At 45.7% G+C, this 288,358-nt stretch overlaps 1 protein-coding gene across 2 annotated transcripts; it reads left to right on the plus strand.

Annotated features, from left to right (window-relative positions):
• Positions 1 to 57,735: 57,735 nt before the first annotated feature.
• Positions 57,736 to 235,072, plus strand: C11H17orf50 (chromosome 11 C17orf50 homolog). Of its 2 annotated transcripts, XM_069215450.1 has the most exons (4): positions 58,387 to 58,449; positions 103,104 to 103,158; positions 182,079 to 182,226; positions 233,276 to 235,072. In XM_069215450.1, the coding sequence occupies exons 3-4, from the start codon at positions 182,084 to 182,086 to the stop codon at positions 233,523 to 233,525; spliced, it is 393 nt and encodes a 130-aa protein (XP_069071551.1). In that variant the 5' UTR covers positions 58,387 to 58,449; positions 103,104 to 103,158; positions 182,079 to 182,083; the 3' UTR covers positions 233,526 to 235,072. The 2 variants fall into 2 exon arrangements, with proteins under 2 accessions (XP_069071552.1, XP_069071551.1); XM_069215451.1 differs by lacking the exons at positions 58,387 to 58,449; positions 103,104 to 103,158 and adding an exon at positions 57,736 to 58,095.
• Positions 235,073 to 288,358: the final 53,286 nt, after the last annotated feature.

Consider the following 288,358-nt stretch of genomic DNA (forward strand, 5'->3'; position numbering starts at 1 on the left):
GGCACTAGCCAAGGTGCCCCCACATCGTTCAGGGCAAATTCCCCGGACTTTGTGAGTGCGGGGACACCATTACACGTGTGCACTATACATAGGTCACTACCTATGTATAGCGTCACAATGGTAACTCCGAACATGGACATGTAACATGTCTAAGGTCATGGAATTGTCACCCCAATACCATTCTGTTATTGGGGGGACAATTCCATGATCCCCCGGGTCTCTAGCACAGAACCCGGGTACTGCCAAACTGCCTTTCCGGGGTTTCCACTGCAGCTGCTGCTGCTGCCAACCCCTCAGACAGGTTTCTGCCCTCCTGGGGTCCAGGCAGCCCAGGCCCAGGAAGGCAGAACAAAGGATTTCCCCTGAGAGAGGGTGTTACATCCTCTCCCTTTGGAAATAGTTGTGAAGGGCTGGGGAGGAGTAGCCTCCCCCAGCCTCTGGAAATGCTTTGATGGGCACAGATGGTGCCCATCTCTGCATAAGCCAGTCTACACCGGTTCAGGGATCCCCCAGCCCTGCTCTGGTGCGAAACTGGACAAAGGAAAGGGGAGTGACCACTCCCCTGACCAGTACCTCCCAAGGGAAGTGCCCAGAGCTCCTCCAGTGTGTCCCAGACCTCTGCCATCTTGGAAACAGAGGTGTTGGGGGCACACTTGACTGGTCTGAGTGGCCAGTGCCAGCAGGTGACATCAGAGACCCCTTCTGATAGTCTCTTACCTTTCTTGGTAGCCAATCCTCCTTTCTTGGTAGCCAAACCTCCTTTTCTGGCTATTTAGGGTCTCTGCTTTGGGGAATTCTTCAGATAACGAATGCAAGAGCTCACCAGAGTTCCTCTGCATCTTCATCTTCGACTTCTACCAAGGATCGGCCACTGACTGCTCCAGGACGCCTGCAAAACCGCAACAAAGTAGCAAGAAGACTACCAGCAACATTGTAGCGCCTCATCCTGCCGGCTTTCTCAACTGTTTCCTGGTGGTGCATGCTCTGGGGGTAGCCTGCCTTCACCCTGCACCAGAAGCTCCAAAGAAATCTCCTGTGGGTTGACAGAATCTTCCCCCTGCTAACGCAGGCACCAAAAGACTGCATCACTGGTCCTCTGGGTCCCCTATCATCCTGACGAGCATGGTCCCTGGAACACAGCAATTCTGTCCAAGTGACTCCCACAGACCAGTGACTCTTCAGTCCAAGTTTGGTGGAGGTACGTCCTTGCCTCCCCACGCTAGACTGCAAAACTGTGTACTGCGTGATTTGCAGCTGCCCCGGCTCCTGTGCACTCTTCCAGGATTTCCTTCATGCACAGCCTAGCCTGGGTCCCCAGCACTCCGTCCTGCAGTGCACAACCCGCTGAGTTGGCCTCCAACATCGTGGGACCCTCCTTTGTAACTTCACGTGGGCCCCAGTTCACTAATCTTCTAAGTGCCTGTTGGGGTACTTCTGCGGGTGGTGCCTGCTTCTGTGAGGGCACTCTGAGTTGCTGAGCGCCTCCTCTGTCTCCTCTTCCAAAAGGCAACATCCTGGTCCTTCCTGGTCCTCAGCAGCACCCAAAAACATCTACTGCAACCCTTGCAGCTAGCAAGGCTTGTTTGTGGTATTTCTGCGTGGGAATACCTCTGCAACCTTCATCGTGACGTGGGACATCTTCCTTCCAAAGGAGAAGTTCCTAGTCCTCTTCTTTCTTGCAGAACTCCAAGCTTCTTCCATCCAGAGGCAGCTTCCTTGCACCTTCATCCGGTGTTTTCTGAGCTCCTGCCCCCCCGGACACTGTCACGACTATTGGACTTGGTCCCCTTGCTTTGCAGGTCCTCAGGTCCAGGAATCCATTTTCAGTGCACTGCTGGTGTTTGTTGTTTTTGCAGAATCCCCCTATCACGACTATTGTGCTTTTTTGGGGTAGTAGGTGTACTTTACTCCTACTTTTCTGGGACTTGGGATGGGGTATCTTGGACACCCTGACTGTTTTCTTACAGTCCCAGCGACCCTCTACAAGCTCCCATAGGTCTGGGGTCCATTCGTGATTCGCATTCCTCTTTTGGAGTATATGGTTTGTGTTGCCCCTAGACCTATGTTCACCTATTGCAACCTATTGTAATTCTACACTGTTTGCATGACTTTTCTTACTCTTACTTACCTGTTTTGGGTTTGTGTATATATAACTTGTGTATATTACTTAACTTCTTACTGAGGGCACTCACTGAGATACTTGTGGCATATTGTCATAAAAATAAAGTACCTTTATTTTTAGTAACTCTGTGTATTGTGTTTTCTTATGATATTGTGCATATGATCTAAGTGGTATAGTAGGAGCTTTGCATGTCTCCTAGTTCAGCCTAAGCTGCTTTTCCATAGCTACCTTCTATCAGCCTAAGCTGCTAGAAACACCTCTATTTTACTAATAAGGGATAACTGGACCTGGCACAAGGTGTAAGTACCTTTGGTACCCACTACAAGCCAGGCCAGCCTCCTACAGTAGGGGCTTGAGGTATCTGCATTTGCTGTCTAGGTACCATGGTGACCTGCTGCTGCATCGGCTGTAACTGTGACACTTGTGCACAGGGCATTTGCACCTGTTGCATAGGCTGAAAATTCTGCATTTGATTCACATTATTCTGGAAATTTGGATTAAGACCCCTCAATCTCGGTCCTCTCATAGTCTGAAATGCATTGACGTCATTATTTTGATGAACAACACCCTCCTGCACCATCGTCGGACACTCCCGCTTCCAGTGTCCCACAGCCCCACAGATGTGACACAGCAATAACTTCTTCATTCCCTGCACATCAACCACTATCTCCAGTAATGTATTCAAATCTTCACACAAACATTTTGAGAGCTTCACAAATCTGTCAGTCTGCTGATACCACTCTACCGGCTTTTCCCTCATCTTTGGATAATCATTTGTGAATGACAGAATATCACTCCTATGCCAAGAGACATGAACAATCTGTCCCCCTGGAATCTCTCTCATCAGTAAAATCTTTACTGGATCCTTGCCCTGTTGTACATTCTCAGTCACCTCTACAGAGTCTTGTTTCCGTTTATCCTTCTCCTTTGACCATCTGCCTTCCCACTTTGCTGATGCTCCCCAAACCTGAGCACTCAGCAGTAATTCCTTGAGGTGTGCCTTCATTCCGGCTGACCTCATGTGTTCAAAATCCTTTGCCTCAAAATCTAATCTGTAGCTTCTCTTCAGATGCTTCGTTTTCTCAATTTCTATGTCATGTTTCTCTGCCAAGCCTGCTAATCTCTGATGTACCTTGCTCACTTTTCTTGTAATTCTCGGGCATAAGTATCTCAACTCTGCCTCTGTGTATGACTCTAATCTATGCACCCCCATTGTTCCCTCAACCAGTTCATTTGTTTCCATGCTTAGTCTGACACAACTGATCTGCTCTTCACCCTTGGAAGCATTCTGTGGGGTATTCAGCTTGTCCAACCATTCGGTCAGCTGCTGAGCTGTCAGTCCTTGTAACTAAATGTTACTCACGTTCATCGGTGGCACCTGCTGAACCACTGCATTTGATGCCTGTGGTGTCAATATTTTCCGGTTCTGACCTGCACTAGGTCCACTTACAGTATCTGGAAGTGCGACGAGTGGACTGAGATTTAACAATGATCTTGACCCATCAAAGGTTTGACCTATAGAAGAGACTACCTGCACTTGTTCATTTGGTCCCCTCCTCACTAGACTCTGGGACATCTCCCCTTGCTGACTCACGTCCGGTTTCTTCTGCGCAAATAATGGTACCGCTGGACCAACAGAAATTGGCAGCATATTGCATCTGGGGCTACTCTAGGCCCGAACATTGTGGGAGAGTAACTCCCGTGCTCTGATTCATAATCGGTGTCAAGTCCGACTGTGTCCCTGTCATTGGCGTAAACCTCGGCATCCCCTGTGGCTGTACCCGGGGCAACAAAATTGGAGTTGGCTCAGTCTGAACCAACATTTCCCTTTGAACCAGTTGCTCCGTAGATACCACTAAGTTCAAAGTCGTCTCTAAGACTGGCGCCTCAGAGTAGATTCTCTGTATGGGTGGCGGATGCATCTCTGCCTGAACTACTGGAGTAGTCAATACATTAGGTCCTTGCACCACACCCTGTGTCTGGCTAGTATTAACCTGTACCGGAGTCACTGTCCCCATTGCCTGTGCTCGGAATGTTGAATCAGCACTACTACTTGGACCACCATCATGCACTGCATACGGTGGTGGTCTGTCTCTCAGTATCTGTGTAACAAGATCCTCAGTATCAAAGTCCTCCTCTACTATAGAAGACTTTCTTGCTTCCTTATTTTCAGACGACCCCTTATTTGACTTTCTAGTCGATTTCTTTCCTTCGGTCTCATCTTCCTGCGTAATCGCTGGAAATAACTTAACATCCTGCAATGTCACTGCTCTCCATTTCTTCTGCTCCAATCCCATCTTGCCTCTGCTAGTGACTTTTCTACCTTTCTCACTCTCCGCTCAAATTTAATTTGCTGTTGCTGTCAAGCTACCATTTCCCAAACTGCTAATGCCTCAAACTTTGCTGGTCTCGGAAGGGGCTTCAATTCACATAGGGCCATCGCAATTGATCCAAAATTCTCAAATTGAACGTCCCATTCTCAGGAAATGCCAAGCTTCCATTTTTCTCTGTCAACTTGCACCACTGCTTCAACCAAAGTCATGGCGCGACACCTCGCTCCTCCATCACAATGTAAGCCAGAGTATTCTTTGGCGGTGTAGGCTCTCCTATGCTTGCTTTAATGTAAGTATCTCCCTTTAGGGCTCTCTTTAACGCCTAGAAAAACTTCAACTTTTCTACCCTTGTGTATTCAAAATCAAATCAGGAAATGACTTTTACTCCCAAGATGCCTTTCACCCACGTTCTCAACCAATTGCCTGTCACGGACAGCTGCCAATCAGTGCGCGACTCTCTAACTGACCTATCCCAGCGCGGCTCCAGTGACATCAAACTCACACACACTGCTGCTGACAAAGTCTTGCGGATTGTACTCCTAAACTCCAATTCACACAAAACTAATGCAAATTATTGCGAGCACTAACCAAAATTCAATAACAAAAAACAAATCTGCTGGTTTACTATAGGAAGATAACACAATTGCTTCAGAAACCTTACGGATTTTCACTGATGGCCCTTTCGCTCATGCAGCTATTCTCTTTCTCGGTCTCCCAGATTCACAAGCAAAATTCGACCCGCAAATTTTACTTTCAACTGATCAATGAGTCTGTCCTGGTGCACATATGAATCGCCAAATCTCAGTCTAACTTTTTCTCTCGCTCACTTAACGTACACACCGATCAACCTACTAAACCAGACAGATTACAACATATAACCAAGTGTCTCATACACTTTCCAATATACTCCAGAGTCTTAGATCAGGCAGGGTTCGCACATCAACAACCACGTGGACAATTTTTTAGCACAAAGCACCACACACATATGAAGTTTGACGACTTCCCTACTCTCATACTGCGGAGTACGCACACTCCTACTAAAACCATATCTGGGGTGCACAGACTCTCTAAATTCCCTCATATACATCACAATTCACCTGCGATTTGCATAAGCCATGCAAGCGCCACCTATTCATCCCACTCGATCACTGGAACGCCAGGAACATACCCAACACTACTAGCAGGATCCAGGATCTGGGAAAGTCATTTCTGGGCTTAAGGGAACATCATTCTCTCTACAATTGCCATTTTGAAAACCAAATCTAAAATTCAATAATACTAAATTTTCGAACAGATCAATCTTCGAACTATTACCATAACTAGGAACACCTGTCCATCAGTCTCCTAGAACAACTGTCAATACCTGTCACTCTATATCGAACACCTACGGCAAGCCCCTATAGAAACCAACCACCAGTCTGCTACCAAAACTGTTGGCGCATCTGTCCTTAATAAGTAAACTTCCAAGGGGACGCATATAGGTTGATGAACCTTTTGATTCGTATAGGGTATTCTTACCATAGTTTCGATACAGAATCAGAAATCAATACACAGCAGTCAATAACCATTAGTCAATTCAACAATCAATGGAGTCAGTAATTTTCACTCACAATGACTTTTCAGTCATGAATAACCACACCTTGATTATAAGTTTAGTAAGTTTATTCCCTATTTGTTAACAATACTAAGTCATGAATTTTAATCATCAACTCTTAATCAAAACAACTCTAATAACACTTGTTAATCAGCAAGTCGCAGAAGACGTGACCTAATCAAAGCTTGAATCAAAAGACATTCTAATGCATAAACATAAGACAATAATAAAACCCAATTCAGTAAAACTATGGCATCCATTAAGTTCAGCAAGATTGTCCGTCAAACCATTTGTCCCTATATTTTGTCAGTCGTCATGTATGTATCCTCAACTAACTCCAATTAGCATCAGGATGTGGAGCTTCATGCAAAACAATTTAGAACACAAATTTGGAAAACATCTACCTAAAGAAAGTACTAAGTCAGTGCATTTGGTACCTAGAAAGAAAAGGCATGAAAATGCAATTCAGTCATTGTCATATCTACCTATCCACGGTATGGGTCAGCAAGCAGAATCAGTCTTCATCCTCAGGTCATCAGTCAATCAGCAAAACATCAGGCTCTCAGTCAGAGAGTATGAGCCCAATCACAGAATCTCAAATCTCCTCTCCTCAATATTGCCTCACAAAATCAGGATAAGTCTGACTAGAATCTCCTCAATCTGAATCTGGTCTCTTCTGTCACGTTGTTATATCAAGGTTCCCCAAACCATCCCTCAATTTCCAGTTGGTCAATTGATCGTGCATTATTACCCTACCCAATAATTTCCCTTTACCAAATCTATGAATTCTAATATTTCACAGTTCATATGTCGTTGATTGGTCAGCTTTATGATGTTCTCATCATCTGGCTCGTCAGGTATCAACTTTGTTGCATCTTCGTCACCAGTCAGTGTCTTGGGTCCTGGGAAAGAACCCTTTGCACACTTTACACACATTTAGTTACTTTACAAGAGACCAAATTTCCTGTCCCTCGGTTCTCATGGAAAGCCTCTACTAAGCATTTTATTAAAACAATGAGCATTTCACAGTTAGTTCACTCTGTCAGCATTTTTCATTAAACAATAAGAAATACAGCTTCTGCATGAGCCTGGCAAAACTAGGCTAAGACACTCGCTAAGTTAAGGCCTACAATTAATAAGCAAGAGCACAATTCATAACCCTTAATATGACATATTATTACATTAATCTAATACATTTTCAATATTTCATATGGATTAATTATTATTTAGTAGATTTCGTGAACATTGGTGGCCATTCTTCGAGGTCACATTTTCAAACGTGCACATTATTTTTCTACGTTATTAATTTTTCTACATAGGTCATTATTCAGAATCCAGAAACATTTGTTAAACATTTCTAATTAAGACATCTGCCTTAGCAATCTCTCCTCTGATGACTAAATATGTCATCACACCAAATTAAGACATCTGCGTTAGCAATTGTTATGATTGATTCACAGCTAACCCTTTCTAGCCATTATTGATTCAAATCTGAACAAATATTGCTAGACATTATTGATGCACAGCTGACCAAATACTGCCGGCTATGATTGAATCACAGCTAAGTACTGCTAACCATGATTGCTTCACCGTTGGTCAAGTACTGCCAGCCATGATTGATTCATCTGTGCAGGCTTCAAGCACCTGACTAATCATTACAACACTAATACATGTGGTCTTGTACTTTGCAGCAGAAGATGTAACTGTAGCATTTTCCCCAGCCCTGGAGCACACACATGAACGACACCACACGGGAGCTGCATTCAAACATTACTTTATTCATCTGCTTACACTAACGTACTGTGCGTTACATATACATTCTGTTAACCACACCTTAACACATCCCATCCATTGCATACTTCCTGTTCAGAGTCCAGAACCACAAGAATTCTAGTGACCATACCTTCAAAAGCTACAGTAACTATGACCAAACATCTCAGCGCATGAATGCCCAACACTTCAACATTTTGTGTCACCATTCACTGATGGGGTTGATGTGCACCAGACCCATTTTACCTGCATGTCACACACAAAAAGGAGTGTCACTTTGATCATGTACCACAGCACAAACAGAGGAAGAGATGCATGATCACTGATGAGTCACAAACAGTTAGGGGGTAAAACCTCTCTGTACCTACAAGTTCTTACGGAAATCCAGGGAGGCAGAAGGATGCCTTTTTGACATTTTAGCGTTTCTAATGGCTTCATGCAGATGCTGTGAAGCATCAGCAAAAAAGCAAAATGCTGTGTAGCTTTGGTAAAGAAAAATAGTATTAGCAAAGCCAATAGGTCTCTCCTTACAGTCTTTTGGGCTTTGGCATTGCTGCGCAGCATCTATAACATGCAAAATGCATTTTGCTAATGCTGTAGAGCATCCTGCACAAAAGGGGAAAACAAGAAAGGCAAAATGACACAGCTGTCAGTGCCACATCATTTCCCCAGGACGCACATGCATTATTGCACAAGCACACACCTTAGGAATGATGTGGCCACGTCATCATGTCATTCTTTTTTATTTATTAATCCAAGATGGCAGACAGCATTTAAATCTGTACATTTTAAAAAAGCGAGTTCTGTGGTTTAAAAGCTCTTTTTTGCTAGAAATCTTTTTATTGGGAAGTTTTCCAAAAACAAATGTGACATGAAATACTGCTTTTGACAGCATGTGAAGATATTCAACACTTATGGTCTATTGTGATATCAGTACGGGCTAAACAGTTGTAAATTGTAAGCACATAGTGAGCACAGCAGGATTGAGAGTAAGCCCAGCTAAGGTGCTGAACAAGTGCTGGCTCGGCATACAACTTTTTAAAGTAACATTCAAACAAAATATAATTAGAATTAGAAATAAAGAAATGAATAAATTACCGAAGGTCGAAAGGAAGTCTTTAAATGATGGTACCACTCCAGGGAGGGGTATGGTCGTATGAAGATCAGGAGGGAAAGCCAGGAAATGTAAGTGTGGAGGTGGATGGAATGGCGTAAGTACGGAGTGATACCCCCTTTAGGTGTAGTCACTGTAGCCAGGGAGTGATTTAATCGAATAGTTGAAGAGTTGTGAGCCTGGACGAAGTGAAACAAGATTGTTCCAGCCAGGTAAAGGAGCTTATCAGTGGTTGCCAGAAGTGGGTGAACTAAGCGTCTGTGTGTGCTAACAGACAGGAGTTCTGTGGCTGGGACATGCCATAGGTGTGTAAGCCATTGGGCAATCAGAGGGTCAGTGGGTTTCTTTCAGTAAAGAGCAATGAATTATTTGGCAGCACCTAACATATAGCTTATTAAGTGCAAATCAGTGTGTGTCATCGCTTCCAACACCAGGGGCGGATGCCTAGAATCACTGTATTGTAGGAGTTCGGAAGAGGAAATTCCACCACCCCTTTAATGTGGCTAAAGACTTCCCTCCATAATGTCGCAATAACAGAGCAGGACCACCATATGTAGAGGAAGTCTCCAGGTGCCGAAGTGCAGCCCCAACACATGGGCGAGGTGGTAGGGGAGCTAGAGCGAAGGCGCGTTGGCATATAGTGCCATCTCCTCATCAATTTTATGCCGCCTCATGCTGGGGTATGCTTCTATTAATCTTAGGGATATTGTGCCACAGTTGTTCCCCTTGTTTCCTGGGAGATTCCCTCAGTGGTGCTGGTGTGCCAATACGATTGGTATGTATGTTGATGTACAGGAGTTGAATGCTGGAGTACCTGGTTTGTGCGTGATATCAGTCCTCTTGTCCCCTCAAATGACCTAACAAGAGTTTCAAAGAGGGTGTACTATTGAGTGGCCCACTGGACATTGGAAGGGCGGAGTGGTCAGTGATGCATTTGGTAATCTTCCTCTCCCCAGCTAGAAGAAGAATGCGTCTGTTGGGCCGGCATAAACTTTGGGTTGCAGGCAAGCAGGGTATTAGGGGGAGGAAAAATGGTAAGGCCTGCTTGAGTGCAGTTGTATCCCAGATCAAGAGGAGAGTATAAAAGGCAGTAGCTATGTATGCACTCTGTGGTCTTGCATATTTGGAGAGCCATGCCAGCTTCCAAAGGGCCACTGCTTGGTCCATATGGAGAGAATGTTTTTCACTTTCTCGGACAACCCGTTCTGGGATGTAGTGAAGATGGGCTGGCCAATAATATCCAGTAAGATTTGGCAAGCCAAGCCCTCCCGGTCTCTAGGGAATATCAGTACTGCATTTGAGAATCTGGGGCACTTCCCTACAAAATGAAGGTTCATATGTCCTTTTGGCAGTGCTTAATTTGTGCTTGTTGTTTCTGGTGCTGAGCACCGCACTTATTTTTGAGGGCCGGGGCTTATTCTTCTGCCTCAAGCATTTGATGCGAGCAAAATCAAATCATTAGCATTTATAAAGCGCGCTACTCACCCGTGCGGGTCTCAAGGCGCTAGGGACAAAGGGGGTGGTTATCGCTGCTCGAACAGCCAGGTCTTTAGGAGTCTCCGGAAAGCGGAGTGGTCCTGGGTGGTCCTGAGGCTGGTGGGGAGGGAGTTCCAGGTCTTGGCCGCCAGGAAGGAGAAAGATCTCCCACCCGCCGTGGAGCGTCGGATGCGAGGGACGGCGGCGAGTGCGAGGCCAGAGGAGCGGAGGGGGCGGGTGGGGACGTAGAAGTTGAGGCGTCTGTTGAGGTATTCCGGTCCCTTGTCGTGGAGGGCTTTGTGTGCGTGGGTGAGAAGTCGGAAGGTGATCCTTTTGCTGACTGGGAGCCAATGCAGGTGTCTCAGGTGTGCAGAGATGTGGCTGTTGCGGGGTACGTCGAGGATGAGGCGGGCTGAGGCGTTTGGCAAAAGGCATATGGGTAAGACGGATGAAGGAAAAAACGAAAAAGCGTCACAAAGGGAGAAAGTAGAAACCTGCAAGAGTGCACTGAAGGGGCAGGGAGTGGCTTTATATGGATTGAAGAGGCCCGAGATGGCTTCAAGATTACGCCGCCTCAGTATTCCATGTTCACACATTTAATTGCAGCAGCCACGTGTTTAGGAGGAGGGCTGTGGGCACCGGCACCTTTTTATTTACAAATTAAGCACTGCCTATTGGAGACGAACAATATCGTTTTTGGAAGAGTTTGGAATAGATAAAGGATTTTCCAGAAGATGGACATTTTAACAGCTTTAAGGCAGTTCAACCAGGACAACTGTAATATCTTCCATTGGCGGAGTAACTCCAGAACAGTTCTCTGACATTCTGGCCAGTTAGCATGTATCCATGATGTGAAGGAGTAGATGAAGTTTAATCCTAAATATTTTATACATCACTGGGCCCACTGGTTGTGGGTAAGAGACTGCAAAGGAGGGAGCTCCAGTTTGGAGATTGTGAGGCTCAGGGCCTGAGATTTAGCCATGGTAATTATGAAACCGGAGACCCTTTCGAAGGCTGTTAAGACTTGCACAACGGTCTGGAGGGAAGTCGCAGGTCTGGGGAGGGTGAGCAGAAGGTGATCTGCAAATAGGGCTATCTTATGGATATGTCCACCAAAGGGAATGCCTTCCATTTGGTGAATTGTGATTGCCAATAGCTCTACAGCGAAGGCAAAGAGCAAGGATGAGAGTGGGCAGCCCTGGCTGGTGCCCCTTTCCAGATTAATAGGCTGTTAGGGATGACCATTAACACAAATTGTAGGAGTGGGAAATGAGTAGTATGCCATTATCTTAAATATCATGCCTGGGCCAAGACCTATCTTGCAGAGGACAAATCGAAAGCCTTTTCTGCATCAAGCAAGAGAAGGCAGGAGGGAGTGTTGTGGCGGTGAGATTTTTCCACTAGGTGTGGGATGCAGCGAATGTTGTCTGCTCCCTGGCTGTGGTGAATGAAGCCAGCCTGGTCCAGCATGGCTCCAGTCGATTTGCCAGACTTTTTGTGAAAACCTTGGCATCTGTGTTTAAAAGTGCAATTGTACTGTAGGAGGCACAAAGGGAGGGTTCCTTTTCAGATTTAGGAATAAGTGCTATTTCCAGTGCTGCCTTGGTGGGGGTGAGGTCCATGTCTGTTGTGAATGTGTTAAAAAGTGTCAACATATGTTTCTGAAGTTGGTGGAGGAATGATTGGTATAGAGCCACAAGGAGACCATCTGGGCCAGGGCAGTCACTAGGGTAGGCATCTATAATGTCCTGGGAGGTATCTTTCCCTTTGTAGAGAGTTTGATAATAGTCGTGGAATGCTTGTTGCTCTGCCCGTTCATTGGTGGCCCAGGCCCCTTTTCCAGCCTTGATTTTGGAAACATGGGTGCACATGTATTGTTGTCAAAGTTTACGAGCAAGGACAGAACCCACCTTGCCCCTCTCTCATAATATATCTGTTTCAGAGCAAGCAAGGACAGCTCAGCCTTGTTGGTTCGGTCTGTCCGTAATTGGCCCCGCAGCAGAGTCAATTGTCTTTTGTTGCATCTGGATGAAGCAGACTGATTGAGACATTCCAGGGTCTTAATTTCAGTTGCTAGGCCCGTCTACCCTCAGCCTGGCCTCCTGTGCATGAGCAATAGCTATAGAGGATATAGCTTTCTTAATAGTAGCTTTGAAGCTGTCCCAAAGTGTATGCCCAGAGGTCTCTGGTTGGGTGTTTGAGTCAAAATAATCTATAATCTCTTTCTGAATGTCAGCAACATCGGCAGGGTCTCTAAGCAAATGTGGTAGGGGGAGGCACCATCAAAAGCTAGTTTGATTCGAGACCCGGGTCCTAGGCCATGTTATTTCTAAGTGGTCATGGTCCGAAATGGATATTTCTGAAATGGTGACAGTGTATAGATCCCGTAGTGATGAGTGGAAGAGGAGAAAATAACTTATGCAAAAGTAGGATGTGTGGACATGGGAGTAGAAGGAGTAATCCAGGCTGTCGGGGTGTCTATAGCACCGTAGATCTGCTAGACCCAAGTAAGAAAGGTCACGTTTAAGAGCAGCAGACATCGCCCCGGACCTTGAAAGGAAGTGGAACTCAGATCAAGCTCAGGGACCCATACCAGATTAAAGTCATCCCCCCCCACCAGATCACCCCCTTCATGTGCCACTTGGTCCCGTAGTAGGTTCCTGAGGTATATGGTGTGTGCTTGTTTGGGGGGATAGATGCTCAAGAGGGTAAGGGGCCAGGTTCCCAGTTGAACTGTAATTTTTAAGAAACGGTTGTGGTCGTCACGTACAATTTTCAGAACCTTGGTGCAGAAGTTGGCTTTACACATTTGCAATCCCGTCCTTCTTAATTGTAGCGAATACCCAGTGGCAAATTGGGTATTTAGGATTGGACATGCAACCGGTATCTAAACGCAAAAGATGGGTTTCCTGCAAAAAGATAAGATTAGGGCCCTGCAGAAGGAGGCAGCACCATACCTTCCATCTTTTGTTAGGTGCATCCAATCCCCGTATGTTGAAGGATAACAGCTTAATGTGTGGAGCCATAGTGGAAGAGAATGGGTGGAGCCAGTGTGAAATGATCAGAGGGGCATGCAGAGGCACTCAGGGAGGTGAAGCCCATAATATATGCTAAGGGGGTTGCTGGGATGTGGACATAAAGCTATGACTGAGGTGAGGGTAGGCACCTAGCTGGGTGAGGGGAATGGAGGAAGAAGCTGACCCAATTGATAAGTGTCAAAGTGTAGTGAGGTGACAACTTAGTGCATGGAGGAGGTAATGGATAGGGAATTTTCCTGGGGCATCCGTTGACCTAAAGAGGAGAGGAGACAAGCTAGAAACACAAACAGTAAGAGACCAACAGAGCCTAACTACTCCTTTCAAGTCCTGGAATGGATAGCACACCATCGCGCCAGCCATATTGGAGAAGTCACTCTCCTAAGGGTTGAATAGAGATGGGAAACATGGCATTGGTAATGAATCCCATGTGTCTCGAATTCCTGCGGCCAACGAAAGCCAAATGGCAGCTGCCAACCTTTCCAAAACAAAAAATAAATAAATGAAGGATCAAAAGTGATTTAGGGAGCAATGGCGAAGCCAGTGGGGGAGTAGGTAGTGGTGAGGGAAAAATTGAGAACTTGAGAATGGGTCCAGGAGAGACCAAAGAAAAAAATCCAAACCTATCGTCATCACTGTACAGAGAGTTCTAAGGAACAGTCAGCAACCTCTTATGGATGGGAAAACAGTGAAAAGTAGCAAGCAGATTCCTCTACTGCACTGCAACCCCAAGCGGCACTAGTTGTCTCACACCCAGCAACTAACTTCCAAGCCACACATCTCCTATTCGTGGTTGTATGGGTGAAAGCTAAAACAACGAAACATTGGTGCTTTGTCAACAATCCCATCACAGGAGTTCCTATGTGGTTTGTCCCATGGCTCCAACATCTCACAGGGAGCTGGGCACTGTACTCTTTGCTTATCAACAACATGGCTTTAGTGATATGGAGCAAGCTAGGCACGTTTCTGGGGATCACCATCTCAACCTCTGAGTTCTCATGCATATCCACAAACCAGAAATTTACCCCTGCATTAAACAACATCGGATTCAATATCTGGAAGGAGGCCAAATGCAAAATGCTAAGATCCCTATTTGGCAATGGAGGAGCAAAACCTTTCAGGATATTATAAAAGACTGCAGCTTGTCGGAACCAGAACTATTCTGATACCTCTAGGTTTGACTGTGCGTAATTTTTCAGAGATGGCTAAAGGATGGTACCAATAATAGGCCTATGCGATCTTGGCACTACACAACCTAGTACAACTAGGTGCCCAAAGTCAGGAGCCCAGGCTAAAAGGGATAGGAAAGAGAAATGAGGAGAGATTTTACCGACTGTAAATGTGCCACAAGGCACGCAAGACTGTCCACAGTGCAAGCTCCTCGCATACTGACCGTAGACTTCTGACAGGTAGGTGGGCTAGGAACTGGTTTAGTAGTTGCTGGTGGGGCTTCAGGGCAACAAATACCTTCACACATGTATTCTGGCACTGTCCAAAACTGGAAAGTTACTGGGAACAGGTTCCCCCCATGACAAAAATTTGGGTTGCAGATCCAAAGAGCCTGGAAGGTAGTCCCATTAAGTACACCAGTAGCATGGAAGAGATCCCACAAATCACATGAGGGCAAACAGCTAACATTGGCCTTATCCACAGCGACCTAATCTATTCTGGCCTTATGGGGTAGCAGACAGTGCTAGACTTGAAAGATTGGTTAGTCTGACCATGGGACACTCTGGCTATGTAGAACATAACTTACTCCCCGAAGAACAAGCCTGTCACAGATTGGTCAACGTTTCTGTCATTTCTCTGAGGACCGTGCAAGTTGGACATGCTCCCGATACCTTAGAGCTCTGTGTTTAATCCTTCAAGACCAGTTGTCTAAGGCAGAATGATGGGGGGCCCCTACAGAATACGGCGAGGGGCGCCTGGACTCCGATATGTCACAGAAACAAATATTCATTGGCTGAGTGTGCACCCCCAAAGGGCATACGCCCCTGATAAAGATCTCACAAGGTTCGCACATCCTAGATGGCCCTTCAGAGGCCTTGTTCCTGAAAAGGCTCATAGAATAAACAGTGCATATCCCACTTCTAAAAATATTGTTGCATTGAACGCCCTTGGCATGATGGAGACAGGATGATTACAGTGGTAAGGGATGAAGAACATTGTTTTACTTTTCATTAGTTAACTCCCAGCCCGGCAGAAATTGTAGGCTATGGAGCGTGTTACACCAAAACATAAATAGAAACTGTTAATCCTAAATGGTCTGTACGGCAGGGTTTTTGGGGCTTCTGCACTGGGCACAAGGTATGGCAGAAAGTCATACTGTGTGGTCAATGCCCAACAAGTTGAGTGTGGTTCTTATCTGAGCATGTTAACCCCTTCTGTGCCGCGGACGTAGTGGTTACGTCCCGCGGCACAGTGCTGCTGTGCCGAGGACGTAACCACTACGTCCTCGGCACACAGCCCAGAGGGAGCGCTCTCGCTCCCTCTGTGTGCTTCCCACTGGATCACCAGGGATTTATATTTTCTGTGCAGGTATGTTGGGAGGGGGTGCCCCCTTGGGCAAGGGGCGCCCCCCCCAAGGGGGCAGAGAACTGTTGGCCATTTCTGCCCCCCTTGGGGGCAGATCGGCCTATTTTTTTTAGGTCCATCTGCCCCCAAGGGGGGCAGAAGCCACTTAGGCACCAGGGATTGTGTGTGTAGTGGATGGGGGGGCGCCCCCTTGGGCAAGGGTCGCTCCCCTTTGGGGGGCATGTCTTTTAGGGCCATTTCTGCCCCCCTTGAGGGCAGATCAGCCTATTATTTTTAGGTTGATCTGCCCCAAGGGGGGCAGAAACCACTAGAACGCCAGGGATGTTTTTTTATGTGTTTATTTTTGTGGGGGGGGCGTCCCCTTGGGCACGGGGCGCCCCCCCAAGGGGGGCATTGACCTGTTGGCCATTTCTGCCCCCCCTGGGGGCAGATGGGCCTATTTTTCTAGACCCACCTGCCCCCAAGGGGGGCAGAAGCCACGTAGACACCAGGGATAGTGTGTGTGTGTGTGTGTGTGTGTGTTAGTGGATGGGGGGGGCTTGGGCAAGGGTCGCCCCCCACTTTGGGGGCACATGTACCCAGGCCATTTCTGCACCCCTTGGAGACAGATCAGCCTATTATTTTTAGGCTGATCTGCCCCCAAGGGGGGCAGAAACCACTAGAACGCCAGGGTTTTTTTTTTATGTGTTTATTTTTGTGGGGGGGCGTCCCCTTGGGCACGGGGCGCCCCCCCCCAAGGGGGGCATTGACCTGTTGGCCATTTCTGCCCCCCCTGGGGGCAGATGGGCCTATTTTTCTAGACCCACCTGCCCCCAAGGGGGGCAGAAGCCACGTAGACACCAGGGATAGTGTGTGTGTGTGTGTGTGTTAGTGGATGGGGGGGGGCTTGGGCAAGGGTCGCCCCCCACTTTGGGGGCACATGTACCCAGGCCATTTCTGCACCCCTTGGAGACAGATCAGCCTATTATTTTTAGGCTGATCTGCCCCCAAGGGGGGCAGAAACCACTAGAACGCCAGGGATTTTTTTTAATGTGTTTATTTTTGTGGGGGGGCGTCCCCTCGGGCACGGGGCGCCCCCCCAAGGGGGGCATTGACCTGTTGGCCATTTCTGCCCCCCCTGGGGGCAGATGGGCCTATTTTTCTAGACCCACCTGCCCCCAAGGGGGGCAGAAGCCACGTAGACACCAGGGATAGTGTGTGTGTGTGTGTGTGTTAGTGGATGGGGGGGGGCTTGGGCAAGGGTCGCCCCCCACTTTGGGGGCACATGTACCCAGGCCATTTCTGCACCCCTTGGAGACAGATCAGCCTATTATTTTTAGGCTGATCTGCCCCCAAGGGGGGCAGAAACCACTAGAACGCCAGGGATTTTTTTTTATGTGTTTATTTTTGTGGGGGGTCGTCCCCTTGGGCACGGGACGCCCCCCCATGGGGGGCATTGACCTGTTGGCCATTTCTGCCCCCCCTGGGGGCAGATGGGCCTATTTTAATAGACCCACCTGCCCCCAAGGGGGGCAGAAGCCACGTAGACACCAGGGATAGTGTGTGTGTGTGTGTGTGTTAGTGGATGGGGGGGGGCTTGGGCAAGGGTCGCCCCCCACTTTGGGGGCACATGTACCCAGGCCATTTCTGCACCCCTTGGAGACAGATCAGCCTATTATTTTTAGGCTGATCTGCCCCCAAGGGGGGCAGAAACCACTAGAACGCCAGGGATTTTTTTTTATGTGTTTATTTTTGTGGGGGGGTGTCCCCTTGGGCACGGGGCGCCCCCCCAAGGGGGGCATTGACCTGTTGGCCATTTCTGCCCCCCCTGGGGGCAGATGGGCCTATTTTTCTAGACCCACCTGCCCCCAAGGGGGGCAGAAGCCATGTAGACACCAGGGATAGTGTGTGTGTGTGTTAGTGGATGGGGGGGGGGCTTGGGCAAGGGTCGCCCCCCACTTTGGGGGCACATGTACCCAGGCCATTTCTGCACCCCTTGGAGACAGATCAGCCTATTATTTTTAGGCTGATCTGCCCCCAAGGGGGGCAGAAACCACTAGAACGCCAGGGATTTTTTTTTATTTGTTTATTTTTGTGGGGGGGCGTCCCCTTGGTCACGGGGCACCCCCCCAAGGGGGGCATTGACCTGTTGGCCATTTCTACACCCCCTGGGGGCAGATGGGCCTATTTTCTAAGGCCCACCTGCCCCCAAGGGGGCAGAAGCCACTTAGGCACCAGGGATAGTGTTGTGTGTGTTTTTTTTGTTTTTTTTTGTTTGAGGGCTGTCCCCTTTGGCAAGGGTCGCTCTCCATGGGGACACAGTACTAAAGGTATTTTCTGGCTTCCTTGGGGCAGACAGGCCTATTTTTTTAGTAGGCCCATCTGCCCCTATGACAGAATCCACTTAGGCACCAATTTCTAAAATGTTTGATGGTGGGGTGTTTGTCAACTGAAGAAGTCTTTGCATTTGTGATAAAAAAAAAATTCCTCCTTTTTGTTCTAGTTCAAAGCTTTTGCTTTATTTGCTGTGGCTCCTTGCGGTTTTGGCGGTGGTTGACCTGCAGTTTGCACAGTTGCATGTTTTAGGTAAGTAAAAACAATTTACTCCAAAGGAGTATTGTTGCCATGCATGAATGACATGTTTGTAGGGGGTGTACTAAATGCAGGATTGTGTGTGAAATTGTCCTTAGGTTTGTGCACAATGATATTTGTTTTGTCTTATTTCTAATTTGCCTTTCTTTCTTTCTTTTTAGTGGGATATCATTGGTGATTGCTGTGTAGTTGCTGGTGAATCAAGCTTTTTCAGGCAAGTGAGCGGTATAGTTTTTGAGTTTGTAACTCTTACTAACAAAGCTACACTTTGTTACTTGTCTTACACAGTGCTGGTTGTTGGTGGTGAATTTGTCCAGTTAATTTTAGCAGGAGAGATCATGGCTAGCCGCAGGATGACCGCTCAGCAGGTGGTTGGTATGCTTTTTGAGTCACAGTCTGATCATGACTATGAGACGGACTCTGCATCTGAGGCAGAGGAGGAAGTCAGAGATTCTGGCAGTGATGTTTCTGTTGGAGGGGAATCTTCTGATGATGAAGCCACACTCAGTGCAGATGAAGGTTCTGTTTTAGAGGAGGACATTGATGTGCCAATAGTGCAGCAACCTGGGGCTGAAAGGTTTCCCGTTAGAAGACCTGATGTCTGGGTTGCCCCAAACATGGAGCAGCCAGAGTTGCCTGCCTTTACTGGTCTCCCGGGGTGTAACGCCAATACAGAGAACTTTATGCCTATCAATTTCTTTGAGTTATTCATGGATGATGTGTTTTTGGAAGAGATTGTTGAGCAGACTAATTTGTATGCGGAGCAGCATTTGAGGGACAACGCTGCTAGACTTAGGCCACACTCTAGAGCTGCCCAGTGGATTCCCACAAATTTGGAGGAGCTAAAAAAGTTTTTGGGTTTGACTTTTTTGATGGGGTTGATAAGGAAGCCGTCACTGGCTTCTTATTGGTCTACTAGTCCCTTGATGGCAACAGCTATATTTCCAGCTACCATGAGTCGTAATCGGTATTTGCTTCTTCTTAGGATGCTGCATTTTGTTGACAATGCATTAGCCTTGCCACGAGATCACCCAGATTCTGACCGTCTTTTTAAGATTAGGCCTGTCCTTGATCATTTTGTAGATCGGTTTTCGGAGGTCTATGTTCCAGGCAAAGAGATAAGTGTGGACGAGTCTTTGGTCCTCTTCAAGGGTCGTTTGGTTTTTAGGCAGTACATTCCTAGCAAAAGGGCACGATATGGAATTAAATTGTATATGCTGTCTGAAAGTAGGACAGGATATGTGTATAGTTTCCGTGTGTACACTGGTAGGGATTCCAATATTGACCCCCCTGGTTGTCCTCCCACTTTTGGAGTTACTGAGAAAATAGTGTGGGATCTTGGTAGACGACTGTTCAACAAAGGTCACCATTTGTATGTAGATAACTTCTACACTGGTGTGCAGTTGTTCAAGGAATTGTTTAGAGTGGACACAGTTGCTTGTGGCACAATCCGTTCTAACCGGAAAGGCTATCCAAGGGAGCTTGTCTGTAAAAAACTTGAGAGGGGACAGTGCTGTGCCTTGCGGAACGAGGAGCTGCTAGCTTTGAAATTTTCATACAAGAGGGATGTCTACATGCTAAGTACCATCCATGATGAGAGTACTTCCCCTGTGACTGTTTGGGGCCAGGTTGCTGAAGTGCGCAAACCTGTGTGCATTTTAGATTATAATAAGCACATGGGAGGTGTAGATAGAGTTGACCAGAGGTTGGAACCTTATACTGCTATTCGTAAGTCTTATGTTTGGTATAAGAAGTTAGCACTTCACCTCTTCCACTTAGCAACCTTCAATGCTTTTATTGTGTTTAGGGATAGGTCTCCAGACTCAAAGATGACATTTGTGAAATTTCAGGAGTCAGTGATAGAGAGCCTTATTGTGGTGGAACAGGCCAGAGTTCCTAGAGAAGCAGTGGTGGAGGATGTGGCTAGATTGAAAGATCGCCACTTTGCTGAGCACATTCCTCCCACACCCAAAAAAGACTTTCCAGCTAAGAAATGTAGAGTGTGTTTTCGAAGAGGTATCCGGAGGGAGACTCGAATGTACTGCCCAGATTGTCCTTCAAAGCCTGGGCTGTGTGTCGGTGCTTGTTTTAAGAATTACCACACCCAGAAGAATTTCTGGGAACAACCATGAGTGTAAACTCATGTCTGTTTTGTATTTTCATGTGTTTAGTTTCATGGTTAGCATTTCTGTCATGTTGTTAGTTAGAGCTTTTGTGTTTGTTGTTTTGTAATTCTTTCTACTTAGTTAGGGGTTCCTCTGTTAAAAAAAAAAAATATATGATGCCATTGTGTGTGGAGTGGGGCTTGGCTGAGACTGTACATATTGACTTGATGTTGGCTACTGCAACACACTGCAAACCAAACACCAGTCCACACACTCCCATCAGCTGGTGTGATTGTTGTATCAGGCATGTGGGCGTATGTAAGTGATGGGCCCTTGAGTGGCGCTGTCTGTTGATGTGAGTGTTGTAATGTGCTGGGCCCGTGGCTGGCGGTGTGAATGGCCTTGTGTGTGTCATGTATGAAAGTTGTGTGAATGGACTGTAAAGCGGTTGGTGCCTTGTCGCGGCTTTACAGCTCACGAGCTGTGAGTCATTGGTTCAGTTTTTTGCCTTTCAGTTACTAACAGTGCTTTTCATTTTTGTGAAAGCTCTTGTTAGTAAAATTTGATCCACTGAACCATCACTCACCGTCGTGCCAAATCCAACCAGTATGTGTGGTAAAAATGACCAAACCTGCTCCGCTGTAATCAGGCGTCGCAGCACACCTATGACACGCTAGGTGCCTCAGGTGGGACCCCGATGATGAAGCATGCCACCAACTTGGTTGGTGGGTGAGGGGTCTTTTTCACATAACCTAAGTGTGTTTCTTTTCAAAATTTTAGTGTTTGGCACATCACGGACGTATGTGGGCACATCAAAACGATATATTACAAAACTACCTGTGTTTGGGGGGGAGAGGGCACCTATGTTTTTGGTCCTGTGTGCGGCCTTCATCTAGGGAAACCTACCAAACCCAGACATTTTTTAAAACTAGACACCCCAAGGAGTCTAGGGAGGAGTGGCTTGCGTGGATCCCCCAACATTTTCTTACCCAGACTCCTCTGTAAACCTCAAAATGTGCTTAAAAAAAGCATATTTTCCTGACTTTTCTTCGTACGATCACCACTCCAGCACAAAATTCCTACTCCCCAGTGTTCCCCTCAGTCTCCCAAATAAAATGACACCTCACGTATGTGGGTCCCCAAAGCAGAGTCAGTCTAAAGATGTATAAAAGAATATGTCCTTATAAACTCGCAGTACTATCCCCTGTATCTCTACAAGTTTTGGGCCTTATTCTGTTGGAGGCACCTGGCCCACCCACACAACTGAGGTATCATTTTTATCGGGAGACTTGGGGGAACGCTGGGTGGAAGGAAATTTGTGGCTCCACTCAGATTCCAGAACTTTCTGTCACCGAAATGTGTGAAAAATGTGTTTTTTTAGCCAATATTTGAGGTTTGGAAAGGATTCTGGGTAACAGAACCTGGTCAGAGCCCCTCAAGTCACCCCATCTTGGATTCCCCTAGGTCTCTAGTTTTCAGAAATGCACAGGTTTGGTAGGTTTCCCTAGGTGCTGGCTGAGCTACAGGCCAAAAACTACAGGTAGGCACTGTTTTCAATGAAAAAATGTGATGTGTCCACGCTGCGCTTTGGGGCGTTTCCTGTCGCGGGCGCTAGGCCTACCCACACAAGTGAGGTATCATTTTTATCGGGAGACGTGGGGGAACGCTGGGTGGAAGGAAATTTGTGGCTCCTCTCAGATTCCAGAACTTTCTGCCACAGAAATGTGAGGAACATGTGTTTTTTTAGCCAATTTTTGAGCTTTGCAAAGGATTCTGGGTAACAGAACCTGGTCCGAGCCCCGCCAGTCACCCCTCCTTGGATTCCCCTAGGTCTCTAGTTTTCAGAAATGTACAGGTTTGGTAGGTTTCCCTAGGTGCCGGCTGAGCTAGAGGCCAAAATCTACAGGTAGTCACTTCGCAAAAAACACCTCTGTTTTCTTCCAAATTTTTGGTGGTGTCCACGTTGCGCTTTGGGGCGTTTCCTGTCGCGGGCGCTAGGCCTACCCACGCAAGTGAGGTATCATTTTTATCGGGAGACTTGGGGGAACGCTGGGTGGAAGGAAATTTGTGGCTCCTCCCAGATTCCAGAACTTTCTGCCACAGAAATGTGAGGAACATGTGTTTTTTTAGCCAATTTTTGAGCTTTTCAAAGGATTCTGGGTAACAGAACCTGGTCCGAGCCCCGCCAGTCACCCCTCCTTGGATTCCCCTAGGTCTCTAGTTTTCAGAAATGCACAGGTTTGGTAGGTTTCCCTAGGTGGCGGCTGAGCTACAGGCCAAAATCTACAGGTAGGCACTTTGCTAAAAACAGGTCTGTTTTCTGTGATGTGTCCACGTTGCGCTTTGGGGCGTTTCCTGTCGCGGGCGCTAGGCCTACCCACACAAGTGAGGTATCATTTTTATCGGGAGACGTGGGGGAACGCTGGGTGGAAGGAAATTTGTGGCTCCTCTCAGATTCCAGAACTTTCTGCCACAGAAATGTGAGGAACATGTGTTTTTTTAGCCAATTTTTGAGCTTTGCAAAGGATTCTGGGTAACAGAACCTGGTCCGAGCCCCGCCAGTCACCCCTCCTTGGATTCCCCTAGGTCTCTAGTTTTCAGAAATGCACAGGTTTGGTAGGTTTCCCTAGGTGGCGGCTGAGCTACAGGCCAAAATCTACAGGTAGGCACTTCGCTAAAAACAGGTCTGTTTTCTTCCAAAATTTTGGTGGTGTCCACGTTGCGCTTTGGGGCGTTTCCTGTCGCGGGCGCTAGGCCTACCCACGCAAGTGAGGTATCATTTTTATCGGGAGACTTGGGGGAACGCTGGGTGGAAGGAAATTTGTGGCTCCTCCCAGATTCCAGAACTTTCTGCCACAGAAATGTGAGGAACATGTGTTTTTTTAGCCATTTTTTTAGCTTTGCAAAGGATTCTGGGTAACAGAACCTGGTCCGAGCCCCGCCAGTCACCCCTCCTTGGATTCCCCTAGGTCTCTAGTTTTCAGAAATGCACAGGTTTGGTAGGTTTCCCTAGGTGGCGGCTGAGCTACAGGCCAAAATCTACAGGTAGGCACTTCGCTAAAAACAGGTCTGTTTTCTTCCAAAATTTTGGTGGTGTCCACGTTGCGCTTTGGGGCGTTTCCTGTCGCGGGCGCTAGGCCTACCCACGCAAGTGAGGTATCATTTTTATCGGGAGACTTGGGGGAACGCTGGGTGGAAGGAAATTTGTGGCTCCTCCCAGATTCCAGAACTTTCTGCCACAAAAATGTGAGGAACATGTGTTTTTTTAGCCAATTTTTGAGCTTTGCAAAGGATTCTGGGTAACAGAACCTGGTCCGAGCCCCGCCAGTCACCCCTCCTTGGATTCCCCTAGGTCTCTAGTTTTCAGAAATGCACAGGTTTGGTAGGTTTCCCTAGGTGGCGGCTGAGCTACAGGCCAAAATCTACAGGTAGGCACTTCGCTAAAAACAGGTCTGTTTTCTTCCAAAATTTTGGTGGTGTCCACGTTGCGCTTTGGGGCGTTTCCTGTCGCGGGCGCTAGGCCTACCCATGCAAGTGAGGTATCATTTTTATCGGGAGACTTGGGGGAACGCTGGGTGGAAGGACATTTGTGGCTCCTCCCAGATTCCAGAACTTTCTGCCACAGAAATGTGAGGAACATGTGTTTTTTTAGCCAATTTTTGAGCTTTGCAAAGGATTCTGGGTAACAGAACCTGGTCCGAGCCCCGCCAGTCACCCCTCCTTGGATTCCCCTAGGTCTCTAGTTTTCAGAAATGCACAGGTTTGGTAGGTTTCCCTAGGTGGCGGCTGAGCTACAGGCCAAAATCTACAGGTAGGCACTTCGCTAAAAACAGGTCTGTTTTCTTCCAAAATTTTGGTGGTGTCCACGTTGCGCTTTGGGGCGTTTCCTGTCGCGGGCGCTAGGCCTACCCATGCAAGTGAGGTATCATTTTTATCGGGAGACTTGGGGGAACGCTGGGTGGAAGGAAATTTGTGGCTCCTCCCAGATTCCAGAACTTTCTGCCACAGAAATGTGAGGAACATGTGTTTTTTTAGCCAATTTTTGAGCTTTGCAAAGGATTCTGGGTAACAGAACCTGGTCCGAGCCCCGCCAGTCACCCCTCCTTGGATTCCCCTAGGTCTCTAGTTTTCAGAAATGCACAGGTTTGGTAGGTTTCCCTAGGTGGCGGCTGAGCTAGAGGCCAAAATCTACAGGTAGGCACTTTGCTAAAAACAGGTCTGTTTTCTGTGATGTGTCCACGTTGCGCTTTGGGGCGTTTCCTGTCGCGGGCGCTAGGCCTACCCACACAAGTGAGGTATCATTTTTATCGGGAGACGTGGGGGAACGCTGGGTGGAAGGAAATTTGTGGCTCCTCCCAGATTCCAGAACTTTCTGCCACAGAAATGTGAGGAACATGTGTTTTTTTAGCCAATTTTTGAGCTTTGCAAAGGATTCTGGGTAACAGAACCTGGTCCGAGCCCCGCCAGTCACCCCTCCTTGGATTCCCCTAGGTCTCTAGTTTTCAGAAATGTACAGGTTTGGTAGGTTTCCCTAGGTGGCGGCTGAGCTAGAGGCCAAAATCTACAGGTAGTCACTTCGCAAAAAACACCTCTGTTTTCTTCCAAAATTTTGGTGGTGTCCACGTTGCGCTTTGGGGCGTTTCCTGTCGCGGGCGCTAGGCCTACCCACACAAGTGAGGTATCATTTTTATCGGGAGACGTGGGGGAACGCTGGGTGGAAGGAAATTTGTGGCTCCTCTCAGATTCCAGAACTTTCTGCCACAGAAATGTGACGAACATGTGTTTTTTTAGCCAATTTTTGAGCTTTGCAAAGGATTCTGGGTAACAGAACCTGGTCCGAGCCCCGCCAGTCACCCCTCCTTGGATTCCCCTAGGTCTCTAGTTTTCAGAAATGCACAGGTTTGGTAGGTTTCCCTAGGTGGCGGCTGAGCTACAGGCCAAAATCTACAGGTAGGCACTTCGCTAAAAACAGGTCTGTTTTCTTCCAAAATTTTGGTGGTGTCCACGTTGCGCTTTGGGGCGTTTCCTGTCGCGGGCGCTAGGCCTACCCACGCAAGTGAGGTATCATTTTTATCGGGAGACTTGGGGGAACGCTGGGTGGAAGGAAATTTGTGGCTCCTCCCAGATTCCAGAACTTTCTGCCACAGAAATGTGAGGAACATGTGTTTTTTTAGCCATTTTTTTAGCTTTGCAAAGGATTCTGGGTAACAGAACCTGGTCCGAGCCCCGCCAGTCACCCCTCCTTGGATTCCCCTAGGTCTCTAGTTTTCAGAAATGCACAGGTTTGGTAGGTTTCCCTAGGTGGCGGCTGAGCTACAGGCCAAAATCTACAGGTAGGCACTTCGCTAAAAACAGGTCTGTTTTCTTCCAAAATTTTGGTGGTGTCCACGTTGCGCTTTGGGGCGTTTCCTGTCGCGGGCGCTAGGCCTACCCACGCAAGTGAGGTATCATTTTTATCGGGAGACTTGGGGGAACGCTGGGTGGAAGGAAATTTGTGGCTCCTCCCAGATTCCAGAACTTTCTGCCACAAAAATGTGAGGAACATGTGTTTTTTTAGCCAATTTTTGAGCTTTGCAAAGGATTCTGGGTAACAGAACCTGGTCCGAGCCCCGCCAGTCACCCCTCCTTGGATTCCCCTAGGTCTCTAGTTTTCAGAAATGCACAGGTTTGGTAGGTTTCCCTAGGTGGCGGCTGAGCTACAGGCCAAAATCTACAGGTAGGCACTTCGCTAAAAACAGGTCTGTTTTCTTCCAAAATTTTGGTGGTGTCCACGTTGCGCTTTGGGGCGTTTCCTGTCGCGGGCGCTAGGCCTACCCATGCAAGTGAGGTATCATTTTTATCGGGAGACTTGGGGGAACGCTGGGTGGAAGGACATTTGTGGCTCCTCCCAGATTCCAGAACTTTCTGCCACAGAAATGTGAGGAACATGTGTTTTTTTAGCCAATTTTTGAGCTTTGCAAAGGATTCTGGGTAACAGAACCTGGTCCGAGCCCCGCCAGTCACCCCTCCTTGGATTCCCCTAGGTCTCTAGTTTTCAGAAATGCACAGGTTTGGTAGGTTTCCCTAGGTGGCGGCTGAGCTACAGGCCAAAATCTACAGGTAGGCACTTCGCTAAAAACAGGTCTGTTTTCTTCCAAAATGTTGGTGGTGTCCACGTTGCGCTTTGGGGCGTTTCCTGTCGCGGGCGCTAGGCCTACCCACGCAAGTGAGGTATCATTTTTATCGGGAGACTTGGGGGAACGCTGGGTGGAAGGAAATTTGTGGCTCCTCCCAGATTCCAGAACTTTCTGCCACAGAAATGTGAGGAACATGTGTTTTTTTAGCCAATTTTTGAGCTTTGCAAAGGATTCTGGGTAACAGAACCTGGTCCGAGCCCCGCCAGTCACCCCTCCTTGGATTCCCCTAGGTCTCTAGTTTTCAGAAATGCACAGGTTTGGTAGGTTTCCCTAGGTGGCGGCTGAGCTAGAGGCCAAAATCTACAGGTAGGCACTTTGCTAAAAACAGGTCTGTTTTCTGTGATGTGTCCACGTTGCGCTTTGGGGCGTTTCCTGTCGCGGGCGCTAGGCCTACCCACACAAGTGAGGTATCATTTTTATCGGGAGACGTGGGGGAACGCTGGGTGGAAGGAAATTTGTGGCTCCTCTCAGATTCCAGAACTTTCTGCCACAGAAATGTGAGGAACATGTGTTTTTTTAGCCAATTTTTGAGCTTTGCAAAGGATTCTGGGTAACAGTACCTGGTCCGAGCCCCGCCAGTCACCCCTCCTTGGATTCCCCTAGGTCTTTAGTTTTCAGAAATGTACAGGTTTGGTAGGTTTCCCTAGGTGCCGGCTGAGCTAGAGGCCAAAATCTACAGGTAGTCACTTCGCAAAAAACACCTCTGTTTTCTTCCAAAATTTTGGTGGTGTCCACGTTGCGCTTTGGGGCGTTTCCTGTCGCGGGCGCTAGGCCTACCCACGCAAGTGAGGTATCATTTTTATCGGGAGACTTGGGGGAACGCTGGGTGGAAGGAAATTTGTGGCTCCTCTCAGATTCCAGAACTTTCTGTCACTCAAATGTGAGGAAAATGCGTTTTTTTAGCCAAAATATGAGGTTTGCAAAGGATTCTGGGTAACAGAACCTGGTCCGAGCCCCGCCAGTCACCCCTCCTTGGATTCCCCTAGGTCTCTAGTTTTCAGAAATGCACAGGTTTGGTAGTTTTCCCTAGGTGGCGGCTGAGCTACAGGCCAAAATCTACAGGTAGGCACTTTGCTAAAAACAGGTCTGTTTTCTGTGATATGTCCACGTTGCGCTTTGGGGCGTTTCCTGTCGCGGGCGCTAGGCCTACCCACACAAGTGAGGTATAATTTTTATCGGGAGACGTGGGGGAACGCTGGGTGGAAGGAAATTTGTGGCTCCTCTTGGATTCCAGAACTTTCTGCCACAGAAATGTGAGGAACATGTGTTTTTTTAGCCAATTTTTGAGCTTTGCAAAGGATTCTGGGTAACAGAACCTGGTCCGAGCCCCGCCAGTCACCCCTCCTTGGATTCCCCTAGGTCTCTAGTTTTCAGAAATGCACAGGTTTGGTAGGTTTCCCTAGGTGGCGGCTGAGCTAGAGGCCAAAATCTACAGGTAGGCACTTTGCTAAAAACAGGTCTGTTTTCTGTGATGTGTCCACGTTGCGCTTTGGGGCGTTTCCTGTCGCGGGCGCTAGGCCTACCCACACAAGTGAGGTATCATTTTTATCGGAGACGTGGGGGAACGCTGGGTGGAAGGAAATTTGTGGCTCCTCTCGGATTCCAGAACTTTCTGCCACAGAAATGTGAGGAACATGTGTTTTTTTAGCCAATTTTTGAGCTTTGCAAAGGATTCTGGGTAACAGAACCTGGTCCGAGCCCCGCCAGTCACCCCTCCTTGGATTCCCCTAGGTCTCTAGTTTTCAGAAATGTACAGGTTTGGTAGGTTTCCCTAGGTGCCGGCTGAGCTAGAGGCCAAAATCTACAGGTAGTCATTTCGCAAAAAACACCTCTGTTTTCTTCCAAAATTTTGGTGGTGTCCACGTTGCGCTTTGGGGCGTTTCCTGTCGCGGGCGCTAGGCCTACCCACGCAAGTGAGGTATCATTTTTATCGGGAGACTTGGGGGAACGCTGGGTGGAAGGAAATTTGTGGCTCCTCCCAGATTCCAGAACTTTCTGCCACAGAAATGTGAGGAACATGTGTTTTTTTAGCCAATTTTTGAGCTTTGCAAAGGATTCTGGGTAACAGAACCTGGTCCGAGCCCCGCCAGTCACCCCTCCTTGGATTCCCCTAGGTCTCTAGTTTTCAGAAATGTACAGGTTTGGTAGGTTTCCCTAGGTGGCGGCTGAGCTAGAGGCCAAAATCTACAGGTAGTCACTTCGCAAAAAACACCTCTGTTTTCTTCCAAAATTTTGGTGGTGTCCACGTTGCGCTTTGGGGCGTTTCCTGTCGCGGGCGCTAGGCCTACCCACACAAGTGAGGTATCATTTTTATCGGGAGACGTGGGGGAACGCTGGGTGGAAGGAAATTTGTGGCTCCTCTCAGATTCCAGAACTTTCTGCCACAGAAATGTGACGAACATGTGTTTTTTTAGCCAATTTTTGAGCTTTGCAAAGGATTCTGGGTAACAGAACCTGGTCCGAGCCACACAAATCACCCCATCTTGGATTCCCCTAGGTCACTAGTTTTCAGAAATGCACAGGTTTGGTAGGTTTCTCTAGGTGGCGGCTGAGCTAGAGGCCAAAATCTACAGGTAGGCACTTTGCTAAAAACAGGTCTGTTTTCTGTGATGTGTCCACATTGCGCTTTGGGGTGTTTCCTGTCGCGGGCGCTAGGCCTACCCACACAAGTGAGGTATCATTTTTATCGGGAGACATGGGGGAATGCTGGGTGGAAGGAAATTTGTGGCTCCTCTCAGATTCCAGAACTTTCTGCCACAGAAATGTGAGGAACATGTGTTTTTTTAGCCAAATTTTGAGGTTTGCAAAGGATTCTGGGTAACAGAACCTGGTCCGAGCCACACAAATCACCCCATCTTGGATTCCCCTAGGTCTCTAGTTTTCAGAAATGCACAGGTTTGGTAGGTTTCCCTAGGTGGCGGCTGAGCTAGAGGCCAAAATCTACAGGTAGGCACTTTGCTAAAAACAGGTCTGTTTTCTGTGATGTGTCCACGTTGCGCTTTGGGGCGTTTCCTGTCGCGGGCGCTAGGCCTACCCACACAAGTGAGGTATCATTTTTATCGGGAGACATGGGGGAATGCTGGGTGGAAGGAAATTTGTGGCTCCTCTCAGATTCCAGAACTTTCTGCCACAGAAATGTGAGGAACATGTGTTTTTTTAGCCAAATTTTGAGGTTTGCAAAGGATTCTGGGTAACAGAACCTGGTCCGAGCCACACAAATCACCCCATCTTGGATTCCCCTAGGTCTCTAGTTTTCAGAAATGCACAGGTTTGGTAGGTTTCCCTAGGTGGCGGCTGAGCTAGAGGCCAAAATCTACAGGTAGGCACTTTGCTAAAAACAGGTCTGTTTTCTGTGATGTGTCCACGTTGCGCTTTGGGGCGTTTCCTGTCGCGGGCGCTAGGCCTACCCACACAAGTGAGGTATCATTTTTATCGGGAGACGTGGGGGAACGCTGGGTGAAAGGACATTTGTGGCTCCTCTCAGATTCCAGAACTTTCTGCCACAGAAATGTGAGGAACATGTGTTTTTTTAGCCAATTTTTGAGCTTTGCAAAGGATTCTGGGTAACAGAACCTGGTCCGAGCCACACAAATCACCCCATCTTGGATTCCCCTAGGTCTCTAGTTTTCAGAAATGCACAGGTTTGGTAGGTTTCCCTAGGTGGCGGCTGAGCTAGAGGCCAAAATCTACAGGTAGGCACTTTGCTAAAAACAGGTCTGTTTTCTGTGATGTGTCCACATTGCGCTTTGGGGTGTTTCCTGTCGCGGGCGCTAGGCCTACCCACACAAGTGAGGTATCATTTTTATCGGGAGACGTGGGGGAACGCTGGGTGGAAGGAAATTTGTGGCTCCTCTCAGATTCCAGAACTTTCTGCCACAGAAATGTGAGGAACATGTGTTTTTTTAGCCAAATTTTGAGGTTTGCAAAGGATTCTGGGTAACAGAACCTGGTCCGAGCCACACAAATCACCCCATCTTGGATTCCCCTAGGTCTCTAGTTTTCAGAAATGCACAGGTTTGGTAGGTTTCCCTAGGTGGCGGCTGAGCTAGAGGCCAAAATCTACAGGTAGGCACTTTGCTAAAAACAGGTCTGTTTTCTGTGATGTGTCCACGTTGCGCTTTGGTGCGTTTCCTGTCGCGGGCGCTAGGCCTACCCACACAAGTGAGGTATCATTTTTATCGGGAGACTTGGGGGAACATAGAATAGCAAAACAAGTGTTATTGCCCCTTGTCTTTCTCTACATTTTTCCCTTCCAAATGTAAGACAGTGTGTAAAAAAGACGTCTATTTGAGAAATGCCCTGTAATTCACATGCTAGTATGGGCACCCCGGAATTCAGAGATGTGCAAATAACCACTGCTTCTCAACACCTTATCTTGTGCCCATTTTGGAAATACAAAGGTTTTCTTGATAGCTATTTTTTACTCTTTATATTTCAGCAAATGAATTGCTGTATACCCGGCATAGAATGAAAACCCACTGCAGGGTGCAGGTCATTTATTGGCTCTGGATACCTAGAGTTCTTGATGAACCTACAAGCCCTATATATCCCCGCAACCAGAAGAGTCCAGCAGACGTAACGGTATATTGCTTTCGAAAATCTGACATTGCAGGAAAAAGTTACAGAGTAAAACTTAGAGAAAAATTGATGTTTTTTTTCACCTCAATTTCAATATTTTTCTTTTTCAGTTGCTATTTTCTGTAGGAAACCCTTGTAGGATCTACACAAATTACCCCTTGCTGAATTCAGAATTTTGTCTACTTTTCAGAAATGTTGCGGTTTATGGGATCCAGCGTTGGTTTCATGCCCATTTCTGTCACTGACTGGAAGGAGGCTGAAAGCACAAAAAATCGTAAAAATGGGGTATGTCCCAGTAAAATGCCAAAATTGGGTTGAAAAATTGGGTTTTCTGATTCAAGTCTGCCTGTTCCTGAAAGCTGGGAAGCTGGTGATTTTATCACCGCAAACCCTTTGTTGATGCCCTTTTCAGGGAAAAAACCACAAGCCTTCTTCTGCAGCCCATTTTTCCAAATTTTTTTAAAAAAATGAAATTTTCACTGTTTTTTGGCTAATTTCTTGGCCTCCTTCTGGGGAACCCACAAAGTCTGGGTACCTCTAGAATCCCTAGGATGTTGGAAAAAAAGGACGCAAATTTGGCATGGGTAGCTTATGTGAACAAAAAGTTATGAGGGCCTAAGCGCGAACTGCTCCAAATAGCCAAAAAAAGGCTCGGCACAGGAGGGGGAAAAGGCCTGGCAGCGAAGGGGTTAAACTAGGTTTACGCATGCTGAAACAGACAGATCAAAAAAAGCAAAACATTGTCTAGCACAATGTTCTCTCTAACACTCTTCTGACCCTGATGGGAGGAGTTTTAATAGAAAATTAAAATTACATGTTATGCTTTTAAATAGAAGGAAAGGTTTTTGAAGCACTAGCATGTAAAATGTGAATCTCAAGGTAAGAGGAATTTTCAATGAGAATTGTAGAGTTCAGTACTTAAAAGATCAACTATATAGAGTGAGATGTAAAAAGGTAAAAGGACTGAATATGTTGACAAAGGGCTTTCTTTGCAAAATAGGACATTTGTATCTACTTCTATATGTACTTAAAAAGGCTAATCCAACTGTAGAGAGGAAACTTGGGTATTCACTAAATGCCAACAATGGTTCTTCCTACTGTAACTTCCATAAAACAAGTATTTGCAATGCAATAGGTCTCACAATTGTGAAAGTTAGAGCTGTTTGTGTTGTAAATGACAATGTCTTTTACCTTTGTGTTTTGATTTGAAGTGTAGTGGATGTATGTCAGGTGCCACAGCAACCCTCTGAGGCCTGTTGCTACAAGAGAGAGAACAGAACAAGGCAGCTATCTTGGGTTTGTTTTTGCCTCATTCCTACAGACTGGCTGTGATACTATACACAGGAGTCCAGAGGGTGATGGGGAAGCGCTCTGGGCCTGTAACAGCGACTGTGGGGTTTATTTGAGGTGGGGCCATTTCGAACAGGAAGCAGTGCTATTCGAGCACTGTTTTAGACAGCTCTTCCGAAGTGGCATCAGCAAGGTTGCAGTAGCTGTGAGGCAACTGTCAAATCCATGACACCAGTGAATTGTGGGAAGAGGAAGCGATGGTGTTTGCTCCACTTTTGTGTACTAAGATACACTGTTCCTCTCACTGTAGCACCCTTGTGTTAGCTTCTTTGCGCTACAGGGATAGGAAAATGGCTGCCTCTGCTAACTGAACTCTATTTCAAGAGGCCCAATTTACATCCAAAGGCGAGTGTTTTTTGCTATCAAGCTTGAGGCCGTGAAGTGCTTGGGTCTGGAGTCAAGGCTATTTTTTCCACCATTTTGGAGACAACAGCTTTCGCCATCTTTATGCCTAGAACTCACCTACATTTTAGGTTGGTGACGCTCTGGAGGTCATCAAAAACACGTGCTATCACCTAGTGTTAAGCTCTACTCAACTCTTCAACTCTTCATCTCTGCAAGGTCAATGCTAATGAATTATAGCAATTTTGTTAAGAATGTCACCTGCTTTGCAGCGCTACGAAATGGCAGCACCTGTATTGCCAAGCGCTATATTACAAAAACAAGGTATTCCCGGGCTGCCACAACACGCACCAGACAAAGAACCCTAGGGCAGAGGATGTGGCGTAAGGGCTGGGGCAAATCACTTAATCTCCCCCTTGCTGCCAAAAAGAAATGTGTTCTTCTGTAATGTCACCGGTGCTCATGTAAAGCTCTCAACAAATAAATAAAGCGCTCCAATACCTTTGTGTCGAGTTTGCACTACATAAAACTGCAAAAAAAAATCCCAAAGAAACAGCATGATGCCTGAAAACAAGGAAGAGTAAGAAATAACACATGGCCAAGTGATGAGGCAACAGAAGCAAGATGCCCGAAAACATGGAAGAGGAAGAAACAACATACTCCCACGCAGCATGAAGCGGCAAAGCAAAATAAAAAAATAATGTGCCACACTAAGGTATGTAGCCGATGGTGCAATAATCCATGTAATAGGGTCAGTCTTCAAGGCAGTAACAAACCAGCCTTGAGGAGGAACAAACATAAAGCATTTACCTACTACATCAAGGGATTTTTGGAAGGCAGGCCCAGGAACCAATGAAAGTGATGGGCGTGAAATGGGCGTGGTTGATGCCCACAGAATAGATTACAACATGTTGAGAAGAGCAGCGATTGCCCGCTGCTATGCTCCACCTAAAAAACTATGCCATCCACTATTTGTACTGGTCATAGAGAACACATATAGGTCATAATAATGCAGTTCTTTAATCTTGCACAAAATTGTATCAAAGGTGAAAATGAAAAGTATAACAGTGTTGCTGTGCTTAGTGCAGTGAAAAGGTGCTGCACGATAAACTGGAATAATTCAGCATTCTCACTACCCAGATCTTTTTGACTGTTGCTGCAATTAGTGAGCTTTCATGTTTTTTGACATGCATTCACTCAATATATCTGCACTGGTATTGCACTAACAGCTATCATTATTTACTTTTAACTTTCAGAACACATACACATCATGATAATGTTGTTCTTTCATCTTACATGAAATTGTGTAAAAGGTGAAAATGAAAAGTACAACATTGCAGAGCTCAGTGTAGTAAAAAGGCGCTGTACAAAAAGCTGTGATAAATTTGCATTCTGACTAGGAGGATCTTTTTGATTGCTGTAGTAATGAGTGAGTTTTCTCTCTTTTTTTACATGTACTCACACACAATATCTGCACTATTATTGCATTAATGACTATCATTATTTACTTTTATCTATCAGCGATCAGGTGCTTCTTATGCGTTTTATGGTCCTGAGGGTAACTCTTCAACTAATATATGGAGGTCGAAACATCAGCGTTTTTATGGGCCGTTTTAATGGAGCTCCATTTGCAGTAATTAATTTGAGCCTGTGATTGACAGTGGGGGCCGCAGGCACTCATTTTTGAGGACCGGCACTCACTTTTCCTCATCAAACACTTCCTATTAGCAATAACGAGAAAAACAAATGAAGCTGAAAGACAGAGGAAGAGAAAGAAGGAGAAAACATCATAAAAGGAGAAAGCAGAAAGTTGCAAGGGTGATATAAAGGGGAAGAGTGTTTCTGGCTGTGGATTAAAGAGGCATGAAGTGGGTTGAGCCTTGGAATTCAGCATGCTGACATTGAGGGCCTCATTTACTAGTTTTTGCCGCAGCACAGCAAGTCACTTTGCTGCACTGCCCTGCGTCAAAAGGAAAGGGAAGGAATGTGTCACATTAATGAAATATGACCCAGGGTGGCTTTGCATCACCTCATAGATATGAATGAGAGGTTTATGCCACTAGAGCATCATAAGTAGTGATGCTCCGGCAGCGCAGGCCTCTTGTAAATGAGGCCCATAGTTTTGTTGGCCACAGACTTCTGAGCAGAGCTTTAAGCACTGGCATTCACTATTTTACAAATTAAGCACTGCCAGTTTGCAAATATAGGTTTTGTCACTGATTAAGATTTCCGATCTGGCCACCAGGATTCTATGCTTGCCTAATTGGGTACTAGATTTGTATATGCCAGGGGTGACTATGATCTCTGAGGTGTTGTTAGATGCTGCTCATTCTCCTAATAAATTCTCCTTAACTCACAACTGACGGCCGTAAGAGGAGCATACTAAAAATGTGTTGGTTTGTTGTGCATGGCACCGTTTCCTATGTATTGATATAATGTCACACACAACATAAGCCTCACGGGGGGTAAAATATACTATATATTTATAAATAAATGTATTTATAGATAAATACAGTTATGCAAATACCTATGCTGTATATCAGCTAAATATAATATAGGTAGAGAAATAAAATCCTTTGATAAGTATATGTTATGAAATATGGCTGTTGTGTGTTTAGAGTTCACCTTGTTTGCAGTTTAATTCGTTGAATTACTGATAATAATACGGATTATTCCAGCTCATTTTATTTGTTGTAGGATAGTATACAACAAAACTAGTTTGAAGTAAAATACCAACATTTGTATGTGCTCATGTTGGAAATGTGTCCTTTCTGCTGGGTCACCCCTATGTGCTGAACCCCCTTTTATGCTAGTACACTGTGCACTTTACCCCGCTAACCAGAGGTAAAGAGCCTGTGCTCCTCTTTTCAGCATGGTAACATTGGTATACTGATGAATGGCATATCTAACTTACCTACAAGTCCCTTGTATATGGTGTCAAGGTGTACCCAGGGCCTGTAAGTTAAATATCACAAGTGAACTGCAGTGCCCATTATGCCATCCACTGAAGTGACAATGTAAATATGACTGGAAGTCTACCACCACCAGCCTTCTTGTCTACGTTTTAACCACAAATTTGACTGGTCAAAATAACCCATTTGACAGAACTAAACCTTTCTTTTAAATATTTATGTCACTCCTAATTAGGCCTTATTGCCTACCAAGGCAGACTGTGTGGTATTTAAAAGTAGGACTTGTAAGAGTTTAATGTTAATCATGTCCTTGCCATGAAAATGCCCTATAAGTTATTTTCACTGTAGCAGATTTGGCTGCTCCTTTAGAAATCACTGGGATGCAATATTTAATATCAATCTTGTATCTCAGGATTGGGACTAGCTAGAAATATAATTAAACAACTATTTTTAATAGTTGTTAAAATTCCAATTCAATGATGAAGTCGAATTTGTTTTAAATATTACAGAAAAGTAACTTTTAAAAAATTACCCATGCCCTGCCTGAAGTACCTGGAAGCTAAATCTGCATTTTGTTCTCCCACTTCAGCCAGCCAGTAATTAGCATTTAGATTGGCATGAATGAAATGTGAACTTACTTCTAGGAGGAAACAATAGGCTGACATGAATAAGCAGAGATGACCCCCTGAACCTTACAGAATGTGCCAGGATGACTGGAAGGAACCTTTTTCACCTGCCTTAATCTCACCTCCTGCTAGACAGGTCTGCTAGGGCTTTTCATAAGAAACTTGGGACACTCAAAGAGGCCTCCCCTGTCACAGGCAAATGCTGGTTGACTTTTGTGCAGGGCACTTCTGTTGTCCCCCTAACCAGTCAGGCCTCAATCACAGTGGGCCTCGTTTGGCATTACAGTGTCACAGCCCGTTTGTCAGGTCTCCTGGTTTACATATAATATTTGGTGTGCACTTCAAAGAAGGCAAAATAGAATGCCAAAACAGTTTGAGTGAATCCACTGTCTGGTTGTTGAAATCTCAGCTTTGTTGCACTAGACTTCTGTCTCTGGTGGTGTTGTGGATGCAGGGACAGTGTACAACTGGACTTTAGTGTTAGATGTGTGTAGGAGGCTTGCCTGGCTTGTAGTGGGTACCAGAGGTACTTACACCTTGTGCCAGGTCCAGTTATCCCTTATTAGTGTAGAAGAGGTGTTTCTAGCAGCTTAGGCTGATAGAAGGTAGCTATGGCAAAGCAGCTTAGGCTGAACTAGGAGACATGTAAAGCTCTTACTATACCACTGGTGTCATAAGCACAATATCATAAGAAAAGACAATACACAGAAGTACTAAAAATAAAGGTACTTTATTTTTATGACAATATGCCAAAAGTATCTCAGTGAGTACCCTCAGTATGAGGATAAGATATATACATAAGATATATGTACACAAACCAAAATTATGCAGGTAATAGCAAGAAAAGTAATGCAAGCAGTGTAAAGTTACAGTAGATTGCAATAGGAGCACATAGGTATAGGGGAAACACAAACCATATACTCCAAAAGTGGAATGCGAACCACAAATGGACCCCAAACCTATGTGAGCTTGTAGAGGGTTGCTGGGACTGTAAGGAAACAGTGAGGGTTAGAAAAATAGCCCACCCCAAGACCCTGAAAGGTAGGTGTAAAGTGCACCTACTACCCCCAGAGAGCCCAGAAGTCGTGATAGGGGGTTTCTGCAGGAAGAACAAACACCAGCAATTCAACAACAGTGGATTTCCAGACCTGAGTACCTGTAAGACAAGGGGACCAAGTCCAATAGTCGCGACAGTGTCGAGAGTGGGCAGGAGCCCAGGAAATGCCAGCTGAGGGTGCAAGGAAGCTGCCACCTGTTGGAAGAAGCTTGGAGTTCTGCAAGAAACAAGAGGACTAGGAACTTCTCCTTTGGAGGATGGATGTCCCACGTCACGATGAAGCTTGCAGAGGTATTCCCACGCAGAAAGACCACAAACAAGCCTTGCTAGCTGCAAGGGTTGCAGTAAGGGTTTTTGGGTGCTGCTGTAGCCCAGAAGGGACCAGGATCTTGCCACTTGGAGGAGGAGACAGAGGGGGTGCCCAGCAACTCAGGGAGCCCTCACAGAAGCAGGCAGCACCCGCAGAAGTACCTGAACAGGCACTTGGAAGAAGAGTGAACCAGAGTCCACGTGAAGTCACAAAAGGGAGTTCCACAATGCCGGAGGACAACTCAGAAGGTTGTGCACTGCAGGTTAGAGTGTCGGGGACCCAGGCTTGGCTGTGCATGAAGGAAATCCTGGAAGAATGCACAAGAGCCGTAGCAGCTGCAAATCACGTGGTACCCAGCAATGCAGTCTAGCGTGGGGAGGCAAGGACTTACCTCCACCAAACTTGGACTGAAGAGTCACTGGACTGTGGGAGTCACTTGGACAGAGTTGCTGAGTTCCAGGGACCATGCTCGTCGTGCTGAGAGGCGACCCAGAGGACCAGTGATGCACTCTTTTGGTGCCTGCGGTTGCAGGGGGAAGATTCCGTCGACCCACGGGAGATTTCTTCAGAGCTCCTGGTGCAGAGAGGAGGCAGGCTACCCCCAGAGTATGCACCACCTGGAAAACAGTTGAAAAAGCTGGCAGGATGAAGCCATACAAGGTTGCTAGTAGTCGTCTTGCTATTTTGTTGTGGTTTTGCAGGCGTCCTGAGCAGTCAGCGGTCGATCCTTTGGCAGAAGGTGAAGAGGGAGATGCAGAGGAAGTCTGATGAGCTCTTGCATTCGTTATCTGGTGAGATCCCCAAAGCAGAGACCCTAAATAGCCAGAAAAGGAGGTTTGGCTACCTAGGAAGGAGGATTGGCTACCAAGAGAGGTAAGAGCCTATCAGAAGGAGCCTCTGACGTCACCTGCTGGCACTGGCCACTCAGAGCAGTCCAGTGTGCCACAGACACCTCTGTTTCCAAGATGGCAGAGGTCTGGGACACACTGGAGGAGCTCTGGGCACCTCCCCTGGGATGTGCAGGTCAGGGGAGTGGTCACTCCCCTTTCCTTTGTCCAGTTTCGCGCCAGGGCTGGGGGATCCCTGAACCGGTGTAGACTGGCTTATGCAGAGATGGGCACCATCTGTGCCAATCAAAGCATTTCCAGAGGCTGAGAGAGGCTACTCCTCCCCAGCCTTCACACCTATTTCCAAAGGGAGAGGGTGTTACACCCTCTCTCAGAGGAAGTCCTTTGTTCTGCCTTCCTGGGCCAGGGCTGCCTGGACCCCAGGATGGCAGAAACCTGTCTGAGGGGTTGGCAGCAGCAGCAGCAGCAGCTGCAGTGGAGACCCCGGAAAGGCAGTTTGGCAGTACCCGGGTTCTGTGCTAGAGACCCGGGGGATCATGGAATTGTCCCCCCAATGCCAGAATGGCATTGGGGTGACAATTCCATGATCTTAGACATGTTACATGGCCATGTTCGGAGTTACCATTGTGACGCTGTACATAGGTAGTGACCTATGTACAGTGCACGCGTGTAATGTTGTCCCCGCACTCACAAAGTCCGGGAAATTTGCCCTGAACGATGTGGGGGCACCTTGGCTAGTGCCAGGGTGCCCACACACTAAGTAACTTTGCACCCAACCTTCACCAGGTGAAGGTTAGACATATAGGTGACTTATAAGTTACTTAAGTGCAGTGGTAAATGGCTGTGAAATAACGTGGACGTTATTTCGCTCAGGCTGCACTGGCAGGCCTGTGTAAGAATTGTCAGAGCTCCCTATATGTGGCAAAAGAAATGCTGCAGCCCATAGGGATCTCCTGGAACCCCAATACCCTGGGTGCCTCAGTACCATATACTAGGGAATTATATTGGTGTACCAGTATGCCAATGTGAATTGGTAAATTTGGTCACTAGCCTGTTAGTGACAAATTTGGAAAGCAGAGAGAGCATAACCACTGAGGTTCTGGTTAGCAGAGCCTCAGTGAGACAGTTAGGCATCACACAGGGAACACATACAGGGCACATACTTATGACACATAGACTAAAACAACATATATACAATGAAATATGGGGGTAACATGCCAGGCAAGATGGTACTTTCCTACAATGTGGGAGGTCAGTAGGATTATCTTAGTACACTCTCCACACATGCCCCCAGCCCTCAAAGCCCAAGTTTAATGTGGCCTAAGACTTTGGGCATCTTGAAAATGCATAAAATGGGTAGATTTAGCCCTGTGAACCTTTACCCCATTGGTTAGGCCCCAGGGGTCATTTCCACCAGCACACTTGTGCCAGGGTATAAATGTGGCTTCTCTAGACACCCACTTCAGAGGCTTCTGGTCTTGAGGAAGATCAGAAGTGCGCTAAACTGCTGTAAGCAACCTGAGACTATCCCTGGAGGAATGGACCCGCTCTCTGTCATGTACAGAGGAAAAAGAAGAAGACTCCAGTGGTCATAAGGCTGATGTGTTATTAAAGATACAGGATACAACAAGCTACAAGAGGCCTTTTCCTACGACTGTCCAACTAATCAGTGGCAACTAGTCCTGGACTGTGCTTTCCATTTGGCCTCAGCAGGCCACCCTGTGAGTGTCCAAGTACCTCCCTGGGGTCCTGGTGGTGCTTTCAAAGAGTAGTTCTGTGGTGGATTGGGGCTTAAATGACTAACGTTAGAAGGTAAAATCTTTGACTAGAACGAACCTAGTTAGGGTCTCCGACCCATTCTACATCATGGTCATTATCAAATTGCACCAAGGTCTTGTTCTGCTGCTACCACTGACTATCATTAGCAATTTGTTCTTCTTGGAGCTCTGTCTGATTTAAACTTTAAAAATGATTATCTCCAGGTCCTCTTATTAGATTTGTGTCATTTTGTCACTTTCTGTTTATTAAATGTTACTCTATTTTTCTAATTAATTTGGGGATTTTTATTATTTTGCATTTTGTCTATAACAGTATTTTAGTGCTGTATAAATACTTTACACATTGCTTTTAAGTTAAACCTGTCCACTATGTGCCATAGTTACTAAGAGGTTGAGCTCTGGTTTATTTAGTGGCATTAATAGTTTACCGTAACAAGGATTGTGATTATTACTTGCGGTGGGTACTTATCACCTTCAACTAACAACCCAATTTCCTACAGTGTATAATTCAGGGTTTGGAGAAGGGCTCCGCTATACGAACTGCAAACTAAAGATTCTCTGACATGTTTGTGTGCCTCACCAAAGCATAACTCAGCTGGGAGCTCTGAGAGACACCTGCCAGTTTTCCTTCTCTCTGAATCACCATAGTTTGCTTTGTAGGGGTAAAGAAATGCTCAAGGTCTTCCTCCATAATTTTGGGGCATGAGACATGCTATTGTTTTTTTCAGAAGCAGATACAAAATGGGACAGCTGCAATGTGGAGCCTTGACACATTGCTCAATACTGGCAACTAGTGCTTTCGCTGTATTATACCATAGGTGAAATCAACTTTAAAGTGCTGTTTTGGATCTCTTAGTCCTGCACAGTTCAGCAGGGTGTCACATTGCGGTAAAACATGCACACTGAGTTTGAATATGCAGTTTCTAAGAGCAAACATGTACACCTTAAGGGAGTTAAGAAAGGTGAACTTTCTCTGACTCAGCTCACAATCAGAGTCCACCTGCTGGGCATGTTAATTACTCTGCTGCCCACCATAGGGAACAAAGCCCTTCCCACACTAAAGAAGCAATTATCAGTGTTTGCCTTTCTTCCTGTGAGGGAAAGAAAGGGACATGAGTTATGCTCCTTTAAAGATGTGACCTGTGATCCAGAAAATGAGACACAGAGCTGCCATTTCTAAAAATCCAACCAGGGTGGGTCACGTACAGGGGTGGGTGCACCAACACCCTCTTCTATTATTGGGTGGGGGGCATGTGTGGGGCTCCCTCCCCAGGCACAGGTTCACCCTTGGGCCCCCATCTGCCTGAGGGCTGACACCTTAGTAATAGAGTTCCAGGATGACATTCCCAGGACCTAGAACCCAGACAACAGAAGACTTGGCACTGGGAGGCAACAGGCACTGCCCTAGCTTGTGACAGCACAACACAGGTTTGAGAGAACAGTTGGTACAAGAAGAGTTGCTCTAATGCCACTGGAGCAGAAACCAAGATACCAGCTCCTGCGCACCGAAGCACAGGAAGTTAGGGCCAGGGCCCGAGGGTCAGTGCAACGCAATACTTTCCTATTATTAGAGAAGGGGTGTACCACTCTTATCTCCATGAATGCCACTTATAAAATATTCACAAGACTGGGCCTGGAACACACAATAATGCCCTGTGTGGGCTAATTAGCATATTTGTTTTACTTGTGGTGCCCCCCCCCCCACCAGAGGGGCAGTGGCACCACCAACGAACTTCAGAAGTGTTGTGGGGAGTTGCAGGAGTCAAAACAGCCACCCCCCATCCCTAGTGATGATTATAAATTTGCCCTTAGTTTCTGGAATCATTAAAACTAGGACCCCCAGATGTGGTTACCAAATTTTTAAACAAACTCAAAGATGAGCTTCTGTTTTTCAAGGTTGGAAGTGCGGAGACCCCTACTGGTTGGTCCTGTGGCTGAATTATGAGGCCTGAAGAAGTAAAAGAAAGACTCTCATACATGAACATATGGTTGATCTGTATTGCCATACTTTATTGACAATGTTTGTTGTTAAACATTGCACTGCTTATTTACCAATAAATGCATTTTAGTATGATTATGGTTTTCATTGATTTTAATCCTGACTTATAACATGTGATTATTGTTCCTATTAATGTGGTGACCTCTTTACAAAGTCAATAGGCCTGCCTTATATATTGATGCGGTGACCCCTTGACAAAGCCAGTAGGCATGTTTTATGCATACTTACACACCGTTATATTGTGAAGTATTATCTGTTGTAGGTGGGGGTGTTGTGATTATAGCATTCAGAGCCTACTAGGGGTGAAATGAGATATAACGGTGTCAACAAACATATCCCCATTTACCTGATGTACTTATTTGTACTTCATTGCATAGTATTTAGTAGTGTGTGTGTAATATATGTACTTTTCCTTTTCGAAAGAAAAAGCATTGAATGGACAATACTTTATTGAGTGTTGTTGTGCTTGCCAGGGAATTGAGATTGTTGGCCCAAACCACATTCCAACAGTAGGCCTTGGACTGCTCTGCTTCACTATCTTGAGGCAGTCAAGTGATACAAAGGGGTACTTGGTTCCCATTATGGAGACAGCTGTGGACTTGCAAAGGCTCAAATTCTTTACAATTAATATCTCAATCCCTTACATCTATCAATTTATGCAATAGTATCTATTTATTCAACCCTCACTATCCAGCTTTGCAAGCCTCACTATTTATCTATCTTTCAATGCTCCAAATCTAGATGTAAAACAGATTTCCAAAAACGTTGCAAAAAAAAGCATTAGCAAAGGCAAGAGGCTGGCAGCCACTGCCATAACTATTAGATTTTGTAGGTCTGGTGTTAACCAAGACTTTTTGATTTCACTACAATTATGTTCATCACATAGTTACTTTTAGGGGTTTTCAGCCAGATGTCATCCATGTATCGCCTGTTGTGTTATTCACATTTTTCTCCCACCCAATCCAGCACTCATCATGGGGCAATGAATCATCCACATCAGCCACTGGCCTGCTTCACTGTAAGTTAGGTCTTGCTGCCTTTTAACAAAGAGCACACCCACAGTGAAAGCAGTTCTCTTCAATGCCTGAGACTACTATGGTCATGCATTTTTTAGACCCCAATTATTATTATTGCCTTTAGTCAATGCTTCCTAGAGTGATGAGGGCCCGGCAGCTTCCACAACAATAATATTTTGCAGAAACCATGACAGAACAAAAACAGAATTGAAAAAACAAAAGGCTGGCAGCCAGCAGAAGACCTATTGGATTTGCCAGTGCTTGTTTATAATTGTCATTTCGATTGGTAGTCTAATTACTTATATTTTTAATGATGTTATTGAACTAGTAATAATTTTTAACTTCCAATCACTATTGAGTAGTATTTCTGGATTACTGAAGGGCTGAAATATAATGTATAGATTTTCTCAGCAACTCATCTCAGCACCTGACATATTATCTGAGCTAGGGTTCCCTTCCTAGACGCACATCCCAAAATGCCAGGCCTGCAAACAGAGAGATGTGCCCACACATTTTTTATGTAACAAAAACAGTTCCCCTATGTAGGAAGTTGGCTCTGTATGCACTATTTCAAAGTAAGGAATAGTATGCACAGAGTCCAAGGGTTCCCCTTAGAGGTAAGATAGTGGCAAAAAGAGATAATACTAATGCTCTATTTTGTGGTAGTGTGGTCGAGTAGTAGGCTTATCAAAGGAGTAGTGTTAAGCATTTGTTGTACATACACACAGGCAATAAATGAGGAACACACACTCAGAGACAAATCCAGCCAATAGGTTTTGTTATAGAAAAATATCTTTTCTTAGTTTATTTTAAGAACCACAGGTTCAAATTCTACATGTAATATCTCATTTGAAAGGTATTACAGGTAAGTACTTCAGGAACTTTAAATCATTACATTAGCATGTATACTTTTTACATAAAACACAATAAGCTGTTTTAAAAGTGGAAACAGTGCAATTTTCACAGTTCCTGGGGGAGGTAAGTTTTTGTTAGTTTTGTCAGGTAAGTAAATCACTTACAAGTCTCAGGTTTGGGTCCAAGGTAGCCCACCGTTGGGGGTTCAGAGCAACCCCAAAGTTACCACACCAGCAGCTCAGGGCCGGTCAGGTGCAGAGGTCAAAGAGGTGCCCAAAACGCATAGGCTTCAATGGAGAGAAGGGGGTGCCCCGGTTCCGGTCTGCCAGCAGGTAAGTACCCGCGTCTTCGGAGGGCAGACCAGGGGGGTTTTGTAGGGCACCGGGGGGGACACAAGTCCACACAAAAAGTACACCCTCAGCGGCACTGGGGCGGCCGGGTGCAGTGTAGAAACAAGCGTCGGGTTTTCAATGGAAATCAAAGAGAGATCAAGGGATCTCTTCAGCGTTGCAGGCAGGCAAGGGGGGGGCTCCTCGGGGTAGCCACCACCTGGGCAAGGGAGAGGGCTTCCTGGGGGTCACTCCTGCACAGGAGTTCCGTTCCTTTAGGTGCTGGGGGCTGCGGGTGCAGGGTCGTTTCCAGCCGTCGGGAAATGGAGTTCAGGCAGTCGCGGTCAGGGGGAGCCTCAGGATTCCCTCTGCAGGCGTCGCTGTGGGGGCTCAGGGGGGACAACATTGGTTACTCACGGACTCGGAGTCGCCGGAGGGTCCTCCCTGAGGTGTTGGTTCTCCACCAGTCGAGTCGGGGTCACCGGGTGCAGTGTTGCAAGTCTCACGCTTCTTGCGGGGAGTTGCAGGGGTCTTTAAATCTGCTCCTTGAAACAAAGTCGCAGTTCTTTTGGAGCAGTGCCGCTGTCCTCGGGAGTTTCTTGGTCTCTTGGAAGCAGGGCAGTCCTCTGAGGATTCAGAGGTCGCTGGTCCTGGAGAAAGCGTCGCTGGAGCAGGGTTCTTTAGAAGGCAGGAGACAGGCCGGTAGGACTGGGGCCAAAGCAGTTGGTGTCTTCTTTCTTCTTCTGCAGGGGTTTTCAGCTCAGCAGTCTTCTTCTTCGGTAAGTTGCAGGAATCTAAATTCTTAGGTTCAGGGGAGCCCTTAAATACTAAATTTAAGGGCGTGTTTAGGTCTGGGGGGTTAATAGCCAATGGCTACTAGCCCTGAGGGTGGGTACACCCTCTTTGTGCCTCCTCCCAAGGGGAGGGGGTCACATCCCTAATCCTATTGGGGGAATCCTCCTTCCAGAAGATGGAGGATTTCTAAAAGTTGGAGTCACTTCAGCTCAGGACACCTTAGGGGCTGTCCTGACTGGCCAGTGACTCCTCCTTGTTTTTCTCATTATTTTCTCCGGCCTTGCTGCCAAAAGTGGGGGCCGGGGCCGGAGGGGGCGGGCAAATCCACTAGCTGGAGTGTCCTGCGGTGCTGGCACAAAGGGGTGAGCCTTTGAGGCTCACCGCCAGGTGTGACAGCTCCTGCCTGGGGGAGGTGTTAGCATCTCCACCCAGTGCAGGCTTTGTTACTGGCCTCAGAGTGACAAAGGCACTCTCCCCATGGGGCCAGCAACATGTCTCTAGTGTGGCAGGCTGCTGGAACCAGTCAGCCTACACAGATAGTTGGTTAAGGTTTCAGGGGGCACCTCTAAGGTGCCCTCTGGGGTGTATTTTACAATAAAATGTACACTGGTATCAGTGCGCATTTATTGTTCTGAGAAGTTTGATACCAAACTTCCCAGTTTTCAGTGTAGCCATTATGGTGCTGTGGAGTTCGTGTAAAACAGACTCCCAGACCATATACTCTTATGGCTACCCTGCACTTACAATGTCTAAGGTATTGCTTAGACACTGTAGGGGCACAGTGCTCATGCACTGGTGCCCTCACCTATGGTATAGTGCACCCTGCCTTAGGGCTGTAAGGCCTGCTATAGGGGTGACTTATCTATACCTGCATAGGCAGTGAGAGGCTGGCATGGCACCCTGAGGGGAGTGCCATGTCGACTTACTCGTTTTGTTCTCACCAGCACACACAAGCTGGCAAGCAGGGTGTCTGTGCTGAGTGAGGGGTCTCCAGGGTGGCATAAGATATGCTGCAGCCCTTAGAGACCTTCCTTGGCATCAGGGCCCTTGGTACCAGGGGTACCATTTACAAGGGACTTATCTGGAGGCCAGGGTGTGCCAATTGTGGATACAAAAGTACAGGTTAGGGAAAGAACACTGGTGCTGGGGCCTGGTTAGCAGGCCTCAGCACACTTTCAATTCAAAACATAGCATCAGCAAAGGCAAAAAGTCAGGGGGTAACCATGCCAAGGAGGCATTTCCTTACACCCTACATGTTGCTAAAAGACAATTATCCATGGACAGTTAATTCTGACAAGTGATATGCCTCATTAGAAGTGGAAAGAGGGAGGATCTTCTGTGCTGTGAATCCAAGGGAGGGACAGAAAGATAAACAAAAAACCATGCTCCTTGCCAGCTGTCCTGCTGCCTGAAAGAAATTTAAATGTGTGCAATTGGTTAATCTGAAAATGTAAAGGCTGCTTTGACGCCAGCATTGGTTTTAATTGATGGGGTTCACTAAAGAATCTCTGACATGTTTGTCTGTCTCACCAAGATGTCTTCTTTTTCTGAGATGTTGTAAGGGTGTTACCAACTGAGCTGTGGAGTGTGTGCTTCTAAGGGACAGCTATAAAAATATTTGCAATAGGTACAGTCTGCATATTACTGAAATCTGTATTTCAAGTACTTTTTTATCTTATACCTAAATCTTTTAATTCAGTTTGTTGCAGCCTATCTTAAACTGTGTACAATGAAGATTAAAATAATGACTTATACTACTTTATCTCACAGGTCATAGTACTAAAAATACACAAGTCACTATTCCTCGCAGAACTAACAAGGATTTGTTTTGGTGGCTCTTTGGTTACACATACAGACAGCTGCAGTGATCACATTAACCAAAAGAGGTTTCATAACATTAAATAGAGTATTTACCACTGATTAGTTTAACTTGCATTTATAATTTAAATTAAGGTGTGTATTATTTTATATACAATTACCTGAAAATGAAAAGCCAACAAGATAGTTAAAGAATGCTTTTTTATCTTTTTAGCCTCATCTTTGACCCAGCCCTCACGTTCCCACTCCACCCCATTGCACTAAGGATCACAGTTCCCATCTGTTAGAAATGGTGTCTCTAGCTGGCAGTCAGTTGACAACCTGTCTAAGTAGGGACCCTCACTCCAGTCAGAGTAAGGGATTCGCACAAGATAACCCATGCCCACCCCATGGTAGCTTGGCACGAGCAGTCAGGCTTATCTCAGAGGCAATGTGTTAAGTATTTGTACACAGTGAAAACACCACAAAAGTACTCCACACCAGTTTAGAAAAATATCCAATACGTATGTGAATAAAACAAGACCAAAACAACAAAAATCCAACATACACAAGCAAAGATACGAATTTCCAATTTAAACTAAATCTTAGTACAGCACCTAGAAACACAATAGCTCCACCTGGGGCTTTCACATCTTTGTCGGAGTTGTTCCCAACAGTTCAACACCACTTGCAAGGGAGGGTGGGCCAGTCACTGAGTCACATGGTGCCCCAGGTACAGTACCTTTGAAAATGATGAAACAAAGATACTGCACAGAGTTGAGAAGGTGAGGTGTCGCCAGAGCCGGCGCAGTGTTGGCTCCTTACTGCTACTGGGGATGTGAGGTGCTGGTTCCATACTGTGAGGCAGGGGAGGAGAGGCATTTGTTCCTTACAGTTGCACGGGAAGTGATGCACCATTGTTGGCAAAGCATCAGTTCCTTACAATCCAGGGGGGGCAATGAATCCAGCAGGCCAAGACGTTAAGTGTCGACTTCACTGTGTTGCAATCACACCACGGGGCCACAGGTGCTGCGGCAGAGTCGGAGTTGGGTGACTCGGATGTCAGGGACACAGCACTCAGGACTCATGCTATGGTGGGACTTCAGAGGCACTGCAGTGGCGTTGGGCCTGCGGCATTGGTCGTAGTTGTTGAACTCATTGAGGAGGATTGATCCTGGTGCAGGCAGCGGCGCGAAGTTGGACAGCGGCACTGGTTCCGAAGTTGCTCCAAAGACGATGTACTTGGTTTCTTCTTGGTTTTACCAGAACTCACTTCCAAGGGATCAGGAACTGCAATTGGCACCACTTGGCAAGTCAGGACTCTGAGCAAGAAAGCCCAGGTGCTGGCAGATGAAGTATTTGATGTCCCTGAGACTTGTAACAGGAGGCAAGCTCAATTCAAGCCCTTGGAGAACATTGGAAAGTAGGATGTAGAAAGCAAAGTCCAGCCCTTTCACTCCCAGGGCAGATGCAGCAGCAGCAGGCCAGAACAGCAAAGCAACAGGCAGAGGGTAGGTCCTCATCAAGCATCCAGCTCTTCTCCCTGGCAGAATGTCCTCTGTCCAGAAGTGTTCTGAAGTTGTGGGGTCAGCAGTTCAATATGTATACTCATTTCTGCATTTGAAGTAGGCAAACTTCAAAGGAAAGTCTTTGCAGGACTGCCCCTCCCTGTCCTGGCACCAGACAAACTCCAGGAGGTTGGAGACTGCTTTGTGTAAAGACAGGCACAGCCCTATTCAGGTGCAAGTGTCAGCTCCTCCCTCCACTCTAGCCCAAGAAGACCCATCAGGATATGCAGGACACACCTCAGCACCCTTTGTGTAACTGTTTAGAGTGAATTCACAAACAGCCTAACTGTCAGTCTGACTCACACATGTATTCCGCAGCCAAGCAGAGGCACAGAATAAATAAGCAAGAAAATGCCCACTTTCTGAAAGTGGAATTTTCAAAATTAAAATTTAAAAACCAACTTAACCAAAAGATGTCTTTTTAAATTGAGAGTTCAAAGACCCGCAGATCCATGTCTGTATCTGCTCCCAATGGGAAATTACACTTAAAGGATATTATAAGGCAATCCCCATGTTATCCTGGGGAAACCAGTTTGTCTGTCAACATGGTGACACTGGCACCTGTATCTCTCAGGGCTTCTACCTTATTCCCATTTATCAACAACTGCTGCCTGTATTTTTGCATGTTAGGAGGCCAGGCAGCTAGTGTGGCTAAATCCACCCCACCCTCAGAGACTAAAGTAGCTTCAGTGTGAACCCTGATTTGCTCTGGGCACACTGTTGATCCTACCTGGAGACTGGCTATTCTAGTGCTAACTGGAGTAGTAGTTGTGGGACCCTTCTTGGGACAGGCCTTGTCTCCAGTTTGGTGTCCATGCTGTCTACAGTTGTGACACCAGGCCTTCTTGGGATCAAAGTATTTACCCTTATACCCACTTGTGGACTGTGAAGAAGCTTGGGCTCACCCTCCTGAGCAGGTTTTTGGGGCCCTTGTGAAGACTCTTTGTTTTTGTCTATCCCAACACTTTCCAGTGAACATTTCCCAAAGGAAAGCCCCCCAGTGAGATCTGCTTACTTTTCTGGTTGCACAAGCCCTCTCAAAAGCTGTGAACCATTTGGTGATGTCATCACCTTCTTCATATTTAGTTACAATCTCTTTGGGGATTTTTAGGATGGCAGTATTCCCTCTGACCCTATTTAAGTTGATGCCACCATTTATAGGTGTTAAACCCATTTCTTTTCTTTCCCTTTCTATAGCTAGGAGCTGCTTCTCCTAAGCTAATCTCTTGGCCATCCTTGCTAGAAGGATGTCCTCTTCATTGAGGCTGCCCTCAATGCTTACAGAGGTACTGGCCTTCCCAGTGGAAGAACCAGGCTCTCTGACTATGATTTGTGGAGACAGGGTTCTAGGAGCCCTGTTCTCCCTAATCAGGACAGGAGGGGTGAGTTCATCCTCCTGTTCACTACTTTCCCCATCTGAGGGGGGATCCTCCATCTCAGAGGGGTGGTCCCTTGTGAACTCTGCCAAGAGCTCCTGGAGCTTGGCCTTGGTAGGGTTGGACCCAGTCTCTATCTTTTTAATCTTACAGAGAAACCTTAGCTCTGACATCCCTAGATGCAGGTAAGGGGTGAGGTTGAGTTCCATCACATCTCATCTGTGTGACTCATTATGACTCTAAAAGTTGGGATTACTTTTTTAAGAAACTAAAAAGTACTTCTAGTACTTATATCATAAATTTTACAAACTTTTAAACTTAAAAAGAAATGCTAACAGGGACTTCCACAGGGGCCTAGCAGGACTTTTAAAAATTTAGAAAATAGTCAAAAATTCAAAAATCAGTTTCTAATGACAATTTTTGGAATTTTGTGGTGTGATCAGGTATTGGCTGAGTAGTCCAGCTAATGCAAAGTCTTAGACCCTACCGCTGATCCACCAATGTAGGAAGTTGGCTCTGTATATACTATCTCAAAGTGAGAGAGAGTGTGCACAGAGTCTAAGGGTTCCCCTTGGAGGTTGATAGTGGCAATAACAGATAATACTAATGCTCTATTTTGTGGTAGTGTGGTCGAGCAGTAGGCTTATCAGAGGATAGTGTTAAGCATTTGTTGTACACACACAGGCGATAAATGAGAACACACACTCAAAGACTTAACTCCAGGCAAATAGGTTTTTATATAGAAAACTATTATTTTCTTATTTATTTTAGAACCCCAAGGTTCAGAATTCAAGTAAATACATAAATTGTAAGGTACTTGGCAACCCCCCCCCAAACGAAAGAGGATGAAACTAACCTTTCCCAAGAGAGTCTTCAGTTTCTAAGTGGAAGAACCTGGAAAGGCCATCTGCATTGGCATGGGCAGTCCCAGGTCTGTGTTCCACTATAAAGTCCATTCCCTATAGGGATATGGACCACCTCAACAGTTTAGGGTTCACTCCTTTCATCTGCATAAGCCATCTGAGAGGTCTGTGGTCAGTTTGAACTATGAAGTGAATACCAAACAGGTATGGTCTCAACTTCTTCAGGGACCAAACCACAGCAAAGGCCTCCCTCTCAATGGCACTCCAACGCTGCTCCCTGGGGAGTAACCTCCTGCTAATAAAAGGAACAGGCTGATCAAGGCCATCATAATTGGTTTGGGATAGAACGTCTCCTATCCCATGTTCAGAGGCATCAGTCTGCACATTGAATTGCTTAGAATAATCTGGAGCTTTCAGAACTGGTGCTGAGCACATAGTTTCTTTCAGGGTGTCAAAGGCCTTTTGACAGTCCAAGGTCCAGTTAAACTTTCTGGGCATTTTCTTGGTGGTAAGTTCTGTGACTTCTGTGGGGGTCACTATGGATCCATATCTCTTCAAAAACCTCCATTAGTAGCCAGTCAAGCCAAGGCATGCCCTGACTTGAGTCTGGGTTTTTGGAGCTTCCCAGTCCAGAATAGTCTGGATCTTGGGTTATAATGGCTGCACTTGGCCTCCACCTACAAGGTGTCCCAGGTAAACCACTGTACCCTGCCCTATCTGACATTTGGATGCCTTGATAGAGAGGCCTGCTGCTTACAGGGCCTGCAAAACCTTCTTCGGGTGGACCAGGTGATCCTGCCAGTTGAACCTAAAGACAGCAATATCATCTAGATATGCTGCACTAAAGGACTCAAAGCCAGCAAGGACTTGATTCACCAACATTTGGAAGGTGGCAGGGGCATTCTTTAAGCCAAAGGGCATAACAGTAAACTGATAATGCCCATCAGGTGTGGAGAATGCTGTCTTTTCTTTTGCTCCAGGTGCCATTTTGATTTGCCAGTACACTGCTGTCAAGTCAAAGGTACTTAAGAATTTGGCTGCACCTAATTTGTCAATCAATTCATCTGCCCTTGGTATGGGGTGAACATCTGTCTTGGTGACAAAGTTTAGCCCTCTGTAGTCCACACAAAACCTCATCTCTCTCTTTCCATCCTTGGTGTGAGGTTTGGGGACCAAGACCACTAGGCTAGCTCAGGGACTGTCAGCATGCTCTATCACTCCCAATTCCAGCATCTTGTGGATTTCCACCTTGATGCTTTCCTTGACTTGGTCAGACTGTCTGAATATTTTATTCTTGACAGGTAAACTGTCTCCTGTGTCCACATCATGGGTACACAGGTGTGTTTGACCAGGGGTCAAAGAAAAGAGCTCAGAAAACTACTGTAGGACGTGCCTGCAGTCAGCTTGCTGTTGGCTATAGAGGATGTCTGAGTAGACAACTCCATCCACTGAGCTACCTTTAGGGTCAGTTGAGAGGAGGTCAGGGAGAGGTTCACTCTCTGCTTCCTGATCCTCATCAGTAACCATCAACATGGTTATGTCTGCCCTGTCATTGTAGAGTTTAAGGCGGTTAACATGGATCACTCTCTTTGGTGTCCTGCTAGTGCCCAGGTCCACTAAGTAAGTGACCTGACTCTTCTTTTCTAGCACTGGGTAAGGGCCACTCCATCTGTCCTGGCGTGCCCTGGGAGCCACAGGCTCCAGAACCCAGACTTTCTGCCTTGGCTGAAACTCAACCATTGCAGCCTTTTGGTCATACCACAACTTCCGGAGTTGTTGGCTGGCCTCAAGGTTTTTGCTTTCCTTTTCCATGTACTCTGCTATCCTGGAGCAGAGGCCTAGTACATAGTCCACTACGTCTTGTTTAGGCTCATGAAGAGGTCCCTCCGTACCTTATTTTACAAGTGCCAGTGGTCCCCTTACAGGATGGCCAAACAGAAACTCAAAGGGGGAAAACCCTACTCCCTTCTGTGGAACCTCTCTGTAGGCGAAAAGCAGACATGGCAAGAGATCCCATCTCCTTTTGAGTTTTTCAGGGAGCCCCATGATCATGCCCTTCAATGTCTTGTTAAATCTCTCCACAAGACCCTTGGTTTGTGGATGGTATGCTGAATTTGTAGGTCACCCCACACTCATTCCACATATGTTTTAGGTAAGCTGACATGAAGTTGGTACCACTGTCAGAAACCACCTCCTTAGGAAATCCCACTCTGGTAAAGATACCTATGAGTGCTTTGGCTACTGCAGGGGCAGTAGTGCACCTAAGGGGAATTGCCTCAGGGTACCTGGTAGCATGATCCACTACTATCAGTATATATTGGTTCTCTGGTGCTATGGGAGGTCCAAGTGGACCCACTATGTCCACTCTCACTCTCTCAAAGGTGACCCCCTCCACTGGAAGTGGAATGAGGGGGCCTTTGGGTGGCCACCTGTCTTGCCACTTGCTTGACAGGTGACATAGGAGCTGCAAAACTCCCTTACCTTCTGGGACATGTTGGGTCAATAGAAATAGTTGACTAATCTCTCCCAAGTCTTGGTTTGTCCCAAATGCCCAGCAAGGGGAATGTCATGGGCTAAGGTAAGGATGAACTATTTAAACTCCTGAGACACTACCACTCTCCTAGTGGCACCAGGTTTGGGATCTCTTGCCACAATGTAAAGGAGTCCATCCTCCCAATAGACCCTGTGGGATCCACTGACGTTTCCATTTTCTTGCTCAGCTGCTTGCTGCCTTAGGCCTTCAAGAGTGGGACAAGTCTTTTGTCCCTGGCACAGCTGTTCCCTTGAGGGTCCCTCTGGGCCCAATAGCTCTACCTGATAAGGCTCCAGCTCCATGGACTCAGTTCCCTCAGGGCATAGGACATCTTCCTGAGAAGAGAGGTCCTGTTTCTTGTGCTGTGTAGAACTGCCCCCTGTCTTCTTCTTTCTTTTCCTCTTGGAAGGTTGGGACCTTATTCCAGACTCCAACTCTTCTTTTTCACCCTGTGTTCTGTTTTGTGCTCTTGTCTTAACACACGCCAGTTCAGGGGTACCCAGCATGGCTTCATGGGTCTTGAGCTCTACCTCAGCTCATGCTGAGGACTCCAGATCATTCCCTAGCAAACACTCTACTGGGATTGCAGAGGAGACTGCCACCTGTTTCAGGCCAGTGACCCCTCCCCATTCTAAAGTCACCATTGCCATGGGATGGACTTTAGTTTCATTGTCAGCATTGGAGACTGGATATGTCTAAATTGGGTTGGTGATTGGCTTTCTCCATGATTGGCATATTTGAATTACTAATAAGTCCCTATTAAAGTTCACTAGAGGTGCCCAGGGCCTGTAAATCAAATGTTACTAGTGGGCCTGCAGCACTGATTGTGCCACCTATATGAGTAGCCCTGTAAACATGTCTCAGACCTGCCACTCCAGTGTCTGTGTATGCAGTTTTAAACTGCAGTGCACCCACTTGCCAGGCCCAAACCTTCCTTTTTACTATATGTAAGATACCCCTAAGGTATGCCCAAGACAGCCCCATGGGCAGGGTATAGTACATTTAAAAGGTGGGGATTGTCTTACTGTGTTTTACATGTCCTGATAGTGAAATACTTCCAAATGTGTTGTTCATCATTGCACGGCCTATCTCTCCCATAGGATACAGTGCACTTTAGCACCACTGGTCAGCAGTGGTTAAGTGCTCAGAGTCCTAAAGCCAGCAAAAACGAAGTTCAGCACAGGATCATAACAGGAGGTCCAAAGCCAAAAAGACTTGGGAAGCCACGCCAAGAGCTGACAGGTCTAACACCAACCTATTTTTTAATGATCTTCAAACACTGCCTGCAAGACAATTTTTTGTCTTTGCGTATCTCATGAGGGGGTCTTTCACCGAATCCTAGATTTCAGACAACAACACTAAGAATGCTGGGAAATGTAAGCAAATATTTATATATGGAAAATAAAACACTAGGTCCCAGTATGAATAATGCAGTTAGCAGACACAGGGCAGGCTGAAAGTGTCTCTTGTGACGCAGGTCCACTTAACAGTTCTAGTACAGTTTGTGTGGTAATTTTTCTGAATTTTGGAAATGTTTTGCTGTCAGGTGGGACATGCAGTGTATCACACAGTTAGCTAGTCCTAGTTTTTTAAATGTCATTTCTTTTCATTCTGGAACTTGTGTTTCTCTTTCCTCATAACAATAAGTGCCTCAAAACTACAAATTTTAAAGTGAACTTTTAAAATATCTACTAAAGTAAAGTACAGATTGAGTATTTCCAGTTAAGGATTTTTTCGTTTGCTTTTTATTTAAATTGCAAGCACTTCTGTAGCAGATGGGCTCATATCAGTACAGGCACATGAGTAGACAATCAAGGAGACGTTCAAGTGCTTAATATGTAAAATAATAAATGTTGGTGCCCAAAGAACTTGTCAGGTTCCCCCGGCCAGCACTGTTAAATGCACTGTCAAATGCCAGAGAATTGAATACTAAGACTACGTAGTCCTGAATCCACCTTAGTCTCTCTAATCGACTGCAAGACACTCTGCCTCTTTATCACACTCTTGCATGTTTCAGCTTGCTCCCTTTCCCTTCTACCTTCCTTCTGCTCCATGTGTTTTTCCCTCTCTTGCGAAATGTCTGATGAGGAAAAATAAGTGGAGATTCCCAAAAATGAGTGCTCATAGCTCACACTGGCAACCACCAGCAAACTAAGCACTGAGGGGCAGATGTATAGACCCCTGCGACACTTTAGCAACACCTTAGCATTATTATTTTTATTTTAAGGTGGCCTTTTTCCCACACCACATTTACAAAGTGGCGCAATGCATGCATTGCGCCACTTTGTAACCTTTTGCGCCATATTATGCATGCATAATGTATGCAAAGGGGGCGTTCCGGCGCACGAAGGCCCACAAAAATGGTGCAATGAAATCTACAAGATTTCATTGCACCATTTTTGGTGTCATTTTTAATGCCTGCTGGAAGCAGGCATTAAAAGAACACACCCATTGTACTTGCACTTTGCACTTTGCTCCACTAGCGTAAAAATTTGACGATAGCGGAGCAAGGCGTCAACAATTTTGACTCTATTGTTCCTAATACCACCATGGTGCGCCGTATCATAAATATGGCGCACACATGGTGGCATTAGGGGGACGCAAGAAAAGTGGCACTGCATTGGATGCAGAGCCACTTTTCTTTAAATTCGGCCCTGAGACTTTCTTACAAGCACAACATGTATCCTGCCATTGAAAGCATGGTGGTAAAACTAGAGAATCAGAATTAAAAATGCATTTCAATATCTATTCCAACATTTCATGCAATAAATGTGAATGAAAGATTCAAATTCATCTGTAATAAGCATGCCAGGATTTGTAAGTGTATAGTCTTAAAGAGAAAAGTGAAATTATGCCTATTAGTATCTTTGGAGGTGTTAACTGAGAAACCAGGACTGGGAGCATCTGATACCGTTTGTTTTCCAACAGTATGGCAATATTTGCCACCAAGTGACCCGTGTTCGATGTGGTACCTAACGTTTTAACCAACATTACATTGCTTTCTGGGATTTGTTAGTACACTTTTCTCATTCCATATCTACAATACCAGCATGCTTAAAACTAGAGTGTCTGACAACGTCCCAGACAACATTGCCAATGGATCTCACAAACTTCCCAGTCCATGCAGAGTAGTTCAGTTAATATATTCTAGGTTCCTTAATTTGCATTCTAGGACCTGTGGTCCTGATATTTTTAAGGTAGTATAAGCAGGACTAGTTGTTCTGCAATACAAAGCAAAACCCTCGTCTGGTTGAGGGCCTCACACACGGGCCTGGGAAGCTTCTAAACTCTGCATGGTTGCCCACTTGCCACTTATGTACAGTTATGTACAATGTAGATTATAGTTTAGTAGCCATTTTCAGTGTTGGGCTACAAGCAGGGAAAATAGAATCATGCAATCCTGCAGTTGAGGCATTTTTTGCATAATTATGGATTTGCCTCATTTATCACATAATCCATCGTGTGCTGCATAATCTGCAGAGTTGTCAAAAAACAATGTTTGATCTGAAACGGATGAAAAGTCACTAAAAACGCAGCAACATGTGTTACAGCATAGTGGAAGGTCCTTTGTGAACCTTTCAATTGCCCATTACTGCATTTGAGTTAAACAGATAGAAATGAGGCGAAACCTTGGCCGAGATAGCGTTAGCATGCCTAAAACACACAAAAAAAGCAGTAATTTTCGCACAAAAGTGTCCATTATGCAGCAGACTGTGCCTCATCTTGCTGCATAATTTGGTCCTCTCTTGTCGCTTAATTCCCGTGGCCCCAGTTGCTTGGAAAGTGCTAGTGGCCATAAAGTAGTGTCTGGTTCAAGATGGGATACACGATATGTTGGCAGTGTTGCTGTACACAAAGGTAGGAAACCATGACAGCACATTTCTATCGCCATGGAGCAAAGCAAACTGCTAACCAAACACCGGTTGTCTCCTTCAAATTATAGTACAATTTGTGAAATAATTCAATCCGGAAACTCAGAAGAAATCAGCAAATGAGCATGCTGCCCCGACTCCGGCCTTCCCGTGGCTTGCAAAACACAACGGAAGCCAGCGCAGGAGTCAATCAAGCAGCATTAGCTGGCGTTATTAAATATGGAATCTGCAGCCAGGAGCTAACGCGGTTACCAAGGTCCGGGGGACAGTTGGGTTGAGACAGAGCAGAACACCGACTAAACGATGATTGATAAAAACGCTGCACCGAGAGGACGAGTGCGTTGTTAGGGTGCAAGTCCCCCATGCGCCCGACTGCCTGGAGCTACCAGGACACATTCCACCTTACAGCCCGGGCGAGAGGTTTCTCTTCGGCTGCTGCTTCCAGCGCTGTTATCCATCGGTAAGTAAGCCGAGCATGATGTAATACTCCTTAGCTTCACGTTTTCTTGACAGGCAGGGCGGGGTCCAAGGCAAAACAAGTAGTTTGCCTACGACACGCCAGTAAGGTGCGTCACATTTCTTATGTAGGAGAATGAGTAAAATGTCCACATAGCTGCCAAGTGACTTCATTGCAACGGGGGCAATAGGTTCCAGTCCCAGGTTGTTTTAGCAATCCAAAGCCTTCTGGGAGTTGGAGTCGTCGTATATCTCAGGAGACCTAACGCTGTAGATTACTTTGGGTGGCAGAAGGGACAGCTGTAAAAGAAAAGCATGATTGGCAGTGGTCACTAGTGTCCTGCCGACTTCTCCAAAGGTAACCTTACCCAAGTTTGGGTACAAAGCACCTTGCACCGTTCATGCTTCCAGCTGCTATGAGTTATAAAGCTTCTCAACTTTTTTCTTTTGTAAGTCAGGTAGACCCTCTTCATACCCCTTTTATATTTCTATAATCCTTCGCCGTTATTTTCTCATTCTAACGCAGCCCTTACGCTTTACACTATAATTACTTGCCCCTTTGGCATTTTTTTTTAGTTCCTGAAATGTTTGCTACAATTGTTTTTCCTCCGGAGATTTTCCCCAATTTAGCCACATCACGGCCTTAGCTGTCCGGACCCAGTATTGGTGAGGGCAAGGAGAAGTCTTCAGCTTCTGGACAGATGGGCCAGGTTAGGATGTGAAAAATGTGTTTGCATCCTTTTGTGATACGGGACCAGTCCCTTCCTCATGTCTCAGTGAATGAGGAGTAACCCTGTGCATACCAAATTATTCCAAGGGGCAGATTTACTAAAAAGTCAGGCAACACAGCGCAGGAAAGCGCCATATCTACAAAGATGTGGCTCTCTCCTCCCCTCTCCCTAGCCCTGGCGCTGATTTCACCTGCCCTGCGCCACACACACAGCTTTGTGCCACAGTGCAAGAGCGTGTGCAGGAGTCTAGCATAGGTTTTGTACTGGAAATGTAACCGTCCAGTGCAAAATAGAAATGCCCAGACAACTTCTAAAAATGTTCCTACTTTTATGTGTGCTGCACAGTGCAGCACGCCTGTATAGTAGGAAAAGAAAGGAGAAATTACAACATTTCTCCTTTTAACGCCTGGTTTTTAAAGGTGTTATTTTTTGATGCATAACCCTGTCTCACATTTTTGGTAGCTAGAGTTTTGCATCAAAAAAGGGTGGGTAGTTGCCTCGGAAAGCCCGTGTAACGTCCCCTTGACGCTAAGTGGTGCAAAAGCTGCTTTGCTTTACTTTTGGTTAACTTCCAGTGCAAAACAAGTTTTGTACTGGAAAGTGAATAATAAAAAATGAAAAAACATTTTGCACGTGTTTGCATCATTTTTGTGACACAAAGTCAGTGCAAAATGTTAGTAAATAACCCCCTAACTCTTTCTATCCGGGGAGGACAGGTGACCTGTAGTCTTATGATCATGATTACTGTGTGCGAAGGACAAAGGCAATGCACAAAAGACTACAGGAGGTTCTGGAAATGGTGTGTTGCATCACCAGGGTGGGGCCATCTGTGGCCGGTGGAGGAGTCCTAGCAGGGTCGGGCTAGTAGATAGAGCAATGTGGCAGGGCCAGAAGGGCTAGTCTCATAGGTCAGTGAGGGGGCACTTTTCTAGATTTTTGGTGGCTTGTTTGCTCACTAGTGGCGGAGTTTACTGTTTATTTCGCCAGTATTACAACACACATTGCCCGAAGAAAGCACAAAAGCCTGAAGTCTCCCATACGCTGCTAAAAACCTGTGCAGCATGTCTTTACAAGTTTAAAACTACCCCAATTTGCAAACACTGACCACTTTTTAGCTATCTAATTTGCAAGTGGGACCACTTTCATTTTAGAGCCTGGACCCATTTTCTGTACCAGTCCAACCCTGAGTCCTAGCTAACTCATGGAACTGCAGGAACCCAGGTATTCATAAAGTTGTGGAATCCAACTACCAGTGCAGCAATCCTATGCGAACAGTGTTCTCTGATGCCTGCCCACCACATAAGACAGGGCGAGCCCCTAGAAATCTCCCTGTCAACTCACCAGGCTGATATTGTTCATCAGCGTATAACAGCTGGCGGACTAAACACCCCATATAAAGCCTCTTTATAATTTCCTTGTTACAGACTACTTGTAACATCCCAAGTCGCCTGTATTAAAGAGGTAACATAGTTGCTCAAATGTAGTAAGTTATTACAGTTGAGTTCTGACATCACAGAGCCAGCAGCTGTGGGAAAAGACATATTTAAAGCTGCAATTTAAAAAACACACAAAAATGCGGCTGTTCTTACTTCTGCTGTTGTTTTTTTTAGATGTACAGAGGTAAGCAGAATGGAGATATTTATGGCAACGTCTATTTCTTCTACGTATGTAATTATAGGAAACAAGTAATCTATCCGCATGTCTCTACGCGTTCTAAACTACAGCGTGTTTTTGACGTGTGTTAAACTGATTCTGATATCTTTTTATAAGAATATCTAACCACTTTTTGGTTTTGTTTAATTTTGTACTACATATTCTAATTTTGTGCTGCATGTTTACAAAAATCCCACCCAGTGCTTAAATTATAAATAAAAACGTGCTGGTGCCTAAAAGCTCTCCCCTGAAACACGCGGCTGCTCCAATTAAATGTGCGAACACGGAATTCTGAGGCATCCTAATCCTGAAGCCATTTCAGGTCTCTTTAATCCATTCACAGCTGCTCCCTTGAGCTCACTCTTGCAGATTTTTGCTTTCTCTCTTTGTGATGCTTTTTTGTTTTTCTCTTCCCCCTTCTTTCCCATATATGTATTTTGCTTGCAGTAAATGCTTGAGGCAGAAAAATAAGTGCCGGCCTACAAAAATAAGTGCAGTGCCCCCCATCGGCAGACACCGGCTCAAATTAAGCACTGATCCTATCTCTGTCACATGAAACATGACCTCACAAAGGATTTAAATGGTTTGTTGTGACAATATTTTGTAAACAACAAACTACCCCTGGTCGTACATTATTCCCTATATGCTCACAAAACTCCTCAGGTGGCTTGCAAAATCCTTATAATGTATAGCTAGGGTTACTTTATCCCGTTTATGTACAAGGGAGTCTGCGATCCATGTATACAAGCCTGACTCCCATTTCCTTGTTACAGTCGAGCTGTGATGCCTCTAAGTCACCTGTAATAACAAAATTACATAAATACTGAACTGAAATACGCTATTACAGTTGAGTTGTGATGAAAAAATGTCTTACAGAGGCAGTAATAAGGTGAAAGAAAGGTTGCATGGCATCATCACAGCTCCAGTTTAAACAACGAAAAACTGGATTTTCTTTCTTCTGATATGCCTTTTCTAGAAAGAAAAAGTGATAAGCAGAAAGGAGGTCTTTATTGCAAGGTATTTATTGTTAGCATGCTTTGAGTCATTTTGAGATCTTACTGTATGTTTCTACACATTCTGAGCAACAGCAATTGTTTAATCAAACAAACTGATTCTAATATCATTCTGTACATTATTACTTACTGCTTTTGGTTTGTGTTGGACCTGGCCCTTTGTGCAGGGTCAGCCCCAGAATTGTTTCCTTTTCCATCCATTTTTTGCTGGTTCCATTCTTGTTGGCATTAGGACTCTAGGCACTTTACCACTTCTGACCAGTGCCAAAGTGCGTGTGCCCTTTGCCTAAATCGAGATAACATTGGCTTATCCTCAATTGGCATATTTAATTTACTTATAAGTCCCTAGTAAAGTGCACTCCCTGTCCCAGGGCCTGTATATTAAATGCTACTAGTGGGCTTCCAGCACTGATTGTGCCACCCACTGACTGACATGTCAGCTTGGCATTTAGAACCCCTTGCCAAGGCATAACTCCCCTTTTAGTACATATAGGCCACCTCTAAGTGAGGCCATAGGTAGCCCGTAGGGCAGGGTGATGTGTAATTAAAAGCTAAGATGTGTACTTTTAAGCTTTACATGTCCTACTAGTGAAAAACCCTCAAATTTGTTTTTCACTACTGTGAGGCCTTCACCTCTCATAGAATAACATTGAGGATTCCTTATTACATTTAATAAGCTGTAATTCCTAATTGGGAAGAGGTAGACCTGTTATGTTTAGTACCTATGTAACTGTAATGATAAATCCTCTTTAAAGGTAAAGTCAGATTTATTGTTACAATTTTTGAAAATGCCACTTTTAGAAAGTTGGCATTGTCCTGCTCTTAGCCCCTGGTGCCTGCAGCCTTTCTGGGGTGGGTGGCTGCTGGGCTTGTGCATTCCCTCTAGGCAGCCACACACAATGCAAGCTTACATGTGACTTAGTGGGCCATTAACCGACTTGATTGGGGGGGGCTAATCACATTCTCACACTTACACTTGAATGGACTGTGCCCTGTCAAAAAGGCCTAACGACTCTGTATAGTCACTCCAGCAAGCTTGAAGCCATGGCAGGTGAAGAAGGAGAGTCCCTGCATTTCAATGCCACTGTCTAGAAGCTTCTCCCACCTTCCAGAACCAGGGCACCTGAGTATAGTTACTGGACCTCAAACACCATCCGCTCAGGACACTTCTGGACCTAAGGACATTCTGCCAGGAAGAAGGACTGCTTTGCTGCTGAAGAGTCTGTCACTCTGCTGGATTTTACTGGGCTTCTGCTTTTCTGTGACTGCCCTGCTGCCTTGCTTGGTTGAGAGTGAGGAGGACTGGACCTGCAAATCTAGATCCCCAGAGCCAAAGTGACTTCAAGGGCTTGCCTTCTGTTCGGAAGTCTCAGGGACATCAAAGACTTCACTCACCCCTGCTACAGCCTCTGGACTCTGCCAACCATGAGCCCTACCCTGCCAAGTGGTGACAATTCAGTCCTGGGCCCTTGGAAGTAGGTTCTACAGTTGTGTCTACAGACATCCAAGCATCACCATCTGATTGGAACAGCTGCATCTCTCCTCAACGCTGATGCATCACTGCTGCCACTGAAGGCAAAGACATCACCGCACCAACTGCATGGCTTGGAACCAGCACATTGCCTTCAGTTCAATCGCATCAGCTTCTCATCGCCATCTGCGCAGCTTGATGATGACATATCGCCTTCATCACAAAGGGTTCAACACTGCACTGCTGCTCGAGGACATCACATCGACAACTGTGCAGCTTGACGACCACACGTTTCTGACTGCATGGATTGGAACCGACGTAACGCCTTTGCATCGTCCCCTCTACTTCTCGCATCGGATCTTTGATGTCAACGCAACAATCCATACAAGGTACTTTTTCAGCTGGACCAGGTTGGTCCCGGTAGCCGGCCCGCACTCCATCGCAGTCAGCCTGAACTTTTGGATTTACCCCAGTCTGGTGTGACCAGATAGCCCCAGTTGGTGATTTAAGTTTCTAAGCACTACATCTTCATATATTCTTTAAAAATACAGATCTCAACTTCTACTGATTGGATTTTTGTAATTTTGGTTTCCTTTTGTTCATTAAATTAAGTTCTATTTTTCTAACTATGTATGGTATCTTTTTATGTAGTATTTTCACTGTTTTACTGTGTGAAGTTTTGCACAGATACTTACCACATTGCTTCTACACTTAAGCCTCACTGCTCTATGCCAAGCTACCAGGGGTGAGCTCAGTTTAACTTTTAGTGTGTATCTGACTTACCCTCACTAGGACTGCGGTTCCTGCTTGGACAGGATGCATATCTCTGCCAACCAGAAACCCCATTTCTAACAGTTTAATTTTGAACTTCATATTTTGCTTTTTATTCTTCATGTCTCCAACCATACTGCCTCTTTCATATAAAAGAGCACACATAAAGGATTTCAGCAGTTTGTGAGAAGGGTGATGGTGTGATCATGTATTATAAGAAATAAAATATCCTCTGACAAATGCTAAATGAATATTGCATGTCACCTTGGAGTTCCAGGACCTTAAAATGGAACTCCATCTTCAGCCATGTTATTCCATATGGTCACAGATAGAAACAACAAAATATGACTTTTTAATCTCTACATCTGGATCCTGACCTACAGTTATCAGAATGTGTGTTTTTTTCAAACTGTGGTGCAAACATTGAGAAACACACGTTTTTCTCCTTACACATATGAAAATTGAAGCTTCTTGAGCACAACATATTAGTGGTATTGTGTTAATTAATATCCATTTTTCTGTCTTGTACTACCCGTTGATAGCTTTACAGATGTCAGTTGCCATGTACATCAAATATGGACAGCAGCTGTTACTTCTGGCTTGCCATTTGTTATCTCCACCAGAGCCCTTCCTTTTTCTTGTTTCAGGGTCATGAAGACAGCCACAGGAGCACAAAAAGCAGGACTCTAAGAGCCATGTTTACTATCTTAAGTTTGCACTCCTTGCCCACCACTAAGCCTTCACCAGGAAGTAGGCATCTATTTAGGGCTAAGGGCCAGTCAAGAGATCAAAAGACCTGGGGAAGGTAGCATCAGCCAGATAGGCGATTGTCCTTCTGAACACTTCATGTGAGATTGTCAGAGGGCTTCACCACCCGACACCTAGTCCTTCTCATTGAAGGCTGCAGGAAGATGGGGTGGATGTATGAGTGCAGAGGGACACAAAATACACAGGAAAGACAGTATTACTGTGTTGCAGGACAGCCTTTCAGATGTTAAAACAATCACTTGCTGCATTTTGGTCTGATAAAAGTTGCTTTTTGTTTCTTTTCAAATTAGGTCGTTGGTGTATTTTTGGCAACTCATCTGCTGCTGTCTTTTATAGGAATAGGTGAGAGATTTTATTGGTGGAAGCCAAAAATCTGCCAGGATCTTTAACATAGCGTTCTTGGTCATTGCCTGTCTAGCTTCAAAAAGAAACCCCGTATTTAAGACTAGTGTACTTTTAAACTGCATCCATCCTAAGACCCTACTCCCAATTCAAGAAACAGCTGTTATCATCACCATATTTAAATGCATTATTTTGTTGACTTCGTAGAGTGAACGGCCGAGGTGGGCCACAGAGATGCTAACCTTAGGCCTACATGTTCTTAAGATATCTGTGCAACACAGTAAGCAAACACACACACACACATACATACACACACACACACACACACACCTACACCTACACAACACACACATGCACACACCTACAACTAGTAAATTACCAGCATGAGTTATCTTTTTAAGATTGGATGTTGCCACAGGCAAGTGACGCAAAAACAATCTGCAGCAGGTTCATACACCCAGGTCCCTCTGTCAGTGAAGTAGGAAAGTGAAATCCAGAGATTATACACAGGAATCTGCAGCGGGTGCATTATAGTTGAATGGTGTCTTACAGGAACAAAGCAAGTAGCCTTCAGGTCATACATCTCTTCAGAATATGCACTAAACAGCCAAGCAATATGACTATCGTATGGAAACCGTGACTCGCAGGTTGCACACAGATTTCTGCAGTGCACCCCAAGCTCACTAAGCTACTTAATTACGGGTATACCATATCTCTCGCAACTTACACAGCTTTCTTCGGCAGGTGCTGAACTCATTGATATATAATTAGTTAAATGTAAGCTCACACACTACTCAAGATGTGCTTTTACCGCGTTTTGATCCTTTTACCACTTATTTGCCTTTTGCTACTTTTTACATTTTAATTGAATTAAAGTTTCTAATTATGAATTTTAATCTAGTTTATATACTTGTTTGGGGACATCGATGGAAGGTTGAATTTCATTTGAATATTACATAGTATGTAGATGACCTCCATGCAATTAATGAGTGGTATTATTACACTATTTTTACTTGGGGTAGTAACGTTTTTGGACTCACAAATATAAATAAGCTGAATTAGCCCCATTTAGATTTGAAACTGTAAACCTGGAAGTTGAGCAAATCTCTGCACCAAACATGTTAACTGTATGAAGTATGTTATCTAATGAATGTCTTGCTTCAACTCTCAAGTAGAACGTGTTGTGCCACACGGTGTGACAAAACATAGCATGGCATGGTGTAAGTCAGAAGACAGGTGCACTGTCTCAGTTTTATGAATATCTCAATACTACGCTATATTAGGTTATGCTAGGAACCATGTTAAGGGTGCACCAGGAGAGTTCTGTGGATGTGTTGATACTGTTTTACAAATACTTAAAGCAGGTGTAGAAAAAAGTGCTCTGTAAAAGCTCATGATGTTTTTGTACTGAGAGGCTGGTGCATGAGAAAGATCCGGCTAGGTATTGTTTTGAGTACTGCAACTGCCCAAGTTCAGGTATCTGGTGAGGGAGATTGACTATGTGATTGAGTCCTGGAACCAACGTTTGCATTTTGTTCTTATGATTTTTTTTCTGTAATAAATACAAGAGTGGAGGTACCAGAATGTAAAAAAAAAAAACTCAACACTGAGATTTGCTACATCTCAAACCTGGCATGAGACGTCTTAGCAGGACATGGGAACCTTTGATCTACAAAGGGAAAGTGGGGGACAGAGGAAGGGGAATACCCTAAGAATGTTTAAATGTACAGGTTATAAAATAAAAGGGAAGATTGTTCATCCATGCCCGAATTCCACTTTGCATTCTGTATCTTCTAGTATTATTTCTTGCATGACAGGAATCTGTTACTGCTGCTTAAAAGTGCCTCTTATGACAATGGGGAGGAGAATTATAGTTGAGCTGCTGCTGTCCTTCCCGGACCCTGACCTGAGCCCCTCCCACCTTCACAGTGTTTTTCAGTCTGCCCACATCCCACCTGCCATTCCCGCCTGTTTAACCCTTCATGGCCTCAACTGTCCCATCTGCCAACGTCCAAGCACCTACTGTGGTGTTCACGAGCAGGCGTAGCCTGCCAAGATGCAATTTCCTGCTTCCATATGTGTAGTCAAGGACAGCCTGGGAAAAGAAATGGTGGATGGGAAGGCAGGTCAAACCTAAAAACTAGTCATAGTTGTAGGAAAATCAAATCAGCGTGACTGCTACACTTGAGTCTGGATTTCCAAATAGGCAATTATAATTAAAACATGGCACATCCATACTACGTGTGTTCAGGTGGTACAAATGAGTGTGGACACTTAGGGGCATATTTATACTCTGTTTGCGCCAAATGTGCGTAAATTTTTTTTACGCACAATCAGCGCAAACCCTGCCCCATATTTATACTTTGACGCCCGACCCCGCGGGCGTCAAAATTCCACCATGTGCGTAATTTTTTGGAAGGGGGAACCAGCCTTGCGTTAATTATATGCAAGGTAGGCGTTCCCTTCCAAAAAATGACTTTAAGGCCTGTGCCCCTTATTTATACTCTGGCGTCATTTTGACGCACAGGAGGGGGTGGGCCTTAAAAAACGGCGCACAGCCTGATGTGCGCCGTTTTTTAACGCCTGGGCCAGGGCAGGCGTTAAGGGACCTGTGGGCTCGGAAGGAGCCCAGAGGTGCCCTCCCCTGCCCCCAGGGACAACCCCTGCCACCCTTGCCTACCCCAGGAGGACACCCAAGGATGGAGGGACCCATCCCAGGGAAGTAAAGGTAAGTTCGGATAAGTATTTTTTTCCGATTTTTTTTGTGGCATAGGGGGGCCTGATTTGGGCCCCCCTACATGCCACTATGCCCAATGACTATGCCCAGGGGACATAAGTCCCCTGGGCAAGGGGGCATGACTCCTGTCTTTGCTAAGACAGGAGTCATGTCAATGGAGGTTGGGCGTAAAAAAAAATGGTGCAAATCTGGTTTGAAGCCTGAATTTTGCCTCAGACCTGACTTGCACCATTTTTTTACGCACAACCCCCATTTTCCCATACGCCGGCGCTGCCTGGTGTGAGTCATTTTTCTTAACGGATACCAGTCCGCAGCGCCGGCTAACGTCATTCCATTAATAAGGCACCCGCATGGTGCGTTAGAATGGCGTTAGCCGGCGGTTAAAAGTTTTGACACACAACTACGTTGGCGCAGTTGTGCGTCAAAAAGTATAAATATGGGCCCTAGAATTTCTGCCATGTCCATTAAATGTTTTATCTCCTGGTTCTGTCCATAGCCCTTCTTCGTAGTCACTGCACCAATGTCAAAACTCTACACAAGGAGCTAGAATAATTTTGGTGGTCACATTATTAAGGCTCGGAATGTAACAGAAGGGTGAGCAAAGCTAAAATATTGGTGCAAGCATGGGAATAAGGCTGAAAGTAAAGATGGAGCAGCGTAGAATTTGATGTCATTCCTGACGTCACAATCTTAATCTATATGTACCTATCACATAGCTTAAACTGTGTTTTAACATTTCACTGCTCTAAAGTGATGCACTTGAAGTCAATAATAAAGTGCGTTCACTGTAGTGTTAGGAAAATCATGTATGATGTGCCTTAACCTTATTAAATGAGAAATAATCATTGAGTATAATTTTATAACTATCCTCATGTTACTTGAAAGTATGTGCATTTAAAACGATAACAGTTATGTAATGTGTGCACTACTGTTTGACGTTTAATGTTAAAAAGTACTTCTACATCACATTTCTGTTCATGTATTAGCAAAGTCCGCATTTTTCTAATTGTAATATAAAATCCTAACCGAGTATACATAATTCATGTTTATATTAATGTAGAAAATAATATGTGCACAGTATAATCTGAAATTAAATGTACATTAGTTTAACGTTAGCTTGACAAGGCCTGTATTTCTTTAACATGATAAACTGCTTTTCGTTTTTGCTAAAGTGTCATTTACAATGCAGGTGCATTCACACAAAATCTTAGTTTAGAAATAGATGTGCAACAGTTTTAATAATAGAGAGCCTTTGAGAAAAACTTTGGAAACAATACATTGTGAGGAGCTCAAGAGTGAAATTAATGTCCACTATTCATTCATGTTTCAAATTATCTCCAGAGGATGAAGGACAACATCCTTCTCAGGACTGATATGAGAAAAGGAGGAAGTTACACAGTGGGACAGTAGAATACAAAGCAGATTTTGATAGCATGACCAAGAAAGCTGTTACCAGACTAGATTTTGTGGTAATAACTAGGGTTTTCACTAACTGGTTGTAGGCATACTTTCCCCGGACTTTGAGAGGTACAGACCTGACTCTCCCCTTGTCCCTATGCTTTGCTGAGTGTGGCTTAGGCTTACTGTTAACTTTCTAAGAAGACTCTTGACCGAGCTTCTGAAATGCTGACACTTTCTTGTCTATTTTCTATTCATTATGGCCTATTTTGCTCCTCACCTTTTGCCCTTAGGTCTTTTAGTTAGATTTTTCCTTTTTGAAAAAGTTTAGACTTCTAGGAGATTTCCCCTAATTGTCTATAGATCAATTTAGTTAGAGGACTTTAACTTGCACTAATGTGTATGAAAACTGACCAGCAACTGTTTTCAGAGCACCAGATATTGTTGATTTTCTGTATTGCAGTAATTCAATTTTTGTTTTTTCTTATGTTAAATCATCTACATTTCTTCAGAAGATGTGGTTACCCAATTACTATTATGTATCTTTACAGTATGGTTTTGAGGTTTGTTTACATTAACCTGAGTGTTAAACTGTAAAAAAAAAAAACTTTCTAACTTTATTTCTGTTTTCATTATGTGGCCAAATTGGGTACACTGTAAATTAATGTTGATAAATTGTTACCTGACTCCCTACTTAATTCTCGTGCAGGGAAATAGGCTGTCTGCCTCATGAAAAGAGCATACAAATGCTCCAACAAATCTGGTAGCAAAGGATGGTTACCTTGAGGAGATAGGGAATTAGGGTGTCCTTTATGAAGTTGCCCAAGCCCAGCCCAAAATTCTAAGTCCATGACTCGTTCAGAGGAATGACGGAATTCCAGCTTCGTTCCAACTCAACGGATGCATGAGCATTAATAGGGTTGCTTTTTGTGGTTGCTTATGCTCAGATTGTGGTGTTTGCAGAGACTGTGAAGTGTTTTGCAGAGAAATTGTGAAGTTGTTTTGTGAATGTGGTGCTTACTGCAAAGAAGTTACAATGGATATTGGGTCTGTCATAGCCTAAGATCCCAGGATACATGATAAAAGTGTGGAAGATACTTGTTGTTGTTCTTGTCTGCTGTTTAGCGGTGCAGTTCATGAGACGTCATTGACTGGACCACCAGAAAGGGACTTCCTTTTGTCAGATAGTTAGAGGTTGGTATAGTCACTCTCAAGTGCATAGAGAGCAACTATCTCAATCTGAGTGAGATCCTCAGGTCAGGGTTTTATTCGAGAGTTTGTGTGAGTGTAGGTTGGAAAGTGTAGCTTTAAATTGTTTTAGAAGTGAATGATTACCCCGAACCTTTTGAGGAGCAGACAAAGTTTTTGTTGAAAAACACTTGCATTGTTTTTGTGAATAGGTTTGAGTGAGAGAGTGATCGCAAGATAAATTGTAAAAGAGGGTGAGCTGCTGCAAGGAGTTAGATTGACTTCACATTGTGCTACGCTGGCATAGGTTGGTTGGTGTAAAGTCATGCGTGTAGTGGTGGACTACGTCACAGAAAGTCGTGCTGGTATTGGTAGTGAATGCCGAACAGTGTATTGTGGGTGAAAAATTCCTTACTGATTGTGAACTAAAACTCCATTGTGAAAACTTGAAATTAGATTGAATATTTTAAATTCTTTAAAGCATTCTGAAGTTTGATGAACGGGGTGCATTCACACCAGTTAGAGGGGGAGTAGAGACTCCTCCTGAAGACACACCAGGTCATTATATGGTATCAAATGTAGGGCTTCACATATGTCTTTGGCTTGAACAATAGCACAAGGTCACTAAGAAAGAGGGTGCACTGGCATTTCCCCTTTATAGAACACATAATCTGAGAATTATTGAAAATTAGAGACAAGTTTTGTATGAGATGAAATCGCCTCCTAGACCTGCACAATTTGAAGCACTTAATCCTTGGGATCATATAGCTTATCAGAAAGACAAATATTGGAAAGGTCAGGAAAGTGCTGCGTACCTGTAAGATGCTAGATGGGATAATCAACAAAAGACTTGGAGAACAGACATAATTAAGGGAACTAGATTAAATCCTGCCTTGACTAGTGAAGAAAAGGGGAAAACTAAGCCAAAGGAAAAGAAGCAGAAAGAAGAAACAAAAGAGACTTGGAATAGGAGGAAAAACAATTATAGTGATTTGGATGATGATTTCATTACTGAACTTTTGCTGAATCGTCCACCATCTTATAACATGATCCAAACAGGAGAGGCAACTGAGAAGTGGGATATGGAACCTTCTACATACCTACCACACCAGTAGAATTAATATTCAAATCAGACAGGAGGGTATTGAGAGATGACAGTTCCTCCGAGCTCAAATGCTATGGCTACCCAAGATGCACTAACAGTTCCCATTACAATTGGTGATGTAGTTCCATTATAATGATCAGGAGAAACCGGGAATAATACAAATACATTGGCAGTTCCTTTAGAAAGGATTGTCCCAAGCAATGACAATTCAGGGAATACAGCAATAAAGAGAGTTCCTTCAGAAAGTAAACATTACACACATTGCAAACACAGATCCAGCACCAACTCAGACAGTATTTACCTTCAATGCAAGGTTTCCTCAGGGAACAACCCCACCATTATTCATACCCAGAGATGACAGTTCTCCAAATGCTGACTGTAGTACTCTTAATAGAGGAATACCGTTGAATGCACCAAATTCTGCAATTTCCTTTGCAAACACCCAAGATTATGCAAATCCCACTACTTGCTGGGGGGAAGATAATATTGAATACCATGGAAGAACATTTCAAATGCCAGAAAGAGAGAGAGGGCTTTAGATATGGCTACATTGAAATTAGAGCTGAATGAAATGATTCTAGGAACACTTGATACATCCCAATTAGACACTTATCATGAGGATGAACCATTGTTCGGATGCAAAGCCATCCCAAGAGGTGCAGGACAAGTTCATGAGAGACTAGCTGAATTAGCCTGCAGATACAAAGTTGATTTAAATAAGTCCAAAGCATTACAAAGAAGTTATCACTTAAGTTTTAATGATTGTGATCTTGCTAGCATGAAAACATCAGGAATGAAATTACAGAACAGGGAATTAATTGGCTATATTTGAAAATAGAGTGAACTAGATAGATGGGAAGGAAGATGAATAAAGAAGAAGGTTCAAAAGAAAGTAAGGTTATATCTGCCTCCGGATGGGGCAGATGGGAATGAGGAAGATATTCAAATGGCTCCAATGAAAAAAGTTCCTGGTGGAGGTTATGATCTAGTACCCTGGAGGAGGAGTGATATTGCATCATTCACAAATGATTTCCCAAAGTTGAGAGAGAAGCCTGTGGAATAGTACAGACAAGTCAAACATTTTGCGAAGCTTTGAAAAGTGCTGTGGGAGGAGTTGAACACCTTGTTTGACATTGTCATTCCAAGTGATGTGTGGGTTGAATGCAATGTGTCTGATAATTGGTCTGACAAAGAACCTATGAGAGGTTGAGTGACCAAAGTTCTGCCTTCAATTGTGATGAAGAAGTATCGAAAGGTGAATTCATTTTTTTAAATTAAAGGTGTCTTCTAAAGACATTCATTGGGTTAAGATTGACAAAATTACTCAACAGTCCAAAGAGTCCATACTTTTCTACTATGAGAGATTGTTGCAGGCGTTCAAGCAGTATAGTGGTACTTAGATTATTGTGGGAAAAGATATGGAATATTTGGTGTTCAGATTTGTGCATGGATTGAAAACTGAAGTTAATACCATGATCCCGCAGCATTTGATTTGTTGGCAGAGTAAACCGATTGATGAACTTCTGAGATACGCAAAATATTGCAGTGATGAATAAAGGATGAAACAAAAGAAATTGAAAGAAAAGTTGATGGTGGCACAGATGAAAGATGCACAGAGGAGTCAGAATCCACAGTTCATGGGGAATATTGGTCCTAAGCAAGGAGTCTATCAGCAGGGAGTTCCGATAATGCAAGTAGTTAATGGATTTCAACAGCAGGGTAGAGGACGAGGTGTTCCAATGGAGCCATGTACACGAGTGGATGTGATGACTTTGAAAACGACTAATATGTGTCATGCCTGCAGCAAGGTGGGCCATTGGAAGAGGGAATGTCATTTTAATCTAAATAATGTGACAAATGAGAATCAGGTGCAGAATGGAGGATTTGTTCTGTCGCAGGGAAACAATCCAGTTCAGTCATATCATATACAGAGATAGCGAATGCAAAATTTGAATGTGCTCCAAAGTCAGACACTGCAAGTTCCGCAAGCCCTGATGCCACAGCAGAGGGCAAATGTTTCCTGCTCTAAGTTGCATCAGGCCCCAAATGCAAATACCAATCCTTTTGTGAATCAGTTCCCCTATGATCCCAACAGATGAGGATTACAATTCTGATGAATCCCAAAGATGGTGCCTGAGAAGGGAGGAGGAATGCATATTTGGTGCATCCTTAGAGATAGACCAGAGTGGTCCATTCATGTATGGTGAGGTGAAAGGCCACCCCTTGTCATTTTTAATCAACACAGAAACTACCCACTCCAGTGTGAGAACAGCAGAGGTTCCCAACCTACCCCTCTCTGGAAAAATAATCCAAGTTGTACCTGTAAAAATGTGGCAATTTGAAGAGAATTACCGATTTGTGGTGTGTGATTTGAGTCCTGTGAGTCTGCTTGGACATGACCTCTTGTGTAAACTTAATTGCTCTATCTATTGCACCTCAAGAGTCATAGAGATACAGACTCATAATGAGGATGTTGAATTTTAAAGCATGAATCAAACCCCTGATGTTAGATTATACCCCACGCTGACAAGTGATGACTTACCCACAGATCAGAGAGATACAGTGTTACCTGCAGTCTGGGATGCTTCAAGAGAAGATATAGGTCTCCTCCAAGGTGTAGAGCTTGTACAGATAACTGTAAAGCCAAATGCTGAGTATCCAGGAATACCACAATACAACATCACTCCAGAAACAATTGCAGGAATTACTCCAATGATTGACTTCATGATTGAACAAGAAATACTCAAAGAGATTATGGGGAGTCCATGTAACTCATCCGTTATCGGATTGCAGAAACCCAATGGAAAGTATCGCATTGTCCAAGACCTGAGAAATATCAATGAAATTGTAGTTCCTTGTTGTCTTGTGGTACCAAATCCAGCTATGATCTTGTTTCAGATTCCATGTGAGTCGAAGTGGTTCACTGTGATCAACCTTTGCCAAGCATTTTTCTCCATGCCTTTGCATGAGGAAAGCCAATTCCTTTTCGCTTTTCAGTTTGGCAGTCATGTTTTGCCTTTGTGCCAAGTCTCACAAGGGTATACTGAGAGCCCATCAATCTTCAAGCAAGTTCTGAAAAAGCATCTGGAGACCCTAAAGATAACCTACCATTCAATCCTGATTTAATATACTGATGATCTATTGGCGGAGTCAGACACCCGAGAACCTTATAGACGAGACTCAATTGCCCTGTTGAACCACTAAGCTGAGAATGGACATAAGTTGTTCCCGACCAAGTTGCAGTACTTTAAGAGGGAAGTCCTGTATCTTGAACATCGCAGGAGGCTGGCCTGGTTTGTAGTGGGTACCTTGGGTATTTATGCCTTATACCATGTCCAGTTATCCCTTATTAGTGAAGTAGTAGTGTGCTAGCAGCTTAGGCTGATAGAGGTAGCTATAGCAGAGCAGCTTAGGCTGAACTAGGAGACATGCAAAGCTCATGCAATACCACATATAGTAACATAGTACTTATATACAAGTAAAGACAATACTCAGTGTTACCAAAAATAAAGGTATTTATTTGGGTGACACAGTACCAAAAATATCTTAGAGACAATATTTTTTCTGGAGGTAAGTATTATACACAATATGTACACTAGACACCAACATTAGACAAGTAAATAGTCATAGAACAATGCAAACAGTAGGAAATCCTATAGAATGTAATGGGAGAAAATAGGTCTAGGGGCAACACAAACCATATACTAAGAAAGTGGAATGCGAATCACGAATTCCCCCCTAGACAAGTGTAGTGTGTAGAGCATCGCTGGGAGAGTAAGAAAACCACAAAGGTGATTAAAATGCCCCACCGCAGAGCCCAGGAAAGCAGGAGTAAAGTACTGCAAGTTTCCTACACCTAGTTTTGGGGATTTTTGCAGCAACCAACCAAGTCTGCAAAGAACAACTGCTGGATTATTGGACCTGAAGACCTGCAAAGGAAGGGGACCAAGTCCAGAAGTCGAAAGAAGTTCCAGGAAGGACAGGAGCCCAGCTGGTTCCTGCACGATGCAAAATATGTCCCACAGCGTGAAGATCGTTGCAGATGAGATTTCGTGTTGGAAGTCGCCAACAAGCCTTGGCTACGACAAAAGTGTGTTTTGTGTCACAATGGTGCTGGATGGACCCAGGAGGGACCTGGGGGCCTCAACTCTGTGTGAGGAGGAAGAGGGGGCTCTCAGCACTTTAGAGAGCCCTCAGGATGCTAGCCAGCACCCTCAGGAGTCGCAGGATCCAGGTTCAAAGGAGGTGCAAAATGAGGTTGATGCAGCACAACTAAGAAGTTCCCACCCGCCGGAGAACAACTTAGTGAGTTGAGCGTTGCAGGATGGAGTGCTGGGGACCTGGGACAGGCTGTGCACGAAATAATTTTGCAAAGAGTGCACAGAGGCCTCAGGAGGTGCAGAAGAAGCAGTACACAGGAGTACCGTTGCTCTCGGGGAGAGCAAAGTCTTACCTCCTCCAAATTGCGTCAGCAGGACCTGAGGACAGTCTATGTTGATGATGTCCACCCTCTGTGTCCGTAGGAGCACACTGGTTGCTGTGAGAGGAGTCCCAGGGTACTGGTCGTCATCTTGGAAGGTGCCTGCTTGGAGCAGGGTAGTGACTCCGTCACTCCACTGGAGATTTCTTCGGTCCTTCTGGTGCAGGATGAAGACAGGGAGTCCCTAGAGTGTGCACGCCATGGAAACTGTTGCAGTTGCTGATTTGGAGCTGAGTGTTGCTGAAGAAAAGTGGCTCTTGTAGACACTTTGTAGCAGTTTCAGCATTTCTTGGAGCAGGCTGCGGTTGATCCGAGATCAGAAGAGTCTGAAGTTGTTGCAGAGGATTCCTGAAGGAAACATGCAAGCAGAATCTGAAGAGAACCCACAGTAGATACCCTAAATAGCCCTCAGAGGGGGATTGGCTACCTTATCAGCTAAGGACCTATCAGGGGGGGTCTCTGACGTCACCTGCTGGCACTGGCCACTCAGAGCCCTCCAGAGTGCCCCACACCTTGCAAAGCAAGATGGCTGAAGTCTGGGACCTCTGGGCACCACCCCTGGGGGTGGTAATGGACAGGGGAGTGGTCACTCCCCTTTCCTTTGTCCAGTTTTGCACCAGAGCAGGGGAGAAGGGGTCCCTGAACTGGTGTAGACTGGTTTATGCAAGGAGGGCACCATCTGTGCCCTTCAAAGCATTTCCAGAGGCTGGGGGAGGCTACCCCGCCCCAGCCTGTAACACCCATTTCCAAAAGGAGAGGGTGTAACACCCTGTTCTCAGAGGAAATGCTTTGTCCTGCCTTCCTGTGACTGGGCTTCCCAGACCCCAGGAGGGCAGAACCCTGTCTGTGAGGTTGCAGCAGCTGGAGCTGCAGTGCAAGTCTCAGAGAGCTGTTTTGGCAGTACTGGGGGTCCATGGTGGAGCCCCCAGGATGCATGGAATTGGCTCCCCAATACCAGATTTGGAATGGGGGGACAATTCCATGATCATAGACATGTTACATGGCCATATTCGGAGTTACCATTGTGAAGCTACATATAGGTATGGACCTATATGTAGTGCACAAGTGTAATGGCGTCTCCGCACTCATAAAGTCCAGGGAAATGGCCCTGAACTATGTGGGGGCACCCTTGCTAGTGCAAGGGTGCCCTCACACTTAGTAACTTTGCACCTAACCTTCAGCAAGTGAAGGTTAGACATATTGGTGACTATAAGTTACTTAAGTGCAGTGAAAATGGCTGTGAAATAACATGTGCATTATTTCATTCAGGCTGCAATGCTAGTCCTGGGTAAGGGTTTGTCCGAGCTCCCTATGGGTGGCAAAAGAAATGTTGCAGCCCATTTGGATCTCCTGGAACCCCAGTGCCCAGTGTACCTAGGTACCATATACTAGGGACTTTTAAGGGGGTCCAGTATGCCCATTGAAACTGGTAAATGAAGTCACTGGCCTACAGTGACAAATTCAAAAGCAGAGAAAGCATAAGCACTGAGGTTCTGGTTAGCAGAGCCTCAGTGACACAGTTAGGCACTACACAGGCATACACATTAGGTCATTAAATATGAGCACTGGGGTCTTGACCAGCAGGAGCCCAGTGAGACAGGCAAAAACATACTGACATACATGTGAAAAATGGGAGTAACATGCCAAGAAAGATGGTACTTTCCTACAGAAGGGTGATGTCACAAGTGAGAATTTCTGCAATTCTAAAAATTAATCCACCAACAGCTCAGATAAAAGTCAGGATGTTCTTGTGAATGGTGGGCTACTATCATCAATGGATTTCTGACTTTCCCTTTTGGCCAATTGTTTACAAAGGTTGACACACAATAATGTGTCAGATCCGATACCTTGGATGACACTTGCATGTGGGCCATCTCATAACTGAGAGAAATCTCTGTTGTGCCCCTTCTCTGGGAATGCCTGATTGCAACAAATGTTTTAGTTTGTATTACAGTGAGAGGGAGGGGTGCACTCTCTCAGTGCTAATCCACTTACATAGAAACACTCACAGACCTGTTGCTTACATTTTTCAGCTATACTTGACCCAGTAGCTTCTGCATTGTCAGGCTGTCTTAAAGCAGCCACGGCGACCGGTGTCGGCACTGATAAGTGTGGAAGCATTGTTATGGGTCATACTTTCAATGTTTTTGTTCCTAACTCTAAAGATTTTTTAACCCAAACAAAGACTAAGCAACTCACAAGTAGTACGTTAACATGCTGTGAGCAGACAATCTTATCCACCCCAAATGTGAGCAATAAGAGGTGAACAGCCTTGAATCCTGCAAATTTATTGCCATTGCTTTTAAATGATGCAAATGTTGATGAGGAAATTTAGCATGACTAGCTAGATTTCACTGAACTGTGCACATAGCCGAAACCTAGCATACAAGATACACCACTTCCTAAATCAGATTATGTAGTGTGTATTGATTGTTTCTACTTGAAAGATCGTGAAGGAAACCTGAGAGCTGCCTATGCAGACTGCACTGTCTCAGGTGTGATCAAAGCCTCCTGGCTTCAAGGAGTCTTTTTCGCCCATGTGGCTGAATTGATTGCCCTTACAATAGCATACTGTGTTTCAGACAGCTGAAGGTGACCATTTTCACAGATAGCCAGTATGGTTGTGGTGTTGTCTATCATTTCTGACCGTTATGGTCGCAGCAGGGGTTTATGACCTCCTCTGGGTCTCCCATCCATAATTTAGAGAGAGTCCACAATTTGCTGAAGGCATTGCAGCTACCTGCCCAGATTTGTGTTGTGAAATGTTCATCACACTGCAAGGGAATTAACTATGTGACTGTGGGAAATAACTATGTAGACGAAGTAGCCAGTTAGCGTGCCTTACATACAAGTGCTTTCAATGGTGAATACCAAAATGAAGGAACAGATTAGGCAAATTACATTCTCTTGCTAACTGCAGCAGAAACTTGGGCAGAAGAGATTATAGGAAGAAGTGTCAGAAATAGAAGAGCAGGGTTGGATCAGAGCAGGCTGTGTCAAAAGAGATGCGGATGAAATTTGGGTTTCAAATGATGGAAGACCTGTGTTCCCAGACAGCTTGTTAACACCTATGGCAAGACATTACCAGGTCTAGCTCATGTGGGATGTGATACAATGTGAGATTGTTTCATCAGACATGGTTCAATCGTAGGTTTACACTGGTGGCAGAAGCATTGTGTCATAGATGTTACATGTCAACAGATGAATGTGGGCAAGCAAACTGCATAAACTTTGAGTCACATAGAAAGATCAGGAGGACCCTTTAACAGGATGCACTTGGACAGCATTTAGTTACCTGTGTGCAATACACTGAGATATGTCTTAGTTGTTGAATGCATATTCTCTGGTTGGGCCAAAGCTAGGAAAAATGACAGTCTCACAGTAGCAAGTTATTGTTAAGAGAACTCATTCCAAATTTTGGGTTCCCAACTTCTCTGGAGTCAGACTGAGGGACTCATTTGAATAGTGAGGTCCTGAAACTACTGTGTGCAACATTGCAAGTGGAGCAGAGTCTACACTGCAACTATAGACTGGAGGCTTCTGGTCTTATTTTGCAGATTAATGGAGCAGTGAAATCCAGATTGGCTAAGGTATGTGCTTCTACTTCTTTGAAATGGCCTGAAGCATTGCCTCAAGTGTTGATGAGTCTTCACAGTACTCCAGATAGGTGAACAGGACTGTCTCCCCATGAAATCATCATGGGACAGGGATGAGATTACCAGCTGTACCTGCAGATGTTCTTGTGACTATTGTAGATGACATGGATCTTAATTACTGCAAAGGACTGGCTGATGTGGTTCGTTCTGTGTCTAATCAGGTTGGAGAGGCTACAGCTCAGCCGCAGCAAGGGCAGTGCCATGACCTCAGCCCCGGTGACTGGGTTATGGTGAAGAAGCACGTTCGAAAGACGTGCTTGGAGCCATGGTGGAAGCATCCGTTCCAGGTGATATTTGTCACAATGACAGCTGTGAAGTGTGGAGGTCTCCCCAACTGGGTGCACACAGTGCATAGTTGTAGAGACATGTGTCCCCTTGATGATACAACAGCACCTGTCCCTGAAGGGCCGGTTACAGTGTGACGAAGAGAGAAGGTTAGTCAAGCTGTTGGGGACGAGCAAGTGAATGGGACAGCACATGTTCGATCTGAGGGGGGGGTCTGCGTGAATCAGCAAGTGAAGTTAGTAAAGAAGGCTTGCACCAAGAGACGGTGACTATGCAAAATTCAGATGCTGACAAAGGACCTAGTGCTATAGCAAAACAAGTTGTGCCTGGAGACTGGTACACCCAAGAGAACAGAACTTGCCTGAAGTACGAGTACCAGAAACTATTCGGGAAGAGACTAAGGAGTCTGGCCAAAGTGACAGTGATGGTCAAGGGCTAGTAGTCCAGAGATCAAAGAGAGCAATGGTACCCTGTCAGATGTAAGCCCCGCCTGAATGGACATATCTTTCTGCCAGTGACTGGAAAAGAGAATTTGAAATTGTTTGTTCTAACAATTTGAATCTAGTGGAGTCTCCTTGAACTGAACTTTGTGGCAGAACTGAGTTTTAAAATCGCATTGCCACTAAACAGACTGAGACATTTTATCCTGGATGTGATAATTAGTGAGTTTAAACTGTGCATTTATTAAAGATATTTAATAGATTTTGTGGAGAATAAAGAAGAGTACCAAGGTCTGAGTTTGAAGAATTCATCGTAGGTTTGACATTTAGAGGAATATGGAATAGGGTTAAGGAAGACTAACAAAGATTACAATTAACTTTTGAACGTTGCTGCAAAGACAATTACTTGCTTCTGTATTGTTCAATCAAACGAAAAGACTGAAGAGATTATTTCTATTGCTGCTGCTGTATTTTACTGATGGTCTAAATCAAGAGAAACCATGGAATCTGTAGTCGAGTTTTCATCAGAAATAAAGAAGTGACACAATTCTAACAATAATTGAATATATCTATAAGTAAATAAAATACACTCGGGAGTACAGTACAGTTCTGTAACTGAAGCCACACTCAACTCAACTCTTACAAACAGCGTTTTTTATACACTTGGTGGGCACCTAAGTTCCACCCCTTCATACCTTTAAAATTAACAAAATACCATAATTCTTTAAACACTATCTGACTGCTTGTTTACAAAAATACAGTTATAACAGATACAATACATTTATCGTTCAACATACACAGTAACCTTAGATCCAACCCTTTGAACTCTATCAATATGTCCTCCCTACACGTCTACCAGCCTTTGAGGTTTTACAGTCTGCCCCCCACTTACTACTAACCTTGAAACACAAACATCCAGTGCCATGTCTCCCTTTCAGCCTGTCATGATTTACCCCTTCTCCTAACCCTGGTATCGGAAAGTGGTTCAGACTCTCCTATGTGTATGCGTCCTTCTAAATTATCTATGGCATGCGAAATCGGGCTGTGACTGCTTTTACCCTGCACCTGGCCTCTCTCCTAATTCTCGTTTCTGTCTCTGCATCCCTGTGTGACCGTTATATTCAAACAGAGGCCTATACTTTTCACGTATCATATACGCTTCTGCACATTTGTTTTCTATGCCATTTGTTGACCAGAGTAGGCCTTCTGTCGTTTTCTTGAGGCCTATTACATTCCCCCCTCTAGTTGAATTTTCAACTACTTGTTCACCTTTCCTACCTAGTGCACCTATCTTGGTGTATGCGCTCTGCTTCTCCTTCCACATGTTACTAAATACCCTTTTAGTAAACATCTCTCCCAGCTTCTGACTACTGGTTTTACAACACCCTACAATGACCTGAACAAGACAATATGTCAATAAAATCATCACAAGAATTGGAAAAAGTCCTTTAAGCAATTCAGGTAACCAGGACAGTATCCACGAAAACAACCCTGGAAACCACTCGTTGGAGGCATCCCACTCTTCTTCCATTTTCTTCTGCAGATTCTGTAAAGCCTATATAGCCTCTGTTGTTGTCCCATTGCCTGCATCGTTAGCCGGCACATATGTACAGCACGCCGCACCGATCTTGGCACAAACCCCACTCTACATTGCCGGCATCAAGTCTAACACATATCTATGTTGCATCAGCATCACTAGCACTGCCTGTAGCTCTTCTTTGATTGCATTGAAACTATCATCTGTTGCATTGATGGCTTTCATCAGTTCCCAACGTGTTATTTGCAACCAACGAGCAGTGGCTGTAGCCTGAATGAATGGAAGGATGCTTTAAAAAAACAACGGGGCATCATCAACCAATCGCTATTCTTGTGGAACCTCTGCCCATGTTGCAGTGCCAAAGTATTCAGCAGCTCTTCTCCTCCGATGATGGTGTAACAAAGTCATTGGACGGCTCACAGGATGCTCATGTAACTTTGAAACATCCAGTCCTGGAATCACTAAGGATGGGGTGTGCACAGTAACTAAGGAACAGAGACCATTCTATCCTGAAGGAAGTCGTGTATGTAGCCATTCTCCACATTGCCAATAATAGTTCATTAAACTGGAGGTGCCCCATTGCATATCATCATTATATCTTGTGGTGATGCAATTGACATTTGTCCCTTCTGAAACTGTTCTGTTTCCCTTAAAACATAAGGAGAAAACACTAGGTGTTCGACCCACTCGAAGAGTTGAAGGCGTTTCTACCCAGGTTAAAATTTGTATATTCTCATCCCATATAGCCTGACAATCCTGTTGTGTATTAATGTTATTTCCACTCCCTCTCCATAAGGAGAGAGCTCTGCATCCAAATACTGCTCCATGGTGCCCTTGATCATGGACATATACTGAACCATTTACCCTAAGCTAAGGTCTCTACTGACAGTCATAGGGCTTAGGTGTGGCTGCGTAATCCTTACATAGAAGTGTAGATCGTGATACCCCTAGGAATCCTTGTCCTAGTAGTCTAGCCTTCCACCTATCCCCCTTGTATCTTAAAGCTCCTGTCCTCGTCATTGCTTCTATTTCTATTTCCTTACGATCAGTCAGAACATTTGTTATATCAGCTATCCCTTTCTCATATTGTGTGATGCTTACTAAAAATGTTCCCTGCTGCACTTGTAAAGTTTGTATTTGTGCCCTGATCCTACATAAGAAAAAATGGAGAAGACACTGTGTAACATTGTAAGATACTTCTTTAGATGAATGTAATCTATCTGAATCACTGGCATGTGGAATTAAAGAACATACTAAACAAGACTCATTAGTACTTTGCATCCCTACTTCTACCATATGCTGATACCATGTATTATCAAACAACCTATGATGTATAACATGAGATACATTTTCATACTCATATATCTCTCTTTTCAACCACACAATATTTACATTTAATACAATACATGAACTAGAATACCACTTCAAACTTTACAGTAAATATAAAAAAGCATAAACAAATCATACAATGGTCCAAAAAAGTCTGCTAGCAGAGCTAATATGGTGCTCCGCTCGCTCTTTGAAAAAGAACAATGTTATTCCTCCTTTTGCTCGCTCTCCTCCAAAGGTTCCTGTCCCAATGATGATGTTTGACACAAAACAGGGGCCAGTCGAATGTCCAACAAAAGTATCCACGGTTTCCTGCCCCCCACTTTCACTGCAGTGGGGGTGCTCTGGGTGACTGGATAAGACCCTCAAACTTGCTGTCTTCCCATCGTCTTACGAAATTTCGTAAATAAACGTGTTGACGCACAGGAATTGGACTAATCTGCTGGGCTGCAGAGGTGCACTTCTGCTGCTGCGTCACCTGTTTAGAGAAGAAATTAGCAGATTTCAACAATTGAGACAAATACCCATTCAGTTCCTCCCCCAAAACTTCAGCAGTTTTATGAGCATCTGTCTTTTGCCTTGCTATCGTTAAAGGAGTTGACATCGGGCGACCTGTCACTATCTGATACGGTGCCAGGTGATGATCACTTCCTGGATGATTTCTAAGAGCATACAAGGCTAATGGAAGGCAGTAAAACCAGTTCTTAAGCAATGTAGCACACAGTTTACTTATTTTGTTTTTTAACAAGCCGTTAAGGCGTTCCACTATACCATTACTTTGGGGATGATAGACAGATGACAATTTATGCTTTATCCCCATAGACGTGCAAATGTGTTGAAAAAGGGCGTTAACAAAATGGATGCCATTATCTGAGTGGATCGTTTCTGCCATTCCCCATCTAGGTAGTACTTCTCGTGTCAAAAAATTAGCTGCTGCTTTAGCATCATATACACATCGTCCTGCCTCGATCCACCTTGAAAGGGGACAGACCACGACTATCAAGTACCTGTAATTGTTACATCTATAGATCATGTCAACAAAATATAAATGTAGATTTTTAAATGGACCTGTTGGGAGGGGAACTGTTGATGTAATACCTTTCAATGTAGGTCTGGGGCTGTATTGTTGGCATACTGCGCATTCAGCCACATACATCGTAATAATTTCTGATAAATGTGGAATAAACCAATCTGCCTGCAATGTAGCTAGAAGATATTCTTTAGCTGTATGCGCAGGGAGATGCAGTTGCTCCAGTGCTGTATGCAACAAAACTTGTGGCATTACCGGTTTCCCAGTGCTTTCTTTTCTATAGATGAAATCTGCTGGTGATTGTAAACATCCTCGCTGTTCCCACAGTTCCCTTTCATGTAGTGCGGCCTGTTCCTGCAATTCACGTAAATGTAATTGTGCTGTGTCAATATACGAGGGTGGTAATTCAATATCATTCTGTTGTCTGCTTATCATTTCCAATGTATTCTCTTCTGCTTCACTATAATATGGAGATGTTTTAGCTGTTCCTTGACTGTCCAGTCTGCCAGAGCATTACCCCTGGGGACAAGGTCTTACTTGTTTGTATGTGCCGCACATTTTATTACCATCACCTTAGATGGTAAGGTTAAAGCATGTATCAGTTTTGCCAATAAATCTTTGTGCATCATTGGAGACCCATCAGATTACAAAAATCCTCTCCTCTCCCACCTATGGATGCTCGAATGCCCTAGTAATAGTAACATGCTGAATCAGAATAAATTGTGACTTCTAACCCCTCAACATGTTGCAACGCTTCAATAATAGCAACTAGTTCTGCACCTTGCGCTGAAAAATGAGATGGTAATGGTACTTGACTCACTATCTGCGGTGTGTCAGACAACCCCTGCTGTTCAGCTCTTACAACTGCTGCTCCCGAATGTCTAATCCCTGTTTCCTGATCTTTGAAAGAGGATCCATCCACAATGAGCAGCACGCTCCCCGGGAGAGGATCTTCTCCCACCTTACCCTCTTCTTCTGGCATGTAATTGGCACAGTCATGTACTTATTTATCATCAGTAACTGGGTGTGCAAAGAATGTCGCTGGATTAACTATATGGCATCTAACCACCTGCAAAGATGGTTATGAAAGTATTACTTCATACCCAGATACTCTCTGAGTTGGGAGAGTGCTTTTGCCTCTTTGCAAAATAGCAAATACCGCATGCTCTACATACAATGTTAAAGGTGATCCCATCACGATCGTAGTACTCTTCTAAACTGCAAATGCTGCTGTAGCTAGGGCTTGCTCACATGCATAGTGGCCCTTCATGATAGAATCTAGCAGCCCACTGTAGGAGGCAATTGGCTTATGACCCATAAATGTTTTCTGAGTCAGTACTGCGGTCATTGTCATTCCATTAAAATAACAAAAGAGATAGAATTGTTTCTTGTAATCGGGTGTGCCAAACACTGGAGCATTCATAATCGCTTTCTTTAGCTCCAGGAATGCTGTCTCTCCTTCATCTGTCCAGTGTATTTTATTTGCAGGTGAATGGGACTCCTTTAATGCAGTGAGAAGAGGTGCTGTCAAAGTAGCATAATCAAACACCCACTGCCTCACATAATTACAGAGTCCTTAAAACAGCTGCATCAGTTTGGTAATGATTGGCTTGGGCATATTCTTTATGCTTTCTAGTCTGTCAGGCGTCACCTTCCTCCCATTTTTAGATATCAATAGTCCCAAATAAGGAACCTCTTTCTGCACATACTGCAACTTATTTTTATCCACCTTGTATCCTTTGTCTGCAAGCATGCAGAGGAGGCTAATGGTATCACCTCTACATATATCCTCAGTGGCACTACAAACCAAAATGTCATCTACATATTGTAAAAGCGTATTTTTACATTGAATGTTCACTAAGTCCTTTTCAACCGTCCGATTATTGGAGACTCGCAAAAACCTTGAGGAAGCCTACTATTGCAATATTGGGTATTTCCAAATGTAAATCCGATCCAATATTGGCTATCGATATGCAATGGGATGCTGAAAAAAGCATTTTTCAAATCGATTACAGAGAAACAAGTGGCATCTTTAGGAATATTTGTCAATATAACCAATGGATTGGGTACTACAAGTAACACTGGAATGACAATATCGTTCAGAGAGCTTAAATCCTGAATCATTCTACAAGTCCCCCCTTTAGCTTTTCTTATTGGGAAAATCGGCGTATTACATGGTGTTGATCTTTCATATGTCACTCCTTGCCCAAGTAACGCCTGAATTGTGGGTAGTATACCTTTCTCTGCTTTTTTGTACAGAGGGTACTGGCGTATCCTGGGGTATATGGCTCCAGGTTTCAATGTAATTTTAACAGGCTCAGCTCCTTTAATCAACCCCACATCATGGGGTCCTTTCATCCATAACACTTCCGGTACCTTAGCCAAATCTTTTTCTTTCATCGTTGCCTCTGGCACATGTTTTGACACTGTCCTGTACTGCACCTGCATTCTGAGAGAAATGTCCATGTGAAACACAACTGTTCCAACTAAAAGCTGTTCGCTGAACAATTCCTCATCTGAAGAATCTCTTAATTTGACCCCGGGATCTGTGAACACCATTTGTGCCCACATTCCCTGTCTTTTGTCAAATGCAATGAGTACTGCATATGTTGGCCTTAGTTCAAGAACTGATATGTCCAATCTTTCGTTCTGTCATTGGGTCGATAGGTTTGCATGGTCTAAATACTAATTCTTTTGGTAACTGCGCTGTTTTCCCCTGCAGCGCTGGTGTATGCGTGATCAGAGCATATATGCCCCTAAAAAAAACCTCTGTGTTTACTGGTACTGCTCTGACCTGCTATCTAGATTCTTCACATGCTATGAGAGATAATATCCTACATGATGTAACACCAGGTGTATAACACACCATAAATCCATCTTCCAAAAATGAGATGGTCATATTTAATTTGCTCATTAGGTCTCTTCCGAGAAGGTTAACGGGTGACTCAGGGGAATATAGCCGTGGCCCTTCGATTTGTGCATCACCCACAGTCATATTTACAGAATTAGTAAAAGGAACCTGTCTGACAGCCCTAGAAAACCCTGTTTCTCTTCTTGTTTCCTCTAAATATCTATCATATCGTGACCTTTCTACATCTTCTTCCTTCTCTCTTTCTTCTAATATCCACTCTCCTGCAGCTTCTCTCAATCTATTAGCAGATGTATCTCCTAATTTGAGAATAATCTGCCCCATAGTCCATTGCCCTCGAAGAGGGTCAGCATTCTCAGATCTGTCCGCCCATTCTCCAGTGCGTGACACCCTATGTATCGCTCCTCCCTTTCTTCTCTGTTCATGCTCTGCCTGAGGAGCTGTCAGGACTAGGCTGGACGTTCTCTCTGCCTCCTTCACCTCTGTCTCACCTTCCTCAGATTCGACCCATACTGGATCTTGATATCCGGCCGCTGGCCGAATAGGGTAGAGACCATACGGTGGGGGTCCCTCTGGAGCTCCTTCTGTAAATATTTCTTATGCTTGTGTCCCTGTCCTTTCTAACATTGTCGATTGTATGTTTGTCTTTGTGTCATAGAAAACCTGCCATAATGACAAAAAAGCTTCCCTCTTCTTTTTCTTTTTCTTCTGATATTTAGATTTTATGTAAGTCAATGTATGTTCAATTATGTCCTCATCAAATGTCCCTTCCTTAAGCCATGGCTGAGCATGGTCTTTGGTATTTCTATATCATTTCTTACAATATTTCTGTATTTTCTTCTTGGCAGACAAAAATGTTTTATTATATGTTCCAGGGGAGAATCCATGATTTTCCCCAGGACATACGCTTCCAAATGTCTATATACTCTTTATTACCACCCTCTCCTTATGTCCTTTCTCACCTCTATATGTGTTCTTTTGTCAATTGCGCAAACCTATAGCACTTCTTCTATCTCAAAGGCAAGTGTGGGTGCATTTATAGAAGACGAAATAGATTGTTACCTAACACAATACAGGTTTCGCCCTATTGTGAATGAGAATTATCAACAGTGGTACTTGGGGACATAGGGGGTCATTCTGACCTCGGCGGTAAAAGGCTCTTACCGCCGGTCAGAAGACCGCCATTCTACTGCCGCGGCCGCGGTAAACCGCCACGGTCATTCTGACCCACAACTGCCAAGCCGCCAAAAACCCGACATCCACGGAAGGCCACCTCATCAGCGGGCAGCGATAAACTGGAGATGACCAAACCTCCACCGCCACGCCAACACAAACACGCCCATGCCATTACGACCCACGAATCCACGTGGCGGTCATTCAACCGCGGTATTCCATTGGCGGTACACACCGCTGCGGTCAAAATACACACCCAGCTCCAAAACACAGCCACATTGGACAATTTGAAATACACACACCTGATACACATACAAACACCACTCCCACACATCCAAGCAACTATAAATCACACACCCACATCACCCACAAACCCCCACTAGTAGGAAATCAGAGAGAAGGCGAGAGAGAGAGAGAGAGAGAGAGCACAGCAATCGAAAACCCCAACACACACAGGAACCCAACATCATCAACCACACCACATCTACACACACATCACCACACACCACCACTCACATCACCACAAACACCACCCCACACCTCATCCACACCACCCCATGGCACCCCAAAGACACCCCAGGTTTTCAGACCAAGAACTCAGGGTCATGGTGGAGGAAATAATAAGGGTAGAGCCCCAGCTCTTCGGCACACAGGTGCAACACACCACAATAGCCAGGAAGGCGGAGCTATGGCAAAGGATCGTCGACAGGGTCAACGCTGTGGGACAGCATCCCAGAAACCGGGAAGACATCCGAAAGCGCTGGAACGACCTACGGGGGAAGGTACGGTCGATGGTCTCAAGACACAACATCGCTGTGCAGAAGCTGGCGGCGGACCTCCACCCACTCCTCCCGAATTCACAGCATGGGAGCAAGAGGTCTTGAACATCCTGCATCCTGCGGGCCTCGCTGGAGTAGGCGGAGGAATGGACTCTGGTAAGTCTAGTCTCAACTACTCCCCCCCCCCCAACCACCAGCATGCCAACCCACACCCCCACCCTCTCCCCTAACCCCCGAGCACACATCCTCCCTGCCAATGTCTCACCAGCACAACCCACCCAACCCAAAACCAAACCCTGAATGCCAACACAAACCATGGACACCCATCACCTATGCATGACCACTGCACATACCCATCCCCCCCACAAACCACCCTCACAACTACTGCCACAAGGGAATGCCAGCACTGGGGGACAAGGGCACCCACAAATCGCACGCCATGGAACACACAGAAGCAATAACCATACTCTTTCACCCCTGCAGGGCCCGAACGCCAACACACCGGCCAAGAGGGTCCAGATATGTCCATCCCACCCCCAGAACAGGCCCCCAGTGAGGACAGCAGCTCTGTCGACCTAGAACCTGATGACCAGCCCGGACCATCGGGGACCTCTGGACAGTCGGTTCCCCACACACAGACACAGGCCACAGCAGACCTAACCCCCTCTGGGAATATCAGCACAGCTCCCACCCAGCGGGCCCAGGCCTCTGTCTCCAGGACAGGTCAATCAGCGGTGTGTCCGCCACTACAGGGCACCCAGGCTGACCCAACACCCCAACAACAACAGGGACCTGGGGGCAGTGGTAGTGGGCACACCGTCCAGGGGACAGAGGCCCGGGGAAACAGGGCAACTGGGAGGGCTGCAGTGCGACAGGGGGGGAGGACAGGCCCAGGGAACCGACTCTCCAAGAGGCCCTCACCACCATCATGGGAGCATACCACCGCTCCCAGGAGACGATGGCGACGGTACTGGCCAGGTTCCAGGAGATCCAGGCACAGCAGGAGGAACGGTACATGGGGTACAGAGTGGAGCTCAGGAACATCGTCCTGGCCCTGAACCTAATAGTCACCACATTGCGGGACCATGTGGCACCCCAAAGGGCCCCTGTCACCAGCCCGGACCAGGAACAGCCTACCACCTCCGCCGGCGCTAGTGGACAGGAGGCCCCCACACAACGACGGGCCACCAGAACCCCACCTCCTGCTGAAGATCAACCACCCCGCAAGAGGAACCTGAGATCACAAAGGGAGTCAGAGTAGGGTGCCAAGACCCCCGCCAGCATAAGATCCCCCCGGATGTCATTCCACTGTCCCACATCGTCACCCTGTCCAACCTTGAACTGCCCCTGCTCCATCCTTCCACAGGCATATGGACAATGCACCTGTGCGACCGAGAACTGGACTCTGCCATGGACATCACTCCACCCCCCCCCCATCACCGTTTTACTATCATGGACCTATATGTAGCACTTTAAATAAATCACTAATTGCACTTAAAACACTCATGAGTCTGCTTGTATTCTTAACAAATGTATTACACATAACGGTTCAACAATGTTCAGTTACATTGTGATGACAACATACCAATGTCAATGTGCTTTACTCCATGGGCGAACAAACCAGAAGTCACGCAGTGGGTCATACAGCTCTGAAAAGGGAAGGGAAAGTCACAATTCAGTTGAAAGGAACTGGGGGGAAACACAGAAAGTAGAGGTGCAGGAGGCCAGAAGTAAATTTAAAATGGCGTGGGGGATTCTTACCTGGGTGCTACTGAAAATACTGTTGTATGACTGTGTCCCTGTTGTCCGTGTCGTCCCCGTCGTCTTCCTCCTCTTCACTCTCCACAGGCTCCACAGCTGCTACAACACCACCATCTGGACCATCCTCCTGCAGGAAAGGCACCTGGCGTCGCAATGCAAGATTGTGAAGCATACAGCAGGCCACGATGATCTGGCACACCTTCTTTGGTGAGTACATTAGGGATCCCCCTGTCATATGCAGGCACCTAAACCTGGCCTTCAGGAGGCCGAAGGTCCTTTCTATGATCCTCCTAGATCGCCCATGGGCCTCATTGTACCGTTCCTCTGCCCTGGTCCGGGGATTCCTCACTGGGGTCAGTAGCCACGGCAGGTTGGGGTAACCAGAGTCACCTATTAGCCACACACGTTGTCTCTGTAGCTGTTCCATCACATAGGGGATGCTGCTATTTCGCATAACATACGCGTCATGCACTGACCCAGGGAACTTGGCATTTACATGGGAGATGTACTGGTCAGCCAAACAGACCACCTGCACATTCATGGAATGGTAACTTTTCCTGTTTCTGTACACCTGCTCATCGTCTTTTGGGGGTACTAAGGCCACATGGGTCCCATCAATGGCACCAATGATGTTGGGGATATGTCCAAGGGCATAGAAGTCACCCTTCACAGTGGCCAAATCACCCTCCTCAGGGAAAATAATGTAGCTCCGCATGTATTTCGTCAGGGCAGACAACACTCTGGACAAAACCTTAGAAAACATAGGCTGAGACATCCCTGATGACATGGCCACTGTTGTCTGAAAAGACCCACTTGCCAAAAAATGGAGGACTGACAGAACCTGCACCAGAGGGGGAATTCCTGTGGGTTGGCGGATGGGGGACATCAGTGCTAGCTCCAGCTGGGCACACAGTTCATGTATAGTGGCTTGGTCAAGTCGGTATCGAAGTATTATATGACGTACCTCCATTGTCGACAGGTCCACCAGCGGTCGGTACACGGGAGGATTCATCCTTCTCCTCGCAAGTCCCAGCGGACGGTGCCTAGGAAGGACAACATGGACCACAGAGTCAAGCAACCCACAGGTACGTAACTACAGCTTGCACATGACACGATTCTCAATGCATTGAATGGCTTGTATGAGTGGCAATGCAAGGCCTAGGCCTGTGTGACGCAGTAGAAATTAAGCCATGTGGGCCCTTGAAATGGCGGCTGCCTGACCTGAGAAGTGTGACAATGGGATGTGAGGTCAATGCGCTGGCGTGACACACCGTGGCGGTAGGCGGTCGAAGACCGCGGCGCCAAGCCGCATTGGTTAACATCGAACCCTATGGGTTTCACGAGCCAATGACTAGGTGTGCCGGCGGTCGCGGAACGCACCGCGGCGGTACGCACAGCCGCGGTGCGTGACCGCCATTTTCTATCTGGTTAATCACTCGAGACCTGATCATCCACAGGAGAGGACCTATACTGCAAGTGCTGCTGTGAACTCGGTCTGGAAGAGACAATGGCTGCTGCGACTGGGGAAAGGGCCCCTGCCTTCACTACAGAAGAGTTGGAGAAACTTGTGGATGGGGTCCTGCCCCAGTATGCGCGACTCTACGGTCCTCCAGACCAACAGGTAAGTCCACTGGGTGCACGTTGAATGGGCTATGCCTGGGTTGTGTATGGTGGATGTAAGATGGTGGGGTGGGGAGCGAATGAGGAGTGCAAGGCACGACAGATGAGAGCATGTGTCACATGGCAAGGTTGGGGAGGGGGGGCCAATCGCATCTATCATGCGGAAAATTGATGACATTTCAAATTCCACCCTGTACATGTCAAATAGGTCAGCGCCCATCAGAAAGTCGACATTTGGCGTGCCATCGCCAAGGAAGTCCGGAACCTGGGGGTCCACAACAGACGGGGCACCCACTGCCGCAAGAGGTGGGAGGACATCCGCCGCGGGACCAGGAAGACCGCCGAGTCACTGCTGGGGATGGCCTCCCAACCTAGGAGGGGTGCCAGTCGTACCCTGACCCCCCTGATGTCCCGGATCCTGGCGGTGGCCTACCCCGATTTGGATGGGCGCGTGAGGACATCACAGCAGACACAAGGGGGTGAGTACCAGCACATTCAGCTATCTTTACGCGTAGTGGAGGTGCCTGGGTGGGGGAAGAGGGCTGTGGGTGACATTAGGCCAGAGCGCTTTCTGTAGTGTAGTCCTCTCCTTTAGCCATGTCCCTGTGCTCCCGCCCCCCACCTCTGTAGGGTGTCAAGTACAGCTATCCATGGTCCTGCATCACCCATGTGCGCGTTTGTTGTCCCTAGACCTGTTGGCCTAGTCACAAGTACTAAGTAGTGTACCCCGATTGCGCGGCTTAGTGCATGAGGCTCCTGTGTCTGTCCTCTCCACCAACGGTGTTGACAATGCATGCACTCAACCTGTTTTTATTTCTCCCCCCACCCTTTTTTTTAATCTTCTTGTGCATGTGTGCATTAGCATCATCAGGCGGAGGAGAATTGGCACCGGAGCACGAGGGAGCTGCAACTCACAAGGCCCCGGTGGGCCATGGCACAGACACCGAGGCCACCAGTGATACGGAGGGCGAGGGGAGCTTCACAACGGGGAGCCGTGGTGACACCAGTGACACCGACACATCCTCGGATGGGAGCTCCCTAGCGGTGGCGGCAACATCCGTGCCCCCCCCTCTACAGGTACAGCCGCCACCCAGCGCAGCAGCTCCGCCCTCCCAGCAGCCCCTCAGCCTTCGCTCCGTGCCCGCTCGCCCAAGAAGGCGGGCGTCTCCTTCGCCCCAGGCACCTCAGGCCCTGCCCCTGTTACCCCTGCTGCCCTCAGTGAGGAGGTCATTGACCTCCTACAGACCATCATTGTTGGGCAGTCTACCCTTTTGAATGCCATCCAGGGGGTAGAGAGGGAGGTGCATCGTAGCAATGCATACCTGGAGGGCATTCATTCGGGTCAGGCTGCCCATCAACGATCGTTCAATGCTCTGGCCTCAGCACTGACGGCAGCCATTCTCCCTGTTTCCAGCCTCCCTCTTCTAACTGCCTCCAGCCTGTCTCTGTCTCCTGTTCCTCTGCCTATCCTTCCCACACCATCAGACCAGCCTGCACACACCTCAACACCCAAGGGCAGCTCATCCAGACATAAGCACCACAGATCACACAAACATTCACCCAAGCAACACCCAGATGCAGACATGCCAACAGCCACTACCACCTCTGTGTCCCCCACCTCCTCGTCTCCCTACTCCCTCCCTGTGACGTCTCTACTCACACCTGCATGCACACCACCAACAGCCAGTACTTCCATCACCAGCACACCCTCCAGTCCAGTCCGCACACGTGCAGTCACCACCCCCACTGCCATTTACACTGTCCCCTGTGTCCTCTCCCACTGTGTCTGTCACCCCCTCTTCCAAGACACACAAACGCAGGCAGCCACCCACCCAACAGCCAACCACCTCACGACAGCCTCCAGCCCATGCACCTTCACCCAAGGACAGCACACCTGACTCTCCTACAACCACCTCCTCTTCCTCCACTCCCATAACCACTACACCTACCATTGACCTTGGTCCTAAAAAAGTTTACCTCTCCACTCTTGACCTCTTTCCCTCACCTGACCCCCCCCTCCATCTGCTAAGAGTCACAAGAGTGCCTCAGCCACCACCAGCCCGGCTTCAAGGGTCACCGTAGTGCATGGATTTTGGAGTCCCCCCTTTGCCAGCAGTGATACATCGGTCAGCAGCAAGGGGCCAGCCAGCCCCCCCCCTGGAAAGAGGACCCGTAAAGTAAGGATGAAGACTGACACGGCTGCCCCCAAGGACCAAAGTTCTGCCACTTCACCTGCCACAACATCCAGGGGAGGCAAGGCCCAGAGAGCCACATCGAAGGAGGGCAAGGCCAGCAGGGCCGAGAAGTCAGCCAGCAGGAGCGCTGACCAGGAGGGCCCCACAAGCCCCATCCCGGGTGTGAGGGAGGACACCCAAGGGCCCAGGACACCGTCACCGAAGAGTCCAGCAACTGCACGGTCGGAGGGCGACTGAGCAGGGAGTCGTGGCCAGGTCTGACTCCCTTGACTTACAGAACAAGCACCGCTGAACAGGGCCCGCCGTCCAGAAAGGCACCGCTGAACAGGGCCCCGCCGTCCAGAAAGGCACCGCTGAACAGGGCCCCGCAGGGAGGAGCACCGCTGAACAGGGGCCCTTCCTGTCAAGCACCGCTCCGCTGGGCCCCGCCGTCTCAAGCACCGCTCCGCTGGGCCCTTCATCTCAAGCACTGCTCCGCTGGGCCCCGCCGTCTCAAGCACCGCTCCGCTGGGCCCTTCCTGTCAAGCACCGCTCCGCTTGGCCCCGCCGTCTCAAGCACCGCTCCGCTGGGCCCCGCCGTCTCAAGCACCGCTCCGCTGGGCCCTTCCTGTCAAGCACCGCTCCGCTGGGCCCTTCCTGTCAAGCACCACTCCGCTGGGCCCCGCCGTCTCAAGCACCGCTCTGCTGGGCCCTTCCTGTCAAGCACCGCTCCGCTGGGCCCCGCCGTCTCAAGCACCACTCCGCTGGGCCCTTCCTGTCAAGCACCACTCCGCTGGGCCCCGCCTTCTCAAGCACGGCTCTGCTGGGCCCCGCCGTCTCAAGCACCGCTCCGCTGGGCCCCGCCGTCTCAATCACCGCTCCGCTGGGCCCTTCCTGTCAAGCACCGCTCCGATGGGCCCTTCCTGTCAAGCACCGCTCCGCTGGGCCCCGCCGTCTCAAGCACCGCTTCGCTGGGCCCTTCCTGTCAAGCACCGCTCCGCTGGGCCACGCCGTCTCAAGCACCGCTCTGCTGGGCCCTTCCTGTCAAGCACCGCTCTGCTGGGCCCCGCCGTCTCAAGCACCGCTCCGCTGGGCCCCGCCGTCTCAAGCACCGCTCCGCTGGGCCCTTCCTGTCAAGCACCGCTCCGCTGGGCCCCGCCGTCTCAAGCACCGCTCCGCTGGGCCCTGCCGTCTCAAGCACCGCTCCGCTGGGCCCTTCCTGTCAAGCACCGCTCTGCTGGGCCCTTCCTGTCAAGCACCGCTCCGCTGGGCCCTTCCTGTCAAGCACCGCTCCGCTGGGCCCTTCATCTCAAGCACCGCTCCGCTGGGCCCTTCCTGTCAAGCACCGTTCCGCTGGGCCCCGCCGTCTCAAGCACCGCTGGCCCAATGACAGTGCCGGTTCTGTGTCGTGCTACTGTTCACGCTGCACTCGGGCCACCCTGCCTCCTCCATTGCCTGTGGAGACTGTTATCCACTTGATAGACTGTGGCTTTGCACTCCCCAGGATATGCCAGTGGGCAAGCCACCCACTGTAGAGACTTGAGAGACTGTGGCTTTGCACTCCCCAGGATATGCCAGTGGGCAAGCCACCCACTGTAGAGACTTGAGAGACTGTGGCTTTGCACTCCCCAGGATATGCCAGTGGGCAAGCCACCCACTGTAGAGACTTGAGAGACTGTAGCTTTGCACTCCCCAGGATTGAACAGTGGGCAAACCACCCACTGTAGAGACTTGAGAGACTGTGGCTTTGCACTGCCCAGGATTGAACAGTGGGCATGGTGGCCCCTTCTTGGATCTGGCGTCGTGGACTCATGTGGCTGTGGTGCCCCCCCTTCCCTTCCCCCTGAGGTGCCTGTAGTTTTATCATCTGATGCCCCTGCAGTGTTCTCTCCAACGGACTCAGGTCTCCTGTGTGGGCTTTGCCCATGTGTTGATACACTTTGGCCCACGGACAGTTGAAATTTCAGTGACTGTGCTGGACTTATTGCCTCTATTTATCGGTTACGCAATGTTTATACTTGAATTTTTTTGATTCATTTTCCTATTTTCCCATGACTTCAATGAACCTATTTTATACATAAATTTGGTTTCTCACTTTAATTATATCTTTTCATTATTCCGGGGGGTTTGGGTGGGGTCACTTTGACTTGGTGCTCTGCATTGGTGTGTAGATAGTTGGGGGGTGTGTGTATTGCGTATGTGTGTGCCCGTAACCCTTCCTCCTCCTCCCCTTCCCCTGTGTCGTAGGTGCAGTACTCACCGTTGTCGTCTGCGCCCGAGTTCGTACTCGTGGTAGATGAGCAGGTAGACGAGAGCAGGTAGGATGTTCAATTCCGGCTCCATGCTGTCCTCCGTCCTCGTGGAGTGTATAGAGGTGAGAGTTTTCCCGCTCGTATTCTGTTTCCGCCGTGTTTTTATCGGCGGGGCTCCCGCCCCGGAAAAGGTAGCGGATTGGTGAGTTGTGATAGGATGGGTGGTACATTGTCTGCCGCCTGCCTGTTGGCGGTGACCGCCGCGCTGTTTGTGTGTCCCGCCGTGGCGGTCAGAGTGTTAAAGTGGCGGGCTCTGTTGGCGGTTCCCGCCAGGGTCAGAATTCCATTTTTTGGACCGCCAGCCTGTTGGCGGGTTGGCCGCCGCTTTATCAACGACCGCCAGGGTCAGAATGACCCCCAGTATGTCCCTTTCTTCATTTAAAACCCCAGACTCATATAAATCTATAACAAATGCGTCTACGAGGGCTTCTAACACAATAATTTCCCACGGTATTATGTGAAACCAAGGAGTGTCACACGGACATGGGGGTTGGCCGTGGGCCCCTTGAAATGTTAAAACTAGATCGAAGGTATCTACTTCCTGCCACAGAGAATTATCAAGCTCACTCATGAGGGTTTTTTATTTATCTTCTCTAATCTTGATATCATCTAATTTTAATTCTCCAGTTTTATTTGCACTGATGTTTCCCCCCTCCCAGGACACTTCAGGTTTTTCTATCAGAATATCAAAAATATGACAAAGATCTTGCACTCTCACTTCCTCACTTATTCCAGATTTTATAACCGCGGGTGAGAATCCTTGCCTTCTCTCTACAGTTTGCCCACTATGATTATGAAAAATCATATTCTTTTTATCATCCTTGTTAGACGTTGTTAACATCAAATATTTTAGTCATTATTATTACACTTTTCACGTTTTCAACAAAAGGTCTGACTACGCTCCGGATAAAGTCAATGGACACCGACCACTTGGTCGCCCCTTTTCCTCCTGTCAAACTTTATACATTACCTGACTCACTCCACTCTGTACTCTCACCATCCGGACCTAACCGGGATAACTAATGGACACTGACTGTCCCTTCCAGGAACTATTTTTATAGGTTACCCACTATCACACACCCATGTCATCCAGGAGCTATTTTCCTAGGTAATCCACTAATACACCTAATGTGTCTTCCAACAGCTATTCTCCTAGGTTATCCACAAATACACCTACTGTGTCTTCCAGGAGCTATTCTACTAGGTTATCTACAAATACACATAGTGTGCCTTTCAGGAGCTATTCTCCTAGGTTATTCACTAATACACCTAATATGTCTTCCAGGAGCTATTCTCCGAGGTTATCCACTAATATACCTAATGTGTCTTCCAGGAGCTATTCTTCTAGGTCAGACACAAATACACATAGTGTGTCTTCCAGCCTGGCCGGGATATCACATTTCATTTCTACATCAACATTATATTTTAAAAAAACACCCATATCCCACATGCACTTACTTTCCAATACTACAATTACCACAGAATTATGGACTTTTAACTATCAGAATTCGAATCCCAACCCCTCCTCACCCTTTAGGTCAGTAGCCTCTGGAATCCCGCCCCTCCGCTTGAACAGACAGGTGTAATCCTCTCCTGGTTTGCGCGCAATGTTCTATTCAAGCGTCGATGGCGGGGGTTCCTTCAGCCGCGTCCAGGGACATGAGGAAGTAGTGGGCTCCTGGCTGGCTTGCCAAAATGTAGTTAAGTTTTCGTCAGAAATAACGAAGTGACACAATTCTAATAATAATTGAGTATATTTATAAGTAAACAAAATACAGCCGGGAGTACAGCACAGTTCTGTAACTGAAGCCACACTCAACTCAACTCTTACAAACAGCAATTTTTATACACTTGTTGGGCACCTAAATTCCACCTCCTTCATACCTTTACAATTAACAAAAGACTATAATTCTTGAAACGCTATCTGACTGCTTGTTACAAAAATACAGTTATAACAGATATAATACATATATCTTTCTACATACACAGTAACCTTCGATCCTACCCTTTGAACTCTATCAATATGTCCTCCCTACACGTCTTCCAGCCTTTGAGGTTTTATGGTCTGCCCCCCCCACTTACTGCTAACCTTGAAACACAAACATCCAGTGCTGTGTCTCCCTTTCAGCCTGTCATGATTTACCACTTCTCCTAACCCTGGAATCAGAAAGTGGTTCAGACTCTCCTTTGTGTATGCATCCTTCCAAATTATCTATGGCATGCGAAGTCGGACTGTGACTGCTTTTACCCTGCACCTGGCCTCTCTCCTCATTCTCCTTTCTGTCCCTGCATCCCTGTGTGACCGTTATATTTAAACCGAGACCTATACTTTTCACGTATCAAATACACTTCTGCACATTTGTTTTCTATGTCGTGTGTTGACCAGAGTAGGCCTTCTGTCGTTTTCTTGAGGCCTATTACAAATCTAGAAAAAATAGGAATAGAAGAGCAAATACATATGTACAGGAGTGTTATTTGTGCCAATTATAATAATGATTACTTTGCTTAAAGGATTGAGCTTACCTACAGACTGGAGAGTAGGAAACATTAGATCCATAAGTGCCCTGAACCCCAGTCCTTGCTGACAATAGAATGCAGTAATTGAGCGAGAAAGAATTAGATGTAGATACTTCTAGAGGAGATCTTTCATTAAATGTGTATTATAAATTGCTTTATGAGTATGTTGACACAATGGATGCAAAGGGTTGCCAAGTTTGTACACAATTACCTGCATCAACTGGAGAAGGAATAACATATCACCATATTTCTTTAACATATGGTGTTACTTGTAGTATTTTGATGAGCCTTCATTATGAGCAAATAACACTTTCAATATTATTATTCAAACTAGGATTAGGTATTTTCAAACGTCCCTATTCTGAAACACTTGAACAAAAACCCCAAAGCAAAGACCATTGACACAGTTGAAGGATTCTTTAAACCTACCATGTCGTTAAATACAGTTTATGTCCACAGAAAGAACTTAACATGTGCCTTGACAAGAGTTGACAAAGACTTCCTGAACCTAGTGGAAAATGGGAGAGGAGGAGTGAAAGTGAAAGCAGCGAGCGGTACAATAGTACAAAATTGGAAACAAGGAGTTGAACATGTAACTCCAGGGAGTAAAGCCACTTTAATAGTAAATTGGAAACCCAAAGTGAAATTATGCATATTTAGAATGACATCCACAACTGACACGAAATTTATGGGAAACAGTGACTGTGACAATACATTGGAAATTACAAATAGCTGGACCTTTTTGTTGGCAGGACAAGACCATGCTGTACCTGGATTATACTTTATTTGTGGAGATAATGGTTATTTTAAGTTACCCGAAGGATGGTATGACACATGCTATTTAAGAATAGATTTTCCAAAGATTTACCACGTGGAACATTTAAACTATCCTGTACTGTAAACAAACACCAGAACTAAGAGAAGTGCTAGTGGTTCCAACATTTTGGGTGATATTTTTGGTGCATTGATTTCATCTGTGGGAGTGATTTTGAATGATCTCAAGATAAGAAAGTTATACACCATTGTAGTTAAGTTGTCCACTAGTACAACAGGTGCCTTATTACTAATCAATACTGCAATGGTTGCCATAAGATTAATGAATTTGCAAAGCAGATTTGCATTAGACATCCTTCTCGAGAAGGAGGGTGGAGTCTGTCATGTTAAAAGTTCAACAATATTGTACTTACATCCCTGATAATAACAAGGAACTCAAGAAATACATTAATAATATTTCTAACTTGAAAGGAGACACAAAAGAGGTAGAAGCAATAGGTGCATGGGAAGCTCTAAGGAGTGGATTTCAGCTGCTGGCAAATGGTTTGGAAATTTAGGAAGTGGGATTATTGGTAGCATCTTGAGACCTTTGCTGATTATTGCTGTTTGTGGATTTGTCATATTTGAACTTTATAAGGTATACAAGAGAGTGCAGATGAAGAAATTAGTGAAAAGGAATAGAGCAGATATAGAACTTGGAACTAGACAAAGCCTGTATTGTGATGACATGAAGCAGTTAAAGCAGTCCAGGAGATCTTTCCTAAACCTTTGAGATTTAGATTTTTCTCTCTGATAAGAGATTACATTTTGGGGAAGGGACCAGTGTATATTTTGCTTCCACCCTTGACATCACAAAATAATGACTGATATGTATTCATAACCGCAATATAATGTGCGTTTTAAAATTTGATTACTGGAAAGTGGTGCACTCGACATCAATAATGAAGTGTATTCACCGCAGTGTTCGAAAATATATATTGTGTGCCTTAACTTTATTAAATAAAATGAAGCCAATGACATATTTTTTATAGCCATCCTCATGTAATTTGTATGTGTTTGCATTAGAAACAATTTATGTGATATGTGCACTAATGTTTACAGTACAGCGTTGAGATCTCAGCTACATGTACATTCATACATTTACAATTGTATTTCATTAATATATTAACTGTACAATGAAATCCTGATTAAGAGAATATATTAGACATTTATATAAATGTGGAAATTAACATGCTCACAATATATTGTGAGTTAAACATGCATTGTTGAATAATCCTTAATACTGTCTTGACTAGGCCTGAATTTCTTTAACGTGAGAAACTGTTTTTCATTTAAGTTTTTGCTAGCATGTCATTTGATTGCAGGTGCATTCATATGAAATGTTTGTTTGGAAATAGGTGTACTATCGTTTCACTAATAGAGAGTCTGAGAGAACACATAGAGAGCAAGAGTGAGATGACTGTCCTGTATTATTCCATGTTGCAAATGATGCCCAGAGAACAAAGGACAGCAGCATTCTCTGGACTGCTCTGAGAGCAAAGAGTGATATTGCAAGTTACACAGTGGGACAGGAGAATACAATGGAGCTCGTGATAGCGTGACCAGAAAGGTGTTACCCAATTGGATTTTGTGGTATTAACTAGGGCTTCCATGCTCTATTGTGCATGGCTTAGGTTTACACTAAGCCATGCACAATGTCAACTCTTAACTCTCTAAGAAGACTCTTGATCGAGCTTCTGAAATGCTGACACCTTTTCACTTTCCCTATTCATTTTTGCCTTATTTCTACTCCTGGCCTTTTTACTTTCATGTCTTTTTCTAGTTTGCTTTTTCTTTTTGCAATAGTTTACTCTTCTAGGAGACTTCCCTTAATTTGCCTATAGTTCAACTAGGTGATTTAAGCTTTCACTAATGTGTAAAAGGGTTGATCAACTTTGTTTTCTGAGCATCACATACTGCTTTTGATTTTCTGCATTACAGTGACTGAATTCCTGGTTTGTCTTGTGTTAATTCATCTAAATCTCTTCAGAGGATTTGGTTACCCAATTGCTATTCTGTATTTTAGAGAATGTTTTGGAATTTGTTTAAATTAACCTGAGGGTTAATTTGTATAAAAGCTCTTTAACTTTATTTCCGATTTGGGTTTTCATTGTGTGGCCGAATTGGTTACACTGTAATTTGATGTTGCATATTGTTACCAAACTTCTTAGTTAATTCTCTTGCAGTTGAAAAGATTGCTAACCTCATGAAAAAAGAATACAAATGCACCATCATTAGTGTCTAGGGATTGGTACGCAATAGGGTTAGTAAGGAGCTTTTAGGGGTCAGGGATCAGAGTGTTTAGGAGCAGTAAGTGTTCAGATATGGAGAGGGAATTGGGGTAGTAAGGACTTTCTAGATGAATTGGTTGGGTAGTATATTAGTTTTGTGGACAGTTTCTGGGTGGTTCAGAGTGATTGGGGAGTTAATTACTTTTTGGGTGCATAATTTTTAAGGCTGACTGATTTTTTAAGTATGGGGTGCAGGGTACACAGAGGTCATATCTTGACAGTATTAATTTGTGGGACAGTTTTTTGGGTATTCAGGGTGTTTGGGGGTTTAATTACTTTTGAGGTCCATTAGTCTAAGGGTTGAGGACTACGTTTTTAGAGATGGGTGGGTAGGGACAGTGTATTATTTTTAAGGACAAATCTCGGGTAGTTTAGAGTGTTTCAGGAGTCTTTTTCATAGGGAATGCAAGTAAAGTATCATAACAATTGTGTCCTAATTAATTAAAAAATAATTAAACAAACTGCAAGGAGAAAGTAATCACACAATCATTTGTTTTAGAACATTACTTTTTTTATTAAATAATAATTGTTAAACATATATTATTTAGATTTAGTATACAAACTTTGTAAATATTCTTGTTTTACCAAAAAATGTTTTAATCAACTAGTTACATTTTAAAAATATTTTTTGTTAACACAATTTTTTTATATTATGTTTATTGTTTTTTCCTTTTTCCCATGGGTTATCATTATTTCCTCTGGAGAAAACAGATCTTTTTTTTGCTTTTATCACTGCCATTTTTAAAGACTTATGCATTTGCATCTGTAGCTTCATTTGGTGGAGCGTCACAGTCTGGACGGAGGGGTGTGGCTGCAGCAGACAGGTAAGAAACGTATTTGTTTACATATTGTAAACAATCAGATGTGTAGGGAAAGACTAGTGTGTATAAAGTTTGAGGGGCAATCTTGTAATTTTTTACATTTTTTAGTTTTTAGATGTTTTATTACTAGTAAGTGGCCTGACTCTGTGTTTTCTACGGTTTGTGTTTTCAGTAGTGTTTTTCCTTCGAATCAACTCAAAACAAATCAGCTTTATTTGGTTCTGAGTAACAAACCATAAAAGCAGCACAATATACATAACATCCAATAAGCGAAAAAAATGCAATAAATAATCATAATAAAATCAGCATAAAAACCTAAAAAGCCTAAACATTCAGCTATATGTGCAAAGTCAATTATACTTTGCATCACAAACATTCTGGGGTGATTCAAGGTTGTGATCCCTGCTGTTCCCTAGCCTCACAGCAACTTTTAAAAAGCTAAGAACACTCAAAATAAAGTTTCCCAGCAACATCTGTAAATACAAGATGGCTGGTCTAACTTGTAAAAAAATAAGCCCTTTTTAGAGCAGGAACAAGATATGCTTTCCGTGGCTACGTATAAAACTGGCAGAACATGTTAAAACGCAAAGTATCCGCAGGGTTAAAATTTATAGCCCCTTTTCTTACCTCACGGATATGCCAGCAGAAATGGGAGTCAGTCTAGTCGGAATCAGGTTAACAAAAATCAATTATATCTTTTCTTAACCCAGAGAAGGTAAGGTTCGGTGGATGGCACTGTCTTCAGCATAATATAGTAACTGGCACAAGATTTACAAGTCTGGGAATGCCTCGGATTCCTACAAACCCTCAGGGGTGGCATGAGAGTAACACATTCTGTAGCATACATGTGCAGGAAGATATCCCTTCCTGCACGAAAACAATCATCCCCACAACGCAGGCACCCTTGCACCATGGTGCAAGGGTATAATACGATAGATACAGTACATTTTTGCCCTTTCTCTGTGGTGCAGGGCAGTGCAGCAAGGCAGTTGCTGCGCCGCCCCGCGCCACATGCCTTGTAAATGAGGCCCTTATTTTTCACCACTTGCAGCACGGTATGATTGTCATATCCCAATATCTCACTCTCTTCCATATCCCACTCCCATTCATGCTATAAATCTGCAGAAGTGTCCTAACAGGTCTGTTGCCCAGCCTGAAAACAAAAATAAAAACTGCAGTCTTGGAACGCAAAAAAAATCATGTTTTTCATATAAATAAAGGGGTGCCAACTTATAGCGGAATGAAAAAGTAGTCCCAAATAAGAAAATTCTCTGGTCTTGTGAAAGACAGAAGAATCCACTGTAAACCTTAAGGACTTAGGAGAATGGGGGCAACAATCATCACAAAAGACTGGCTGTTAATCATTAGACTAAGATACTCCGTGAACTTAGTGGAGGAGTGCAACAGGTCCTGCAGGCCTCTCGTGGTTTTGGCCTTAATACTGTGTCATCTGCATATAGTAGAACCAGTAAGCTACGAGAGCCTACTGACAGGCAATCTGCTTTCACAACCACCAGGGCTTGCTCTTAATGATTAATATACAAATGAAACAAGAAAGGAGCCAGGATACAGCCCTGTTGCATGCCTCAGCTAATGGAAAAGCTCAGAGAATACTGTACATCTTTGGAAACAAAGAACTGAAGCCTTAGTGTCCCTGTGGAGATCTCTTAAAAATAAGACAGTGTCCGTCTCCACACCCATGGACAACATAATCTGCCATAACTTTGATTGGTTAACCCGATCAAAAGCAGAGGTGAGATCCATAGATCCCAGATGAATAGAACCAGAGCAGGCAATGGTACCAAGTACCAGGTATCAATTCAAGCACTAGTCCACGGTGACCTACCTGCGTAAAAACAATACTGGGCTTCCAAGAGCACATTATTGTTCTCGTCCCATGCTGACAGCCCTTTCCCTTGACTATAGAATCAAAAAGGAAGATGTGCCTATAACATGTGGAGCTATGCCTTTCCCCCTTTTTAAAGATTGGTACGATAGACATAGACCAAGACTGCGGGGGCTGCCTGAACCGCTGCATTAATAACACCAGTCAAAATAGGTGCCCAGACACTGAAATCATTAACATAGGTATGTGGAGGGATGCCGTTGGGTCGGGTGCCTTGTTAGATGATAATTCCATAATTCCCTTTGTTACTTCTTCAACCGAAAAAATTAACATGGCCTCCCCTGTCAGCCAATGTTCCCCCTCCCCTGATTCTGGCAATTCCAAACTAAATATGGCTCCAAAATGAACCACCAAAGAGTCCTCAGAAATGTGGGCCTGAAGAGATTCAGCCAACTCTGGAGCAAATGGATACCTTTAATAATGCTCCAGAATTTAGAGCTATTATTCAGGGTGCTAGCATCATTTAGATTTGTCCAGGCCTCTTAACTTAAATATTTTTTATGCGGGCAGCTTGCACTGGAACCACGAATTACAAACTCCGCTGAACATCTAAGATACAGGGATTTATAAAACTCCTCAGGGGAAATCTGGGTCCATTTTAGCCTCCTCCCCTGAATTATGGGCTTACTGATCCCTGCGACCTCCATCTTCAGGCAGGTAATTAGCTGGGACCAGCAGAAAGAAATACATACCGGGCTCTGATCACTGAATGGTCTTGACTAGATCCAAGATTTAGAAATATAAACAGCAAAGGGATTTACACCAAATAAAATCAATAATGGATTTACATCTTCTGCTTGTGAAGGTAGGACTTAAATCCCTGCATCATTTCTGTGGTAAGAACTAAATTAAGCAGGCTCAAAAGCATATTTAAATTATCACCCTGCATGTTGTGCTCAAAATAAGCTCCAGTCACAAGAGGGCAACCCTGATAGATATCTGGGGCCCTGTTATCCCTCGGGTTCAAGCACTAAGGAGCATTAAAATCCCCTGCCACTATAATAAAGGCTGAGGCTAACTTATTTCCTGGGATGTTGTTTACAACAGATCACAGAGTTTGAACACTAACAGCTCTTCTGCTGGGATAATTTAGCACTGTAAACATTTACATAGCAGCCTATTATGGCCAGAGGAAAATAGAAGATCCTGCATGGTTATGGCACCAGTGGATATGACCTTACACCTCAACTTAATTGCCAGGGAGACAAAAATAATCAACCCCTCTTTTGAACGCCTGGCCCTAGATTTTAATGCTGATAACAGAAAGATTTTATACCCTTGTAGGAAAAAGGAATTCTCTGTTGCTCATGTTTCTTGGAGACGGATTAACTCAAACCCTCTAATGAAGCCCCAACAAATTGGATCATCAAACTTCCCTGTAATGCCTGCCACATTCCAACTATTAAATGTATGTGCGTGCCCAGGGGAATGATCAACTAAGCCCACCATTTGTAACAATTGGACAACCCTCTGAGAATCAGACACCTCGCCAACCTGCAAGATATTCTGATCTGTGGCTGCCAATTATCAATCACATGCTAAGCTGAATAAGGGGGAGAATTTATTAGAAATGGCTAGGTGGGAGGAAGTCACAATTTGGCTTGCACTCATGAAAAACTGCTGACTAGGAATCTGCCAAGGATTTGCCATGGGCACAGGCATAGGGGATTTATAGAAAAAGCCCAAAGGGTGTGCCCTAATGGATGTAACAGGGCCATTAAGGGGATCACCCCTGAAGGAATCTAAAACCCTACCTGCCACATCAGGCCTGTTGAAATTGATAACCACACAGTCTTCCTCCAGTACTTTCTCTCCTTTGCCCAACAGCTAACCCGGCAAATCATGTTAATACAAGCTCCGTCGCTATCCCCCAAAATGGTATGCAAATCCATCCAATGGGCCACTTTGTTCCTTAGCTGATAAAAATTCTCCTGGGTGTCACCCCTAAGCAGAGGAATGTTACCTAATACAACTACATACGTGGTTGCCTCCAGGGTAAGTCAAGAACCACTGAATTGGTCCCTCAAGGTCCCCTACGTAGACCACTAGAATAGGCCACATTATTCATTGATGTAGCTTCTGCCATTCCCTGTTAGATACTGAAGATAAGACATTAGCCCCTTCTATAGGTCTGAGCCCCTCTGCCCTCAGCAGTAGAGCAACCATTAAGTCAACTGAGCCCCCTGTGAAGAGCTAGCTAGAGTATGGCAAGATGGAATGAGGGGCAGCATTGGACGGAGAGGCTGACATAAGCATCAGGAGGCAATTGACAATGGCAAGTTTAGAAAAACTCTGTTTCAATTGCCAAAAATCTTTGGTGGATAGGCTCCAATTTTAAGTCCATCACAGCAGGAATGGCAGACTGAAGTAAGTCCCTTAGATTATCCATGCTCACTTGACCCAACCCCTTATGAATACCAGACCTCAGAGTCTGGCCAGAATTAGTTCTAGGGTGTTTGGATTATCTACAAGGTTTCAGTCCTTTCCTTTTACCAGCTGCCCATGGTCCACCCTCCAGGGCAACCGAGGAAGCTGTTACTCCCCCACATCTCCCTGTATCTCCTGAAGCACAGTGACCCTCAGACAACAAAGAACCCAGCTCCAGGAATTTTAGTGGAGAAATACCCCCTCTGCAATGTGAACCAGCCAGGCAAGAAGTAATACCCAGGCCCCCGGCAACAGGCAGAGTTGTACCCAAAAATACAGAGGGCATTGACAATGGGGGAGATTGAGATAGCCTGCTGGCAACTAGCTCTATTCCATTGTCTATAATGCCCACGGCCCAGTTCAGGAAGGCGCCCATGGTTGTTACTGGATTAGGTGGAATCTTCCCCATATCGAAGCCCCGCCAGGGGGAACAACAAACCAACAGAGCAAATGAGGAAATATAATGCACACAACGAATGCCAAGGGGACTCCCAGGCACTAATAATACAATCACTTGCCTTGCCCTAGCGAATATCCTTCAAAATAAGCCATCAATGTGCACCATTGTTAGGCTGGAAGAGGTTAAAAGGACTAAGTGGACAATAGACAATATTTCTTCCTCACCGTCAGATATTTGAGCCAAGATGGAGGGCAAAGCCTAGCCTCTTCTGGGCTTTGATGGGCATGGACAGACCCACCCTTAGCCTGGGTTTTGCCCGGGCATGGCCTGCATGTGTCCCACGTGGCAGGACAGGTGAACGTGTTGCGTAGCCCTCACAATGCCCAACAAGTGTCAGCAGTTGCAGGGCCGCCACCTGGGTCCCTGTGGAGTTTTGGGCAGAGTAGTTCAATCCGCCAGTACCAGAGACATGCACAATGGGTCCCAAGCAGTGGGACAGGTGAATGTGCTAAGTAGCGCTGGCAATGCTCAACAGGTTTCAGCAGTTGCAGGGCTGCCTCCTGGGACCCTCTGAGTTCTGGGCAGAGTAGTTCAGCCTGACAGTACCAGAGTGATGTGCAAAGAATTGTGCACGGTGGGATAGGTGAACGTGTTAAGCAGCACTTGCAAAGCCCAACATGTGTCAGCAGTTGCAGGGCCCCTTCCTGGGGCCCTGTGTAGTTCTGGGCAGAGTAATTTAGCCTACCGGTACCAGAGTGATGCACAAAGGATCTGGTTTCTCTGCACTTGAATTTTGACTGTAGGGATAAGTCAAATTATATGTTTGACTAAATGTCCTCTCTACTTTTCTTTCTGTATATGGCAGGGAGCCTTCTTGGATAATTTCTCTACAATTGGTTTTCAGATTTTTAAGGGTACTGGCATTTGATTGTGTGGGAGTTTGTCCTTCATGAAGAAATCCAAGCATTCAAGTAGTTTTGAAATGTTGTTTATTGAAGAAAGAGAAACTCCAGCCATAGCCATAGCCCCAGCTCTATTAACTGCCCCTTCACCGCTCCACATATTCAATCCTAAACATTCCATTTTGAAATTACTGTAGTGGTGAGCTCACCATGGTAACAAGTGAGCACTAAAATGAATACAGACACTGGGTTCATAAACAACTATGTACAACATACCACATACCCCCCTCCTTTATGAAAGTAACAAACACAAAAAATCCTAACTTTGACATGCTGAAAACACAATAACAAATCAACAAAACCTTTTTTCACTTGCTTTTCATTACTGCTAAATGATTGAGATGCGACCATCATCTAATTTAGCAGCTCCCTTGAAAATTTTCATCACAGTATTAGTCTTGCTGAATTTTGAAACTCCCTGAATTCCCTCTGGAAGTGTTATCTTGACCGAGTCACCCACACAATTAAGTAAAGGTTTAACAGCTTTTCACCAATCATACTTCACCTTCCTATCATTTTGTAATTTTGTTTCCCTGGCTTCACTTCTCCCCATTAAGCCATCAACATTTACTGTACCATCCATGTACTTTCTTATCCAAGGGGGATCTACCACAGTATATGGCTTACGTTTTTTGAGTAAAACAAAAGGACTTTCTCCTGTAGTTGAGTGGGGAGAAAATCTATATTCGTCTACCTGCTTCTTGACTGCCTGCACACAATCTTCCCTGTTGTCTGTAGAAATCTGAATGGTTTCTTTTAGTGACATGTTCACCATACCATATGTATGTTTCTGGGTGGTATACAGCACATTTATTATGAGTGATACCCCTTTTTCCAAAAATACTCTTCCATTTCTCTAGAAGTGAGTTGCAGCCCATTATCTGTCAAAATCATCCTGGGATTTTGTTCCTTCGCAAATACCTCTGGAAGTAGCTTAATAACTGCCACAGTACTGTTTTCATTTGGGTATATCTCGACAAACCATGGGTGTCGTTCACACCTTCAAACTCTTATCACACATTTTACATTCACAACAATCTCAAACAATTTTCTCAATCATTGCGTCCATCTCAGGCCATCAATACACACACCTAAGCCAATCCTTAGTTTTACAGATACCTTGATGTCTCTCATGCTGAATCAGGCGATTCCTGATAACTTGTGGTGAAATTAGTCTAATACCCTGCATCAGGATTCATTCATTATTGGACAACTCATCCAAAGGTTTCCTAAATCCTGAAAACTTCTCTTTTTTTTCAACTAACTTCTCCTGTCAGAACAAAATTAAGCATTTCCTTGGTCGCCTCATCATTATTTATCTTATCAAGCCACTCAGAATCCATCACACAAACCATAGTCATGCTGCACACTTTTATTTCCTCATCTTTCCACCAAAAATCTAACTCTTCACTGTGTTCTGAAACAACAGTTAACCTAAAAAAAAACAGTCAGCAACTTTAATGTCTATCCCTGACAAACTTAAAATCCTGTATTGCAACCATCCATTTACATATTCTGGGTGTAATACAATCAAGATTCATCATTTTAAAAACTTCCTAGAAAGGCTTATGATCTGTAAAAACTCTAAAATTTGCAATCCACAGAAATTGGTGATTTTTGAATGCCAAATATACTGCAAGGGCCTCTCTCTCAATAGTTAAGTACCTCTCCTTGGGTCCTCTCAGAGATCTGGAGGCAAACTCTATTGTTACATCTTCACTGCCATGCCTTTGCTTGAGAACAGCTCCAAGCCCCTTTTCACTAGCATCAGTGAACACAAAACAAGGCAGACCTGAAACAAAATCTTTTAAGTATTGGGCAGAAGGCAAAGTAATTTTGATATTTTCAAATTCATTTTGACACTCATCTGTCCAAATAAACTGAACCCCATTGTAAAAAAGGTTTCTGATGGCAACCGTGTGACTTGCAACATTTGGGACAAATCTAGAATAGTAGTAATCCATTCCTAAACATTTTGAGCATCCTCTTTTATAGTTGGTGGGGGCAATTTGGAGACCTCATCCACAAACACTGCCTTGGGTCTTACCCCCTGACCTGAAATAACATGCCCTAAATTGTTATCTGTGGTTGGGCAAATTTACATTTACTAATTTTGAAAGCTTTTCCCTTCTCATTAAAGATGTTAAGCACATCCTTCAGTTTATTAACATGGTCAATCAAATTATCACTCAATATCAACACACCATCTTGGAAAATTTTAGATTTCCAGTTCCTTTAAATAAGCCTTTAAAACACAGATTGCGCAGAACATAGACCAAAAGATATCCTATTGAAACGAAATACACTGAAAGGTGTCACAAAGGCTGTTAGATTTTTTGATTCCTCACTTAACCTGACCTGATGATAGGCAGACGTTAAATCAAACGTGGTGAAATACTTGGAGCTACCTATCAAAGTAACCATCTCTGTTACATTCAGTAGGGGAAACTTATCCTCTACGACCTCTTTATTGAGGTGACACAAATGTTCACAAAGGCAGATTTCACCTGAAGTCTTTGCAGCCACTACCACAGGTGCCACCCACTCTGAAGCTTTTACAACTTCAATAATTCCTTCCACTTTGAGTTTCCCTAGTTCTTTATCGCAGCTTCTTATAAACTTAAAGAAATGTTGCACACTTTGCATGTAACAGGGATGGTTCCTTGCTTACTTTTTATAGGCCGGACATAACCCTTTACACACCCCACTTCATCAGAAAAGACATTGGGAAACTCACTCTGCAACTGTTCTGCTAAGGTATCAACTTTTCTGACATGTACCGGAGGACACATGTTAGGATCAAGAAATAATTTCTGATGTGGCCAACTTAAAATGGAATCTCCCTTGACAGGAACATACACTTTCACTTTGGCTTTATTCCCCTGGAACTCAAAATCTTCTTCAAAATAACCATTCAAATCTATTGGCTTGCTGCCATAACTTTATGGTGTTACATCTGGTGCAGTCAAAACAATCTTTCCCCTAAAATAATTATTAAAATCTTTATCAGATATTAGAGACAATTGTGCACCAGAATCCATCATCATAACAATCTGTTTTCCATTTACACAGACCATATATGATGGACTGCTATTGGTTACCCGTGTAATACTGTGGTTATTGGCATCTGATAGCTGTGATACAATGTCATTTTCTTTCACTCCAATTTCATTTACTTTTCCCTTTTTTCCAAAGGTATTATCAAAAAGTGTCCTTTCTACCACACACTCTGCATGTAATGTGGAAAGCAGTAAAACCCATAGAATCTGCCAAGTGATTAGGCCTGCCACATCTAAAACAATATAATTTAGTTTTTGACACCACTTTGTTGTTTTTTTTTTGTTTTTAAAAAAAAGATTTTATCATAATTTTTAAACAAAGCAATAACATTGACATAGAGGTTACTTTACTTAAACTGCTACTCCCCCCTCCCTCCCCTCATGCTTCAGCTTTTATAAATCTAATTCACAGTTGGCAGGTCTCAATAGGGTGAGTTGCTACATTCCTCGCTCGCAAAGCACTAGGGTTCATGTGCGGCATTTGAGTCTGTGTCAGAGTCCGTGGTGGTTATATTTGCTTCTATGGTGGATGCATTTGGTGATTTTAGTTTTTCCAGGATTGATTCCCATTGGGAGGCGTCATCTCTGGGCCTGAGCTCTCGTAGTGCCTCGCGTAACAGTACCGTTCCTTCTGCGTCTGCCCACTTCTCTAATGAATTTTGCCATCTGGATATTTGTGGGCCTGTTGGGGACTTCCAGTTTGTGGTTATTTCTCGTCTCGCCAGGATCAGAGCTAGGTCTAATAACTTGTTGGATATTTTAAAAGACGTCGGGCATGGGAAGTCCCCTAGTAGAGCCACAGCTGGAGATTTATTTAATGATCTATCAGTGCAAGCTGAAATTTTTGCAAAAGTCTCTTCCCAGAATGCGTTAAGTTGGGGGCAGCTCCAGAGCATATATATGAAGCTAGCTGCAGGTTCAGCACATCTGGGGCAACCTGTGGTGTTTGTGCTGTAGATTTTGGTGATCATTTGTGGGGTCAGGTAGGCCCTGTGAAAAATGTATAGGTTTATTAATTTGAACCTGGCATTTCTGGATACCGAGTAGACATGAGAAGTGATCTGATCCCATTGCGTTTCATCCCATGTGATGTTTAAGTCCGATTGCCATTTGGATTTAAGTTTTGCTAGGGGCAAGCGTGCGCTAGCTTGTAGCGCTTTGTATAGTCCTGATACCACACCTTTCTGATCTCCAACTGAGCAAATAGTGTTGCAGCTATTATGAGTAGGGGAGTTCAAGGTTCCCAGTTCTCCATGTTTTTTGGGCGACTTTAATGATGGCATTGTGGGTGATGAATAAACCGGGGGGGAGGTCATATTGTGTTTGTAGTTCAGTGTAGGTGTGGAGTTTCCCTCCTCCGTATAGGTCTCCTAGTTCAGATATTGGGACCAACAGTGTCTAGCCGACTCCCACTCATTCGGGAGCAGTTGCTTGGATTTCCGGGGGTTCAGTAGTATGCCCATTATCCTGTCTATGGGGCAGTTTAAGGGAAGGCATAGTTCAGCGTTAGTTGGAGGGTTACACGATAATTTTGCGATCCATTGTAGTTGTCCTGCCCAGTAATATATTTCCATGTCAGGGGCGGCTAGGCCACCCTCAGCTGTAGGTCTCTGAAGAGATCGTATTGCCATTCTGTGTCTGCTCAGACCCCAAATGAAATTTGTGGACTTGGACTCTATTTCTTTGAATATTGCTTTCGGGATTATGAGTGGGATGGTTGAAAAATAGTACAACAGTCTAGGCAGCACTATCATTTTAAGAAGAGCAATTCTACCTGTGACTGTTAGAGGCAGTGTTTCCCAGAAGCGCATACTGGCTCTAATCCCTCTGAGTGCTCCTTGTATGTTTCCTTCTAGTAGGTCATTTACTGAGTGGTAAATCTTTACTCCTAGGTATTTGAATGTGTTAGGTGACCAGGGAAGGCCTCTTGTATCATTTGGTTATGGGGTTTCTTTGTGCAGTGGGAAGATGGCGGATTTCCTCCAATTAATCTGGAGTCCGGAGGCAGCTCCGTAACTTTCCATCATTCTCATGGCCCCAGGTAGGTCTGTTTCTAAGTTTTGTAGGAAGAGCAGCATGTCATCTGCGTATAAGGCGATGTGGTGGGACCAGTTATTTATTGGGATGCCCTTATAGTAGAGGCCGGATCTTGCCATTTGCTCTAAGGGTTCTATTGCGATTGCAAAAAGAAGGGGGGATAATGGACATCCTTGTCTTGTGCCCCTGCCGACCTGAAATTGAGGAGATATGTAATTGCCTGTTCTTACTCTTCAGTAGGGTTAGCGTATAGTAGTTTGGTCCACCTTACAAATCCTTTGCCCAGCCCCAACTTTAGCATAGCTTGTTCCAGATAGTCCCATCTTAAGCTGTCAAATGCCTTCTCTATGTCGACCGAGATGATCGCCGCTTGTGGTAAATTCGGGGGCAAGGAGTGGAGTATTGATATGAGGCGTCTAATATTTTGGGATGTGCTGCGTTTGGGTATGAAACCCGATTGGTCTTGATGTATCAATGAGGGCATATGGGGGAGTAATCTGTCAGCTAGGATCTGGCTTAGTATTTTGTAGTCTATGTTGAGCATGGATGGGGGCGGTAAGAGCGAACATCTGTGGGGGGTCTATCTGGTTTCAGCAGAGGGATCATAATAGCTATGTTGGTCGACTGTGGGAGGGTGTTACTATTCCACGCTTCTGCATATAATGTGCAAAGGTGGGGGGCTAGCAGGTCTTGGTACTGGTGATAAAATCCTAGTGGAAGCCCGTCCGCTCCTGGGACTTTACCTCTGGCCATACTTTTGATTGCAGATTTTATTTCCTGGATCGATATAGGCGTTGTAGGGTTGAACTTTCTTCTGTTGTCAGATTGGGGGTGGTGAGAGCATCTAATTCACGTAACTGGGTGGGGGTCAATGTTACGGTGGGGGGGTGCATATAAAAGTGCATAGTACTAGTGGAAGACAGAATTAATTTCTTTTTGGGTGTAGACGTGTGTGCCCTGTGAGTTTTCGACTTTGACTATGACGGTTTGTTTTTTGGGGGGTTGCGCGAGCCAGGCTAGTAAAGCGCTAGCTTTGTCCCCTTCCGAGTGTTGTCTGGTTAAGTGTTGTTTATAATCGAAGCGAGCAAGTGTATTAGCTGCCACGTGAATTTTCGTCCTGGTTGCCACTAACGTGGGGTGTAAGTCAGGTTGCGTGGGGCGCCTTCTTTCCAGGTCTCTAAGAGAGTCTTCCAATTGAAGAAGTTCTGCCTCTATTGATTTTTCAGGCACCTATATTTTCAGCAATGCACTTTCCCCGGATTACTGTTTTAAAAGTTTCCCATTCAATAGACCTGGTAGACGCCGTTCCCTCATTGTGTTAAAAAAATTCCCCTATAGCTGTATGTAATGTATGTTTAAACGCTTCGTCTTCGAGCATTTCTGCTCTAAGGCGCCAGGTTGGGATTGTCGGTCTCTCTCTGCCCAGGTTAGTGAAGCTATCAGGGGGTTATGATCAGATATCGTTCGGCTAAGATATTCTGCTGCCACCAAGTCTCTCTGCTGTTCAGGGGATGCCAAGATGGTGTTGAGTCTAACGTGTAGATCGTGTACAGGTGAGTAATATGAATAGTCCCTAGAGTGTGGGTTAAGTGTTCTCCAGCTATCTATTAATTGCCAGTGTTGTTGCCATTCCGTGAACAGTTTCGCAGTTTTCAGCGACTGGGATTGTGACACTGGAGGGTGCGATCTATCCAGAGTGTTGCTAGCAATGCAGTTAAAGTCCCCCCAATTATATTTATGCCTTCCAAAAGAGGACCTATTTCTAGTGACAATCTGTCGAGGAATTTACCTTGGTCGTGGTTTGGAGCGTATACACCTCCTATTGTCACTTCTCTTCCACCTAGCCTTCCGTTATTCATCACATATCTTCCCTCTTTATCAATGACTTTGTGGAGTATTTGACAAGGGGCCCGGGGACGGATCCACATTAGTACCCCCCTAGCATAGGCTGAGTAGTTAGTGGCAATTATTTGGCCTCTCCATCTTTTACTGAGGGCTTTAAATTCCTGCTCTATCAGATGGGTTTCTTGTAATAGGGCTATGTGAATCCCCCTTCGTTTAAGATAGTTGTGCACTTTGTATCGTTTGGACATATTATTTAAGCTTCTCCCATTCCAGGTTATTATTTTATACTGTGTAGTGATTATCTTTATTAATCTTGGCTGTGTTGACAGGATTGATTGCGAGCTTTGCGATGCATGAGGTCAGGCTTATTGGCCTATGTTTGGTTTGAGTCCTGCCTTCTAAGGTGATTGTGTTTGCATGAATTGTCCCATTCCCAACTCTAACGTGAACTTTCCCCAACTCCCTCTCCCAGGACCGGATAACAAAACTTTCCCCGTCCAAACCATTGAACTTATCTTATTTCCTATTGGAGGTGGGTGGCGCGTCAGGGCCGAGAGCTTACACCCCGGGCCGTTCCGGGGACCCCGCTGAGACATATCTGCTGCCCGTGAAGGAGTATTCAGAGTTTAATATTCGCTTGTAGTTGCCTGGTGGGCTCACCTCCGCAAGGGTTGTGTGTAGAAAATGTTCGCTGGGTAAATTGGGTGATCGCTGTTTGGCTCTTGGGGGACTAGATGATTTCTTCTGCCGTTCTGGGGGACACTTTTGGTAGATTAGTGCAAGTATCTTGCGATGAGATTGATAGACTCTCGCAGCTCGAGTCATAGTCTGAGGCATCACCTGAGGTTTGCGAGTGATGCGAAGCCCCTTTACTCAAGGCCGCTGCTGCGTCTACTGCTTCGCGCATTTCTTGTAGTGATTGGTGTCTGTTGTGTGCAATTTCTAGTGCCCTTTTAGAGGATCTACCACATTTCCTGTAAAGTGCGCAGGAGGGTCTACTCGGTGTGCCTAGAGATGTAAAGTTTAGGGTTTCTAGCCAGTCTCCTACCAGCTGTGGGGTTGAGAAAAAAGTGCGTCTTGACCTCATGTTCAACTCTCAGTTTGGCTGGGAAGAGCATTGCATATTTGATGCCTTTCTCACCTAAAGTTCGTTTATAGTCATTGTAGGAGGCTCTCTTTGTTTGAGTTTCTTTGGTGAAGTCGGGGAATATCATGATACGCTGGTTGTATAGTATGATTTCCCCTTTAATACGAGTTTGCGAAAGGATATAGTCCCTGTCCTTAAAGTGCAGTAGCTTTGCTACTATCGGGCGAGGTCTGGATCCCGGTGGGGGGGGGGGGTCTGCCGGGGACTCAGTGGGCTCTTACGATCGCAAAGAATGCTGAGAGGCCTTCTGGTGGGATTGTGTCTTTGAGCCAATTTTCTAGGAATGTTTCCATGTTTGCTACCGAGAATTCCACACCCTACGGTACTCCGATTAGTCTCAGGTTGCTCCTGCGGGAGCGGTTTTCCACATCCTCAGCTCTGGCTTCCAGTGTTTTGATTCGGGACATTATCTCGGATGTCTCTATAGTTATTGTCTTTTGTGTGGACGTCACCATATTTAATGTTTTTTCTGTGGCCTCCACTCTTTCTGTAAGTTTTCGATGGTCGTCTCGCAGCAGTAATAAGTCCATGGTTAGATTGTCTATTTTCTGTTCAAGAACTTCGGGAGATTCCCTTATGGCTTGTAGGACTGTATCCAGGGTTGTTTCTTGTTGGGTTGATGCACTCTGGGTGGCCAAATGGGGAGGTTGTCCGGGCATCTTGTCTGTCGCTAGTTCTTCTTGGTCTTGACCATCACGTTTTTTGGGCTTGCCCATTTTGTTAGTTTTATTGTAGGTTGGTAGAGGCAAAGGAGTCTATTTGCGGCAGTTTGGGATATAGGAGTCAGAGTATTGTCGTCAAAGGGCTCACCTTGGGTAAGTTGCTACTTTACGTCAGGTAGTGGATCGATGATTAGGGTTTTAAGCGGGGAGGTTAGTTCTCCATGAAACTTTCCTCGCGGTGGGGCCACCCGCTGGGGTGCCGGCGGACAAGGTAAGTTGCTGTTGGCACGCAATTCTCCGGTGGGTCGGGAGACAACGACCGCAGCATGGCCGGGGACCGCGACTATGCTCCTGGTTCAGCAGGGGTGATTAGGCCGGCGCGTGGCTGGTTCGGCTTATGCTTATGTTTCTAATTCTAATACTGGGGCACAGTCGCTTCTGTGGGGTCTAAAAATAGTGTCTCTGGGGTGGCCCCCCGGAGGGGTTTTTTACGCTTCTGGTTAGTGGTTGGATCAGTGGTTACTCACTGCTCTGGAGTTGGTTGAATGCTCATCTTGACCCCCCGTTTTCATTGCCATCCCTCCGATCACCGGGGGGTCGGTCGCTCAGGTTCTCCACTTCCCGCGGCCAGGTAGCGACCCCGCTCTTATTCACGGGTGGACCCCGCCTTTCTCCGCCTGCACTCGCTAAGCAGGTCCTCGTCGCGGCCGCGATCCCACAGCCGCGTCGGGTGGTGGGCCCCAAGTGGGAGCTTCCGTCCCCAGGTGTGCGGCGTCTCTGAACCAGTTGTCTGCAGTGTGCCCCGCCACCCTGGTGTCTTTTCCGCCTCGGATTTGGGGACCGCCGGGTACGCGTCCTCACCTGACACGTTCGCGCTGCTGGTCCTCGCCTCCTGCTCAGTGTGGCTGTAGGGGTCGCAGCTCCCTCTCCGCTTCAGTTTGAGGTGTCGTGCTGCCGAGATCGCGTCTCCGAGCCGGAGAGCTTTGTTATTTCAACTAAGCTGGACTGGTTTCCCCACACGCCGCCATCTTGGTTTTTGGGATTTACGGAGCTCGTTTGTATTTTCTTCTTTCTTGCCCGGTCGGGGGTGTCGCCACTGCTCCGGGTTCTGCTCGGGGGTCCGCTGATGTTGAGACCGCCTTTGATTGAGTTATCTGGGCTTATTTATGGCTAGATTTCGTTCGGGTCCCGTTCTCGGCCCCGGGGAGCCGCTCTACATGTGCAGCTTCATCGGCCGCTGGCCACGCCCCCCACTTTGTTGCTTCTTGTTTGTTGTTGCAACAGTGTGTATTACATTTCCCTCATCTTTAGTTTCACACTTAACTTCTTTCTTTGACTTTTGCAAATCCTGTATGCAAGAAATTGTAGAAAGTTGGTTAAGCTTGGAAGAAGGTGCACATACCAATAGTTGAAGAGAAAGAGTTATGCCACCCATATAACAGATCCATTGATAAAATGTGGAAGTCTTCTGCAGCCGGGCCTGTTAAGGCTTTTAATTCTAATCCAGGTTTCTTCAAAGTAATTAAGCAGTGATACCAATTTTTCCTCACTGTTACTAATCACTTTGTATAATTACTATAGAATGTTCATTCACTAGTTTAGGAAGTAAAAAGGCTAAAGCAGACAGTATTTTATATTTCAAATTGTAGTTTACTATCTGATGAGTAGTCTCCAGCCAGGAATGTTTTTTGAACTTTTCACCAAATTACCTGTGAAAAATGAAAAACAAATTCCAAAATGTGTGTGTTTGAGTAAGCCTTTTAGTTACAGGGCTCATCACCAATTCAAAGCCTATTACGATTTTCCCAGGTATTTTATTGTTAGTTTTATTTTCTATTAATCTTAAAAATGTATTTATTAAATAATTATTTTACAAGATGCATTTCAGCCATCACCGTGGCCTCAATAACGGCAGCGGTAACAGCCGAAACTCGTCTTGTTGATTAAAGTCTTGCATTATTTTTCCTGAGTGAGCATATTTTGCTTTATGGATTTGTAATTATTGTGGGTACGGTCCACCGGCGAACGATTCGCCCTCCTTGGATAGCGGGTCCGTTTTAGAGCACATTTTGGTGGCGGTGTGTGTATATATATATATATGTATAGATATATATATATATACACATATACATATATGTATATATATACACACACACATATATATATATGGTCTAGAAAGTGGAGCACTCTGACTGCCTGTGCCAGCATAGGGTTAAGACCACGACCCTTGCTAAATATTCCAAACAAAAGGTGTTGCACTCCGAGGCTTTAATTTGGCAAATTCCATTTATTCACAGAGCAGCATTACAAACACCACAATGCGTTTCAACTTTCCGTCTTTCTCAAGTGGTTTCAGTTTGTAGGCACACATTGTTCTCATTAACATGCCTTTTATCATCTTAGAGGCATTCTGGGAGTTATAGTACACGTTGCCTCATTTCAGAGTCCTTACTCCGCTGAGAGGAAAGGGCTCGGAGGCAGTGCAATAAAAATTAAATTGTCACACACAACAAAGCTAAAAAGGACTGGGCAGATTAATTCTGAACTGTGTGTCTGCTGTGGAAACTTCACTGAAACATATTAACATGTTCTGCCGACAAAATCAACTTTATGGGAGTGTTGCTTTTAAAAGTGCAAGCAGGAGATTAAATGCACTGAGCAAATAAAATAAAGACAATGTTATTTACCCTCACAAGTTTGAATGTTAGTTAAATCAGCAGAAGGTGGATGTATGGTTAATTAGTGACAGCGGAGTAGGGACTCTGAAAGGTTTGGACTGCAGTTGTGTCTAAAAATTCCTATGGGAAATTGCATGGGACAAAACCATTTCGGGACCCCACCTTTTTTCATCCCCACTTGACAAAACACCCCAAAACTATCTACTTAGCAGCTGATGTGAGTAGAAAACTAGTTTTGAAAATTTTCTGAGGATTCGTCAAATGGTGGCAAAGTAATTGGCAGAACAAAAAATGCTTTTCCTATGAAAATTAGGTCCCAACTATAACTACCTATTGGCAGCCCCCGTACATTTTATATATATGTCAAAGCCAGAGAAATTCAGCAGTTATAGTTAGAGTTATTTCAAGTTACTAGAACTCGTGTCCTAAGGTAACTATAACTCGTGCCCCTGCCCTGCACAGTTTTTTTCTTCAATAATTTGACTTCTAATGTTTCATTGATATTTCTATTGACATTATAAAAGTTGTCAGGAGTGCTGCAATATCTGGAGTAATTTGCAGTGCATGGTAAGGGTGCAAGTTATAGTTACTATAGGCTGCGGGTTATAGTTACTTGTAATAACTAACTATAACTGCTGAATTTCTCTGGTTTGTGCAAGTAAATCCAGTACCTAACTATAACGTCAATGTAACCTTTGGCTTTTTAAGTGAATTTGTATGTTTTTTTAACTCTATTCCATAACTATATCGTCCCTGTAGCCTTTGTTTTTTTTCAGTGAATTTCAGTAAATTTAAGTTTTTTTAATGCAAATTAATTTTCATTACTATACGTTAATCAACCACTGCCACGCATGGTCTTTGGCTGAGCGCAGAGGGGTTTTGCCACAGGGGTCAACCCCTTATAACAACACAACCCCCGCCACACATGGTCTTCAGCTGTGTGCAGCTGGGGTTGGCTGCGGGGCCTGGCCTGCGGGCTACCCCCAACCCTGCACTGTGCATGGCCTTTGGCGGTGTGTGGCAGGAGTTTGCCGCAGGACCTGTCTCTCTGGGTGTGAGGGTCTCTAGTATGAGAGTGGGTGTGAGAGGGTCCATGTGGATGTGAGAGTGGGTGTGAGAGTGTCTGTCTGAGTGTGACAGTTGTTGTAAGAGGGTGCCTCTGGGTGTGACAGGGGGTGTAAGAGTGTCTCTGTGAGTGGGTGTGTGATTATCTGTGTGGGTCTGTGAGTGTTTATGTGAGCGTCTGAGTGGGTCTGTGAGTGGATGCGTGAATGTCTGAGTGAGACTCTGAGCGATTCCTTGAGTGTCTGTGTGGGTCTGTGAGTGGGTGCGTGAGTGTGTAAGTGTGTCTGTTAATGGGTGTGTGTGGCTGAGTGGGTCTGTGAATGTCTGAGTGAGTGTTTCAGTAGTTTTTGTGAGTGACTCTGCCACAAAGGAACCTCACCTTCCCTTTTATAAAACAAGAGTCCACAGCTTTGCATGAAATATCTACCCAAGTGGAGTTATTTCTGCCTCCTTGAGTAAATGTCTAATATGTATTCTACACTACAGTTGGGTAAGAAATCACAAAGACATGTCACCAGTGACCTTGTGTGCATTTGGCAATGTGGTTGTTCCTTGTGCATCTTTCTCCAGAATTCTGTGATAAGATGAATCCCCCCATATAAAGGCCACCAAGAATACAAAGATATAAATCTCCACCAAACCAGGGTCCTTCCTCATATCTATATGAAGTAAGTGCTTCTCTGTTTTGTGGAGATGTCCTCATATTCCTCAGCATCAAGAACGCGCCATCAAAATCAGGGGGAAGCACACTGGGGGGTCCTTTGGGAAGCTGTTCATCATCCTGGCAAAAGGAGGGAAGACATATGCATGCTATTAAGGTAGACGGTGCAGGGCCAAGCAGACACAGCTTCCAGGTGATTTGCACATTTGCATACTCTTAGCAACTAAAGGAGAACCATGGGGGTCCATGCAGCCTCGCTCCCCCAACCAATTTCGGCAGGGACCCCATCCCCCAGGGTGCACCTCTATTCAGTGGGGGCAGGGGCTGCGTTGCCCCCTTCCCCCGGCCTAAGTCAGCCCCTGGGACCCCATCTGCCGAGGCCCACCTCTATTAAATGGAGGATGGGGGCTCCCCTCCCCAGGCTGATTTTGGCCCTGGGGCCCATCCATCTGTCCTGGGTACCCCTCAGGGCACCCAGTGTGCAATGGGACTTCTGGGGAAGCCTGAAGGCCCCTGTGGTCCCAGCCGGCTCCCTGCCTCCTGCGGGAGCCAGCATTGCTTTTGCACACAGGGAGGTGCTATACAAGCAACTCCCTGTCTGCGAAAGCAATAGTTTCCTCTGTTTCCCTGCCCACATATCTGCAGACAGGGAAACAGAGGAAACTTCTGCTTCCCACGGGCGAGAGCACTTTGACAGCGCTCTCCCGCTGAAAGCAAAGTGTCAAAGCTCCTGCCAAGTCAAGGCAAACAGCTATGTCCTGGGGTGGGCACCCCGAGGCATAGCAGGAGCTGGCCCTCGAGGGTGGCCATCCCCTGTGCCATTATTGGCTCCATGAGGGAGGGCCACACAGCCCCACTCCAATGTTTAAATGGCCCCAGGGAGGTGGTGGTCCCTGGAGCCAGGGGTCCGCAACGGACCCTCTCCATTATTTAATTTCAGCTCTGGGGAGGAAGCGGTCCCCAGGGCTGTGAGGGGGCCACATGGCCCCTCACATTCATTTTACATTTATTCCCAGGGAGGTGCTAGTCCCTGGTGTTGTGAGGGAGGCGGTACGGGCCTTCCCCTTTTGAAATTAATGTTTTGCCCCGGGGAGTTGATGGTCCCCAGGGTGTGGGGGAGCGGGCGCCCCTGCAAATTTCTTTGTCATTGCCCCTGTGAGGTGGTAGTCCCCGGGGTTAATACAAGCCGTGGGAGGGGGGCCCCATGCACCCCCTCCTCTTTCAAGCCCCCAATGCACCTGGGACCTGGCCCATCCGGGAGCAGAATTAAAAAACAAAGAAGAGAGACTGCCCTTTTAAAAAAAAAAAAGAAATTGGGAAAATCTGCAGATCCGGATCAGCGAATTTTCCAGATATTTACAAAAATTGCTTTTTAGCCCTGGCGGGGTCCCTAAGCAACCCCTAGACCAAGGCTAGGGGCTCAGGGTAACCCTACCCTTGCCCTTTTTCTTTTTTTTCACTTTTTTTCTGGGACTCGGCTGGAGCCCAAGATAGCTGCCAACACTTCCTTGTTGAAGTGTTGCCAGCGAAACAGCACGGGGACAGTTAGATCCTTAGAGGATCCACATCCCTAAATAGCTAACTTTTTTGGCCTTTAATATCTTCAGAACAACTGAACAGATTTACACCACGAAAAGCACAATCTGTGCAACAAGATCTACCTTCCTGGCAAATTTGGTGTAATTCTGTTTAGCTGTTTGGCCTGTAGGTGTGTCTAAAGACCCTATGGAAAAATGAATGGGGAAAGCGTGTTTTGAGACCTCCCTTTTTCTCTGCCCCGCTTGACAGATCACCCCAAAACTTTCAAGAGGGCAGCTGAAGTGACAAATTCACTAAAAAAAGGGTTACAGGGACATTATAGTTAGTGTCAGATTTTACATGCACAAAACCATAGAAATTCAGCTTATAGAGTTATTTCAAGTAACTATAACTCATGCCCTTAGGTAACTATAAATCACGCCCCCACCATACACAGTTTTCTCATCAATAATTTTACTGCAAATATTACAGTGATATTATCAATGATGTCAAAGAATATGTCTTGAGTGATTTAGTATCTGGGGTAAATAGCAGTGCATGGCGAGTATGCGAGTAATAGTTACCTTAGAGCATGTGTTATAGTTACTTGAAACAACTCTAACAGATGAACTTCTATGGTTTTGTGCGTGTAAAATCTGATCCTAACTATAACATCTGTGTAACCTTTGGTTTGAATTCCTCTTTTTTTTTATTCTTTTTCCTAAAACCTTTGTTTTTTTCTGTCAATTTCTATGTTTTTTTAAGGTTAAGTAAAATACCTGCCGTAATGCATGGTTGGGGGAGGAGTTGGATGCAGGGCCTCGTCTGGAATTGTTTTGCCCCCACCCAAGTTTGCTGCTTCTCCGGCGCCCCTTGCCATCCACTGCCCAGGTCCATGCCCCTGCTCCCTCATTACAGCACTGTGTGGTCATTGTTCTGCCACTGCCCTTCCGACCTGCCATGAACTGTTAGCTTCCTGTCTTATTCACCTCCTTTCTACCTTCTGTTGTCCAAGACCATGCACCAGCCCCCTCCCTCCTGCCCTTCATGGTCCGATGTGCTGCCACTGCCCTCCATTTAGCATGATGCCTTTGCCCACTTTTTCAGACCTCTGATGAGCAATTCTGTGCCCCATCATTGCCCTCCTCCTTAGCCTCTGTGCTCACCTTGCTGCTCCTAACCTCCTTCCCCCTGCCTTCCGATGTCTGTGTGCTCACTCCTTCTCCCTCCTTTTTGCACACCATGTTCCATGGTCCGCCCATTGCCCCTCCTACCTCCCCTGTTATGAGTTGTATGTTGAGCTGCCATTGCCCCTCATACCTGCCTAGCATAGTCAGTTGACTGCCACCTGACCTTGCCACCTCCATCCTGCCTGTTTGAGTTCCATGCCCCTATCACCTCCCTCCTGCTCTCCCTGGTCCTTTTTGCTGCCATTGCCTTCTGCCCTCCATGCTCTGTTGTGCTGCAGCTGTTCCTCTTGTCTACCCCACGTGGTCTGTTGTGAAGCCCCTTCCTCTGCCCTCTCTTACTGTGTCCAGTCCCTACCCATCCCTTTTGACCTCCATAGACCTTTGTGAATGCCCCTGTCTTTCCCTCTTACCAGCCATGACTGTTGTGCTGCTTGCCATGCATTGCCTTCTTTGCTGCCACTGCCCCTCGCACCTGCCCTCCATTGTCTGTGTGTATCCCATTATTGTCTCACTTTGCCCTCCATGGTGTATTGTGCTTCCAGTGCCCATCCCGCCTGCCCTCCATAATCAGCTTGCTGATCCACCCCTGTCCCTTTCCTCCTGCCCTCCATTTTCCATGTGCAGGCCCCTGTCCCCTCCCTCTTGGCTTGTCTGGTCTACTGTCGTGCCCATGCCCCCTCCCTCCTGTCCATCATGGTCCATTATTTAGCAATAGTCCCTCCTGTCTGTCCGGCAGGGTCAGCTTTCTGCCCTTGTACAATATTTGCCAGCATTTTAAACTTGGTAAGAGGGAAATTTCCCCCATTGACTTACACTGAAAACTAGAAAATTTTAGACAGGACGCAGATAAAATAAAGCCCATTTGAGCTTAAAAACTTCACTGGTTAGTGCTCTAAAAAACTAAAATGAGGACATATTTTCTGAGTTCTAAAATAGTGAGAAAACCCTTTTTAGTTATTTGTGATCTTGATGTGTTTTTTATCCAGTTGATAACTTGATTATATGTTGCACTTATGGGAGAAACTGTGGTGTTATGGCCAGAGCTGCAGACTTTGCAACTGGGGAACCAGGTTCAAGTTTCAGCATCAGCTTGACATCCTGTGATTCTGGGCAAATCACTTAATCTCCCCATGCCTAAAGCCCAAAAGGAATGTGCCCCTGTGTAATGTAACTGATGCTCATGTGAGGCACTCCAATACTTTCGGGTCAAGTCTCCCTATACAAAACTGTAAAAAAACAAAAAAATTAATGGCCTCATTTACAAGGAAATGACCCAGCATGGTGGTGCAAGCCAGCTAGCTGTGCCATGCTGAGTCATTTCAAAAGCGCATGGATGCGTTGTATTTACAGAAATACAACGCATCCCTGTACTTTGCTCTGCGCTGGCACACAAATTGCTGCCTAGCAAAGATGCAGGCACCCTTGAGCCATGGTGAAAGGGTGCCTGCATTGCAGGGATGATTGTTTATGTGCAGGAAGGGACACGTTTCTGCACATAAACAAACATTAACAGTGTTTTCTCCTTTCTATGTGTGCTGCAGAATGCAGCATATACAGAAAGAGGAAAAAACAGGGAGAAATAATATTATTTCTCCCCGTTGTGCCATCTAACCCCACTCTGAGTGGCATAGGAATTTCATACATTCTCAGCTTTGTAAATTCAGGAATGTGTCAGATTCCGTCAGGTTCCATGGGTGCTGCGTAGGAATGCCCACAACTTCCATGGAACATCCCTTTCATGCAGACTTATGCGTGAAAGGGGGCCATATTTACAAGCCATGAAATGCCACACAAGGTGGCTTTGCGTGGCCGTGTAAATATGGGCCGGCACACTGGAGTGTAAAAAAAAAATTATGCTCCAGTAACACAGTGCGCAGTGTGCCGCTAGAGCCTTGTAAATGAGGCCCTAAGTGTTATACACACTTCTGTCATTGTGCTATACTTGGGCTACATTTGGGATCCTCTTAATTCGGTGGCCATCATGGGAGACTCATTTACTGCAGTATCCTCAGTGGAAAATGCTTTCAGTTTTCCACTTCGATTACATCAAGATGGCAGTCAGATGTGACACACTTTTGGCATAAATTCAGAATGTTAGCACTCTAATCACTCATTAGAACACTGTATTACACTGCTGATCACCAGGGAGTTAACTGGTTGTCTGTAGCTGGTGTTGAAAGTGTATGTTTCAGTCTACATGGCTGAATGTTTTAATGAAATAGAAGAGGAAGCTATTTGAGAACTCACTTTAACTAAGCCCTAATTTTTCTTTCTACAGCACTAACCATAATTTGTATGACAAAACGAACCCCCTCATTTTGTTTTTTTCTAATTAAATGTTTTAAGTTTTACCAGTTGGATTCAATGAAGGTGGCTTCAGGTGTGCCACACTTTTGTCATAAGTAAGACTGTTAGCGCTCGAGTTGTTCTTTAGAAAAATCCCAGTGCTGCAGTAGAATACAAGGGAATCAACTGACAGGCGTCTCCTGTTGGAAGTATATGTTTTACTGAGAATGTCAGACTTCATTTTAGCTTTTGGAGCACCTTCCATAACCTCTATGAGAAAATCATGAGAAAACTGTTTTCTCTCAAACATGTTTTATGAAATCCCAGCAGAAGGCTTTCTCACAGATTAAAATCACCTTATCGACAAATAATTTATAGTGTAACTAAAATCTGTTATCACCCTTTAAACATGCTCCTTTTTGTGACTCTCAAAAGCTGTCATTCAGTACAATGCATTTCAATGGGGGGCTGTCATGTATATTGGTCCCAAGATGGATGCCATCACTTTCTGGCTGACAGCCAATCAGATCTTACCATGAGATCTGTGCTTAGGCTCTGCCCAGATATACAAATTTGGATTTCCTTTAATATCTCAAAAACTACTGAATGGATTTACACCAAATAACAAAAAGCATGCTTTGTGGGCCAAGAGGAGCTACCTTCCTGCGAAATTTGGTTTATTTCCATTCATGGTTCGTTCTGCAGTTGTATCTAAATTCTCTATTGGAATTAACATGGGAAACACACATTGTTTTGATGTCCCTTTTCTCCTGGACCCCGCTTGATGGATCACTCTGAAACCTTCCATGCACAACAAGACCCAACAAGACACTTTTTTTGGAAAATTTGATGAAGATTTGTCAAACATATAGCCAAGTAAAAAAAAAAACGCTTTTCCGATTGAAGCTAGGTCTTAACTATAACTACCTACTAATGGCTGCAATATATATATATATATATATATATATATATATATATATATATATATATATATATATGTATATATATATATATATATATATATATATATATTTATAGCAATAATAACTATCCATCAATGGGGGAGGATGACAGTTTTGACAACTTCCTGTTTTCTGATCCTTTCTTGACGGTTATATGCTGGGCGAATGGATAATATGTTAATGGAGATCATATTTTATCTGACTCATTTCCCAATTGTTGGATAAATCATTTAATCTATCTTTGCTCTGATTAAAGCAAATACCATTTCATTCTGCAACATATGACATTATTATGCTATCTTTCAAGTTTAGGGTTATTTGTTGAATAGCAACAGTTATAAATATATCAACTATTTTAACTTTTGATGGATGGGTCTGCTACTCCTCAGTTAGACTTCCAAAAAGGGTATTTCTCAATGAGAGTTGAGCAATAGATGTTAGAAAAGTAAGCTTGAATCCAAATTACATTAACTAAAAGGACATTTAAAAAACCACGTCGCCTAAACTTCCAATATAAGGGAAATATGGCCAACACTGCTGAAATACATTCCTTTTATGATGGGATTATAAAGTAAAAAATAATCTATTACAAAGGAAATACAAAGTTTGTGTGGTGTTAACAGACCAGGAAGTTGATTTGTTTGATGTACCAAGTAATGCTAAGATATTTTTCACACTCTACTTCCATTTTATGCCTATTCCTATTAACATCCAAAGAAATGAAAAAAACTAAAAGTACTAGAGGTTTTTGGAGAAACATGTGATTGATCAAAATTAACAATTATCTTATCAATAATGGTAGTATTTACAGACAAATCTAGACAGATTTTGAATCCCAACTTTGAGTTTATCATATTGTCTAAAAAGACAATTAAGATTCTTGTATTTATCCCACAGCTAGCAAAAGGTATGTAAAATATTTTTAAATAATTCATATAACTATGATATACATTTACACTTCCATGTTTCCATGATATGATTATTATTAAGAAAATGAATTTATTTCCGCAATAGAAACATGAGTAAAACTTTATTTATTTAAAAAGTAATATATAACATGAAATGAGATTAGTTCACACATATTCTTCAAAATACAATGAGAAAAAGAAACAGTTCTCTGGAATAAATATAAGTAAACTTTAAATGACAAAATTAAATTAAATCCAATAGTGTCTCTAATTGTATTGGAAAAGCATATTCCTAAATATTTGTTTTTCATACTATTGTACAAATTAAGTGATAGCCTTTAAACAAATTGTTAAAACATTATTTGTTTAGAGGAAGTACTTCAGACTTACTAATGTACCATTTCTACCCTGATAATCTAGAGCCTGTAGCAACTTTCCCTTAAAGCAGGGTTACTAATATATATAAAAATGTCATCTGTAAATGCAGATTATTTTATTTCATGAAATCCAAACTGAAGTCCTTTATCTTTGGGTTTTGATGAACTTTAGCCAATATCTGGATTTAAGGAAAGTATAAACGTAAGAGGGGAATAAAAACAGTCCTGTATAGCAGCCTTTTTAATATTGAAGTAAGGTGTTTGAATGTGTTTAATCAAAATTGAAGCCTTGGATGATTTATATGATATTGACGATTCAGACATTTAGGTCCAATACATGCCATTGCAAGGCCTTTTGCATAAAACTCCAATCTAAGTAAGCAAGCGTTGTCTCATCATCTAAAGCAAGGCCTGCACATTGTTAGTTGATGATCCATCCTTAGTAAACTCTGACTGTTTACTTTTAACTCACTTCAGGATAAAAGGTTCCAGTCTTATAGCTAGAATATTTGTAAATATCTTACAATTGTTAGGGCTTAGAGATATAGGGTGATAAATATGATGGAGTATAGCATCTTTTCCAGATTTTGGGATTAAACAAATCATTGCTTCTAAAAATCAGATTTGGGCCATACCAATTTCACAAACGTTGTTATAAAATTCAAATAACGTAGGTACTAAAGTGCTGGAGAAATGAGAATAGAAGTCAGAAGAAAACCTGACATGCCTAAGTGCTTTACCGTTTTTACGTAATGCTACTGCAATAAAAAACATTTCCAATAAAAGAGAGATATAGACATTGATTCGAATCTCAGGAAAAAAATTTAAATAACTTCTATTGTCCTCAAGTGTATGATTTAACTCTGAATTATTTAAATCTTTAGAGGATCATAAAAACAATTAGCAGTATCAGAACGAGTAACTTTTAATTTGCCATATTCTTCAAGTATTCATTGAATACATTTCTTCTTCCAAAATATTTACCTTTACCTTTAAACATAAATTCACAGACTTTCTCATTAGTACATTTCTTAAAGTCTATTTTGGCTTTACTTAGCAAGGTGTTCAATTTGGATTTGTTGCTGCCTTTCCCTGAAGCAACTAGGTCAAAATTAGATATCATTTGTGCATGGTCGGTGTTGGAAATTACATTATTAGTTGTGTGACCAGCACAAGTAATAGATCCTCAGTTGTCCTCAGTGGGAACCAAATACCACATTGTAGTGCTTGACTTTCAGAGGGTAGTGAATCATAGCAGTCTAAGGCCTACTCAAGGGAGGTGATTTGGGCTTGTAATCACCAACCACTGGCTCTCAATAATAACACTCAAATAAATGATTGTCCAGTCAGTACTTTTTCTTTAGAAAAGGAGAAGTACATTTACTCTCACACATTACTAAATACTACTCAATAATTTACAAATATACATTGGCAGATGGATCACACCATAGATGACATTGTGTAATCACTGGTGGCCCTTTACAGCAGTCACCCAAACATCTCAAGTGAGTTTCAACAGTTGTGTCTTAACTCTATTACTTTGGCATGAATCATTGTCATTATTATGATAAGGATGTAGCAATAAAACAATAAATCAATAAAACATGTGCAGTTATCATTAAAACCCAAGACACATTTATCAGGAATAAACATATTGTCTGTGCATCCTTTCATCTACTTAGACACTAAACTGTAATGATCAGAACAGCCCCTAGAGGGTGTCACTATAAAACAATATGGTGAAAAAGCATTGCAGTGTAACCATAAAATCAACCTGTAGGGGGGGTAACCACATGAAAATGGCACAGTGAAACACATTGCAGTGTAACCATACAATCAGCCCCTAGAGGGCATAACCATATGAAAACAGCATGGTGAATAACATTGCAGTGCAATCATACCATACAATCACCCTCCTGGAGAGCATTACCACATGTAAAATGCATTATGCATTTTAGTCCTTCCAAGTCTTCTAAAATGTTCCCATACACTCCAAACCACTCCCAGTTGTAAAGCAAAAGCTCCAGCCATAGGAAAATTTGAAAATGCATTGGAAGGCGGGGAAAGTGATGATTTGGAGGTCCCTCCCAACTTAGAGTGAGGACCTGGAAATTGACAAGAAAAGCAAGGCCACTTTGTGCTGAACAATTTGGTGGTGGTCCTGTCATCCTGGGACCACCATAGACTGAGACATGGTTGAAAAGACATTTTAAAGAAGAGGCCCTGCAAAGCATAATGGGGCACGTTTGCAGAAAGCAGTGAATATTGTAGTATTTTGTACTGTAGTATGTTGTTTTGTTTTCTTTTTGTTCAGGGGTGTTCCCGACTCCACCCGAGCAGCCACTAAGGCCTCCTTTGTTGGGGACAGGTTAGGGAGCTGACCCCTGGCTGCCCCTGCCTGCCCCCAGCATGGACAGCATCACCTTCGCTGCCTGTGGGAGCTGGCAGCTCTTCTCCGGGATCTCTTTGTGTGCCGTGGCTGCTGCTTCCCCATATATGGGCACAGGGAGCAACACACGTCCACTGCAACGCTTTGATGGGGGGCAGCTGTGGGGTCCAGGTCCCCTTTTTCAAATAAGAATTGCCCAGGTGAGGGGGGCCAAAGGACATTAGAGAGTCCGGGGAGGGAGCCCCACACATGCCCTCTCCCTGTCCCAATTTAATCAAATCAATCCTGCGTCGACCCCCCTGGGCCCTGGCCCACCCTGGGGGTAAGACATGAAATGGTGGCGGAACCCCATGCACTTCGTTGCTGAGCAAAGGGTCAAAGGTCATCAAACTTTAAAATGCCATAACTCAGGCCGCTTGGGCGATTATGAGGATCTTGGGCTTATTATGCTCCTGGTGGTGAACTCTAGCAACCAGGGTCAGTTGCAGAAACCCTACTCACCTTCAAAGCAGTGCATTCCTCGAAAAGATGATTTTCATGGTTCCCTGCACCAGCCGTCCTGATGTTTCTTGCATCTGGGTGCAGAAAAGTCCAGTGCTTATTTCTCCCAACTGGTCCTTCGGGTGTGTATGGGGGCCAGCCTCATTGGCCGTTAGGAACCACCCTCTGGTTCTGGGGTCAACTGGGCAGAGTCCTTGGTTCTGAGACAGGGTCAGGGGGTTCCTCCTTCCATTTCCCCGAGGCAGACCCAGGATCCAGCAGCGCAGTGGGTAGAAAGGGGCATATATTTACAAGAACTGAACCATTGCTGTGGTATGAAACAGCTCACCATGGCGTAAAGTCCCATGGTGCATCAAAAGAAATGACGCATCCGTGGAAGGATGTTGTAGGGAAACTGATACATGTGCTGCAAAAGTGATGCATAGCTGCTTTGCAGCACATACAGCAAGGCAAATCAGCGTTGCGTCACTTGTGAGTGCGCAATGCATCAGATATCCTTCAAAAAATTACGCATTTAAAAAATACCATTTCTTCATACATCTAAAATGAGAGATATAGCAGGCAGCAGCAGACAAGGCAACAACCCCAACAACTCCAGCACCAGCCCGAAGTCCAGACAGAAGTCCAGGGGAAGAGGAAGAGGAATTTTTGTGAGAAAGTTTATTAAATACTCATAAAAGAGGTGACAAAGTATGAAAATCAACTCTTTGTCACCTCAAAATTTTATTAGGTAAGAAAGAGGCGATTTGGAAGTCCATAGTGGATAAAATCGACAGTGTAGGGCAAGTCAAAAGAACAGTGACAGACTGGAAGAAGTACTGGCATGATTACAAGTGCAGGACCAAGGAGAAACTGGCCAGCAATCTGAAGGCAGCCATGTGGCTGGGAAGAGGAGGAGGGCTTGAGGACCCGGAGGAGATGACATCCATTGAGGAGCAGGTGGCAGCAGTCATCCCAGCAGAGTTGGTGGAAGAAGTGTAAGGATGCAACATTGCAGCCTATGAGGAACAACAAGACCTACAAGGTAAGTGGCAACAAGAGACAGTATCACCAAGAATATCATGCTCTCCAGCGCAGCATGCCAGTTTCCTGTGCTGCACTGCACTGAGTGTAAGGGAAAGGGATGGAATTGTCCACATTCCCAGACATCCATCATAGAAATATTTTTGGTTGGGCAGGACCTACAGAAAGCATCTGAGGCCACCCGCATTCGGGCCAATAAAAGTGGGTGACAAGCCTGGCGAAGGTCCTGTCTTGCCCAAATGTCCCACCAGGGAGATGTTGTGAGCCAAACCCAGCAGTAAGGCACGGAAGCACTGGGGGACCACCAGCATACATGCTGCCCCAGCTCCCAGCACCTTAGGCTCACTGTAAATGAGATCCCAATAGATATGGTGATTGCCAGAGGCTTCACCTGCTGCCTGGGCTGCAGCCTGTCGCCTCAAACCCTCAAGAGAGGGACACTATTTCTGCACTTTGCAGAATTCCTCCCTGGTTGGCCCACCTTCAACTTGGTTACCCAGGGTGCCAATGTCCTCCCCAGGTGGCTCAGGAGCCTCCTCCTCTGGGACCCCGTCAACCACCCAGGGAACTTTTGGGGCCAGTTTCCCGTGCCCCTTCCCTTTGCAACTGTCTGGGCCATTGTTCTAGGCTCCAGACGCCCTTGACCCCCTTCCCAGGCAGCCATGGATCTTGTGGTCATGCAGACCCACTCAGGCAAATCTAACATCTCCAGGTGAGACCGGAGCTCCACCTCCTTCCAGGTAGTATGCTCAAGGTCGTTGCCTAACAGACAATCTAAAGGCATGGCAGGACTCCCAGCTACGTTTAGAGTACCAGAGACAACCCCCCCACTAAAAGGGAACGAGAGCCACCGGTAGGTGACTCTCACGATTGTCAGCAACCATGACCTGGTGCAATGTACTGGGGATGACCTGCTCTGCTGACACTAGCTGACCCCTGACAGTAGTCATGCTGGCTCCTGTGTCACGCTGAGCCGCCACCCTTTGTCCATTAATGGTGAACTTGTGGGCTTTTGGCATAATTTCCTCATCTCCCAGGGACACTAGGGTTTCCTCTATCTGTTCTCCAAAGCTTCCTGGGACTACCTCCTCTCCGAGCTCTGCGCTAGCCAACCCAGGTGTCTGCCATCCAGTGGGGGGCTGTGCCCGCATTGGACACTTGGAGTCACCCTTGTAGTGACCATACTTGGTGCACTCTAAGAATTTGGGTACAAACTTCCCTTTCTTTTTATCAAAGAACCCCGGTTTCTTTTCAGAATCAGGTTGGGACTGGTTACCACCACCCCCTTGGGAATTATTTTGAGGGCCTTTTTAAAAAAGTTTTTCTCCCCCCTCTTTCTTCTGATGGGAACCCTGACTGACCATCTTTGTTAGTGTCTCCCCCTTTTTGGACACACTGGTGCTAGCCCAGAGGTCGGCCTCCTCAGCAAGCTTCCTAGGATCAGTCAGCTTACTGTCAATCAAGTGCTAGCGCAACTCTGTGAAGCAAACACTGAGCATATGCTCTCTCGGGATCAAATAATACAAAACCCACATAATCATTTACTTTACTGCCCTGTAACCATCCATTCAGTGCCTTACTGGAAAAAGCAACAAAGTCTACCCAAGTCTGTGTGGATATTTTGGTGCGGTCCCTCCCAATGACTGGAGCATGTTTCCACAGACCTGCTACCCATTGATCTCCAGAAACCCAATGCGCCCTTAGTGCAACTTTAAACGCATCAAACCATTTGTCAATGTCATCTCCCACCACATAACTTGGCACCTCATTTTTGGGCATACAAACCTTCCTTTCTCCAGCAGGTCCTGCATGTATGCTGCCACCATCACTGCTGGACTCAGACTGCCTAGACTTGAGCTCCAGCTCTTTGTGACTCAGTTCGTGAGCCAGAAGAGGTTCGTTTTCAACCAAGGCTCTTTCAACCTCAGCTTGCTTGGCTGCTCTCTCAGCAGCAGCCTGTTTGGCTTCTCTCTCAGCTGCAGCCTGTTTGGCTTCCCTCTCAGCCTTCCTCTCATCTGCCTCAATTTTTAACATTGCCATTTGCAGTTGAAACTCTCCTCCCTCCTTTCCTCTGTGGTCAGGCCATGGGTAGAGATACTGCTCCCTGGTTTAGCAGGGGTCACAATTCTAGGGGTAACATCCCCCACTGCTAGTGGCAAATCCTCTGAGGGGCCATTCTCTGGCTCCTCCACCTCAACATCTTCTTGTTAACGGGCTTCTGCCCAGGCCCTCAGTTTCTTTTGGTACTCCTTCTTCCTGGAGGCACCCCGGGTAGGTACTACCGTCCCCTTGCAGAACCCTTTCAGCTGGCTGACAGTGTATGTCTCCAGCTTGGCTAGGTCAAACTCTCCAGCTCCTACTTGAGATCCAGCCAGAGACATGTTGCTTGAGGATTATGTTAAAATATCAAGCAGGAAAAAGAGAAAAAATCAAGTTGACCTTTAACTGTGGGTAGGTAGGGCACATGTAGTTATTGGATGTTACTGCACAAATACAAGTCCTATCCTCACCGTTGATCACCGATGTTGGAAATGGGGTCTCTAGTTGGCAGAGGTATACACCCTTCTCCAAGTAGGGACCACAATCCTAGTCAGGATAAGTCAAACACAATCCAAATTATCCTGTACCACCGTCTGGCAGCTTGGCACTGAGCAGTCAGGCTTAACCTAGAAGCCAATGTGTAAAAGTATTTGTGCAATAAATCATGCAATAACACAGTGAAAACACCACAAAAATACACCACACAGGTTTAGAAAAATAGAAGATATTAATATGAGTAAATTAAGGTCAAAACGATCAAGCCTTGATAATCACCAGTTGAAATATTACTTTTGCAAAGATAAAAAGAGTCTTAAGCCTTTAAAAATCAGCAATTGTCTCTTGTGTGCACAAAGTACCTGGTATATGTCAAAATTTCACGCACAGAGACAGGAAAGGAGGAGATGTGTGGAAAAAGGAAGGTGTGCATCGTTTTTTCCGGGTGCACACAGACAATGCGTCCATTCTTCCCACGCTGCAAGGGCTTTGCGTTGATTTCCAGCGCGCAGTCTTGGATTCTCACTGCGATGCGGGGTCTTTTGACACCCAGGGACGTTGCATGGAAATCCTAGGCGTGCAGGACGAAGTCACAGGTGCTGCGTCAATCTGGTGGGCGATACATCAGAGTTTCTGTCACACGGCAGGCACTGCGTCGATTCCTCATGCAGGAAGTCAGGCTGCATTGTTCCGGCTCGGCGATGTGTCGATCTGGTGGGCTGTGCGTCAAAGTTCCGGTCGCAATGATAGTGCTCCGTCAATCTTCACTCGGAGAGCTGGGATGCATCGTTCCGGGTTGGTGATGCGGTGATTCTTTCACTGCTAGGCAGGCCGTGCGTCGATTCCGGCAGGCTGTGCGTTGATTTTGCGCCACACAAGAAGTTCCTTTGAAGAGATGAAGGGGGTCATTCTGACCCTGGCGGGCGGTGGCCGCCAGGGCCACCGACCACGGGAGCACCGCCAACAGGCTGGCGGTGCTCCCGAGGGCATTCTGACCGCGGCGGTTCAGCCGCGGTCAGAAAGGGTAAACCGGCGGTCTCCCGCCGGTTTACCACTGCCCGTTGGAATCCTCCAAGGCCGAGGGGATTCTGACACCCCCTACCGCCATCCTGTTCCTGGCGGTTCGCCCGCCAGGAACAGGATGGCGGTAGGGGGTGTCGCGGGGCCCCTGGGGGCCCCTGCAGTGCCCATGCCAATGGCATGGGCACTGCAGGGGCCCCTGTAAGAGGGCCCGCTTGTATTTCACTGTCTGCATAGCAGACAGTGAAATATGCGACGGGTGCAGTAGCACCCGTCGCACCTTCCTACTCCGCCGGCTCGATTACGAGCCGGCTTCATCGTGGGAAAGACGGTTTCCCCTGGGCTGGCGGGCGGCCTTTTGGAGGGGAAACCTCAAAATACCCACCGCGGTCTTCCGACCGCGGTACGGTATTTTGGCGGCTCCCGCCGGGCGCGCGGTGACCGCGCCCGGCGGGAGTCAGAATGACCCCCGAAGTCTTTTAGGCTCTGAGACTTCGGGAACTAGGGGCAAGCACAATCCAAGCCCTTGGAGAGCTCTTCTCAGCAGAGCCAGAGGCCAGCAAGGCAGCAGGGCAACAGCAAGGCAACAGTCCTTCACACCAAAGCAGTCCAGATGAGTCCTTTGGGAAGCCAGGCAGCTCCTTTTGGCAGGTTGCAGGATCTGGTTCAGAGTGTTTGTCCCAAGAAGTGTCTGAGTTGGTAGGGTGAGGGACCCAGTTTATATACCCAAAGTGCTTTTGATGTGGGAGAGATTTCAAAGAGTGGTTTTGAAGTGCACAAGGTCCCCTTTCAGTACAGGTCTGTCTGCCAGGGTCCCAGTAGGGGGCGTGGCAGTCCTTTGTGTGAGGGTAGGCCAGTAGCCTTTAAAATGTAAGTATCAAGCCCCTCCACCCTTCCAGCCCAGGAAGACCCATTCAGTATGTAGGTGTGTGCAAGTGTGACTGAGCATCCTGTGTTTGTGGTTGTCTGGGTGAAAGGCACAAGTGATCAGTCAACCAGCCCTGCCCAGACATGGATTGGAGACAGTCTGTAAGGCTCAGATTGCTTTTAAGAGCAGGGAAAGGATCACTTTCTAAAAGTGGCATTTCTAAAATAGTAATATAAAATCCAACCTCACCAGTCAGCAGGATTTTGTATTACCATTCTGGCCATACTAAATATGACATGTCTACCCTTTTCTGATCAGAACCTACAACTCAAACAGTATATGAGGGTAGCCCTAATGTTAGCCTATGAAAGGAGCAGGCCTCACAGCAGTGGAAAACAAATTTAGGCGTTTTCCACTATCCAGGACATATAAAATACACAGGTATATCTCCTGCCTTTTACCTATACATCACCCTGCTCTATGGGTTACCTAGGGCCTACCTTAGGGGTGACTTAAATGTAGGAAATCGGGAGTTTGAGGCTTAGCAAGGCCTTTTAAATGCCAAGTCAAAGTGGCAGTGAAACTGCACACAGTGGCTTTGTAATGGTAAGCCTGAGACATAGTTAAGGGGCTACTTATGTGGGTGACACAACCAGTGCTGCAGGCCCTCTAGTAGCATTCAATCGAAAGGCCCTGGGCACATGTAGTGCTCTTTACTAGGGACTTACAAGTAGATAAACTATGCCAATTGGGTATGAACCAATGTTACCATGTTTTAAGGGAGAGAGTATATGCACTTTATGACTGGTTAGCAGTGGTAAAGTGTGCAAAGTCCCAAAACCAGAAAAACAGTGTCAAAACAGTGGAGGGAGGCAGGCAAAAAGTTGGGGGTGACCACCCTAAGGCTATCAGGTCTAACAGCATTCAAATGCACAATGCATTGTTTTTTACGCGTTGGTGTTGATGCATGGCTTCCGTCCAATGCTCCTGGTGCAAGGTGTCGCACAAATGGCCAGTGTGTGTTTTTCCATCAACCAACAAGCCTATTGAGTGTCAAGCAGTGTATTGTATTGTGTTGTGCAACGCATGTAAACACTCCCAGGGCTAACTTCTCTTGCTCATCTTTTCTTACATAATAGTCTTGGGATGTGTTGCATGTCTGAGTTAAAAGGGCGCATATGTGTGACTCGTGTTCACGATGCATATATTATGACTGACAGAACATTTATGTGAAAAACACATACATATTGTGAATTGTAGAGACCTTTACATAATTTATATGTATTACAGTTTGTAGTATGCTTAGGTGAATGTAAGTAGCTGCACAGTAAGCAATATTTCATTCACATATATTGCAGTCCTATGCAAATTAAAATTGCATTGTTATACATGAATATGCACAAATTAAACTTTTATATTATCTGTCTTCATTCCTGCCATAGGATGTGTTATGGACCTGTAACACACTCAGGGAATTACACAGCAGACTGCCTGAAGCAGCTTTATGTATGTGGCATCCAGGTCATAGACAGATAGGATGGACATGTAAGGTATAAGTGTTAGGACACTGATACATTTGCTGTATGGGCTTGGTGTCTGGCAAAATATGTGTGGCCGATGTACAAGATACCTGTGGAAAAGTGTTTGCTAAAACTGTCTATAGTTTGGTTATCACAAGGCCAGCTTAAGTATGGCAGACAAGTGTGATGAAACTCAAGTAGCAATATGTTACACATTTCCCACTAAGCATTATTCGGCACCAGACAGGAGTTACATGAACTTAGAATGTGTGTTCACACTAGGTGGTCATATGTGTATTTACTGACAGATGACACACTCTGACCTAGAATGCGTCAGTGCGTGTAACTTTGACCTGAGTGAAATTCCATGTAGTTAGATCTTACTTTTACTTTGATTTTCTTTATGTCATGTTTACAGCAGCGCACTTAGATGGAGCACTAGGACTCACAGCATTTATTGTTTAGCAGTACAACACATCAACATGGTCAGATCCACTCCTGCACGTAACAGTTGCATCCTTGCCTAATGGGGCAAGTGTGCCCACATTGGGTCTAGGTAGCCAGGCACTCAGCGGCACAGCTCAAGAGTCAACATTTATATATGTTAGGTAAGATACCGTAATTATCTTGGTATGTGCTAGCAAACACTGATGTAGCATAAAGAGACTATCTTGGCTGCGCTGTGTGCCTGTGCACATTATATCCCCCCCTGTTCACAGTTCACTATACTGGCCTCCACAAGTGTCAGGCAGGAAATAATGTCAAGACGTACAAAACACACTTATTCAATGCACACTGTTTACCTATACACTCCCCTTGGATTGTGATAGGATGTAGCAGCACACATATTCTCGACTTGTGCACACTGTTCTACATTGCTACCTTTGTTTGGTGTGTGTCTTCCTGAAGCACATGCGTTTGGCACAAGGTGTTGATATGCACATATATTTTGGTCTACATGATAGTGTCCTGGGGTGAGCGTAACACCTACCTACAGACCTTTGTGACTGGCCAAATTCTATTTGCTAAGATGTCAGTGTTTCGATGTTTACAGCAACTGTGACATGAAATTGCGTACATAAACGTATTGTTCATACATTTATTTACATTTTGGAAGGTTAATTACAAAAAGATGTTTATGGCCATTTTTAGAAATTGGGTCTTTGGTTGGCAGTCAGGTTACCCCCAGACCAAGCAAGGAACCATCTCTAGTCAGGGTAAAGGAGAATCACCCTCAGGTAACCCGCACTCCCCCCCTGAGTAGCTTGGCACGAGCAGGCATGCTTAACTTCAGTAGCAATGTGTAAAGGATTTGTACCAACACACACAGTAACTCAGTGAAAACACTACAAAATGACACAGCACAGGTTTAGAAAAATAGGTAATATTTATCTAAAAAAAAAAAGACTAAAAATCCAACATACAAAAGTCAAGTTATGAATTTTTTAATTTTAAACAAAAACAATAGGGCTTAGAAACACAAAATGCTTTGGTGAGGTGAGAACACGGCGTTTTGACGGAGTCCTTCCCAACAATCACAGGTGCAGAGTCACACAGACCCCCAGGTACAGTACCTTAGTGAAACGGGAAAACAAGCCAATGCGTGAAGTCGGGGATCACAGCGTTGCTAGATCGAAGGCGGCATTGGTTCGATGCTGCGGGCGAAGGAGCAGAGGCGTCACAAAGAGGCGTCAGGTCCTTGCTGTGGAGCGGTAAAGGTGAGTCGGTGTTGGTGTGTAGCGTTGAATCTGCGCACTTCGGGTGGAGTCGATATCCGGAGGTCACGACGTGGTGCAGCGACTTCCACTGAGTCGCGGGGCTGCAGATGAGGGTCATCACACTCCAGCGAGGACCACGGCTTCAGTTGCAGGTGGCATCACAGGATTCAGCAGTGGCATCGGTCCAGAGTCGTCCTAAGTCGATTTTCTTGGTTTCTCACCAGCCTCTCCTTTGAAGGGCCCATGGACTGGATATGGCACCACTTGTCAGGGTAGGAGTCTCAATAGAGAGTCCAGATGTGGTGGAGGAAGTCATTGATGGCCCTGAGACTTCAAAACAGGGGCGCAAGCTCAGTCCAAGCCCTTGGAGATTCTTCTCAAGCTGGAATATTTCACAAAGTCCAGTCGTTGTCCCCTTTCACAGGCAGAAGAAGCAACTGCAGGATAGCCCAACAAAGCACAGTCACAAGCAGGGGCAGCACTTCTCCTCAGCTCTTCAGCTCTTCTCCTTGGCAGAGGTTCCTCTTGGTTCCAGAAGTTATCTGATTTTTAGGGATTTTGGGTGCTCTTCTTATACCCCTTTCTGTCTTTGAAGTATGCCTGCTTCAAAGAGAAGTCTCTGTTGTTTTCAAGATCCTTCCTTGCCCAGGCCATGCCCCAGACACATACCAGGTGGTTGGAGACTGCATTGTGTGAGGGCAGGCACAGCTCTTTCAGGTGTAAGTGACCACTCCTCCCCTACCCTCAGCCCAGATGGCCCATCCGTGTATGCAGGCTACACCCCAGCTCCCTTTGTGTCACTGTCTAGAGGAGAGGTGCAAACAGCCCAACTGTCAAACTGACCCAGACAGGGAATCCACAAACAAGCAGTCACAGAATGGTTTAAGCAAGAAAATGCCTACTTTCTAAAAGTGGCATTTTCAAACACACAATCTAAAAACCAACTTCACTAAAATATGTATTTTTTAATGGTAAGTTCAGAGACCCCAAACTCCATATGTCCATCTGCTCCCATAGGGAATCTGCACTTTAATCATATTTAAAGGCAGCCCCCATGTTAACATTTGAGAGAGACAGGCCTTGTAACAGTGAAAAACTAATTTGGCAGTATTTCACTGTCAGAACATGTAAAACACATAAGTACATGTCCCACCTTTACCAGACACTGCACCCTGCCCATGGGGCTACATAGGGCCTAACTTAGGGGTGCCTTACATGTATAAAAAGGAAGGTTTAGTCCTGGCAAGGGGGCACACTTGCCAAGTCGAATTGGCAGTTTAAAACTGCACTCACAGACACTGCAGTGGCAGGTCTGAGCCATGTTTACAAAGGGACTAATGTGGGTGGAACAACCAGTGCTGCAGGCCCACTAGTAGCATTTGATCTACAGGCCCTGGGCACCTCTAGTGCACTTTACTAGGGGCTTACTGGTAAATCAAATATACCAATCATGGATAAGCCAATGTACACATATAATTTACACAAGGAACACTTACACTTTAGCACTGATCAGCATTGGTAAAGTGTCCAGAGCAAATAAAAAACAGCAAAAAGAGAGTCCAGTACACAGAAGCAAACTGGGATATAGAGGCAAAAAGTTAGAGGAGACCATACCAATGATACAAGTCTAACAGCCATCAAGGTACATCACATGTATGTGAAAAAGGTCCGGGCAATGTGATCGCTCCACCGGATACCTGCAATTGATGGAACATTTTCACCTCTGTCCTCATCCAGTGGTTCCTTCTCCTCATGGGCCACCTCCCATGGGACATTTGTCTAACACATATGTTGTGCAGTATACAACCGACAAGTATCATTTTGCACACCATGGGGGGAGTATAGTAATCTCCCCCTGGACATACCTAGCACCTGACGCAAGAATTCAGGACCCCAAAAGTTTACTCAGCAATATCCCTGGTCTTGCCAAGTACCTGGTTGAAGTTGCTTTCAGCCTCTGCCTGGGGATGTTCAAATGGGGTCATGGCCCATGACTGCAGGCCATATCCTTGGTCAGCTGAAAATACAAAAAAACAAGACTCAGTCAATAATTATGGCGATTGATACATCCACATTCAAATACATGTCTGTTGTTTGTTCTGAATACCTCATACACATGTCGATCATTATTTGACAATATTGGTGACATATACATTTGCACATGTTATTCAACATGTCTCTTCCAGTTCTCTTTGTTATATAAAAACATGTGCATGCCCTACTACTCTTGACACATCCACAATCCAACAACATTTGGGCAGTAGCTTAGTGTAATAGGTGGTTTTGAATGGTCCATTGCCACTGTAAATGACAGTATGTTGTTCTTAATTTTGAGCTTTTGTTCATCCCTAGAAAGGCTGTGCTAGTACCAACCTGTTTCACGCCCACACATACACATGTCTATGTTAAACCACTGATGTTGTTGCTGCACTGCTTGACAATGACAGAGCCTTTGAATTGTTCACTTACTTTACCAAGTGCTTTTGTGAGTACATGTGGTGCAGTCAAAACAAGTTCCATGGATAGGTGAAAGATTTGTTGTCAGTGTTCAGCTGCTGCTTTTCATAAGTCAATATATCATGGTGCACTGGGATTGACACATCTGTCTACCACAGGCCTGCCCAGGCCCACTGAACAAAGGAGAGTGCTCAGACATCTGGAACCAACCCCCAGGGAGGCCCCTTTGAAATTCTAGTGTGTAAGTTCCTGACAGTGATGTCAGTGAGGGGTGGAGCTGAGACCAAAGGAGCTGCTGTGACATGTGGCGCCTGGATGACGCCATTTTGGATTGTCCCATCATGCTCTACAAGAGGGTTGGGATAGGGGTGGAGAGGTGGTCTGGCACCCCAGGATTGGTTAGGGAAGCCTCTCTTCTCGATCCTTCCTCTCCCCTTTATAAACTCTTGCAGAAGGGGAAAGCCTTCTTCTTGCATGTGGATTTAGGGGCATATTTACAAGGAGCTTGTGCCGCCATTGCATCATTATTTTTGATGCTCCGGTGGCGAGGCCTGTGCTCCATATCTACAAGGTGATGCATTTAGGACAATGCATCTGTTTTTGTAGGCCTGCATCAGAATATACATGTACCTACACCGGTTGCACCACGCAGATCTTAGAAAATGCAAGGTAGGCGTTCCTTCATAAATCCTAACGTAAAACTGACAGAGTGATATTTACGAGTGTAGGAAAAAGTGACACATCATCTGCATGTAGTGTGCAGAGCCTGAAATGTGTCAAAATTGTTGTGCATCAGCAACCCAGGTGTAAGAAATGAACCATTGGCACTGGAATATAAACAGAACATACCCAAAGCACTTTGGCAAGCTCAACTATGCCACGGAGGTGCTAATACTTCAACTAGGAGTAGTGTGCAGACTGCAACCACCTCCACCATCACCACCTCTACCACCACCATCACCACGTAGGCAGCGCAGGAGAAGGAAGCACGTGTCCCAGCAGAGGACTACCCTCATTGACCTCAAGAGGAGGATGTCATCACCTTCTACAGTCCCAGGAATATACATCTTCTGAACAAGATTGTACCAAGGCTGCAGACAACATCTCAGAGGTCCACCGACATCCCTCCAAAGTTCAAGCTAATGGCAGTCCTCCACATGCTGGCATCTGGGTCATTCCAGACCACCACATCGAAATCTCCCAGCCATCTTTTTTTAACTTTCTAACCACCATCCTTGATGCAGTCATCAGCCTGACACCCCAGTACCTTATGTTCCCCTACACACAGCAACAACAGCTGGACACAGCAAGGCAGTGATGCCATTGCTGGTTTTCCTCATGCCTTGGGGGCTATGGACTGCACACGTGCACCTGATTCCTCCTGCTGCAACCTCACACCTGTTCCACAATCGAAAGCACACGTACTCCACCAACGTCCAGGCAATTGTGGACCATCTGGGGAAGTTCACTAATGAGCTGGTCAGTTATCGTGGGAGTGCTTATGAAGCCTACACCTTCAGCCACTTCATCATCAGTGAGCTCTTCCAGAATCAGAGATATGGAAATGGCCTACTGTTTGGTAAGTACATCTGAAATACATAAAAGACCTAAGAACAGTTAATATTGTGTGTCAAAATAGCCATTTATGTGTTTTCAGTCTGAGATAGTGCATATATAAGAGGGATTTGCTTTATACTTGCACCATACATCATGGCACATGTGCAATGCAAAACCCACAAGTCAAACATGTTAGAACATGCACAGCCACTGTGTGTACCTTTCAATGGTGTATAGATTCAGAGCAATGTAAAACTAGGCAAAATGCAGTGTTGCATCACTATGTTCAAGGGTGGACCTCCATGACTGTTGTCCACATGCAACTCTCATGGTCCATGAGCCATGTCATGTATCCCACACCAGGTAAACTGTTAAATGTATCATGACAATTGCTCTTCCCAGGTCACTTGTACCACGGAAAAAAGATTAAGTCAGCCAACACACTCTTGCCACCTATGTGTGGTGCATTCTGCGGCATATAGACATAGCCCCTCATTACGAGTTTGGTGGTCTGAGGACCACCATGGTGGAGGTCGCAGTCGCTCCGCCGCAGGCCCAGGGGATAAGCCCACCATATTATTACCATGGCGGTGTTCCCAATGGGAGACAGCCAATACACCGCCAGTGAGGACGGACCACCACGGCCGGTGGCAGGCACCTGCAGTGCGGCTATGACCATGTTGCCAACAAGCATATTATGAGGTGACACACCACCACGATATCCGGTGCGGTCAGACCACCACTAAAACCCTGACAGAAATGACCAGTATAAAAGGAGACACTCACCTTCAGAAACACAGTCACATCCGGGTCCGCCATGGAACCATAACTTGAAGTCTTCCCACTGCTCTTGATCGCCTAATGACTCCAGAATCAGTGATGGCGACAAAGACAACAACCATTAGTACACCCACCTAGCACACACTGGAGGGAAGGGCATTAGTCCACACCGACACACAACACACACATCTGGGATGGCGAGCGACAGCCGCCCATGCAAACTAACACCGGTACTAACACACATATACACACCAACATAAACGCATGCACAAACAACAACCACACAATGCCACACAATTCCATCACAACACATCACACCGAGTAGAAAGCACAAGTAAACCACACAACAGATGCTGCAACACAATCACATCACATACACAAAACACACACATACCAAATTGCACAAATACAACACATCCATCACAAAGGAAAGTCAGGACAAGTATGTCTCCATTGAGACAGACAGGCAGTTGGCCCATAAATATTAGATAGAAAGATATCACATTCTCAAAAAAATGTATAAATAGAGCCAACTGGCCTGTCCAAAAAGTCCATGTGCCACCAGGCACATATGGAACTTTTGGAAGCCCCAACTTGACTCCTGACTGCAAAGTGGCCTCCACATGGTAGGGTCATCAAGGGGGCAGGCAGGCACCTCAGGGGTGATGGGGTGGTGGTCGAGGGGTGGGGGTTTGGGTTTGGGAGGGGGGTACTTGGGTTTGCCCTTGGTTTTGGAGGGGGGTTGGGCATGGCTTTCCCCTTACTTTGTGGCTCCTTTGGTTTGTCCTTGGGCGGTTCTGTTTTTTGCAGGAGGAGGGGCATGGGCAACACCATGGGGAGCAAGGGAGGACTGGGAGGTGAAAGGGCTGGGGTTGGGGAGGGACACAGTGTATTTTGGGGGATCACGGGGTGGGAGAGTGTTAGGGAAGAGGGAAAACCCATAAAGGAATCTTTTCTTAGAGAAACAATGGCTTTTGTGGGAAAAGCATTTGGGATTGGTAGGAGAAGGAGAGGGAGTGGTTGTGAGGTGTGTATGTGTAGGTGTCTTGGGTACAGGTGCATGGGTGGAAGGCATATGTGTGCTGGGTGTTTGTTGGGTGCGTGACTGGGAGCTGTAGGTGTTTTGGGAGGATGGGAGAAGGAGGTGCAGGGGAGATGACATGGTGGATGGGTGAGTGTATGTTGGGGTGGTGCCTGCAGGTAAGGTGGATGTGCTGCATGTGGGGGTGTTGGTAGTTGTGGTGAGTGTGCATGTGGTGAATGGGGTGGATGTATGCGGGTCTGGAAGTGTGGTGACTGTGGGTATGATGGGGCTAGTGGCTGGATCAGGGAGTGTTGGTGTTGTGTCAGCAGGTGTAAGTGGTGTAGTGTTTGTGAAAGAGGGGATGATGTGAGGGTCAGTGTAGGGAGTGGATATTGCTGTGTGTGCAGGTGGATGTTGCTTGTGTGCATGCCGGTGGTGGGTCTTGTGGTGCTTGTGTTTGTCACTGCAAACCATGTCTGTCGAGGTGGATGAATGGCGGTCTGACTGTGTACTCTGGATGAGTGTGGGGAGAGGGGTATGTAATTGGGCAGAGGTAACTGTAGGTGGGATGGAAGAAGAAGGGACACTGGCTGCCATCAGCAAGGAGGCCAGAGCCTGAAAGGATCTCTGCAGGCCAGACAGGGCACTGTTAATGCCTTCCAGGAACACTTTGCTCTGCTGCATTTGAGCTGCCAGTCTCTGGATGGCATTCACAATGGTTGTCCGACCCACAGAGATGGACCTCAGGAGATCCATAGGCTCCTCACTGAGGGCAGCAGGGCTGACTGGGCCTGGGGCAGTGGTGCCTGTGGTGAAGGAGATGCCCACCCTCTTGGGTGAGTGGGCAAGGGCAACTGGGTGTGGAGCTACTGAGAGTGGTCCCCGATGGGTCTGCCACCACCAGAGAGTGTCCACTGGAGGAAGAATCCGATGATGATGTTGAAGAACCGGTCCACCCGTGGCACTCACCTCACCCTCCATCCCACTGGGTCCCTTGGCCTCACTGTATTCAGCCTCCTGGGTCCCATGGGCTGCCGCATTCCCACCGGCCTGTGCCCCTTCTCCTTGACCAGATGATGCTGATGCACACAAAGGGAAAGAAAGAGGGGGGAGGAAAAAAGAGAGGTAAGGAAACGGTCAAAACCTAACTCTCCTTGACATATATGAACATGTACATATCACACTTTACATCTCATGTCAGGGAGCGTAATTGCCAAGGCACTCCAAGTCTGCCAATACCTATTGCACATGCAAAGCTGTAAGTATTCACCATATGTGCACACAGCCAGGAATATGGACATGTGGAGGCTGTGATTTTGCTGTACTAGTAGGATATGCCTAGAACATATGACAATTCACATGGAGTCCTTAAATTGTCACACCAGTTAGGTCCCTGGGCCATTATCTGAACTAGTAGCACACCATTTTAGTAAGGCCTAGTCCACACACTGACATCTATATGAGCAGCACTTGCTGTACCATCAGCCCTCATCTCTGAGCCATTAGCAGTATCCCATTGTTGTGTCACAACACATCCCTGAACTCTGACAGTGGGACATGATTGCATAGTCAGCTATCAGTCCAATACTCCTGTCTCATTGAGGCCCTTCTCATGGAGGACATGTTGAGCCACATACAGTCAGTGACAGCTACTGTACTGTTCCAATTCAAACGCAGTTGCAGTAGGGAACTTACATAGATGGAATAGCATTGACAGCTCTGATACAAAAGTGGATTTCTATGGAGCTGGTCAGACAGAATGAATAGGGTGTTGAAACAGGCCCACACATGTCAAGTTAGGAAATGCACTTCACTAGCACCATTGCTTTGTCACACTTAATCCATGGTTACCCTGGCAGGGTCACTGATACACAATGTCGATGTGCACCTTACAGTGTACACATTCACAGTATGCCAGTATGCAGCCACGCAGTCCCATTCAAGGCCTGTCAGGTGGCAGTTTACAGTCAGTACTTACCCCCTTGTGGCTGATATGCTGCTCTCAAGCGCCCATCCACCTCAAGCTAGGCCACCGCCAAAATGCAGTCCATTGTTGGGGTTAGGATCCAAGGGGCACCCCTCCCTCATTGGGAGGACATCCCCAGCTGGGCCTCCGTGATCTTCCGGCCCCAGCATCTCAGGTCCTCCCACCACTTTCTGCAATGGGTGCTCCACCAGCTAAAGACCTCCAGGGCCGCATTTGCTTGGCGATGGTCCTCCAAAGCCCCTTCTTCTGATGGGCGCTGACCTGGATGGGTGACACAGACATGAGGAGAATGTAATTAGGAGTGTCACTACATCGACAGCAATGGCCTACATACACCACACACACACAACTCCATCCACATCTATCAAAACAAATCACATTCTATATATTCATGCCCCCATCATGCATGCACACTGTGGCCGGTACGGCACCGCCACTCACAGCAACACACCCCTATCACACACGCCAATGGCATGCGGCTCACCTGTACCTCTAGTGCCCCATACAGCTGTCCATACAAGGGTAGGATCCCTTCCACCAGTTACTCCAGTTCTTCCTGGGTAAAGGCCGGTGCCCTATTACCTGCAGGATGTGGCATAATGGCTCCTAGAGACAGTACACAGCAGCTTACGAAGTGAGGTCTTGCTTGCAGGAGTGTCAGGAGTCAAGTAAGATAGTTTGCAGAAAATGGCTTTCACGGCCGTCGTGTACAGGACCATCACCGCCAGCTGTGATCATCATTGGCACCAGTCCCCATAGGCAGCAATGGTAACTAATTTGAAATTACACTGCAGTTACGACCGCCTACTGCCAAGATGGCATATGCCAGGGGAATTGCATCACTTCCAACTGTCCTGTGCTGCCGGACAGGTGGCAGCAATTTTATGTACAGTTAATGGGTTTATCTGAGAAATGTAAGTGTGTCATGACACTGAAATGTCCTGATTAGTGCACAGGCCCATGTATGTACGCCATACACTGCCACATACATGTGTGATACAGCACATATGTAACAAAGTGAATATGCCCCTACATGCTGGCCCATTGGCTGTTTTCCTACCTATATCACTGTCATCTGTACATGCATGTCCTGTGCGCGACACATATGTGCACATGACCTGCACCACCACACATGTATTGGTTGACACATACCATGTACAGGATCAGTTATTGCCAGCATGCAAGCCATTAATATATACACTATACTACACTATGAAGTTACTTTCACCCGTTCAGTCATGTCTGCATTGTTTAGTGTGTATCACAATATATTGGACTGATAACATGTTTGACCTGCACATCATATGAAATGATGTTTCCCACTCCATCCTAGATACCATGTAATGAGTAGAATGACGGACGAACCAGTGAACCATCCGTTAGTCAACAACGCCACCTTGGAGGATAGACACATCGTGAAGACCTACAGACTGAATCGTGTCACCATCATGGAACTCTGTACTCAGTTGGAGGCTGATCTCCTGCCTGCCATCTGCAATCCCAATGCCATCCCTCCCATGGTCCAAGTGTTGTCGGTGCGCACTTCCTTGCCACAGGGTCCTTCCATTTAACAGTGGGCTTGGCTGCAGGGATGTCACATCCCATGTTTAGCATTGTGTTGTGGAATGTAGGGTCAGTTTTCCTGAAGCCCCTGGACAGTTACATCCAGTTTCCTCAACCTGCGGATTTGGCCACTGTTATGGCTGACTTCTATGAGCTGGGACACATCCCTCACATAATATTGATGGCACTCATATTGCTTTGGTTACTCCAAATGTCAAAGAACAGATCTATTAGAATTGGAAAAACTTCCACTCTACAAACATGCAGGCGGTGTACTTGGCGGAGATATCTCCCAGGTGACTGCCAAGTTTCTGTGATCTGTCCATGATATCTACATAATGAGGAACAGCAATATCCCACACATGATGACACATCTACAACGATAGCGGGCTTGGCTAATTGGTAGGTATCTGTGTGAATGTGTGTCTCTGTTGTTGCACCTGTCAACACTATCTTCCATGTGTCTGTATCTGGTTTCTAACAGGTCCTGTCTCTATTCACACAGGAGACTCTGGATATACTAACCTTCCCTGGCTGTTGACACCAGTGAGGGTACCCTCCTTCCGATGCAAGATTTAGATGTTTCCACGTCTCAGGAAGTGCCCTCCTCTACAGTCCCCAAAGGTGTCTAAGATAACTGTTACCTGATGCATGCTTCATAATCTGGCCCTCAGATGTCACATCCCATTACTGGCAGATAAGGGGGTGCCTGCTGGACCTGTGGGTGTTGATAGACACATGGAGACTGATGAGGAGGCAGATGAGGATGGTGCAGCTGAGCTCAGGACGGAGTTGATCAATCAGTACTTCCAATGACCTACAGTTATGTTGTGTGTTTGATATTGCAAATGACATTATAGCACATGGAGACAATGAAATGTCCATCCTGGCCAGGCTTATCAGTGGGGATGCCACATTTACCCTTCCCATATGTGGCTGAATAAGGACGACTGATTCTATGTCTGGCGCAGTGTAAGTGGTCAACACACTGCCATTTTGACCATCTATAGGTTGGCAGGTTTAAATCTACTTGCAACAATCATGTTATGTGCAATGTGTCATGGCATCTCCTGTCCAGAGGTGAGGCAGGCTATGGACTATATGAAGAGTTTCATTACATATCCTACCTGCTAGTTGAGGCATTGGTGGCAGGTTGTGTCTGCAAACAGTTGGAGGGGTTGTTTACAGCCCATTCCAGATGTCAGCTACATGTTTTTGGTTATGAAACTAATGTATGTTTGGATGTAGAGGTGCAATATGATGTGCCCTGTTTCATAGGCATATGACAATGGCCATCCCAGCAAGTTCCTGCATATGTGCATAGGGTGGCACCTTGACTCACATCCTGATTTGTGTCCCTTTGTTGCATTTTTTACAGATTGGACTACTGGGTCTACTCTGTTGTGTGCCTGGGCTACTGACTCTTCTTTGAAACCACTTATAAGCCATCTGTGGTGTCCTATGTCCCCTGCAGAGGATGCATACCTCTACTGTGATTTGCACTGGATGTGGGTTGATGGGTGGTATGTGACATGTCATTTAAGTTTGTTAACTTTTACTCAGCATACAATGAAGATACATATGCATTCACTGTGCTCTACAGTATTTACTGTGCATATTGGGTTCAACAGTTGATGAATGGGGTGATGCTGGATGGAATCCTCATAGTAGCTGGCCTAGCTGTAGGTACTACAGGTCCAGTGTCCAAGGGCCATAGGAAAAGGTGAGTTATGGCATTGAACAGTCAACAGGGTGTGTCAGTGGCACACAAGTGGTTTTTGCCTTAGCATCTGCTCCAGCAGAATTCCTGGATGAACTTGAACTGCCATGTTTTGGGTGGGGGGGTCCTCAGCTACAGACAGAGGGGTGTCAGTGGCCTGTGGGTCCCCTGGCAGGGTCTCCAATCCACTGGCTGCTGCAGTAGTAGATGACGCAGATGCTGGGTTGCCAATGGAAGGGGCTTGCTGGTGGGTGGAGATGGGATGCAGGATGTTGGGGAGGTCCCAGAGCACCCCTGCAATGGTGGCCATGGAGGCATTGAGAGTCTGCCACTGCTGCATGTACTCCTGGTGGTATTCCCTCTGCAGCTTTGCTTTTCCCCCAAGATGGCGATTATTTGGCCCTTCTTTTCCTGGGATTGCTGGTATGCACCCAGGACTTGTGAAATGGACTCCTGGTCAATTGGCTCCCTTGGCTTGCCCTGTCCTCTGGCCCACAGGTGCCCTCCCACACCCGTGCCTGCCTGTGCCACAGACATGGTGTGCCCACTTCCCAATGTCACCAGGAATTCATTTTCTGGGGTTTTAGGGTTTGACTCTGGTCCCTGTACTGCGGGGCACACAATTGATTGTCCTGTCCTTGTGACACAGGTCTGGGGATGAGGGGTTGGCTGTGATGTTGTTGCCACTAGGTGGGAGGGGGTTGGTTGTGGGCAGGGTGAGGCTGGGAGTGAAGGACTGACCAGATGTCCCCGATGGGCCAGGTAAGTCATCACTGTTCATGCATCCTGATGTGTAGTCGTCACTGAGGCCTTCATCCTGGGGTGGGCTGTCTGTCTATTGCATTGTCTCCATGGTGCAAGTGGCTGGGGTACCTATGAAAGGAGTGGAAGAGTGTTACCTGGTTAAGGTATCATTGGTTGTCTGGTTGTCTGATGCATACAGTGGTTTCACTTGATTTCTGCTTATGGCAATGACAGATGCAGCACTGCAGGCATTGTTTGTGGCTTGTGAGGGGGATGATTCATTGCATTGTGAAATGGGGCATGGGAATTGCATAGCTGTCATTGTCAAGAGTTTTCCTCATTCTATGCATCCAGTTGGTGTGGGGGGGTGCAAGGGTTCTACATGCAGGTGTTGTATTGTGCAGTCCAGTTAACAGATATTGCAGTGAATGTGCACATGCATTGTGGGAGTCATAGTGTTTGTTATTGGCATTGCTGTCTGTTCACTTGGGAGGAACTGTGTGGGCATTGTGGATGAGTGGTGTTGTTGCATGCAGGGGAGGGGTATTGGGTGTGAGATGGAGTGCTTGATAGGGTGATTTGGGGAGTGAAAGGGTGGTGAGGAAGCATGCTGGACAGGAGTAGTTGGTGCCAGGGGAGTTAGTGACTTACCAGACTCTAGTCCTCCAGTTACTCCAGGTATTCCAGTCGGGCCCTCAGAATGCAGTATTGCCAAGACCTTCTCCTCCCACAATGCGAACTCTAGGGGAGGAGGTGGCGGTTCACCCCCAGTTTTGTGAACAGCGATCTGGTGTTGTGATGCCAAGGAACACACCTTCCCCGGTAGGTGATTCCACCTCTTCCTGATGTCTTCTCTTGTGTGTGGATGGTTGCCCACTGAGTTTACCCTGTCGACAATTCTCAGCCATAACTCCAGTTTCCTGGTTATGGAGATTTGCTGTACCTGTGCTTCGAACATTTGTGGCTCTACCCTGACGATTTCATCGACCATGACCCTCAGCTCATAGTTTGTGAAGCGTGGGTGCTTTTGACATGACATGGTGGTTGTGTTGGGGGTGGTGGTGTGTGTTGTGTGTAAGGGTGCAGTGTGTGGTGGTTGGTGGGGTAGGGGGTGTTTGGTTATGTGCGCTGGTGTTATGTGGTGTTTTTGTGCAGTGGAGATATGTCTTTTGTGTAGCTAGTACAGTGGTGTGGTGTGTGATGCGTGTGTAGTGTTATGTTATGTTATTTATATAGCGCATAGCTGCCCTCAGGCTTCCCAGCGCTTTGAGGCAAAAATCTCTATCAGATAGGCACAAAGAGCAGGTGTTAGAACAGCCAGGTTTTTAAAAGATGACAGAATGACAGTTCATGACTCGTCTGCTGAAGAGAAAGAGGCAGAGAATTCCAGAGCTTAGCACTGAGAAAAGACATGGATCTTCCACCCCATTTAACTTTTTTTATAGGCGGTATCACTGCTAATGCTGCTGAGGAAGACCTTAGGTGCCTAGTTGGCTCATAAAAAGTAGCTAAGGAGTGTAGAAGCGGGGGACCTTTCGCATAAAGAGCTCTATGGAAACAACAGAGGGTCTTAAACTTTAATCGTTGCTCAATGGGAAGCCAGTGAAGAGCCTTAAGGGCGGGTTTGGCCAAATTATGTCTGGGCAAATTGAAGAGAAGGCGGGCCGCCGTGTTCTGGAGCACCTGCAGCTTCTTTTTGACATAGAATGGTGAGCCTAAGAACAGGGCATTACCATAGTCTAGCTGTGAGGTGATTAGAGCGTGTACAATAAGCCTTTTAGCGATGAAAGGGAGGACTTTAAAGACTTTTCTAAGGAGTCTGAGTATCCCGATACAGGTGGAAGTTATTTTCTTTGCCTGATAGTCCATTGTGAGCCATGGGTCTAACCATACACCCAGGCTCTTAATCTGGTCCTTAAGCGGTGGGAGGTCACCTAATGAGTTCAAGATAGGTTTTACTTGAGATGAGAGTGAGTAATATCCCATGAACAAGACCTCTGTTTTATCTCCATTCAGCTTGAGCTTACACTCCACCATCCAATTGGAGACCACCCGTAGACAGGGGGCAAGCTGTGATTTGAAGGAGTCATGAGAGGACGAGAACGAAACTACCAGCTGGGTGTCGTCAGCATAGGACACCAACGTAAGACCGAAGGATTCCACCATTCTTGCCAGTGGAATCATATAAATATTAAAAAGCGTGGGACTTAATGATGAGCCCTGTGGTACTCCCCAAAGGCCCTTAAAGCTATCTGAGTAAAAAGAGCGATCGAGAACCTGAAAGGGTCTCCCATCCAAAAATTCTGTAAACCTTTTAAGGGCATCTCTGATGATTCCAATTTCCCTCAATCTGTGGAGTAAGATACCATGATCAACTGTATCAAAGGCTGCACTAAGGTCAAGCAGCACAATTGCGGAGGCCTTACCCTGGTCCATTCGCTTCCTGACTTCTTCTGTCATTCCTAACAAGGTTGACTCAGTACTATGGGAGGGTCTAAAACCCATCTGAGAGGAGTGGAGAATCTGGTTATCCTCCAGAAACTTAGAGAGATGGGTATTCACATGTTTTTCCAAGATTTGTGCGGCAGTAGGTAGCATAGAGATCGGCCTATAATTGTTCAGTACCAATGACTCCAGATTGTTTTTTTTGTTGCATGCTTCCACTGAGGTGGCAAGGTGCTGCAGGCCAATGATAGATTTAATAAATCTGTCAAGATGGGAACAATAGTTGACGCCCCCTGAACTAAGATAGAAGGAGGAGCAGGGTCTAGAGAGGATCTGGATTTGAGAGTACTTAACAGATTCAGCGTAGTTTCTATGGACAGAGCCGGAATCCTTGCTAGGCTGGCTGTGCCCATGACACCTGGTCCGCTCCCCTCCTGGGGGCTGTAGGACTGACTGTTTAGGGAAAGCTAAATAGATATCTGCAATCTTTTTTTGAAAGAAAGAGCCAAGCTCATTGCTCTGTTCGGCAGAGGCTTCTATATCTTCAGTTTGAGCATGAGGCATACTATTTTTTTAAGAATGTGGAAGATTTCTTTTAGGGGAATTGGCTGTTTGTTCTATCTTCGTCGCGTAATAATTGTTCTGCGCTGCTTTGATTTCGATGTGAAATTGTCTGATAGCATCCCTATATTCCTTCTAAATAGAATTATCATAGGATTTCCTCCACTTTCTTTCAGGGCACCTACAGTCTCTTTTTAGCACTTGAAGCTGGGGGGAGAACCAAGGAGCCCTTTTTTCAGATTGCCAGCTGTCCTTGCTGTACATGGAAGACTGGCATCAAGACTGTTAGTTATCCACTTGTTAAAAGCTACTAAGGAGTCAGCTATGTTTCCATTAGAGATTGGTATAAAATTCTTTAAAATACCAATCCATTCCTTGGCATTCAATAAGTGCCACCGTCTATATGGTTGAAATCTAGTACGGGAGGTCGTAACATGTTTTTTTAGAGTGACAATCAGTGAGATTAACAGATGATCTGACCAGGCTAAGGGGGAAGGGCGCTTAACTCAGAAGAGATGCTAAAGACCAGATCGATAGTGTGCCCTTTATTGTGAGTGGGACCTCTAATCAGTTGAATAAGATCTAAAGCTTTCATTTAGTCTGAAAGGCTTCTTGCAGCATTATTCATGGTTTCCACGTGGATATTAAAATCCCCCAGAATCGTTAAATTTGGTCTGGTACAGATCAGTTCCGCGACCTTCTCAGGAAGGGCGTCTAGGAACTGTTGTGCTGGGCCGGGAGGATGATATATTAGGGCACTTGTCAGGGTATACTGAGGGTTAAGTTAAAGGGAAAAGAGAAGACTCTCATAATCAGAGAGATGAAGGGGGTAAGTAGAGACTCTCACTGTATCTCTAAAAATAATAGCAATTCCCCCTCCTTTCCCTGAGGGTCTGTCCAATCTTGTTATTAGATAGTCACTGGGCAGGCCCAGTGCTACATCAGACCCTGACCCCTCATCAAGCCAGGTCTCTGTTAAAAAAAGCACTGTGGGTCTCTGTGTACTTAGGAGAAGATTATTATCTAACTTGTGTGCCACTAAGGATCTACAGTTGGTCAAATAAAAAATGCTTACTGATTCTTCCTGAGTATGAATTGTACCGCTACTACTCTGCAAGGCAGCTCAAGAGTATGTATGGTTATCTGTGGGAAGAGGAACAGCTTTGGTAAGTTCCATTGACTCCCTTCCTGTCTCGGAGGCGGCGGGCCTACATGCATAGAGGAACTTAGCATCATACACTATTCTCTTAGAGCCAAATTGGGCAGGGGTACAAGCCCCTAGGCCCGGTCTGGCGCGGACGGGCGCAGGCGGGCTTGCCTTGTGCGTGCCCGCTGCGCGTCTGCTGCATTGCACGCACTAAATAGCTGGAGTGTCAGCTGCTAGAATGCCCGCCTCCCAAAATGGCGGTAATGAAACGGGCCACAACTGGGGGGTAAAAATGTTGGCCAAAGAGATCAGCAGTGTCGGTCTCTGAACGCTGACCAGCACAGCCAAGAGATATCAATTGAGGAAACAGTAAAACAGGTTAAGAATACTTTAAAATCTAATAATAGTCAATCTGTTATAAACAGTGGCGTGAGACAACAGGCTGTCACTTACTGCCGTCTCTTCAGGGATTAACGTTGCACGTCTGCTGCATCGCGCGCATTAAATAGTTGGGCAGTCAGCTGCTAGAATGTTGACCTCCCAAAATGGCGGTAGTGAAACGGGCCCCAACTGGGGGGTAAAAAAGGTGGCCAAAGAGATCGTCAGTGTCGGTCTCTGAACACAAACCGGCACAGCCGAGAGATATCAACTGAGGAAACAGTAAAACAGGTTAAGAATACTTTAAAATCTAATAATAGTCAATCTGTTAAAAACATTGGCATGAAACAGCAGGCTGTCACTTACTGTTGTTTCTTCAGGGATTAATGCTGTACGTCTGCTGCATCGCACGCACGAAATAGCTGGGGAGTCAGCTGCTAGAATGCTGACCTCCAAAATGGCGGTAGTGAAACAGGCCCCAACTGGGGGGGGTAAAAATGGTGGCCAAAGAGATCGGCAGTGTCTGTCTCTGAACACGGACCGGCACAGCTGAGAGATATCAATTGAGGAAACAGTAAAACAGGTTAAGAATACTTTAAAATCTACTAATAGTCAATCTGTTAGAAACATTGGCATGAGACAGCAGGCTGTCACTTACTGTTGTTTCCTCAGGGATTAATGCTGCACGTCTGCTGCATCGCACGCACGAAATAGCTGGGGAGTCAGCTGCTAGAATGCTGACCTCCAAAATGGCGGTAGTGAAACAGGCCCCAACTGGGGGGGGTAAAAATGGTGGCCAAAGAGATCGGCAGTGTCTGTCTCTGAACACGGACAGGCACAGCTGAGAGATATCAATTGAGGAAACAGTAAAACAGGTTAAGAATACTTTAAAATCTAATAATAGTCAATCTGTTAAAAACAGTGGCATGAGACAACAGGATGTCACTTACTGCCGTTTCCTCAGGGATTAACACTGATGGGTGTGATGCATGCAGGGGAGGGGTGTTGGGTGTGAGATGGAGTGCTTGATAGGGTGATTTGGGGAGTGAAAGAGTGGTTAGGAAGAATGCTGGACAGGAGTAGTTGGTGCCAGGGGAGATAGTGACTTACCAGACTCTAGTCCTCCAGGTATTCTAGTCAGGCCCTCAGAATGCAGTATTGCCAAGACCTTCTCCTCCCACAATGCAAACTCTGGGGGAGGAGGTGGGGGGATTCACCCCCAGTTTTGTGAACGGCGATCTGGTGTTGTGATGCCATGGAACACACCTTCCCCAGTAGGTCGTTCTACCTCTTCCTGATGTCTTACCTTGTGGGTGGATGGTTGCCCACTGAGTTTACCCTGTCGACAATTCTCTGCCATAACTCCATTTTCCTGGCTATGGAGATTTGCTGTCCCTTTGCTTCGAACATTTGTGGCTCTAGCTTGACGATTTCATCGACCATGACCCTCAGCTCATAGTTTGTGAAGCGTGGGTGCTTTTGACATGACATGGTGGGTGGTGGTGTGTGTTGTGTGCAAGGGTGCAGTGTGTGGTGGTTGGACGGGAAGGGGGTGTTTGGTTATGTGTGCTGTTGTTATGTGGTGTTTTTGTGCAGTGGCAATATGTCTTTTGTGTAGCTAGTACAATGGTGTGGTGTGTGGTGTGTGATGCGTGTGTAGTGTGATGGTGGCCATGATAGTAAAGTGCAGTGTCTTCCATGTGCGCGCTCCTCTCTGTCAGTGTGTGTTTCTCTTGTTGCAAATGTTTGTGGGTGTGTGTGGGGGATGTGTTATATGGTACACTGACCAGGTGTGTGTGGTGTGTGTATGTGTCTCAGGTGTGGGGTATTCGTACTGTCAAATGTGGTGTTGTGTTCTGGCTGAGGTGAGTTTTTGAGCGCAGCGGTTAAGACCGCCAGTGGTTTACCGCCATGCAACTACCGCTGTGCTGATTTGTGGGTTATAATATGGAGGGCAGGAGGTGGTCAGTACTGGTGGTGGGAACGTCTTTTTCCCACGTTCAGTTGTTCTGGCAGTGACAAATTTGTGGCTGTATTTTGGCAGTCTTCATTGCGGACTCTTAATACAGCTGGCAGGATACCACCAACACTAGCAGACTTTTGGCACCCACAACCGCGGCGGTCCTGCAAAAGACCGCCAAACTCAAAATGAGGGCCATAGACTATCAGGCCTCTAAGGGTTCATGCTGAGCAGGAAGGTGGGCCCATCAAGAGCAAAGTAACTGACACATGAAATGGAGCCACACAATCCCCAACTATTATACAGGTGTCATGTGAACATTGTAGTAACTTATCACTAATATCATCCTGACAGCTAAATCAGTATATTTTGGGCCAAAAATATAGATACATTAACCTCATTCGCTTTTGATTTTGCAAAATACCATCTCCCTTCTGAAGCAATATAGCATAAACTTTTATATACTTATGCAATAGAATAACACCACACTTTTTCTTACTTAGAGTAGAAGCAAACCCCCCAACCAAAATGTTGTTAAACTTACTAGATTCAGAGACTGAAAGATAAGTCTCCTGAAGAAGAGCAGTGTTAGCTATTAACCTGTATAAGCGAGAAAGTACCCTCTGCTTCTTAACAGTTTTGACAAAGCCCTTGACATTTCAAGAAATAATTTGTAGCACAACATCCAAAACTAACATAGGGCCAGATGTAGCAATGTCCGATTTTGCGAATCAGAAATTGCGAGTCGGTGCTACTCGCAATTTCCGAATCGCAAAATCGGATGCAGAACGGTGTCTCAGACACCGTCTGCGTTTCGCAATGGGGTCGCAAAGACCCACCTCATTAATATTAATGAGGTGGGTCGCATTTTGCGACCCCATAGCGAGTCCCTGCACTCACAGGGATGGTGGCCTGCTGTAGACAGCAGTCCTCCGTGTCTGTGACTTCTTTTTAAATAAAGCAGTTTTTTTTTTATTTTGCAGCCCGTTTTCCTTAAAGGAAAACGAGTTGCAAAATAAAAAAAATTACGAAACCATTTGGTTTCGTTTTTTCAGAGTAGGCAGTGGTCCAATGGTCCACTGCCTGCTCTGAAAAAACATTTTGGGCAACATTCACAAAGGGCAAGTCCCTTTTGCGAATGGGCTACCACCAGTGTGACACTGGTGGTAACTGCGAATTGCTTTGCGACCGTAAAGCAATTTAGCATTGCAATGCGAGTCGCAAATAGGAAGGGTACACCCATTCCTGTTTGCCAGGCGCATTCACAATTTGTGAGTCGGTACCGACTCGCAAATTGTGAATGAGCATCGCGATTAGCATTTTGCATGGCGCAAACTGCGATTTTCGCAGTTTGCACCATGCAAAATGCTTCCTATATATGGCCCATAATGTGGGTAACACGGACTTTGCACCAAAGCAGAGAACATTTTGAAATAGACAACCTAAAATGAGAAAGGGTAAAAAGAAGAAAGAGAGCCAGTTAAAAGAAGTTGAAGTCAACTATCCACTGGTAGTGCCAGGATCAGGATTCCTCAGGAGTAGTACCCTCAAAATGCCCAACTTCCAGCAGCACCAACTGTGCTAATGGTGTTGATCAGACGTTTGGAGTATCCAGATGAGGGGAGGTTAACGAGGGAGGGTACTGTGGAGATGGAGACCTGGAAAGAGAGATGACCACAATCAAGAATTATTCAAAAATTAAAAACAGTTCCTCTATCTGTAATAGTCATTCTTTAGTTATAGATCTAAAATAGCAGTGTTTTCATTTACTCTAAAATGTCAGATTTATAGATAGATTGAACTCTTTCTATTCAAGATAATTTCTTTAAAAAAAAAAACTCTCAATCTCTGTTCTTTCATGTTTGGTCTGTGTCTTCAGCATTTGTTAAATTCAACTTTGCAAATTCCTTCATTAGCACTCGCACTTCCTGTGATTTATGACATAATTAGCATATGCTTTTTTGTTATTCTTTTCACACACCATTTTTTCACAATTTTCATATAACTTCTCATTTTCCAAGATGTTAAATTCTCCAAAACTTGGATTTATTCTTGAACCAATACAAATGGCATCTCTTACTGTAGCTCAGCTTGCATTTGATTCTCAGTTCTTTACCAACCTTTTCCACACCTGTTCCAAACTTTCTCTGGTATTTAGTCCACCATCTTTTCCTTCTTTAGCATTTTGAAATTCTAGATGCAATGATTTTCTCCAGGAGAACCACTATGATGCAGGGAGCATCTTTCTGCTTTCCTTGCCACTGAATAACAAGCAGCTTCCGTAAGGCACGACTCCCTAATGAAGTCTCGGTTTCCAGGATGGTAGGTGCTACACACCCAAATCCTTGTGGGAGTTTCCCTTTGCTGCAGCATGATCATGCTTAATTGAAACAAGCATGCAATCCTGTTTTTGTCTGCAAATGCACTAGGCTATGAAAAGTTATTTAGCCTAGCTAGTAATTATATCTGAAATGCACATTTCTTGAGTTCTGACAGGTGAACAGCACATTTCATCGGTGATAACAACCAGATAATAATTATTATAGTATATGCGTTGGGCTTGCTGATCGGAATGTCTGTTGGTGATTCTTACAAGCTCTCAAAGTTATCATTAGCATGTTAAAATTATCACAGTCTTTTTCTCTTGGAATTACCTGCTGAAATGCAAACAATATGGACTTTTAATCTACCCTCCCTAACAGGTAGTCGCTACATAAAGTTACTAAAAATTAAAATAGGGAATGGTGAGATCCAAATGTAGCAGAAATACTCCCGCCATTCCAGGCAAAATCAGCCACATATGTCTTAATCAACATTGAGAAATACTGCACAAACGACCAACATGTACAATATGAGATTAGAATAACTAGAACTTTACAAGAATTTACTAACTGGAATATAGGATGGCAATAATATTTTATTGATTATTATAAAGAATCCAATAGTCAAACCAATTAATATCACTCTAAAGTACTTCTTGCAGAATCCATCTTGTTAGACCTAGCATCCTTGTTGTGGTACCCCCTGTCTTTTTGCCTCTGCTTCCTGTTTTTTTGACTGTGTGCTGGACTACCTTTTTGTTGGTTTTCAGTACTCTGCTGACCAGTGCTAAAGTGCAAGTGCTCCCTGTGTAAATTGTGATTATGATTAGTTATAACTGATTGGCATATTTGATTTACTAGTAAGTCCCTAGTAAATTGCACTAGAGGTGCCCAGGGCCTGTAAATCAAATATTACTAGAGAGCCTGCATCACTGATTGTGCCACCTACATGATTAGTCCTGTAAACATGTCGCATACCTGCCACTGCAGTGTATAGGCGTTCAGTTTTACACTGCCAATTCGACCTTGCAAGTGTACCCACTTGCAAGACCCAGACCTTCTCTTTTATTATGTGTTATTATATTATGTAATTCACCCCTAAGGTAGGCCCTCGGTAGCCCAATGGGCAGGGTGCACTGTATTTAAAAGGTAGGACATGTACTGGTGTGTTTTATATGTCCTGATAGTGAAATACTGCCTGTTGCAAATGGCCCTTTTTGCAAGGTTATCCCCAAACTTTTTGTCTCCTTCCTCCTATTTTGTCAGGTCTGCTTTTTCTGGCTTATTGTCTCTGCACACTTTTCTACTGCTAATCAGTGCTCCCTATAGAAATTGTACTGTTGATTGCTTTATCCATGATTGGCATATTTGATTTACTGGTAAGTCCCTAATCAAGTGCACTAGAGGTGCCCAGGGCCTGTAAATCAAATGCTACTAGTGGGTCTGCAGCACTGGTTGTGCGACCCACATTAGTAGCCCTGTTACCATGGCTCAGACCTGCCACAGCAGTGTCTGTGTGTGCAGTTTTAAACTGCCATTTCAACTTAGCAAGTGTACCCACTTGCCAGGCCTAAACCTTCCCTTTTACTACATGTCAGGCACCCCTAAGTTAGGCCCTTGGTAGCCCCAGGGGCAGGGAGCAGTGTGTGTTTAAGGTAGGACATAAACTAATGTGTTTTATATGTCGTAACAGTGAAGTACTGCCAAATTCGATTTTCACTGTGCAAGGCCTATCTCTGTCATAGGTTAACATGGGGGCTGCCTTTAAATATCCTTAAAGCTCAGATTCCCTTTGAGAGCAGATAGACATGTGGAGTTTAGGGTCCCTGAAATCACAATTTAAAAATACATCTTTTGGTGAAGTTGGTTTTTAAATTGTCTGTTTGAAAATGCCACTTATAGAAAGTAGACATTTTCTTGCTTAAACCATTCTGTGACTCTGCCTTTTTATGGATTGTCTGTCTGGGTCAATTTGATAGTTGGGCTATTTTGCACCTCTCTAGACAGTGACACAAAAGGGAGTGGGGCTGTAGCCTGCAAATCCTGATGAGCCATCTGAGCTAAAGGGGAGGTAGGAGTCGTTGTTCACACCTGAAAGGACTGTGCCTGCCTTCACATAATGCAGTCTCCAACCTACTGGTGTGCGTCTGGGGCCTGGCCCAGACAAGGAAGGATCTTGCAAACATGTGAGTCTTTGCTTTGAAGTTTGCCAACTTCAAAGGCAGAACAGGGTATAAGAAAGACCCAAAACCCCAGACTTTTAGAATCTTCCTGGAATCAAGAGGAACCTCTGCCAAGGAGAAGAGCTGAAGAGATGGAAGAGGAGTACTGTCCCTTTGCTGTGTTGCTTTGCTGGACTGGCCTGCAGTTGCTACTTCTGCCTTAAAAGAGTGCAAAGGGTGAACTTTGCTGTGTGTCCTGCTTGAGAAAGTTCTCCAAGGGCTTGGAGTAGAGCTTGCATCCTGTTGGAAGTCTCAGGGACACCAAAGACTTCAGTTTTGTCGACCTGCAGGACTGGGAACTGTGTGTTTTGAGGTGTTCAATAGGAGGAACCACTGCGATGCCGCCAACAACGCCGCTGGTCGCACTGTGACCTGCCTATGCTGCACAGAGTTGCATTGCCCCGGTTCGCACCCTGACCCTGGTCTCACCAATGCCGTCATCAGACGACTTCACTGAGCCACTGCTTGCACCACGACCTGTGGACACCGCATGTGAGGAGCACGAAGCACCATCCCGTCCCACTCCGCAGCCCTGGTCCACCGACTCAGCACCATCGACTCCAGTGTTGTCACCAGGCATCCCTGCCTGCACCGTGGCCTGTGGACACCACTTGTGAGGGTCACAAAGCACCGCTGGCTTGGGCATACTGATGACAGCGCTTCTGCAACAACGACGCAGCTGCCTGCACCACACATTGCACCGCCCCACTTCACACCGTAGGCCTGGTCTCACCGACGCAGCTGGCCGCCGTCACCGAGCCGCTGCCTGCACCATGACCTGTGGGCACCGCACGTCGCACCGCAGCCCCAACGCTATCCACGCCATCGCTCCTGACTTTATCAGCCCGGAGTTCGATCTGCAACACGTGTGACTTCAAGGGCCCGACGACTCCTGCACCGACTCTGGTACCAACACAGCGACGTCAGCGACGCTGCTCTCTGGAGCTCACCATGAGGATCACGATGCCCTACAAATCCACAGTACTGTTTGCGGGTCATGCCAGCACCATAGCTGGCCCATGACACTGCGGCCAGCCTGAACTGTTGGCTTACTGTGTTACTGTATGTGCAAATAATTTACATATTGCCTCTGAGATAAGCCTGACTGCCTGTGCCAAGCTACCAAGGGGGTGAGCAGGGGTTATCTGAGCTGTGCATTTTCCTTACCCTGACTAGAGTGAGGGTTCCTACTTGGACAGGGTGCAAACTGATTATCAACTAGGGACCCCATTTCTAACATGTCATTTTCCTTCATACCAAATACATAAGCTTTCAACTTAGCTGAATGACTGCACACTACAGTTTTATCATTATGAGTAACTTCAAACAGACATGAGTGAACAGGGCTATAACCAGCACTAAAGGTCTTAGAGCCTGTGTTAGATGCAAACATTATTTTAACATAGCTGTGGTTGTTTTTGCCATATCATGAGGTAAAAAGATATTATTACCCGATCAGATGAGCTATTTCTTTTCTTTGGTAGCTGAAGAATTTTTATAAGTCTATACACTCAAGAAAAAGAATGATGATACCACTGAGCCTAACCAATTTTTATGCAAAAATACTTTACTTCCCCAATTGATTTTCTCTGTGAACATTGACATTTGCCAGATCTGGTAACTTTAGACCCGTAGAAAAGAAAGATTTAAAAATTCCTTCGGCCTTCTCTTATATGCCCTACACTCCTAGATTATTCCTTTGGTTCCTGTTCGCCAAATGTTCTGCATAGCTCTTTAATTCTGAAAACCCACCTTCTAATTTGAGACCTTAGAACCAACAGCTTCTACATTACCAACTTTTTGTTCTCTATCAAAAACTCTTTCATTAATTGTTTATCAGTCATCAAAACACTGCATTTTTGTTAGTTTCCTCTGTAAATTGACTTAGCGATCTAATTTCTTCCAGCCAAGTTTCCTATAAGAAGATGACTTAAATGGAGAAAGTGGATTATTTTAAATACTTTTACTGGTAGAGGTGAAGTTGGCAAAGAAATACTTTCTGTTCCTATTAGATGCAGAAGCACGGATTATTGGTTCACAAATGTTAGATGAAGAAATATCAGTCCTCGATACATCAACCTTACAAGATTCCATGGTTTGATCAGTCTGTGATACTTAATGTAGAGAGTTTGTTATTCCTGTGCGGACATTTTTTAGAAGAAATGTTAAACTTCTTAGTTTTCTCATATTCCCATATGAAAAAAGCTGGGAAAGCTTTAAAAAGATCTGTAGATCTGAAACACTATACAGCCAGAATTTAGTTACAATATTTCAGGAGCCTGGAAGTGTTAAGAAAACAATGGAAATACATTCTTCTCTACAGCAAAAATACTAAAGCATGTAATGTGTGGTATATCTAAAAAGTAATATCTGTTAGATCATGACACTCTTTTGAATTAAATAGTTGATAAAAGGAATTCACTTTAATACAGCAACAGAATACAACCGATTCATTAGTATCTTCTCTAAACTGTTGAGGCTTGAAAACAAACTCAACTGATACTCAGATCAGATTGAGTGCTGTTATAGAGATGTGTCTTCTTTCAAAATGCCACAAACAGTAATATTACAGCCATCTTTTTTCTGGAAAAAAAGGTTTTATGACCAAATATAAGTGAACTCCAAGATCATCTGCATCTAATCACAAAGCATCAATTATATATAGCTATATATATGATAAATCTGGTTGTTGGTTGAGGGCTGTGAAACTCTACTCAAGCAACAGACACAAACCTCATCAGGATAAACCATAAAAAGGTCACTTAATTAACCTTTGCTTAACTCTCTGGCAGCATTGCACAACACAGCCAGGCTTTAATTAGAGGCAATGTGTAAAATATTAATGCAGAGCACAAACAGGAATAAAGTGAAAATCTGAAACCAATTCAGAAAAATAGAGTACATTTTAATAAATTATCTGACACCAAAACAACACAAACCCAATCAGTAGAACCTTAGTTATGAACTTTTAAAACTTAAGGTAAAAACTAGTGCCTGAAAAATCAAAGTGGCAACCATGGACATCTAGTCATGCAAGACTGTGTCACAGTCAAAAGTCATGCTCGACAGCATAGAACATGGTTCGGATACACAAAGTGGATTGGGCCCGGTCTCTGCTTGCCTTCGGACTTTGAAGAAATTTCAAGAAAAACTGTTTGAGAAGGTAACATTCAGCAGAGCAAGGCCGCTGGCGGTGTCCGAGGAGGAGGCGTCATAAGGGAGCCACTGAGTAAGTTTGTGGTGAATATTCCTTCATTCAGATTTAGGCCTTCATATGAGTTTGGCAGTCGGACCGAGCACTTCTGGTGGTCTGTCTGCCAGATTATGACCCTGGCGGTCAGACCACTGCCACCGACAGGATCACGGATCCCAGTGGGGTGGCAGCAGTCGGAGTCGTGGTCAGCCACAGTGGCACTCAGTTCAGCGCCATAGTGCTGATCACGAGTTTTCTTTCTGACAGCCTTTTCATGGCAGATTCCCACCATGAAAAGGCTGGTAGAAAGCAAATGATGGGGGCCAGAGGGGAGCCTCTTCACTGCCCATGGCATGGCCTGTGCAGGAACCCCCATGCCAGCATCCTCAGAATGCGTATTGTCTGCTATGCATGTCATTGGCCTCGGCTCCCTTTAAGGGAGCCGAGGTCAATGCCCTGGCACTGTTTCCACTGTTCTGACCGGCAGAAATGTCATAATATGATGTTTCCGGCAGTCAGACCAGTAGAAATATTGTAATACAACTGGGGGGGAGGCCGCCGGTATGACAGCAGCCTCCTCCCCATGGCTTTGCCGGTCAGATCATTCCGACCAAAAAGTCATAATGAGACCCCTAGTCTCCTTTGTGGAAGTCAAAAATGTCTTGCAGGAAGAAGCTGTAGGCTGGGCTCTACAAAGCCAGATACCCCTTCTGTGAGGAGCAGCTGAACAAGATTTGCTGCTGCGGAGAAGGGCCTAGTATGTGGTTCCACGAATTCAGGCCTACAGGTGATGCACCTTGGGCAAATTTGTGAGCAGGTAGGTCCTGGTCTCTTCTTGTTTCTCAGAGTACTTTTTGACCAAAAATGTTCTAAGACCCACATTTTGGATTTGGGCTATCTCATCACCTTTAGCACCACTTCCAATAGTCTAGGCCTGGAGAGGCACCACTTGGAGGATCAGGACCCACTCAGGCAAGGTCCAGGAGAGGATTCAAGATGGTTGTAAGATTTTCTGTCCCTGAGGCTCAAACAGGAGGCTAGCCAACTATTTATTGGAGTCACTCTGGTAGTCCTGGGTTCAGGGAGAAGTACAGGGCACAAGCAGACCTCAGGGGCTCAGGGCAGGCTTCAGGCAGCAAAGCAGTCATTGTTGATGCAGCAAGGCTGTCTTCTGAAGTACACAGCGAACCACAGCAACACGCAGTGAGTGCTCTGAGAGTCCTTCTGCAGGTTTATGAAATGAATAGAAGAATGGTTCTGAGGGTCCCCTTTTTATACATGTAACCTACTTTGAAGTGAGAGAAAAGTCGGGAGGCTTTCCCTCATAGAATTGTCTGGAATTACCTGCCACCCAGACCAGGCTGCTACCTGACTAAAGGTACAAACGGCTAATTGAAGTCCTTTGTGTTAGAGCAGGGCATAGACTATTTAAGTGCAAGCGGGGCTGTGCACAGCTTCACCCTCCCATCCTGCCTGAGACAGCCCATCCAAGCACACGTAATCCCTCTATTGTGTTAATGTCTGGGCGGAATATACAAAGGCCAACTGTCACTCACAACTAGTCATGTGACTCAGGTTCAGGCTGCAAGCACCAAATGCTTAGGGCACGAAAATGCCAACCTTATAAAAGTGGCATTTCCAAAACTGTGATTGAAAATCTGACATTACCATTAAGCAGAGTTTTAAATTACTATCCTTCATTTGCTATACATAACTTTCCTACGTACTCCCAATTAAAAGTTAGCACTTATTAAATGTAATACAGTAATGCAATGTAATCCTATGGGAGAGGTAGGCCTTAAGGTAATGAAAAATAAATTTGTGGGTTTGTCACTACCATGACATATAAAACAATGAGTACATGTCCAACTTATTAATTACAATGCATCCTGGTCTATTGGTTGTTTAGGGCCTACCTTAAGATGACTTCTATTAAAAAAGGAGTTTAAGCTTCTCAAATGAGTTATTTTTCCATGTCGAATTGGCAGTTTAAAACTGACCTGAGACATATTTTAAAGGGCTACTTAAGTGGGTGGCACAATAAGTCCTGCAGGCCCACTAGTAGCATTTACCTTACAGGCCCTAGGTATATAGTATATAACTTTCCTACGATGTATAGGTCAATTAAATATGCCAACCAGGTGTAAGGCAATTTACCATGTTTAGGGCGTGAACACAAACACTTTAGCATTGGTTAACAATAGTAATATGCACAAAGTCCTGAGGTCATCAAAAATGATTTGAGAAACATAGGAGTGGGGAAGGCAATAATTATGGGGGAGGACCCTAAGGCTTACAGGTCTAACACGTGCCCCACCCAGCTGAAAGTAAGGAAAAATACCCAACCTCCTGGGAGTTCTCATCATTAAGGAAGAACCAGGACAGACAATCAGCATTAGAGCGGTCTGAATCAGGAAGATGCTCCCCCGTAACTTCTATTCCATGTAGGGAAATGGACCACCTCATCAATTTAGGATTCTCACCCCTCATTCACATGATCCCTTCTGAGTGGCCTATGGTCTACCTGAGCCCAGAAGTGAGACCCAAACAGGTATTGTCTCAGTTTCTTCAGTGCCCAGGCACTCCACTTCAGTTTCATGAGAAGTAACCTCCTACTGATAAAGGCTACAGGTTGTTCTAGAGCCTCCTGATTCAACAGTGATAAAACAGCTCCTGTGCTATGCTCTGAGGAATGAGTTTGTACAATAGCTACCTAGGAAAAGTCAGGGGCCTTTAGCAAAGATGCTGTAAACATGGCCTATTTGAGGGTGTCAAAGGCTTTCTGACAGCCCTCTGCCAAATCACCTTTTTGAGCTGCTTCTTAGAAGGAGCAACAATTGTACCATATCCCTTAACAAACCTCCTGTCAGATGTAGTACGTCACAGGTTGGCTCTTACTTCTATTTGAGGTATTGAGGGTTCCCAGTCCAGGATATCCTCTATTTTGTCCTGGAGGGGCTGCACCTTACCCCACCACGAGGTATCCCAAGTACAGAACTGAACACTGCCCTTTCTGGCACTTGCTGGTCTTGATAGGCCTGCCTTTTGCAGGGTCTGAAGCACTTCCTGTAGGTGAAACAGGTGGTCCTCCCAGCTGCTACTATAGACCACTATCTCCTGTAAGTAAGCAGCACTGAAGGCCTCCAACCTGGCTGGGACTTGGTACACCACCCTCTGGAAGGTAGTATGGCATTCCTGAGTCCAAAGGGCATCATCCTACACTGGAACTGGTCCTCTGGGGTATAGAACTCAGACCTCTTTAGCCCCCTCAGTTGAGCCCCAGTAGTTCACACAGAACCCGAGTTCTGGGGTGGTGTGAGTGGAGCAGCTTTGGGGACCAGCACCACTGGGCTGGCCCAGGGACTACTGGAGTTCTTAATCACTTCCAACTCCAGCATTTTGGATACTTCCTCAGTAATGTTGGCCCTCATTTAATCCGACACCCTGTACATTTTGTTTTTGACTGGTATAATATTTATAGTGTCTATATCATAAGTACATAGGTGTGTAAGTCTAGTAGTGAGGGATAATAGGAAAGAAAACTCCCCCAATAGCTGGTGAAAGTCCCTCTCCTGTTCTGGCATCAGGGTAGGAGAGAGGTTGACACTTTCCATTGACCCATCTTTTTCTATGGAGGATAAGAGATTAGGGAGAATCTCACTCTCCTCCTCCACTCCATCATTTGTCCAGAGGTGCATAGTGACTTCAGACCTCTTATGGTGGGATTTAAGGCGAATAATATGCAGTACCCTTAAGGGGTTCCTGGAGGTCTTAAGGCCCACCAGGTAAGTGACCTTCCCCTTCTTTTCCTTCACCTCAGAGGCCCAGTCCCACTGTCTTAGAGGGCCCTGGGATCTACTGACTTTATCACCCACACTTTGTAGCTAGACTAAAACTCTACTAGAGTGTCCTTCTCGTTATTCCACAGTTTCATGATTTCTTGGCTGGCTTCTAAGTTCTCAGAAGCCTTTTTCCATAATTTTTGCATTTGCTTTCTGAAGGCTAGCATGTAACTAACCACTTCCTGAGAGGGATCCTTGGGAGCTTGCTCCTACCCATCCTCAACCAGACTGAGATGTCCCCTGGCAGAGTGACCATAGAGGAGCTCAAAAGGATTAAACCCAACTCCCTTCTGTGATACATCCCTATAAGCAAAGAACAAGCATCGTGAAAGGATGTCCCACTTCTGCCTCAAGGACCCAGGTGAGCCCATAATCATGCCTTTCAGAGTCTTGTTGAACCTCTCAATAAGTCAGTTGATTTGAGCATGATAGGGAGTGGAGAACTTGTAAGTTACCCCACATTCTTCCCACATGGACTTCATGTAGGCTGACATGAAGTTAGTGCCCCTGTCAGACACCACTTCCCCGAAGAACACATTTTGAGCTGAAATACCCATCAGGGCTATAGCCACTGCAGGTGCAGTCACAATACCTCAGACCTCCTGCCTCTGTGTACCTAGAGGCATGGTCCACCAAAACCAAGATAAACATATTGGGGGCCCAGGGGCCAACACGTTAGTTTAAATGGGGTGCCAATGAGAGTTAAGGGAGTTGGGGAGACTTAGGTTTTTTCCCTGTTTTCACACTGACCTGGCAGGTGGAACATGTCCTACAGAACATATCTGGGTTTGTCTTCATCTCTGGTTCATAAAAGTGGGAGACAAACCTGCCAAAGCTATTGTCCTGCCCTAGATGTTCTTCCAGGGGTATCTCATGAGCCAGTCCCAATGCATAGGTCCTGTAGCAATGGGGGGCCATCAATACACATGTTGCCCCCATGCAGAGGTACCTTAGGCTCACTATACAGGAGATCTTTCTCCCAATAAATTAGGTGATCTCAAGAGATGTCACCAGCTGCTTGGACTTCAGATTGCAGCCTCATACCATCTTGGGTTGGGCACTCCTTCTGTGCCTTGCAGAACCCCTCCCTGGTGGAGGCACCTTAGGCTTGCTATCAAATAAGCTCAGGCAGGTCTTCTAGGGAGGCAATGCCCTCCCTGAAAGGCTGTGGGTAGCCTCCTCTGGTGGCCTACCCACCAGTTCCGCGAGAGTTTCAGTGGCTGGTTTCCCACCTCCTGCCTTTCCCTTTCTTTGCAGCTGTCTTTGCCATTTCTGGTGGCCTACCCACCTGTTCCGCGAGAGTTTCAGTGGCTGGTTTCCCACCTCCTGCCTTTCCCTTTCTTTGCAGCTGTCTTTGCCATTTTTGCTGGCTCCAGGTGTCCTTGGCTCCCCTTCTGGGCAGCCATGGACCGTGTGGTCATGCAGACCCACTAGGATAATTCAGATATCTCCATCTGTGACTTGAGCTCCACTTCCTTTTAGGCCGTGTGCTCCAAGTCATTGGCTAACAAACAATCAACTGGCATGGCAGGGCTTACAGCTGCCTTCAGAGAACCTGAGACTCCCCCACTCAAATGGAACCAAAGCCACTGGGTAGAGGCTCTCACTGTTATCTGCTATTACTACTACCTAGTGGAATGTATTGGGTATCACCTGCTCTCAGGACACTAGATGACACCTTACTGAATTCATACTAACTCCTGTGTCCCTCAGAGCTTTTGCCCTCTGTCCATTGCTGGTGAACCCCTGCCTGTACTTTGAAGTATTGGAAGGCACGTGGGTTTTTGGCATTACCTCCCTGTCATATCAGTTGATTTCCCCATTATAACTGGAACCATCTCTTCCCCAAGCACTACACTGACCAACCCTTGAGTAAGCCCACCAGAGAGGCGATACCTGCTTAGGCCACTTGGTATCTCCATTGGTGTACCCAAACCTGTAACACTCATAGCACTTAGGTACACACTTTCCAGTGTTCTTGTCTACAAACCCATTTTCTTGTGCCCAGATTGGGGTTGGGTCCTTTTCCCTCACAAACTGTTTTGGGGCCTTGAGATAACCCCCCCCCCCCCTTATTTTTATCTCCTCCGCTTTCTTCTGGTGAAAAGCCTGACCACCCTTTTGGGAGAACCCCACAAATGCCTACTTGTAGACCCTGGTGCTGATCTAGCAGTCCGCCTTCTTATGAAGCTCTCTGGGTCTGGGGTCAGAGGGCCTACTATCACCTAGGTGTTAGCACAGCTCTGTAAAACAGTTGCTGAACATGTGTACCCTTACATACAAACTGTACAACCCCTTGTAAACACTCACATCACTGCCCTTCACCCAACCACCTAATGCCTTGTAAAAGTGGCCCACAAACTCCACCCTGGACTGCTAGGGCAAGTTCTGGCTGTTCATAATCTTCTGCCTGTACTTCTCTGGGGTAAACCCACATTTCCTGTTGAGAGTGTCCGTCATGAGAGGTTACCTCATCCTGTCCCCTTCCCCTAGGGCTAACAAGGCATATTAGAAATATCCCCAAACCTCCTCAGGTACTCTCTGACTCTCTAGAGCAACCTCATAGGCTTCAAACCATGTATCTTTGTTGTTCCCCACAAACAGGCTAGGCACTCGGACCCATATTTATACTTTTTTAGTGCCTCATTTGCGTCGTTTTTTGACGCAAAATCAGGGCAAACTTACAAAATGCAAATGTATTTTGTAAGTTTGCGCCAATTTTATGTAAAAAAAATGATGCAAATGCAGTGCAAAAAAAGTATAAATATGGGCCTAGATGTCCAAAGGTCATTGGGATATTGCTGTCATCATTGTTGCTGGATTCTCGTTGCCTGGATTTCAGTTCCAGCTCCTTCAGGCTCCTCTTATGAGCCAGTCTCATTTATTTCAGAGCCAGATGCTTTTCCTCCAGAGGGGGCTACTCCTCTATTTGAAGTTTGGCTAGTTGCAACCTGAACTCCCTTTCAGCCCTCCTGTTTCCACTTCCTCAGAGGACAGGTTGTGGGTGGACACGCTGCTCTTTGATTCAGCTGGGATCCCCTCTCCTGTGAGCAAGTTGTCATCTTCTGCAGGAAGTTGCAGCTCAGGGTGTATGACTAAACCCTTTTCCTTCTCATACAAGACCTCCTCTTCAATGTTGTCATCCTCTTGACCTCCTCATAAGCTTGGAAGGTGCTCTAGAGGACCAAAGTTGTGGCCTTCTGCCTGCATTCAGTCTTTTCTCCTTGCAGAGTCTCTTCAGCTCTTTCTCCTTGAAGAGCCTCTTCAGGTCAGCCTTGCTGAGGTTAACAACGTTAAGCAGCCCCATCTCCATTGTAGACAGAAGGAGGGAAAATTACATTTTGGAAAAGGAAGCAAAATAGCCAATCAGAAACTAAGGAGAATTTAAAAAGAGAACAATTCTGCTGTCAAATTATTTATCTTGGAGTTTAGTATTACACTAAACACTGTATGGCACTGTATGGCCCAAACACACACACTGTATCCCAAAAATGAACACCAGTGAGAGAAATTAGGTTGTTGGCTGAAGGGGTAGGGAACCCTACTCAAGCAACAGCCACAATCATCAGGGTGAACTACAAAAAGTCATTCAATTAACTTTTGCTTAACCCTCTAGCAGCATTGCACAAAAGCAGGCATGCTTAATTTAAAGGCAATATGTAAACTATTTATGCAGCACACACACAGTAATAAAGTGAAAAACACATGAAAAATGCCAAACCAATTTAGAAAAATAGACTACATTTTAATAAACCATTTGACACCAAAACAACTAAAGTCCAATCAGTAAAAAAACAGTTCTGAACTTTTAAATTTTAAGGTTAAACCTAGCACCTAAAAGATCAAAGTGCCGATCGCAGCATCTAATCGCACCGGGCCAAAGTCAAAAGTGATGGCCGTCCTTGGAGAAGTGCAGTTCAGATACACAAAGTGTATTGGGCCTTTTGGACTGGAGGAGGTGTCATCGGTGGGGAGCCACTGGGCGAGTCCACGGTAAACATTCCTGTTTGGACTTAGGGCCTGATTCTAACTATGGAGGACGGTGTTAAACCGTCCCAAAAGTGGCGGATATACCACCTACCGTATTACGAGTTCCATAGGATATAATGGACTCGTAATACGGTAGGTGGTATATCCGCCACTTTTGGGACGGTTTAACACCGTCCTCCAAAGTTAGAATCAGGCCCTTAGTCTCTTTTTTTAGAAGTCCCAAATCTCCAGCTGCATGAAACTGCAGGCTGTAGCCAGCAAGGGCTCCACAAGGCCCCATACCCTTTTTGCGAGGAGCCGTTGAACAGAAATTGCTACTGCAGAGAAGAACATAGCGGGAGATACCATGAAGTCAGTCCAACCAGCGATGCTCCTTGGGTGGATCAATGAGCAAATAGGGCCCATTATCCTCTGGCTTCTCAGAGCACTTTTTGGCCAAATATTTTCTAAATCCAATCCAGTTCTTTATTTGGTTAGATAATATTAACCATATATCACACAAATACAAAACATATCAAATACAAAACATTTTAAAAAGAATAAAAGCTCACATATTAAAAATCTTAAAAGCTTCCAATTTCATTTACAGTCAAAATTTGAAAAATAAAAATATTTAATAATTAAAAAGGATTTACACTGTTCCGCCAACTTATAGCTACTTTTAAGAAGCACCCCACCCCTGGCACACGAACACATCTGGGACCTTACGCAACCACAAATAGGCTGGGTGGGACTGCATGAAACCCTTTTTTGTCTGTAGGGGAGATAAAAATCTTCACCTAAACAGTGCATAAAGATCACAAAACATGGTGAAATGTATTAAGGACTGTAAGGACACCCCATCACACGGGCAAGTTTGTATGGATTTCAAATCGTACTGGCCAAGCGGGAAGCACAAATTACTTCTAATTACTCCTAATCAGAAGCGAGTAATGAGTGACCTTTCCCACACATTTTGTACCATCAAAAGATACAGCTCCAGACCCACCTGCCCCTTAAGCATTGAGACCCCTCACCATTGGTTTCCCAATACCTCTGCCTCCCTTTTTAAAAAAGAAATTTAAAAAAGTTCTCCTTTGCCATCGTTTATCGGTACGCATTAAACATCGTGGGGCATAAAACATTTCTGGATGACCAAGAGATGTGGCAACCTCTTTTATATATGCCAACCAGGCAATATCCAGAGCTGGATCACATACCAAACAGTCACACAACATTTCCCTATTTAGTAGGCACACTCATTTGACCAGATGGAAATCCACAGCATAAGGGGCGCAATCTTAATCCCATCATCCACAAACTCCAAATTAAATTCCTTGTTGTAGGCAAAACCCAGAGATATTATGCCCCACACCATGTAGCCTTCTGCAGAAGTGATTTTCCTCTATCTGAGGGGCCTTGCTACCCGAATAGCCCCAGATTGGTGCCCCATACATAAGAACCAAGAGGCATTTAAGTCTATACACCTCAAGCAGAGGCTGAATAGGTTTATTTCCCACTCTTACGGCAAACTCAAAAGTAGCTCCTACAGTAGCATTAAAGCGCACACATCGCCTTGAAATGCAGGGCTTCCATTTCCTTTTTCATCAAAAGTTACCCCTAAATAAGGAAATTCCTGCACACGATTGATGATTTGGTCGTTGATCTTCAAAGCACCCACTGTGCTCAGTGGCTTGGTCATGAGTTCCTTGATGGCGTCATTTACTTTATTCACAACAACAAGCACTTCCCCAGGGGAGGGGGATTCATACAAACGAATCCCTATTATAAGATTTAAATGTTGGCTTACCATCCTCTTCACTACCTGTGGGATGCTCACTTGTCTCCAACCAATTCTCCTACCCTGATCCTTTATTCTCAAACCCACAGGCCCACCAATCTCCAATGTGCACATGTTGCATGGAAGGTTTAGGGAGACCAGGAGGGTGTTGTGATCACTAAAGGACTGCCTTTTCACCTCTCCATGCTGGACCAGATTTCTCACAGAAGGGGGCTCAAAGATATAATTAATTATCGACCCAGCCCCTCTCCCCACAAAAGTTGGTACCTGATTTTCACATACAGATTCTAGGTCAAAAGTATTCTGCAAGCCCAGGCTCTCTAACCCCTTAATAAGGGACCTTCCCCTCGCATCCTGTATATCCTCAGGTGCAGGCACACCACAATCCCGCTCAAAGGGATTCTCAACAATATAAAAGCCCCCTATCTTTGCATTAAAGTCTCCAGATACAATTGCATGGAATTCAATATCCCAGGCCTCCAACTTTCCCTTCAGTGTCTGCAACGCCCAGAAAGGGGCCCTGATTTGGCAACCAATATCCCATACTGCATTGTAGAAATTTACCAAAAGGATGTTATACTTATTTTGGAAAACCAACCAAATGATGAGGAGACCCTGATGCCTACAATTAATCTGATACGCTCTAGCAATTTTAAAGATGCAAACGTTGGTGACTAAACCCCCTTTGGGTGACAAACAGGCAACTGTTAAGCCAGAACGGCAAACCTTTGGAATCCATTCCAAAACGCGGCACCTTCTCACCAGGTTTCCTGAAGTAAAATAAAATCATAGCCTGAAATAAACTTTACCCATTGCCCATCTTGCAGCTTAGCGTCATAACCTGTCACATTCCAAGAAATTAGCCGAGTCAGTGAAGACATCACACCCAACCCTCACAGACCTGGGGCTGTAATAGGCGACCTCCTTGAAACTGCCTTATCTTTTACCTCCTGTGTTAACGGATGCACCCGCTCATACCGTCAATCATTCTCCTCCAGGTCCAAGAGTACAATAAATCTATTTTCTACTCTAAGTGGTTGCCAACCCTCCTGCAGTTTGGGAAGGCCCCTGCCTCGGAAACCATCTAAGGGTTGGGTGTCCCTATAAAAGAAGCCTAAAGGTACCATACCAATCTTTTCACTCACCTGGGGATCAGTGTATCGTGACAAGAACAGACTTTGGGCTAGACCTGGGTATCTACAGTTCACTATAATACAGTCCCCTTGTCCTTCCTTTTCCAGGGGGCCTACCCACCCAATCCTTCTAACAAATAAAATATCCGTAATGTATTTGCAGTTAAAATCACAGTTTTTGCTCAGCCAATGTCCTGTCTTGTTCTTTAGCTGCTCAGTGGATTAATTTACACCTGGAGCTAATGGTGGAACATTTGTAAGTATTACCACATAGGGGCACAGTCAGGTGGAACATTACAACAGTGCAAATTTTGACCCCCTCCTCCGCTCTTGAACTGTCACTGCATTCTCTCCAGTCCGGCTCCTGGATCTCCCTCTGATACCATTTGTACTAGATTTCCCTGCAGTTCTACACAAATTATCCTGGGCCGTCTTTACATGCTTTAAAAGGTTGCCTGTATTTGGGTGGTGCGGGGACTGCTGGGTAACACTTTCCTGAATTGCTGGGTTTTCATCCAGCGGGTTTTTTTTTTTAAGGATGGGGCCATAACATTCAAGATCCAAAGTCTCACACTTTTTTGGTGCTATACTAGCCCCCCCCCCGCCTGGAATACAACTGGGAAACTGCTGCTTCCAAGGCCTTCAATTTCTCCTTTACTGGCAACAGGCATGCCTCAACCTTCTCCTTGAATTTTACCAAGAGATTTTCAAAGCCGGGAACTTGACACTGACTGGCATGAGTACCTTCCTGTGTACCAGAGAAGTTCAGATTTTCAGAAAGTGCCACTTTAGGTTTTCTCCCAGGTTTCTTCTGAGGTTTTTCTCCTCTTGAGTGGGGGGCTACTACAGCCAGGAGGGGAGTCAGACAAAGTCCCCTTGCCCTTTCTTGTGGTATCCTTCACAACATTATTTCCAGCTGCTGCCAGGGGTGATTTAAGCAGTTCTATCTGTTGTACCACAGGCTGACCAATTTCATTATCAGAAAGCTCATACACCTCATCATTGGCTGAGGCTCGCTGCCAGTCACTCATTTCCAATGAAAGGCGTCTCTCTGCCAAATCTATCTCTTCTGATTCTTCACCCTTCTGCAAAGTCCTCTTCCTGCCAATCCTGCCAATTTATCCAGCAACCGTTTTCCACCCAATGCACTTCTCAAGTGCTAGACAGTTACAGCTTTGGGAGGGTGAGGCATAAAACCCCCTCCAGCTATGATTTGATAGGGATATTTGAAGTTAACACTCACCCTGCTTTTGCCGGATTTCAGAGGGGTGGCCCAGCCCAGCCTCTTTCCGCTACTGGTGGGTGTGGAAGGGCCTGCCCTTGGCCCGGGCACAGCTGGGCATGTCCCAGGCGCCCGCCACACACGTCCATGCTGCAGAGTGCTCCCAGGTGCTTTATAGCGCTCGTTGATGTTGAGTGTGAGCAGCAGTGGCAAGGAAATGCCAGCCTCCTGGCATCAGAGTGCAGTCTGGGAGGTGTAGTCCCCCCTTGAGAGTCCAGCATTTCCTGCGCTGCAGAGTGCTCCCAGGCGCTTTATATCTTTTGTTGATGTCGAGTGTGAGCAGCTGTGGCAAGGAAATGGGCGCCTGCTGGGGCCAGAGTGCAGTCTGGGAAGTGTAGTCCCCTTTGAGAGCCTAGCGCGTCACGCGCTACGGAGTGCTCCCAGGCGCTTTATAGCACTCGTTGATGTTGAGTATGAGCAGCTGTGGCAAGGAAATGGCCGCCTCCTGGGGCCAGAGTGCAGTCTGGGACGTGTAGTTTCCCCTTGAGAGTCTAACATGTCCCCATTTTTGGTTCTGGCCTATTTTCACACCCTTAGCACCACTTCTAAGGGTCCAGTACTAGTGGGGCACCACTTGCAGGGTCAGGACTCACTGAGGCAGGGTCCACAAGTGGTTTCATAAAGGTTGATTCCTTTTTTCGTTCCTGAAGCTCTGATTAGTTAGCGAGCCAACTAGCCTTTGGAGTCACTCTGGAAGTCCTGGGTTCTAAGTGAATTGCAGGGCTTAATCAGAAGGGCAGAACTCCGAGGGTGCAGAGCAGGCATCAGCCACCAGAGCAGATGTAACAAAGCAATCTTCTGAAGTACACAGCAGGCCACAGAAGCAGGCAGTCCTCTGAGAGTCCTTCCCTAGGTCCAGAAAGTGAACTGAGGAGTGGGTTTGAGGGCTCCCTTTTTAAACCTGGTGCCAACTTTGAAGTGTGAGAAGCTTCCGGAGCCTTCACCCTAGATAAGTGTCTGGAATTTCCTGCCTCCATGCCCTGGCTACAGCCTAGCTGCAGGTACAAAAGGATAGTGTGAAGTCCTTTGTATGAGAGAAAGGAACACTGTGCTAGAGACCTAATAAATTAGAAATGCCAGGTAGGTGTAAGCTAATCTTACCACGTTTTAGGCAGTGTTCATTAGCACTGGTTAGCAGTGTCCTAAGGGTAACAAAAACGAATTCAGAAAAGTAGGAGGGGTGAAGGCACCATTTTGGGGGAAAGACCACCATAAGACTGACAGGTTTAACAATATATACTTGTACATATATACATAGATGTAGGTGTACAGGTTTGCCTATGTCCTTTACTTATACATATACTTGCACTGTTTTCCAGTTGTACTCATTACATGAGGCCTTCCATGTTTGCTACATTAATATAAGCCATAAAATATAGTAAACAAAAGCACTTAATCTATAAACTGTCGTTTCTCATGCTGTATATTGATGCAAAATATGAAATTTTTTCAGAAATCCACCAGATGGCAGCCTTGTCGGTGATCAAAGTCGCCTTGTTTAGTCTGCTAACAAACTGTGAATAAATGCGTGTTCCGAAATAGTTAAAATCATCAGTGTGGGCTTCTGACTAACATATTAATAGCAAAGGTTCACAATGGCAATGAGAAAAACGTGAGATGACAAATCAACGACTTGTTTTCAGAATGTAAATTGCATAGTACTCATAACAGCTGACGTTCAAATATATTTTTATTCTTGACTAACTGAAATGTAGCATCTCAGTAAGCTGTTTTCTCAATCGCAACAGAAGATAATCATGCTGTAGCCATCGCCACGGGCCTCGAGCAATCCTTTCACAGTTTGCATTTACATCTTCATTTTATTTAGCATGAAAAAGATGTATTAACAAGCAATAATTCACCTCGTTACACGGGCTGCTTACAATGAATGGCAAAACAGTCCTAGTCTGCCATCTAGTGAATGGCTAGTGTCCAAGTGTTCTATTTCAAAAATGTTCCCAATTCATGTTCAGAGAAACCGTAATAGTAATATGGCAGCCATAGATCGAAATACAGTTAAAACAAATTCGTCTAGTGCGATTTACAACAGTAGACAAATAGTACCCATGTGTAGACTAGATTCGAAATTCAAAGGGGCGTGGTTACGAAAATTCGAAGTCCGTGAGCAAGACATTTAAAGAATGCTTTCAACCAGTGAGTGAAAAGTGGCAGGACGTGAGAAATCTGAGGCTAAAATGTGGAGATAGGTATGGAATTCACTGCCCAAAACATCTTAAATCATTCTGTTATCCAGAAAAAGAAGCTTCTGAGGTAGATTGAAAATGACCACAATAGATTAATGATGGAATAGATTTAAAATAAGTAGAGACAAACAAGGATCACAGAAAAATAATAACCTGCTTGACTCAAACCAACAGAGGACAGCACGCTGTGGCTAGAACCGAAAGTAATAATACTACCTTCGACTTTCTATTGACCGCAACAGTAGCCTTTTTAAAATATAAAATATAATATATTCTGATTTTTAATTAGGAAAGACTTTCTTCCGCAAACATTTTCAAAACGTCACAGTTGTCTGAGAATGGAAGGTTTTAATGAAAGTGCAGAAAGACAATTAAACATAATCATGCTTTTTGTGGGAAAATAACATGAAGCAATCTATTGATTAGAAATGTTTTCCAAAACAATGAAGCTTGTTGGAAAATTACTTGCTGGGAATTTTCACATGCAGGCAACATTTTACAAGCTGACAAACTTTGCATCTTTGGCAAAGTGTGGATTTCAAAAACCTTTTAAGCAGACACACACTCCTTACACACCTATAAACTATGAATATAAACAGTCAAGTGAAATGCATATTTTGCCACTATCTTAATTCGACTTTACAAATCAGATTACAATCTTAAAACAGATAAGCATTTTCTACAGACTAAATCAACCCACTAGATGTGAAGGAGTGCAGGCATTAATTGAAATAGCTGCAAACCATGTTCTCAGAAAATAGAAATTGATAGGGTATGTATACAATTGTTGAATGTTCTGCCCACAATCAGTGCCCTTTCATCACCAGCATATAATCTGCAGGTTCTAACAATTAACACACACTACTGAAAGACTTTGTCTATCGAAGTGCACAGTGGCAAAGCCACCTGACGTCAAGAACAGATAAACTTTGGACTGAACTTGATTTTTCTTCTTGTGATGTTTGGTAGTTGACATGAGCCTGCAGAAAAAGATTTCAAGAGCAGAAACTGTGGTAGAAAGTGAGGTGGAACCTAGAGCTTTCAAGAAAAAAAGAGAGCACCTAAAGAAGCGCCTGTCATCCCTGAATCTCTTCTGTGCGCCTTTGAGGGGTAAAAGGTAAGTCATTTTGGTTTATAGAGGATACTATCTACCCTGGGATGTTCGAAAGTGCAATTACCCCAGGTGATGTCAGTGGTGTGTGGGAACAATTTTCTGAGTGGGGGGACTCGCCATTAATGTTACCTTCCTAATGCCTTAGGGGTTGTGAAAAGGTTAACTGGCACTTAAAGAGTGAGGGTCTCATTTACAAGGCCTTTGTGCCACTGTTGCATCATATTTTTCGACGCAGTGGTGGTGCTAGCAGTGCTCCACACTGCTCACGATTTACAACCTGACACATCTGGCCTTTTGCGTCAGTTTGTAAACCCTTGCTTCACATTATACCTGTGCCAGGTATAATGTTTGAAGGCGTTCTCACGGGAAAAGCCTTGCAGAACAGATGCAGCAACATTTCACTGCATCATTCTGTGACTTCACTGTGCCAGAATTTTACTGCCTGCTCAGAGCAGGCATAAAATTGACGCAGGGCTTTTCTCTTTAGATGCCCCCTCGCACTGCTGGAGTAGAGTCATTTTTTGATGCTAGTCCACTAATACATGAGTTTAGCTCCAGCAGATGCATCAGAATTTCTGCGTAAGAAATCTGACACATCGCACCCAATGCATCAGATTCTGTTAAATGAGTCCCTGAGTGTATTAAACGTCCACGGGTCTATGAGAACATGGTTGCGCTGTTGAATATCTAGTGGTACCCGTTTAACTGCATTTACACTAATATTTGGCTAAATGTGGTGTGATAGGTTAATGTCATTGATGGCACGAAATCAACCTCCTTGCGCAACTAAATCAGTAGGAACAACCACTGGACTGGCAAGTAAGTTTTGAATAGGAAAGCTCGAGGCCTTCATAATAATCAAAGCTTAGGATGGTATATCTTAAAAAAAGCCTTGAGAAAGAAGGGATCTCAACGAGAACGGGCACTGTGCTATGAGCTTTCCATCTTCAAGAGAATAGGGGCCAGATGTAGCTTTTGCGATTCTGAAATTCCGAGTCGGTGCGACTCGCAATTTCAGAATCGCAAAAGCATATGCAGAATGGTGTCTCAGACACCTTCTGCGAATCGCTATGGGGTCGCAAAGACCCACCTCATTAATATTAATGAGGTGGGTCGCATTTTGCGACCCCATAGCGATTCCCTGCACTCACAGGGATGGTGGCCTGCTGAAGTGAGCAGACCTCCATGTCTGTGACTGCTTTTTCAATAAAGCAGTTTTTTTTTTTCATTTTGCAGCCCGTTTTCCTTAAAGGAAAACGAGTTGCAAAATGAAAAAAATACCGAAACCATTTGGTTTCGTTTTGTCAGTGTAGGCAGTGGTCCATTGGACCACTGCCTGCTCTGAAAAAACATTCTGGACAATATTCACAAAGGGGAAGGGGTCCCCTGAGGACCCCTTCCCTTTTGCAAATGAGTTACCACCAGTGTGACACTAGTGGTAACTGCGAATTGCGATGCGAGTCGCAAATAGGAAGGGAACACCCCTTCCTATTTGCGAGTCGCATTCACAAATAGCGAGTCGGTACTGACTCGCAATTTGTGAATGTGCATCGCGTTAGGCCGTTTGCATGGCGCAAACTGCGATTTCCATCAGTAATTGATCCACCTAAAGCTGTGAAAAGTAACCTCAGCTGGACTTCCATAACTAAATATTCAACTAGAGGCACTAATTAGTTTTACTTCTGTAGCATCTAACAATGTGCACAGTTTAGTAAGCACTATACTTCTGAATGTAACAAAGATAGCAGATAGTCTAAATCTAGATTTGAAGGGGCAAGAGCAGACTTTTAACTAGCAGCTATGGGTAATGTAGCAGAGTGGGTTAAAGGACTTGCTATACATGCTATACAATTTCTCAAAAATGTAAAATACAAATACTATCTGTCAAAAAATGGCATAACCCACGATACACTAAATAATAGGCACTGTCCAGGATTATAGATATAGATGAAAAACAATGGTGCTCGTTTTGGTAACAGTGCTAAATTCAGGAGGTGAAATCTATAACCAGAAATGCGATTTTTCTAGACTTTATCTCTCAATTTAGCATTTTGTTGAGAAAAAGTATCACATCTTTACACATTTTACTTCCATATTTACCATTCACATTTGCACATGGTAGAAGGCGCCAGTGTACACAGGCTATGATGCAGGTTTTCTTGTCCCTTAGTGGTCATGTATAATAATGGTGTTTTCCTTCTAATTTAAAATTCTTGAACATTATAATATTGGCAAATGTTAGGCCTCTGTGCGTATTGTGCAGTAATATTTTGAATAAGTCTGTTATATAAAAGAAAACAGAGTGAATTATGGGGTTTGCAATTGTATACATTTTACATTAAAAAAGAGACTTAACTCTCAGTGTTGTACTGTTCTATATTTAACAGCAGGATCAGCCCTTCTCTTTCTGAAGTCCTATCTTGGTTCAGCAGGTGCAGGCTTTCTTGGCGCAGCCTTTCTTTCAAAGATCTGCAGGCTCCACAAATGCATTCCTTCGTCTGTTCTTTCAAAGGCCAGTAGTTTTCTGACGCTCGAGTTTGTGGGTGGGACGGACTCAGTAATTAAAAGGGGCAACATTCTCATCGGGCAACCCTACCCACTCTAACATTGCTTCCTGTGGGGGTGGCACAAAACAGTCCCATAAAGCATCTCTCAACCCCAACCTAAGATTTTGGGAGGCTTCTTCCCTAGGCCAACTATAGGCATACCCATGAGGTGTGTCCAGTATAATGTGCCACCCTTCCGGGCAAGTACGTTCTGCTATGGATTTTCCCCTTCTGGAAGAGAAGCCAACCTGTCTACCAACACAAAAAAATGGCCATGCTAAGATGTGATTTGTATTTGCCATCTGTGGCCACACCTCCTCCCACCAACAGGCCCTTTGTTCCCCTTTCGTACCTGAGAGCCAATAACATCCCATGGCAGGAGGGCTGGAGGCTGTCTCCGGTGACTACTGCATTAGTGAATCAGAAACAGCTGTTAGAACTTCAGGGCAAGAAAGTGGTGACTTTCTAAAGTCACTTTTATATTAAAGGCTACTTCAGCAATGTCAAATTTAATGTTACAGTTAGTTTAATACCTTGCAATACTGTATGTGGTGGTCCCCAAGAAAGTTAGTACCTAGTGGTTCAGCTAGTCTAGGCCCATGTTAGCCAGTGGGACTACCAGCATTGCTACTGTAAAAACGACAATTTCAAGTTTTTATTGTCAGGACATGTGAAACATAAAAGAAACACAACCGTCTTTTTAATATTCTGCACCCTGCCTTATGGGCTCCTAAGGCCCTCCGAGGGGTGATTTATAAATATTAAAAAGGATGATTTTGACTTGGAACCGCGTTTTGTTGCCAATTTGGGTTGGCAGTTTAAAAGCTACCCAACTAGGCAGAAGTGGCATACCTAGAGCTATGTTTTCACGTTATCACTACAGTAGGGGCACAGTAAGTGCTGCAGTCTATAGTGACATTTGAATTACTAGCCTTGGTTACACTTTTTACAGTATACTAGGGACTTATAGGTAAGTTAAATATGCCAGTCAGGTACAAAAAAATTGCACATACACTTTGTGGGGGGTCACAACACATGCACTGAGGTCTGGTGAGCAGGGCCGAGTACACTTCAGAGTTGAAAAACCAGCAGTATCAGTCCAAATATTTGAGGGAGGTGATCATGCATCCTTTCCTTATAATGTACATATATGCATGTGAATCTGCCTTTGCTTTAGAGCACTGGCACTCTTGGAATTATTTTCACTTTTCTCTTTGTGCGGAAAATATTTGTCCCCGTAGAGAAACAGTTTCACCTACACTTGCACCAAATTTGGGGGTGTTTCTTCCATTTCCACCCAGGAAAAGGGATCTACTCCTGCGTTGGTCAGAGGTATATCTCTGAATTTTTGTAGTGTAAGAACAGTTCATGGGGAAGTTTGTGAATACCAATAATTTTGGTGTTTTGTGTTTGCATCCCCTACCCTGTACGCTTACTCTCCGCCCCTCTGAAATAATTTACTTATTTCACTGTGTTGTTCTAATGCATCAGTAAGTCCATTTACATGTGCAAATCCACTTTTTTGACTTTCAAAAATGAAGCTGCACTCACAGGTCGAGCCATTTGTGCATTAGAGTTCAAATTACACATACATATATCTTTGTTGAGCCTAACCTAAAGAGTTAGGGGGTCATTCCGACCCTGGCAGTCAAAGGCCGCCAGGGCCGCGGATGACGGAAGCACCGCCAACAGGCTGGCGGTGCTTCCTAGCCCATTCTGACCGCGGCGGTAAAGCCACGGTCAGAAAACCGGGTCTGGCGGTTTCCCGCCGGATTTCCCCCGGCTGGGCGAATCCGCCAGGGCAGCGCTGCAAGCAGCGCTGCCCAGGGGATTCTGACCCCCTTCCCGCCAGCCTGTTTCTGGCGGTTTACACCGCCAGGAAGAGGCTGGTGGGAACGGGTGTCCTGGGGCCCCTGGGGGCCCCTGCACTGCCCATGCCACTGGCATGGGCAGTGCAGGGGCCCCCTAACAGGGCCCCAGCCTGCTTTTCACTGTCTGCCTAGCAGACAGTGAAAAGCGCGACGGGAGCAACTGCACCTGTCGCACACCTGCAACACCGCCGGCTCCATTCGGAGCCGGCTTCAATGTTGCAGGCCCCCTTCCGGCTGGGCCAGCGGGCGCTAACATTGTTAGCGCCCGCTGGCCCAGCAGGAAGGTCAGAATGGCACCAGCGGTCTTTTGACCGCGGTGCGGCCAAATGGCGGTTCCCGCCAGGCGGGCGGCAACCGCCGCCCGCCGGGGTCAGAATGACCCCCTTAGTGTTGAATCATGTACTTCATATACTTATGGAGTATTTGGAAGTATATGTAATGTTGAATTTGTCCAGATAACAAATGTTTCATGTACAAGTGTTGGAACCTCTTTGATATACTGTAGCCTTATCCTTTCACACACTCCAGCACATTGTGATTAGGTTCATTTTAGAAAATTCCTCCCTTTCTAACCAGAGAACGGAAAAGAACGGAAAATGAAACGCAGATTAAAGTTAAAACAATTAGCAGCAGTGTCCCAGAAAGGTTTACCTGAGCTCTCTCATTCTGTCTTTGAAAGCACAACAAATGCTACCAGAAGAAAAACAATTTAAGGTCTGCTATATTGCCCATTCTCTATTTCAGCTTTTTCGTGGTTTTCTGGGGGTGTTCCAGCGCCTCTCACTATCCTAGTTCCAGCACTATTGCTGGTGGTTTGTATGATGCACACAGTAAACTGCACAAGTTCTTTGAGCTCCTCTGTGCAGCCTGAATGTTTGTCTCTTTGAGATATGAATGTATGAACAAAAATCTTTTTAAGGCTTTTCCAGAAAAGAATCAGGCTGGGAAGATATTAGGCCAGATCACAAAGCATTTTTGGTCGGAACTATTATAAAAAAAACTTGACCATTTGTATCCTGAAACCAGATTTGTGGCTGCATTAACATGTCAAAAGAATGTTTCCAACATCATAAGCAGATAGACTACAGTTGCGGTCCATTCAAAACAAAATACAACACAATAATACAACATGATATTACAGTAATACAGCAGTGCAAAGACAGGACAACACAATACAAGACAGAACTTAAAACAAGGCTCTTAACCTCCCTACCATCACACACTGCTTGCACTACCTGTCAAGTGAACTCCAGTTTATTTTGGAATATTCAACAAAACAATCATCATATACAATGGGGCATATTTACAGGCTCCTTTGTGTTGCTCTCGCACCACTCGCTGTGGAGAAGCGCAACTGAAAAATGAGGTTTATGAAGCCATGCAAGGCTACAATGCATGTCCCTGAGTGAGTTCATTAATCTTGAGTAATGCAATGTAGCACAAATCGCTGCATTTCATTACTCTGCGCTAGGGAGGCATTTCCATGGGTGGTGCGTGGGTGTTCCCACACGACATCCATGGATTTGGATGCATTCTCAGACTTACCAGAAGTAGTAGACTTGAAATTGTGGCAAACATATATGTCTCCCCAGGTGAAGCGTAATAAGGAGACATATCCTTATTTCTCCTTGTTTTTCCTCTTTCTATGTGTGCTGCGTTCTGCGGCACACATAGAAAGATGAAAAAGCCTCAGGGGATTGTTTTTGTGCAGGTAGGTTCCCTTCCTGCACAAAACAATCCTGCATGCACAGAAAGGTTTTAAGGCATGGGCAAGGTGGGCTCTGACCCAGGGCCCCAGCCTTTCAGGGGGCCCACTTATAGAGCCAGCTCTGTTTTGCAGAGAGTCTTGCCCTGATGACCTTGAATAATTCTTTAACAAATTGTTTTAAATACCGTTTTTCTTTAATTTATTTTTTATGTGGGTGATGTGTGAGTGTTTATTGCAGACATTTTGCAGAGAATGCTATGTTTGTTTCATGTAACATCCATAAAAAAGCTTCTTTTAGATCAAAACAGGACCTCACAAATGAGATCTGAGAGGATGGCACTGAGATTATTTGTAGTACTATTAGTAAGCTTTTGCTATGCTACAATACTGAAAACACAAGTCACCATCCCTGAGTATTAGATGTAAACACATTTAAAATTTGGACGAGTGTGCCTGTGCACTGTCAGTGACATTACCAAAGAGGACATGAAACAGCTGAAATTGGATCATAAATGTAAAGCTGTCCTGAACAGGGACCCCCAAAATCCCCTTGGACCAGGGCCCCCAAATCCTTAAGATGTTCCTGAGCCAGCAACAGAGGTGCCTGTGCCTGCATTGGTGCTAGGCTGCCAAAAGGGCGGCCGCACAGGGGAAAAGACAGGAATGTGTCATATGGACTTAGATACCGCACATCCCTGCCCTTTCTCTGTCACGCAGTACAGTGCAGCAAGGTGACTTGCTGCTCTGCGTGACAATTTCATAAACATGACCCCTAGTATAGAAACTATACATAAAACAGCTAAAGTTTAAAAATCATTTACAAACCTCCTAAAACAACTATTTCTTTGATTTACAAAATCTCGTTCATTGAAAAGCACCCACCCAATATGCAATGACTAAAACAAAGCATGCCTTTCTTTGATTCCAGTCTGGGGGGAAAAAATTAGAGAGGGCGAAAATTCTTATTAACGATGTTATAGATCTACATAATCAAAGTGCTACTGCACATTGACCGACCCCAATTGTCTTCAACCAAGTTATCAGGCATCATTTCCTGAGGGCTGCAAAAGAGGGACAGAAGAAAAAAATCTTCTTTAGTCATTTCATCGGAGATGCTATTATTACTGCAAAAGTCGGTGAATTTAGCTTGAAGCAAGTTAGCAATATGAGATATAAAAATATTTTTTTTGTATATTGGGGCTTAATCAAGTCCAAAAATGCTTCACACATAGGTTCATCCTTGGAAATTAGATACTTTTCAGTCAATCTCCCCAAACGAACTGATGACAAAGTAAATTTTTTCAGCCGGCCAAATAAAAAGATATAGGAAGCAAGGCAATTTGAGTGTTTATTTCCTTTTGTCTGCTTCAGACCCAGTCGAGGCCAGAGTTTTCCAAATGGTTACTGAATAAACTTAAACAAGCCCAGCTCATCAAAACCTCTGATGACTAAGACATCGTGCAATGCATTTCTATACAGCTCCACATTGTATAAGTCCAAAGGTGCACCCAGTACAACATAGGTTTTAAAGGCAAAGAACCATCAAACGGATATAGACCCAATTAATAATATACAACATTTTCACACGTAAGTTTAGGAAGACAAATAGACTTCTAAATCGTCTATTATGCACAGCTGCTCGATGTTCCACCAGTCCTAGATTTCACCCCCATAACATATTGCTGAAAGTGCCTGGGAATGAGAAACGGCCCTGCCTGCTATTTTCTTGCAAAGTGCATAACAGCCCAACCTCTTCTCTCTGATAGCTGACTGCCCCATTTCCCATTAACAATTAGGGCCTGATTATGAGTGTGATGGTCCTTGGACCTCCACACTCGCTGTGGTTGTTGGACCGCCGCGGTTGTGACGATCTGACTGCCACATTACAAGATTGGCAGGCAGCCCCGCCAACCTATTGCCTTCTCCTTAGGGATCTTCGATCCCGATGGGCTGACGGTGGTGCAGGTCGGAATCAGCCAGGACAGCACTGAAGTCACCTCCGCCCTGCTGATTACGACATGGTTCTTCGCCAGTCTTTTCATGGCAGTTGCACGATTATGAGCTGGTGACAATGCTGCTGCCACTTTCCCGCTGGGCTGACGGGCACAAATCTTGGTTTGCGCCCATCAAGAATCCCTGAAACCTTTTATGGGGTTTGAAAGCCATACATTCTGTCTGTGCTTGGTTGCTAATTAATCCCTGGACATTACAGTTAGTCAGGAAGTGAGTTACCTTATATCATAACCTGTCACTTCATTAGATCTTTCAGAATCTTGTCAGACCCAGGAGCTTTGCTAGGCCTTTGTCAGGTTATAGCACATCACACCTTGATAATCGTAAAAGGTTCAACTTCATTAAAAATACGTTATGATATGACTAGAATATTTTGAGGCACTAGAAACATTGCCGCTTCCATACGAAGAGGCTACTATATCATAAAGGAAGGAGAAGTGCAAGAACCATTTGTCTTCTTCATTGTAAGCATTAGGGGTTATAGGAATATGAATGGTCCCATGCATAAAAAAGTTTCACAATTATTTGGAATCGTCATTTTTGATGCTTCCAAAAGTTTTTCCCATAACTGCAGAGGCCACATGTTTTTCTGATTCTTTAGTAATTACTTATAGATTTTTCTCTGTCAAGCAATAGTTTCCCTCAAGCTGTTTTAGAAGCCCTCTAATAACTCCTTTGCCCTCCTGTAATCGACATCCAGCCGATTATTACTGCTATGAAGCCTTCTTTTAGACACTATAGGAAGTTGTGATGAAAAGGCCTCTTCCATTCCACAGTCTTCTCATGCCATTTAACTACTGAACAGTGTTCACCAGTGCTAAAGAAGACCAATTCAAGCAGGGGCAGGACGGACGTATAAAGATCAGGCAGAAGATTTTTAGATAAAACATGATCCCATTTAAGATTCCTCTTATTATTTGTGACGTCGGAGGATACAACATTTTCCACCCTCATAAGGCCATTGTGTAGACCACAGATAGTATTAAACTGTAATTCCAGAGGCAGAGAATTATGGTCACTCTGAAGTTTAGTTATTACTATAGTCTCTATCATTGTGATACTTATCTGACTCAAAAGTAAATTTTGACTGACAGTCAAATACAGTTCCACCATGTGTTGATCGTATGCTATGTCTAGTAGACAGCAAAGCCAACTGTCGTGCAACTTCAGTAGGATGTTTAGTCACTGGAGGTCAAGCCTGAGGAATGTCTCCAATCTCATCCTCCAGTTCATCTAATTCAGTTAAGTTGGTTCATTCCTATATAGATTTAAGCGTAATATTAAAGTCAGACTACTATAATGTAGGACAGGTTATATCACGTAGCTCTTTTTGGTAGCTTATCATCTTATAATTACAGGACTTCATATTTTGGCTCTGAACCGATAATGACAGTTGGGTGGTAATAGACATTGAATCAGTCAATACTTCACTAAAGGGCAAAATAATTACAAGACATTGAAGATCCCTTGAAGGTGTGTATATATTGAACTATTCTTACTGTTTAATTTAATATCTATCCAGACAGGGAGACCACCACGGGCTCTGCCTTTGGACAAAGCAACAGCACAGGTACAATAGGAAGTAAAACCCTTCGTATAAAGATGCACACAGGACCAGGTTTATTGAAAAAGACAAATGTGGTGTTGCTCTTTAAAAGTACCCCAATCTGAATCAATAGGTTTAGAGGCTAAGCTTGTCACATTCCAAGAGACAGTTTTCAAGTTGTCTTTCAACAATATCACACTGTGGTTATAGCCAGTGGATTTTGATAGATTTAAACCATTTTTACTAGACTAAGTTTATTTTAGATCATTGTCAAATACAGGTGCAGGAATAGTAATAGTATCATCCCTAGTCACTCAAGCCCCTAAGGAAAGAAGCATCCAGACAATTCCAGGACGGGTTACCTGAGGACCAGAACCAGAACCGTAGGTATGTTGGATGAAATGTCCTTCAGCAATGCTATCACTTTCAAATGGCTCTGGTCTTGTATGAAAGGAATGATTCGAGAAATGTAAGGGACAATAGTATCCAAGCATAAGGTACTAAATTGCTCAGAATGACAAAAGATCCTCTTGTCTTCCAGATTCAGCTCACTCAAATATGTACGAGGAGGGAATGGCTTAATCTACATTGGTGACTAAAAAGGGCATATGATTCTATATTGGATCTTAATCAAGCCTTCTGCAAGATCCATAGTCACTAACTGAAGTGCACTACAGAGTAGCAATGTCTGACTTCCCTGGTTCAATGAATACCTTTATTGATTAGTGATTCCTGTGATTCAAATCTAGAACCCAAGGAAACTTTAGCACCACCACCAGATAATCCACTTCAGGACTAATATGTTTGATCTTTGGTTCACTTGATGAATTCCAAGCTAACATGCAGCCCTTCTCAGCTGTCCATAGGGTAGGAATGGATCAATTTATTCTTCCCATTTTGATTTATAAATGAAGTTGTTCAGGTTGTAGCCTCCTAAAACGTACACATAAAATCAACAGTACAGTTAATCAACTATGTACAGCAGTCAAGTAACTAAAATAATTAATATTGTCTCCCCCATGTGATCTGCAAACTGGTAGCATCCACTTCATCTAGCTCATTAACTTTACAAATAAACAATAAGTGGGCCACAGATTACTTCTCCTCATTACAGGCATTTTGATTTACCAATCAAGGCTGCCCTAACCACTGCCAGTCAGATACTATACATCAGTTGCCTTGATCTGCATCATTTGGATTGCGGGGAGCCTCTAGTGGTTCTCCATTGCTAAGACTTTTACATCTGAACAACTCACAATAGTGTTTATGTGGTCAGTTAGTTGCCAGTGCTATTGCTATATCTCATAAATTCTTTGGGGAACAGCTGTGCCCTAACAGCATCTCCCTCTCACTATGCACGACTCCCTGAGGCAGTTAATAACCGTATTTATTATTCATGTAAGCCCTGCTACTAAAGGAAGACATGCTCTCTAATGTCCTGTCATTATGGCGTGTAATCAAAGCCTTGATATTAAAGAAGCACGAAAGGACGACCAAGCAAGCATTGGCAAAGCCAATAGGTGTGGCTTGCATTTTGAGGTGGCTAAAACATTTTCTAAAAGCCTGCTACATTAAACAGCAAAAACAAAACTATGTTATGAGTATTTCTAAAACGCACTAACACTTGCAACGGTATCCTGGACTGAGGCTGTGTGTGTACCTAGTGCAGTTTGGTTAATTGATAAGCCAGGGATTTAGCTTCTTATGGGATTCAAGAAGAGAGGAGGAGGATCTGATGTGGAGAGGGAGGTCATTCCATGCTTTATGAGTGATGTAAGAGAATGCCCGGCCTCCTGATCAGTTTCTATGTATGCATGGAATGTGTGCAAATACGAGTCCTGTGAAGTGGAAGTGTCTGGGTGGCTGGTGGAAAGAGATGCTACTGTTCAGATAGGTGGGGCTTAAGTTTTGTAGTGCCTTGAATGTGTGTGCAGAGTTTGAAATGAGAGCATTTGTGTATCCGGAGCCAATGGCGCTCCCTAATGTGCGGTGTGACATGAGTTCTGTGTGGGAGGTTGACAATGAATTTGCCAGCTGAGTTCTGGCTGGTGTGTAGTCTTCTGGTGAGTTGCTTGGTGATCCAAGCATAGAGGGTCCTCTTGAAGAATAAATGACTTGAGAGATAGTTTTTCCAGTGTTGTTTGGGAACCATTTGAAGATCTTCCTCAGCATCTTCAGGAAGTAGAAGCAGGATGCAGTGATGATGTTGACTGGTGTTGTCATGTCCATTTTACTGTTGATGATGATTCTACGGTTCCTGGCGTGAGTGCTGTGTGTGGGTCCGAGTTCAACCGGCCACTAGTTGGATTCCCATGATAACGGTGTTGTTGCCGAAGTTCACTACTTAAGCCTTGTCAGTGTTGAGCTTGCGACAGCTGGCTTTCATAGACAGTGACTTCTATCATGCAGGTGGTAAACTTGTTTCTTGTGTTGGGGTTTTTGTCCAAAAAGGAGAGTATGAGTTGCATGTCATTGGTGTTATAGAGGATGTTGATGTCGTATGCATGGATGACATTAGCTAGAGGGATAATGTATGCGTTGAAGAGGGTGGAGCAGAGTGATGAACCTTGAGGCACTCGGAAGATGAGCTTGCGAGCTTCTTAGAAGTGACATGCCAGGCAGACAGCTTATGTTCAATCTGCTTAGAAACAGCATATACAGAGGAGAGCAGGTCCGATCCTGTATAGGCATCTGATGAGGATGGGGTTTGAGACTATGGCATATGCTGCAGTGAGGTCCAGGAGAATTAGGGCTACCCTGTCTCTGCTATCGAGGATCACGTAGGTGTTATCTGTGGCTCTGATTAGTTCTGTTTCGGTACTGTGATTGGGACTGAATCCAGACTATGTGGGGTTGAGAAGCTGGTAGCTGGTGAGGCATCAGCTGATTCATTTCTTTAGGACCTTTGCCAGGTATGGTAGAAGGAAGATGGTTCTGTATTTGTAAAGGATCGCTGGGTCTGTGGAAGGTTTTTTGAGCAAGGGCTTGACATGGCATGTTTCCAGGTGTCCAGGAATGTTGCTGAGTCAATGGGGGACTTGAAAATGGATGTTAGTGTTTAGATGATCAGTTGAAGTATCGGTGAAAATGTGGTGGGGGCTAGGGTCATTTGGGCCCTCCAAGTAGATTTTCTTCATGATAGCAGAAGTTTCTGTAATGCTGTCGGCAGCCTGTGATTTCAGGGTTGCTTGGGGAGTCGCCACAGTCGTAAACTTACTATTAGCTCGGAGTTTATAGCAAAAATATAGTAAACGTACACAAAAGTGTAAGTTTACATTTCTGAAACGGGTCCAGTATCTCCCTGTGGCAACAAAAAGTTATCTTATCTTGTGTATTGTAACAGGTGCTTACTTAAAGTGCCCTAATGCCTCTAGACCAAGTATGTACTATAGAAAACTTTTTTTTAAAACATAGCCCAACTGCTGCATCAGTCTGCAGATGTTCATAAAACGTGCTTACATAGATGTGTATACAAGTACTTAGGTGACTGGTGGTGCATTACATCACTGTGGAAAACGTCCTAAACAATGCATTGGCAACAATGCAGATGTGTCCTACGCAAACATAACAACGCTTGCTGGAAATGGCTTGCCTTTTTCTTTGTCTTAACCACACATGTGCCAAACTATGCAATTGTGTGGTTAAGGCAGAGAAAAATGCAGAGAGCTCAGGAGAGGACACGGTGAGGTAAGCAGTGCTGGGGCAGGGTTTGGGGGTAGTTTTTAGAAGTGGGATGAACTTAGGGGTTAGGGTGGGTGGGGAGGTTCAGACTATTTTTTTTTATTAAGCGCTGGGTTGGGGAGGTTTGGGGAAGTTTAGCTTTTAGGTCTTAAGGTGGGTGGGGGGCTGGGTAGTTTCTTTTTTAGGGTTGGGGGATTCTTTTTTTTAGGGCTTAGGGTGGGGGCGGGATAGGGTATTTTTTAGGAGTGGGGAAGGTTTAAAGAAGGGCGGGAGGAGAGGAGGAAGGATCAGGAGAGGTTGTAGGGAGGAAAGTGGGATTGGAGCTAGTACCTATCGGGGTAGTTTATTTTTTAGAGACATGGGTGGGAAAGGTTGGGGTCATTTTATTTTCAGGGCTTAGGGTGGGTGGGGGTCGGGGTAGTTTATATTTTAGGGTTGGGGAGGTGGGGTTGTTTATTTTTTAGGGGGTGGGGAAGGTTTAAGGAAGGGCAGGAGGAAGGATGAGAGAAGAGGAGGAAGGATTGGGTGAGAACGCGGTAGGGTTGGGCAGGGCTTGGGGTAGTTTTTAGTGGTTGGGATAAATTTGGGTGAAGGGTCGGGGTAGTTTATTTGTTAGGGGCAGGAGTGGAGGGGTCGGGGTAGTTTATTTTTGGGGCTTAGGGTGGGTGGGTTGGGGGTAGTTTAGTTATTAGGAGTGGGGATGGTGGGTCGGGGTACTTTTTTTAGGGCTTAGGGTGGGGGCATTGGGGTAGTACAGTTATTATGGGTGGGGGAAGGTTTTAGGGCCCAGGACTAGTGGGGAGTGTCGGGGTAGTTTACTTATTATGGGTGAGGGTAGTTTTAGGCCTCAGAGAGTGTGGGGGTTGTATGACAGAACCACGCATGCCGTTTCCGCATGTTCCTTTACTAAGCATGCTTTTACAACTAAATTCATTATAAAGCCATGCATGGAAAAGACACAGTCATTGTTCCGACCGTGTTAAGAAAAAAGTGAAATCCTACAGCCTTTCTTTTCACACTCTCTGCCCCCTAGCAAGCCTGTCACATAGTGCACTCTACAAAATTCTCTCACTTTGCAGTCAGAAAAAGTGAACATCAAACCCGGTGTCAAAAGAATGAGCAGCAGTTTTTCAGAAGAGACAGCCTGGCATTTGACCTCTGTCTTTGAATGCACAGCAAATGTGACAAGATAAAAATAAAATTAAAATCATCTTTATTGCTCATTTACCTTCTGAACTCCGACATGGTTATTTTGGGAGTGCTCCAGCACCCACCAGACCCCTACTTCCTGAGCCTACGCAGATATTGTATAGCCTGATACATCACGGTTGTGCTGTCCCAGACACAGGTGCAAAGAACTCAGTATTTTACAGTCAATGAAATGTTGCAAGTATAAACAATCAGACAACCCGTTTGGGCCATCAGGAGGGGACTCCAGGTCCCACAGTTCCCAGCACCCGAAGGCACCACCAGTAGGAAGGGGGAGGAGCCTTGACCCCCACAGTATATAGCGCTGTGACTTTTCCCACCACATGGGAAAGCAAACAACCCATTTTGGACATCAGGAATGGTCTCCAGAACCCACAGTTCCCAGGGCCAGGAGGTGCCACCAGGAGGAAGGGGGAGTCCACTGATGTCATTTCAGTAAAAACGAAAGTGAAATCAGCTCATTTCACTTTCTTTGCCACAGTGCTCAGGGGGCTATCTCAGTCCCCCAAGCAGACGGGAGAGGTATCGTTGGAAAGGAGACAATCTCCTCTTTCTAATGGTACCACTCCCTAGTGGATCCCTGCTTGCAGATCACTACAGGAGAGCAATCACCAAGCAGGGATCCACCCACTAGGCACCAGGGAGGTGGGGGGGGGGGGCAGCCCCATGGGCAAGGGCTTTTGCTCCCCCCTTTTTGCCCATATTCAGTCTTTCAAAACCCCTTTAGGCAGATGGGGCAACAGCCCCAGATATGCTCCCCGGGGGGCATAAAGCACACTAGGCACCAGGGAATATATATATATATATATATATATATATATATATATATATATATATATATATATATATATATATATATATGTATTCAGTATAGGGCACAGTCTTTCTGCCCCTCTGGGTGGGCACGTGGGGGCAATAGCTCCCCATCTGCACACATGGGAGGTTAAAAAGCACACTAGGCACCATAGGCGCCAGGGAATATATTTTTTTAGGGTGAGGGCTGCCCACTACGGTCATGTCAATGCCTCAAACCCAAAAAATGGACACAATGTTTTTGCCCCCCCTTTGGGGGCAGACGGGGGCAATAGCCCCTGATCTCCCCCCCCCCCCCCCCCGGATGGGCAGAAAGCCCACTAGGCACTGGGGATAATTTTTTTCTTTGTGTAGGAGTGGGGGTTACCCAGAATGGGCATGCCGATGCCCCTCCAAAAGAATGGGCATAGTCTTTCTGACCCCCTGGGGGCAGATGGTGGTTATTACACCTGATCTGCCCACCCCCGCCCTCAGTGGGGCAGAAAGACCACTAGACACCAGGGATATGTTTATGGGCATGTCAGGAAGCGACCCAATAGGCAAGGGTTGCTGCCTTTGGGATGCAGATCAGTGATATTTTGAGGTTCATATGCCCCCAAGGGGGGGGCAGAAAACCACTGTGACACTGTGAACTGGAGTTTGGCTGACAGTCTGCGTGTATTGCCATTTGACTGGGTGTGTGTGCTTCTGTGTGGGAAAGTTGTACCACTGCGCAGGCACAAATTTCCTACAACCCAGCATTAGCATCAGTCACCTGATAAAATGATACCTCACATTTGTGGGTGGCCAAAGCATTGTCACCATAAAAACATATAAAATGGAAAACTAGGAGAAAACCAGAGTGGGTCCAAAAGGGCGATCAACATGTTTCTGGCCCTTACCTGTTGCAGGCACTTGGCCCACTCACACCAATGAGTTCTCATTTTTATTGGGAGACCGAAGGGAGCACTGGGTGATGAGAAATTTGTGCTGGCGCACAGAAATGTGAGAAAAGTTAGAATTTTTAGCTAAATATAAGGTTTGCAGGGGATTCTGGGTAAGAAAACATTGGGGTATCAAAGCAAGCCAAATCTCCCTGGAGTCCCTCAGGGGCCTAGTTTTCAGAAATGTACAGGTTTGCTAGGTTTCCCTAGGTGCCGGCTGAGCTAGGTCCCAAAATCCACAGCTAAGCACATTGCAAAGAAATGGTCAGCTTTCAGTGGAAAAATGTGATGTGTCCATGTTGCATTTTGGGCCGTTTCCTGTTGCGTGCACTAAGACTACCCACACAAGTGAGGTACTATTATTATTGGTAGATTTGGGGGAATGATGGGTGGAAGGAAGTTTGCAGCTCCCCTCAGATTTCAGAACTTTCCATTACAGATATGTGAGGAAAAGGTGTTTTTAGACAATGTTGAGCTTTGTAAGGGATTATGGGTAACAGTACGTGCGAAAGCCACACAAGTCACCCCATCCTGTATTCCCACCCCAGTGAAGGGGGTGGAAGCACAAAAAAATAGGAAAAATGGGCTATGTCCCAGTAAAATGCCAAAACTGTGTTGAAAAACTTGGTTTTCTGACTCAATTCTGCCTGTTCCTGAAAGCTGGGAAGATGGTAATTTTAGCACCGCAAAATCTTCATTGATGCCATTTGCAGCGAAAAAAACAGATGCTTCTGCAACACTTTTTTCTCATTTTTCATAAAGAAAACCAATCAAAATGTAGCTGTATTTTGGCTAATTTGTTGGTCCCCTCCAGGGAAATCCACAAACCCTGGGTACCCTTAGAATCCCCAGGATGTTGAAAAAAGGACACAAATTTGGTGTGGATACCTTATGTGGACAAAACGTTATGCAGGCCTAAGAGCAAACTAACCTAAATAGCCAAAAAAGGGCTTAGCACAGGGTGGGAAAGGCATAACAGCGAAGGGGTTAAGTGCAACATCCCTCATGAGGAGGCCCCACCATTGGCCTTTCCTGCTGCCCATAGTGCCTGTGACAAGGACACTGAGTGGATATTCTCAGAATGGCACACCCTGACATGGGAACTCAGGAGGGTCTCATTTAGGGTTTTTGTTACCATGCCGTGCTCATTATTCATTCAAATCAAATATGCTTTATTCGACAGAGGTTTGCCACAAAAGCATACCTGCAAAAAACAGAGTCAATACTTTAACTACAAACTGAACATATAATTAAAACAGTAAGACTCAGGTAGAATGGATAATGTTGAGACAAAGTAAAACGGTAAAATACAGGGTTTTGTAATTAAAAACTGTACAAAAAAATTAGAAGGAAAATAAAATATATATATTAACTATTCAAAAACATATCATAAAAAGGAAAGGTAAAAAACAGTAAAAATGATTAAGAATTACCCGCCAGGTTGCATATGTCAATAATTACAGAATTTACTTCTCAGTCGACATGATATTACAGATGTATATGGTTGGTAAAGACTGTAGGAAAACATAAGCTGGTCAACATTGACTGAAGTTCAGGGATCTCAGTAATGGCAGCAATAGTATCTTTCTTGGCGAGTTATACAATGAACAGAACAGAATCGTTTGGAAAGAAATGTGCTCAGTGTCCGTGTCACACAGGCATTTGGCCATAGGCCTCAACCAGTCGTTTATGGTTGGAAAACTCACCAAGTTATGGAAAAGATCTAGCTTAAACCTGGTCAAAATAAATCTGTGCTTTTCGTTGCTCACCTCCTTTCAATACAGTTGAATCCCATGTGAGGTTAAGATCAGCCGGTTTTTAATAACACTTGGTTTAAACAGTTCAGCTGTAAGACTTAGTTCCTCAAGATGTGACAAGCAGTCTTTCTTTAGGTTTTTTCTAGTGACAGCTTGTAGTGTTTCTGGTTTATAGTAGTAGTCTGGGAGTCCTAGATGATTCATAACATTTTTTACTTGCCCAACCATTTTACTTTTCCTACATTAGAACCTCTTGGTTCAGCTTTGTGTACTCAAAGTCCATACCTTGTGCCATAGCAAGATCAGTTGGGTTTTGACTAAGTTTAAAATTAGCAGGACCCCTAATTCCGAGTGTCAAACATGTGATGAACTACTCTGTGGAAGAGATATAAGATACTTCAGGAGGGCGTTCTCTATCAACTGTAATAAACATTGTTTACATGCCTCCAAAGGCCAGCCCCGTATATGGCTGTTGACATACATTTGACCTTATACACTGCAAGTATCTCCCTTGGGGGTTTCTTACCAGTCTTGCAAACAAAATTGTGTAAGACTGCAATAGGTTTCTGGAAATGTAGCCCCCTGGTTCTAATTGCCACTTGACACGTCTCTTTTACGTCAAACATGATCCCCAGGTAGGAAAAGGACGTAACGTAATCTATTCTGGTGCCTTTTATAATGAGACTGTGAGTTTTCGGTAACACTTTCCCGCACCTCATAGCAAAAGTCTTGCTTTTGTTAACTAGTAGCCCCGGTTCCTCCACAAAACATGTTAGTAACTTTTACAGTGCAGGGGGTGGTACGGGCCATTAGGACCGCATCATCAGCATATAAAATGGCGGTGACAGGCCATGAACTTATTTGGGCAGGTTGTTACAATTGGCAGATAATACATTGCCCATACTATTAATGTATAAGTGGGAGAAAGTAGCTTCTTTCTAGCCTTGTTACCCCCACTTTTGGCCTGTTTGTGAGTGTATGTCAGGGTGTTTTCACTGTCTCACTGGTATCCTGCTAGCCAGGGCCCAGTGCTCATAGTGAAAACCCTATGTTTTCAGTATGTTGGTTATGTGTCACTGGGACCCTGCTAGTCAGGACCCCAGTGCTCATAAGTTTGTGACCTATAGGTATGTGATCCCTGTGTGATGCCTAACTGTCTCACTGAGGCTCTGCTAACCAGAACCTCAGTGGTTATGCTCTCTCTTTACAAATTGTCACTAACAGGCTAGTGACCAATTTTACCAATTTACATTGGCATACTGGAACACCCTTATAATTCCCTAGTATATGGTACTGAGGTACCCAGGGTATTGGGGTTCCAGGAGATCCCTATGGGCTGCCGCATTTCTTTTGCCACCCATAGGGAGCTCTGACAATTCTTACACAGGCCTGCCACTGCAGCCTGAGTGAAATAACGTCCACGTTATTTCACAGCCATTTTACACTGCACTTAAGTAACTTATAAGTCACCTATATGTCTAACCTTTACCTGGTAAAGGTTGGGTGCTAAGTTACTTAGTGTGAGGGCACCCTGGCACTAGCCAAGGTGCCCCCACATTGTTCAGGGCCAATTCCCCGGACTTTGTGAGTGCGAGGACACCATTACACGCGTGCACTACATATAGGTCACTACCTATGTGTAGCTTCACAATGGTAACTCCGAATATGGCCATGTAACATGTCTATGATCATGGAATTGCCCCCTCTATGCCATCCTGGCATAGTTGGCACAATCCCATGATCCCAGTGGTCTGTAGCACAGACCCTGGTACTGCCAAACTGCCTTTCCTGGGGTTTCACTGCAGCTGCTGCTGCTGCCAACCCCTCAGACAGGTTTCTGCCCTCCTGGGGTCCAGCCAGGCCTGGCCCAGGATGGCAGAACAAAGGACTTCCTCTGAGAGAGGGTGTTACACCCTCTCCCTTTGGAAAATGGTGTGAAGGCAGGGGAGGAGTAGCCTCCCCCAGCCTCTGGAAATGCTTTCATGGGCACACATGGTGCCCATTTCTGCAGAAGCCAGTCTACACCGGTTCAGGGACCCCTTAGCCCTGCTCTGGCGCGAAACTGGACAAAGGAAAGGGGAGTGACCACTCCCCTGACCTGTACCTCCCCTGGGAGGTGCCCAGAGCTCCTCCAGTGTGCTCCAGACCTCTGCCATCTTGGAAACAGAGGTGCTGCTGGCACACTGGACTGCTCTCAGTGGCCAGTGCCATCAGGTGACGTCAGAGACTCCTTCTGATAGGCTCCTTCAGGTGTTGCTAGCCTATCCTCTCTCCTAGGTAGCCAAACCCTCTTTTCTGGCTATTTAGGGTCTCTGTCTCTTGGGATTCCTTAGATAACGAATGCAAGAGCTCATCCGAAATCCTCTGCATCTCTCTCTTCACCTTCTGCCAAGGAATCGACTGCTGACCGCGCTGGAAGCCTGCAAAACTGCAACATAGTAGCGAAGACGACTACTGCAACTCTGTAACGCTGATCCTGCCGCCTTCTCGACTGTTTTCCTGGTGGTGCATGCTGTGGGGGTAGTCTGCCTCCTCTCTGCACTAGAAGCTCTGAAGAAATCTCCTGTGGGTCGACGGAATCGTCCCCCTGCAACCGCAGGCACCAAAGAACTGCATCACCGGTACCTTGGGTCTCCTCTCAGCACGACGAGCGAGGTCCCTTGAATCCAGCAACTCTGTCCAAGTGACTCCCACAGTCCAGTGACTCTTCAGTCCAAGTTTGGTGGAGGTAAGTCCTTGCCTCCCCACGCCAGACTGCATTGCTGGGAACCGCGACTTTTGCAGCTACTCCGGCCTCTGTGCACTTCCGGCGGAAATCCTTTGTGCACAGTCCAGCCTGGGTCCACGGCACTCTAACCTACATTGCACGACCTCCTTAGTTGTTCTCCGGCGACGTGGGACTCCTTTGTGCGACTTTGGGTGAGCACCATTTCACGCATCCTCGTAGTGCCTGTTTCTGGCACTTCTGCGGGTGCTGCCTGCTGCTGAGAGGGCTCCTTGTTTTGCTCGACGCCCCCTCTGTCCCCAGACGCAATTGGCGACATCCTGGTCCCTCCTGGGCCACAGCAGCATCCAAAAACACTAACCGCACGATTTGCAGCTAGCAAGGCTTGTTGGCAGTCTTTCGGCAGGAAAACACTTCTGCACGACTCTCCACGGCGTGAGAGATCCGTCCTCCAAAGCGGAAGTCTCTAGCCCTTGTCGTTCTTGCAGAAACCTATGCTTCTACTGTCCAGTAGCAGCATCTTTGCACCCACAGCTGGCATTTCCTGGGCATCTGCCCATCTCCGACTTGCTTGTGACTTTTGGACTTGGTCCCCTTGTTCCACAGGTACCCTCGACTGGAAATCCATCGTTGTTGCATTATTGGTTTGTGTCTTTCCTGCAGAATTCCCCTATCACGACTTCTATGTCCTTTGGGGAACTTTAGTGCACTTTGCACTCACTTTTCAGGGTCTTGGGGTGGGCTATTTTTCTAACCCTTACTATTTTCTAATAGTCCCAGCGACCCTCTACAAGGTCACATAGGTTTGGGGTCCATTCGTGGTTCGCATTCCACTTTTGGAGTATATGGTTTGGGTTGCCCCTATCCCTATGTGTCCCCATTGCATCCTATTGTAACTATACATTGTTTGCACTGTTTTCTAATACTATTACTGCATATTTTGGTATTGTGTACATATGTCTTGTGTATATTTGCTATCCTCATACTGAGGGTACTCACTGAGATACTTTTGGCATATTGTCATAAAAATAAAGTACCTTTATTTTTAGTATATCTGTGTATTGTGTTTTCTTATGATATTGTGCATATGACACTAAGTGGTACTGTAGGAGCTTCACTCGTCTCCTAGTTCAGCCTAAGCTGCTCTTCTAAGCTACCATTATCTATCAGCCTATGCTGCTAGACACCCTATACACTAATAAGGGATAACTGGGCCTGGTGCAAGGTGCAAGTACCCCTAGGTACTCACTACAAGCCAGTCCAGCCTCCTACATTGGTTGTGCAGCGGTGGGATAAGTGCTTTGAGACTACTTACCACTCTTGTCATTGTACTTTTCATAAGAGAAAAATATACAAAACAAGTTCAGTGTATGTACACCTAACCAAAAAGTTTTGCATTTCTTTTCTCACCTCTTTTCTAAAGTGCTGAAAAGTACCTCTAAACTTTCTTTAAAGTTCTAAAAAAATTAAAAAGTTTTTTCTCTTTTTCTATCACTTAAACTCTTTCTAAAAAATTCTGGCACAGGCCAAAATGTTGATCTGTCCAAACTTGCATATGACCACCTTAGCTGGAAAGGAGCAAGGAGTCTCTGTGTAGAAAGAGGTTTGAGTGTAGGGAAGAATCCTTCCTTGGAATTATTGCTTAACATGCTTAGAGAACAAGATAAGGCCAAAAGGGCCCCATCTGTTGAAAAAGTAGCTAATGGTTCCCAATCTGATCCAGGGACACCCCTAGGAAAAGATTCAGGAAAGAAACTTCAGAGCCTGCCCATTACTAGACAGTCTAGCATAGTTGGTAATGATGAAGAGGTACACCATACAAATAGTGTTATCTCACATCATAGCAAAAGTATTGTTTCTCAACACAGTAGAAGTGATGTTTCTGTTAACCAAGCTGTTAGGGTGCCTTCTGTAAGGGACAGGTCTCCTTCTGTCCATTCTCACCACACTTCTGTGTCAAGGAATGTCCCTCCCACCCACCCTGATGACAGATTGTTAGAAAGGGAGCTCAATAGATTGACAGTGGAACAAACCAGACTGAAGCTCAAGAAGCAACAGCTGGGTTTGGATAGACAGTCCTTAGAAGTAGAGAAGGAAAGACAGAAGTTGGGTTTAGAAACCCATGATGGCAGCAGCAGTATTCCCAATAGTCATCCTGCAAAAGAGCATGATTCTAGGAATCTGCACAAGATAGTTCCCCCTTTTAAGGAGGGGGATGACATTAACAAGTGGTTTGCTGCACTTGAGAGGGCCTGTGTTGTACAGGATGTCCCTCAAAAGGCAGTGGGCTGCTATCCTATGGCTATCATTTAGTGGAAAGGGTAGGGATAGGCTCCTTGCTGTGAAAGAAAGTGATGCCAATAATTTTACAGTTCTTAAGAATGCACTCCTGGATGGTTATGGCTTAACCACTGAACAATACAGGATAAAGTTCAGAGAGACCAAAAAGGAGTCTTCACTAGACTGGGTTGATTTCATTGACCATTCAGTGAAGGCCTTGGAGGGGTGGTTACATGGCAGTAAAGTTACTGATTATGACAGCCTGTATAACTTGATCCTGAGAGAGCATATTCTTAATAATTGTGTGTCTGATTTGTTGCACCAGTACCTGGTAGACTCTGATCTGACCTCTCCCCAAGAATTGGGAAAGAAGGCAGACACATGGGTCAGAACAAGGGTGAACAGAAAAGTTCATACAGGGGGTGACAAAGATGGCAATAAGAAGAAAGATGGTGAAAAATCTCAAGATAAGCATGGGGATAAGGGTAAAACCAAAGATCACACTTCAAATCTTATACACTCTTCAGAGGGTGGGGATAAAACAAATTCTTCCTCTTCTTCTCAACCCACACACATTAAAAAGCCTTGGTGCTTTGTGTGTAAAAACAGAGGCCATAGGCCAGGGGATAAGTCCTGTCCAGGTAAACCCCCTGAGCCTACCACCACTAATACATCAAGCTCTAGTGCCCCTAGCAGTAGTGGTACTAGTGGTGGGACTGCTGGCAACAGTCAAGTTAAGGGTGTAGTTGGGTTCACTTATGGGTCCATAATAGAAACTGGGGTAGTCAGTCCCAAGACAGTTTCTGTCACACCTAGTGGCATTGGCCTTGCCACACTGGCTGCTTGTCCCCTTACAATGGATAAGTACAGGCAGACAGTTTCAATAAATGGTGTTGAGGCCTTGGCCTACAGGGACACAGGTGCCAGTATCACTTTGGTGACTGAAAACCTAGTGGCTCCTGAACAACACATCATTGGACAACAGTATAAAATTATTGATGTCCATAACTCCACTAGGTTTCTTCCCTTAGCTATAATTCAGTTTAGTTGGGGTGGAGTTACTGGCCCTAAGCAGGTGGTAGTATCACCTAGCTTACCTGTAGACTGTCTCTTAGGTAATGACCTAGAGGCCTCAGGTTGGGCTGATGTAGAGTTTTATGCCCATGCAGCAATGCTGGCCATCCCAGAGGAATTGTTCCCTCTCATTTCTACTGAAATAAAAAAGCAAAGGAGAGAAGGCCTGAAAACGCAGGATCCCTCTCCATCAACAGGTAAAAAGGGTATCACAGTATCCCCTAACCACCCTGCCAGTCAGGATACCATTCCTGTGGTGGGAGAAACCTCTCCTGGGGTGGCACCTGTTCCAAGGGAATCATCAGCTGGCAAAGCTGTACTCCCTGAGGTAGAAGTATCTCTCTGTGGGATAACTAACATTGGTGGCAAAAAGAGCACCATTTTAGTTAACATGGAGCATCCCTCCAACCCTCCCAGAGAAACTTTAGTGCAGAAACCCTGCACTGCCTCACAACACTTAGGACAGCATCCCTGCCCTAGTGTGGAGCTCATAGGACAGCATCCCTGCCCTGCTCCAACTCAAGAGAAACAGCATCCCTGTTCTCTCTTCCAGCCATATGGACAAAGTTTTTGCCCAGCCATGGCTTTTCTGAGACAGCATCCCTGTCTGGCATTTCCATCACTACAAATAGGTTCAGTGGACAATTCCCACTCCTCTAAACTAAAACTTACTGATAGAAACTCTGAAAATACATCTTCACATTGTTGCTTAGCTAAAAAACTTCAAACAGGGTGGTTTACATCCCCACAGGGAAGTAACCATATAGTGGATGATAAAGGGAGTAACCAGTCTATTGCAGAGCTACTCTCTACTTATCACCACTTAGACAATAAAGTCTCAACTGGCCAAGGTTAGCCTTATTGTCCTTCGTTTGTGGGGGGGTTGTGTGAGAAAGTAGCCTCTTTCTAGCCTTGTTACCCCCACTTTTGGCCTGTTTGTGAGTGTATGTCAGGGTGTTTTCGCTGTCTCACTGGTATCCTGCTAGCCAGGGCCTAGTACTCATAGTGAAAACCCTATGTTTTCAGTATGTTGGTTATGTGTCACTGGGACCCTGCTAGTCAGGACCCCAGTGCTCATAAGTTTGTGACCTATAGGTATGTGTTCCCTGTGTGATGCCTAACTGTCTCAATGAGGCTCTGCTAACCAGAACCTCAGTGGTTATGCTCTCTCTTTACAAATTGTCACTAACAGGCTAGTGACCAATTTTACCAATTTACGTTGGCATACTGGAACACCCTTATAATTCCCTAGTATATGGTACTGAGGTACCCAGGGTATTGGGGTTCCAGGAGATCCCTATGGGCTGCAGCATTTCTTTTGCCACCCATAGGGAGCTCTGACAATTCTTACACAGGCCTGCAACTGCAGCCTGAGTGAAATAACGTCCACGTTATTTCACAGCCATTTTACACTGCACTTAAGTAACTTATAAGTCACCTATATGTCTAACCTTTACCTGGTAAAGGTTGGGTGCTAAGTTACTTAGTGTGAGGGCACCCTGGCACTAGCCAAGGTGCCCCCACATTGTTCAGGGCCAATTCCCCGGACTTTATGAGTGCGGGACACCATTACACGCGTGCACTACATATAGGTCACTACCTATGTGTAGCTTCACAATGGTAACTCAGACTATGGCCATGTAACATGTCTATGACATGGAATTGCCCCCTCTATGCCATCCTGGCATAGTTGGCACAATCCCATGATCCCAGTGGTCTGTAGCACAGACCCCGGTACTGCCAAACTGCCTTTCCTGGGGTTTCACTGCAGCTGCTGCTGCTGCCAACCCCTCAGACAGGTTTCTGCCCTCCTGGGGTCCAGCCAGGCCTGGCCCAGGATGGCAGAACAAAGGACTTCCTCTGAGAGAGGGTGTTACACCCTCTCCCTTTGGAAAATGGTGTGAAGGCAGGGGAGGATTAGCCTCCCCCAGCCTCTGGAAATGCTTTCATGGGCACACATGGTGCCCATTTCTGCATAAGCCAGTCTACACCGGTTCAGGGACCCCTTAGCCCTGCTCTGGCGCGAAACTGGACAAAGGAAAGGGGAGTGACCACTCCCCTGACCTGTACCTCCCCTGGGAGGTGCCCAGAGCTCCTCCAGTGTGCTCCAGACCTCTGCCATCTTGGAAACAGAGGTGCTGCTGGCACACTGGACTGCTCTGAGTGGCCAGTGCCATCAGGTGACGTCAGAGACTCCTTCTGATAGGCTCCTTCAGGTGTTGCTAGCCTTTCCTCTCTCCTAGGTAGCCAAACCCTCTTTTCTGGCTATTTAGGGTCTCTGTCTCTTGGGATTCCTTAGATAACGAATGCAAGAGCTCATCTGAGTTCCTCTGCATCTCTCTCTTCACCTTCTGCCTAGGAATCGACTGCTGACCGCGCTGGAAGCCTGCAAAACTGCAACATAGTAGCGAAGACGACTACTGCAACTCTGTAACGCTGATCCTGCCGCCTTCTCGACTGTTTTCCTGGTGGTGCATGCTGTGGGGGTAGTCTGCCTCCTCTCTGCACTAGAAGCTCCGAAGAAATCTCCCGTGGGTCGACGGAATCGTCCCCCTGCAACCGCAGGCACCAAAGAACTGCATCACCGGTACCTTGGGTCTCCTCTCAGCATGTCGAGCGAGGTCCCTTGAATCCAGCAACTCTGTCCAAGTGACTCACACAGTCCAGTGACTCTTCAGTCCAAGTTTGGTGGAGGTAAGTCCTTGCCTCCCCACGCCAGACTGCATTGCTGGGAACCGCGACTTTTGCAGCTACTCCAGCCTCCGTGCACTTCCAGCGGAAATCCTTTGTGCACAGTCCAGCCTGGGTCCACGGCACTCTAACCTGCATTGCACGACCTCCTAAGTTGTTCTCCGGCGACGTGGGACTCCTTTGTGCGACTTCGGGTGAGCACTGTTTCACGCATCCTCGTAGTGCCTGTTTCTGGCACTTTTTGCGGGTGCTGCCTGCTGCTGAGAGGGCTCCTTGTCTTGCTCGACGCCCCCTCTGTCCCCAGACGCAATTGGCGACATCCTGGTCCCTCCTGGGCCACAGCAGCATCCAAAAACACTAACCGCATGATTTGCAGCTAGCAAGGCTTGTTGGCGGTCTTTCGGCAGGAAAACACTTCTGCACGACTCTCCACGGCGTGAGGGATCCGTCCTCCAAAGGGGAAGTCTCTAGCCCTTGTCGTTCTTGCAGAAACCTACGCTTCTACTGTCCAGTAGCAGCATCTTTGCACCCACAGCTGGCATTTCCTGGGCATCTGCCCATCTCCGACTTGCTTGTGACTTTTGGACTTGGTCCCCTTGTTCCACAGGTACCCTCGACTGGAAATCCATTGTTGTTGCATTATTGGTTTGTGTCTTTCCTGCAGAATTCCCCTATCACGACTTCTATGTCCTTTGGGGAACTTTAGGGCACTTTGCACTCACTTTTCAGGGTCTTGGGGTGGGCTATTTTTCTAACCCTTACTATTTTCTAATAGTCCCAGCGACCCTCTACAAGGTCACATAGGTTTGGGGTCCATTCGTGGTTCGCATTCCACTTTTGGAGTATATGGTTTGTGTTGCCACTATCCCTATGTGTCCCCATTGCATCCTATTGTAACTATACATTGTTTGCACTGTTTTCTAATACTATTACTGCATATTTTGGTATTGTGTACATATATCTTGTGTATATTTGCTATCCTCATACTGAGGGTACTCACTGAGATACTTTTGGCATATTGTCATAAAAATAAAGTACCTTTATTTTTAGTATATCTGTGTATTGTGTTTTCTTATGATATTGTGCATATGACACTAAGTGGTACTGTAGGAGCTTCACTCGTCTCCTAGTTCAGCTTAAGCTGCTCTGCTAAGCTACCATTATCTATCAGCCTATGCTGCTAGACACCCTATACACTAATAAGGGATAACTGGGCCTTGTGCAAGGTGCAAGTACCCCTAGGTACTCACTACAAGCCAGTCCAGCCTCCTACAATAAGGAGAAGAGAAAGGGTGCCAGAACACAACCCTGCCTTACACCCCTCTCTATTCCAAATGGCTGGGTACATTTGCCCTTGAGTCCATACCGCACTCTGGCGCTGCATCCATGATATGCTTCCATGAGAAACTGTATGATCGGTAGTTCAACACCCATGTTCCCCATGATAGCCCACAATTCTCAGTCAAAGGCAGCAGTTAAATCAACAAAAACTAGGTACAATCGCGTTTGTTTGATAGTGGTGTATTTCTCGATCAGCATGCTTAGGTTTAGACTCTGTTCCACAGTGTCTACTCCCTCCCGGAACCCTTACTGTAATTCTGATAAAACATTCTTGTCCTGGGCCCATTCCTCTAGGCTGTTCAGGATCACACGGCCTGCCACTTTTACCATTGAGTCTTAGAGACAGATAGAACAGTAGCAAGTTGGGCTATGTCTATCTCCCTTTTTAAAGATTGGGACTATGATTGATTTTCTCCAGGATTTCAATAGGCCAACTTGACCACACGCATTCAGGACTTGAGTAAGCAGAAGCCCCTATAGGGTCATGTTGGCTTTAAAAAGATCTACAGGGATGAAGTCCTGGCCCGGCACCTTGCCAGCTTTGCTAGCAGTCAAGGCAGCCATGATCTCATCCAAGGTGAATGACAGCTTGATAGGGAAGTTAACAGGAGGGGAAAGATCGCTATCGGACACAGCATCGACTGTCAGCCCTGACCTGTTAGTGGTATTTGAATAAATATTGGAAAAGTGACTAATCCAGTCTCCCTCACTAATGGCTATTTCAAGGCGTGGACCTGTATCAGGCTGGAGGTATGGTGAATTAATTGCCCGCCAAAAAGTTGTAGGGTCTTTACTCGTACATGCATCATGCAGTTTCTTCCATATCTCTTCTTTTAAAGCTGTTTTCCTCTGTGTTAATACACGCTTGTAGTGTTTCCTAGCTGCCCTGGTTTCATTTGCACAGCGTGGTCATTTTCGTAGTGCTAGTTTCAGCGTTCTATTGGCCTTGGCACAATGTTCTTCAAACCACCCTCTCGTCCTGTTGTGCTGCTGTCCCTACCTGTAATTACTAGTCCCTCCTTAACGTACCCAGCAATCTTTTGGAAACTCTCAATGATATTATCGGGGTCAGAACCCAGGTCTAGACAGCTTTCAAAAGACTGCGTACAACCACAGATCATTTTTTTTAGAAACTCTTGGGGATCAATCTTTGACCAACACAAGGTCTACCCGTTGAGCCTATTAATGTCCACAGCTCCAACCGTACAATAGTTAGGAAGTGGCGCTAGTGATAAAAAAAATCTCTTGATACCAGATCCAGGTCTATGCTGAGGGGAAAATGGTCACTTCTTGCAGTTGTGTGGGTTATGAAATTTCCTACGCTTGCAGTGAGTTTGTTTGTGACCAATATGTAATCTATCACTGAGTTTTTCCCATGCCCATTAAACGTCAGTGTGAATGCGATTGGCAGACAGCAAATCTTGTTACAGAATGCAAGGTCAGTATGGAATATAAGATCATTCAGTTGTTCCCCACAGGTAGAGTGTGTGAAGTGTGAGTGCCCAGCGTTCCCCCTTTCACTTAAACAGCAGGTCTTTTCTGAAGCCCTAGTGCAAGCTTCAGTATTAAAATCTCCGCCCCCAACCCCATAGAAATACCAAATCCTGGAATTTTCTATTCCTAAGAGATTCAATATCCCTTTTTAAAAGGGTCACCACGGTGTTTAACTCAGCTTTTGGGATGTTGTTATAGAAGTTACTTAAGGCCAGCGCCTGTTTTGCTGCTATTTCAACGACGATGATGTGATGGTAGGGTTGCGGAGCCAGCATAGTTATAATAGTTGCTCTCATGGTGCTTGAAAGGTAAGTACAGATCCCCCTTTGCTCTCCCAGATTTGTATGGTTCCGCTGGGGTATGATAGGTTCTGAAACCATTTAGGTGGATTGGGTTTACTGCCCATGTTTCTTTTACACAGACTACAGTGAAGCTATTAACAAAATCACACCAGTCTGCTATGACAACCTTAGATAGTAGACCTGCCACGTTCCAGAATGCTATCCTTGTATACTCCGCAGAAGCTGTACGTTCAGAGTTAATTTAAACAAGTGGTCCTGAGTCGGTGGGTTAGGTCTGTCCAAGACGAGGGGGAGGGTGTTATTAGTGTCTGCTATAGGAAAAGCAGTCGAACCAGGAGTAGTTATGGGACGGGTAGTAGGTCAGCAGGGATGTCAGGTGGTGCACCGATTCAATCATTCTTATCTAGATTAGATGAAGTGCCTGCTAAGAGGTTGGTGAATCCTGTCCTGTCACACGGGGGAACTGGGGTACTTAAACTGAATGTGTGAGTACCCTGGGCACTTGTCCTTGCATCTAGGGCCACCAGATTATCAACCAAGCTCCTATCCCTAAATGTCAGTTCAATGGTGTCTAGACAGGTAACGGGGTCTGGCCTTCTAACTGCATCAACAATGTCCTTACGTATAATGGAGTGACAACCCCTCCCATGATGGATCCAATGGATCGCCTTGTTTCTTACAGAATTACCTCCTTCCCTGTGGGCTGGCAGGCGTAGTTTGGGGATATTAACCATTAGGACAGTGTTTTTAGAATCAGCCTGATTGGGAGCAGGCTGACCAACGTAATTTGGAACTTTATCTTTTATTAGTCTAGGCAATTGGTGATGAAGACTTGGTTTGTCAACACTGTTTATGTTTTTGTACGTCGGGGCCTCACTTGAATTCATAATCCCTCCGGCTCATGGAGGGTGACCAGAGCCAGGTACCAGATGTACAGCAACAGGGGGAGGAGCACAAATGTAAGTCTTGTTACCGGTGTTCGAGGGCAATTTGGTCGGAAATGTTAAGGACCCTGGGGGATTGAGCGGGTTGCTACCATTGTGATCCCTACTGGGTATCACGTCAATGGGAGTTAGCTGTTTAACCATAATAATTAGGGATTTAACCATGGTTTTGAGCTCAGATACCGCCTCTCGTAAGTCTTTTATGCATGAGATGTTATGAACATTAGGCAGGTTTGGGCTTGTGTCTGTTACTCCTGTGTCTACTGTCCCACCCATTGAAACACTTGTCAGGATCGTCATGTGATGTATCAATTAGGGGATTGAAGACGTTGGTGCCACGAAGGGGCTCACTTCCGGAGGATGTAGGCGCACTCGCTGGTGAGAATGGTGAATGAGTATTGGCCTTACTCGCAATGCTCTGCCCTGTAGGAGTTAAAACTGGGGCCCCACATTTTATTACCATCTCTGGGATTTTTCTGCTGCCCTCCCTTGGTCTTACTGGGGAACCTTCGCTCTGAATACATTTAGGTGCTCTGTCCTGAGAGGAGGTCAAAATATCCTCACATTCAATTAAGAGTTTGTCTATCCTGTCCATTACACAGTTACTCGCTGCATGCTTCTGCCATTTATGTTTTTTACTATGTGCCACCCCAGACCCGCCTTCATTCGCCTTCCTTTTGCCCATCACAGTACTTACACCAGTGTATTATCCCTTAGGATAGGATGTAAAAAAGTGGCTGTACCCAGAGTTTATAAAAATGCAAACATACTTACAAAGTCTGCTTAAAAAACATAAATGTCAGGGGGGTGGCCCAGCCCGGACTCCTTCGGGCTCCGCCCGGGCGAGGCTTGCATGTATCCTGTGCTGCGATGTGCCCCCACGCGCTATATAGTACTCGTTGATCTGCTCAAGTGGGTGCAAGTGAAGAGGAAAATTGCCGCCTCCTCTGGCCACAAAGCAGTCTGGGATATGTAGTCCCACCTCTGACTCTCTAGCACATCCCTCGCTGCGGTGTGCCCCCACGTGCTATATAGCGCTCATAGGTCTAGTCAAGTGGGTTCAGGTGCAGAGGAAAATGGCCACCTCCTGGGGCCACAAAGCAGTCTGGGCTATGTAGTCCCACCTCGGACTCTCAAGCACGTCTCGTGCTGCAGTGTGCCCCCACACGCAATATAGCACTCGTTGGTCTGGTCAAGTAGGTGCAGAGGAAAATGGCCACCTCCTGGGGCCACAAAGCAGTCTGTGATATGTAGTCCCACGTCGGAGTCTCTAGCGCGTCCCCATCATTCATTCCTTTCCCAGCGGCATCAGGTGTCCCAGATGGATGTCAATCAGGATGGGGCAGTGATCAGAACGCCTTCCAGGTATGATATTGGAATGAAACAGGAGTTGAAGGAGATGGCCACAAACAAGGAAGTAGTCAATCCTCGTAGAAGAATTATGGACACTTGACAAGTAAGAGTAGTCCCACCTTGTAAGATGGGAGAGGCGCCAAATCTATGGTGCTGTGATTTGAGATCACATCCTGCCTTTTTGGCCTTGTCTGATGCATGATAAGAGTCAGGGGGGTCCTGTCTTGTCCAAGAGAGGGTCAAAAGAGAGGTTCCACCCCCCCAATCCCTCCCCCATCCCTACCTTTGCGGAACTGAATTCTGTGAGCAGGTGGGATATACAGGAGAAAAATATGCTTTGACCGAGTTGGAGGCATAGACTGATCCTAGTATGAGGGAGTGTGAGGGAGTGACCACATTGTTTCTGACAAAAAAGTACCTGCTCTCTGGGACATTACAGGTACATAACAGAGTAGTAGAGAAGTATTGCAACTCTGCACTTTTTGGAAGTGGCAGTAAAAGCGGGAAGGTTTGAGGATCCTGGGTCAGGCTGGTAACTATGCACCATCCTACACATCCAGTCCCTCTTAAGTTTGTCCACTTCAGGAGGGAATAAATGCATCTACTGCACCAGGATGATACCAGTGTGTTGATGTAAGTGGGGGCAGAGGGTGTAATTGGAAGTTGAGCTGAGCTCTCGCTGGACTAGATGTAGCAGAAACTCCAAGTAGCGTGGCAAGGGCGTAGAGGTGAAGTAGAATGAAATTGAGGTTCAGCACTAGGTGGTACTCAGGGGGACAGGTCAGCAGGCCCCTCAGGGTGGAGATGAGGAGGGATGAGAGAAGGGTAGGTCGCTCCCCCTGCCGCTGCAGCTCCACCAGCCCAGGCTCCTGAGACCTCCTAGCAAGCCCAGCGAATTCACAGTAAGTACCCCCCCCCACCGCCCAGCCCCTCGCCCTGCTCCACGCTACTCACCTCCTCTCCTGCTTCTTTTCTTCATCTCTGTTCTTCCTCTGTGCTCTTCTTCTGTATTCTTCATCTGTACTCTTCTTTCTTTCCTGCTCCCCGTCTTCTGTCTTCATCTGTGTTCTTCTTCTGTGTGCTTCTTTCTCTCTCCTTTGCACTGCGACCTGCGTGTGCTTTCTTCTTCTGTGTCCCTCTTCTTGGCTCTTCCCTCTGCTGCTCATCGCTCCTCTTCTTCTTTACCTTCTTCTGTGTTCTTCTGTCTTCTGATCTTCGGCTCCTCTTCTTCTTTACCTTCTTCTGTGTTCTTCTGTCTTCTGATCTTCCGCTCCTCTTCTTCTTTACCTTCTTCTGTGTTCTTCTGTCTTCTGATCTTCGGCTCCTCTTCTTCTTTACCTTCTTCTGTGTTCTTCTGTCTTCTGATCTTCGGCTCCTCTTCTTCTTTACCTTCTTCTGTGATCTTCTGTCTTCTGCTCTTCCCTCTTCTGCTCCTCTTCTTCTTTTACCTTCTGCTTGGTTCTTCCCTCGTCTGCCCTCCTGCTCCTGTCTCGTCTCCCTGACCTCCCTCACTCGCCACCCCCTCTGTAACGCCCCCATCTACCTATCTCTCGATCTTTCCCCCTCACTCGCCACCTCCTCTGTAATCCCCCCTATCTTCCTATCCTTTCACTCTATCTCTCACCCTAATCTATCTTCTACATCTCACCCTCACCCACCTCCACCTCTACAACCCCCCCCTATCTTCCTAACTTTCCTCCTAACTTTCCTCCTAACTTTCCTCCTAACTTTTCTCCTAACTTTCTTCCTAAACTCCCCGCCACCCTTAACCCCCCCTCCCCCATCTTTTCTCCCCTCTACCTGTCCCCCTCCCTCCGCTTTCCCGCCGCCCCCTCCTGCATGCCCCCGCCCCCCAGCTCCCATTCGTCGCCCCACTCCCGTCCCCCGCCCCCCAGCTGACCCCTCCTCCCTCTTATGGCGGCCGCTGCGCAACAGAGTTAGCGACCCTTGACCCAAGGGTAGGTCGCTCCCCCTGCCGCTGCAGCTCCACCAGCCCAGGCTCCTGAGACCTCCTAGAAAGCCCAGCGAATTCACAGTAAGTACCCTCCCCACCGCCCAGCCCCTCGCCCTGCCCCGCACTACTCACCTCCTCTCCTGCTTCTTTTCTTCATCTCTGTTCTTCCTCTGTGCTCTTTTTCTGTATTCTTCATCTGTACTCTTCTTTCTTTCCTGCTCCCCGTCTTCTGTCTTCATCTGTGTTCTTCTTCTGTGTGCTTCTTTCTCTCTCCTTTGCACCGCGACCTGCGTGTGCTTTCTTCTTCTGTGTCCCTCTTCTTGGCTCTTCCCTCTGCTGCTCGTCGCTCCTCTTCTAATTTACCTTCTTCTGTGTTCTTCTGTCTTCTGATCTTCGGCTCCTCTTCTTCTTTACCTTCTTCTGTGTTCTTCTGTCTTCTGATCTTCGGCTCCTCTTCTTCTTTACCTTCTTCTGTGTTCTTCTGTCTTCTGATCTTCGGCTCCTCTTCTTCTTTACCTTCTTCTGTGTTCTTCTGTCTTCTGATCTTCGGCTCCTCTTCTTCTTTACCTTCTTCTGTGATCTTCTATCTTCTGCTCTTCCCTCTTCTGCTCCTCTTCTTCTTTTACCTTCTGCTTGGTTCTTCCCTCGTCTGCCCTCCTGCTCCTGTCTCGTCTCCCTGACCTCCCTCACTCGCCACCCCCTCTGTAACGCCCCCATCTACCTATCTCTCGATCTTTCCCCCTCACTCGCCACCTCCTCTGTAATCCCCCCTATCTTCCTATCCTTTCACTCTATCTCTCACCCTCACCCTAATCTATCTTCTACCTCTCACCCTCACCCACCTCCACCTCTATAACCCCCCCTCCCCTATCTTCCTAACTTTCCTCCTAACTTTCTTCCTAAACTCCCCGCCACCCTTAACCCCCCTCCCCCATCTTTTCTCCCCTCTACCTGTCCCCCCTCCCTCCGCTTTCCCGCCGCCACCTCCTGCACACCCCGCCCCCCCAGCTCCCATTCATCGCCCCACTCCTGCCCCCAGCTGACCCCTCCTCTCTCTTATGGCGGCTGCTGCATCATCATCACCTCCTATGCCGACGACACTCAAATGATACTCTCCCTCACTAAGGACCCCACCAGTGCAAAGACCAACCTGCAAGATGGAATGAAGGACGTCGCAGATTGGATGAAACTCAGCCGTCTGAAACTGAACTCAGACAAAACGGAAGTCCTCATCCTCGGTAACACCCCGACTGCCTGGAACGACTCCTGGTGGCCCACGGCCCTTGGCACCGCACCGACCCCCTCGGACCACGCACGCAACCTCGGCTTCATCTTGGACCCACTTCTCACCATGACCAAACAAGTCAACGCTGTATCCTCCTCCTGCTTCCTCACCCTCCGCATGCTCCGGAAGATCTTCCACTGGATCCCCGCCGACACCAGAAAGACCATGACCCACGCTCTCGTCTCCAGCCGCCTGGACTACGGCAACACCCTTTATGCTGGGACCACCGCAAAACTCCAGAAACGCCTGCAACGAATTCAAAACGCCTCCGCCCGCCTCATCCTCGACATACCACGCAACAGCCACATCTCCGCCCACCTGAGACACCTGCACTGGCTTCCCGTCAGCAAAAGGATCACCTTCCGTCTCCTCACCCACGCACACAAAGCACTCTACAACAAGGGACCAGAATACCTCAACCGTCGCCTCAGCTTCTACGCTCCCACCCGTCTTCTCCGCTCCACCAGCCTCGCTCTCGCCGCCGTCCCTTGCATCCGCCACTCCACGGCGGGTGGAAGGTCTTTCTCCTACCTGGCGGCCAAGACATGGAACACCCTCCCCACCATCCGCAGGACCACCCAGGTCCACTCCGCATTCCGGAGACTCGTCAAGACCTGGCTCTTCGAGCAGCAGTAACCCCTTCCCCCTAGCGCCTTGAGACCCGCACGGGTGAGTAGCGCGCTTTATAAATGTTAATGATTTGATTTGATTTGATTTGTGCAGAAGGGAGGGAGCAAAGTGAGAGACAAAAGAAAAAAAGTGCGGAGAAAAGAGATGGTGCAAGAGAGTTGAACTAAACCTTTCGCCTATGAGTCTTACTCCACTATTCGATCTCCACAGGGACAGGCTTCTTTACCATGCACTGGGTGACGAAGAAGTAGGGGCATAACCTAAGATCACTAATGGGGATTCAATGTGTGTACGTGGTAGCCGCCTTCACTGTGTCAGCTGCAGGTGATCATGAAATCCTTATTGCGGTGCCAACACAGATGCAGGGAAAGGCAGAAGTGGATACAGCCTCTGGTAGCAGACTTGGTACATACGAAGAAAGGAAAAATGGGCAACAAAGGTGGACCCCAGAGTTTGATACCACAGGTGTGGTCTTCTAGCTGTTTTGCACTGACCAGTGTCCCAATCAACAATTTAGCCAAATCCAGGAGAATTAGCACTGAAGTCAGAGTCTGTCCAATCACAGGAGCCAAGTAAGATGGGTCTCCAGAGGGTTAATGGGTCCTCGCAGGACAGTTCCCCCAGTAGAATGGGCAATCACATGCTAGACATGGTAAGAAGGGGGTTAAGTTTCAGCCTCCGTTCTGCCTTTCAGGAGCTAACATGACTTTTCTCTGTCATGCACAAGGGTTTCCTTCATTTTGTTAAGGAGCCGCTCTGCCGGGCTTTCTGTGGAAGGAGGTGCGGGATCGTGATCAAGAGGAGCCATGACCGTGAATTACTCAGCATCGCAGGAGTCAAGGAAGATGGGTATCCAGAGGGTGAAAGGGTCCTTCACAGGACGGTTCCCCAGTAGGATGGGTAATCGCACACTACACTTGGTTAGAAGGGGGTTACGTTTCAGCCTTCATTTTGCCTTTCAGTTGGGCCATTGTTCATGCTAGTTGATGTGCTGATTCTCTTCCACCGGCGATGATCCATGCTGCTCTGTGTCCAGCGGCATAAAGCCCCTTGAATCCAGGAAGTCTGCTAGTGTGGGTCATGGAATTCCAGAGACCGGCACTTGTGCGTGATCACCCAAGGGTTGAGGAGTCCATAATTAACATTAGGATGACGAAGTGGGGCCGTATCTCTAGAAATTTCTTATGTAGAATTACTGTTTGGTCAGTGAAGTCCACATTATTATGTATGCATTTGTTCTTGTATTGGAGGGAGCCCTCATGTTGTTTCACTGCCTGCAGGATTGCCCGTACCTGAGTATGATGTAAGAGGAAGTAAGTGATCACTTAAAGTGGGGTGGCTCCAGTAGATTGTCGGAGCGCAGCCTGTGGGCCCTTTGGAATTCCAGGGGCTCCTGGAAGTGAATGGGAAGGTGGTGAGGCAGGAAGGACTAAGATAATACCATATGGGGACCCTCGGAGTCTTCCAGCACTACATGAACACAGATGTTTTTCCACTGGGTCCTGTCCTTGAAGTTGGTGACCTTCTGTTGGAGCCACCTTATTTCCGTGCCAGTTTGGTTGCTGTCACCTGCCTGTTGAGGTCATCAAGATGGTGGTCTACTGCATCGAGGTGTTTGTGGACCACTGAAAAGTCCAAATGGAGAGACTTGATATCTAAAGAAAGGGACGACATAATGGCATCCAAGTTTGTCATTTTGTGCTCAATCCTGAGATTTCTTTGAGGATCGTATCAAGTGCCATGTCCTGCTTACATATCTGCCCCTGCTTCAGCCAGAGAGTGCCTCAGAGAATCTGAGCTGCTGTGGCATCTTCCGTCCTGACATGTGACAAACTGGGTAGGGGTAGCTATCAAGAGTGACAGCGAGACACTGGGATACTGTTAGCTATTCCACTGATGAGGCCCTCAGTTAGCCTGTAAAAGTCTAGTCAGCTCAGGAGTTGCCCCAGATGCAGGCACGGGCCGAGTAGCTTGAGCTAGGAGGCTCAGTGAATAACAAAGAGAAGGGCCCACGCTAAAGTTCAAATCTCCCTACAATGGAAGTATGTAGGTCTAGCGCCCCTGCTTAGGCATCGGAGCCATAGCTTTCTGACCAATGGATCCAGGAGCCAGTGGGAGAAGATTCCTTAATACGGAAGGGGAAGCTGCAATCTCTCCTCTCGCCTTCTGCTGCATTTCAGGTGGCTAGTGGGAGTCCCTCAAGGCTTCTCGATGGCCCTCCAAATGGTCAACAGTAATGAGGGGCCCTTTCACAATCATTAAAGTGGCCCCTTGCAGGCTCCTGGCAGTACTGTAAAAGGTCTTAAAGCAATGTTCAAGAGGCAGGGGTGGGGCAGCCGCCGTGTATCTGTCCAAGAACCAGCAGTGGCTGCAAGGAGGCATGGTGCCAGTGTCCTCCACCAACTACTTCATAGGGACCATGCAGACTTTCCCATAGGGACCATGCAGAATATGTGCAAGCAGGCCCGCAGCACCAAGGATCCTCCTGGACCTCTCAGCCGCGTTCCACACCACCTGCCACCACACCCTATGCACACACCTCAGCAAAGCAGGAATCTGCAATAGAGCCCTGGACTGGATCACCTCTTTTCTCACCAGCAGAACTCAGAGAGTCCGCCTCCCTCCATTCTGCTCTGAAGCCACCAAAATCATCTACGGCGTATGCCAGGGTTCGTCCCTCAGCCCGACCCTCTTCAACATCTACATGGCTCTGTTCGCTAACATCGCCCGATTTCACAACCTCAATATCATCTCATACGCAAATGACACCCAGCTGATCCTCTCCCTCACCAAGGACACCGTCAAGACCAACCTCCACCAAGGAATGAAGGCCATCTCTGAATGGATGAATAACAACTGCCTTAAACTGAATTCCGACAAGACTGAGGTCCTCATCTTCGGCTCCACCCCTCCGCATGGGATGACTCCTGGTGGCCTGCCACACTGGGAACCTCACCAACACCCACCGACCACGCACGCAACCTGGGATTCATCCTGGACTCCTCACTATCTATAAACCAGCAAGTCAACGTCATCTCCTCCTCCTGCTACAACACCCTCTGCATGCTTCGGAAGGTCTACAAATGGATCCCCACTGAAACTAGAAGAACAGTCACCCAAGCCCTTGTAAGCAGAAAACTGGACTACCGCAATGCCCTCTACGCAGGAACCATGGCCAAACCCTAGAAAAGACTGCAACGCATCCAGAACGCCTCTGCACGCTTCATCCTGGACATCCACTGCCACATCACAGCCCACCTGAGAGACCTGCCTTGGCTCCCCATCAACAAAAGAATCACCTTCAAACTCCTTTCCCACGCTCACAAGGCACTGCACAACACCGGGCCAGAATACCTCAACAGATGGCTCTCCTACTGCAACCTGACCCAACAGCTTCACTCCGCCGCCCTTGTGCTCGCCACCATCCCATGCATCCGCAGAACAACCACTGGTGGCAGATCATTCTTGCACCTCGCCGCTAAGATGTGAAACACTCTTCCCACCCACCTGCTTCAGACCAAGGACCTCCTTACCTTCAGGAGACTTCTCAAGACTTGGCTGCTCGAGCAGTAGCAGCCCCCCTCACCTACTCCCCTCAGCACTTTGCGACCCTCACGGGTGAGTAGCGCACTTTACAAATTCCCTGATTGATTGATTGACTGATTGATTAAAGGATGGGGCTGAGGCCACCGCCCAAGTTCACTGTCAGAATGGCACAGCTGCTGCCAAGATGCGGCTGAATGGAGAGGGTCGGCAGCTCCTTCATGCTGGGTTCACAGTCCCATTCATGGGTCATCCTGCGGCTTTTGGGTGTTGGGCCACTCAGTGCTACCCTACAGCTCCACTACCCTGCTTTAACATTTCACCAACAGGTATCATCTCCTCTGGTAGCTCCATGTGCTTGGGAACTTATCTGCGGAGCCACAATCTTACTTTGTGGCTGGCTTCAAGATTTAATTTTGCAATTTTGTTGGGGACACTTTATATCCATTTCCAACCAAATGGTTCAATAGAGTAATGGTGTCTTGTCTGCATGCTTCATGCATTGTCAACGCCACCAGTAGGTCATCAATATACTGGCCAAAGACTCAATTGCATGGCCACTGCAAGCTCTCCAGATTCTTGTTTCAGTATCTGATTGGAGATTGAGAGACTTTCTGTATACCCCTGTGGGACTCATCACCATGCCACAACTATTTTGGAAGCAGAATGCAAAGAGAAACTGTCTGTCCTCATGCAAAGGAATCAAAAAGAATGCTTGGCACAGGCCAATGACCATCAACCACTCAGCATCGCAGGGTATTTGTAACACATTCATATCAGGATTCTGTACCACAGGACAACATGGACAACAATATTATTAACCTTTCCAAGGTCCTGTACGATTCTCCAATTCTTACCTGGTTTCTGCAGGCCCATTATAGGAGAATTGCAAGGGCTCCCTAGTATCTCTTTTTAAATCCCCCTGCTCTAGCATGGAGTCAATTATGTAAGTAATTCCATCCATCGCCTCTGGTGAGAGGTGGTATTGGGGAGTTCAGGATATTCTGCATTCTAGTTGATTGTTATTCTCATAGGTTCAGCTTCTATGATTTAGCCAATTACTTTGACAGTATAATAACAACACAAAAAGATGATGGACAGGGTGTTGAAACTTTTGAAACACTCACCCCTGGTCAGAAATCTGGGTTAGATCCATTGTGCTCACCATGCCACTCCAGTCTGGACCCAGACATATGCAAATCTGTCTGACCCCCCCCCCCTCCATGGGAACAGTCCAGTCTGAACTGCCAGGCAAGGTCCTCCCTGGATCAGAAACAAGCCTCTAGGGACTGATTGCTGAGTATCAACCATCATCAGCCAATTACTTTGACAGTATAATAACAACACAAAAAGATGATGGACAGGGTGTTGAAACTTTTGAAACACTCACCCCTGGTCAGAAATCTGGGTTAGATCCATTGTTTTTGTGCTCACCATGCCACTCCAGTCTGGACCCAGACATATGCAAATCTGTCTGACCCCCCCCCCCCCCCCACCTCCATGGGAACAGTCCAGTCTGAACTGCCAGGCAAGGTCCTCCCTGGATCAGAAACAAGCCTCTAGGGACTGATTGCTGAGTATCAACCATCATCAGCCGGGTCGGCTTGAATCCAGTGGCACAGCAAGCAAAGGGACCTACCTCTGGGATACCCTGGCCACTTGGGGTAAATATAGCAACACAAAAAGATGATGGAAGGAGTGCTGGAACTTTTCAAACACTCATACCCAGTCACAGATCTGGGTTAAAACCGTTGTTCTTTTGCTCACCATGCCACCCCAGTTTGGACCCACCATATGCAAATCAGTCTTGACCCTGCTCCCCATGGAAACAGTCTAGCCTGAACAGCCAGACCAGGTCCTTCCTGGACCTGAAACAACTTGCCTGGGACCATTCCAGGGTATCACCCCTCATCAGCAAGGCTAGCTTGAATCCAGTGGCACAGCGAACAAGGGACTCATGTCTCGGCATAGGCTGGGCACTTGGGGTGAATATAGCAACACAAAAGGAAGATGGACAGATCTGGGTTAAATTCATGTTTTTTTGCTCACTTTGCCACCCAGTTTGGACCCAGTCATATGTAAATCAGTCTTGACCCTGCTACCCATGGGAACAATCCAGCCTGAACTGCCAGCCCCTCCCCCGCACCCCGGGGACCACTACCTCCTCTGGGTGAAGATTTACTTTTGTGGGGGGGGGGCAAGTGGTCCCCCCGCAGCCCTGGGGATTGCCAACTCCCAGGGGCTAATCTAATGAGGTATGCAGGGAGGCCTTCTGGACCTTTCGCAGCCCTGGGGACCACCACCTCCCCGGGGCGAGAATGTACATGTGTCCGGAGAGGGCACACGGCCCCCATGCAGTACCAGGGATCACCAGAGAGAGAGAGAGAAATTGTCATTTAAATGGTCTCTCCATACAGTGACTTGAAAGAATAAGACTAGCATGATGTTTGGTATGAATGTTATAGCTATGTTTGTATGCAGAGTGGAACAGAGTCACTTCTGGGCTAACGGTCAAGGACTTGTGCTGTCACTCAATAGGCTGAAGGTTCAAATCCTAGTATGGCTTAGCAGTGTGTTTGTTTATTTACCAGTTTTTGACTGTTAAACCTTCCCAATGATGAAACATTCATGTTTCTTTCCAATCACATGTGGGTGTTGACTATCATAGGTATGTCAGAAAGCATCACAGTAAGGAGTCACCTATGGCCTAAAGGTTAAGGTCACAGACCCTCACACTGAAAGTTGAGAGTTCTACTCCAGGTGTGTCCATGATCATTTTCTTTCTTTAATTTCTTTTGAACTTCAAAAGTTTAAGGTTCATACTGAAGGTGATCTCACTGTTTTTAATTGACAAATATATTTTTCTTTTCAATTTCTCCAGAAGTTTCTCACTCATTCTAGGTATGTCATTCATCAAAGCCTAAAAACTCTCTCTCTCACTCTCTTTCTCTCTCAATTTGTCTCTTTCAATCTCTTCCTCCCACTCACACACCCACTCAGGCTCTTATGCACCCACTCACAGACCCACTTAGAAACTCAAAGACCCACTCAGACCCTCATTAACCCACTCACGGCCCCTCTCAGACCCTCACGCACCCACTCACAGACCCACACAGACACTGACATACCCACTCACAGACTCACTAAGTCACTGATGCACCCACTCACACCCAGACAGACACTCTCACAGCCACTTTCTTACCAGATGCACTCCCTCACACCCAGAGAGACAGGCTGCATCCAACTCCCACAACACATGGCCAAAGGCAGTGTGCAGTGTGGGAATGGGTGGTTAGGGGAGTCAGCTGCGGAGTCTTGCCACAGGCTAGGCCCTGCAGCCAACCCCCTCTGCGCATGGCCTTTGCACTGTGCGGGGTTAAATAGTTTTAGGGGGTTGGCCAGAGGGCCTGGCCACAGGCCAAATCTTGCTGCCAACCCTCGCCGTGCATGGCCTTCAGCCATGCGTGGCAGTGGTTTGATTAACGTATAATAATGAAAATTACTTTAAAAAACATCGAAATTCACTGAAAACAACAAAGGTTACACAGGTGTTATGGTTAGGAAAAATAATTTTCAAAAACAGAGAAATTCACTGAAAAAAACGAAGATTATAGGGACGTTATAGTTAGGGTCACATTTCACACACACAAAACCAGTGAAATTCAGTAGTTATAGTTACCCCAGCTAACTATAACATTACAATAGGAAAGTCCCAAAGACACATTTTACACCTCCTTATCACTTAGTGCCATATCTGATACTTTTAATACCGTGTCCTTGTCTGATAATATCTTTTGTTGCTCCTGCTCACTTTCTCTTCATTAATATATAAATATATATATTTTTTACTGGTAATATTGGTGGTGGTGATAATGGAATAGTGGAGCTAGCGGTGACAGAATAGCAATGGTGGCATTGATAGTTATAGTCCTGATGGTGATGCTAGCACTAAAGCTGCTAAGGTGTTGGCAGTGGTGTTGGTAATAAAGCTGGAAATTGTGGTGGTGACAGAAATGGAGCTGTAAATAGTGTAAATATTGATGCAGGTAAGGTCTCTTCCAAACAGTTTTATTTTAAAATGTCTCCAGATATTTGCAAACATCATCAGATTTTTTCCCAAAAATGTTTCTTGGGGTATTGCATCTAAATCTCTAATCTAAACATCTTGCAACCCCCCCACCCCAAGCCCAAGGGCAAGGGGAATTTTATGGGGGAAGTGTGTGATTATTTCCCCATGCCTTTCCCAGTGGCAGAGGGTTTCTTAATTTAAAGACCACCACTTTGCCTAAGGGCAGAGGTACTGTGGGGCATGTTTATACTCTGTTTGCGCCGAATGTGCGTCAAACATTTTGACGCACATCCGGCGCAAACCGTGCACCATATTTAAACTTTGACATCCGAGCCCGCGGACGTCAAAATTCCACTGTGTGCATAATTTTTTGGATGCGGGAAACTGCCTTGTGTTAATGACATGCAAGGTAGCCGTTCCTGTCCAAAAAATTACTTTAAGGCCTGTGCACCTTATTTATACTCCAGCATCATTTTTATGCACAGGAGGGGGCAGGCCTTAAAAAACGGCGCACAGCCTGATGTGAGCCGTTTTTTAAAGCCTTGGTCAGGGCAGGCGTTAAGGGACCTGTGGGCTCACTTCCCTGCCCCCAGGGACACCCCCTGCCACCCTCGCCCACCCCTGGAGGACACCCATGGATTGGGGTATGCCCATCCCAGGTAAGTACAGGGAAGTTGAGGTAAGTATTTTTTTTTTTTTAATAGGGGCATAGGGGGGCCTAATTTGGGCCCCCCTATATGCCACTGTGCCCAATGACCATGCCCAGGGGACAGAAGTGCCCAGGGCATGGCCATTGGGCAAGGAGGCATGACTCCTGTCTTTGCTAAGACAGGAGTCATTTCAAAGGGGTTGTGCGTCAAAAAATGGCCCAAGTCCGGTTTGAGGTATGATTTTTGCCTCAAATCTGATTTGCACCATTTTTTGACGCACAACCCCCATTTTCCCCTACGCAGGCGCTGCCTGGATTGAGTCATTTTTTTTACTCATGGTGTGTAGGAATGGCGTTAGCCGGCGTTAAAATTTTTGACGCAAGCCAGCACCTGCGCTGGTTTGCGTCAAAAAGTATAAATATGGGCCTGTATGTCCATATGCCTGCACCCCTTCACCTTTCCCTAGTGCAATGGGGAGGGGGTTAAAATCAGAAAACATCCAAGGAGGAGCTGGTGATGTGGCATGCACTCTTGCACCCCGTTTGCATACAGGCACAGTGGTGGGTGGCAGCTGATCTTCTCTGACTTGCCGTGCTGCAGGCTCGTGGAATGGATAGCTCATTTATTCCTGGGCTCTGGTGGCAACTGTGAACATGGCATAGGAGTGAGTGCCAAGGAATGAGACAGAGGAGCAGGCCAACCTGACCCGATCCTCCATGACTCACACCATTTTGCTGGCCACATATGAGGCGTCCATCTGTTAAAATGTCCCATGGCCAGTGCTTCATTTGAGCTGGTAGTTGTAGGTGAGGCCCACTGAACACATTTTCGGGGACCGGCACCTATGTTTCCTTAATTAACTTTGATCTCCAGCAAGAGAGAGCAAAATGCAAAAGAGGAAAATAACGAGGAAGAGAAAGATGGAACCATAGCAGCAAAGGGACAATGTAGGGATGAAAAGGAACCTGCAAGAGAGAAATAAAGAGTCAGTAAGTGTCTGGTGTTGGATTAAAGAGAAATAAAGCGTATGCCACAGTCTTGCGAGCTAACATTTTGGCTCCATCCCTTAAACCATGGGCGTTTTTTGGAAAGAAAAAATAACACGCATTTTCCATGCAATATGTCTCGCATTTGTGAGAGTTGGAACTATTGGCATTGTAAATTACAAGGTCTTTTACCCAAGGGTTTTGGTTTGGAGTGGAGTGGTTGTATGTGGCATGGTGTGAAATTAGGTGGGCTGAATTGAAATTGTGGCCCATATTTATATTTTTTTGTGCCACATTTGCGTCACTTTTTAACACAAAAGAGGTGCAAACTTTCAAAACACAATTATATTTTGTAAGTTAGCTCCGCTTTTGCGCCAACAAAATTACGCAAATGCGGTGCAAAAAAAGTATAACTATGGGCCTGGGTGTGGTGAAATTGTGTGGTGTGGAGTGGATTTGTGAAGTGGAATTATGTGGCATGGTGTGCAGTGGAATTATGTGGATAGGTGTTATGTGGTATTGAGTGTACTGGAATTTTGTGGATGAGCTGCTCAGGTAGTAAACACTTAGCCAACTCTATGCCTTGTAGCAATGTTGAGTGCCTGACTGAAAGGGGGTTTGTGTTTAATGCATGTTGATCACGTAGGGCCAAGTTGTGTGTGTTTGTGAAGGTGCAGGGGTTTGTTTGAGGAGTATTGTTGAGGTATGTCAAGCGCAGTCTGCATATAACCCATACAATCTAATATTTCCCTTCTGCTAGAATGTGTAAGCCATTTTAAGAGAAAAATATGTTGCAATATAAAGACATAAATTACGGTCTTATTGAAACAATCCATAGGAGGCAAATGGGCCATAGACAAAAACTGTGCAAGTTCTGAAGAATTGGGCACCTATTTGAAAGAATGTTTCTCTCCTATAATCACCAGTGTGAGCTCATATTCGACTCTTAGGCCCATATTTATACTTTTTTAGCGCCGCATTTGCGTCATTTTTTGACGCAAAAACGGCGCAAACTTGCAAAATACAATTGTATTTTGCAAGTTTGTGCCATTTTTGCGTCAAAAGCGGCGTAAATGCGGCGCTACAAAAGTATAAATATGGGCCTTAGTGGTTAGCGAGTTTACAACTGGTGAGAGAAACGTACATAGTATATATTTTCAAAAATGCCAGGAGCTCGATGGGATTGCTAGTCAATAAATATAGTGTGTGACTTCTAGTACCTCAAATGCTGCTGCAACTGGACGTGTGCACATTGTGTGGCCTTACTAACAACATGTTTTTCAATATTTAGAAGACCTTTGCCCAGTCTGAATGTGCAGGTCTTCAATTCCTCTCTGTAGAGCGAAATGGCAGTATTGTAAAGGTATATCTGACCAATATCAACGATTAACCATTTACTGAGTAGAAAATTACCCCAAAATGAAACAGTTGTGTATAGAATGAAATGCACCCTTGAGAAGGTGTAAATTACTTGTCTAGTGAATAGGGTTGCCAGATCGGATTCCAAAAGAAAGAAAAACTAATCGCATTTTGCGTTGAACAGTGCATGGCTTGTTCATCGTAACAAGTATTCTCTGAGTCACTTATCACAGCATTCGATCAAGAGTATGTGTGTCAGACGCAGAGGCTGAACTTGTGATAAAAGTAAGCGCTCTGAGAACCGATTAATAAATGTGAGTTTATAAACATGATAATAATAAATCATTTGTTTGAGTTCAGTTTTGAGAATTCTGCACCTACCTGTATATGTGACCGACGGGGCAGTAATATATGCATACTTTATTGATACAAAATTACTAAAACACAATAGTAACTCAATAATATGCAAAACGTGTTACATAGGCCAATACGCTTACAGCGCTAACTGAATCTTGTAGCGCACAATAGGCAACTATTTCAGTATGGGAAAACATTTTTATCTATGTTAAAAATGTGAATATGTGTGACATCTGTTTGTCGATGTTACAGCATCTGCACTATTGTAAATAATTATGTAATTATAAGAAATATTACGTTCACAACACTGATACATTTTGCCAAAACAAAAAATAACAAATGTGGCTTTCAAATCCTAACGTGGTCGACTTTGCCTTTCATCTTTCAGAGGTCGGTAAAATGAGCTATGGTGAAGTGGGCAGACACAACGACTATGCTGTGAGCACCAATAGAAATTTACTTAAGTGTTTAAAATAGCACACAGACTTATCGCCGGATGGCGCAACCTGCCCAGGCGCCTAACAGAATAGATATATCGCAGCAGCAGCAGCATGGACATAAAATGACCAGAGGGGCATGGTGCGGTGGGAGGTGTACTATTGAGGCCGGATTACTGAACCACAGTGTTATGGCATTGGGTCGAACTAAACAGAAAACTGTGCTGATGGTTTTATTATTAAGCATGGTTTAAGAACATGACAGGTTTTCAAAGAGTAGGTTTCCATGCACTATTCAGGAATAAGGGATTACAAAGTCCTTGCAGTATTAACTAAAACAGTTGAGAAATAAACGTGTACATCTCCAGAGCCTGCAACGGATGGTACGGAAGGCAATCAGCTGAGAGCAAAGGAACCCGCGTAGCGTTGCTGCTACCCCTAGCCCTTTGAGGATGTGAGGACCTTGAGATTTACAACAATATAATGCGTGCACCATAATAAATGCCAGTGACACCATTTGTGGATAAAATATGTTGCAAGCTTATTGATTACACAGGTTAGATTATTTTACGGGCGATCCAGGTGTCAAAGGTGAATTCCTTAAATTACCGACACCCATCGTGAGAAAGCTAGAGCTGTCTTGTTTGGTGTTCTCAGCACCAAAGCACTTAGGCCCATATTTATACTTTTTGACAAAAACCAGCGCCGGTGCTGGTTTGCGTCAAAAATGTTACCGCCGGCTAACGCCATTCCTACGCGCCATGCGGGGACCTTATTTATGGAATGATGTTAGCTGGTGCTGCGGACTGGTCAGAGTAAAAAAAAAAGACTCAAACCAGGCAGCGCCGGCGTAGAAGAAAATGGGGGTTGTGCGTCAAAAAATGGTGCAAGTCAGGTTTGAGGCAAAAATCATGCCTCAAACTGGACTTGCGCCATTTTTTTACGCACAACCCTCATTGAAATGACTCCTGTCTTAGCAAAGACAGGAGTCATGCCCCCTTGCCCAATGGTCATGCCCAGGGGACTTCTGTCCTCTGGGCATGGCCATTGGGCACAGTGGCATGTAGGGGGGCCAAATTAGGCCCCCCTATGCCACTTAATTTTTTTTAAAAAAAAATACTTACCTCAACTTACCTGTACTTAACTGTGATGGGTCTGCTCATCCATGGGTGTCCTCCAGGGGTGGGCGAGGGTGGCAGGGGGTGTCCCTGGGGGCAGGGAAGGGCATCTCTGGACTCCTTCCATGGTCAGAGACCATGGAAGTGAGCTCACAGGTCCCTTAACGCCTGCCCTGACCCAGGCGTTAAAAAAGGGCGCACATCAGGCTGTGCACCGTTTTTTAAGGCCTGCCCTCTCAAGTGCGTCAAAATGACGCGGGAGTATAAATAAGGCGCACAGGCCTTAAAGTCATTTTTTGGGCGGGGACGCCTACCTTGCATGTCATTAACGCAAGGCAGTTTCCCGCATCCAAAAAATGACTCACATAGTGGAATTTTGACGTCTGCGGCTGGGGCCTCAAAGTTTAAATATGGGGCAAGGTTTGCGCCGAATGTGCGTCAAAATGTTTGACGCACATTCGGCGCAAACAGCGTATAAATATGCCCCTTAGATTCTTTACAGCTCGTTCCTTTATCGTGGGTTACCACCCTTCTCTTTCACTTTTGTGTCCTGCTCCTAACAAGTCAGAGAGAGACCCCGGGCTAGTCTCCACAGTTGCTTAGGATGCCAACTGTCCCTTGAGGGATTAAGGAGCGCTGTTGCGTCTTCCCAGGCCCCGCCATAAAGACTCCCAGCGACCTGAGGAATTGCTTTTTCGCTCCAAGATCCACTATCTGGAGGCCTTTTTAGTTGTTTTAAATCTTTAGAATCACCCTGTAACTTCACCAAGCGTCGGGGATGGCACTTCATAATAACCGCCCCCACCAAATGTGCTCTCCTTACTTTCCCATTAAGTACAGCCAGCTCTTTCCAGAGCATCTCTAAAGTTTAGTAGAAAATGTCAGTGCCCACATCAGATAAGTGTACACCATCTGGTGCAAAATTACCACTCAGTTGTCTACTGAGCAGGCTATGCCTGATGAAACCGAATCCTGCTGCATTGTAAATTTCTGTAGGGACCGATGAATTCTCCACCTGGACGTTTCAATAGCCGAAGGTGATCTAGCTCCCTGCCACACTCCACATAGGATAATTTCCATCCAAAAGAATTCCTCGCCTCCCATAAGGGTGGCAATCCTGGTAAAACCCTGCCGTATGTCCTGCAAAAGAGGGCTCCTCCCACAGGAGGTTAGATCATTTCCCCACAGGTGGGTTAACAGAATGCCAAGCTTAATCCCTCTCTTCCCCACAAGCTGGCAAACTCTAGGTTCCAGCATGGCCCATCTCATTCCTGGGCTTCCCTTCCAGGACAGTTCAACGTTACTGAAACCATGGTTCCAACTCCTCTCTCTTGCCCGCTGTTCCGCTCTGTGTGTAATTTGCTGTTTATTTGACCAAATAGTGTAAATGGTCTTTGCAGTGTTAACTCACATTGAAAATAATCACCCCACTTTGCAAAATGTTATAAATCCTACTTGTTGTAAAAGATTGTCCATCACCTCTGTTGAGCCACATGGAAAAGTTAATGGAAGGGAGTCAACCTGTGCAGTTTCACCTGATAAAACCAGCCAAAATCCTGGCATTGTCTGAGAGCAGATCTACACTCTGGGAATCAATCAGAGATGGGTGACAATGGGACATTTGCTCAAAACAAGTGAATTTCTAATCTCCTGTAGTCTTGGCCCCCTGACTCATTTGAAGGCGTGGGAACTCCTTTGTTCTGATGACGGATCAGCAGCTCCTCCTTAGGAACATCCTCAAAGCAGGTCAGCGCTGGCATTCCTTGGCTAACATGCACATTGGGTGCGGCCTCTGACCCTTCTGCCTTGTTTTTGCTGTCCAGTACTGCCATGCACATCATAGGGTCCGGCCAGGTAAAACAATCAATGTTCCCATGCACTGGGGAGAACTTCCAAGTTGTATAAGACATTGTTATTTATTTGTTTATTTTGTTAATGAGAGCTTGATCATGAAAAATGAAGAAAAAAAACTGCTGCTGGCTCGTCCATCACGCTGCCAGTTTAACTGTCATGTTGGCAAAAACGCATTTGTTAAAAGCTCCCTGCCAATACTTTCGGAGGGTTGCTGTAGGACTGTTGGAGGCAGCCCCCTCTTGCCGCTAAACTCTTAAGGAAGCACTGTGGGAGGGGTGGCGGGTGGATGGGTACTGGTGCTGTCTTGTTCAGTTGCAGTACATACAGTGACATAAATTTGAGAAAGAAGCGATACTGTGCGTCAAGTCACTGATGTCAGCATTTCAGCATGTGCAGGTTTTCGAACTGTAAGGAAACGAGATCAAATCAGATATAAACCACCACTTACAAAGCGCGGAAGCGTAGCTCAAAGACAACATAAAATCAAAAATGAACCCAAAAAACTAATAATTATTCTGTCTTCTTTGTGTTTTTTGTAGTCCTCGAGCAGGGAGTCAGGTATGTGAAGACAAGAAAAAAGTCTCTCCTAAGGACTTTGAGAAGGAGGTGAAGCCAGCGAGAGAAGAAATGTGTTCTTTGAGACAACCTCGTTCAAGAAAGATGTGTCCTAAATGTGAGATTGTGATCTGCAGGAAATGTGACACCCTGCATGCAAACAGCAGCTTTGTAGCCCACAGTTTGCTAGATCATTATGACCGGGGAGGGCTTGCACCACGTCGGGCATCCTGAAGGAGACCATGCCAAGGTTCTGTGACCAAGAACCGCACTACGTTGTGAGATCCAAACTCCAGAAGCGCTTCGAAATCCCAATCATTACTGCAGGAGAAAGTAGGAAATGTACAACATTAAAGAGAGCTGTGGAATGTTTTTATGCAAATATTACATTTCTTTAAGCCAGTTTTGAAGAGTAAAAGCTGCTGCTATCCATATCATTGCAAAAATCCTAAATGGCAGGTACAAAGTAGGAGAGGGAAGATGACTCATTTATTTTAAGTACTTTTATAATTAAATGACTATTTCTATGGTGGGAGCTCTCTAGACCACAATGTTATCCAATCAAATGAAACGCAAGTTCGAGGATCCCGTTCCTCAGCCTTGACAGGTCGGTGTGATGTATATTATTTTCTGCAGTATTTAATACAATCCAGAGTGTTTAAAGACTTTGGGGTTTGATTTGGAGTTAGATTGTAATGGAATATTCTATGAAGTCTACAACTTATAGGTGTACCCACCAATCCAGCAGTAGCATTTCACCACCTTTGAGGGGAGGGTGTTCGAAAACTGGATTCTCCTCACGATTTAGTACTTCCTCCTGAAATTAGAGCAGTTCCCATTTTCATCCAACTCTATCTAAGAGTTACTGGTTGAAACTACACTGTTCCATTAAAGCTAATTGACATTTCTCTGCGGCCCTAAGTTCCTACCACCTCAGACAGCACAAGTTTAGCTTGGCTTAAAGACTACATTCTTTGGACGTACCCTAGAATCACAGCTAAAGGACATTTCTCTGTGAGCCTAACTTCTTACCACCCACGCACATTTTAAAGGTATCCTTGAGTTATAGCTAAAGGACATTTCTCTGCGTCCCTAACTTCATACCACCTCTGACATCACACATTTTGAAAAAATACCGAACACACTTTAAACGTACCCTAGAGGAAAGGTGACTGTGGTCTCCATAATGCTAGGGTGAACGGTCTGTCAAGGCCTGGGGCACATTTGCATAAGTAGTGCACAATACAGTAGAGAAGTGATCAGCCCAGTCCCCACTCTAGTCTGCTGTACCTTTTGAACGACATTTCAGACCCCCACCCCCCTTTCTCAAGCTATCTACTACTTGTCGTTTCCTATTCTCCTGTTCTAAAAGCTTCATTTTGAGGGCCCTGGTAATCACGACTGAGCCAGAAACAGTAGTTACGTGACCTATTGGGATTACGAGTTCTGCAGTAATTCCACTGCTTGGGAGTTTTCACCTAGACACTTTCGATGCTGAAATCAGCCAAAATGTCCTGATGAAGTTCTGGAAAGAATATTCGAAATTACCATGGAACATCGAAGCATTATTCTGGATTCCCTCATTCCTGAGAGCATATTATTTATGCATTCCGGAATACCCGGTCATTCCCCTCTCCCATAGTTACCAATGACATTAGAAACAGTAACTCTGAGGGGAAGGGAAGGAGAGTAGGGGGCACCCTACATGGACACTCATAATGAGGCCTTTAAAGTTTTACCGTAAAGGATGGCTTAATGAACAATTATATAGATTTGCAATATTCGACAATGTTAACAATAGTGTTGCATGTTTCGATATGCATCGTATGTTTTTGAGTGTAAATTATTTCCAGCAAATAAAGGACAACATTTTAAAACGTTTACATATTGATGAATTGCGGCTTTGGAACTTGTTTATTGATTATAAGATGTGCCCTTGAGTGTTGGGGTTCTACCATGCGTATTACAAGTGCTTTTGCATCGCCAAGACCGTCTGCCATCCTTAGAATATGCAGGTTGTGTATAACTGGCCAACGTGTGAAGGAAGGCTGACCCGTGGTACTTTTGTAACAAGTGGTGTTGGTCCTCATAGCTCTGTATCCCCCTTTCACAGCACTGTTTTAAGGAGAAATTATACTAACATGCGTGAGGGGTCCTCACTTTCTCACCTAAGTGAGGAGCAGAGAATGGTCCTCTCCATACAAAACAATCCTCATTTTCAGGTAAATGAATTCTATAGCTATCATGTGCCAGTCCTAATCCAAACATTGTGCTCACATACTTTCTCATATACTGCGTATCACTTACAATGCCTCCCCCCTGTCTTGTTATAATGGTACACAATGGATAGCAGAATTCCAGATTTTCATTCATTATTCATAGTCATTCAGCCCAAATAATATCATCTACACCTTGGAGTGTCTACTATTCTGACTATTTTATTGACCTTAAAACTGTTCATATGTATTCTGCTGATATTACCCTATGTTCATCAGGAAATGAAAATCGTCTGAGGTTCAATAGCTTCAACAGTAGTGGACATTGTAGGAGGCTGGCCTGGTTTGTAGTGGGTACCACAGGTATTTACACATTATACCAGGGCCAGTTATCCCTTATTAGTGAAATGTAGTCAGTGTCTAGAAGAAGCCAGGCTGTCTAACGGTAGCTGTAGGCAGAGCAGCCAAGGCTGAACTAGGAGACATGCAAAGCTCTTGCAATACCACTGTAGTCACACAGTACTCCACAGACGAAATACAATACTCAATGTTACAAGAAATAAAGGTACTTTATTTTAGTGAAACAAGGCCAAATATATCTTAGAGGCTATACTCCCTTAGTAGGTAAGTATTATACATAAAATATACACTAGTAACCAAAATCAGGTAAGTAAACAGTAATAAAATAGTGGAAATAGTGAAAATCACCATAGGTTACAACGGTCCTAGGGAGGAACACAAACCATATACTAAAATAGTGGAATGCGACTGTCGGTTTCCCACCTAGGCAAGAGTAGTGTGTAGAGGGGTGCTGGGAGTGTAAGAAAACACCAAAGGTAAGTAAAGTACCCCACCCCAGAGCCCAGAAAAACAGTAGTAAAGTACAGCAAGTTTCCTCAGAACACACTAGAAGTTGTGATAAAGAATTATGCAAAAACCAAGCAAGACTGCAAGACACCAAAGATGGATTCCTGGACCTGAAGACCTGCGGAGAGAGGAGACCAAGCCCAAGAACAGATGAAGAGTCCAGGAAGAACAGGAGCCCATGCTAACACGGATGAAGGTGCAAAAGTGGATACTCTGGTTAGGAGAAAAAGTTTGAAATGGACCAAAGAAGACAGCTGTGGGTTCCTGCTTGGTGCAAGAGATGTGCCACGTTGGGTAGATGTATGCAGGCTGGTATTCGTCACTGGTTTCCACTAACAAGCCTTAGCTCATGCAAAAGACGTATTTGGGGGGGAAAGGTGCTGCCCGGGCCCAGGAGGGACCTGGAGGTCTCAACTCACACTGAGGAGACAGAGGGGGCTCTCAGCACCTCAGAGAGCCCTCAGAAGACCAGCAGCACCCACAGGAGTCCCAGGACACAGGGACAAAGGAGTTGCAAATCACGGTCATTGCAGCACTACACAAAGGGATCCCACACCGCCGGAGAACAACTCAGGGAGCTGAGCGTCACAGGATAGAGTGCTGGAGACCTAGGCTATGCTGTGCATGAAGGATTACTTGGAGAAGCACACAGAAGCCCTAGGAGCTACAAAACACGCGGTGCAGAGGGGTACTGTCTGGCACGGGGAGGCAAGCTCTTACCTCCACCAAATTCAGAGAGCTGCACCTTTGGACAGTCAGGGTTACTTCGGTCTACCACCTGTGTTCCAGGATCAACGCTCGTTGTCAGGAGAAGGTACCCAGACTGCCGGTCGTAGCTGCAGAGTGGTGCCTGCTGAAGCAGGGAAGTGAATCTGTCACTCCATGGGAGATTCCTTCAGTCCTTCTGGTGCAGGATGAAGAAAGGCAGTCCTCGAAGCGTGCACAACCTGGTAACTGTTGCAGTTCCTGGCAGGAACTGAAGTTACAGAGTTGCAGTAGCCTTCTTGGATACTTTGTTGCAGTTGTAGAGTTCCTGGAGCAGTTCTGCGGTGGATCCAACAGTAGAAGGTGAAGCAGAGGTTGCAGAGGATTCCTGCTGGGGTCTTGCAATCTGAATCTGAGGAAACACCCAGAGGAGTGACCCAAAATAGCCCTGAGAGGGGGATTGGTCACCTAACCATGTAAACACCTATCAGGAGGGGTCTCTGAAGTCACCTGCTGGCACTGGCCACTCAGATGCTCCCAGAGTTCCCTGATCATCCTGAAAACAAGATGGCAGAACCCAGGGACACTCTGGATGAGCTCTAGGCACCACCCCTTGGGTGGTGATGGACAGGGGAGTGGTCACTCTCCTTTACTTTGTCCAGTTTTGCGCCAGAGCAGGGACTGGGGGTCTCTGAACGAGTGTAGACTGTCTTATGCAAGGAGGGCAAAATCTGTAATCTTCAAAGCCTTTCCTGATGCTCTGGGAGGATACCCCTCCCATGCCTGTAACACCTATTTCCAAAGGGAGAGGGTGTAACACCCCTCTCATAAAGGAAATGCATTGTTCTGCCTTCCTGGGATTGAGCTGCTCAAGCCCCAGGAGGGCAGAAGCCTGTCTGTGAGTTGGCAGCAGCTGGGGCTGCAGTGGAAACCTCAGAGAGCTGGTTTGGCAGTACTAGGGGTCCATGGTGGCACCCCCAGGGTGCATGGAATTGCCCCCCAATACCAGAATCAGACTGGGGGTACAATGTCCAGTTTCCAGACACCTCACATGACCATATTCAGGGTTACCATTGTGAAGCTACATATATGTATTGACCTATATGTAGTGCTCACTTATAATGGCGTCCCCACACTCACAATGTCCAGGAAAATGGGCCTGGACGACATGGAGGCACTTCTGCTAGTGTAGGGGTGGCCTAACACACAGGTACTATGCACTTAGCCTTCAGGGTCTGAAGGTTAGGTATATAGGTGACTGATAAGTGACCTGGTGCAGTGAAAATGGCTGTGAAATAGTGCTTACACTATTTCATTCAGGCTGCAATGGCAGTCCATAAGAAGTGTCTGTATGAGCTCCTTATGTGTGGCAAAATAATTTCTGCAGCCCATAAGGATCTCCTGGTACCCCAATGCCCTGGGCACCTAGGCACCATATACTAGGGACTTATAAGGGGGGTCCAGTATGCCAATTTGGAGTAGAATACTGGGTTACCAGTTTGTAAATACAAATTTGGAACCAGAGAGAGAATACGCACTGGAGTTCTGATTAGCAGGACTCCAGTGACACAATCAAGCATACTGACAACACAGTAAAACAGACTGACAAGTAGGCCACAAACTATGAGCACTGGGTTCCTGACTAGCAGGATCCCAGTGACACAGTAAAAACACACTGACAAACAGGCCAAAAATGGGGATAACCATGCTAGAAAAAGGCTACTTGCTCCCAGACATACATTTTAATTCATATGTATAATTCTGATCTGTAGAACCACAGGAAATGTAGAGAATGAAACTCTGGTAAGCCCAGAGGGAGAGGTCAGGCTAGGTTTAAATTGTGAAATAGTTTGTGTTATACTTGAGCCTATAAAAAGACCACAGTCACCAGCAACCAATCCACATTAAAAGTGTGTGAAACCTTAACAACAAATCCCTTTCTCATAAACACTGAGGGCCTCATTTACAAAAAACGGACCCATCGGCCCTGATGCGTCATATTTCTTGTGCTGCCCAACAATTCCCCAACAATGCCATGGATGTGCTGTGTTTACTATATAGAGCTCCATTGCACACGTTTCCACAGATGTCTGACGCATATGTGGCACTAAACTAATGCATTGCTAGACTAGCTAAAAAAAAATGATGCTACTCCAGCAATGCGAGGAAGACTCCCATAGATAAAAGCCCAACATCAGTTTAACGCCTGGTCTGAGTAGGCATTAAAGTTTTGATGCAGTGAAGTCGCAGAATGACGCAGTGAAATGTAACTGCGCCAGTTCTATATGGCTTTTTGCCCAGGAACGCCTACCTTGCATGCATTAAACCTGGTGCAGGTATAATGTGATTCAAGGCTTTACAAACTGATGCATTGGGCCCAATATGCAAGTCTGTAAATCTGAAGCAGTGTAAAGCACTGCTTAGCACCACCACTGTGTCAAAACAAATGACTCAATGGTGGCACAAAGGCCTTGTAAATGAGGCCTAGAGTACTCTAATTCAGTCCTCTTTCACATGCCTTCTTCACAGTTGAATATCTGCAGCAAAACGGAGAGTACAGATATTAGATCTGAATGTAACAATTTGGATACCCAATTCCACACAGCGATTTGGGTCAATGAGGCCTCTCAATCAGTCTTGGACCTTCTGGTATCTCAGAACGACTCAATCATATGCCTTGCCTAGACTGAGAAATTAGGAAGAGATGGTGCTTATACCCCAAAGCTCCATTCAATTCAATAATTAGAAAAATCCCCACCTTCCAATGCACTGAATAGGAATCAAAATGGCTGACACTATTCCTACCAAACTCTACCTCAAATATCATTTACTAAGGAGAAAGCAAATCTTTAGTGGAATAGATTGCTAAACTTGTTCTTGAGAAACAGTCTTCTGCTTCTTATCTCATCTTCCTAGCTGATTTAAATTTAAACTGGAAAGCAGGAAAATGCACTTGGTTTGAACAGCTGTCTGCGTACATTCCCAGCAATTCCAGTATTTAATACCCTGTGTCCTCCACTCATGAAATAGGCTTGAATCAGGAACTCACAATTGCTATAGCTAAAACGATTAAGGTGGACCCTCCAGTTCTGGAGCCTTCTCTGACCTCCTGGTCAACGTCTATTGCCCTCCCCAGTGCAGCTCCTCCAGCTGCTGCTGCCTCTGCCTGTGACAAACTGAGAGCCTGACTCTCAGTTCGAGGCCCACCTCCACCCGCAGGTTCCTGTCTGTGCCTCATCCCTGGTGGCCTAGTGGTCATCTGAAAGTAAGTATCTTCCTCTCTTTCCTCTTTGCCTCTCTTTACTCCTGCATTTTTACTTCTGTCTTTACTTCTTTTTTCCTCACTTGTTTCATTTCTGTCCCTTTCTCTTTCTTCTCCCTTGTGTTTTCTGCATGCTGCTGCTGCCCCTGCAGCCTTCCCCTCTCCCCCTTCCATGAAGCACTTTTTCCCACCCTCCTGCCTCCCTGCTGACTGGACCTCCCGCCTCCCTCCCCTTCTTAATGGCGGCCGCATCGCTGTAAGAAGGCGGCTCATCTGACCTCCTGGTCAGCATCTGTTGCTCTCCCCAGTGTAGCTCTTCTGGCTGCTGCTGCCTCTGCCTGAGACAAACTGAGAGCCTGCCTGACTCTCAATTTGAGGCCCACCTCCACCCGCAGGCTCCTGCCTGCACCTCATCCCTGGTGGCCTACTAGCCATCTGAAAGTAAGTATCTTCCTCTCTTTTCTCTTTGCCTCTCTTTACTTCTGCCTCCACTTCTTTTTTCTCACTTGTCTCATTTCAGTCCCTTTCTCTTTTTTCTCCATTGCATTTACCCTGCGCCTCTGCAGCCCCACCCACTTTCCCCCTCTGTGAAGTGCTTTTCCCGCCCTCCCACCTCCCAGCTGACCGGACCCCTTGCCTCCCTTCCCTTCTTAATGGGGGTCGCGTCCGTTCGTCCCTGGACTGCGCCCAGCGCTATGGACCCTGGCTCTCACCCCCTCTGCCGGTTCAACACCAGCACTCTACGTGCCCTGAACCTGGGAAGATCATCAACCTGCCACCAATCTGAACCCAGGTACACCCATGGACCTTTTTCTTTCTGTGTCTGCTCCAGCACTCTCTAAGTATCACCCCTCGATCCCGCAGCAAGCTCGGACAGCCACCTCTGGTGCATACTCCTTAACATACGGTCCCTCGTCAAGCATTCAGTAGAAGTCTGGGACGTCCTCGATTCAACAGCCCCAGACATCACCTTCCTCGTGGAGACTTGGATCATCCACACCTCTGCCCCAGACATCTTCACGGCTATCCTAGACAACTTTAAAATCATCAATAAGGACAGAGCCAACCAGCCTGGAGGAGGCATTGCCATAATCTACAAAAACAACTTCTGCCTGACTACCACCATCGAGTCGCAGTCAACGCACGAGCACCTACACTTCCACATCCACACTAACCCAAACACCTCTCTACATGGCACCCACATCTACAGGACACCTGGACCCTGTAAAACAGTTCTGCAAAGACATCTCCAACCTTGTCCCCACGCAAGCACTCACTTCTTCCAAATACAACCTACTCGGCAACCTCAGTTTTCACATTGATACCCTCGAAGACCCCAACATCTCAAAACTCCTGGACAACCTCACAACTCTCAGCCTCAAACAACTCGTCAACGTCCCCACCCACGGAGCTGGACACATTCTCGACCCCATTTTCTCAGCAGGGGACAACATCACCATCTCCCACACCTCCGAACATCATTGGACAGCCCACAATTGCATCCACTTTACCTACACAAAGAACACTGTACGCCACCACACCCTGCCCCCCACAGATGCTGTGGCAGTCACAGAAGCACAGCTCACCAGCCCTCTTAACCACTCCCTCCCATCGGATGCAGTGGAAGCTAATAAAGCCGTAAGCAACCTGCACCGCTGGCTCCCAAACTATGCAGACAACGTAGCCCCCTAAGGAAATCAGCAGGGAATCGACAGAGCAGAACACCCAAGTGGTCTATGCCAGACCTACAGTCGATTGGAACATAAATGGAGGTTCAGCCAATCCACCGAAGACCCCACAGCCTACAAAAATGCAGTCACTACGCACCATCAGAACATCAAAGCAGTCAAAAAAGCTGCCTTTCAAATACACCTCCACACCAGCACTCACAACAGCAAAGAGCTCTTCTCCATCATCAAAGAGTTCACAAATCCTGTGGCAGACACCTCATTCATCCCTCTCTCCCAAGACCACTGCAACGACCTTGCCACCTTCTTTCACCGCAAGATTCAGGACATCTACGAAGGCTTCAGGAACCAAAGCCCACCAGCACCACCCACCACCATGGACCTAGCACCCCACCAGATATTGAACTCCTGGACCCCCATCACAATAGAGGACACCCAAAGACTGATGAGCTCCATCCATTCAGGAGCACCCTCGGATCCATGCCCTCATCACGTCTTCAACCTGGCCAGCACCACCATAGCTCCGGAACTCTGCTGAACCATCAACCTCTCCTTCAAGACCGCCACATTCCCCTAAGACTGGAAACACGCTGAAATCAGCCCGCTTCTCAAGAAACCCACCACCGACACGAGCGAGCTGAAGAACTACAGATCCATCTCTCTGCTCCTTTTCCCAGCCAAGGTAACCAAAAAAGCCGTCAACCAGCAACTCACTGAGTTCCTTGAGACGCATCATATCCTGGACCCTTCCCGGTCCGGATTCAAAAGCAACCACAGCACCGAAACAGCACTCTTAGCAACCACCGATGACATGTACATCATACTGGACCGCGGAGGCTCGCTCGCACTCATCCTCCTTGACCTCTCCGCTGCATTTGACACCGTCTCCCACTCCACCCTCTGTGACAGACTGCACAACGCCAGCATCTGAGACAGAGACATGAACTGGATTAGGTTCTTCCTCACCAGAAGAACACAGAGGGTCAGACTACCACCGTTCACATCAGAATCTTAAGACATTTGCTGTGGAGTGCCCCAAGGATCTTTACTCAGCCCAACGCTTTTCAGCGTCTACATAGCCCCGCTCGCTAAGATCACCAACGACCATGAGCTAAACCTGGTCTCCTACGCCGATGACACTCAAATGATCGTCTCCCTGCCCGAGGACTCTGCACAAGCCAAGAGAAATTTCCACAACAGGATGAAAGCAGTCGCCACCTGGATGGAGGCCAGCTGCCTCAAGCTTAACTTGGACAAGACAAAGATCCTTGTGATCGGCTCCACCCCTTCTGTTTGGAATGACTCCTGGTGGCCCACCGCTCTGGGTAACGCCCCCTGCCCCACTGACCATGCACGCAACCCTGTGGATATCATCCTGGGCTCCTCTCGATCGATGACATGCCAAGTTAACGCTATCACCTTATCTAGTTTCCACACCCTCCAACTCCTGCAGAAGATTTTCAAATAGATCCCCTCCGACACGAGGAAGACTGTCACCCACTCACTCATCACCAGCAAACTGGACTTCAGCAGCGCACTCTATGCCGGCATCACCAAGAAACATTAATCAAGGCTAAAAAGAGTCCAGAATGCAGCAACCAGACTCATCCAGGTCATGCCCCGTCACAGTTGAACCTCCTCCCACCTCAAAAACCCATACTGGCTCCCAGTCAACAAGCGCATCACATATAAACTCCTGATCCACACCTTCAAGGCACTGCACAACATAGGACTGGCATACCTCAACCACCGCCTCACCTTCTGCGTACCCAACAGACTTCTCTGCTCCTCCCAGCTCACCCTTGCAGCCATCCCCAAGATCTGGAAAAGTACTGCAGGAGGAAGATCCTTCTTCTACGTAGCAGCCTGGATGTGGAACACACTTCCCCTCAAGCTCAGGCAGACCGCAACACTGCAACACTGCAACAGTTCAGGAAGGACTTCAAGACCTGGCTTTTCTACTGAGCAGCACGCCTACATTCCGCGCCTTGAGACCCTATGGGTGATCAGCCGCACTTTACAAATCCATGATTGATTGAATTCTAGTAGACTGAATAGTTTCTTAGTCACGTTCTCACTTATTTCCTCCAGAAAAATTGCCAAATCTCAAATTAATAAACCCGGTTGGGTACGAGACTATCAAAAAATCAACCTAGTTAACACATCTAAAAACATATTTTTGTCCCTTCAGGACAGAGCAACATCCCTATGGACTGAATAAATGACTGTTAAATACTAAGAAAATGTTGCCATGAGCCTTTCCCTAATAAATTGAAATGGTTGAAATTCACATTATCCATGGGATGGTCCTTGAAACAACAGAAGCTGGATATAAAGCTTGTCAGACCAACTTAGCAGAAATTACACTCTAACCATCACTAGTTTGAGATCCAATGTTTATTCCCCCCACACCTAAAGACTTACACCGCGCTAGCAACTTTGACAAGGGACTACATATTCCAGATTGCTTTGTGTCCCCAGGAGGCGGCCATTTTCTCCAGCACCTGCACCCACTTGACCAGACCACCGAGCGCTATAAAGCGTGTGGGGGCACTTCACAGCGCGGTACGCGCTAGCAACTTTGACAAGGAACTACATATCCCAGACTTCTTTGTGGCCCCAGGAGGCGACCATTATCTCCAGCACCTGCTCCCGCTTGACTAGACCAACGAGCGCTATAAAACACATGGGGGCCCTTCACATCGCAGGATGCACTAGCAACTTTGGCAAGGGACTACATATCCCAGACTGCTTTGTGGCCCCACGAGGCTGCCATTTTCTCCAGTACCTGGACCCACTTGACCAGACCAACGAGCTCTATAAAGCGCGTGGGGGCACTTCGCAGTGCGGGACACGCTAGCGACTTTGACAAGGCTACACATCCCAGACTGCTTTGTGGCCCCAGGAGGCGGCCATTTTCTCCAGCACCTGGGCCCACTTGACCAGACCAACGAGTGCTATAAAGCGGGTGGGGGTACTTTGCAGCGTGGGATGTGCTGGCAACTTTGACAAGGGACTACATATACCAGACTGCCTTGTGGCACCAGTAGGCAGCCATTTTCTCCAGCACCTGCACCCACCTGACCAGACCAACAAGCACTATAAAGTGAGTGAGGGCACTTTGCAGCAAAGACGCGCTAGCAACTTTGACAAGGGACTACATATACCAGACTGCTTTGTGGCCCGAAGAGGCGGCCATTTCCTCCAGCACCTGCACCCACTTGACCAGACCAACAAGCGCTATAAAGAGCAGGGGCACTTCGCAGCGCAGGTCGCATGTGGGATGCAGTTGGGCAAATCCAAGGCCAAGGGTGGGCCCGTACACGCCCAGCGGAGCCCAAAGGATGCCAGGCTGGACCACTGTCAACACCAGGATAGTGCGCACTCTACGGGCGACTAGAAAGCAAAAACCCAACCCTCTCAAGATAATGTAATTTATGCATTGTACTGATATGTTATTGTTTAACCTTTTGCATTGCAGAATTCAATTCAGAAGATTCATTCTTAAGGTGCTTATAAATACTGTTCATTTGCAATGTATTGCTGCAGGCTTTCAGAGTGAGTCAGGGTGTGGTCCCTTTCCAGGGCCTTCTAGAAGCTTTCCTTGCAGCATGCCTGGGTGTGGTTGTGGGCTGGGCCAAGACTCTATAAAAGGGAGCCAGCCCAGCTCCACGTGCTCACTATTCAAAGGTCCCGGTGCAGAGCAGCAGCAACTTCCTGAGCTCCTGTTCCGGTGGCCTACCTTGACCTTCCAGGCCTCTGAGCTTCATACTACAGTGGTGATCCTTAGTCAGGGCGGTAAGACGGAGGTTGGGCTGGGCACCCAACCCCGTAATCGAAGACGCTCAAATTCTTGGGCCTAATCCTTCATGTTAAAACAATTTGCTCTTGCGCGTGTAATTATGCGTTTTGGATTTTTCATGGCATTTGCATGCTCGCATTCGAATCGGCAAGGCGCGTGATTCTTTCCTTGTAATTCTTGATATTCATTGTACGCTACCATTTCCTTGGCAGTTTCATGGTGGCATTCGAATCAGCAACACGCGCGATTCTTTCCTTGTGTATAATTCTTGATATTCATTGTACGCTACAATTTCCTTGGCAGTTTCATGGTGGCATTCGAATCGGCAACACGCACGATTCTTTCCTTGAGTGTAATTCTTGATATTCATTGTACGCTACCATTTCTTGGCAGTTTCATGGTGGCATTCGAATCGGCAACACGCGCAATTCTTTCCTTGTGTGTAATTCTTGATATTCATTGTACGCTACCATTTCCTTATCAGTTTCATGGTGGCATTCGAATCGGCAACACGCGCGATTCTTTCCTTGTGTGTAATTCTTGATATTCATTGTACGCTACCATTTCCGTGGCAGTTTCATGGTGACATTCGAATCAGCAAGACGCGCGATTCTTTCCTTGTGGTTAATTCATGATATTCATTATACGCTACCATTTCTTGGCAGTTTCATGGTGGCGTTCGAATTGGCAAGATGCGCAATTCGCTTCCTAGTGACTTAACCTTTGATTTTCATTGTGCGCTACCATTCCTTGGAAGTTATATGGTGGCATTTGAATCGGCAAGACGCACGATTCCTTCCTCGTGTTTTAATTCATGTTATTCATAGTGCGCTACCATTTTTTGGCAGTTACATGGTGGCACTTGAATCAGCACGACGCGCGATTCTTTCATCGTGCTTAATTAATGTTATTTACTGTGCGCTACCATTCTAAGGCATTTCCTTGGTCGTATTCGAGTTAACAAGTCACATGATTTATTCCTTGAATCTACGTTGTGTGATTTCATGTTGCACAATCCTTCTATGGTGTTTAATTCTTATATATAAACCTGCAATGTGCACAATTCATTTTTTAATGTTTTGAGAGAACACAAAAAGACCAGAGTTCTAGATGTTATGCTGCGTGTTCCTGATATGTATTCTTAAAATAAGATTCATATGATGGTTCAGAAATTACTCTGATTCTCATGCTAAAGAAAGTACTTGAATCTGAAAGTTTTATCTAACTTCTTTTGTTCCCTCCACAGATATTCAGTCATCTAAAAAGCCTAGTCATTTTAAGACTATTCTAAGGTTGTTCATGTTTTCAGAATGATGATGCTTAGAGTCATAGCATAGTACTGATTTCATGAGATGTAATTTTGATGTTGTGTGTTTTAACCTTTTGCTTCCTACAGGTCTCCTTCCCAGCTGTTCCCTTCCTAATCCCCTTTTCCCCACTTGGACTCTCTTAGACTCTGTGACAAATCTAATCAGAGTATTGGAGCTGTCCTGTGGTGGAAGTGTTGGGAACGTGCACAGAACCCGAGGATTTGGTGACTCTGACAGCCACCCCCCTAACACCTACTTTTAAGTAGGCTTTGTAAGAGTTTCTGTATTTTTATAGACTCTGGGGCCAGTTATATTGTCTTATTTTATCCCTACGGCTTCACCCTCTGGTGAAAGCAATTGCGATGGGTAAAAGGAAAGCGAATGAGGGCGGGGTTGGGGTGGCACACAGGAAAAAACACAAATGGCAGAAGCATTCAGCAAGTAACTGCGTAATGGATAGGATAGATAATCTCCTGGTTGATTGTGATTATATTTTGACCTCTTCTCCGGATGCAGCCTCTAAAGGTCTTCAGAGTGAGTGTTCCCCAATAAGGTCAAGGGAGGGCCACAGGAAAATCCCAGAGATGTTAAAAAAATTTGGGTTACAGGCTTTACCTCCTACAAGGCAGGGCAAAGTGAGAAATGCTATTATTCATTTGCCACTGTCACCAGCGTATGCGCCTCCACCTACTGGAAGTGAGGCCCTTCATTGCACCAATCGCTTTAGCCCCCTAAATGATACATCACATGATGGTCCTGACCTAAGTGTATTGATGGGTGGGACAGCAGACACAGGAGCAACAGATACAAGCCCAGACCTGCCTAATGCTCAGTACATCTCATGCATAAAAGATCTAAAGGATGAGGTATCTGAGCTTAAATCCATGGTTAAATCTTTAATTACAATGGTCAAACAATTAACATCTTTAGACGTTAACATCAGTAGCTCCACGCTTATTCCCTCAGGTCTCTCAACATTTTCGGCCAAATTGCCCTCGAACATCGGTAACAAGTTCTGCAATTGCGCCCTTCCCCCACTGCTGCCAGGCTGGTGCCCTGTGCTGGTCATCCTATAGAAGGCGGTGGAATCAAGAACTCTTGCCAGGCTCCCACATACAATAATCGAAATATGGGTGACAAACCAAGATTTCACCATAAATTGTCTAGACCAATGAAAGCCAATGTCCCAAATCATGTTGGACAGCCCATTGGTAACCGGTCTAATTCTAACAACACTGTCCTAATAGTTAACATCCCCAAATTACACCTACCAGCCCATAGGGAGAGAGTCTGTTAGAAACAAGGCGAACCATTGTATTCGCCATGTGAGAGGCTGTTACTCTATAATACGCGAGGACATAATCGATGCAGTTAGAAGGCCAGATCCAGACACCTGCCTCGATACAATTGAGCTGACACTCAGGGATAGGAACTTGGTTGATAATCTGGTGGCCTTAGATGCAAGGACAAGTGCACCAGGGTACTCACACATTCAGATTAAGTATCCCAGACTCCCCCCACGTGACAGGGCCGGGTTTACCAACCATTCAGCAGGTATTCTTTCTACTCTAGATGTAAATGACTGACTCAGTGTACCCCCTGATATCCCTGTTGACTTTCCATCCCTTCCAAGTGACATAACTACCCTTGGTTTAACTGCTTCTCCTACTGCTGACTTTAAAAACACACCCCCACCCCCACATCTGGACAGATCCCATCTACCAACTCAGGACCACTTGGTCAATTGTGAAAATACTGTTCCTGAGGGGAAGACAAGGATAGCATTCTGGAATGTGGCAGGTTTATTATCTAAGGTGGGAATAGCAGACTGGTGTCGTTTTGTTAATAGCTTTACTGTAGTCTGTGAACAAGAAACATGGGCAGTAAACCCAATCTACCTAAATGGTTTTAGAACCTATCATACCCCGGCGGAACCATCTAACTCGGGGGGAGCAGAGGGGGGATCTGTACCTATATTTCAAACACCCTGAGGGCAGCTAGTATCACTATGCTGGCTCCGCAACCCTACCATTGGTTCATTGTTGTTGAAACATCAGCTACATGGTTACTGGCATTAATCAACTTCTGTACCAACATCACGAAAGCTGAGATAAACACCGCCCGACTCTACTAAAAAGGGATATCGAAGCTCCCAGGAATAAAAACTCCAGGATTTGGTATTTCTATGGGAAAGAGATTTCAACACTTAAGTTTGCACTAGGGCTTCAGAAAAGATCTGCAGATTAAGTGAACGGGGATATCCTGGGCACTCACATTTTAAACACTCCATTTGTGGGAAACAAGTGAATGAACTCATATTTAGCACTGACCTTGCATTCTATAACAAGATTTGCTGCCCTCCAATCCCATTTGCAACTACATTCAATGGCCGAGGAAAAAACTCAGTGATAGGTTACATATTGGTCACAAACAAACACGCCCCAAGGGCTGGAAATTTATTTGCCCACACAATTGCATGCAGCGACCAATACCCCATGAGCATAGACTTGGATATGGCATCAAGGGATTTTTTAGCCCAAGCGCCACTCTCCAACTACTGTATGGTGGGATCCATGGACATTAACAGGCTTAACAGGTATACCCTAGTTGGTCAAAGATTTATCCCCAAGAGTTTCGAAAAAGGCTGATTTGTGGTTGTGCGCAGGCTTTTGAAAGTTGTTTAGACCTGGGTTTCGACCCCAAGGGTATCATTGAGAGTTTTCAAAAGATTGCTGGGGACGTTAAGGAGGGATTAGTGATTATAGGCTAGGAAAAACTATAAATATGTTTTAAAGCAGAGGAAAGTAGTATTAAAAAAGAACTATGGGACAAATTGCATTAAGCAAGCACTAGTAATGACCGTGCAGCTTTTTGGCGGGTCATTAACTTGCCCTATCTCCAACCTGACACCGGACAACGCCTTGAATTGGCTATTAGTGAGAGAGACTGGATTACTCACTTCTCTACTATTTATTCTAATCCTATTAACAGGTCAAGGCTGACAGTAGACGGTGTGACTGAAGCAACTCTTTGGCCCCTGTTATTTTCCCTATCAAACTTGCATTTACTTTGGATGAGATTATTGTTGCCCTAAACGCAAGTATAGCCGGAAAAGGCGCCGGGTCCAAACTTTATCCCTGTAGATCTGTTTAACATGACCCTTTGGGGTCCACTGCTTACTCAAGTCCTTAACGCATGTTGCCAAGTTGGCCTGCTGAAGTCATGGAGGGAATCAATCACTGTCCCAATTTTCAAAAAGGAAGATAGGCCCAGTCCCGCCTGTTACCGTCCTATCTCTCTTCTAGATTTGATGCTGAAAGTGGCAAGGCGCGTTATCTTGAACAGACTACAGGAATGGGCCCAGGACAAGAATGTCTTATTGGACCTACAGTACAGGTTCTGGGAGGGGGTAGGAACCGTGGAACAGAGTCTGAACCTAAGCATGCTGATCGAGAAATACACCACTATCAAACAAGGGAGATTGTACCTGGTTTTTGTTGGCTTAACTGCTGCCTTTGACTGCACAATCAATAGTAAATTATGGGCAATCATGGGGAATATGGGGGTGGACATACCAATCATACAATTTCTTAGGGAAACATCTCATGGGTGTAGCACCAGAGTGCGATATGAACTAAAGGGTGAATGTACCCAGCCTTTTAGTATAGAGAGAGGTGTACGGTAGGGTTGTGTCCTGGCACCCTTTCTCTTTTCCCTATACATTAATAGTCTGGGTAATGTATTATCTCCTAATTGTAACAACCTACCCCAAACAGGACCCCGGCCGTTCCCGCCCTTTTATATACTGATGATGCTGTTCTTATGGCTCAAACCCCCCTTGCACTGCAACAGCTACTAGCATGCTTTGTGTCCTATATGGAGGAACTGGGGCTACTAGTTAATAAAAGCAAGACAATTGCTATGAGGTGTGGGAAAGTGTTACCGAAAAACCCCAGCCTCATGTTAAAAGATACTAGAATTGATTATGTTACGTCCTTTTCCTACCTGGGGATCATGTTCAACTTAAAAGGGACATGGCGGATGGCAATTAGAACCAGAGGGCTACACTTCCAGAAAACTGTTGCAGCTTTGCACAACTTTGCTTATAAGATTGGTAATAGTGTATAAGGCCAAATGTATGTCAACAGCCATGTATGTGGCAGGCCTCCGTGGGCAGGTAAACAACGACTCCCTGTAGCTGACAGAGAATGCCTTCCTGAAGGACCCTCTTTCTCTCCCACAGAGTACACCATCACATGTATGCCACTCGGAATTAGGGGTCCTGCTCATTTCAAACCTAGTTAAAACGCAACCGATTTTGCTGTGGCACAAGATATGGACTTCTGAGTACACCAAGCTGAACCAAGAGATTATAGGGACTGTCTTAGTTCCTCTCACGTAGGAAGAGTTCAATGATTGGGATACGTAAAAAACGTTGAGTAACCAAGGACACCCAGATTACTACTATAAACTAAAAACACTACGAGCTGACACAAGAAAAAAAAACTGAAAAAAGGCTGCTTGACACATTTAGAAGAACTAAGTCTATCTGTGGAACTGCTTAAGCCAAGTGTCCTTAAAAAACAGTTGATTTTAACCTCACCTGGCATGCAACTATATCTAAAGGAGGTGAGCGATGAACAGCATAGATTTGTTTTAACCACGTTTAGGCTAGATTTTTTCCATCACTTGGTGAGTTTTCCAACCATGAATGACTGGTCAAGGCCCATGGCCAAATGCCTGGGTGACATGGCTACTGACCAAAGTACTTTCCCTATGATTCTATTTTGTTCATTGTATAATTCACCAAGAAATATATTTCTGCTGCCGTTATTGAGATCCATGGACTTGATACAATGTCGACCAGCTTATGTGTACTTACAGTCTTTACCAACCATATATATTTGTAACATCAGGTCTAAATGTTTATGGGCCATTCTTAGACACAGAAAATTAATACATTTTACTAGTGACTGAGAAGTAAATTCTATATCTACAGTATAGCCGTATGTGACCTGTTGGGTGATTCTAACCATTTTATTACTGTACTATTGTTGTGTATATATGCTTTATTCCTGAGCAGTATATATCTTTTTAAATATTTTTAGAATAGTTTTTAACTCCAAAAACCCTCTATCTCGCACCATATATTCTACCTGAGTCTTAATGTTTTTTTATTAATGTTTGATTTGGGCTTAATGTATTGCTTTTGTTTTATGCACATATGCTTTTATGACATCCACTGTTGAATAAAGCTTATTGGATTTGAATTTGACTAACACCTCAGGCTATGGAGGAATTGTTCAGAGCTTACCAGTTTCAATGAAGACCTGAAACACTAACAAACTGGCTTCCAAAACATATCCCAAGATAACCCTGTCAGGTTACAATCAGAGCACAGAATAAAGACAAATATGCACTTGTAAAACACACGCTAAAGAAAGTTCCACTGGTATTACATGTGTGATCAGGTTGACTCCCATCTTCAGCAATCAGAAAAAGAATAAACATTGATGCATGTGTAACTCAGGAAAGATGCAATATGAAAACCCCTGGTTTGCATTCAAGAGAGGCAAACATGTTAGAGATGTACTCATCCACACAAGACCAGGGAACACAATTAGCCACACTACCCAATTTACTTCCCAAGGTTGGCCATTTTCCATTTTGCAGTTTTGTGGAATGCAAACAAACAAATACAAGCAAACATACCCCATACTGTGAATACCATGAGAATGAATTAAGAACATACTCCAACTGCAGTAGTGATCATGTAGAATACCTTTTTACTCATCAATGTAACCTTCAGTATTTAAGGATGAGAACATTAAAAATAAAGGCTCACTCATAAGCAATATTAGATGCAGAGATTCTAATACTAGGGTGTTAGAAATGGGGTCTTTGGTTGGCAGTCAGGTTATCTCCTGTCCAAGCAAGGACCCTCACAAGTCAGGGTAAAAGAGAATCACCCTCAGCTAACCCCTGCTTACCCACTTGGTAGCTTGGCACGAACAGTAGGCTTAACTTCAGAGTGCTAGGTGTAAAGTATTTTTAACAACACACACAGTACCTTGATGAAAACACTACAAAATCACATAACACAGGTTTAGAAAAATAGACAATATTTATCTAAACAAAACAAGACCAAAACGACAAAAATCCAGAATACACAAGTCAAGTTATCACCAAAAAATGCAAAAAGAGTCTTCCTGTAATTTTAAACACACACTAACGCTGTTAGCGTGAAAATGTACCTTGGGTGTGTCAAAAATAACCCGCACTGGCGAGTGTGCATCAAAAAGGGCTATGATGTGTCGTTTCTCCTTTAGTCGGGTCAGCGTGTGTTGTTTCTTCTCTCTTCAGGAGAGCGATGCATCGATCTGGTCAGCACTCTCAGGTCTGGGCAGGCCTTGCGTCATTTTTACACGTCCAGCAGTGTCTGCATCAGAAATTCAGGCACACGATGGTCCGAAAACCACACAGCGCGGGTTGCGATCTCACCAACCTCTGTCAGAAGTGCTGTGCATTGTTTCTCCAGCTCCGGGCGTCGATCTTCTGGTCGCGTTACAAGCGAGTGTCGATTTTCACCCGCGAAGTCGCGGCACGTCGATTTTTCAGCCGCAGATCGGAGTTGCGTTGATCATTTCCCTGCACGGCGGTCTGTGCGTGGATTTCTCGCTCTTGAACTGCCAGCTTCTCCTTTCAGGGTCCCAGGAACTGGATGGGCACCACTTGGCAGAGTAGGAGTCTCTCCAGAGACTCCTGGTGCTGGCAGAGAGAAGTCTTTGCTGTTCCTGAGACTTCAAACAACAGGAGGCAAGCTCTAAATCAAGCCCTTGGAGAGTTCTTCACAAGAAGGAAGGCAACAAAAAGTCCAATCTTTGTGCTCTAGCACAGGCAGAAGCAGAAACTGCAGGAGGGCTCCACAAAGCACAGTCACAGGTAGGGCAGCTCTTCTTCCTCAGCTCTTCAGCTCTTCTCCAGGCAGAGGTTCCTCTTGGTATCCAGCAGTGTTCTAAAGTCTGTGGTTTTGGGTGCCCTGCTTATACCCATTTTGCCCTTTGAAGTAGGCTTACTTCAGAGCAAAGTCTCTCTTGTTTCTCTTGCCCAGGCCAGGCCCTAGACACACACCAGGGGGTTGGAGACTACATTGTGTGAGGGCAGGCACAGCCCTTTCAGGTGTGAGTGACTACTCTTCCCCTCCCTCATAGCACATATGGCTCATTAGGAAATATAGACCACACCCCAGCTCCCTTGGTGTCACTGTCTAGTGAGAGGTGCAACCAGCCCAACTGTCAAACTGACCCAGATAGGGAATCCACAAACAGGCAGAGTCACAGAAATGGCTAAAGCAAGAAAATGCTCACTTTCTAAAAGTGACATTTTCAAACACACAATCTTAAAATCAACTTTACTAAAAAATGTATTTTTAAATTGTGGGCTCAGAGACCCCAAACTCCACATATCTATCCGCTCCCAAAGTGAATCTACACTTTAACGATATTTAACGGTAGCCCCCATGTTAACCTATGAGGAGGACAGGCCTTGCAACAGTGAAAAACAAATTTAGCAGTATTACACTGTCAGGACATTTAAAACCCCCTTACTATACGTCCTACCTTAACCATTTACTGCACCCTGCCCTTGGGGCTACCTAGGGCCTACCTTAGGGGTGCCTTACATGTAAGAAAAGGGAAGGTTTAGGCTTGGCAAGTGGGTAAACTTGCCAAGTCAAATTTACAGTTTAAAACTGCACACACAGACAATTAAGTGGCAGGTCTGAGGCATGATTACAGGGCTACTAAGTTGGGTGGCACAACCAGTGCTGCAGGCCCACTAGTAGCATTTGGTTTACAGGCCCTGGGCACCTCTTATGCACTTTACTAGGGACTTAGTAGTAAATCAAATATGCCAATCATGGATAAACCAATTAACCATACAATTTACACAGAGAGCATATGCACTTTAGCACTGGTTAGCAGCGTCAAAGTGCTCAGAGTTCAAAATCCAACAGCAACAGGTCAGAATAAATAGGAGGCAGGAGGCAAAAAGATTGGGGATGACCCTGCATAAGCAAAAATGTCCAACATAAGGTAACAGCGCACTTCATGGAACAGGGACACACTGAAGCTAAAATAAGACGGACCATCACTGAGAAAATGATTCCCAATGAGGTCTGCAAAAGCAGCCGGTATCTTGGTTAACAAAGAACGAGGAATATGTACATTGGTGATAAAATGCGAAGACTAAATAATGATGACTCATTATAGCAATTATAAAGTCAGGCATGTCAGTGAGCATTTATAAATAAGCACCTAGGATCTATTCTCCTTTAGTCTGTTTAACACACACTACAAGCACAGAAGCTGGTCAGCTATATTTAGCAGGTTAGCTGCCCACACTGCAAATCAGGCATGCTTCACACTCTTTACAGGATAAGGAGTCACATTATGAGTCACATTACACAAATGAAACCATTCGCATGTGCAGCTTTGGCACAGTATTCTTTCACACTGAAATAGACAACGCTAGTCAGTCAGTCAAAAATAAGCTTTATTTGGCTTACAATGAGTCATAAACCACAAGTTAAAACATAAAACGATATAATGATAACTTATGATTACTTTTTTTAAAAGGACTTAAAAACCATGCCCCCATACAAAGGCAGCCAAATACAACCAACAAAGAACATTATACAGACCTGTATCCATTTCTTATTCTCAGTGCGCAGTATGACCAATGCAACACAGAGTTCCGAATTAAATCAATCAATCATTTGTAAAGCACGCTACTCACCTGAGAGGGTCTCAATGCACGGAAGGGGGGGGAGGGGCAAGGGGAGCTGCTACTGCTCGAACAGCCAGGTCTTGAAGTGTCTCCTGAAGGTAGCAGGTCCTGGGTCTGCCGCAGGTGGATGGGGAGGGTGTTCCAGGTCTTGGCGGCGAGGTGGGAGAATGATCTGCCGCCGGCTGTTGTCCTGTAGATGCGTGGAATGGTGACGAGGGCGAGGTTGGCGGAGCGAAGCTGTCGGTTCGGGGTGTAGAAGGTGAGTCATTCATTGAGGTATGCTGGTCCAACTTTGTGGAGTTTTAGCAAAAAGATAAACGCCTCTCTGTGAGACGATATCTTGGATCTGTGCAGAATTGGGGTTACAAAAACTTCTGGGGAAGGGGGTATATAAGTGGCAAGTTAGAATAACATTCATGGGGCTTTGTTTAAAAGTATTATCACAAGGGCAACTTGACATAATACTATTCCAGTCAACATCCCTAGAAAAGGCCAATAGTTAATGTAAGGTGTTACAACGAAACATAGTCATAAAATTTACCATTTGAATTAAAAATTGATATTAGATACAATTCACAACCCAGCGATGTTTTCATAGGACTGTAATTAGTGTCGTTACCCAGTCTGTCAAAATGTGCCTGGTAAAGGGTGTCCCGCCTTTCTCTAAATGCTGCTTTCACTGGGCCATTACAGCCCGTTTAGTGTTTGACAGATTATAAAAAAGCTCAGGGAACCTTAGTCGGGATTGCCTGGGTGTATCCTAGTATCCCCAAACTCCAGCGCCGTAGGTTACTACAGCAATACACTTAAGTTTAGTTTAGTTTTAAGGATTTATAAAGCGCGTAGTGACCCGAAGGCATCCCAGCGCTAAACCTAAGCTGACCAGTGCTAGCAATAGGAGAATTCAGAGAGTTACCTACAGAAAAGAATGGTCTTAAGTTTTTTTCTAAAAAGCAGTTCTGAGTGTTCATGACGGAGTTCAGAGGGAAGATCATTCCAGAGACGAGCGGCCTTGGTGGAGAAGGAGTTGGCCCCCCAGGCTCTTTTAGACCGCAAGATGGTCACAAGTCGAGAGGAGGAGGACCTTAGACTTCGAGAGGGGACATAAAGATATAGCCGCTTTCTGAAGAACATTGGACCCTTATCTTGCAGGGCTCTGTGAACAATGCATAGGGTCTTGAAATAAATACGCTGCTTAATAGGGAGCCAGTGAAGTATGGAAAAAGCAGGCTTAGCGGATAAATGTCTGGGAAGATTGACAAGAAGCCTGGCAGCTGCGTTCTGGACTGTTTGCAGCCTTTTTATGACATAAGCCGGGGCGCTGAGAAAAAGTGAGTTCCCATAGTCCAGACGGGAAAGGATCAGAGTTTGAACAAGGATTCTTCTGGCCATAGGGGGAAGAAGATTAAAGATTTTCCTAATGACTCTTAAAATGCCAAAGCATGTAGAGGAAACTCTTTTTGCTTGATAATCCATGGTCAGGCGAGAATCCACCCAAAAACCAAGGCTTTTTACCTGGTCCTTGGGAGGAGGAAGATTGTTGAAGGCCTCAGAGTATAGTGAAAGGGGAGGGGCTGGGGGGGCATTGCCTAGTACAATGACTTCTGACTTTCCATCATTAAATTTAAGCTTAGACTGGATCATCCAAACTCCAATGTCTTTCATACAACACGAAAGGTTGGCCGCCGACGAATCCCCAGAACTAGATAGTGACACCACAAGTTGAGTATCGTCGGCATAGGTGACCAAAGACAGATTGTAGGGAGCGATCACTTTAGCCAGCGGGGATAGATAAACATTAAAAAGAGTTGGACTCAGGGAGGAGCCCTGAGGAACTCCACAAGTCAATGGAAAGATATCAGAGAAGTAGGCTCGGTCCAGGACTTGAAAAGATCTACCTTTGACGAAAGCGGACAGCCAGGACAATGCTAGGCCTCCTATCCCTAATTCAGAGAGCCTACAGCAGAGAAGGTTGTGATCCACCGTATCAAAAGCTGCGCTGAGATCAAGTAGAATCACGGCTACATGAGACCCTTGGTCCAGAAGTTGCCGGGCTGACTCCGTCACTGTAAGGAGGGCTGACTCCGTGCTATGATGGGCTCTGAAACCCATTTGAGTGGGGTGAAGGAGTTCATGGCTCTCTAAGTAGCTGGTTAATTGGTGGTTAACATGTTTCTCCAGAATTTTTGTTGAAATGGGAAGGAGAGCAATGGGTCTATAATTCTCTAACAGAGATGGGTTCAATTTCGTTTTTTTTAAAAGAGGCTTAATGATGGCATGCTTAAAAAGAGGGGGGAGGAAACCTAAGGATAGGGAATGATTCAGTATTTTTGTAAGGGGAGGTACAATAATATCTGAAACTCGCGAGAGGATGGAAGGTGGGGCGGGGTCTAGGGGGGAGCCCGATTTAATTTGAAGAAGAAGGTTGGTAGTAGCGGTGTCAGTGAGAGGTACAAAAGCGGTTAATGTGCTTCCGGAGAGGGAGGGATCCATTGTTTGGTACTCTACTGTACCTGGGGGAGGAGAAGAAGGGAACCCAGAGTATATCTTGATGACTTTGTCATTGAAGTGAGATGCCAGAAGATTACTGTATTCAGTGGAGGGCTCTGTGGGAGGAGAGGGCATAGGGGTTATGGTTAATTCCTTAAAAATCTGAAAAATTTCCTTTTGTGAACAGGAGGAGTTTTCTATTCTTATTCCGTAGTAAGAGGACTGGGCGGCTTTAATGTTTTGGTGGTAGAGTCTGACAGATTGCCTATATATTTCTCTTTCGGTGGGACTGTAATTCTTTCTCCAAGATCTTTCTAACCTTTTGCACTTTTTTCTTAATTCTAACAGACAAGGTGAGAACCAAGGTTTAGCCTTATGGGGGGGCTTGTTAGATCTTAATTTGATTAATTTAACTGAATGATTCCCCACTGATTGTCGTGTTAGCCCTTGTCCACAGGACGAATAGCCAATTGCTGTTGCGCATGATTATGCTGAGTCCAGCTGGAGCGCCCTAGTACTAAGCCAGTTGTCTGCCTCAGCAGCATCCGCCGTGCAGTTTTCCACCGCTGTCACTGTGCTGTACTCACACAGGAAGCCCTGAAGTGCTTAATTTATGCTGGTTGTTCCCAGTGCGTGACACCGGCACCTATTTTTGCGAGCTGACACTTATTTGTCTGCCTCAAGTATTTACTGCGAGTAAAAGACACATATGGGAAAGACGGGGAAGAACAAAGCGTAACAATGGGGAAAAAGCAGAAAGCTGCAAGAGTGAACTGAAGAGAGAGGGAGTGCCTGTAAATGGATTGAAGAGGCCTGAGATGGCTTCAGGATTATGCTGCCTCAGTATTCCCTGTTCGCACATTTAATTTCAGCAGCCGCATGTTTCTGAGGAGAGCTTAGGGCGCCGGCACGTTTTTATTTACCAATTAAGCACTAGAGCAGTGTGTGTTAGAGCTCTGCAGCAGGCGGCTGGTGGTCTGTGCTGGTGAGCTGCCTATGCCAATTGGTTCAAGGGCACCAAGCGAGCCACTGTGTCAATGCCATTGAGTCAGTGAAAAGGGCCTGTTGAGGGGCCCCCTCAGACCGCCAGAGGTGGATTCGGGCAGAATTCAGCTTACTTGTCCATTTATTGACGGACTTTGGAACTCGTGGTGAGTCAACAGCAGGCATCACAGTGCCACTGAGGAGTGTATTCAAAGTGTTCTCAGTAGATTCTATCCGACAACGCTAGTTAATTGTACTTTCTATCCACTAGTGGCTAGAGCAGCCAGTGTTTGATATGATTGATGTAACTGCACGTAGGCATCAATATGTCAATCCATACATTTATGGACATCACTCCGGTGCCTTTAATCCATCCTGAGATAGATGAGGGGTTACTATAGTTGAATAAAACTATCAGCTGACCTGGAATTAAGTGACAACGCTGGGATCAGTGGGTGCCAACCTTTTACACATAATAATACCCAGTCAACCCAATGCTCTGCTTATATCTCTGCAGCTCACATTCTGAGGAGTTGAGAAAGGCCCTCCTACCTAGTGAGGGCATATCCCTAGGAAAGATTTGGTGAGCCCCTGCGGTATTTGTACTGCAGTGCCACAAAAATACTTTGGGGCATATTTATACTCCGTCTGCGCCGAATGTGCGTGAAAACTTTTGACGCACATTCAGCACAAACCTGGCCCCGTATTTAAACTTTGACGCCCGAGCCCGCGGACGTCAAAATTCCGCCGTGTGCGTAATTTTTGGGATGCGGCAACCCACCTTGCGTTAATCATATGCAAGGTAAGCTGTCCCGTCCAAAAAATTACTTAAACGTCTGTGCGTCGTATTTATGCTTTCGGGCAAAAATGACGCATGGCCGGGAGGCGGAGCCGGAAAATTACGCACAGCCCGATTTGCGTCAAAATTTAACACCTGGGTCAGGCCAGGCGTTGAAATGGGGCAAACGCCTGTATTTAATCAGAAAACACAGAAGCAACAGCAGAGCAGCAGAGCAGCAAAAGGGAGACATGGAGGTGCTTCTCATCCAGTGTGCACGCAGACGCAGAGCCCAGCAACAACAACAGCAGCTACCACAACACCAGCAGGGACCCCAAAGGCAGCACAGAAGGCAGGAGAGGATATTGCGCCCCAGGCCAACCCTTCATGGCCTCAGGGAACATGACGTCATCCAGAGGTACAGGTTGAACTGGCAGGCCATTCAGCAGCTGCTGCGAAACATAGAGCCACAGTTGGCACCCACCTTGCTGACACCCTGCACCATCCCAACAGAAACCAAGCTGCTTGCCGTACTTCACATGCTGGCAAGTGGCTCTTTTCAGACAACTGGTGCCCTGGTTGCCGAAATGTCACAGCCATCATTCTCTGCCTTTTTGCCCAAAGTACTGGATGCCATCATTGGACTCACACCCCCCCACATCTGCTTCCGTAACACACTGCAGAAGCAGCAGGAAACAATACAGGGGTTCTACCTCATTAGTGGCTTCCCACACGTCCTTGGTGCAATCAACTGCACACATGTACGCCTTGTGCCACCTTCTGCAACTGAACACCTCTACCGCAACAGGAAGCACACACATTCCATCAATGTGCAGGCCATTGTCGATCACCAAGGATTGATCACCAACATCGTGGCAAAATATCCTGGGAGCGTCCATGACTCATTCATCTTCCGTCACAGCATCATCAATCAACACTTCCAGGAAGGATGGTATGGCAATGGACTACTTGTTGGTAAGTACAAAAACCTACTTATATACACACTGCACAGGAACCTTCTAGGACACACAACACATACACCACAACAGCAACATGTTGACAGGAACACACTGAGGTCGTGACATCACTAGTCATGTTTCATAGGTCACCATTGAACCTGTCACACATCTGAAATAACTGTACAGCCTAATGTTAAGACGCCAATGATCACAACGTTTGGAGTGTGTTGCCTAAATGTCACCTTGCAAATTGTAAGCGTCTCAATTAGGTTTACATTAATCCATTGCATAAGTCTAAAGGTATGGGATGTCCAGGGTACATTGATATGAACGTGTTAACAACACTGTCAAATTTAACCTGTGTATGGAACTATCATCTCACCCCCAGTGAAGACACAGGGACACCTGTATCACAAGTCACAATGCTAGGGAGGGCACACTGTATGGCAAATCCCAAAACATACTGCTGACAACCGGTCAGCAGCCAAACACTCGTTCAGCCAAGGACACAACACAATGCAGATGGTACATCCTACAAGGCTAGGATGCAACACAATAACACAAAAGAATGACAGACAACACAAGACAACTACTGCCATGCAAGCTGATATTAATGGGGCAAGCTACATCAACATGATCCCATTCATTTTCTCTTTCAGCTGATCAGGGGTATGGCATCCAGCCATGGATAATGACACCTATTGGCAACCCGAGTACTGCAGCAGAGCGTGCATACAATGACACACATAGAAGGACACGCACCATAGTTGAGAGGACCTTCGGCATCCTCAAGTCGAGATTCCAGTGCATCGACATCACTGGTGGTAGCCTCCTATATTCCCCTGAAATGGTCTGTAAGATCATTCTAACATGTGCCATCCTGCACAACATTTGCATAAGAAGGAACATTCCCCTCCTGGAACCAGAGCCACACATGCCTGAAGAGGAGGAAGAGGAGGATGGTGGCCTGCAACATGAGGGGGAACAACAAAACACGGCCGCTGGTTTGCGTAGGCGGCAACATATCGTGAACAATTTATTTTAAATATAATCACCATCACCACTTTAGGAACTAATTTAAATAAACACCGATAATAATCACCATATCATGGTCTGGCTAATAATTTTTGCACACCTTTATCTCTAGCTATCAGAATAAGAGTGTTGCCTCATGGAGCATTGCTGATATACCGATTAGGACACTGAAAATCCCAGAGCAATTGTGATGCGTACCATACAACGGTCACATACACACACACTGTAAATGACATACATCCTGTACATTTCACCATTGAAGGCCAATAGCAGAGGACCACACCTATTTCACACATACATGTTGGGAACATGGTTCATCGCAGCATATGGCACACAACTGAGACACCATCACTCAATAAGGGGAAAACAAGCCTCATACATGAGGCAGTTGATGTGCTTTTGCATCAGCAACAGGAGTGTATGGCCAGACCCTTGACAGCAGTAAGTCCAACTGCATCCAATCTTTGCAAGGACTATCTGTGACTAGAGTTCCCTAGAATCAGAACATAGACAGCACAAGTGCCACACATATGACAAGCATTGCGCACATGACATTCCATGTACATGTCAGCCCATTTCCTAACTCCTGACACACCCATGCACCTGGTCACAACCCACCTGTCTGAAGAGGTCCCTGGAATAGTAATATGTGTACCCCGATATTCCCTCCTCTACACACACAGACTAACAATAGTAATCCAGTGTGCTACACCCTTTCCTATGGTATACCATTGTCATAGTACATCTGACTGCATGGACGTCAGATCAATTAATACACTGGCTTGTAGTTTGTAAGCTCTGTTATCACCTGTAGATTGCTTCCCATGTGAAAACGTCTGTTGGCCATTAGAATGCAAATCTCACCTACAGGACTTGTGAGAAACTGATGCAGCCCACACCTGTGATCACCTCCATGCACACCACCCATTTCAACATGCACTGCCCCTGCTGATGTCTGGAACAGCATAGGAGTTGCCATGTTGTCAAATACACCGCTAAGCATTGCTAGTAATTAAGCCGTGTAACACAGCCCTTGGGTTCATGTGTCACCTTCAAAAACACAGGACATACACAGTTTTACATGTCAACTGTCTAATTAGTCCTCCAAACAGTCTTAGTCAGACCCCTGATTATGTAACTTGTGAAACTGCTAGATCCAGATTGACCCTGCATCCTGTCAGCCTGACTGGCATCTGTTTGTGCGTCACCCTAAAGTTTCCCTGTGGCTACATATGTTCCACACTTGCTTTACCAAACCTCTCATTACTCAGAGGGTATTTGGTCATGTGCTTCATCAATGCATACCCAAATACATTGTATTGCATCATCTGCCTTTTAATTGTACCATATTAGTTAAATTCTCTTTGAATACCAAAATCATGGCCCATCCCTTGTCTGGGTCTCATTTATGCATGAACGACAAAGTGTGACAGTGTCCCTGGGCCATATGCAGGGATTGGGTACGGGGCCTTCAGCAGAACCAGCAACCTCTGACAATGTCCATGAAAAGTCCACACATGTTAGGACCCTGACAGTTCACACGCAGAATTACATTGCTCACAACATATTGATGGGCCGTGTGTGGTGAATAGCTGTGAAAATAATCAGCACAGAGGCTATGATGTTCCCAGATGCAGTGGGAATTGCAGAGGCCAACCTGTGTACAAATGTTGTAATGACACCTGCCGGAACATGACACCTGAGACATGATCTCACTCAGCACACCAAGGTTGCCCGGGTGACAGTCTCATTACACGTCTTCAGTGGCAGGGTGGGACCATCCCCATGTAGGTTCTCATGTCCTCATCCTCTTTACTCACATTGATCAACAAAGGATACTCAGTAGATACAGGAATAGCTGCCACTGACTCATGATGAGACCTGGACGTAACTGTGACAACATACACCCCTAAAATATACAGGATCAACATTGGACCACACACATGAACAAGACACCTCTGTGCAATTGATCACTGGAAATATGTCGACACGTGCTGCCTCGCCTGCTGGTCCACCACCGCCACTGGAGAGTTGTGGCTCAGTTATATGACCTCAACTGTGGCGTCATCATACATTTGTGGTTCACCTTTGGCTGTCTGGGCCAATTACATGGTACCCACTTCGTCAATGCATGTGCCTGACTCACTGTGGGATTCACCAACAAGTGCCTAGGAAGCAGTTACCAAAAATCGAGGACATAGGATGGTGAAATTGTGGACCATTGACATGAACAAGCGTCTGCCATCTATCTGGTGCATGCTTTGTTATTTGTGGTGTCTACGTTACCCAAAATCTTGGAAGTGCACACAACGGATGTTGCTACATGTATGACTAACACACGTCCCCTCTCATTTCCACAATGACTTGCACCTAAGGTATGGACACATTGACTTTACATTCATACAAGCATATGTTCAATAATGCATCTTGTGATGCACACACACTCGGTCAACAACTACATTAGTTGCCACTGCACACACATTGAGCAATAGGCATTGAGGTATTGAACTTATGAGCGTCACATTGCTATCCTCTCCTGATGCCAAACATGCCTAAATTGTGCAATACATATGGCCATCTAGTGTGTCAGCCAACCGTCAAAATCCTGTTCAGAAAGTAGCGGGTCATGGTCCACTGCAGTATGATGTCTCACATGTGAACATACACCATCAACACCATAGTGGGTGCAATCATCCTATCTCTGATGTGTCCCAAAGGTAACATAACATAAAAAATGAAAAAATGCCCAAAACCAGTTCATGCACTGAAATGTTGACGTTGCTAGCGTTATGCGTAATTTTTTCCCCACCAATACAGATTGTGCGTCATGTTTGGTGACGCACAGGAGTGAAAATTAGGCTGCATCCAAATAATTGTACAGACTATTTACTATTATTTGGATGCGGCCTAATTTTCACTCCTGTGCGTCGAAAAATGTGACGCACAAACTGTATGCGTGAAAAAATATGACACATAACGAGAAAAACAGCCGCCATTTTATGCAGGAATTGATGTAATAGGATATCCTGTTTACAGATTATGTACAGTGGGTGTACTTTCACTTTCACTTTGCAGTCTGTGAATCTTGTAGACTGTGTGGCTCTGTTCAGAGTGTTGTCCAGTGATTTTCTGCTTTTGTGTCCTGTGTGCTATCTTAATTGTTATTTTGTGGAATAAATATTGTTGTTGGATAGTGTCCTAGTGTGTTTTGTTTACATTTGTCCAGTATTCTAGTGTTTTTGTTGTTTGTGGGAGTCTGTTGTGGGTAGTGCTAGTTTGGGGATAGTTGGGCTCTTTTAGTGGTTAAGTTTACTTTTCTTTTTTTCGTACCCCTACTTTCCCCTTTTTCTCCTTTCTACTTCTTTATCCGCTATTCCCCTTTTTATTGCCGAGATGTCTGGTAGGCCACGTCTTGTCAGGATGGGTGAGGAGGAGTTGGGCGGCTTTATATGGCTTGTGTACCATTTCCTACCACTCATGATCGAGGCAGGGTGATACAGGGGTGTCACACTGAGGTGCGCAGAATCCAGTGGGGATAGTTGCTGCATCACCTGCAGCGCATGTATGGGAGCCAGAGAAGTGACCACCAGCTGAAGCACCGGTGGGCTGACCTCATCACCAGGGAGCAAGATCTGCTGGACCACCTGGGAATAGTGATTGGTGGCCCTGTTGGTGAGTACAAATCATGTAAATGTGCATGATTAAATGCACTGTAGTTACATCAGATGATTTGTACAATATCTGCCAGCTAAGTTGCTGACTGTGTGTAATGCTGCAGAAACATACAGGGTAATTGATGCACTACATGAAGGATCACAATTGCTAGCTGTCAGGAAGCATGTGCTCTGCAAACTTACAGGATACTTTTCCGTTAAGTAAATTGGTGCCGCCTTTGTGTCAGACAACCAAACAAAATAGGAGCCAATCATGTCTATATAGGTCACATTTGCCAGAGAAGTATAGATGTACTAAAATATTGGCTAACTTTGTTGACGCATTAGCTAGACTGACTTTAGAAACAATACATGATGCAGAAAATAAGTGCTGGCTTCACGTCAATTGATGATAGCAAAGTGGCCCAGACATATGTCTCATGTGAGTCTGGTGAGTGTGGAAGGAAAGCGTTCACAGAAGTTCTATGAATGTTAGGGATTATTGTGGTCCTTCATCTTTTTGGATACATGTCAGATATGGATTTGAAAACATCGGGAAAAGGTGTAAGGTGCCCTCAGCTAACATCTGAGAATGGTATTTGGAGTTTGTTGTGCCACATTCCAATTAGGGATGGCAGTCCAAAGGTATGCACATGGGTTCACATCTCCATGTTTGGTGCAAATCACCATTGCTGGGCCACATCAAATGAAGAAACTGTAACAACATGAGGGCTTACAAAAGTCCCTGCCCCTCTGTACATTGTACCTATGAGTAATAAATGTGTCATGGCCACATAGGCTGTTTGACTGGCAATGCAGTCCCCAAGTAACCAAGCTTTGGATGTCTCTCTTGGATGCACACGATGAGACGATTACGCACCATTATTATTTCTGATCACTAATGACGGAGCATGTTTGCCACCACATGATAGTTAGGGCCACTGCATGTGTGCAGATATGTGTGTAACTGTCACAGGAGACCCATGCTATGTACATGTTGGCCGTGATATATCAGATGCAGTATCATCATGTCTGAATGGCTTTCATTACTTTATTCAGCTTACACATTGTATATGTCTTTGAAATTGTTGGTCAGTGCACAGATTCTGAGCACATTTCTTCCTTCCATTCCTTACAGGTGGACCGGCACCCTACACTGTGGTAGAGGTGGCTACATTTGAGGACCCCGACCACTCCAGTAAGTTTTGATATGTCTGTTATGTGTTGTGTTTGATGGTGATGTGTGATGACTCCTGTGTGTTGAACACATAGCAAGGTGTGATGCGCTGGCCAATCATTTGTCTTGTTCCATGAGTGGGATATTAGTTTCTCAAAATTTTTGAGTTGCCCAATTCTTACCCTATTGTATTATCTAGGGATTGTAGGTCATTCCTGTAGGCCCCACAATGAGTACTGGGGTGAGTCATGTGGATAACACGACAACAAGAGTCACACTGGAACTCATCTCAGATTTAGTCAGCCTGTCAGACCCACATTCTCCCAGATTGGTACTGCAAATTGCTTTTCAACAGACTTCTGCTTCCCTATTCACCAAAGTACTTGTTAAACTGTAGGTAGAACTTCCTATCAGCATGTACTTCCACATGTAGTGCTACAGGTATGTGGAACTTGAGTGCAATGGCCTAGGTGTACATGCTAATCATGATCATGGGTGTTCTTGCAACTCTGTGTCTGGTGTAAGTCATGCCTTACTGGAAGTACATGATGTGTACCAAGCTCTGCATTTCCTGATGTGTGTGGTGCTATGATTGGTCAAGGGTTTGCAGACTCCTAATTGTTGATATACCTTACCTGTGGTGTGTGTGTGTACAGCCAAACACATGTGGAGTTTTCTATACACTCCTGGGTGTCCATGTTGTTTGGAATTGTTTGTTGTTTCTCCACCCCCCCTCAAACACAGGCATGGGTTTGTGAATAGGTTACCTAGGACTGATGCTACCAGTATGTTACACATACATGTGAATAAGTGACTGGTCAGAACCTAGTATACACACTCAGGTATGGCACATGAGTACTGTAGGAGGCTGGACTGGCTTGTAGTGAGTACCAAGGGGTACTTACACCTTGCACCAGGCCCAGGTATCCCTTATTAGTGTAGAGGGGTGTCTAGCAGCTTAGGCTGATAGAAAAGGTAGCTTAGCAGAGCAGCTTAGGCTGAACTAGGAGACGAGTGACGCTCCTACAGTACCACTAGTGTCATATGCACAATATCATAAGAAAACACAATACACAGATATACTAAAAATAAAGGTACTTTATTTTTATGACAATATGCCAAAAGTATCTCAGTGAGTACCCTCAGTATGAGGATAGCCAATATACACAAGATATATGTACACAATACCAAAATATGCAGTAATAGCAATAGAAAACAGTGCAAACAATGTATAGTCACAATAGGATGCAATGGGGGCACATGGGGATAGGGCTAACACAAACCATATACTCTAGAAGTGGAATGCGAACCACGAATGGACCCCAAACCTATGTGACCTCGTAGAGGGTCGCTGGGACTGTAAAGAAACAGTGAGGGTTAGAAAAATAGCCCACCCCAAGACCTGAAAAGTGGGTGCAAAGTGCACCTAAGTTCCCCAAAGAGCACAGAAGTCGTGATAGGGGAATTCCGCAGGAAAGACCAACACCAGCAATGCAACAATGATGGATTTCCAGACGAGAGTACCTGTGGAACAAGGGGACCAAGTCCAAAAGTCACGATCAAGTCGGGAGTGGGCAGATGCCCAGGAAATGCCAGCTGTGGGTGCAAAGAAGCTGCCACTGGATGGTAGAAGCTATGGATTCTGCAAGAACGACAAGGGCTAGAAACTTCCCTTTTGGAGGATGGATGTCCCACATCGTGAAGAGTTGTGCAGAAGTGTTTTCCCGCAGAAAGACCGCAAACAAGCCTTGCTAGCTGCAAGGGTCGCGGTTAGGGTTTTTGGATGCTGCTGTGGCCCAGGAGGGACCAGGATGTCACCAATTGTGTGAGGAGACAGAGGGGGCATCCAGCAAGACAAGGAGCCCACTCAAAAGCAAGCAGCGCCCAGAGAAGTGCCAAAACAGGCACTACAAAGTGGAGTGAATCAGTGCTCACCCGAAGTTGCACAAGAGAGTCCCACGACGCCGGAGGACAACTCAGGAGGTTGTGCAATGCAGGTTGGAGTGCCAGGGACCCAGGCTTGGCTGTGCACAAAGGAAATCCTCGGTGAGTGCACAGGAGCCGGAGTAGCTGCAAAACACCCGGTTCCCAGCAATGCAGTCTAGCGTGGGGAGCCAAGGACTTACTTCCACCAAACTTGGACTGAAGAGTCACTGGACTGTGGGAGTCACTTGGACAGAGTTGCTGAGTTCAAGGGACCTCGCTCGTTGTGCTGAGAGGAGACCCAGAGGACCGGTGATGCAGTTCTTTGGTGCCTGCGGTTGCAGGGGGAAGATTCCGTCGACCCACAGGAGATTTCTTCGGAGCTTCTAGTGCAGAGAGGAGGCAGACTACCCCCACAGCATGCACCACCAGGAAAACAGTCGAGAAGGCGGCAGGATCAGCGTTACAAGGTCGCAGTAGTTGTCTTTGCTACTTTGTTGCAGTTTTGCAGGCTTCCAGCGCAGTCAGCAGTCGATTCCTTGGCAGGAGGTGAAGAGCGAGATGTAGAGGAACTCTGATGAGCTCTTGCATTCGTTATCTAAGGAATTCCCAGAAACAGAGACCCTAAATAGCCAGAAAAGAGGGTTTGGCTACTTAGGAGAGAGGATAGGTTAGCAACACCTGAAGGAGCCTATCAGAAGGAGTCTCTGACATCTCCTGCTGGCACTGGCCACTCAGAGCAGTCCAGTGTGCCAGCAGCACCTCTGTTTCCAAGATGGCAGAGGTCTGGAACACACTGGAGGAGCTCTGGGCACCTCCCAGGGGAGGTGCAGGTCAGGGGAGTGGTCACTCCCCTTTCCTTTGTCCAGTTTCACGCCAGAGCAGGGCTGGGGGATCCCTGAACCGGTGTAGACTGGCTTATGCAGAAATGGGCACCATCTGTGCCCATGAAAGCATTTCCAGAGGCTGGGGGAGGCTACTCCTCCCCTGCCTTAACACCTTTTTCCAAAGGGAGAGGGTGTAACACCCTCTCTCTGAGGAAGTCCTTTGTTCTGCCATCCTGGGCCGAGCCTGGCTGGACCCCAGGAGGGCAGAAACCTGTCTGAGGGGTTGGCAGCAGCTGCAGTGAAACCCCTGAAAAGGTAGTTTGGCAGTACCCGGGTCTGAGCTAAAGACTCGGGGGATCATGGAATTGTCTCCCCAATGCCAGAATGGCATTGGGGTGACAATTCCATGATCCTAGACATGTTACATGGCCATGTTTGGAGTTACCATTGTGACGCTATACATATGTCGTGACATATGTATAGTGCACGCGTGTAATGGTGTCCCCGCACTCACAAAGTCCGGGGAATTTGCCCTGAACAATGTGGGGGCACCTTGGCTAGTGCCAGGGTGCCCACACACTAAGGCCCTCATTCTAACCCCGGCGGTCTCAGACCGCCGGGGCCAGGGTCGGCGGGAGCACCGCCGACAGACCGGCGGTGCCCCGCAGGGCATTCTGACCGCGGCGGTTTGGCCGTGGTCAGAAAGGGTAAACCGGCGGTCTCCCGCCGGTTTACCGCTGCCCTTAGAATCCCCCATGGCGGCGCAGCTTGCTGCGCCGCCATGGGGGATTCTGACACGCCCTACCGCCATCCTGTTCCTGGCGGTTCGCCCGCCAGGAACAGGATGGCGGTAGGGGGTGCCGCGGGGCCCCTGGGGGCCCCTGCCGTGCCCATGCCAATGGCATGGGCACGGCAGGGGCCCCCGTAAGAGGGCCCCACAAAGTATTTCAGTGTCTGCCTAGCAGACACTGAAATACGCGACGGGTGCAACTGCACCCGTCGCACCTTCCCACTCCGCCGGCTCAATTCTGAGCCGGCATCTTAGTAGGAAGGTTGATTTGCCCTGGGCTGGCGGGCGGCCTTTTGGCGGCCGCCCGCCAGCCCAGGGCAAATCCCAAAATACCCTCAGCGGTCTTTCGACCGCGGAGCGGTATTTTGGTGGGGGAACTTCGGCGGGCGAAGTTAGAATCACCCCCTAAGTAACTTAGCACCCAACCTTTACCAGGTAAAGGTTAGACATATAGGTGACTTATAAGTTACTTAAGTGCAGTGGTAAATGGCTGTGAAATAACGTGGATGTTATTTCACTCAGGCTGCACTGGCAGGCCTGTGTAAGAATTGTCAGATCTCCCTATGGGTGGCACAAGAAATGGTGCAACCCATAGGGATCTCCTGGAACCCCAATACCCTGGGTACCTCAGTACCATATACTAGGGAATTATAAGGGTGTTCCAGTATGCCAATGGAAATTGGTGAAATTGGTCACTAGCCTGTTAGTGACAATTTGGAAAGAGAATGAGAGAGCATAACCACTGAGGTTCTGGATAGCAGAGCCTCAGTGAGACAGTTAGTCATAACACAGGTAACACGTACAGGGCACACTTATGAGCACTGGGGCCCTGGCTGGCAGTGTCCCATTGACACATACAACTAAAACAACATATATACAGTGAAATATGGGGGTAACATGCCAGGCAAGATGGTACTTTCCTACAAGTACTATACTAGCAAGTCCAGTTACAACTTGCAGACCATGTGGCTTTAGTTTTTCCATCTGTACACTGACATCTGTAGCCCAGGCATTGGCGGAGGATGTGCAGCATGATTGTTAGCTGATAACTGGCAGAACTCAGATGGCAAGTCAATGCCAGTTGTTACCCATCTTGTAGGTTTTGGATGTGCTATGTGTGATGTGACCTTTGTAGGTTGGCCTGCCATGTACTTCCTCAAGGACATTCAATTTTCTATATGGTGATATGAGCTGTTACAAGTACAGTAAATGTATTGTCTGATTTACTTCCTGTGCCATTTCAGACAATGCAGTTCCTAATGTAAATTATTTGCCTTTGTCTTCACAGCTGCAAACATGACACCCAGAGAGGCCCGTAGATACCGCAATGAACGGGCCTCCAGAGCATGGAGGGCTTTCCCACAGGGTGGCCCTACTTTGCCCACCGCAGCCACCACCAGCACAACCACCAGTTCCACCCAGGTGGCACCACCCACAGCTGGGACTGTTGTCCCAACGTCTGCTGTTGTTCCAGGCTCCAGCAGTGCAACACCTTCAGGGCAGCCCACAGGCCTTGGCTCTACACGCCCACAAACCTCCTCCACCGGTACCCAGACTGCCCCAGCTCCAACGGATGACCCTGCAGCTTTCAAGGCAATGGAACGTAAGATGGACAGTGTGTTGAGGAAAATCAGTAATCTGAGCCGGGATATTCGCCATATGAACAGGCGTGTGCGGTCCATAAAGTGGACCCTCCGGAGGGCCAACATCTAGACTTTGATGATGATGGACATGATTCCCTCCCCTCCCTCCTCTTTCCTTGTTCTCATACTTAGTGGGCTTAGTGTTAGGTTAGTATAGGCTGTTAGTTTAGTTAGTGTTAGTGGGTGGGGAGTGAGGGGTCCTGGTTCTTTCTATTTTTACTTATTAAGTGTGTGGGTGGGTGGGGGCTATGTTGGGGTTCTTGTGTGTTTAAAAAAAAATAAAAAAAAATATATATATATATCAAAAAATACAAAAAAATATATATTTGTTTAGGCTAGTATGGTATGTGTTTAGGTTAGTATTTGTTGTCCTTCAGGTGTCCCATCTCATAAGGGGGGTGGGGGGGTTGATGTTTAGAACATTTCGTTACATGTGATAAGTAAGCTTAGGTTAGGTGAGTTAGGGACAGTTGTGGGTAATGAGTAGTCAGGGTAGATTAGGGTAGGTAAGACTTTTCCCTCAGTTTCCTCTTCTGTGATTACCATTTAATAAATATAGAGTGAACCCTTTACAGTATGTGTTAAATGCTTCTTGATCATGGCCTTGGCATTAGTGTACATGAATTCTGTACTATTACATTTGTGTCCTATGCTACAAACAAATCCCAACTGAGCTGTAAGATTGGCAGCTACCCCAGAGCTACCTTGCAAAGATTCCACCATTCGTTGCAACCACCAATCACAGTTAATATGGATCCCAACGCGTTTTTGTCGATAAGTATGTTTTCTAAGTCACAAACAGTGCTTCCAGACTGCAGTGTGATGTTCAGGGACACCCTTAGAAGATGAGTTGTTGTAAGCACTCTTGTAGTATCGTCTTCATGACTCACATAGATCATTTGTGACACTGTTCAGCATGATTACCTATTTGGATATAAACTCAGACACCGTCATTCATGCAGTTTTTCTAGTGTTTGCTTAGATTTGTGGGCACTGTTATATGTGTTAGTATTGCATGGTGACGAAATTTTGCGGCCACTATTTGATGACTTATATATCCCTTGAGGAAGCATTATTATGTCCAACACAGCATGATGGTGTATGGTTTCTCACTTCATCAGATATTACCCTGAGGAAGGGCAGAGTATGATGCAATCCTGGCCAATGTGCAGATTTATCTGACTACATAATTTCAGGACAGTTGTATTGACAAGCTACGTTATTTGACAGGAGGCACATTTCAGTTATCTACTGCACAGTTGATGTGTCACATTACACAGAGACAGATTTGTTGTGTAAGTGCTATTTATTGAAAAGTGCTGTAGTGCTATATGTACATTGTCCATGATTGTGAGTCCATTATAGTGACATCTTCCATTGTGATCCTACACAAGTGATAAAGGAAAATGCATTTGACATGATGGGGTGATGTTTCAGACAGTGCATAGGTACAGGATTTGCCAATGAGTAAGAGAGAGACAAGCATTGGGCAGGCAGACAAGATATACAGTGGTTAGCAGAACAGTCATTGAGTAGAGTTGTTGTAAGACTGGCATGTTTCAAAACGCAGGACCTTGGTAATATTTGGCCACGTGGCAGGGACTAGTGCTTCCGGGTACTTTTCCTAGTGAATGTGATCTGTTCCATGTCTTCTTCTTCTGATGTGTGTGTTGCCTCCTCTCTCCTTGGTGGTGGTGGTTGTGAAGGGGCAACACTCACCTCAGTGTTAGAAGACGTGGAGTCAGACATCCCGGTCGCTGCTACCTGTGAATGTCTTAAGGGCAGTACTGCAGCAAGGAGGGTCTGCTGATTCCTAAGAATAGCAGCCACATCACAATGGTAGGCAGCCAGGTCGGCCCTGAGGGGTTCAATGTTGCTTTTGTGCACGCGTTGACAGGATTGCTCTTGTAGGTGTTGGGTCAACTGTATTAAAGCTGTGCTAATTTCCTTCAACCTTTTTTCAACTTCCTGCAAGATAGTTGTTCGCCCTTGAATAGCTGCTGCCTGTTCCTCAGTTGACATCATGCACGAACGCACCCCCTCTAGGCTGGCTGCCATGGTTTGAATCCCCACCAGCACCTCGTTGGCCAGCTCCCGCTGTACCCCAACCACAGTTCTCTCAAAGCTGGTGGCTGTGTCGTCTGAGTCCTCAGCTGTATTGGAGCTGGCAGGTCTTACAATTGGGGTGGTGGGTGGGTCCTCTGTGATGGCTGCCTGTACTGTGCTCCTCCTTGTGACTGAAGGTGGATGGTCTGCTGGGGAATGTTTGTCAGCTCGTCATCCATGTCATCAGGGTATTATGGGACAGGCATATCCGCAGGAGATCCATCGTCCTCTGCAATGAAATGGGGTACAATTAGTGGGTCTGTGTTGTGGCATTAGTGATGTGACATGCCTGCCTTGTGATGAATTCACATTGTGATCTTGTTTCGTGTTTATTGCTCCATTCTTTCAGATGGGCATTCTCCCAGGCCTATGGCCCACCTGAATGTCACATGTATTGTGGTAAGTTTTTTGACTTGTCTGCATCATCTCCTCTAGGTGTTTGTTCTGGCCAAATAGTGTTTTGCCACCTTCTTGTCCTACTCAACCCTCCGTCTACATCCATTCTCACGGTGAGGCCTTTCACTGGCTGTGGTGCTGTGATGGCACTGGCTGCACACTTAACAATCTGGACCTGGCCCAGTCTCTGATCTTTCACATCCACTTATACGTAGTTGACATGTAGCATATCCTATGCATAGCATTGTTATGGCACGATATGGATGTTGGCATTGGTAATGTGTACAGCTGATGTTGGGAATGTGTGGTACATTGGATTGCCCTGATAGTTGTAACAGTGTCCTATTTCCTCCTCTGACTGTGCTGGTGTATTTCAGTGACCAGTTACATGTGTCCTCCCCCTCAATGCTGTTGTCTGAGCAGTATGACATTTGCGATGTTACATTGTGACCCAGGCACAGGATGGACCCTGACATATGCAGCATGGGTGTGTCCTTAGTGCTGTGTAGCTCCTCCTGTTGATGACATTGGCTGATGTTTGCGACAACTATGGGCATTGACATTTGACAGGACTGGGGCCTTTGTCTTGTTTCAGGGGATTATTGGAGTTGTCATCCTAAACCCTCTAATTTTGCTGTGTATGATCCATGGGGAAGTTACTGCAATTGGCTACTTGAGCTGCACACACAGCAGAGGTGGTAGTGACAACTGTTGTCAATGTTACATTCCAGTTGTCGGTATGGCTAGAGGTTGTTAATTGGGCCCTAGTTAATGTAGGGGGTATAGTGGCTGATGTGTGCCAGGATGTCAGTTTGTCATTGTGCCCTTCCCTCCTGGCGTGGCTTTACCTTTACTCCATCGTTGGCATGGCAGCATGCCCCCATGGGACTGCTGTTGGTGTAGTGTAATGGTGTGCCCCAGCTTCTGTCTGTGCAGGCCATGCCCCCATGCCAAACCCCTTTACCCATGCCACTCAATGTATATGATGACTTCCATGCATTTTGTGGTCGGTATCCCCCCCTGCTTACAGTTGACATTAGTGCATTTTAATTCCCCATGCGACTTACCCTGCATGTGCGTTGTCTCCTGGTAGTCTGCGCTGTCCTGTCCTTGAATCCCTGTGACGATCTCCTCAGGGATGACGGCTGCGACCATCTCCTCCATGTGGTCCAGGGCCTCCTGCGGTGCTGGACTCCCACCTCCAGTCTGCAGTGCTGCCTTCCTGTTCCTGGCCATCTTATGCTTTGTCCTGCGCTTGCAGTCATGCCAGCGTTTCTTGCACTCGATGACTGTTCTGCGTACTTCTGCCACACTGTTAATCTTGTCAACAATTTGTTGCCATATTGCCTCTCTCCTACTGATTGGCAACTTTGAGGTGACAAACAGTTGGTGCTGGTGTTCCGTCACCTCTTTAACCAGAATTTCCTGTTCCTCTGCACTGAAGCGACACTTTCTTTTCTTCTTAAAAGTGTCCTGGGTCTTGTGTGGGTCCTCCTGGCTGGTTCCTGGTCTGTTGTCATCTTCCTGGGGTCTGTAGAGGCATCTGGGATCCATTTTGGCTCTCCTCTGCTGAAATGGCTGTGTTCGCAGGGAATTTTGACGCTATTGCGTCCAAAAACGCTGCATATCCGGTTTGCGGTGTCGTAAATCGACCCACAGTCATTTCCGCCACGTTAATGTCGTTTTGCTTTACGACTTGACGTTGCGGTGTGCTTAAAAAAAAAAATGACTCACACCTGTGGTTTGCGCCGCCGTGCGTCAAAGTATAAATTTGACGCCCGCACGGCGCACCAAAATGGCGTTAACCGGCGGTATTATTTTTGACGCAAAACGCAGTTTTGCGTCAAAAAGTATAAATATGGCCCTTTGTATTTATGGTTTATGATGACTGAGGCAGGCAGACACATGATTAGACATATGTATTGTGGGAGCACACAAACTTCATACACAGAGGCCCATATTTATACTTTTTTAGCGCCGCATTTGAGCCGCTTTTTGACGCAAAAGCAGCGCAAACTTACAAACCACAATTGTATTTTGTAAGTTTGCACCGTTTTTGCGTCAAAAACCAGCGCATATGCGGCGCTAAAAAAGTATAAATATGGGCCAGAGTGTTTACACCAGTCAAGGGAGTTATTGCCCCAGTAGACGCATGATGTTACTTTTTCTATCTATCCTCAGACACATTCTGTCTAATCCTGGCACCTTAAAAAATCTTCATATAGAACCTTATGATCTCACGAGGAGTGCAGTGACAGGAAGCATCTTAAGGACAAAAGGAGTTGTCCTCACCTCAGACAAAAGCAAGTCACAAAAAAGCACATCCCAACACGAAGCTACAGAAAAGGCAACAGATTGGTAAAACTCAAAAAGTAAACCAATCAACTTCTGTGACCCCTGTACCTGCAGCATGACCCTTCCAAAAACAAGAACTCTTGCAGTCAGGAGGCTACCATGTGTGACTCTCTTATGGCGCTATGGTTTGGCTAGCTGCCCTTGTTTGAGCCCATGCACCTTGAAGCAAGATGTTTTGCCTCTCCTTCTCCATTTTGCTGATATTCTTTTTGTTGGCCTTAAGATTTTATGCACTTTACCACTTCTGACCAGTGCTGAAGTGTTTGTGCTCACGCCCCTAAAACATGCTTAACTTGCCTTATATCCATTTGTCCTATTTAATTTACTCCTAGGTCACTTGTAGAGCGGTATACGATATAAGTAGGGTCTGTAAAGTAAATGCTACAAGTGGGCCTGCAGCATTATTGGGCCACCCACTTAAGTAGCACTTTAAAACATGTCCCAGGCCTTCCAATACAGACGGAGTGCGATGTTAAACTAGTGTCGACTTGGCATTTAAATCCCCTTGCTGTTGCAGGTGTTGGAGGGGACTCCAGCACCCAGGAGCCATTGCACCCAGGTAGAGGGCTTCACAGAAGCAGCCACTGCCAGTGTTCTTAAATGTGCTGACAAACATAATGTGAATAGGAGGAACTGCTGCAGTTGCTGGAGGGTAATCGAACACCCAGGAGCCATCGGGCCCAGGAGAAGGGCTTCACAGGTGCTGCCACTGCCACCACAAAGGCGCTTAAAAGCACTGACTCATGGAGTGCAGGAGAAACTGTTGCAGGTGTTGGAGGGGGCTCCAATATCCATGAGCCATTGCACCCAGGTGGAGGCTTCACAGGTGCTGCCACTGCTGCTGCCAACACGCCTAAAAGTGCTGACAGATCAGTGGTGCCCAAGACATGTGCGGTCACGTGCCCGGACTAAAGGGGCACCCATCTCTGCCCGTCCGCAGCCGTTTGAGTGGGCTGGGCCACCCCCCTTGGTTCTTACGGTCAACTGTACTTCCTACTCTGTGACTGTTGGGGATATCCAGCCTCTGAAGAACAGGCATAATGGGTAAGAGGAAATCCATTGTGCTGTCCTCTAAGGAGCAGCCATCATCTGCAACCATCACAAACTTTCTCCTAAATCCTATGGGTGTCTTCAAAAAGAGATAGAGTCTATGGAAGAAAGATTGGGGCAACAAAAAGAAGGACTCTCAATGATCCTAGATACTGGCACCATAGCGAGCCTTTTGACCCCAGGTCATAATGTGAAAAACAAAGCTATTAGAGAAGACCCTAATCCATGTGTTTTTAGTGGGATCCTAGCGTCGACACTAGTAAAGTTCAGACTGATAGTAATGGGTAGATGAGCCCTCCCCCCCCCTTTAAAAAAGCAAAAGGTAATGGTCGGCTGGCTAATATGCATTTAAAACAAACGCAAACACTGCCAAAGTCACACCCACCCTACGGTCTAAAACAGTCTCCAGGAGTAGTTGTTGAAAGGAATGCCATGGAGAGGATTCATTGCATGCTATTCTAATGAATGCTTTTGAGATAGCCATAGCCAAATTCTTTGACTCGGTACTTGCCACACTCAAGAGAATAGACTCTTCACTGCATTCCTGTTAGATCAGGGTACAAACAAGACTATAGAGAAAAACTTAGGACCTGTGGGTCCCTCATTCAAAAATAGCTCCCACTGTGTGGAGTCCACCCACACCGGGAATAATGATGAGTTGGGGTCTGGCCATCCAGGAAACAATTCCTCTCCCACAAGTACTATCCCTGTAGTGGGACTTGCTTGTCCTTCATCAGTTGCAGTTTGTGGTATACGTAGTCTGCCATTTGAGAAAAAACTCAGACCCTAGAACAGATAATATGGTCCTCCAGTTGCCGCATCACGCCACTTCGTTCATGAGAGTACTTAAAAATGTTCCTACCCTAAATAATGATCAGGCTGAGGATAATTTCCAACTAAAAAACAACGTTGTACACTGGCTGGCCAACTTAACAAACTTGTACAGTTGTAAAGCTATATATAGTAACATAATCAATATACACCAACTTACTGGGTAGGAAATACCCCAAAAGAGGAACCTGGGGACTGTGTAGTAATACATTTTAGGAACGCACAAATTTCAGGAACCATGTTGAATAATCTGTCTTCTGCTCAATATTTTTACAGACATGTCAAGGTGGTGCTCTTGGGATGTTTTTCCAGTGCAATCAGTATAGTGCTCCCTAAATCTCTCATTCACCATCTCCCTGTGTGCAGACCTCTTGTCATACCAACAATCAACCATTTCACCCCTCTTGAACAGGTAGATTGACTGTTGGACTCTATGTCATCACTGGATCCAGTCTTGCGGACCAGTCAAACTCCCAGCAAGTACTTTAAGCCTGATATTGGTGGGTGGTTATCACCTGGAAAGGTGTGCCCGCATATGGAGCATAAAAGAATGTGGCCCATATTTATCCTTTTTTAGCGCCGCATTTGCGCCCCTTTTTGATGCAAAAATGGCGCAAACTTACAAAATACAATTGTATTTTACAAGTTTGCGCCTCTTTTGCGTCAAAAAATTATGCAAATGCGGCGCTAAAAAAGTATAAATATGGGCCGGTGTGCCCATGCTGGAAAGCTGATAGCTCTCTTAACGTACAAATGATGTTAACTCTAATAAGGCAACGAGTGTGGTAACATGCTCTGGGCTCACCAAAGACGTAATTTTACAACCTGCTGTACTTAAACATAATTTTAAATGCTTGTTAGGGAACATGGCAAATCTCCTGAACAAGGAGAAAAATTTTGATTGGAATTATTTAATTAAGGATTTTCGAATTGTTTTTCTTACATGAGACACGGGCCTGTGAAGTAGTTCATATAGATTGGTTTGTTTCCATCCACACTCCAGCTGCCTACTTATGAGGGGGGCATCAAAGAGGTGGTCTGTTAACACTGATTTCCACTACTTTAGACAGAAGGATTCATAAAATCTCCACCCTGCAGTGCTTAATTTGTGCTTGTTGTTTCCGGTGCTGAGCACTGGCACTTATTGTTGAGGGCCGGCGCTTATTCTTCGCCCCCAAGCATTTGCTGCGAGCAAAAGACACTTATGGGAAAGACGGGGGAAGAGAAAAATGAAAGAGCGTCACAATCGGAGAAACAGAAAGCTGCAAGAGTGAGCTGAAGTGGCAGGGAGCGGCTTTAAATGGAATGAAGTGGCCCGAGATGGCGTTAGGATTACGCTACCTCAATATTCCGTGTTCTCACATTTAATGGTAGCAGCCCCGTGTTTAAGAGGAGAGCTTTGAGCACTGGCAACTTGTTATTTACAAATTAAGCGCTGCTACTCTGCCAATATTAGCCAACAGAAATAAGGGCATTCTTCGCAAGTGGGTCACGGTGCATCCAGGGCGCCAGGTAGTGGACCATGTAGCTAGAAACAGAAAGGAGATATCAGTCTGTTTGGATGCCGAACTGGACCCCAAATGTATATTGATGGCATTTACTGGGATCTGTCATATCATTACTGAGCTTTTAACATCTCTCATAAATCGTAGTGAGGTTATGCAGCAGAAGTGGTTTGAGGGAGCATGTTTGAAGGCACAGGGGGAGGCGGTAAGACTCTGCAAACGGAACTATAAACAAGCCATTTCCAATAGAAAGGTGGTGATAAGGCAAAAAGCCTGAGAGGATCTGTGTGAGGCTCTTATAGAAAATGGTTAACGCCCCCTTCTTTAGGGATATCACAATGCCCTCCTTGATGTTACCATTCCGTCATATAAATGGGTTGAACGCTTTTTCAGGGTGTATGCTAGTCATACTGAACCTGATAAACATTCCGATACTGTAGTGATCAACCACTAAGGAGGCTGTTGGGACGCACTGCCTATCACATTGAAAGAGGTTAGTTCTGCAATTGAACATTGCACCAGGAATAAGGCCCCAGGCCCTGACGGACTACCAATCGACCTTTTTATTGATAATATTGATTTATGGGCTCTGCTTATTGTTAACATACTAAGGAATGTGGTTGTCAAGGCTCCACCCCAGTCACAGTCGAACTACGTCATTGTACCCATTTCAAAGAAGGGTGACAGAGAAGACTCCCGATGCTACCGACCTATCCCTTTAATTGATTTAACATGTAAAGTACTGGGTACCATCATATTGGATCAGTTGGAGGCTTGGGTGGCAGAGGAGGGTAGTTTTTCTGTTGTCCAGAATGGATTTAGACAGGGCCTTGGGACAGTTGCCCAGGGTTTTAACCTCTATGAAATCATCAGCAAGTATATGCAGGTGAAAAACGGTTGTCTCCATTTAGCATTTACGGACCTCATCTCAGCTTTTCACTGGGTTAATAGAGGGAAACGCTGGAGGAAAATATTGGAAATGGGTGTTGAACTTGCATTGGTTCACTTTTAGCTTAGATGCACAAAGATATGACCGGGTGCGTAGGTTACGGCACTAATGGGGAATTAACTTTCCTCATTTAAATGGAGGGTTGTGGAGGCAAGGGTGGGTGCTGGCTCCATTTCTTTTATGTTTATATATAATAATCTGGAGACTTTTTTAAACACAGGAGAGGCAGATACACCCAGGATGGGCCAGAGAAAACTTACCTTACTCTCGAGAACCTGTGTGGGACTACATAGGTTGTTGAACAGATTTGTCCTATTCTTAAAATTTTGCACATATAACACAATTATTAAGAACATTCACAAAACATTTTACTATATAAAGAGTCACTCTTACTCACGAAAGAAGTTTGCAGATGATGTCACTATGGTGGCATAGGAGAGCAAATTCTAAAACAATGATGCACAGCCATGGGAATGTTAGCCATAGTCCATAATAATAATTCTTCATTTTGTTTTGGTCCCATTTTGCCTAATTGGTGGATTGAGATTTGGAAAGTAAATAAGTTAAAATTCGTGGTTCCAATTTCCACACAATCAACAATAAATCGATATAAACTGCTTGTAAGTAAAAGTACATAAACATCGTTCATAATTTCCAATTGCAGCAGTGTTAAAATCAAAACAAACACAAAATACAATACTAAAGCGAAAGTGCTATGTGTGCAAAGTGCATTAGTGAAAAAAATGCTTTTCCTTTTTCCACTTCATCAAATTACTTAGACATACAGAGTTCAAATGAATAACCAAAACTTTTGTCAGTAGCTTAGTAGACTGGTCCAACTTTCGGGGCTATGGTTATTTGAGCCAACTTTTGGGCTAAGCATTGTAAATTAAAATCCACTAAAATCCCTAAAGTACATAAAGAGATGTGGGACCAAGAGCAATTAGTGACAGTATTGAAGAACTTATTCAGCACCTTCAGGTTTAAGGTACAACCTTTTTTTATCTAATTCTCCATGCTGATGAAAGAAACTTTGAAACTGCAAACACAGGGGCATATTTATACTCCGTTTGCGCCGAATTAGGGTCGTTTTTTTCGACGCAAATTCGGCGCAAAACTAACACCATATTTATACTTTGCCGTTAGACGCGTCTAGGGCCAAAGTATGAGGAAAGAGCGTCATTTTTTTGCGTGAATGCCTTCCTTGCGTTAATGAGATGCAAGGTAGGCGTTCCCGTCTAAAAAAATGACTGCGCCGCAAATGCGTCGTATTTATACTCCCGGGCAAAAATGACGCCCGGGAGTGGGCGGGGCAAAAAACCCCGCATTTGCGCCGGATTTTAGCGCCTGGGTCAGGGCAGGCGTTAAGGGACCTGTGGGCTCAAAATGAGCCCACAGCTGCCCTCCCATGCCCCCAGGGACCCCCCCTGCCACCCTTGCCCACCCCAGGAGGACACCCAAGGATGGAGGGACCCACCCCAGGGACATTCAGGTAAGTTCAGGTAAGTATAATGTTTTTTTTTTATATATTTTTTTTTGGCATAGGGGGGCCTGATTTGTGCCCCCCTACATGCCTCAATGCCCAATGACCATGCCCAGGGGACATGGCCATTGGGCAAGGGGGCATGACTCCTGTCTTTACTAAGACAGGGGTCATGTAAATGGCGTCTGGGCGTCGTTAAAAATGGCGCAAATCGGGTGGAGGCGATTTTTTGCGTCAACCTGACTTGCACCATTTTTAAGACGCCCTAGCGCCATTTTTCCCAACGCCGGCGCTGCCTGGTGTACGTGGTTTTTTTCCACGCACACCAGGCAGCGCCGGTCTGCTTGCGCCGGCTAACGCCATTCAATAAATACGGCGCCCGCATGGCGCTTCAGAATGGCGTTAGCCGGCGCAAAACCTTTTGACGCTAAGCTGCGTTAGCGCAGTTTAGCGTCAAAAAGTATAAATACGGGCCACAATTTGCTCCTTCGTGTCACATCTAAGAAGCCTATAGGCCTCCCTATGCTGCGCTACTCTTAACTGTCACAGTTCAGGAAGGACCTCAAGCTGGCTCTTCAATTGATCCTCTATCAATCTAAAAATGTATAGAGCGTGCTTCTCACCCGTGAGGGTCTCAAGGCTCTGGGAGGGAGGGGTCAAAAAAAGGAGGGGGAGGGGGGCAGGGAGGGTCACTGTTCGAACAGCTATGTCTTGAGGCTCTTTCTGAAGAGCAGGAGGTCTTTGGTTTTGCGCAGGTTGGTGGGGAGGGAGTTCCAGGTTTTGGGGGCGAGGTAGGAGAAGGACCTGCCTCCTGTGGTGGTGCGCTGCATGCGGGGGACTTTGGCTAGGGCGAGGTCGGCTGATCGGAGGTTGCGTGTGGGAGTGTGGAAGTTCACTCTTTCGTTGAGGTAGGTTGGGCCGGTGTTGTGGAGGGATTTGTGAGCGTGGATGAGGATCTTGAATGTGATTCTCTTGTCTATGGGGACCCAGTGAAGGGATTTGAGGTGTGGTGAGATATGTCCGTGGCGGGGGAGGCCAAGGACGAGGCGTGCGGCTGTGTTCTGGATTCTCTGGAGTATGCGTTTGAGTTTGAGTGTGATGCCGGCGTAGAGGGCATTACCGTAGTCTAGTCTGCTGCTGATGAGTGCATGGGTGACTGTCTTCCTGGTCTCCGGGGGAATCCATTTGAAGGATTTTTTTAGAGTGCGGAGTGTGTGGAAGCAGGAGGAGGTTAGGGCATTGATTTGCTGTGTCATGGAGAGGGAGGGGTCTAGGATGATGCTGAGGTTGCGTGCGTGGTTTGCGGGGGTGGGTGCGGGACCTAGGGCGGTGGGCCACCAGGAGTCGTCCCATGAGGTCTTGTTGGAGCCGAAGATGATGATCTCGGTTTTGTTGGAGTTAAGCTTGAGGTGGTTAGTAGTATCCAGTTGGCGGTGTTGAGGAGGGCAGTGTGTAGGTTGGTTTTGGCGGTGGTGGGGTTGCGGGTGAGGGAGAGGATGAGTTGGATGTTATCTGCGTAGGAGAGGATAGTGATTCCGTGTGCTCGGAGGATGTTGGCTAGGGGGATCATGTAGATGTTGAAGAGTGTGGGCCTGAGGGAGGACCCTTGGCGGACTCCGCAGACGATCTTGGAAGTGGTGGCGTGGAAAGGTGGGAGGTGGACTCTCTGGGTCCGGTCGGTGAGGAAGGAGGTGAGCCAGTCTAAGGCTTTGTGGCAAATTCCTATGTTGTGGAGGCGTGTGCGGAGTGTGTGGTTGCAGACGGTGTCAAAGGCTGCAGAGAGGTCTAGGAGGATGAGTGCGACGGTCTTGCCTTTGTCGACTTTGGTCCTGATGTCGTCAGTGCATGTGATGAGGGCGGTTTCCGTGCTGTGGTTCTTGCGGAACCCGGATTGTGAGGGGTCAAGAGTGTTGTTTGCTTCGAGGCAGTGGGAAAAGCGGGCGTTGACTAGTTTCTCGGCAACCTTGGCGGGGTAAGGGAGGAGGGAGATGGGGCGATAGTTGGAGAGGATCTCCGGGTCAGCTTTGTTGTTTTTTTAGGAGAGCGGTGATTTCCGCATGCTTCCAGGGGTCTGGGTAGGTGGCGGAGTCGAAAGAGGAGTTGATTATGTCGCGGAGTATGGGGGCGATGGTTGGGCTGGATTTGTTATATATGCGATGTGGACAGGGGTTGGAGGGAGATCCGGAGTGGATGGAGTTCATGTTTTTTTCGGTTTCTTCGTGTGCGGTGGGGGTCCAGGTGGTGAGTGTGGTGGGGGGATCATGAGTGGGGGTTGGGTTGGGTGAGTGAGGGGTGTGTGTGGTGGGTGTGTGTGGTATGAAGCTGCTGTGGATTACCAGGATTTTGAGGTGGAAGTGGTTGGAGAGGGCGTCACATAGGGGCTGTGTGTGTGAGGGTCTATGTTGCTGGCTTTGGATCCTCAGCACCCCACCCGACCTCCCCCAGCGCCTTGAGACCCTCATGGGTGAGTAGCCACACTTTCCAGATCCCTGATTGATTGAAACTGGCACAATCCACCTTCTTTGGAGCAGATTATAACCTGGGCTGAAAAAGAGTGTTCTACCACCTCTGGGGACAACAGGCACAAAGGGCAGTGGGAAATTGGATTGATAGTCTTGTCCGACTTACTGGTAAATGACCTCAGCAGTAGACTGCCAATTCTAAATTTGATGTACAAGCTTCTAGCTTGCCATGGTCAAATGCTGTCCAGGTAGGGCTCAAAAGATGGGATACATTTGATTTGTAAAAGGTTTTCCACAATAATTCCCAATTTTTCATCATTCGATATTCTCATCAGTACTAATTCCCCAAAATCTTGCTGGCTGTGTATTTACTCAGATATTTGCTGAATGCCAGGCTTCCTTCATCCTGATACTTTCACATAAGTGCTTTATGTTTTAAGCCATGGGGTACTTATACTTTTATCTAATGTAATTAGTTCTGCTGATGCCAATTTGTGTGTGTTTCTGAGGCGCATCCAGTACAGCAAGGATTTTAAAAGTGCCACAGACTCTATTTTGTCTAGCACTAGGTTGATGTGCAACAGTGTCAGTGGTGTACTTGAGGGGAGGCAAAGGAGTGATCAGAGAAATTTGTTTTCAGCTTGGACTAAGAGGGAAAGGTCAGTGCAACCCCAGATGTCAATGCCATTGATAGCTCCTGATACAGCAGTAGCTCTGTAGACTTCCAATGCTGCAGAGACTGCTCCACATGAAGTAGCTTTATGTTTCCTTACCACAGAAACTGCCCTTTGCTATAATATGGCTCTACTCTATCCGACTGGGCAGCCCAGGACAAGTTATCGACCATTCTACTGCCCAAGTAATCAAGGTTCTTCAATTGTTCCAGGGGCTCTCCCTGCACCACGATCCTGCCTCCAAAGGAGCAGTGGGGATTCAATGCCATAAATTCAGATTTTGAGGAGATTATTTCAAGGCCTCTTGTCGCACAGAATGAGGAAAACTGCTCTAGAAGAGACTGCAGGCCCATCGGGATTCTAGCTAGAAGGAGCATGTCATCTGCAAACATGAGGATACAGATGCTGATCACTGTTAATTTGGGGGCGTCATGATTGCAGTCCCCAAGCCAACTCACTAAATCATTGATATAAAGACTGAACAGTTTGGGGGCAAGGACACATCCGTACCTCACGTCCGGAGCAATTTGAATTCTACACATGAGATCACCATCCATCTTCCACCTAACCTGTTCAAAAGCCTCCAAATAAAAGACCCTCAGAATTCTAAAGAAAATCTCCAGGGATGAAATAGTTGTCCAGGACTCCCCTTAGCCTGTTCCTGGGGACCAACTCAAAGGTGGCCCTCAAATCCATGAAAGCCACATAAAGATGGTCCCACCTCAGGGCGATTTATTTCCAACACATCACCCTGAAGTGGTACACCTGGCCCACAATACTCACCCCACGCCTAAATCCTGACTGGCTATCAGATAAAATATTGTGATCAGATACCCACTAGAGGAGTCTAGACAACAACTAGTTACAAAAGATCTTCTGTCCATTATCGATCAGACCGATCGATGTGTAGTTGGATGGAACATCCCGCCTTCCCTTCTTGAAGATAAGGACAATGATGACACCACCCCAGAAGGGTGGAATGCCCTCCCCTCTCATGATTGCATCGCCCAGAATATTTAAGAAGAGGATCCAGATTTTGGGTTGGGATATGAACGTATTCCATTGGCCCAGGTGCTTTCTCCAACTTCATCTGGTATGAGGTGTGCACCATTTCTGCTATTCTAAATTCCAAATTTATGGCGACCTTGTCCTCAGTATTAGGTTTGTCGCAGTGAAGTACAGGTACAACAGAGCAGGTAAGGATAACATTGGGCCTTTTGCTATACAATTCAGAGAAATTTGTTGGACCGCAACTTCCAGATGATTGTCATTATGACAATTCCTCTTACCAATTAGTTCCCAGAAGGCCTTCATATTTCTGTTTGATAGTGATTCTGCAAGGTCATCCCACTGGGCAGACTTTAGTGTTTGCTTTTGGCCAAAACTTCTCTGTAGCCACACCCTGCTTTGAGTATATCCCTTTGCTTGCCTTTTTCCAGTGCTTCAAGGAGAACTACTTTAGAAGATCTGCACTCTCCTGTGTACCACCCAGGCTTTCTTCTCTGAGGCAGGCTCCTCTGCCCTTCCTTAGTGAAATGTTGTTGTTTCAACTGATTTACCAGTTCACAGTGAGCATCTAGAAAGCCAATTAATCATTTGTGGAGTGGAGTTTATTGACCCAGTATATCCACAAATAGATGGTAAATTTGGGCTATTGTTGTTGTTCGTCAGTAAGCACAGTGGATGTAATTTGTTAGAATGTAGAATGGTAGAATGTGGAATGTGGGGGAAGGCAGAGAGTGTCAATTGGCTCAAGGCACGGAGATTGAGGGGAGCGGTATTGATGAGCCTGATTGTAAGGTTATACTGCATTTAATAAATTAAGTGTTTAATCTATCTACTCATTTGTGCCTCCACACAACAATATGGTGATGAGCGCGGTACGGGGTCATCAATACTATTTTCATCGGCTTTGTACATCGCAGCAGAGGTCGTTGTGTATGGCGTCTCAAAGGATTCAATTAAACTGATGAATGCAGTGCAGACCGGCAAGCAGTCAACAGGATAAACTTTAAAAAACCTGCAAGTACTTTCTGTTTTATTTATTTCATTGAAACTGACCTCATGCACTGAGCAACGGCTTTTGAATATTGCTGCAGTTGCCGATTACGTTGTGCCCAACTTCTTTAAGAAACGACATGCGTTGCTGTGTTGTCACTACGTGACTATTCATGGCCAAATTCCTGTAGAAACTAATGACGAGCACGGAGGTCTTCTTGGACTGGGCACGTTTGGAAGATAAGGGCAATTTCCTGTAGAAACCAAGACGCTGACGGCGGCCATTTTTGTTTACAATTTTGATCGTATGAGTCATTTGAGACTGTTGTGTTTACACGAACATACTTTAAACTAGGTGTACC

This window comes from Pleurodeles waltl, chromosome 11 (genome assembly GCF_031143425.1).
Source record: "Pleurodeles waltl isolate 20211129_DDA chromosome 11, aPleWal1.hap1.20221129, whole genome shotgun sequence".
NCBI classification, from domain to species: Eukaryota; Metazoa; Chordata; class Amphibia; order Caudata; family Salamandridae; genus Pleurodeles; species Pleurodeles waltl.

Coding starts and splice junctions, on each gene's coding strand:
- C11H17orf50 (XM_069215451.1), top strand. CDS start 182,084: ATGAGCCTGCAGAAAAAGATTTCAAGAGCAGAAACTGTGGTAGAAAGT. Junction 182,227..233,275: donor GCGCCTTTGAGGGGTAAAAG/GTAAGTCATTTT, acceptor TGTTTTTTGTAG/TCCTCGAGCAGGGAGTCAGG.